This window comes from Rhinolophus sinicus, chromosome 2 (assembly GCF_057876585.1).
Source record: "Rhinolophus sinicus isolate RSI-liver-muscle chromosome 2, RSI-T2T, whole genome shotgun sequence".
Lineage (NCBI taxonomy): Eukaryota > Metazoa > Chordata > Mammalia > Chiroptera > Rhinolophidae > Rhinolophus > Rhinolophus sinicus.
This window is the reverse complement of record NC_142502.1, coordinates 158,049,109-158,335,487: the sequence shown is the minus strand read 5'-3', so window position 1 is coordinate 158,335,487 and position 286,379 is coordinate 158,049,109. Positions and strand designations below refer to the sequence as shown.

General features: G+C 47.5%; 4 protein-coding genes, 3 long non-coding RNA genes and 3 pseudogenes across 14 annotated transcripts; 3 read left to right on the top strand and 7 right to left on the bottom strand.

The window, feature by feature from the left end:
- Window positions 1-63,161: 63,161 nt before the first annotated feature.
- MCFD2 (multiple coagulation factor deficiency 2, ER cargo receptor complex subunit) lies at window positions 63,162-84,407 on the bottom strand. 4 transcript variants are annotated; one of them, XM_019748614.3, is made up of 4 exons: window positions 84,275-84,407; window positions 66,953-67,113; window positions 66,012-66,171; window positions 63,162-64,588 (listed from the first exon to the last, which is right to left on the bottom strand). In XM_019748614.3, the coding sequence occupies exons 2-4, from the start codon at window positions 67,099-67,101 to the stop codon at window positions 64,457-64,459; spliced, it is 441 nt and encodes a 146-aa protein (XP_019604173.1). In that variant the 5' UTR covers window positions 67,102-67,113; window positions 84,275-84,407; the 3' UTR covers window positions 63,162-64,456. The 4 variants fall into 4 exon arrangements, with proteins under 4 accessions (XP_019604173.1, XP_074188048.2, XP_074188050.1 ...); XM_074331947.2 differs by lacking the exon at window positions 84,275-84,407 and adding an exon at window positions 73,017-73,163; XM_074331949.2 differs by lacking the exon at window positions 84,275-84,407 and adding an exon at window positions 72,857-72,987.
- On the top strand, window positions 73,170-83,181 carry LOC109456364 (uncharacterized). Of its 3 annotated transcripts, XR_012496347.2 has the most exons (4): window positions 73,170-73,810; window positions 80,297-80,455; window positions 81,222-81,370; window positions 81,942-83,181. It is a non-coding gene; the product is annotated as an uncharacterized LOC109456364 (long non-coding RNA). The 3 variants fall into 3 exon arrangements; XR_002138842.3 differs by lacking the exon at window positions 81,942-83,181 and having other exon boundaries at window positions 81,222-81,664; XR_002138843.3 differs by lacking the exon at window positions 81,942-83,181 and having other exon boundaries at window positions 80,297-80,573; window positions 81,222-81,664.
- LOC148758937 (uncharacterized) lies at window positions 83,385-84,226 on the bottom strand (annotated as a pseudogene).
- On the top strand, window positions 84,229-197,390 carry TTC7A (tetratricopeptide repeat domain 7A). 3 transcript variants are annotated; one of them, XM_088796179.1, is made up of 21 exons: window positions 84,229-84,428; window positions 91,660-91,823; window positions 96,817-96,985; window positions 98,596-98,637; window positions 111,362-111,492; window positions 114,011-114,126; window positions 125,357-125,435; window positions 126,209-126,366; window positions 127,015-127,078; window positions 136,897-137,034; window positions 138,619-138,702; window positions 142,592-142,696; window positions 150,053-150,170; window positions 151,335-151,392; window positions 152,677-152,749; window positions 155,823-155,983; window positions 171,022-171,138; window positions 174,656-174,753; window positions 176,535-176,669; window positions 183,609-183,811; window positions 195,152-197,390. In XM_088796179.1, exons 1-21 carry the CDS (start codon window positions 84,245-84,247, stop codon window positions 195,371-195,373), a joined length of 2,619 nt encoding a protein of 872 aa, XP_088652305.1. In that variant the 5' UTR covers window positions 84,229-84,244; the 3' UTR covers window positions 195,374-197,390. The 3 variants fall into 3 exon arrangements, with proteins under 3 accessions (XP_088652305.1, XP_019604169.3, XP_019604170.3); XM_019748610.3 differs by lacking the exon at window positions 98,596-98,637; XM_019748611.3 differs by lacking the exons at window positions 84,229-84,428; window positions 98,596-98,637 and adding an exon at window positions 84,820-84,964.
- LOC141571543 (uncharacterized) lies at window positions 138,314-139,824 on the bottom strand. Its single transcript, XR_012496348.2, has 3 exons — window positions 139,773-139,824; window positions 139,198-139,325; window positions 138,314-138,859 (listed from the first exon to the last, which is right to left on the bottom strand). It is a non-coding gene; the product is annotated as an uncharacterized LOC141571543 (long non-coding RNA).
- On the bottom strand, window positions 157,327-165,619 carry LOC141571541 (uncharacterized). Its single transcript, XR_012496344.2, has 3 exons — window positions 165,224-165,619; window positions 159,919-160,091; window positions 157,327-158,652 (listed from the first exon to the last, which is right to left on the bottom strand). It is a non-coding gene; the product is annotated as an uncharacterized LOC141571541 (long non-coding RNA).
- Window positions 197,391-202,911: 5,521 nt separating the features above from the next.
- On the bottom strand, window positions 202,912-244,612 carry STPG4 (sperm-tail PG-rich repeat containing 4). Its single transcript, XM_019748599.3, is given in 8 exon segments — window positions 202,912-202,948; window positions 202,951-203,050; window positions 205,920-206,024; window positions 229,802-229,856; window positions 230,070-230,134; window positions 239,179-239,436; window positions 240,756-240,815; window positions 243,310-244,612. Coding segments are annotated over 8 exon segments (981 nt in total). The 5' UTR covers window positions 243,628-244,612; the 3' UTR covers window positions 202,912-202,928.
- LOC141571751 (homeobox protein NANOGP8-like) lies at window positions 214,315-226,397 on the bottom strand (annotated as a pseudogene).
- Window positions 244,613-248,125: 3,513 nt separating the features above from the next.
- LOC109456348 (large ribosomal subunit protein eL30 pseudogene) lies at window positions 248,126-248,520 on the top strand (annotated as a pseudogene).
- Window positions 248,521-248,672: 152 nt separating this feature from the next.
- Window positions 248,673-262,908, bottom strand: CALM2 (calmodulin 2). The gene is made up of 6 exons (XM_019748634.2): window positions 262,694-262,908; window positions 256,886-256,916; window positions 250,716-250,859; window positions 250,516-250,622; window positions 250,049-250,184; window positions 248,673-249,318 (listed from the first exon to the last, which is right to left on the bottom strand). Exons 1-6 carry the CDS (start codon window positions 262,694-262,696, stop codon window positions 249,290-249,292), a joined length of 450 nt encoding a protein of 149 aa, XP_019604193.1. The 5' UTR covers window positions 262,697-262,908; the 3' UTR covers window positions 248,673-249,289.
- Window positions 262,909-286,379: the final 23,471 nt, after the last annotated feature.

Below are 286,379 nucleotides of genomic sequence, written 5' to 3'. Positions count from 1 at the left end.
TCTCCAACCCAGCCGCCAGCGAGACTATAGTGGTGTGACTCCCCTATCTATGTCTCCGTGGGTGTTCCATTTTGGCCTCACCATGTCCTGTGTTCTTATGTGGGGAGCGGGACCAGAGTCCCTGCCTGTCCCCCCGCATGACGACATGCTAAGCACTGCATTACCTGAGTTAACCTTCGATAAGCTCCATTGTGCCTGAGGAAAGGAGCACATGGAAACTCAGAGACATGATTTGCTTGCCCAGACTACAGAGTTCACAAATGACAGGGTCAGAAATTGAACCCAGGCCTGTGTGCACCCCCACCCCACTAAGACGACTCTTTATAAGCAAAGTCCTTATCACATAGACACTCAGCAAATGGGAGTTCTAGTGCCTTCTGTTTCCCCTAAAAGCCCAGATTCCCACAGTGCCCTCTGGGATTTGCTTTAGGGCTTGCCTGTATGGGGTTTTCTGGAAGCCGGGAGAAAGCTGGGGTGGCGGTGCATCTCCCACTCTAAGCCTCCCTCCCCTCCCCCCGGCCTTCCCTCCTTATAGGGTTTGGCAAAAGCTGCTTCAGTGAGGCCTCTGTGTTGCTGGAAACAATACAAGTTTATTTTGGCACCGCAGAGAGGGCCTGCTTTTCCCCCTCTGGACGCCTCTGTGGGAAGAGGGCCTAGAGAATGTGGCTCCTCAGGCCTGTCAGTTCCCATCATGCCCCCAGCATGTCCGTGCCACAGTCATCTCCATCACATGTAGCCCAGAGGAGGAAATGAGATAAGAGCTTTCTTTCCACTTCCGACAGATCATAAGATTTGCCTGCCCCCAAAAGAAGTCAAGCTGAGGACATGGCACTGCAGTTAACTGCCCACTCAGCAGGTGCCCTTCCATCCCTGTGGCACTTTGTCTGGTGGCGTCCACACTCTGGCTACCTGTGGCCGGTGTACTGAGTAAAGTCGGAGCCACTCTGAGTAGCAGAGGATTGTTGCTGTTCTCTGGTCCAAGGCCCCACTTGGCTTCGATTCGCAGTCAGGCAGCGTTTATTAAATGCCAACCCTGGGCCAAGAAAAGACTGCTTTTGCATCTGTTGGTTCATGGTTCAGAATCCTCACACCACCCTTTTTTAGAAAGGCCTTATTCTCCCATTTCCACAAATGCGGCCCCTCGGGCTCAGGGAGGTGAAGCCGTTGGCTCAAGGTCATGAAGTGAGGAGGTCGGCGATGGAATGAGGATGTGATCTTCCAGCTCTGACACCAGCTCTGCCTGTCCCAGCAGAGGAGGTGTTCCTTCTGTACTGCTCTATAGAGAAGTTTCATCCAGGCTTTGTCGGAGCTCCTCTGGTGTTCCCTGAGAAAGCGTCACCCAGCTGTGCTAGGCTGGAGCTGACACCTGCCTCTTTCTCCCACAGGTCCCAGGTGTCCTTAACCTAACTCCAGGCAACAAGATGAAACTCAGCTCTCTACCCTTGGCCACACCCATTCTTCAGAGACGAGAAGATGACCCCGATGACCCTGGGCCCTCCCGTTCCTGCTCCAGGACTGGTGTGGACATAGGTGTGGGCCAGTCCCAAGGAGACTGGCCATCAGAGCCCTGGCTACAAACTGTTGGGCACTGGTTGCTGATGAGATAAGCCCAGAAGTTGTGAATAAACACAAATTTTTGGAGCCATTTGATATTGTCATGGTATCCAAGTGTGTGATCATTTCTTTCCTAGTAATTTATTTTTGTTGTATTTTTATAAAAACGTTGGTCGGTGACTGACTGGACATTTAATAAATTGGTCATAGAAAGGTTCAGAGGCACTGGGATAGAGACTAATGTCTTGATCCCTCAACAGCTCGTTGAAGAAGGAGGTAGGTAGAGCAAGCTTCACCTTCATTTACAGATGTGGAAACTGAGGCTCAGAGAGCTCGTTTGATTTTCCAAGGCCACGTGGTTTATGAGGGGTAAAGTGAGGCCTGAATGCAGGACCTCTGGCTCCCAAGCACAGTGGGCTTTCCCACTCTGTTGTGTCCCCCTCTTCCTCTGTAGACTCGGGAAGATTGGTCTGGGCACACATGGGAATAAGCAAGCTGGGTCAAAGGGCAGTGAGACAGTGACTGATGGATTGGTCTATTGATTGGTTGATTAAATTATTGAGACCTCATCTCCCTGAGTGGCTCCTCTGGAATAATAATCCATGGTGAGCAGGTGAAACAGCCTGGCCAGCCGCACTCAGTCCACCCCTTCTGTCACCTCCCCCTCCAGGGAACGCTTGAATAAGAGACCAGATCTGCTCTTGCAGTTCCCGCCCAGGGTGAGGTTGAAACACTTAAGGTTTCTATTTAAAGCCATATCTCATTCATCATTTCAGCACCAACTAACAATTAAACCTGATTCAATCAAGCACTGACAACTAATTTAAACCGGGCCTCACATCAGCCTGTCACTGGCTATTTAAAACCCCATCCTGGCCTCGGGGCCCCTTGGGAACCAGGACTGTTTGTCCTGCCAAAAGCAAAGCCCTGCCTGCTGCATCCGGGGTCCAGACCTATGTGGTATGTAGGGCCTGTCCTGTGTCCCTGTGTGGAAGCTGTCTCTGCCAGCTGAGGGACGGCTTCTGGGGGTGTCGGGGATGCCAGGTGGAGGGAGTAGGGGGAAGCAGAAAAGGCAAACGCCCACTTAAGAGGCCATATGAGCTCAAGTGCACATGCTGTCACTGCTTTGTTGGCTTTATTCAGGCCCTGAGCAATGTGGCCTCCTGGGGAGTGTTGAAAGCATCAGAACCTGGGTTTGAATCCTGCCTCTGCAATCAGCTTCTCAGTCCTGTGACCTTGGCTAGGTCTCTTGGTCTTTCTCAGCCTCACTTTCCTCACCAGTATTGTGGGAATAATAAAAATCTCTCCCAAAACCATCTCTGTGGGTTGTTAGGAAATCCCTCAAATCTGGCCATCCCAGAAAAAAAAAGCACTTGGAAAACAAGAAATCCTAAGATATGGAAGTTATGAGTAGAGCAAGCTTGAGCTTCTAGTGGGTCTGGGGCTGTGGAGGCAGCCTGGTGGATTCCAACACGTGGTTATAAGAGTAATAGCTGGCATTCTCATGGTTCTCTAGTGCTACAGGAACACACAATGAATGAATGGGTAATCAAATTCAAGGGTGATCCCTCCAGGCTGAAGACTCAATCCAGTCTGGTGTAGTCAGGGAGGTCTTCCTGGAAGCAGTGGGCTTGAACTGAGCTTTGAAGGCTGGGCAAGTCTCCAATAAGCCAAGAGTGGGAGAGAACCAAACTAGATAGAGCCACTTAGAGTTGGAAAGAGCTCCCACAGCCATTTCCCATGTAATCCTCACAACCACCCCCATTTTATAGGATGAGGAGTCTGAGAGTTTAAATCAGGGGTGTCCAAACTGCGGCCCACGAGCCAACTGCGGCCCGCAATCCATTTTTAATTGGCCTGCAGCAAATTCCAAAAATATATTTAGTTTACTTAAATAAACCAGGTGAGGCAATACATACTTCACCTCGAGTGAGTGGCCCAGCTGTTTGTGTATTTTACCACATATGGCCCTTGATGAAAAACGTCGAAAAAAGTTTGAACACCCCTGGTTTAAATGATCAGCTACTGAGAGAATAAGGCAGCGAGATACTGGCTTGGAGCTCTTGACGCCAGTTGCCTGGTCCCACTCTGACCTACTCTGCTCCCTTTGCAGAGCAGAGAACACCAGAAGTGGGAATGGAGAAACTGAGGAGAACCAGAAGGCAAGAAGACTCTCAGCAGGGCTCTTCCCTCTAGGATTCCTAATGCACATCCTTAGCAAAGGGAAAAACAGCACAAAAGACGCAGTTTGAATCACTGATTTTGCTTTAATAATAGAAAAGTGTATTATTCAACATCTTTAAAATGACGAAAAAAATACGTCAACCCACAATTCCATATCTAGTGAAAGCATTCTTCAAGAATAAAATTAAATGCCCATCTTAAGTGTCCAACCTAACTGTCTATCAGTGAATGAATCAATAAATAAAATGTGATGTATATACCCAATGGAATATTATTCAGCCATAAAAAGGAAATCCTGCCATGACATCATGCATAGACCTTGAGGACATTACGCTAAGTGAAATTAGTTAGACAGAGAAAGACAAATACTGTGTGACCTCACTTATATGTGGAGTCTAAAAAAAAAAGAAGAAAGAAAGAAAGAAGGAAAAAGAAATTCATAGAAACAAAGAAAAGATTGGTGGTTGCCAGAGGTAGGGGTGGGATGCGGGGTAATTGGCTGAAGGCAGTCAAAAGGGACAAACTTCCAGTTATAAGTTCTGGGGCTGTCATGTACAACATGGTGACTATAATTAACAATACTGTATTGTGTATTTGAAAGTTGCTAAGAGTAGATCTTCGCTTTAATCATAAGAAAATAAATTGTAATTGCGCGAGGTGATGGATAGTAACTAAACTTAATGTGCTAATCCTTTCGCAACATACATATGTGAGATCATTATATTGAATACCTTAAACTTATACAATGTTATATGTCAATTATATCTCAATAAAATTGGGGGGGAGCCATTAAAAAATTCAGTTTGGCTGAGAGATTATAGGATAAATTGGGGGCAACGGATGGGGGTGCTGTGTCAGGGGCTGAGGAGCATGGGGTAGTGACAGCTGCCCATCTCTGTCATTGTGGGGAGCCTCAGCTGCCCTGACAGGGGGAAAATGTCTTGTGAGGCTCCAAGTTCTCCTGAGTGGGAGGAAACAATAGCCTCTTCTCTGGGGCCTTAAGCGTGAGAGGAGTGAGATCATGTCTGAGGAGGGCGAGGGCAGGGACACAGGATATGAGTGTGTTCCCAGGGGAGAACAGTGAGGCCAAGGAGAGGGCCTTGAGAGCAGCTGCCTCCTTCCCTGAAGTCCCCCATGGCCTCCACCCCAGCGTCCTCCCTCCTCTAGGTTCCTGGGCAGACTCTTCTCGGGTTCTTCAGGAATCCTGCAGACCCACAGACCCGACTGGACTGCAAGCCCCTCGAAGGCAGGTCCACAACATCCAACTGTGGTCAAGAGCTCGGGGCCTGAGACGTCCTCCAGTCCTCCCCAGCTGTGTGATGTGAAGCCTTTTCCATAACCTCTTTGAGAGTTAGTTTCTGGGCAATGAAGGTAAAAATAGGACTTATCTCATGAGGTCATCATGAAAATTAAAGAGTTAATCAGAGTAAGTGCTTACCAAAAATAACTTCACTTGGTGTGCCCCAGAGCAGCTCGCCAGGTTCCCAGTATAGAGCAGGGGTTGATATTAGCTGATTGCAAGCTCAGGACAGCAGCTACAGCAGTGGGTACTGGGATGGGACAGGAGGGAAGGCTTCCTGGCAGGGACCGATGATTCCAAATGAAGGACAGAGGGTATCCAGGGAATTTCCTTTCAGGGAGGCCTCAGGAAATGGTAGTCTGCCGTGTCAGTCCACCCAGAGGGTCTCACTCCCCTATCTCCTATGGAAATCAGGAGCCCCCAGACTTTCTCTGGGGCCTTCCTGGGGAATCTTGGCCCTGCCTCATGGTTTGGGTGGAACGGGGACCCAGGAGCAGAGCTGCCACCCTCTGGCTGACGCTTAGCAACATGGGGGTGGGTGCTGCCTTCCTGGGGGGAATGAGGGGAAGAGAAGGGACCCTCTAATTCAAGACCCTGCAGAAGTAGTGTGAGGGTTACAAGATATATATTAATCTCTAGCCCAGTGCCTCTGAACCTTTCTGTTTCCAATTTTTTAAATATCCATTCAGTCACCGACCGATGCTTTTATAAAATACCACAAAAATAAATTACTAGAAAAAAAATGATCCCACTCTTGGATACCATGACAATATAAAATGGCTCTAAAAATGTGTGTTTATTCACAATTTCAGGGCTTATCTCATCAGCAACCGGTGACAAATGGTTTGTACCAGGCGACAGCCACACTGCACCTGGAGCAAGATACTCAATTAAGGCTAATTCACCTCTTCTCCTCCCTGTAGTCTTACTTCCTTGACTGAATGAGAAGCAGTGTTCCAACAGCCCCTCACCATGTCTTTAGGCACTCCCAGGACCGCCCCGGTCATTTCTGTCCATATGCCGCAGTGTTTCTGGGACAGTCCTGATTCTACATATTCTCTCGTGGCCATACAGCAGGTGTGTTCCTGAAAGGATGAACATAAATTCTGTGTTGGATGCAAAGGAGAATGAGAAGAACCGCCTCCTGAGGCAGCAAACATCGTCCCAGGGGTATATGTAGAAAGACTGTCGTCTCTTGGGAAAGAGTGCACAGCTTCCCTTTGGAACTAGAACAACAGCAGTTACTAGCACCTAAAATATGCCAGACCCTGAGCTCCGTGAACTCAGGAGCTCTGTCTCTCCCCACAATTCTGCCAGGTAGATATTATTTTGTCAGATTTAAATGAGACATCTCCACGAGTACGTAGAAGTAGCTATGCAGATGCTATAGCCCCTCCCCAGTGCTGGCGGTGAATGGCTTCAGGGCACCCTGAGGGACGTTTTTTGTGTGTGTGTGTGTGTGGGTTTTTTGAAGGGGAACAGGACTTTATTGGGAAACAGTGTGTACTTCCAGGACTTTTTTCCAAGTCAAGCTGTTGTCCTTTCAATCTTAATTGTGGAGGGCGCAGCTAAGCTCCAGGTCCAGTTGCCGTTGCTAGTTGCAGGAGGCACAGCCCACCATCCCTTGCAGGACTTGAGGAATTGAACTGGCAACCTTGTGGTTGAGAGCCCACTGGCCCATGTGGAAATCGAACCAGCAGCCTTTGGAGTTAGGAGCATGGAGCTCTAACCGCCTGAGCCACTGAGCCGGCCCCCTGAGGGGCTTTTTTAAAATGCACATTCTCCAGCCCCCAGGCCATCCTGATGGTCAGCTGGGTGGGGAGCCAACAGGCTGTGGGGAACCCAAGAGAGCCCACATGATGCCGCCCTTAAAAATGAAGACTTTGTAACAACATGTGAACATACTTATGTTAAGGGAACAGGTAGGTAATAAAATTGTGTATATAGTTTTACCTCAGCTATGGAACATTAAGAGGAAAAAAAACGATTGGCAGGAAAAACACACAAAATGTTGACGTTAATGACCTCCATGTGAAGGGATTACATGTGATTTTATTTTCTTCTTTATAGTTTTCTATGTAGAGCATGTATTACCTTTATAAATAGAAAAAGCAATAAGCACTGTTTTTAAAAGAGAAAGTCTCCTATTTTCTGTGCCACCCCAACCAGCCTGAGTCAACTTTGACATTCTGGACTGAGGCAGAAATTGCTGGGGTTTTGTTTTCTTCTCTTCTCTGAGGGCAGGAAGTGTAACTATTTCCCACTGGGTTTTCTGCTGGAGTTGGAGGCCGAGAAAAATTCTAGCTGAAGACTCAAGATAGGTATCCAAACACAAGACGTGCAAGGCCCTTTGTGAGTGGCTCCTGCTTATCTTGGCAGCCTCCTACCTCTTCACCTGCTCTGGGCATCCTTTCTGGGAAGTACTATCATTTCTCTCACCTTGATCTTTGCCCCTGCTGTCCCTTCGACCAGGAAGCTCTTCCTTATCCCCCTTCACTTAACTAACAGCATCAGGCCTCATCTTAGGTGTCTTTGTTCTCTGAGGAGCTTTCCTGACCCCCAGTACTGAGAGGCTCCGTGAGTGCCCAGAATACCCTGTCTTCCTATTAATGGATGCGTCCCCCTTGGCTGTAATCATGGCGTACTCCCATGCTTCCCCACCAGCCTTTAAGCTCCATGAGGTTTGGGACTCTATACCCTCAGCCTGGCACAGAATAGGCACTCACTAAATGTTTACTGAGCTGGAACAGTAACTGAACTGGGAAGGAAGCTGCCTCGAAGCCCTGGTGCCAGGTATCACTCAAGCTGTTCTAGGTACCTGCCTCTCCCAGAGCCCCTTAAAGAAAAGTGGCCCCAAAGAGTTCTTTCTGCATGAAGTCATTAGGGCTTGCACCAGGTGGTCAGCAAAACCACCTTCTCCACCTGCTCCAGCAGATTAGACCAGGGATGGGGACCCCAGCTGAAAACAACTGCATAGACATAGAGGCTGGCAGGAAAGATGGCCCAATACAGGGACGCTATGTGAGGTGGTGGCTAGCTGGCCAATCAGGCAGCTTCTTGGGAAAAGGGCCAATGGCACAGAAGCACAATCCTAAAGGCCACTGAATTTCACTCAGGCTCTCCAGCCAAGCGGGAAGGCCCTTTCCACCTTCCCATGCCCCAAGAGTAAAGGCGTTCCCATCTGTGTCTTCTGCACAAACTGAAGAACCCACAGGTGAGGACCCATAGCCCATAGCCATGTCATCACTCTATCTCTGGCTACTCACTGGCAACCCTGTGACAGCTCCTCTGAGTGGCCCCTCTTTCTCAAGTCAGGTGGGGTTGGCGGGTTGCTCCCTGTGCCAAGGGCCTGGCCCAGCTGGCCACATTCAGGGAATGGCCAGTATGCACAATGGCCTAAATCCTGAGTGGCACATTTGCAACTGGTTTTTCTGTCTCCCCGCTCCAACCCCCCACCCCTGCCTGCATTGTGGGGGGACAAAGAAAATGTGACTACCTCTCCCTCACATATAATATCTCTTGACAGAGGGGAAGCATTTGGCTCACAGGCTCACTTTGGTGGGTGGAGTGAGCTGCACTGTGGAGTCTGGATAAAAATAGAAACTTGTTGCTGATGTTGCAGGAAATGTGCTCCGAGCAGGGGGTCTAGAGAGGGCAGGAGGGGGAGGCTTCCAGGATCTGGGAGGAATTGACCCACACTTGTAGGCAGGCGCTGTCCTTCCCAGGCCAGCCCTAAGTGAGTTGGGACTGGTTTTCTCCCCACCCCACCCATCTTCCCCACCCTTTCAACACTTTTCTCCTCACTTCCCCTCCCCCTCTTCAGGGAGCTAGTGCCCTCGTGCTTCTGGAAACCACATGTTACAGTCTCTGAAGGATAACTCAGGTTTAAAATATTCTCTTTCCACATCAAACCATGTGTCACTGTGCCTCCTGCCCGGAAGGGCAGTGGCTGACACACCCACCCACACTAAAGCAACTGAGGTGGCTCAAGGCAGAGGGTGAGGAAGGGGGGTTAGATGAAAAAGAGTAGTGCCTGGAAAATCAGACTCCACCACAGAAACGAGTCCGTTGGCCTGGGATGGATCCATCCAGTCGGGGATGCAGAGGGGGGCTCCACTCAGAGGTGATCTCCTTTTTCGCTAAAACAGGAATGGCTTGCTCAGGGAAGGAAGGTGAGGAATGAAGTCTGGTGGCCAGCGGAGCTGCCTTGTCACAGCAGAGGTAGAAAGAGCCCTGAGCTGGGAGTCCAGGCCCCTCTCAGTTCTAGCCCCAGCCCCACCTTAAAAGAGCCCTGTGACCTTGAGCAAGTCACCCACAGGGCCTCAGTTTCCCTACTGGTAAAACGGAAATAATCCTCCCTGCATCTCAGGGCTGTTGTGAGACCCACTGAGATAAAAGTCTAGACAGATGCAGGCAAGTTAGACACAGGACACGATGAGCTGATGGGTAGTAAACAGGGCATCAAAAGATGGATCTGGCTGTGCGGCCCTGGGCAAGTTATTGCCCCTTTCTGCACACTGAAAGGGTTGACCAGCCAGTGTCAAGTGCAGCTTGGCCTCTCTCATCGCCACCTTCATCAATGAAGAATGACACTCCTCTTAAGGGATCCTTTCTGAGAAGGTGCTACCAGCAGTTTCCACATTGTTACTTGACAATTTAGAGCTGCTGCCAAGGGCCCTGCTCCAGACGCTGACCTTTCTGAGGAAGTGGTGGGTGGGGAGAGCCCAGAGCAGAGGGTGGGAGGCAGGTCCGACTCCTCCTATCCCCCTGTGCCTGAGAGAGACCTGTTGTTTGCCCTCCCCCCATGCCCTCTGGCTCTCTAAGTGGGTTTTCCTGCCCTAGACTCTGTGATCCCTGACAGCCAGCTCTCCCCTACCCCACCCCACCCACACACACAGGTTGCCCCTTCGTCACTCTGGCTGGGCCAGTCTTGGGTCCTGAACTGAACGCCTATGGTCTCCCAGTGCGGGGAGAAGACAGTGGTACTAGAAAAGCTGTCTCCTTGACCCCTGCCAAGGTCAGAGGGGGCCCAGGCCAGCTGGGATTTTCTCTGAGGGAAGGGTCTGGCCATTGACCTGCTTTGGGGATGGACGTGATTCACAACCATCTGGTGCAGGAAGAGTTGCCTTAACTCATAACTGATGTTCCGAATGTATGATTTTTCTTTCTTTCTTCATCTCCCGTTCAGGCCCTGGATTTTATTTTCTCTCCCTCCCAACAACAACACAGTTACTGTGAAAGGAGCAATATAAAGTGTTGGGTGACCACTTTATATGACCCCCCCACCACACTACTGTTCAGTCAGCCCTGGGTTAAGAGGGGCTTCTGGAGGTCACCATCCCCACCCCAGCCTCTAGGCCCAGCCACACTGCACCCATCAGACCAGCCACCCTGTCATCTAGGACCTTGAGTTCCAAAACCCTTCTCCTCTGGGCCCTCATCTCCTTGTCTACAGGTGAGCAGTTGGACTAGAGGGAAGAAGGCAGCCAGGTGAGACCAAGTCGGGGGGGACCTTGATGCCCAGTGAGCTGCACAGAGCTGGAAGGGGTGGTCCCTCTGGTTCCTGCCATTTCGTCTTCTCCTGGAGTTGGTTTGGGGGTGGCTCTGTGCTCTCTGTCTGCATCCCCCTCCTTCAGGCCTTCCTCCCTGTCCCAGCCCACCCGCCTTAAATACTATGCATTTTCTAACTGACCCCATCTCCCCTGTGTCTCTCCCTCGATCTTCGTCACTTTGTCCTCTGTTTTCTCTTTACCTCTGACTTCCTCTTCTCCCTGTGTCTTTGCCTCTCTCTCCAGCTCTGTGTCTCTCCGACCCTGTTGGCCTGTCTCTCTATTCCATTCTGTCTCTCTCTGACCATTTCTATGACTCTCCTTTCCATCCATGGTCTTTCCCTCTGCACTCATCACAATGGGCTTTCTAACTCACTTTACAGCAATCCCATGAAGAGAAAAAAAGGAAAGAAAAAGCGCTGTTTGGTTTTCATCAGAGTAATGAAACCCTGGTGGCCTTGCAATGTGGCTGCAGGGCCTGCCCACCTCCCTGCTGCAGCTTCCAGGCTTGGCCCCCAGCCAGGTCCTGCCTGCTCTGGGGACATCCTCCAGAAATACACCAAGCATGGTGTCAGAGCAAGACCCCATGGGGGCCAGGGTATGTTTCCAAATGGAATAGGGTGTTTATTATGGACTGAAGGTTTGTGTTCCCTAAAATTTATATGTTGACACCCTAACCCCCAGTACAACAGAATTTGGAGGTGGGGGCCTTTGGGAGGTAATTAAGTTGAGGTGAGGTCATGAGAGTGGGGCCCCATGATGGGTTTAGTGTCCTTATAAGAAGAGCAAGAGAGCTGAGCTCTCTTTCTGTCGTGCGAGGACACAGCAAGAAGGCAGCTCTCTGAAAGTCAGGAAATAAAACTCTCACCAGGGGCTGGCCCGGTGGCTCAGGTCATTGGAGCGCCGTGTTCCTAATGCCATGGTCGCCAGTTCGATTCCCACATGAGCCAGTGAGCTGCGCCCTCTACAGCTTAGATTATGAACAACAGCTCTCCCTGGAGCTGGGCTGCCATGCAGCCGAAGGCTAGAGTGAGCTGCTGTGGGCTGGCAGACCCAGTAGGAGGGAGCACAAGGCTCATAATACCAGCATCATGGGCCAGGGAGCTGTGTCCTACACAACTAGACTGAGAAAACGGCTTGAACGGAAGAAGGGGGAAGATACCTATCATCTTAAGATCTCACAAGAAACTTCCATAATAACATTCAGTTACACCCCCTTTCTTAGGCCTGAGGAATTGGAAACTAAACAGCCCTTCACAGATGGCCTCCTGAGGGGCCAGTCAGGCCTTCTCCAGGAGAGAGAGGCCTTCAGGCTTGGCCCTCAGCTGGGTCAGGCCTGCTCTGGGGACATCCCTACTGTTAGCAGAACCCTGTGTGGTGGGGAAGGAAGCCCTATAGACCTGGTGTATTGCCACTTCCTCGATCTGTGACCTTATACAAACTATTTACCTTGCTGAATTTCATTTTCCTCATCACAAAATGGAGATTTAAAAATAGTAATGCAGCCCCAACTTCCCAGAGCCCTTGTCAAAATTAAATGTGTTCAGTGTGACCCAAATAGATCCAATAACTTCATTCAGCTCCTCCCTAGACAACAATTCTTGATTGAAACCTCCCAGGCAGCCCAGGGCTTCTGGGGAGGGAAAGCATGGGTGTCTTGCTCTTAGAGAGCTTACCGTCTAGTTGGGCAGAGAATATGCACGTGACTGAAAACAGAAATAACCTACATCATGAAACAGACACAAGGAAGATTCGCAGGCTGCCTCTAGGTCCCTAGTTAAGTCAGTGGCACAGTGACTCCATAGGGATTTGCAAGAAGAAAGAAATAATCCTGATTTGGGACCGCCTCTTAGAGGAGGTAGGCCTTGGCAGAGCCCTGACAGGAAGTAAGATTGGGGTGGGGTGGGGGATGGGGGCAGAGGAGTGAAATTTCTCCTTATTGTCGCCCTGTGAAGCAGTTGCGCATGGTGAACAGGATTACACATTTGCCCCCACGTGTTTATGAATTTTAGATTCACAAACCCGTTGGCAAAGCGATGCAGGGGCTGGTGATTCTCACCCTTGGCGGCTCATCAGAATCACCGGGCACTTTAAGAATACTGATGCCCGGGTCCTACCCTGAGAAACTCCCACATAATTGGTTTGAGGTTTGGTCTGGGCATCGGGATTTTAAAAACATGTGCAGCCAGGTTGAGAACCAGTGCTAGCCTCTCAAACTTAAAAAGTGCTAAAAAAAAAAAAAAAAAGGAAAAAGAAACTTTGTTTTTAAATGCCAAACTGCCAGGGTGGGGTAGTGGCATCAAATTTCCACACCACCTTTGCCTGCCTGCCTTCAGTCACTGCCCCACATTCTTCCTGCTGCTCCAATAAAACCAAGCTCCTGCTCAAAATGCTTCTTTCCCTTCCTGGAAAATTCTATTCCCAGGAAACTCCCGCAGGACTGTGGGGCATCTTGTTCTTAGTGCTTTGCCATGCTTGCCAAAGTGCTCTGATCCTCTAACGTCGTGCAATTTTGCTCAATGTCATCAGATTGCAAAGAATTTTCCATAAGGGTCAGAGGAGCCCTTCCCAAAGAGGTCACTCTGACCTCAGCAGCAAAGGGCAAGTGTAAAGTGTGCTGGACATGGGTGCCAGGATCCCTCCAGCCCAAGTTCTGACACTGCTGCTAGCTGGCTCCCCCTGAACCTGAATTTCCACAACTGTGAAATTAGGGTGGTCTGAGTGACCCCAAGGTTTCTCCTCACCCTGGCCTCTGAGTTTTCAGAAGCTGCTCCAAGCTGAACACAGCTGGGCATAAGTGCGGCTCACCTCCAGGCTCTGCTTCCTGGGGCCTCAGCCAAACCCTGGGCTTCCTGCCTGGTCCAGGGCACAAGGGGCCTTCACAGAGTCTCCGCACAGTTTTCCTGGGGAGCAGAGGGGGGAGCATCACAGAGTTAACACAAGGCTTCGTCTGTGTCCAAGCTGAGGGAGGAGTGGACAGAGTGGCCCATAGGGACTCTACCTTGCCTCTGGCTTTTTCCGTGGCCTTTTTCAGAGTCTTTCATTTGATCATCAAATAACTCCTCAACAGTAGAGACTGATAAGGACAATTAGCTCCATTTCACATTTGAGGAAGCAGAGGAGCTGAGGTACAGTGAAGGAAGGTGATGCTGGAGAACACAGTATATCAGTGCAGTCAAGAGTATCTACTGCTGTGCCATTTAACCTTCCTAAAACTCAATTTTCTCACCTAAAAAGTAAATACACTTAACTGCTCTGGTAGACTGCCCACGCTTTATGGTGAGGGAGGCTCAGGGACACCTTTGGGCCCGAGGTAGGACCCAGAAGCCAAGTCAATGCAAAGGCAGGGCCCTGAGGGGTCCATGATGGACCAGGTGGCATTCTAGAACTTGCTGTACTTCATCTCCTATCATCCTCACAGCAGCCCTGTCAGTCAGAGATCTTATGGCTCATTTTGCAGAGGGAGAACAGGAGGCTGAGAGTCTACACAGAGCCAGGAGTCAAACTCAGGTTCTAAGTCATGTTCTTCTGCCATCTTGTGCTACCTTTAGATGTGGGTTTAGGTTTAGAGGCAAGTTCTGTTTCCGTGTGATCCCCTCTCTCCCTCCGGACAGATGGCCTGTGGGAGGTGGTCATGCTGGGACCCCAGGTTGCAACACAACCAAGAAAACCAGGGAAGGAAATCACTGAGAAACTTATGCTTTGAAATGGGACTTCCTCAGACCAGAGGGAGTTCTTACAGAGAAATTTTACAGAAATTAAAGAGCAACATACTTTTTAAAAACCTAGAAAAACTAGAAGAGAAAATTTAACATTCATCAAATCTCTGGAGGCAGAATGTCTTTTATTAAACTTGGAAATCACTGATGAAATCACAAAGGTAAGACTAGTAGGTTTGACTCCAGAAAAATGTAATTTTTCTGCATTAAAAAAAAATGACTAAAAAAGGGCAATTGGGGAGAAATATTCACAGCAAATAAGGAAGATAAAAGGTTATTATCTCTTTTTATTTATTTATACTCTGTATCCCTCCTAAAAAGTTTTGAGAAGAGAATATTATATAAAGAGTTCATACAAACTGATAGTTTAAAAATAAAGAGCCTCAAATATATGGTGATGGAAGGAGAACTGACTCTAGGTGGTGAACACACAATGGGATTTATAGATGATGTAATACAGAATTGTACACCTGACATCTATGTAATTTTACTAACAATTCTCATCCCAATAAATTAAAAAAAAAAAAAAAAGAGCCTTATATATAAATAGACAAGGAGCATTTTACATAAGAAAGAGGAAGCAATTTACATAAAACAAATCATAACTAGTAAACAGATTTACAGAAAAATGTCCAACCTAGCTAATCACCAAAGAAATGCAAAGTTAAATAGAAAAACATTTCAGTTGACACCCAGTGCCCATGCAGGTGTGATAACGATTACACCTTACAATTCTTAAGGAAAGTACCACGGTGATAAGATACCAAGAACTAGAAAAATATTGGTTCTCTTTGACAGAGTAACCGTACTACTCAGGATTTATGCCAAAGATTCTAACATGTGAAAAGAGTTAGGTGCACAAAGATACTCATGGCAGCATTAAAAAAACAAACAAAAAGCTGAAAATTGAAAATGACCTAAATGTCCTGAAGCAAAGAAATGGTCAACTAAAGTTTGCCTTATCCACTCAACGAAATACAATGCAGCTTGTATAAAACTTCACAAAGACTTATGGCAAATAAAAATGCCTACAACATAATGTTAAGTTCAAAAAATATATACATATAATATATAATTGTAGTGTTCGTAATAATACAATTCATAGCATGAATGTAACTATGTGAAAAAAATATATGCATACAAATATTAGAAAGGCAGGTCTGCCCCCAACCTGTGTAGGACCTGAAACAGGGATACAAATGGAGACTACATACCAAAAATGCCTAAATATTAGATAATTTAAATTGTATTATTTATGAAACATCTATTAATTTAGTAATTTAAATTAACATGATATTAAATATTTAAATAAAATTGTTTATTACATATTAAATTGTTAAATAATTCAAGCTAAAAAATTGTCAAATAAAATGTAAAATATCCTCCTACCTTGTGATAAGTTAAGATCCATATTGTAATCACTGGCGCTACCGCTAAGAAAATAGCTCAATAAATACAGTTTAAAAACAAACAAAGAAATTAAAATGGTGTTGATGGAAATGTTCTAAAAGTAGATTATGATGATGATATGGTGGATGCACAGCTCTGCAAACTAACTTAAAAAATCATTGAATTGCTTTGAAAAAAAATCATTGAAAAAATCACTGTATTTATAATGGGTGAAATTTATGGTACATAAATTATACCTCAATAAAGCTGTTTTTATTTATTTATATATGCTAAAATTTTTAAATTGTACTGTAAATATACCGTCAAGAAAGTGAAAAGACAACCCACAGAGTGGGATAAAATATTTGCAAATTATGTATCTGATAAAGGACTTGCATCCAGAATACATAACGAACTCTTACAATTCAAAAATAAAAAGATAAATAACTCAATTTAAAAATGGGCAAAGGCTCAAAACAGACATTTCTCCAAAGAAGATATGCAGATAGGCAATGAGTACTTGAAAAGGTACTCGATGTCGTTAAGCATGGGGGAAATGCAAATCTAAACCACATCAGATACCACTTCATACCCACTAGGATGGGTATAATAAAAAAGATGAATAAACAAGTGTTAGCAAGGAGATGGAACCCTCACGTCCAGCTGGAGGGAATGTAAAATGATACAGTCACTTTAGAAAGCAGTTTGGCCGTTCCTCAAAGGTAAACACGCAGTTCCCATCCAACCCAGCAATTTCACTTCAGTATGTGCTCAGGAGAAATGAAAACATATGTCCACACAAAAACTTTTCCATGAATGTTTATAACTGCAATATTCATAACAGCCTCAAAGTGCAAGTAACCTAAATGTTCACCAACTGGTGAATGGAAAAACAAAATGTGATACACCCATACAATGGACTATTATTCATCAATAAAAAGGAATGAAGCACTGATACATGTTACAACATGGCTGAACCTTGAAAATATTATGCTACGTGCAAGTAGCCAATCACAAAGGAGCAAAAATATTGATTAGGCAAATCTGTAAAGATAGAAAGTAGCCTAGTAGTTGTCTAGGGCTGGGAGGGTTGGAGGAAAATTGAGAATGAGTGCTAAATGGATACAGGGTTTCTTTGGGGGAGGGGGGTGACAAAAATGTTCTAAAATTAATTGTGGTGATGGTTGCAGAACTCTGTGAACATACTAAAAACTACTGAATTTTACACTTTAAATGAATGAATCGTATGGTATGTGAATTATAGTTCAATAAAGGTGTAAAAACAAAACAAACGAAAACAACAGTGTAGGCTACTGTCAGTGATATCACTGCCATTTACCCAGAATCCTCATGTCATCATTTTCTTGGGGTCTCCACAGTTCTTTCCAGAATGGCCCTCGGGCCCTTTTTGCAACCCTCCCATTATGCATTGACCTTGCAGCTTTGCCTTCCTCACCATTTCTGTGCCTTTGACCCTGTCCTAGAGAACGGTATCAACATCCTTGTCAGTCATGCTGGACAATATCCCCCACAACAAACTCATCCACAGAGCACGTCCATTTTCCCTCCTAAATATTTCTTGAATGTGCTTGTCCCTTCGCACCACCTTACCCTCAGGCCACCATCAGTGTTGCTTGGATGGCTCCGACAGCCTCCTCACTGGCCTCCCCGCCTCCAGCTTTGTCCCCTTTCAGTTCTCCGTACAGCAGCCAGTGTCTTCTATCTAAATTATAGCCAGCTGGGGACTCCCCACTGACTAACCCCTTCGGGATACGGTCTCCAGCCTCACATCTTCCTGCCCCCCACTCTTGGAGTAGCCCTGCCCTAGAGGCCTCTGTCAACCCTTGCTGGGCCCATCTCTGCATTCCAGCCGGCAAGAGGCGGGAAACGGATGAAGTGTAGGGCAAGCACGTGCCTTTGAAAGAAGTAACATCAAAGTTGCACACACCCTTTCATCCCTTTTGGCTGGTCAAAATGTCAGCACACTTAGCTGCACGGAAGACTGGAAAATACAGTCCTACTTTGGTAGACTTGTGGTGTTGCTACAATGTCTCATTACTAAAGAGAAAAAGGAGAACATGGCTCATGAGCGACCACAGCTTCTGCCACACGCTCCCGAGAGCTACCAAGAGCCTGCCGTCTGGAGAGGGGCAGGTGAGACGGAAGCACGACTGTGCCTTTACGGTGGCCCCCAAAAAGGTATGTCCATGTCCTCAGAACCTGAGAATGTGACCTTATTTGGAAAAAGATAAGTACATCCTTACAGGTGTGATTAAGGATCTTGAGACGAAATCATCCTGGCTTGTTCAGGGAAGTCCTAAATCCAGTAACAAGTATCCTTCTAAGACACATACAGAGAAGACAGACACAGCAAAAAGGGCCATGAGGATTGAGGTGGAGATTGGAGTGATGCTGACACAAGTCCAGGAATATGTGGAACCACCAGAAACTAGAAGATGTAAGGGAGGATTCTTCCCTAGAGCCTCTGGAGGGAATGTGGCCCTGACAACACCTTAATTTCTGACCTCCAGAACTGTGAGAGGATAAGTTTCTGTTATTTTAAGACACCAAGTTTGCGATAATGTATTATAGCAGCTCTACGAAAGTAATATAGGCGCATTGCTCAAAATATAGCCTCCTGGGTAAGGCAATCTCCTTGAGAAGGTGGTGCAGCCATATAAGCCATGTAAGCACACACCCTATTCCCCTGCCAGTGGGTAAACTCTTCTGCTCTTTCCTCCCACGGCCTGAAACCTGCAAGCCTCAGGGCAACCTCAAGGGTAAAAGGAAGGAATAGGATGGATAAGTGGTATAAGAGAGCATGGGAAGTGTTGTTTGGTTTGGATGTAATGGTGTGCTCTCAGCAACGACAACTGTTTTATTAAGCTGCCTCGTTTTGCGTCGCTACACATGTAAAATGCCTCTTCTCCTTCTTCTGTATCCCTGTGCCCTCTCCCTGCTTCTCTGGGCACCGTGGCTTATGAACCCCTGCCAAGTGCAGCCAAAGGAATGGGGGTGGCCCCTGGGCTAAGCTGACGGGAGAGAATGCCCTGGAAGGGGTACTGGTTCCCCAATTTGGCCAGGACCACAGTGCCCCATCTAATTCTATAAGTTCCTCTGTCTCCAGCGGAGAACCCTGAGGGCTTCGGTTCCCTGCATTCCTTGCCAGCGTGGTTCTAAGTCCATTCTGGCAATAAAGGCACTTGCACTAGATTAGGAAGGCTGAAGACAGGAGAAGCCCCCCCTTCTCTGAATTGGCATGAGGGGGTGTTCCCTTTACCACAGCCTCCAGGAGAGCTCCTGCAAGCTGCCCACTTTGGTGCTGCTAGGAGCTGGGATTATCTCAGTGCCATCTCTGCAATCCTAGCACTTCCCTATTGTGTGGGGTCTGATGGTGGTTTCCCTGACCTGCCCTTATCCAGCCCTGCTATCAATTATGTAAGCCTCGAAATCCCCTGTATTAAAATGCTGCGTATTTTAATATATCTAGAGTGGCTTCTGTTTTTATGATCAAACCCTGACTTACACAGATAAAGAAGCTATGTAAAATAATGGAGGAAAACCCTTCTGGAATGTGAAAGGTTCCTCCTAGAAAGTGAAAGTATTTATACGAAGTGAGGAATCGGCCCCTGAACCGTTGCTTGTTAGGCCTGGTTTGGTTTGTTTATTTGGCAGGAGATATCTTGGGTGTATGGCCTTGGAGCCATGAGCTAAATGTCAAAGCTCTCTTCTGTGACATGTACCAGGCAGGAAAGCCCCTCTGGCATACCCTTACCCATCATGACAGATATCCAAGAGGGTCGAGGTCAACAGGGCCAGATCCAGGGCGAGAGTCTTCCTTCCCTCTAGGACGGACACACAGGAAAAAAACCAGAAGCCACAAGGAAGTAAAGAGCAATCTATCTGAGTGTGGGCATTCTATTTTATGGGAGCGAGGGGGAAAACTTTCAAAATACCTGGTTTTTACTAAGAATGGGACCTAATGTTAATTAAGCGCAAATAATCTTTTAAGACAAAATTCAGTTGATATTTTGGGTAAATAATAGTATTTTCTGCCTTTTATTGACACTCTTCTATGTGCTGCCTGAAGTTTTTTATATGTTATCCTAGTTAATCTGACTAACAGTGCCGAGGTTAGGCTATCACTCTCCCAGCTTCATAGATTAGAAACCTGAGGCTCACTACAGCCAAACGTGCCTGCCTCCAAGCCATTCTCTTTCCACTCTGTCACTCTGCTTCTCCTCCTAGAAAGGAAGAAAGAAGAACAAGAGAGAAAGAGAAAAGCAGCAGAAGGAGGAAATGAGTGAGACTGACAAACAAAAAAGTATGGAGAGATGGAGAGACACATGTGCAAGTAGAATGGGGAGAGTGGAGAGCAACTCCAAGGGTTATGCAACGTTACAGACACTCTTCTCATCGCCCCTACTCAGATGGTGTGCTTTAGAATGTTAGCCCTGCTCTGGGCACTGCCAATTAGCCAAGTCACCACTGTTCACAGCTCTTCAACTGCTTGCTCCTTATTCTCAGGCTTTCTGAGACTCCACTGGGAATTGGAAAAAACCCATATCAATCCACTGGGTAAAGAACTCTTTGGGCTGCCCCATCAGTGCTCAGATGCACTGGAGAGTAGATTAAATCAAGGACAGGGGCAGCCCCAGCCCCTGGACTAATGAGAGATGGGAATCAGGTTTGACCTTATACCAGGTAGCTGGAGAAAGTTGTCTTAGATACTCTTCTGCCTCTCCTTCCCTAAGCACCCTCAGTCCCACCTTGGTATGCTATGCCCCCAGCTGTCCCTGGGCTTACCTTTATGGGATAATGACAGTCTCAGCCCCCACTGGCTCAGAGCGCCCCTCCTTGCTCTGTGTCCTGTGAGAAAGCATCTAGATAGATAAGGTAGAGCAAAGGCAGGCATTCCTGGGTCCCTCCTGGCATACCCTGGCCATAGACCCTTTCTGTGTACGTGGAAGGCCAGGCCAGGGTTGGGAAGACCAAAGAGGTACACCAGAGCTGGTCCCTATGTCATGATATCCTAGGTTCCCAGAGCATAGGCAGGGCTCTCAGAGATCCTATAAGCCAATCCCTTCATTTTTTATCAATGAGGAAACTGAGGGTCAGAGAAGTGAGGGCAAGAGCCCTGGGCCACACTGTCTGCACACTCACCCGGAGCCCAGACATCTGGCCCAGTGCTTTTCCCTCTGGCAGCTGTGAGTCTCCCCCGGCCCCAGTGCCCAGCAAGCTAGCGAGAGCCCCACATGTGATTACAATTACCGTGGGCTTGGCCTGAGCCCAGCTACACCGCGAGCACGTCCAGGCTTGGTTGCTGGCCAAGTTTCCATCTCAGTAGAAAAATGAAAAGGTTCAAGGGATACATGTTAATCCCAAACACACGAGCAGGAAGCAGTGGGGTGAAAGGGAGAGGGCCAGCCATGATATCTCGGGGCAACGTCAGTCCACCAAGAGCTCCCCCCACATACCCCCAGCCTGCAGGGAGTAGGCTCTGTACCCACCAGGGGACCAGGACAGCCTGCCTGTCAGGCACTGTGGTTCAAGAGCCATGTCATGACCATCTGTGGTTACAAACCTTCCTGGCTCCCAGGCTCAAGATGGAACTCAGCTGGCGAGACTTGGCCGGTGGTCCCCATAGCAGTCGCCCCTCACCAGCTGGCTCCTTCCTTGTACTAAGCATTTTTCACGGGCTTTGTGTTTCTATCCTTTCTTTCAGCATCACCACCCCTTGCCACAGCTAGGAAAACTGAGACACAGAGATAAAGGGACTGGTCTGAAGCCAGGTAACCATTGAGGAGCTAGGGTGGGCTAGAACACAGGCTCTGGGCAGCCAGTCTGGTTGACAGCCCCCCTCCTGATGCCCTTGAGCTTCCCAGGGCAGCCTGGACAGTGTCTAGGACTCTCCTGCTTTCTCCTGCCCACTGCTATGCCCAACATCTGAAGATTTACTTCCTGAGCTGTCTGGCTTCATCTACCCCACCCCTGCTGCATGGCTCTGGTGGGTCCCAAATTCCACCCTGGCTGCTAACTTGTGCCACCTCTAACCCTGACATCGCAGATCGTTGAGGCTTCTAGACTAATGTTTCCCCAGCTCTTCCACCCTAGAGAGGAAGGTTCTTTCTTTTCTCCCAGACTTGAAGCAATCCTGAATAACACACCCCTACCAGCTTGCCTCAACTCCCAGGAACGCCCGTCTACAAGCTGTATTTGGTCCTGGCCTCAGGGAGGGCAGGACAGTTGAATTTTTTACATGATATATGTATGTGTACCTTTTTGGGGACTATAAAAGGTTAAATAGATATCAGAGAACCACTACTCCCTGCCTTGAGGGCAAAAGAGTTAACATGTTGCTGGGACTCTACAAACACCATGTGATGTGCTGAACACCTTTTGGAGAACACAGCCATCAATCAAATATCAATTGTCAGGTGGACAAGATCTGTAGCCCTGACAGGCAAGGAACAATGGACTCTTTGATTGCCGATGCCCCTGAGGGAGTACAATTCCTCAGAAAATGAGGTCTGCCTCAGACAAATGTGCTTATTTATACCGGCTTCTAGAATGGCTAAGATGGCCCAGGGCCTACAGCCAGACATCTAAGCAAAGGGGCAAACTCCAGAGTCCAGCTTCTTGCCGACTCTGGGATTTATGGGCTTTGTGGTTTTGAGGCCTGCAGCTGGGCTAGGAGATTGGCCAAGCTTTTCTCAGAGGCTTTGCAAGCAGCTGGGCCCTTAGGGAAAATGGCTTTGAAATACTGGGGTGTTATCTGGTCTCCCATCTCTTTAGAATCAAAGCCACAGCAGGGGCATTTGCTTAAGTCAGGCATGGGGGTGGGATGGAGACACATGATTCTTAAAAGGTCATCTCTTTCTTTTTTTCTGCTTTCCAAAGGCCCAAATAATCACTTTGTGGTTAAGCCAATCTTGCTTTTTCAAAGAAATGAAGAAAGGAAAATATGTTTTTTTCAGGTCTAATTATAAAAACCATGAGGCTGGAAAGATAGGAGAAAACCTCTGTCCCCTCTAGGTACACAAGGGGAGCCCATGGGGAGGTGCTAGTCTACGAATAACCTGCTGGGGGCTTTCTCCATCAGCAGTCCTGAGGCCCCAATCTCAAGACACCCCCTACCCCGTCTCTCACACCCTCATTGCTCAAGTGCAAGTCCATTTCTTCCTTTTCGTCCTCGTGGGAACTGTAAAATGGCCAGGAGACTAGAAGAGCTAGTGATTTGGGTCCTTCTGGAATTGGAGGGAATGCAGGTTGGGGGTCTGTGTCAGCCGAGCCACTCAGTCCTTAAAACTGCACTGTCCCATGAGAAGGCAAGCCCCTGAGCCCGGGATGCCCCCAGGCCTTCCTGTCCATCTGTCCTGCAGGACATTTGTCCGAACCTGCTGCTGGGAAGTCATCTTCCTGAGCAGATAAAGTCAGTCTCCTGGTCTTGCGCTGACCAAGAAAAACAGTGGGTGGCCCTTGATTTCCTGTTTAAGAAAGTACTGGTAGAGGCAAGTTGGGACATAGAGAAAGCACCTCATTCTCTCCCCCATCTACCAAAACTACAAATCTTGACTTCCCCAAGGTGGGGTAGAAATGGGCGGTGGGGCTGGGAGTAGATGTCCCCCTGGAGTGGCTGGTCTCTGGCAGCCTCTCTAGCTCTGAGCTCTGAATCTAGGTCCTGGGGGACCCCCCATCACCCCACAGCAAACCTCTTCTTGTTCCCACAGCAGCTCACAGCCTTGGCTGCTTAAGATGACATTTCTGAACACTGGAGATAGAGATAAGAAGCAGACAGGCGGAGAGGCCTGGGAGCTGGAGACAGGCCCAGGGAGGAAAGCAGCTTCCCTGCCGAGAGAGGCAGAGGTATCCAGACCCTGCTGGAGGCTGGACACCATAGGTGGGGACCCCACCTCTCACTCTTGCTTTGGCCCACATCCAGGCCCAACACAACGTTGGCTGGTCTGGTTATTCACTGCTTAGAACCCGTGCTTCCCTGACCATGCCCTGAGAACTCCTGCAGGCCGCCGCAGAAGGGGGGATGGGAGAAGTCATCCAATCACCGGGTGTAGCAAGGCCCTGTTCGCTCTGGGCCCCAGCCCCTGGATGAGGTCCGGCACATGGCCTTGTGGCACTCAGTAAATATCTGTGAAAAGAATGACTTGCTGTATTACTCCTCCTAAAGTGAGCTGGTATTTCAGCTGGGACAATTTCCCCAGGGATGGAATTTCAGAGGCAGAAAGGACAACCAGGTGTCCCTCAAAGCAAACATGGAAGGGCTTGGTTAGGTGCGGGTGGCTTGCATGGGGGAATGTGGATGTTGTGAGCTGGTGACCTGTCTGGGGTTCTTTTAGGAAAGTCATCCGACAACAACAACAATAATAATAATGGGTGCTATAGTGTGCAGAGGAGGGAGAAGGGCTTTTCTGACAGGGGTCCAGAGAGTCATTTCAAGGTCACCTCCGGGCCCCCTTGGAACCTGAAGAATAACCAGAGCAACCATCCTACTTCCCTATAACTCAGAAACCCCTGACAAGTGGGAGCTGTTTAGAGGTTCTGGGTCAAACCTCATTGAATCCTTACCCCCTTGAACTTGCACCTCCAAATACAACCACACAGCCCCCATGAGATTGCATGCTTCCAGGGAGATCTTCGTATCTCACACATTCCATGGATGATCTTCGGTTCCCTCCCAGCCTGGACAGAATGAAATACAGCATCCGGCTGCACTCAGCTCAGCTGCTATCTCTGGGCAGAAACCTTGAGAGGAATCCCAGCTCCAGCCAAAGAAAACATGAGTCGGTCCGCTAAGCCAGGTGGCTTCTTTCTCCCCACCTTCTGTTCCCCCCACCCCACCTGCCAGTAAGCGTTTGGGTAACCCCAAGACCCCACTCCTACCGTGTTTCCCCGAAAATAAGACCTAGCCAGACAATCAACTCTAATGTGTCTTTTGGAACAAAAATTAATATAAGACCCAGTATTATATATTATATTTATATTATATTATATTTTATTAAATATATTATATTATATTATATTATATTATATTATATTATATTATATTATATTATATTATATTATATTATATTATATTATATTATATTATATTATATAAAATAAGACTGGGTTTTATATTATAGTACAATAAGACCGGGTCTTGTATTAACTTTTGCTCCAAAAGATGCATTAGAGCTGATTGTCCAGCTAGGTCTTATTTTCAGGGAAGCACGGTATACTTCCTGCCACCAGCTGGGGCACTCTGGCAGGATTCAGACCCTTGGCCTGGCTATCAGTCACTGCCTTTGAAAGTGTGAGAAGTGTGCAGCTCTGACTCCCTGGAGCCTACCTCGGCTGTCCTGCCTTCTGCCTGCCCTGGCCTGCCCTGTACAGGGATCCCTTTCAAGGAGGAACGATTGTGCTCAGAGGAGGAGCCCAACCCCTGCCCCTGGCTCCTGCCCGCTGCCAGGAGCAGCACAGGGTTCCGATTCTACAGGTAAAGGAAGACGTTTCCTGACCCCTTACGCCATCCCACCCAGGGCCTTCCATTCTCCTTCGGTCTAACTTCTTGCTGAGATGTTGACATGTCTCGTCTGCTGGGCTTTGTGAAAAAAAACCTCTCCTACATTTGTGGCTTCTGGTTCAAAAACTTTGCCACTTTCTCTTCTCCAGATGAAGAACCCGAGGGTCTCACACACAGTGTTTGTTCCCTCTAAAACAGCGTTGTTCAATGGAAATAAAATGCAAGCTATAAATGGGAGTTGTGTATGTAATTTAATATTTTCTGATAGCCACATTTTTAAAAAAGAAACATGTGAAATTCGTATCAATGATGTGTTTTATTTAGCCCAATATATTTATATTAACCCAAAATAACATTACCATTTCAAACTTTAACATAAAAAATTATTGATGAGATATTTTACAATCCTTTTCTCATGCTAAGTGTATTCGTTTCCTAGGGCTACCATAACAAATTACCACCGACTGGTGGCTTAAGATAATAGAAATTTGTCCTCACAGTTCTGGAGGGTAGAAGTCCAAACTCAAGGTATCAGCAGGACGATGCTCCCTCTGAAGGCTCTAGGAACAATCCTTCCTCCTCTTCAGCTTCTGTTGGTCGTGGGCAAATCCTGTGCTTCTCGGTTTACGGCTGCCTCACAGCGGTCTCTGCCGTCCTCCCCACACAGCCTTCATCTTTCCATTTTTTGGTGGCACCATAGCTTCACACAGCCTCCTTATAAAGGTATCAGTCATTGCGCTTAGGACCCACCCTACTCCAGTAAATCTCATTTTAACTTAACCAGTTACGTCTGCAAAGGCCCCATTTCTAAATCAGGTCACACTCTGAGGTTCCTGGTGGCCATGAATTTTAGGAGACACCATTCAACCTGGTGCAATGTCAGATTTAACTTTATCTGGTCAGTAACGTCGGTGACCACTCACCCATCTGATTTTTGGCTCCCACGTTCTATCACTGTTTTCTGTTCTGCTGTCTTTATCTCTTTATTTTCATTTTGGTGGTGCTTGGGGCAGGACTCAAGGGAAACAAGAAACAAGTGAGATTCATTTTCATGAGATTACTTTTATTTAACCCCATGCATCCAAAATATTGTCATTTCAACATATAATTTTTGAAAAATATATCCTTAATATAGAAAATGATCAAGGACACATGTTACCTTCTTTTTTTCATACTAAGTCTTCAAAATTCCATATGTATTTGACCCTTACAGCACATCTCAATCAGACTGGCCACATTTCAAGGTCTCCACAGCCACACGTGGCTAGTGGCCACCTTATTGAACAGTGCAGCTCAAGAGGTCAGAAGAAAAGGGGTGAGACCTATGGCAATGCTGGGACACCCCTGGGAGGTAAGTGGGTTCCAGAGGGTGGCACTTACTGATGGCTTCATGACCTCCAGGGGTCCTCCTGGTTATCTTTCATCTGGGTCTCTTGGTGGTGGAGGGAGGGAGTCACGTGAGGCCAGCTCACAGGACTGCTATGTCAAACCAGAAGGTGGATATGTTCATTCACAAGGAAAATGATCAGATGCATCTTGTTGCTCTCTCGTTCGTCTGTGCGACCCAGCACTTCCCTTTGCTCAGCTCTTGAGCAGCCAGTCCTGGGGGGGCCTGGATTCAGAATCAGGGACAGTCCTTTCTAAGTGCTGATGGTTGAAGCTCTCAGGTAGCAACACTGGGAGGCATCTACCTCCCAGCAGACCTGCCCATCGCCGGGAGGACACTGCCAGAGTCCCTCTCCCTCTCCTGGGTCCGGAGTAGTGTGAGCTGGTTGTGGCCACGTGCAGAGCTTGACTCTTCTCTGCACTTCCATTGCAGACGTGGCCCCTTCCCACCAACAGACATCTTTTCCCTCTAGACCGATATCACTCTTGCCCGCCTATAGCCCATTCCCTCTTTCTAGGATGATTGCCTTCGTCTGCTTGGATGTCTGTGTGTCAAACTCTCAAAGAACAACTTCATTCTCCAGTGAATGGGCTCCCTCGTTTTGCTGCCTTGAAGTACCTGCAATTCTTTATTCTCCCGAATCCTGTTCCATAGCCTCTGTGTTTTTCTGGGGAAACCAGTTGTAAATAGAACCCAGACTGGGAAGCTAGGCCCAGACATGTCTTACCCACCTCTCTGGCTCTGGGACACAGCTCCCATCTAGGATGTGCCTGGTGGGGGAGCCAAGCAGCTGCATCCCACACACACCACCCTGCCTGAGGACCCAGGGATGGTGGTGACTGAGCCTGAGCAGCCGGGTGACAGAATATTCATGCCTGCACTCTGGGGCAAAAAGTCACTGTAGATGGAAAATGAAGTATGGGGAAATGGAGAACAAATATAGCAGATGAGGAATCTCAGAAGTTAATTCAGAGTTACCACCAGTCTAAAAGCTGCAAATGACCTCTCTCTCTCTCTCTCTCTCTCTCCACACACACACACACACACACACACACACACACACACACACTCACTCACTCACTCACACATCTTGAGAGCCTTCCAATTTCTTCCGCTATGCACGGACCTCACAAAAAGTGACTCACCCTTACATAAGAATTTGAGGGGGCCCCAGGAGTGCAATGACTCATTGCCTTGAAATTTTCAGTGGGTTACACATGTCTTCTTAGATGATTTTCTAAAATTTATCTTTAATGGTTGTCAAAACGGGGGAAAAAAATTGGTTTGGGAAGAAGTTTGGGGTGAGCATCCTGCCTCAGGGCAGGAAAGAATAATTGTGATGGACAGGAGGGAATGGGCAAGGACCGGACCCTCTCAGCGGCAGACTCTCCTCTCAGGACTTCAGGGCATTGCAAAAAACTTAAGTGTTATAATTACCTCAAAAATCAGCCCCTGGAGTCGCCAAGAAGTGCTTTGATTTGGGGAGGTTGGACCAACTTCAGAGCCAGCGCTGACTGAAAAGCTGCAGAATGCTGCTGGGCGGTAGTTCCCAGCTCTGCTCACACACTCGAGTCCTCTGGGGAGCTTTGCAAAATCCCAGCGCCCTAGTCACACCCCAGACCAGCTAAATCAGAGGTGGGGCCTGGGTAGGCATCAGGATTTCTTAGGTTTCCCGGGTGATTGCAATGTGCAGTCAATGAGGAGACAGCGCTGTTTGGAGGGTCTGGAGTCCTTTTATACCAGGGGGATAATTCCAGTTGTTGGTGTCTCCCTGACTTTCAGAGAGGGCCAGGAGCCATTTCCTTGAATTCCAGATACAACTACGTGTGGTTCTCCAGGGCACTTGCAAGTTTCCCCCTTTTCAGTCATGTTGCAAAAAGCCCCAAAGAAAGCAATTTCCTTCAAGGAAGATTGGTGGCCCCAAACAGCTGACATGTGGGCAGCTAGGGGTAGGTGGGTCAGGCTTCGGGAGTCAGAGAGCCTCTCAAAGGACAGGGTCATCAGACTCTCCTACAGACAGCCTCTGGATAAATCCAGATGCCCTCACACCCAGTCATCTCTGCCACCCCATCACAGGCCTGGGGTCCCAGACCTGCAGCGTGACTACACCAGCACTCTGCGGCCAGGTCAGCCCAGCTGAAACCATCAGTGACTGCCTTGTACTCAGGATGAACTCACAGGCCTCATGCTGGTGCTGAAAGGCACGCCCAACTCTCTCCCAATGTTCCTCTTCCTCTCCCTGATGCACATGGACCTGCCCCAGCAGCTGTCCTTTCCTACCCCAAATGCCCTACCCACTCTTACATCCAGACTAGGTGTAAGGTGGGGGCTAACTCTGGGTCCCCCGCTTTCCATGTCCAGTTATATACTGCCGTTATGTCTGAAGGCATGGGATTTCCTCTTTCTGAGCTTCCATGTGTTCACCTGTAAATTGGAATAATAAAAGCACCAGCCACATAGATTTGTTGTGAGGATTAAATGAGGTGGCACAGGTAAAGAGCACAAGGCTTGACACCTGGTAAGCTCTCCCCCAAAATGTAGCCATGATCACAGTGTGATTCCTGCGTGTTTGTGAGCTCACTTGATTCCACCTTGGACTGCAAATGCCGTGAAAGCAAAGATTTTGTGTACTTTGATGCTGAGTGCCTAGTACGTGCCTGGCACCGAAGAGGGACTCAGTGAGGATTGAATGAATATGTCATGAGCTATTATTTTGTGGTTGTTGCTACTGTTCTCATTATCATTGTTGTTCTCATTATGATTGTTGATATTATTATTATTATTATTATTATTATGAGGTTCTTTCAATAAAGACCACCAGATCTAAGGATATTGTGCCCCATCCCTGCTCCTTGGTCCTGGTCCTCTGCAGGTCCCAGCTGCCTGGGAGTCTCCTCTCCCTTGCTCTGATTTTTCTGCAACCGTCCTCTGTGGGGCCACTGCTGTCCCGTCTCTCCCTGGGAACCACAAACCGGGGACAGCTGCACAACCCTGCAACTCCCTGCAGCCAAGTGGACAGCTTCACCAGGAACCCCACATGTACACAGTCAGTCTCGTGGGGGAGGAGCCCCACTAGGTGACTCAAAAGCCTGTCCCCAAGCACCCATTGCCAGGCAGCTTTTTCACCCAAAGCCTGAGTCATCACTGCAGTAGGAGGCTGAGGCTGAGAAGGACCAGCTTTGTGCTCCACTCAGCTGGGCACCCTGAGCAGCCACACAACGGCCTTCTGACCCTTTCTTTTCCCGCCTCAGATCTCGCCTACTCCCTTCCTTTGCCTTCCATCTCTCTGGAATATTTGTCCCTCTGGGCAAGAAGACACTTCCTCTTTTGCTGCAGCTCCAGGACAGAGTGTGTTGAAAACTCAGTGCTTCCTGGGCTTGCCTCTGGCAGCTACAGCTCGATTACTGCCACCAGTCTCTCTCCCCTGGGCTCTGTCCCGACCTTGAAGGGTGCTGGGACTGGATCAGGGAACAGGGGAGGGAGGGAGGTCATAGTTGACGGTCACTCATGACCCTGTTGTATCCTATTTGGCACCTTGGAAAATCGTCTCAGGCAACACATGCACTAAAATGACACAGAGTTAAGACCACCCGCTTCACGGGCCATTGTCTTCAGAGGAACTGGAAAGGTGGGCCTGAGCCCAAATGTCTGTACTCCAGCTGTCCCTGAGCTACTTAAACATGACAGTGCCAGGTCGCTGGTTAAGTGGGACATCTCAGACATAAGCCCCATCTCCCAGCTCAGGATCCAGTCTTCAAAAAAAAGTAGTAAGGAACAGTCTAGGAGAAAACTAGGATTTTTTTTCTATGTTGATTTTTCCTGAAAAGACTCATAATACCTCCCAAATATCCCTAATGTCTTCTTTGTGTCTTTAGGTGTGAAAATGCAACTTGGGTCTTAAGACCTTAGTTCACCCTTCTATGACCTAATTTGTATTTTCTTCCTGTACTGCTCTCTACCCTAGGACTGCCACAGGTTAGCCGGATCAAAGGGCCTGGGGAAGCACCACTCACATCCATCTGTCAATGCTTTCTGCATACAAAGGTGACTGAAAACATTGTGTGTAGGCCACTTCTGCATCCCTATGTTCTGGGAAATGAAAATGGAAGGAATTGGGTCTAAAAATTTTTTTAATGAAGTATAAATGCCATAAATATCCAACGACAGGGGAATGGTTGGGTAAATGGAGGCACGGTACCTCTCTGGAATATCATGAGACTATATAAAACATGGAAAGATTGTCATGATATGATATCAGTTGAAGAGGTGGTAATGCAGAAGGGAAATTGTTAGCTTACCATTGATGACAGAGTCTCCCAGAGAACGGCATCTGTTTGACCCAGTACCAGGAGGCCTCTTTGGGTGTGAAATGTGAAGCCCCAGGGAATGGCACAAATGAGCTAAAAGCGTGGAGGGGGCCTACTGAATTGCATAATACAAAAGAAATAACAGGAATTTGAGAGCTGGCGCTGGCAGGTGGAGGAAAGTGAGGGGCTGCCAAGTAGAACACTCCGGCATTCAAATGACATCCATGTGACGTCTGACCATGGAGACTCTTAGAGGTATGGAACATGTTGTTTTAAGGACTTTCCTGTGCTAGCACAGGAGGTGATCTCCCTCTCTACCCTCATGCCTTTAGCAAGTAACCAGGGCAGAGTATTCCAATGCTGAGGAAAGATGGTAAATAGAACTAGTGTGGCTCCTACCCCACCACGCAGAAATCCTTGGGTCTGTCACCACACCTGGTATATCAGGCAGGAGCCCAGCAGGAAACAGATGGCACACTCAAAATGGATAACATGAGAGAGTTGAATAAAGGTGCTATTTACAAAGGTGTAGGCAGGGGTGTTGATCCCCCAGGGTCTGGTAACACTAGGCCTGAGGGGGACAAGGAGAGAACTGGTTGTGGGCTGCCTGACAAGAGTTGTGACCTTCTGTTGAGGGGCACAGGGAGCCCTCAGTGACCCCACAGAAAGACAGTAAAGGAAATGGTGTTATGGACTAACTTGTGTCCCCCTCACATTCACGTTGAAGCCTCAGCACCTCAGAATGTGACTGTCTTTGGAGAAAAGGCCTTTACAGAGGTGATTAAGCTAAAATGAGGCCATGAGGGTGCAAACAAATCCAATCTGACTGGTGCCCTTACAGGAAGAGGAAGTTTGGACACACAAAGAGAGGCCAGGAGCATGCACACAGCGAGGAAAGACCACATGAGAACACAGTGAAAAGGCAGCCATCTGCAAGCCAAAGAGAAAGACCTCAGAAGAAACCAAACCTGCTGACATCTTGATTTTGGACAGCTAGCCTCCAGAATTGTGAGAAATACCACCCAGACTATGGCACTCTGTTATGGCAGCCCTAGCAATGGAATGTAGATGAATACCCCAACTCTTTCCTCCTCCCGCCTTACAAACTTTGGCTGGTAACTGACCCCTCCCACATTGGCCAAATCTCACCAAATGCCAGAGGGCATGAGAGCAAGTAGGCATGGTCCATGCAGGTCAGTCCCTCAATCAGAGCAGGGTGATGGTGGAGAGTAGACCTGGAGGGGTAGACAGAGGGTATCCACACACCTGGGGAAGCAGGGGGTTGAGTCAACTGAATGTATCATAAAGACAGCTAGCAGGCTTCTGATTCCAGGTTTACAAACAGGACGCAGGATGGCGTGGTGAAAGTAGGCCACTGCTTGGACCCAGCTTGGAAGAAAATAAGAAAAATAACATTGGGCAAGATTATGGTGATTTGTTTTTCAAACTTTTCTTTACCAATATGGTTAGGTCTTTTTGTGTGTGTTTTTTTTTTTTAGATTGAAAAAAGACAATCCAGAGACCGACTTTTCAGAAGAAACAGCTTAATCTAGCTTGGGAAACAGCTGTTGGAGGGTGTGGAGGCTGCAGGGGCAGAAATGTGGTAGATAAGGGCAGGTAGCTCCCTTAAAATATTATAGTCATGGGAAGAGAGGTATCCAGATCTCTTGTGCATGTCAGCCCCCTTCTTAGGTATGACAGGTGATTCCCCCCAGCGCTGAAGTCTATCTCAATGTGGGGCACATGTACAGCACAGTTTAGGGCAGAGCAAAATCTTGGGGAGCTACCCTAAATGCCCCTCACCCTTCAATTCTGCCCCCAAGTCACTGGGGAGCTGCCATTTGTGACTTTGCCCAGTGTTCACACCTTAGGTCTGTGAGTGTGGTGAGTGTCCTTCCTACTGGGTGAGACAGGCCAGGGCACCAGCTGCCAACCCCAGCCTTCTCTTCTCCACACTGGAGCCTTAGCACCAGTGCCCCAGGACTGCCTTCCAGCCCACTTGTGAGGCCCTCCCTGGCTCAGCCCTGGCTCTCCATGCCTCGGTTCTCCAGATCGGGACATGCTGATTGTCCTCATTGGGTTTCCTCATAGGGACCTCAGGCTGGGCCTCCGACAAGGGAGTTTCTGAGAACATACCTGTCTTCCTTACACAGAGCTGACGCATGCTAAGCTGCTCCTGAGCCTCTTTAACTTATGGGAACCAATAAAATGTAACCAATAATACAGGACCACCTATCTCAGGAGGCTAACACGAGGGCTGTGTGAGAATCAGGACTGGGGCTCCGAACTCATGGCGTACAGGTATGTCTGCCACATACAACTAGGTGACAAGTCCTCTGTGAGAGAATCCAGCGGGACAACCCACTTACTGGACAACTGCAGTTCATGATAATAGCTCACATCTGTTAGGCACCTACTATGTGCCTGATCTGAGTACTCACACTATACCACCTCTTATAACATCCCTGACCATTCCATGAGAGGGATGCTGTGATTCTCCCCATTGTGTGGATGAGGAAATCAGGACACAGAGCTGTCACGTAACGAGCATACAGTCACACATATAGTAATGGCAGAGCCAGGATTTGAACCAAGGTAGGTTCAGAGCCTGTTCTCTGAGTCCCTGGTTTCAGTTTCCTCCTCACTGAAGGTAGTGGACAAGGTACTCACCACCTCCAAGACAACAAGCTCTATTTCCATGAGCAAGAAGAAACCCTCGAGAGAATGACAGGACTGGTCACGTGAAGTCTTGAGGAGCTCCCTGCCTCCTCCTGGCCAGGGTCCACTTCTGTCCAGGCTGCTGAGGCTGTCTCTAGAGAGACCAGATCATTCTTACCTCATCAGGGCTCAGCTCCGAGCTCCACAGCCCTGGCCTCCCCGGAGCATCTACTCACAGATTCCAGCGGGGCCTTGCAGAGCTCCATAGGAGAGATTAACTGCATAACAGTAAGGGCAGCCATTTCCAACCTCTCTAGTCCTCCCTGGGGGTTGTTTCACTTGAGCACTTGACCCCCAGGATATTGAGTAGAGGCCTATTTGGTTAGAACACATTAGTCAAATATGGGACATAGGCTGAGTGTCCTCTCAGGCAGAAATGGACCCCTCCCTGACCACTGCCTGGACCCCCAGCATCTCAGAAATGGACAAAGGCATAAGCATCTCAATGGCCCCAGCTGCTGGCTTGAGAGTGTTGGGGGAGGGGAGATGGCCTTTAATCTTCCTCTTCTTGACAGCAGAAAGAATTGACAGTCCTACATTAATCGGCCGCTCCCCCAGGCGAAGAGCTGAGCCAGGAGACTCCAGATGGGGCAGTTCCTCACTTATTCCTTATTAGGAAGCCAGAGATCTCTAACAGGCACCCATTCAGTTTTCGGTCCTCATCCTGCACACATTCAGGGAGCACAAGACATTCTGAGGCAAAACTAGACAGTGGGTGCTTAATAGTTCACCAATATTGTCCAATACAAGCTTGCATGTGAAATATCCCATAATTTCAATGAATAGCACATACTGAAGCAAATACCCATAAAACAAGCAGTGAGGGATATTTATCAGACAGGTACTTCCTGAAATCATTTTATGTCTGCCTGAGAGCATGCACCTGCCATAATGAGCCTTATCCAGCAAAAGGGCCAGAGCGTTGGAGGGGCAACGTGATTGTTATTTGAACCTACCCACCTTGCCACCCTAGGGATGTGTTTGCACCAGAGGGGGTGACTTATTATTATATGAAAAACTAAAAGAGAATGACACCACAGGGACAAAGCAACCCAGCTATGGAACTGTCCAACATGGAGGAGAGAACATACTTCTACCAATTTTTCAGTGAAGCAAGAAGTGGTAGGGACATTTAATTGCCGTTAACAGAAAACCCAACTCAGAATGACTTAAACAATCTCACATAACAAGAAATCTCAAGGTAGACTGGCTCCAGCTATATGGTTAATTCAGCATCTAGACTGAATTAAAGGGCCCAGGTTCTTTCCACCTCTCTGCTCTACTATCCGCAGTGCTGTTTTCACCCTGGGCTGGTAGCCAGATGCTTGTAGTGGTTCAGAGGTTTCAGAGATGATCTCCTTCTATAAGAATGAGATAAGAAACCTTCCCCTGAAACTCCTAATAAACTTGCCCTTATATCTCATTGACCATATGCCCATGCCTAAGCCAATCACAGGTGGGAGGAATGGGACAACCATGATTGGTTTCAACCAACCAGCACCCACCTTCTGGAGCTAAAGATGGTTCCAACACGAACTGAAGAGCAAGGCTGCCTGGGGGAAAGTGGCTGCTGGAATTAAATAAGGTTCTATTGATGAGAAAGAAGCTACACTCCAGCTAAGAAGGTCAACCCCAGAAGTTGGCGTATAGCGGGCACCAAATATATACAGTCATTTCCCTTTACGTGGCTTGCCAAATGGCACCGAGCTCTAAGTGGCAGAGCCGGAACTCAAATTCACAAAAAGGAGAATAAGAGTGCTAAAGATAAACTGTGCTTGTTCACAGTGGTCCCCCAGGATGCAGGAGCGTACTTCCCTAGAGAACTGGCTATATTATGCTGAAAGTGAGGGCCACAGTAATAGTTTTTGGGGGCAGGGGAGCTTGTCCTGCACTCTCTGGTGACCCACCTCTGTCAATATCCAGCCAGCCCAGCTATGACACCACAGCTGCATTTTTCCACCTCTTCTGTACAAAATAACTCCAAAAGGTCTGACAGTTTTCCCTCTGTCCACATTTGATTTATAGCTGCAATTACAACCTTTGCTTCACACTGTCCACATGCCAGCAGATATCTTTTGCAAATCTGCAGCGCTGCCATCCCAGCTCCTCACTCAGATCCCCAGCACGAGTACTGCAGAGGATTCTTCCCTCCACATTCTGAGATACCAGACCCTGCCCCACCATTCCCCCACCCATTTTCTAGGCTGTCTGGGATGCATCAGAGTTGGGCAAGAAGTTGGAAGATCTCTTTCAACAGACTCTGAAAGATAGGAGAGGCTACTCTCCCCATCCAGCACCCACCTAGGGTGGCTCAGAGTAGTCACGGAGATGGACCTTGCGGTTGTGACCATATGCTTCAGGGGGTTCCCAGCTTTAAGAACAGACAAAACTCTGGGCCACGTTTGATTGGTACCCCAACTTCACTTCTGCCCTTTTCCGCTACCCCTTCCTCTAATAACCACTCTGGAGTTCAGGTCTGTGGCTCAAATCCTGGCTCTGCTTCTTGAACAAATTCTTTACCTCTCCATGCCCTAAGTTCCTTCTGTAAAATGGGAATGATGATAGTACCTACCTCAGAGTTATTCTTAGAGATCTAGTGCTTAGCTTTAGTGTCTGGCATATAGAACGTGTTCTCTGAATGTTAGTTTTTAGTATTACTATTACTTGTGTTTATTTTCTAATCTAGAGCAACTGTTCATAACCACCCACTGGGAATCTAATGCCTCCAGGCACGATACAGGTTATCCCCATGTGGTATTGCAATGGTCCTCACAACCACCCTGGAAAACAGTGCCCCCATCTTGCAGATGAGCAAGCCCAGGCCCAAGGAACTTGTCCACGCTCTCGCAGCCAGGACGTGAGAAAACAGAGATCGCAACCCAGATCTGGCTGAATCCAGACCTGACACGTTTTCACTACACCAACTGCCTTGCAACTCTATTTTACCTGAGTAAAAGGAAAAAAAAATTTTTTTTTGGAGGAGTTTGGAGAAATCGAAGACATCTGAGATGCGGGAAAGGGACATCACCCAGTTAGGACACGATGCCGCAATTCCTCAGGCATCCGGGGCCACCTCTAAGAAGGGAAGGCAGAGACTACAGACTCCTTGTGACCTGCTGCATCTGTGGCTTTTGTTGTCTGCTACCTAATTTTCCATAGTGATCTGAGGAAGCTTGGTGAAAAGAGAATGGCCTCCTGAGTCATTGCATGGAAGCAGGCTGCAAAACAAACAAACAAACAAACAAAAAAGCCAGGCATGTATTTCAGGGAGGTGCGGGTGGGGCCCTTGGCCTGGAGAGGAGAAAAGTTCTCTCTGTCCCTTTCCACTGCCCTCCTGGGCCAATTCATGGATGTTGCTTAGGCCAGTATGCTAGTGAGTGGGGTCACTGTGCCTGTTTAAAAGACCTGGTATACTACGGCATGGCCCCGCGCAGGCCAAGCCAGAGCAGTGCCAAGCCAGGGTGAGTCCGGAGAGGAAAGGCCCAGGGTTACTCTCCTTTAGAACAGATGTTTCTCTGGGAGTATCCCTCTCCCTATTTGTTTCATGTAGCCCTAGACAGCTTTCTTACACCTTCTTCTTCCCCCGTCCCAAGCTTGCTCCATTCAGATAAGGTAAGTCTAAGTCTGCTCCCTGGCAGGCTACCTGGGCTATGTAGGCCCACATGTAGGGGGCCCCCATCCCTCCATTCACCCCACTGCTTCTGTGCTGGCCTCTGCTCACCTCAGACTTGAGTGTGACATTAGGCGGAAGAGGCCCTTTGGTCCAAGACTCTGGGGCCTGACTCTCTGAAGAAAACAGTGGTCCGATGTTGCTTCCTTGGTTTGGGGTCAAAGTTCCAGCCCCTTCTCTGTGAGGGACTGGGAGGGTGGGAAAGATTGGAGTACTTTTAGGCCCTCTGAGCTAATATGCATCTGATGGCCATCTCACTCTCTATAACATCTAGACGAGTGGTAGGGCAGCTATACTGAAAAAAAGAGGAGAAAAAAAAGAAAGGAAGAAAAAGAGGGTAGGCTGTGTCCTTGAGCCTTTGGAGAAAATAAAGGTTGTATCTCTGGCCCTTGAGAGTTTGCCCCAGAGAAGTTGCTCATGCACTTCCCTGACATGTGGCCTCCAAACCAATAGCCTTGAACTTAGTAAGGGAGACAAGCCCAAGAACAATGGAGACACTGGCGGTTGAAGGACAGATGACGGGGAGCAGGAGAGCAGCGGTGATGGAGAGGTGGGGAGGGAGCATATGTCTTGTGCCATCTGGAGCCAACAGAGCACCTGGCCTTAGATCATTTCCTGTCCTCTAATACAAGCGCTAAGGACACCAAAACAGCTCTGCCCCGCCGTGTGTCACACACAAGACCACAGCCCGCTTTCAGACCTTTGGTCTTGGGGGTGAGGATGTGACAGCCAAGGCCAAGGTCCAGACAGCCAGTGGGAATGTGGGGCGGGTCCTCGGGAGAGAGGCTGCTGCTGGCGACACAGAAGCAGAGGCTGAACCTGCAGTAATGGGTGACCGTGTGGGAGTGGGCTGGGGGTGTATGGGGCTCTGAGGACGGAGGAGAGGAGGCCTCCAGGAACACAGTGTGCTCAGGAAGCAGCAGTTCCTGTTGTAAATCTTGGCTCCTCGCCTCCAGCAAACTTCCTGATTCTGAACTGCATGGCCTCCGTGCTGGCAGCTTCCCCTGCAGAGAAGGGGACGTGCCTCTGTGTGTCCCCTGTGCAGCTTGCTGCCCACGCTGCCTCCCTGGGGGGTGGGTGGGTGAGTGGGTGCTCTGTTTCCATTGTGCTGATGAGCACCCCCAGGTGAGGGGCCGAGGCTGAGCCCCACGCCGCTGCTCATCAGAGTTGGGGCTACTCTCTAGAGGGGTCGGCTTGCTTTTCGAGGCAGCACAGTCACCAAACTGGGATGGCAAAGGCCTGCATTCTTATCCCGGTTGAGGCACTAAGTAGCTGCATGTGCTAGAAGAAGACGACGTGTCACTTCTTTGGATCTCAGAGTCCCTTGCATACAAACAAGATGGTTGGATCTCCAAGCCCCCTTTCAACTTCAAGTTTCTAGAATTCTACTTTTGGGGCCAGTTGGTGCGGTGTGAATAGCTTGTTGTGTATTCCTACGGTGGTTTCTACGTGGGTGTCCTCAAAGCTACCATGGTGAGAAAAGGCAGCCTTTCTCCCTCAGCACGTCGGCCTTCCTGAGGAGAGCCCTCTGCCTTCCCAGCAGCGGCCAATCTCCTTCTGCCTCTGAATTAAATTCAACTCCACAAACATCAATGTCATGTGCCTGGCTCTGAGCTGGGCATCACTGAGCTCGAAGAACTTCTTGGTCTAGTAGGAGCGACACACAATAAAGTCTCACTGAAATATGGGTAAGAAAGCAGGTTAAGGAAGGAAACAATTCCCTCAGTCAGGGAGGTCAGGGAAAGTTGCACAGAGGATATGGTTCCTAAACTGGGTTTTCAAGGGTGAAGAGGAGGGTCAACAGGCAAACCAAAGCACAAAAAATCCTCTAGGCAGAGGGGATAGAACGGGCAAAGTCAAGGAGGTATGAAAGAGCATGGCAAGGGGTCAAAATGGGATGAATAAAAAAGAAGAGCAACACCAGGGCTGAGGCTGAGGCTGTGAGTGAGGGCAAAGCGTGAAGGCCCAAGGGGCAGCTTGAGCTTTATCCTAAGGGCCTTAAGGAGCCAATGGAAGGTTTCAGGCAGGAGACTATGATAGGAAGACCGGTTTCTCAGAAAAAAACCCTGTAGTGTGGAGGACAGACCAGGGCAGGGGTAGAAGCGGGGGAGAGTGAAAGCAGGAAAAGCTATGGGAGCTGTTGCAATAGCCCCGGTAAGAAGCAAGGAGGGCGGGACCCTGGTATGATGTAGGAATGGAGAGGAGGGTGTGGAATCAACAGCCATCCAGGAGAGAGAGGCAGCAGGCACAGAAACCATCAGAAGTAGCTGCGAGGAAGAAGATCTGACAAAGTGCCAGAACCCAGTCTGGTGTGTTTCACGCGCTAGGCGGCGTCATATCTGCACACCCCGTGAAGCTGTTCTCACAGGAAATAAAGCTGTGCTCCTCCAGCTTCCCTGACCCTTCTCCTAATGCTCTCCTGGTGGGAGAGTGGGTGAGCCTCCCCCAAGCCTGCCCTCCGTGACTTAAAGCAGCTTTCTGGGTCCGTCCCTCTCCTGTCTCAGAGGCCCAAAATTCTGGTTCTCGTTACAAGAGGCAGAAAGTTGAGGACCTGGTGAGAGAGGAAGGGACCCAGCCGAAGTCCCACCACCCCAGCTGCTAACAGTCCCAGGGCTCCTCTTGATCTGAGCCCTCCCTTTAGACCCACGGTTCTCAACAGGGAGTCATTTGTAAAAGTCTTGAGGTGGTTTGGTTGTCATGACAGGGGGCCCTACTGGCATCTAATGGGCAGAAGGCTGAGCTGATGCCAGACGTCCTGAAATGCACAAGACAGCCCCCACAACGAAGATTTTCCAGCCCCAAAGGTCAATAGTGCCCAGGTTGGGAAACACTGCTTTAGACAGGGGTGTCAGGTGTGTCCCTGCCCATGAAAGCCAGAAGGAGGCTAGGTGCTCCAGCAGGGCTCCCAGGAAGGGTGTCCCAGTGATAAGAGTAATCCCGACCATATAATAGTTAGGGCCTGCGTGCCCATGGCACTGATGGGCACAGAGGAGCTGTGACCAGCCCGAGGGCCCCAAGGGGCAGGGCAGAGCCAGACCTGTAGCCCACTTCTCCAACCTCCGAGAACACAGTTCCAGAAGATCCCCTGAGTCCTCTCAGAGTGACAGAGAGGGGCTCCTGCCCTCCTCCTCTCAGTGTCCCCTACTCCAATGGACTAGGTGAATTTTTTTCATATTTAGAACTTCAGCATGACCCGACACTTCTGACACTGCGGGCCATGGGGGCCCCAATAGACATCTGCCAGGAGCAGCTCAGAGCCTGTCCTTTGGTAGCCTAGCTCTGGGTGTGTTGGCAACTTACATAAATCACACACACAAAAAAACAAAAAAACAAAAAACAGAGCTATTCCTAGGACATTGTTTTTGCCCCACTTTGGCTCACTTTATTTGTTTACAGACCAACTGCCTGGCTGGTCTCTCCCTAGGGCACAGGTCTCAGAGCCCACACAGCGCCCAGCCTGAGTTTGGCAGCATCTGCTTTGAGTTAAGGACCTGTCCTGTCACTTCTAAGAGAAATGTCCCATCAGATCAGTTTGTGTTAGGGTTGGACATAGGCTGGAGTGAAAGAGCTGGGCATAGACACCAGCCGAGAGCATGCTCCTACCTCTTGGTCAACTGGGCAAGCCCACACCATCATCTTTTACCCTTATAATGATCTTTAGCTCAGAGACAATCACGGCTCTTCCATGTCCCTGGCTCTCAGTTCCAGGACTGCCTGGTACACCTTGATTTGTTTCAGTAACTTAAACCCTCAGAGCACATCTTTACTTTCCTACAAGGGCCACGGGCTTAGTATGCAAATTTAGTCACTGCTACCCCTCCACTGCCAGTGCAGCCACCACCACACTTTAAGCAACTGCCAAGCTCCTTGTCTCTATGACCATGGGAAAAGGTGACACAGGTCCATGTGCCCACAGGGCTGGAGTCCAGGCCCAAATGGATCAGAAAACTCACCATACCCTGCCCCAGAATCATGGATGGCTACTGACCTCACTCTTGGGTGTCTGGCTGCCCAGAACGGTGGAAACCAACATCTTTAAACTGAAGCCTGGCCCCCAAATGGCAGTCTTTCCCCACTCCTCCACCTCAGGATAAGAATTTAAAGCCCACCTTCTCTAGGTATCCCACATGAGGCTCTTGGCTCCTGCCTACACGGCTAGCTTCCTGCATCGCCCACTACCATCAAACATCATGGGCCCACGGTGAATGCTTGATAAACATGGGTGACAGGAAAGGAATGTGATCCTCTGGAACAGTGAGAGAATCAAGCTACCGACATGGACCAAAGCAGCCTTTGCCTGCAGTCTCCAGACCCGAGCCTGAGGCCAGGTGAGGAGGCAGGTGAGGGAGGAGCAGAGGGGGAAAAAGGTGATATCAGGGGATCGGCCATATCCCCAAGGTGGTGGTAGGAAGTGACCCCAATGGTCCAAGACCCTCTCTGGCCTTTCAACTGGAAATTTCTGCTCCCCCCACCACTGCGATATTCCTCTCCCTCAACACTCCAGCCTCACTTTGCACAATCAACAGATTCCTGAAAAGATGCCAGGGAATCGGGTTTAGGATAATCATATCCTGTTCTGAATGCCCAGTGGGGAACGCTGTGTTGAAATACATCACCCATAAATCCTTTTGTAAAGTAACACCCCCACCACCACCCCCAGTGCACAGATCAGGGGAGTTTCTCTAAGATGCTCCCCACTTCCTAAATTAATGTCTTCTCCCCTCCTGGCTCACCTGGGTTGGAGGTGGAGGCTAGTGTCGGTACCCTCCATCTCAGAGGACATGAAGGACAAATAATGAGAGTTTGCTCTTTGCCAGCAGGACCTGAGGCCCTGCAGCTTGGTGAGTCACAGGCAATGAGTCACCCCTGCATTGTTTGTGCTGTTGATCCTGGGAGGAAGCAGTCAGGCTGCAGGGGAAGTTGACTTTTCCCAGCTGGCTCTGGGCATGTGAGTTTACATGCACATGCATTTATGTCGTGTGTGTGAGTACGTGGTGTGTCTATGTGTATGTGGTGTGGTGTGTATATGTGCATGTATGTACGTGCTTGGACCCCCTTGATTGCACATGGGGTAACACACATGTGGAAAATTACAATTTCCTAACACAGTTGTGGTAAAAATGATTGTCCCTCAATTACAAGCTTGTGTACGTGGCAGTACAAGCATCAGCCTCTCCGTGGTCAGGAGGATGGAGGGTCTGTCCACTCAGCAGTCCACCTACCCCACTCCCTCTCCCTGGGAGCCACCCTTTGCCTACCCCTTGCCAACCTTGTCCATACACCACGTCCCCTGCCCCTGTACCGGGACCCAGTTCACAAGGCCAGGACCCGGAAATGCGAGTCAGGACTAAGATTCCAGCCCTGGCCCAACTGTCCCCCTGACCAGAAGCCACATAACGCTGGGGGCTACGGGTGGCTGTTTTTCCCACTCTGTGTGCTGGAAAGCAGAGAAAGCAGCTGCCAGGAGAGAGAAGAATAAAGCAGATGCCCAGAGAAGCCGAGAGAGGAGAGGTTTTCTGAACACACAGCTCTTCGTACGTCTGCCCCGTTCCTGCTGCTCCTCAGCCCCTCCCTTGTTCTCATCCTACAGGACCAGCTCAGGGGTCACCTTCTCGGCAAGGCCTTTCCTGATCCCCCCAACCTGTTTCCTCTTTCCTCCTCTGAGTCACCACCTTTTTTCTTACCAGTCACATCAAGGTTGGATTTTGTTTCCCCAACAGACTGAACTCCTTACAGGCAGACCTGTGGCTTGTCTATCTTTCTACACCTAGCTCAGTGGGTGTACAAAATGGGTGCTCCATAATACTTTTGGGTTGATGTCCCAAAGCCAGTGTTGACCTTGACCCTCTCTGTTCCCTCCCTACACAGCGAAAAGAGCCAGGTTTAAGCTTGGCGTCTTCTGCCTCAGTGGAAGCCTGAATTCCCCTCGGTTTATGGGATTGAGAGCAGCTGTTCTCCCCCACCCCATCCTGGGGAAACCAAGGCAGGAAACAATCTGTTTTCTGATCTGGGGAGCATTCTGAAGAATGTGAACCCTGCAAGCAGAAGGACTTATTTCTGAGTTGATTGTGATGTGTTTGGTTACCCACAACTAATGCCCCCTGGAGCTGGCATCAGGGAACACAGCTTAAGGAATCTAGGGGGCCTTAATCCAAGAATGAGAGCCTTAGAAATCTGCCAAAACATTTCCTATACAAAAGTGAGCACATACACTTTTTTCCAAATATGAAATCAAACTGTACATCTTCTATTTGGTAATCTGTTATTTTCATTCAGCAGTGTATTACAAACATTGTTCTCAACTTTTATTCATTACTGGTAGAGTTTTTATTTTAAGGATGTGTCAGAGTTAGAAGCGTGTGCCCTGTTATTGAACATTCAGCTTATTTGTCATTTTTACATTGAAAACAACGCTATGAAGGAATACGTAGTACATGCTTCTTGACCGATGGTCTCCATCAGATAAGTTACAGTAACGTTGGTGGACTAAAGGGTAAGCATTTAAATTTGCAGATTTAAAATGTTTCTAGTCATGACACCTAACTGCTCTAACCAGAAAAAATTATAGCGGCGAACCCCCACCTGTCCAGCATCTTATGAGAGCGCACATTCCTTCACACCTTACCAGCACTGCATTCTATGACCATGCAAATGGTTTTCAAAGAGTCAATCAGTCATAAGAAATACATTTTCCCCTCCCCTGCCTAAAACATGGTTTCACAGGAGAAAACCCAAACTTGCTGGGGACGGGCTGACTCCTGTTCAACAGCTGCCACTACATCCAGGCAGACAAGGTGGTGGCACAATTAAGTTCGTGAACTTGGTGCAACAATGTTGCTAACCTTTTTTTTATATCAGAGGGATTATTCATTATGAATTTGTACCAACTGGACAAACATTTAACCAAGTTTACTATTTGGAAGTGCTGAAAAAACTGAGTGAAAAAGTTAGACTGCCTGAACTTTTCACCAACAATTCATGGCTCTTGCATCACGACAATGTACCAGCTCACATGGCACTGCCTGTGAGGAAATTTTTAGCCAGTAAACAAATAAGTGTATTGGAACACCCTCCCTACTCACCTTATCTGGCCCCCAGTGACTTCTTTCTTTAACTGAAGATAAAGGAAATATTGAAAGGAGGACATTTTGATGATATTCAGGACATCAAGGGTAATACGATGACAGCTCTGACGGCCATTCCAGAAAAAGAGTTCCAAAATTGCTTTGAAGGATGGACTAGGCACTGGCATCAGTGCACAGCTTCCCAAGGGGAGTACTTCGAAGGTGACTGTAGCGATATTCAGCAATGAGGTGTGTGGCACTTTTTCTAGGATGAGCTCGCAAACTTAATTGTCTGACCTCATAAGACACGGTCACTCTTACTTAATCCCAGGAGGTAGATATTATTTTTAAATTGGCTTTTATTAAACAATTCATGAATAGGGCAGCATTCTATACAGTAACTAGAAGGGCACTGCCCCAAGGGGTAGATGTTATTGTTCCCATTTGATAGATGAGCAAATGAAGGTGCAGAGAAGTTGGATGATTTGTTCAAGATCTCATAGCCAGGAAGTAGCCAGAGTCAGGCTCTGACACCAGGTCTGAGGACAAGGCCCCTGACCTCTCTCCTTATGGCTCCTGGAGACACAAAATAATCAGGCCCTCACTCACAGCTTCCGGCCTCATCCCCAGGAGGACCAGGCCTAGTACCTTCCCTTTAGCCACACTGGTCCCCTTCAAAAGATATACTCTCTGTGTTAGCTTAGGCATTGCTGGATGCTGGAATCAAAGATGATTTTTTTTTTACTGCTTTCCTATACTTTCTACCACAGCAATATTTTACTTATTTAATAAAGAAAAAGAGGTTTCTAATTTTTAAAAAACCTCATTGTCAAGATTCTCTTGGAGAAAAAGGACTCCCCTCCAGTGTCCCCAATGTCTGCAAACATATGCACATATGCATGCACACACATGTACACGCGTGCGCTGTGACAGCCTGGGGTTGGTGGGCAGGAGGCAGCAGAGCATCTCAGAAACATCCTGTGACCCTCCAAGGGGAGGCTGGGGCCTCGCTCACCCACAGTCAAGTCTCCCACAGAAGGCCACTGGCCTTTGAAGACCCAGAGCTACCGCTGGCCGTTCCCTCCTCTAGGGACCTGACCTCCCCCCACTCAGGCTAGCTGTCTCCAACACAGACCCTCAACCAGCCAGGCCCTAGGGAAACAGCTGGAACCAAATGACTCCAGTGGCTGCAGCTAAATGGCCAGACCTTCCAAAACAAGCAAAGGGAAGCCGAGGGAGCCAGGACTGCCAGCATCAATGAGGGAGTCAGCTGAGGGCAGTAAGGCAGGGACAGAGCCTGGGAACATGTTGCTCAGGGACAGCCAGGGCTGCATCAGGAGCTGGCGTAAGAAAAGGGTAGAAACTGGGGGATAGAATGGAAGGCAGGCAAAGACTCCCCCACTATACCCACATCCACTCACATATACCAGAACACACACTTTTTCTGGGACTTCTGCACTATATTTAAGGCTTAGAGGAAATGCCATATATATTGTATGGATGGATGGGTAGATGGATGGATGGATGGATGGATGGATGGATGGATGGATGGATGGATGTCTGGCTAAACAAAGCAATGAATAGATACATTGATGGATAATGAGTAATAGGCCTGGTTCCTTTGGAGCTCAATGACACCAAGGGGAATCAAGAGTCATGAAGATGTTCATACTCATTGAGTTCTTAACCCCATTCTCGTCAATGCGCTCTGAGGAAATAATTCAGAGGAAGAAAATTGTTCTGGACCCAAAAGGTCGCAGTAGCATGGCTTCTCACACAGCCGTACCAGAATGGCCTAAATGAGCAATGACCTGAGGCTGACAAGTAAATAAATCATGGTAACACGTGATGTAGCCATTCAAATGATAACCAGAATGACAGTGTAAGTAAAAGGTAACCATATTTCTAAAAGAATATTAAGAAACGAATTTAAAATGTGTAAGCTTGTAGAGTTATGTTAAAAGTCAGGTGGAAAAGAACAGTACAGGCTCAAATAAAACAGGATATCAGTATTCAAGGCCAGTTGCCTCTCAGATACATCACTCCATGTCTTTACCCTCGTTTTCCATATCCCTGTAAGTGGCGACAACGAGCAAACTCTAGCTCCTGGTTGGGAGTACTGCATTAGCTCTTTTTTGTGAGGGGCTTTGTAACCTGTAAAGCTCATCACACACTAGTCAAAATTACGTATGCCTCAGAGTGGAGATCAGAAGGAAAGCAAAATATAGACAGTGGTGGGATTAGAAGGCCATTCAGGGAAGTGCAAATTAAAAACAAAAATAATATGATATTTCACCCATATCAGATTGGCCAAATGAATAAACAAACAAACAGAAAATGCAGGCGTCTCTGGCTCTATTCCAGGGCTCTTTCCAGAGAACAAAACCTACTGGTCTGTCAGCAGTTGGCCATTTCCTCCTGGTGAGTTGGTGTCTTTGCAGCATTGGAGCAGTGGACATGGCCGGAACCAACACCAGGAACTCATGCCCAGGCACCCTGCTCCCCATTTCTGGTCCTCTGAGTTCTGAGTTCTGTACCCTGACTGGCTCCCAACGCCAGAGCTCTCTCCCTCTAAGATTCCCTCCCAGAAGACCTCTCCAGAGGGTGCCCTCATCCTCAGGTGCAGAGGGCCTGGGGGCCCAAGCCCAGGGTTATCTGCTGGGCACCGAGCCTAGGAACAGAGGGACTAGCTCTGTGATGTAGACAAAATAGCTTAACTTCTCTGAACCCTGTCTCCTCTTCTTTCAGGAGGAAGAAGATATATTTTATTCCTAGGTCTAACTCCCATAGAGGGTCAGATGAGGTGAAAAGAAGACTGGAGGGGTTACAAGGGCCATTCAGCCTGCCACTCTGGGAGCTCCCATCTCCGGTAGAGGAAGAGCCCTTGGTGGGAACTGTGTGCACTCAAGGGAGTACAAGGGCTTCTTGACAGGTAAAGGGAATGGGCCTAGAGTCCCCAACAGGATTAGCAGGGGCCCCAAGTCACAGCTGCTAGGAATTCAGTTCTCAAGTATCTACTCAGCTCCTGCTAGAGACGAAATTGTGTTTGTGTGTGTGTTTGGGGCCCAGTGGGAAAACGAGGTGATGACGGAAACGGAAGTTGCAGTCAGGTAGCTCAAATGAACCGTGACCCACTAGGCACCAGATTTTTCAAATTCATGACCTGCTTTAACCCTCACAGTAATCCCAAGGAATAGATACAGTCACCCCCTTTTCCTTCGATGCTGCCCTGCTAGGTGTAGTCTGGATGAACTGCGAGCCGGGGATGGGAGGAGATGCTCTCTGGGGACTTGGGTCTCAGCTGAGTCAGCTGGTCTGGATGTCCATTCCATAGCCTCCCTGTTACTCACTGACTGAGCATATGACTGAATTCCCCACGGGCAATACCACTAGGCACATAAGGAAATGGGATGACTGTGACACAGAAGTTGAAAGCCTCAATTACACTTCATGACAGGAACATAGGACATTTTTATGAAGAGAGAAATTTTTGCCTCGTAAATCACTCTTATGAGAAATCAGCCTGAGCTGGTGGCCATGGTGACAGCCAGAGGCAGCCTCCTCAGCGGGGATCACCCCAGCCTCACACCTACTCATTAAAGCCCCAGCCAGGGTTCTGAGGGAGCACCTAGGAGTCAGCCAGGGCCAGGATTAGGCCAGGGCAGGCCGCAGGAAGGGCTAGAGCTCAGGGACATCCCTGACACCCAACCGTGGCTGCTGGTGGGTATAAACTGTGGGGGCAGGGATGTGGGAGGGGCTTCAAAAGGTCCTGTCATGTCGGTCCCACTGCCAGAGATTCTGATGTAATTGGTCTGGGTGGAGCCTGGGCACTGGGAGCTTTAAAAGCCGCCCAAGTAATTCTGATGTATAGCCAAGGTTAAGGGCTAAATAGGCTTTACCCTGCCTGCCAATCAATGAATCAAACAACAAGCTTTTAGCTAGTGCATGCTGGTGGGGGACCCAGAAATTGGACGCCATTTCTGTCCAGGCTCATTTATAAGAAGCCATATTGCTGACCCCCCTTATCCCATGGGACCCTGGAAGGAGGGCCAGGTGCAGGATATGGTACCTTGAGGAGCAGCAGCTGCACCTGCTCCGAGTCCAGAGTCTGAATCTGTTTGGGGTCTCCTACCCATGCACACAACCATTGATCCTCTATGCTGTCATCACCATGCGTGCGTCCTCTTGATCCTGCTTTCTTGCTCCTCTGCCCTTCACCAAATGTCCCCAGTGCAGCAGACCCAGCTGCTCAAGGATCTCCTTTCATTTCATCTAAAAACATTTGCTGACCACCTCAGGCATGTCATGAGCACCAGGCCTGCTCTAGGCGGTGGGCTAATTGAAGCCCAGACGCAGGAGTCAACAAAGCTCCCTCAAGGACACAGCAGTTCTTGTCACTTAACAAATGGCATCCATTTGTGTGATGAGCTGCCTCAGGAGGGTGCAAACAGAGGCTCCGAAGAGCCTCTAGCAGGTCGTGTTCTTCGGATGAAATCACCGCAGATTCCATAGTTTTCCGGTTACTCTTGGGTATTAATGAATAATCCCGTATTTTATAATAAAAGTCTAGTTCAATTGACTATCAAAGCCCCAGACTCTCACCCAATTTAAATGTCTGCCCTCCCGCCTTCCAGCTGGCTGAGTGGGGAGGTGGCTCTGGGTCCTCAGGTGTGCCTCGTGTTCAGTGATGACGCTGGGAAAGATTCCCTGTGCTCACAGAGACTCCCCATGGCTGGGGGTCCCCGAACTTGACAACGTCTCCTCCTAAAATGACATGACAGCACAAGCCCTGTTCCACATTTGGTTACTTACACATTATGTAAACTTCTGTGTGTTGTTGATGTTATTGTTTGTTTTCTAATAAAAGCATTTAAGGATATGAATTTTGATCAGAGTGCAACTTAATGTATTACATTAATACCCATTGCTCTCCCTCCCTTTCAATGACAATAAAAGTAATATATGTTCGTTGTACAATAACTCATACAACCCTCAAAGGCATTTGTTAATTCATTCAACAAATAGTTACCTAGTGCCGCCTGTATACCTGACATGTTTCCTGGCAGTGTGGATACCTCGAGAAATACATTAGACACAGACCCTGCACTCAGCTTCCAGTTCACCCAGGCACTAATGATTATGATGTAATGTGATGCAGAAAGATTAAAGAAACACGAGTCACCCACCATCTCAAAGCCCAGTGATTTCCATGGCTCACATTTTAGTACATGACTTTCTCGTATCAGTGTCATTATTATTACACATAGCTTTACATGGTGAATATTTTCCCGTATCAACCAATATTTTTCACCCAAATGATTTTAGTATTTCAAAATGTAAATGAATCATCACTATCTTAATCACAGAATCTTTAAAGCTGAAAGAATCTTTAACAGGCTCCTATTCTGTGGGTGTATGAAGTGGGTATAAAAGTCAGAAGATGCTGGGAATTATGAATTGCAGTGGCATTTTCCTCCTAATGGCCCACACATTTTAGGAAGGGGAGGGAAAGGAAGGAAAGTTAAAACTCTGTGCATGATTCAGCCCCAGCCCATGTGAAGCCTCTGAAAACCACCCCTTCACTGACCGATGAGGGCTCAGAGACCCAGAGAACTCGTGTGCCTGGGTGGCCTGCAGGAGATGTGATCAGGCCAGCTAATCGTGACCATCCTCCTGTGCCATGTCCAGAAACTAGTGGCGAGGTCTCCCCTGCTCCCTCTGGATTCCTGAATTAGTTGAGGAATTTCTTCTATCTTTTCAGCAAAAGCCAAGGTCGAAAGAATCAGCTTTGGGATCTCTTTTTAAGGAAAGACATTGTACTCACTGGAGCTGCAAGGCTGGACCCTTCAACACCTTCTTAATTCGAAGGCTGAATTTGGCTCAAACTCCCTTTTCTCAACTGCAGCCAAACTGCTGCTGAATTTCAACTTTATTTAAACTTTGGGAAGGTCTGGTGCATGTCTTTAGCTGGAGAGGTTTTTTTCCTTCCTTTTACTCTGCTCATAAGTCAATAAGCAGCTTGGGCAATAAAGTTCATAGTTGGAGAAACCGAAGACTAAATCACCATCCACATTCACACCCAGAGTGGATGGTCTCAGCTTTCAAGAATTTAGTGTTTGTCTTGGAGAAAACCAAGAGCCTAACTGCAGCCAAAGGAAAGAGAAAAATGCCGCCTCAGCCCTGAGCTCTGTTCCCCTACAAACACGGGAGCGATGGACGAAGAACCATAACGCAGTCAAGAAACACAGTCAAGGGAAATATTGGTGCAGTTTTGTTAGTTTCAAGGTTCTGATGTTGCATTGCCCTCCATGTGTTTGTGTAAGTAAATTCATGAAACCGTCTACTGATGGCACCCTCTGTGACTTTGCTTGGTCATCCCTCCCATGTGATTCCCTTGCAAGTGTTTAACTTTTCTAACTAAACTTGAAACCTTGGGCAGGAACCCCGTGAGGCTTGGGATTTGATTTGTTTTAACACCATCCATCCAGGGCTCTTCACACAGGATCTGCTGCGATACAGTCGGTGAGAGGGGGTGGGGGAAAGTACATACAAAGTTGTAGTTCCTGTGTCACTTACAGCCACATGACACAGAGCAAGTCACTTAACTTCTCTGAGTCTTGTTTTTCTCATCGAAAAAATGGGGATAGCAGTGTCTGCCATATGAGGTTATGCCCCATTAAATACAGAGTGTTAAACTGTAAAAGTTGATATAAAGTCGGTTACTATTATCCTTACTGTTAAATGCAAATGGAGACTTGGATTGTATCATGAAGATACATTCATTTCATTTCATTCTCTTCCTGGCAAGTTCCTGAGGAGAGAGCATTATAGGAAACTTCTGGAGCAAAAGAATAAATTGCAAATTGAGAGAGCCTAGCACTGGGTTAGATACCTTCCCATACTTGAAGACTCGGTTATTCTACCACAGGTCTGTGAGGTAAGAAATATAATTATTCCCTTTCAGATGGAAAGACAGAGATGCTCAGAGTGATTTTCAGTGATATTCTTTCTCAAGGTCACCCAGCTAAGAAGTCACAGTGGCGTGCTGGTAAACTGACTCTCTAAAGGAAAAAACAAAAACAAAAACAGAGCCTTGATTTGTAGGGTTTGCCAATTGCTGTGGTAAAAATACTCCCACCATGGCTGATTTCGCACTAACCAGTAAGAGGCAGCTTCAGCACACTACTGGATGTGGTAGCATCTGGATGCAAACTCAGGTGTTTGGGTTTCAGGTAGAGATCATTTCCTGAGCCCACGACTAAGACTGAGACGCTGCCTGCAAGCAGAAAACCCCCTCACACCAATAAGGATCCAGGGCTGGCGACATCACCTGGGCTCTACCCCCACACCTAACCCAACCAGATCCTCTGGGGCAGGGCCTAAGGACCTGCATTCTAAATAAGGACCTGTACCTGCATTGCAGTTGGGTACAGCCCAACTCTCAGCCACCAAGAAGGTGATCCGTCCGGTTACCCCAAAGGCCCCCCAACTCCTGTCTCCCAAAGGCAGTAGGGGAGTCGACTACCCAAGGAGAGAGAAGACAGCATCCTGGGTCACCTGTACTGGGATTCTGTTTTGGGGTGTCTGTAGGGGCTTGTGGGGACTGAGCCAGGAGTGCAGTTTCCAGGCTCTCGGCCTCACGTAGAAAGGTGCTCACTCGCGTAGTAAATGGCCATCAACTGTGATTGGGTGGCCATTAGCTTTGGCTAGTTGGCCGTCAGCTGTAACCAGTGAGCCATTGGCCACTAATATAACTGCTGTGGCTATGCTAGCAGCAAATGGGGGACTAACAAGAAGACAGTGACTGAGCTAGCAAGAGAGGATTGCAGTTAGCATGGCAGATTGCAGCTAGCAAGTGGGGTTGGTTGGTTGGCAGAGAGAAGTAGACGGCAGGTTGCGGATAGTGTGGCTCCTGCTTCCTGTGTCTCCAATGCAGCTGCCAGGGAGAACATAGTGGTATGACTCCCCTACCTATGGCTCCGTGGGTGTTCCTTTTTGGCCTCACCATATCCTGCATTCTTATGTGTGGAGCGGGAGCAGAGACTCCACATGACACCCTGCATGACAACTCATGGTGGTGAGTTGATGGTTCTGTCTTTCTGATTACACTGTTGTTGTTTTTTATAAATGTTACTTTTTTTATTAATATTTTTACTTATTTTTTTAAAGATTTTATTGGGGAAGGGGAACAGGACTTTATTGGGGAACAGTGTGTACTTCCAGGACTGTTTTTTTTTCCAAGTCAAGTTGTTGTCCTTTCAGTCTTAGTTGTGGAGGGCGCAGCTCAGCTCCAGGTCCAGTTGCCGTTTCTAGTTGCAGGGGGCACAGCCCACCATCACTTGCGGGAGTTGAACCGGCAACCTGGTGGTTGAGAGCCCACTGGCCCATGTGGGAATCGAACTGGCAGCCTTCGGAGTTAGGAGCATGGAGCTCTAACCGCCTGAGCCACCGGGCTGGTCCTGATTACACTGTTTTTGATCAAATCTAAGAATCCTCTGATTGTAAGCCACACCATTTTTCATTTACCACCATGAAAGAACAAGTGTTGCCAAGTTCAAAGATGTTAAAATATCAAAAACTACGTTTTAGAATCAATGAAATATAACACATGTGGGTGTAGATACCCACATATATCTCCCAGGTTCCCAGTAGCTCATTAAATATTCTATTCTTTGAGGATGAGGTCGCGTTCCACTCATCTTTATGTCCTCAAAGATCTGTCAGACTTGGTTAAACGAATATATGCCTAACAGCATATCAGTATATACAATTTATTGATTGATAGTCAAACAATGCCTCAGGCTCTGTGCCAACTTAACACTTCATCTCCACAATAATCCTATGAAATAGGCACGAGATTATCCCCATTTTACAGAATAGGTAACAGAATCCTGCCAGAAACTTGAACCCCATGTCGGAGACTCCCGACCGCTTTCACAACACTATCTCCTTGGAGACTCAAAAAACAGCGAACTGAACTGTAAAGCCTACTAACTTAGTCTGTTCCTCAAGGCCTGACAGTAAACAAACCAGTTTGAATTTTCTTTGGTGCTTGTGCTGCCAAAGAACAGATAACATTTTCAAAAGCAGTTTTCTCACCTTCGGGGTTTCAGCTTTCTCAGCCTTTTTGAAGAGGAATACTGGCAGGAGGATTTTCTCAGCTTTGGTAACATCTGGAGGGCTTGCTGGCATCAGACCTTAAGGATTAACGTCAGGATGTGAACTCCAGGTGCAAGGCCCAGACAGAGCTCCCCGACTCCCTCCCTCAGGGCTTGGTTCTTTCAATTTATCCAGCTTCCCAAATCCAGGTGTGTCCCATCAATTCCCATGCTTCTCCACCCCATCCCCATGCTGCTGCCACCGCTAGGGTGGCTGTGCTCTCTGGAGAGCCATCCTAATGAGAGTGTCTGGGAAATGCCTTGTCCCCTTGGTTCAGCAGCAACAGAGTGGGGATTTGTCAGAAGGCATTTGTATTAGGAAAAGAGAGCACAGCAGTGCAGAAACTGATGAACCTAGATTCCTTCACCAAGGTCTCGGAAAGGACCGCATTCCCCGTTTCAGAGTTTACTGGGTCCACAGCACCATCCAGCCTCTTCCCTTCCTGGTCATTACTTCCATTGTTTGCCAAGGCTTAAAAATGCCTTTCCCCGCCACCGTAGTTCAGCCCGAGCAGTTTTATTCTCTTCAAGTTCTTATTGGTTTTTTAATAACTTTGGTGGTGGTGGTGGTATGGTGTGTGTGTGTGTATTATTGTTGTTTGTGACTCTGTGTGTGTGTGTGTGTGTGTGTGTGTGTGTGTGTGTGTGTGTGTGTTGGGGGTGGGGGTTCTACTGGCCATTTGATTCAGGGAGATTTGAAGAATCAATTGACCCAGTTCACCCATCATTTTGCCTGTGTAAAGGATCATGTGGAAGGGAGGGAGAGTCACATCTAATTTAGAAGACTTGTGATTTGGCTGTGCCGCTCTGGAATACGGGAAGCCTTTAAAGCCAGCCTGCCTCTTGGATTTGAAGATTAAAAGACTTTTGTTCCACCTTGAAGCAAACAAAGCAGCTGGCCCCACATGAAAGCGCTCTGTGTTCCTGCCAATTTCAGCAGCCCAAACACAATCACCAAACCTGATTCATCTACAAATAGCATGCGTGATAGGTTTGGGGGCCTAGCTTAAGGTCTACTTCTTCCTACATTAATTATATGTTTTTTAATGTTTTTAGTTCTTAAATTATATAATGGCAATATAACAGAGCAGTTTGTATAGAGAACATTTCCTAAAGGCCATCATTCTTCAATTGCATCAAAACTACTAATTTCATCTTTGCATGTCACCTTCAAGGTTTCATCCACATACATATTTTTAGCTTCATTGTAGCCACAGAGTCCATTGTGAGTTAAATTTTCCAAGTGGAGAGAAAAACCCGGTGAGAGCATGACTGCTCATACCAGCACTGGTCCTTCACTGCAGCTCTAAAGCTTTCTCCATTCCCCCAAAGAGCACGGCTACACTTCCCCTTCATTCAGATGTGGCAACACATCTGTGACAGCGACAGTGTATCCATGTAGGGGAAGCGTAACATTAGGTCTGACACACAGTAGGTGCTCAGTAAATCCTGGGAGGAATTGAATTCCCCATGCAGACTAGTCAGATCGTTTTGTGGGTGACCTTGGACAGCCTACCTACATGCCCACACTCTTCCATGGTCCTGCACTGCCACCCAACAGGAAGAACAAAACAGTGCAGTGGTGACTCGGGAAAGCCAAGCAGGTGTGGAGAGGTCATGAAGGGGAGTGAGCTTGGTTTTTCTAGGAGTGAACTAGAACTGATTCTAAAAAAATAAATAGCCCTTGGATTGGATACTAAGGGCTGGGAAAAGACATTCTGTGGGATGCTGCTGCCATCTAATGGTTAACAGGCAAATGACAATTTTTTTAAAAAATCGAGACACCTACTGAGGGGTTCAGTAATCAGGACGGATAATCAAAAATTCAAAATCTTAAAATGTTGGCATTCAAAAAGTCATTACAGGGCCGGCATGGTGGCTCAGGCGGTTAGAGCTCCATGCTCCTAACTCGAAAGGCTGCCTGTTCTATTCCCACATGGGCCAGTGGGCTCTCAACCACAAGGTTGCCAGTTCAACTCCTGCAAGGGATGGTGGGCTGTGACCCCTGCAACTAGAAAGAGGCAACTGGACCTGGTGCTGGGCTGCGCCCTCCACAGCTAAGACTGAAAGGACAACAACTTGAAGCTGAACGGCACCCTCCACAACTAAGATTGAAAGGACAACAATTTGACTTGGAAAAAAAAAAAAAGGCCTGGAAGTTCACACTGTCCCCCAATAAAAGTCCTGTACCCCTTCAAAAAAAAAAAAGTCACTACAGGCAGAGAGTCAACAAATGCTGATTGTGTGCTCCTATTGAGCCCAGCCCCTGCCGTGCACTGGAGCTGCTGGTGGTCCAGGGGACAAGAGACGTCAGACTCAGGTAGACTGAGCACAGAACCTGCCAAAACTGTGCCACGTAAAAGAGGAGCAGGCCCCAGGGCAAGGCAAGTGAAAGAGCTGTGGCGACTGGAATCTTATTATAATACACATCGATTTGGCTTGCGGGTTTTATTTCTATTTATTTATTTTGTTACACTTGACATTCAATATTGTGTTACATTAGTTTCTAGTGCACAGCACAGTGGTTAGGCATTTATATAATTTATGTGGTGATTCCCCCTAATTAGTCTAGTACCCATGTGGCACATACATAGTTGTTGCAACATTATTGACTGTATTTCTTATGCTGTGCCCTACATCCCCATGACTATTTTGTAACGACCAATTTGTATTTCTTAATCTCTTCATTTTTTTCATCCAGCTCCCCAAACGCCCCCCCACACACACACTCTGGCAACCATCCGTTTGTTCTCTGTATCTATGAGTCTGTTTCAGTTTTGTCTGTTCATTTATTTTTGGCTTGCAGTTTTTAAAACACTTTAGGTGTTTTACACATTAGAGTGAATTTATTACATGTTATTGACCATGTTCTCCCTCAGGCAAAGATTCTTAACCTCAGGTCCACCAATCCTTCCTAGATACGCTTCAGGGGATCCATGAACTTGGGTGGAAAAAAATTACATCTTTGTTTTCATGAACCTAGGACTGAAATTTAGCATTTTCAATTATAAATTAAACAAACCATGGCGGTATTAGCAGAACCTGTGACTGCATCATTCATAGAAATTGTAAAATATTTTCATATCACAGTACAGTTTTTGCAGATATCTCAAATCATTTTCTCATCACTACTTTGAAATTACAGTGACTATTGGACCTGCTGCTAAATCGTATTAATGTTGATTAAGAACCATATATATTACTAAATTGCTCACCTTTTAAAATATTTTGATTTCTGTATTTCAATATAATTGGTTTCTTTGAAAGCCTTTGATTCTTATTTTATGCATTTGAAAACATTATTCTGTAAAGTGGTGTATGGCACATGAAAAGTAAAGAACGGCTTCTCTGGAGGCTCAGAGAAGGGTCAGGTGACCATGGGCTGGACTAGTCAGAGAGGGCTTCCCAGAGGAGAGAGGAGAGATGTCTTCTTCACATTTTTTTCTTTCAGTTTTATTGAGATATAATTATCTTCACGCTTTATTTAAAGGGGCCCCACAGAGCAATTTCAATACAGGCCTTATCTGGGGAAGCAGAACCAGGTTTTGCCAAAGTGTAAACATGAGAGGGTTTCAATGACCTCTCCTATATCCATCCCAGCAAATGGTCCTCTTGAAATGAATCTGAGAAGATACTTCGTACTAAAAGATAAATGAGTGAAAACACTTTCATTTCAGGAGGATTTTCATTTAACAAGAGTCAAAGCATCTAGGAACACAGAGGACTGACCCCACCCTCTGTTGATGACATTCAGTTGGTGTGGCAAACTGGGTCACCCTGCCCTTGAGTCACACCGTCCCCCTTGACTTGCCCGTATGCATTGTAATGATTGAAAAGGCAAGTCAATCGTATTTCACCGGAATCCGAGGAAGGGTGGCACCATCCTTCTCAGAGCAGTAGGAATGGTGCAGCTCTCTTAGCAATAGGCGTCTGGGGACCTTCTCTCTAGAGCCATGCTTATCCACTTTAAATGAGCACACATCCTTTGGGATCTGTTAATGGGCAGATTCTGACTCAGCTGATCTGGGGTGGTGCCTGAGGTCAGGTAGATAAAATCTCTGGGTGCTGCTGGTGGTCTCTGGACCACATATCAAGTAGCAAGGGTACCACTCACACGCCTCCACCATTAGGCCTTCCTGCTGCTATGTCCCTCGGTCCCAAACATGAAATCCCGGGGAGAGAGAATGTGTTGGTCCAACTTGAGTGCATATCTAGGCCTAGCTCTGAAACTATGGTGTGGCAGGGCCTTACAGCATGGGCATGTCCACCTTCTTTGAGGACGAGAAATGTTATCAGAAGAGTCGAGAGGAGGCACGTGTGTGCCCGAGCTAAAAGTTGGAAGCCCCACCTTGAGGGAGAGGTCATCCACTATAGCCCTATGACTTCACCATCTACCTCTTCTGTGCTCTGGTCCACCTCCCCCTTCTTGTTCCCACCCAGGGACTTGTGCCAACAGCCTGGCTACTGATGGGGTCCTGGGCTCCACTAACCCACCGCTATGAGAAGGGGCGCTTCCAAAACACTTCAAAACAAGTCCAGGGCCACCTGCTTCAGCACATTTGTCCCTTTAGATACGGTCACACTATTCCCATCTCACACCCATAGCACCCATAGAATTTAGCATGGACACCAGAGCCTGCCTCACGGATAAGCCTCACTATCTCCTGTGCTCTGATTCTTTCACATCCATGGAGCTCGAGTTCTCCCCCCAAGAGCTCCGAGATTTGGAGACCTGCTGGATGTCTCCTCTCAGATTCACAACTACAGCCACACCTCCGCCACCCCCTCCGCTTTGTACCCACAGCCAGCGGCAAGGGACACGCAGCCCGCTCAGTCCTGCGGGACTCCAGGCATTTAGGCTAGCCCCACACATTCCCCTTCCAGCGGAGTGCAAGGGCCTCCTCCAACTTCCCCTCCCTTCTCTGAGCAGCAGGGCTTTTGAGCCTTGGCAGGCGTGATCTGCCCTCCTTCCCCAGCCACCCAGTGGGAAGGCAATTAGAAATTCATGGACAGAAAATGCCCCGCGCAATGTTTCCTTTCGATTCTGGCAGAGCAATACAAATGCTCTGAAAGCTTGTGAAAGAAGCTTCTAATTGTGAGCACGGCCAGTACAGCCCCTGGGGCTCTGACACCAGCCAATGGGCCTATTCTAACACTGGCCCAGAGGTCCCAAGTTTAAAATTGCCATTGTGTTGTTGAAAGACTATGTCTTTAAAAACTGTCTTTTAATTAAACTTTGTAGTTTGAAATCATTGTAGATTCACACACATGCAGTTGTAAGAAATAATAGGGAGAACCTGTGTACCCTTGACCCAGTTCCCCAAGGGTAGCATCTCCTAAAACTATAATACAATGTCCCAACCAGGATATTGTCAAGATACAGAACATTTCCATCACCACAGGGATGGCTCATGCTGCCATTTTCTAGCCATGCCCACTTCTCTCCTGCTCCCACCCCCTCCTTCATTCTTGGCAACCACAAATCTGCTCTCCATTTCTATAATTTTGTCATTTCAGGAATCCTATATAAATAGAGTCATATGGTAACATTTTGGGATTGGCTTTTTTTTACTCAGCATAATGCTCTAGAGATTCATCCAGGTTGCTGCCCGTATCAATAGTTTGTTCCTTTCGGTTGCTGACTAGTGTCCCGTGATATGGCTGTGCCACAGTTTGTTTAACTATTGACCTGTTGAAGGACATCTGGATTGGTTCCAGTTTGGGGCTATTACAAATAAAGCTGCTATAAACATTTGTGTGCAGGTTTTCATACAAACGTAAATGCCCAAGAATTTAATTGCTGAGGCATATGGTAGTTACATGCTTAGTTTTTTAAGAAACTGCCGATTGTTTTCCAGAGTGGCTGTACCATTTATCTTCGTCATTTTATCAGTTCGAGTGAAAAATAAAAAACTACTTTTCTTTACATTATTTTACCCTCCTCCATTTGCAGTATAATTGTCTTAAATATTTCCTCTACATACATTTAGAATCACTTCAGATCATGTTGTAATTTTTGTGTCAAATATTAAGCATAATTTAGAAAATTCTAGAAGAGAAGGAAAGTCTATTATATTTACCTATATTTTTGTGTACTATGTTCTTCCTTCCTGATGTTCAAAAGTTTCCTTCCTTTATTGTTTCCTTTTTGTTTAAAGAACTTCCTTTAACCATTCTCTTCAGGTAGGTCTGCTAGTGACAAATTCTCTTTCCTTTCCTTTGATAAATCTTGATTTCTCCTTCACTCCTAAAGGATATTTTCACTACATATAGGATCCTAGATTGAGGGTTCTTTTCTTTTGTCACTTGAAAACTGTTGTGCCACTTATTTCCGGCCTCCATGGTTTCTGATGAGAAATATGCTGTTATTCGAAAGTCATTTTTCCCTTATAGATAAGGTGTTTCTGTCCCACTACTTTTGAAATTGTTTTGTCTTTAGTTCTCAGAAGGTTGACAATGATGAGTTGGAGTCGATTTCTTTGGAGTTTGTTCAGTTTCTTGAACCTGTAGGTCTATGAGGACTTTTCTGCTCCAGGCTCCTTTTCCTCTTCTTCTGGGACTTTGATGATGGGGAAAATGTTAGATCAGTTGTTCTAGCCCCACAGGTCCCTGAGGCTCTGGGCATTTAGTTTTCAGTCCATTTTCTCTCTGCTTGTCAGACTGGGTAGCATCAATTTTTCTATCTTCCTGTTCACTGATTCTTTCTTCTGTCCCCTCCATTCTACTGTTGAGCTTATCCACTGACATTTTAATTTCAATTATTATATTTTTCAGTTCTCAAATCTCCCTTTGGTTCTTCTTTACATCTTCTGTTTCTTTGCTGAGACTTGTTTTTTTCATTTGCTCGATGCATGTTTGTAATTGTTGAAGTATTTTTTTTTTTAATCATGGCTGCTTTAAAAGCTTTGTCAGATAATTCTAACATCTATAATATTACCTCAGGGTAGGCACCTTTTTTCCTTCAGTTTGAGATCTCTGGGTATGACGAGTGATTTTTAATGGAAAACTGGACATTTTTGTTTTATGTAATGAGACTGGATAATATTTAAACTTCTGTTTTAACTGGCTTTTTATGACATCGCTCCAGCAGGAAGAGCAGGATACTGTCTCATTACTGACTAGAGGGAGCAGTCCAGACTCTCCACGTGCCTCCATTGATAGGCAAGGCCAGGAGCTCCTCATTACTGCTAGGCAGGGGTGAGAGGTTGGGCTCCCCACTGTGGTCTGACATTGTGGTGAGGTTGGGCTTGTCATCACTGGGCAGTGGTGAACGTCCTGACTGACCCTCTCTAGGCCTCCTCTGAAACACCCAATAGGAAGTGGGGGGCCTCCCAATGGCCAGTTGGGGGTGGAACCCCAGGTCCAGGTGCCCTGTGTGCCCTGCACTAACCCTGTGGGAGGAGGGCCTTGTGACTCACGAGGGGGTTGGGGAGAATGAAAGTCCAAGCTCTCTACTTGGCCTCGTCTGGCATCACCTCAAATATAGGAAGGTGGGGCACCTCATGACAGCTTGGAAGGGTGGTAGTCCCAGCTCCCCACTCAGCCTTTGCTGGCAGAGCCACAGTTTTCCCTATAATGTTTGGCTGGAGTAGAGCCATTATTATCTAAAAGTTTCCTGCCTTGTTAGACTGGCCTTTTCTTCATTCTTTGGCTAGAGAGAGCAGGGTTTTTTTTTCTTTTCTTTTTTTTTTTTTCCTCTTTTCCCTCCTTCCCTTCCCTCCCCTTCCCTCCCCTCCCCTCCCCTGCCTGCTTCTTTGGGGCTTTCTGGGTTGCAGGCTTCCTTAGCTCCAAATCTAAGATATATAAGGCCAAAAAAAAAAAAAAAAAAAAAAAGACAGGGAACTTACCACCATGTTGTTGCTTAGGTCCCAAGGCCCTGGCCAGTCTGCCTTCCGCTCTCCACCTTTCAGTCTTCCTGTTTTATATGTAATGAGCCGGTGTTTTGTTGTGCTTAGTTTGAGGAATAGGGGGAAGTGCGTCTACACCATCTTCCCAGAAGCAGAAGTCCTGTATTTTTTTTTTTTTTTAAACATCCAAGAAGTTCAGACATAATGTTCACGCTTTCTGTTACTTATTCCCTGGTTGAAATGCTCGATGTTTGGTTAAGTCCTTGAGATAACGGATTCCCTCCTGAGGTAGAAATGTGATTTAGCTCATTTTTATTAGGGATGCTGTAAAGAATATTCCTGTGTCCCACTCAACCTTCAGGGGAACTGGCATGTGATGAAAAGACCTTCTTTTTTTCTTCTCCAGGAGATATTGAAATCTTCTGGAGAAACTAGACAGAGAGGTTATATAGCAAACACACCATAAATATCCAATGGATGAGTCAAAAAATGAACAAATGCATGACTGAATTTTATACACACATACGCATTCATTCATTTAGCACTTATATTGTGGAATATATGTAGAAAAGACCCTTTGGTCCCTGCCCCTGAGGAGTCGCTAATTTTATTGCCCCTTCAGTCCCCACTCTTCAGTGAGGAAGGGCCCCAGGCTCTGCAGCCAGGCTGAGAAACAGATGAGTGTTTAGTACCTACTCTGCCAGGGACTTACTCGATACTTTATATATTTTCCCTCATTTTGTTAAATTTTCTTGACCACTCTGTGTTTTAGTATATTTTTTAGACGAGACACTAAAGTTCACAGCTAAGGAGTAGCAGCAGGCCTAGGATTTCAACTCGGGTCTGAGTCCAAAGCTTGCACTCATGTAAGGCTGATTCTTTTCGATATATTTATCTCCATTTTAGAGACAAGAAAAATGAGGTAGAGAGATGTCTCCAAAGCATTCTGAAAAATCTTTCAGGTGGGCTGTGAGAAGGCCAAAGCCTCATGGAGGAGACGGGAGATAAGGTATGCAGAGAATGGCAAATCATGCTGTTACTAATGTCGCAGGCCCCTCTCACCAGGGAGATTTTCTGTAAGGCAGACTAATAGGACCACAAAGGCCAGCAGGGAATCATTACAAATGGCAGCCAGCTGTGGAGGAACAAGGGACCCTCTTGTCTTTTTAATGGGGTAACTACCTCCTAAGGCTCAGCTTTTCTCCCTCCCCAGCTGCCTCATTGACTCCCTTCCTAGCTGCCAACAGAATGAGACACCTCCGTGAGCCCACTCACTAGATCTGTCCAGAGTGGCAGCTCTGGATGAAAAAGGGTCAGTGCAAGATCCAAAGATCTTGGGAGGAGAAAAAGCAATGGCAACTTCCTCCCTTCCTTCCTTGTTTTTCAACTGGCAGAACAAAGTGGCATTTCCAAAAAGCCAGGGGAGACTGTGTGCCTTTTGTTTCGGTCTGGGAAGTTGTTCCCTAATTACATTTTCTGGCAAAGAAAAAAGTCACCAGACTCAAGGAGAAAACACTGCATTTTCCTAAACTAGAGAATGCTGTCATAATCTGAACTCGGCCAGAGAAGTAAGGTCCAAAAAGTGATTTCATTCAGAAGGAAAAAAAAAAAAAAAAGGCTCCTAAAAGGGGAATGGAACTGAATACTGGGAATCTAGCCCTGCAACAAGGAACAAGGTACAGTCAGGCATGGTCACAGGACCTGCCATGCAGCCGGCACATGTAACATCTGTATTAAATACCCAAAGCCTGCCCGTGGTGGGAAAAGAAGCCTATGTGGACAAAACCAACTGCTCTTTATTTTGTTTCACCAGTTTTATTGGTCATATATCCAGAATTCATTATATAAATCTTTCAAAATAACTAGATTTTACAAGAATAGTTTACAATTCAGCTCTGATTGCACAAATACTTGACACAGGAAACCATTTTTACAAATACAAGTTTTCTTAGAAGAATACTTTAATAAAGAAAATAAGTATACATCTTACAGCAAATTTTATGCAGCTTTTTCCCCCCATTCAATCGTCTCAGGTTTTCTATCACATCCAATAAACCAAATTACAATTTGCTGCTGCTTCTCATTTTCAACTACTATTGAGAGTCACACCATTAAGTGTTTTTACACTTCTTTTTCTAATCTTTCCTGATCCTGTATTTAGGCTAGAAGAGGTAATTTAAGCAACACTCCTTCTAAATATAAGTTGTATCATCAGGTGAATGACCTTTTCACTTCTCACTTAGGTTAGAGCAGCTAGTTTTACCCCCGCTGTATCAGCAGAAGGGATAAACCCTTACGTTCCTAAGTTTCTAAACTGTAAAAACGAAACCTTAGAAATTAGAGTTAAATACAAATATTACGAAAGCTAAACATTTGTTATTGATTAGAGAACACTTTTAAATTCAAGGTGTCTCCCACGTTGAAGAAAACATAAAAGAAAAAAAGTATAAGGAAGTGACAGTAGTTTTATAAAATATTGAAAAACTGAAAAAGGTTAATGGCTTAGGTCAGTGGGGTATCATATCCAAAGCATCAGAACATACAGCCTCTGTGACTAGCTGAAATCACTATTTGACATTCGTCTTATGCTGTGGCTTTGAAATAGCCTAATCACTACTCACTTGCCCAAAGCAAGCAATCATTTAAGCCCGAGAAACTTTACAGAATACTGACCACATTTACCTGAAGAGACAGGACCCACAGAGGGAAACATTTGGCATTCATTCATTTATTCCTTCACGGCTACTGAAAAGTGTGTCCACTTGGCAAAGCTTGTCTTCCTTGTCAGATCGCATGAGTTAAAACCAAGCGACTACCAGTATTCTACAGTCATGTTCCTGAGTCCTCAGCTCCAATTACCCCATATTCTTAAAAAGATTATTTAATCAAGCCCTTGTCCAACAGGAGATTTAACAGCACATGAGGACTACATGTCCCATTTCTCTTTCTTATCCCAGTGTAACAATTGCTACAGGTTTTTACCAAAATACTTTGGCAGTAGTTGGAAATGGGTTCTTTTGCATTACTGAAAGTGTTCGATCACATTATAACAGGTCACATTTGCATAATAACTTGATGGCCAAACGATGTCTACTGCAGGGATTTTGCAAATTCAGCATAGTCGATGTATCCGTCATTGTTCTTGTCATCGTCTCTCAAAACACCATCTATTAAGTTAATCAGTTCCTCTTCACTCATTGGTGGTGCCGGTTCACTTCCTTCCTACAAAATATAAATTAACAGTGACCAGTCCCACATTTTACTGGAAGTGCTTAGCTAATTTCCAAAATGTCCATGCTCATATGTGTCCAAAAACTCTTTCAATGTAGTACATAGGTACTTCTAGAATCCACAAACCATGTATCAGATATAGAGTTGATTCATAAAAACCCAATTTAGAAATTACATTTGGCAGTTAAAAGAAAGACGCAATCAAAGTAGGCCATTGCTTATTTATTTTATAAATTACTTTTCATCCTTTTCTAATGACAAAAGTCATGCATGTTCACTGTAGAAAGCTACGTCTGGCTTACACAGAAGTGTGCCTTTCACAGATTCCATGACCCACAAACCCATCCTAGAGAAACACTCAGAGCCCAGGCCCTCCCGAGAATCAGCTCTGGGAACAGTTTGCCCTGATAAAGTAGAAACAGCTGGCATTGGACAACGTCTTGGGGTCAGGACAGGAAGAAGCAGGCATTGCCAACCAGTAGAACCTGTTAGGATCTTTGAAGTGAAGCTCTTTCTCCTGTTCCAGAGGCAGGTGCAGGGCTCCCTGTGTCAAGTGCTAAGCTAATACTGCTCACGTCCTTGGCTAACTCTTCTTGGCACCTCTCCCTCGTCCACCCTTTCCTCTCCTATCGCCAACACCACCCTCACCTGCCAGGACGCTGACTCCCAGTGTCTCGTCACGTCCATCAGTCGGCCTCCCATAGCAAAGGATCTTCCCGTAACACTGCTCTAGTCACGTCGCTCTCCTGTCACGGAGCTGCTGGTGCTCTCCACTGCCTTCCGAGCAAACCCAAACGTCCTCTCCTGGGCAGCCAGTGTGATCACGCCCACCTCACCACCTCTGCCTCTCCTCCTCTCTCTAGACTGCAGAGCAGGCCAGACATTAGATCTGGACACAGGAGACCTCAATGTCAGTTTCCTCACCTCTAAAATCAGGGTAATAACGCCTGGCCCTGCCTACTCACAGGCTGTGGCAAAGATCATATGAGAACTCTAACCTACTTGAAAGTGCTTTGTAAACTGCTTTGTTCAGAGCACTGCACAATGTCACACAAACCCTCATTTGCTGAGTCCCTCGATCCTGAGTCCCCTTTCTTCTCAAAAAATAGTTTCTCCCCTACTCTGCATTTTGAATGTGGTCTGTGTTTTGGGTGCTGTTTCTAGAACCTGTGTGCAGCAGAAATGCCTGCATCACTTGTTAAGGACACAAGGCGCTGGGGCTCCTGCCTCAGCAGGTTACCCTTTGAGAGAAGGATAGCTGAACAGGAAGAGACAGAACCAAGTGGTGAGCAGAAAAAGGAGAAGAAGCAATATCATTGCACAAGGACAGCACAAGTCATGAAGACTAGGGACTGAATTACCACAGGGAAGCTTTTCCGAGACACTGCCCACTGGGCCACACTGCCTGACCTACCTCCTTATGGACATGAGTGATGGCTGTGGAGAGTTCTAGGCCGTCAAGCAAATTATTGCCGTCATAATCATGCATTTTGAAATAATGGAGCTGCAGTTCTTGTGGGGACATCTCCGCCTCTGGTTTGTTGATGACACCTTCTAGATGTTCCATGATATGCCTAAAAACCAACAGTTACACTCAGACCACCTGGCAGCGACAGTGGGGTCATGCTGAAACCTTAACGATTCTGAAAAGTTCAAGATCTTAAAGTTCATCCATTCCAGAAAAACAAACAGAAACAGTGGCAGACCACACTCAAAGATGACAGATGCAGGCAGGGCCGCAAAAGGAGCATGAAAAAAAAATCAAACAGTGCGCCTGTTATGTTGGCAAGGTTATGGGTGTTTTCCCTCTTTATTACTAGAATGTTGTTATAAGATTTTTTGAGGCTATCAATTAAAAACAAACAAACAAACAACTTTTTAAAAAGTTATTCAAGAACAACAGTATAATGTATGAGGCTAACGGGCCCATGACAAAAGTTGCAACAGATGATTCAATGCTTGAACGTGACAATAAAAAAAGAAAAAGGTCTTGTCAAAGTCAAGAAACTTTAGCTCTATTCTGGATTCTGCCACTACTACTGCGTGTGTGTGTGTGTGTGTGTGTGTGTGTGTGTGAGAGAGAGAGAGAGAGAGAGAGAGAGAGTGAGAGAGAGAAAGAGAGAGAGAAAGGGAGACAGAATGAAGTCAGACAAGTCAATCACCCCATTTGGGCCTCAAGACCCTCCACCTGTGATATGATGATGAAAAAGGAATACCTGACTTACAGGTGGCTATAAGGAATAAATATCATCCTTGACAAATATCAAGGAGTGCAAATAGTAGAAGCAAAAGAGGACTGAGTGTCACTGCAGCTGGCTGCAGCGGCCGAGGATGGGGAGACCCCTGCATACGTACTCATGGTCGTGCACTGTGTTCTTATCCAGGCCCACGCTGCCGTGATGGGAGGAGCTGTCCCCAGGCTTCTGGGCCCTGCCCCCTGGGGCACAAAAGGCCCAGAGCAGGCCACACAGGAAGGGGGTTCTGAGCAGCCACAGAGATCTCATGGTCACCGGTACCTGGGAGGTGCGGAACAGAAGATGAAGGTGAGAACACCAGAGCCAAGGTTCTTTCAAGACTTGACACTGTGCATCCTGGGAAACCCAGTGAAGGAGCAAGGTTGGGAAGAGAATATAACAAACTGGGCCCGAGGCCAGCTCTGCCACTACACCACAGGATGACCTTGGGTTCTCCAGGTCCCCATCACTGAACTGGGCAGGTCCATGACATTTCCTGAAGCACTTTCAGAAGGCCAAGCAACTCATGGACAGCTTAAAAGGATCTGAAGATTAGTTCTGCTTACAAGAAGCTTCTTACACTCTGGTGAGAGAAATATTTCCTACCGAGAGCTCTAATAAAGGCAGAAAGTGAGGTGTACTAAAGACAGATAAACCCTATCAGAGTTCACAGAAAGAAGTTTCCTCTGGGTGAGGGAGAATCAGAGAAAGCTGAGGCCATGGGGACACTTCCTCTGGGCCTGAATCGATGAGGGCGCTGCGGACGTACAGGGCCTGAAGGATTAAAGGGACGGTGCAAGCAGAGTGGCAGGGACAGACAGATGGGAGAGAAACTCCAAGTGGTTTGGTCGGGCTGGAGCCAGAGAGGATGAAGTAGGCCGAACAGTGGACAACAGGCTGCAAAGGTTGACCAGGCAGTACTGGACGTGACGTTGCATGGCAGGCCAAGGAGAATAAAGTTTCCTGAGGATAAATGGGGAGCCACTGAGGATCTGTGATCGGGAGATAAGATCAGAGCGTGGCTTTGGAATGGCTACTCTGGCAGCACAGCGGAGAAGGTATTTAGTGGAGCAAGGATAGATCAGAGAAGGGATGAGGTGGGTCAGTTCAAGGCCAGCGCAGAGAAGAGGACATTAACCCCTGCTTCGTCCATCTCCCAGGGCCGTGACAGAGGCAAGTTACTTAACCACTGTGAAAGAGTACTAGAAAGGAGAGGTATGGAGAAATGAGGATTCCATCAAGTACTCCCAGGGTTTGGCTAGACCTGGAATCAGAATCGTGGTCAAGACGGGAAGACACAGTTAGCTACATAGCAAGCTCCCTGAGGGCAGGAGGGCTTTGTTCCAGTCAGTATTCCCTGCCAAGGCTCAGGCAGGCCTTTACTGTTTGGTAAACTGAAAGTTCTGGTCCTTCCGGGGGCTTATGGACTGACCTCTAAAAGGAAGGGGAGTGACAGCCAGAAGACCTCCACACCAACGCAAAGCAAAGCCCTGACTTACATTCATTTCCCAAATGGCAGTGCAGATTCTGCTGGATAACAAGGACCTCTAAGGGGACAACTGTAGCCACAACCCAAACCTACAGCAGTAACGAGAAAGCATAAGGTACTGGTCATACCTTTACAATGTACACAGACTTCAGCTCTGAAGCTGCCACCATCTCCACTCCCTGTACCTGGGCTGCGAAGCAGGCATATTGCAGCCCCTCACCCATCCCAAAAGGCTCTGTAGAGTTAGGACCCTGGGAGAATGCCAGCCCTACAGTGTTTAGGAAAATTTCCCAAACCCATTTTCTTATTAGCAGCACCACCTCCCATGGCCCCTCCCTAAGGGGACAATACTCACTGGAATATACTATAACGTTTAGGGCGCAAAAAAGCAGCAGGTAGTCTTACTACTGAGAAGGGAATAGCATAGTGCAATCTGTCATACTTAATGATAGGAAAAGAGGGTCAATATATATCAAACAAAAAAGAACAGGCTGCAGAAGTCTGTAAAGAGTAATATTTCATTCACAGAACAACTAAAAACAAAGATTATCTTCTGAGTCATGAGATTAGGATTGATTCTGGTGTTTCTTCTGTTTACTTTTCTATTGCTTCTAAAATTTCTACCACAAACATGTTTTTTTCCCCTTTGTAAATATGTAATTTATCCCACAATTCTGTTCCAATACTATGTGGCTGGAATGAAAAAGGGGCTTCCAGTCCTCATCTCTAGAAAATAATTCAGGAACCGAAACTACACTTCCCATTTTACCAAATAAAAGTGTCTAGACTCTGGTGCGGCCACTGCCACTGTACCTGGTACCAGAAAACAAGGTCTCATGTTACTCTCGGCAGTGACCGCCCAGGCCAGAGGAGAATAACTTGTTCTGACCACACTCTTAAGAGTTCTGGGGCAGGATGGACGGGAGAGAAAAGCTAGCTCCTCCCAAGCCTTTACGACTCACTCAGACGTGACAGGTCTGTTTCTCCAGCAAGCCTTCTTCAATTCCAAGTCTGGCTTAGGTGTTCTTCCCATATGCTCCCAAGCGGTTCCCTTCAGAAGGGTCCTGTCCATTGCATTGCTGACAACAGCTGTGAACGTGATCTTGAACAATTCCTGACAACTGTCGTGCCCCTTGCTGGATTGGGCTCTGAGAATGCGAGGACTGAATGCCCATTCCCAGCAGTGCCTGGCACAGAGGCTGATGGTTCTCAGCGTATGTGCCATAGTGTGGGGGCAGAGCCCCAGAAAGTAGTTTACAGGCTCACGTGGAGGGGTGCTGGCTCGGGTAGTAGATGGCCATCAGCTGTGGCTGACTGGCCGTCAGCTGTAGCCATTGAGCCATTAGCCACTAATATAACTGCTGCGGCTACGGAGGAGAGCGGAGCAGAGCGGAGCAGAGTGGAGCAGAGTCATCGGTCGGTTGCAGAGAAAACGGACAGCAGGTCGCACGTCCAGTGAACCCAGCCTCCAGTGAGACCGTAGTGGTATGACTCCCCTACCTATGGCTCCGTGGGTGTTCCTTTTGGGCCTCACCATATCCTGCATTCTTGTATGGGGAGCGGGAGCAGAGACCCCGCAGGCCGCCCCGCACGACACATGGTCTTTGGGGGAGGGAAGCAGTGGGGGATTCCCAATATCACAGATATGCTGCCGAGTTTTGATGTTCCTGTAACTGAGTGTCAAATTTTGTGTGGTGGGTACATCTATCAGATAGTTGAGCGGAGGGATCGTTGAACCCACAGTACCATTTCCTATAGCTACATGGCTGGAAGCTTAGTATATCAAACTGGGATGGGGAGGTGGGCATTTCTATTCTAAGAACACCAAAAAGCAACCAAGTGACTGGTAGTACAGTAACTATGGGTCCAAATGATCCCTTCTTCAAGGGAGGCAGAATAAAGGCCAAGAACCATTGATGCTGAACATGTCCCACCTGGGTTTGCTGCCGCAGGTTTCTAGCTACAGGCCTACCTCGTTTCATTGCACTTCGCTTTATTGCATTTTCCTCAACATTGAGGTAAGACCCTCCACCGGCAGAAAGATTACACTCTCTAAAGCTCAGATGATGGTTAGCATTCTTTAGCAGTAAAGTATTTTTTAATTAAGGTATGTCCATTTCTTAGACATAATGCTATTGCACACTTAATAGACTACAGTACAGTGTAAACATAACTCTATATGCACTGGGAAACCAAAAAAGTCACGTGACTCCCTTTATTGTGATATTCGCTTTATTGTGGTTGCCTGAAGCCAAACTCGCAGTATCTCTGAGGTATGTCTGGATTAGAACACAACAAAAGCCAAATCTACAAACACAGGATAAACTCTCCAAGTGCTGCAGTGGAAACAGGGAATCTGACTGCCACTTAACACTTTAAACTGTCACATTCAAAAAGAAACCTAAGCAGCAACTCTCTTCAGCCCGAAGAACAAGTTGCATCACCCACCCTCCAACCACTGAGCCCAAGGCCATGAGCAAACAGTCAGGCTGATAAACCCCAGCAGTTCCTGACCTCAGTGGCCTTCTTTGAGAAACTGAAAAGTCCAGGCTGGAGAAAAACCCAAAGGAGGAGAGATTTCTGAAAGGGACTTCGGAACACAACCCATGTATTGAGACATCCTTTACGAGGAGAAGCCTCAGTCCTGGGAGCGAAGCACTGGACCACGGCCCGCAGTGCCTTGGCTGTAACAGGGCTCCCCTTGCTGCTCTGGCAGCCTCTTCTAGTCCCAGAGCATTGGGTCCCACTGGTCCCATCTGTCTGTCCTTCTTCCTTCCAGGCCCTGTTCAAATATCATCTCTGGATTCTTCCAGCCAAGATCAATTGTTCCCTCCTCTGACCTCAGTCTGCAGCTTCTCACATTCATTTCACCTTAATATATGGCCACATACAGTTCCCCTTTTCTGTTTTTCTCTGAGGGCTGGGAACCTATCTTCTCTGTAGTTCCTTTACCCTACTGAATGTATCAAAGTGCTGCGCTAACTTACAGATATAGCACACTTTCACGTCTGAATCAGGGCCGTGGGTCTTGGCCCTAGGTACACTGTTCTCTTTCACAAAAGAGTTGGCCTAAGCTGGAAAAATAACTTCCCTTTGGAGCGCTCCCATCAGCGATTTGGCCTGGCCCATCGTTCCCTCCCATTACGTAGTCTTCCTATCAGCGCAGAAGAGTTTGGAGTCAGCCTTCCTCCCATAAAGCCCACAGCAGTTATTAGCAGCTTTTCTCTCATGCCAGGGGCCCTCAGTTAAGAATTCAAACTCAAAGCAGCCCCCCTCACCAACATCCAGATATCCTGCACCCAGAGTCAAGGCCAAAGAAAAACCCTGATCGGTACTTCCCAATTTAAAACTTCCATGGGTCGGAACTGAAGATGAGAAAATAACCAAGTTCCTAGGCCAAAGAAAACTCTTTTTGGGTTAGGGGTTGAGGATTGGTTCTGAAAGAGCAGGTATTTAATAACTTGATCTATTTGTTCATTTAGGGAGCCCAAGGGGCTGCCGTGCTTCATTTATACATTTAACTAGCATGCTCCTTCCTAACAGCCTGGTGCTGTTCAAGGGACTAAGGATAGGACGGAGACCCAGACACATTCCTCTCACACAGATTACAGCCTGGTGGAAAAGACAAAACAGTAACTAGACACCTGTGGGCTGCCACTGAAGCCCCACCTGAAGTAATATAAGGATGGGGAGGATTTTTACAACTAAAGGGTTATCACTTCAGCCAGAGAGAATTTTAAGTAACTGACGTCTAAGCCTAGAAGGAACCTGGTCCAATCCAGGAACTAAAAAAGGGTTCAATATGGTTAAAGACACAGTATAGTGAAGGGAGACGAGTTAGAGTTTAAAAGAGGGCAGGTCATAAAGGGGCTTGCAAGCTCTATTTGAGAGCTTGGAAGAAAAGTGGGAAGCCATTCAAAGGGCGGAAAGGAAACGGGGAGAGGGGTCTGTTGAGGTGATCAGATTTGCGTTGTAAGACCACCACTCTGGCTTTCCAGTACATAACAAACTAGAGGATGAAGAAAGGCTGCAGCAGACCCGTCAGGATGCTACTGAGGTAACAACCCAGGGGAGAAATGGTGGCCTGAACTAGGTAAAGCAGAGAGGCTGGGAGGGGGAAAGTGGTCGTATCCAAGAGAGAGGTGTGATGGCTTCGATGTGGCTGGGTTCAGGGAAGCCGCAGGTGAGAACGACGCCAGGTTCTGGCGTGGGCACTGGGTGGATGGCGATACAATGCCCAGACAGAGAACACACGAGAAATTCAGCTTCCCTCGCCTTCCCATTCCCCTGGCACAGCCCAGCCAAGCTCGCCCACCAGACAGGACCAGTCTGTTGCCTCCCCCAGAGAGAGAATGTGGTGGTGGGGGGAGGGGGGAGGGGGGAGCGTTTACCAGACGGAGTAATGCCGGCGGCCAGTCGTCCAAGACCGGGAAGATCGGCCCCGGCCAGGCCCATCTGGCTTCAAAGCCACCGGCCGCTTCTGCCCCGGGAGAGAGGCGTCTGCTCCTAGCCGCCTAAGGGGCCCGAGACCCCTACCTAGGCCACTCCGGCCTCTCAACTTGAAGCCGCCGGAGGGGCGTCGGGATCCCGCCCTGCTGCGGACCCAAGTGTCGCCTCACGGACCTCCTCCCCCAGGGTCGGGTCACGGGCCTCACAAGCCGCAGCATGCGCCTAGGTTGCTCCCGGGTTCACTCACCTTCGCTGCCTGTAGCTGCCAAACAACTTCCCGCTGACGCGAAGCCTCCCAGTGTTCCACCCGCCAGGCCCAAAACTCCGAACGCTGTTTCCCAGCGCCCCACCCCCCGACCCGCGTGCGCACGCGCGCTCCCCGCTTCCTGCCCATTGGCGCCGAGGGGCCCCGCCCCGCCCCTGCCCGGCGCCGGGACGTAAGGACGGCTCTGGTGATTCCACGTGTAACAGGCTGCGGCCCAACAAGGACCCGGCAGGTGCTATTCTGCCTGTCTCTCCAAAGGCGACACTCGGCTCGAACCCCCAGGGACCCAGATGGTTGCTAGTCAACCCCAGAAATCCCCAGGAATGTAGTCCAGCGTGGGATGCAGGATGGCGAACACGCATGGGGCAGATGACAAAGCTAGTTTCCAGCTCTGCTTCCACCTCTACTTTTACAGGTGTTGCGGTTCCGCCAACTGAAAATTGGGAAGAAAGATAATAAGAATCCTAATTCCTTTCCTAATGAAATGGCTAGAAGACGATGGAGTCGGCCTTGAATTCTGTTTCCAAGATGGGCCTATTTCCAGACTGCTTTCTACACGAGCGGCATCTTCCGCAATACCTAATCATTCTTATTGGAATCCCACTAAGACTTTATGGGTGGCCCAGTTCAAAGACAACTTTGTGCAGTTTGTGAAATCAGCTGCTATCTCAATAGAAGACATGCATTTGAAAACAATAACAAAACAGACCCATAAACAAAACAGATCAGCTCCTCATAATCCTGCCCTTATACCTTTCCTCCTCTACAAGACGAAAGTGAGTATTTATTGACCATGGGTAAATAAATGTGGAACTGTCATTTTTAAAAATGACAGTCTCCCATTTGTCTCCATAAAGATACACAATCATTTTTCATATGAGCTTGGATTCAGAAAGGGAGATGGGGAAAGAAAGTGGTTAAGTAAGTAGATTGTTCCAGAACCCTACTGTGTATCCCTGAAAATAAGACCGAGCCGGACCATCAGCTCTAATGTGTCTTTTGGAGCAAAAATTAATATAAGACCTGGTCTTACATAAGACCCAGTATTATTATATAATTATATATTGCATTATATTATATAGACCCGGTCTTATAGTAAAATAAGACTAGGTCTCATATTAATTTTTGCTCCAAAAGACGCATTAGAGCTGATGGTCCCGCTAGGTCTTATTTTCAGGGAAATACAGTACCTGTAGTCTGCTTTAGCAGATCAGATTAGCCTTGAAAGTTGGTCAAGACAACTGCCATTGACAGTGACTCATTCCTTCTCTCACTTTTATCTGAGTTCTTTCAACCCTATCCAGAGAAAAGTTCCAGGATTCCAAAGTCCCTGAAGAAACCCTATTAATTCAATACCCCTTCTCCTTTCCTTACTCTTAAGTTTGCGTTAGTTTGATCTAGTTCATTTTCCAGCCCTGCATCTGCCATCCATCCAATCTATTTGCTCATTTATTCAATAATTCAGTAACATTTCTTTCTTTCTTTTTTTCAAGGAGGGCGCAGCTCACAGTGGCCCATGCAGGGATCAAACCAGTAACCTTGGTGTTATTAGTACCACGCTCTAACCAACTGATCTAACCGGCCACCCTTTCAGTAACATTTCTTGAGTATCTCCTATGTACTTGGCACTAAGCTAGGCGTTAACTAGAAATACAAATACAAATAAGACATGGTCTCTTCCTTCAAGAAGCTCAGTGTCTGATAGATGGATAAAATATTATCATTCTATTTAACCAATGCTTCCACTTTTTCTGTGGATCCTATCCTTTTCTCTCTTGAATCACCAATTGCTCCCTTTCTAATAAATCATTCCCATCGTCATGTAACCTTGCTCTCTGTTATTTTCCCCACACTACTGCAACTGCAATCTCCATGCTTTAAATCAACTGGTGCCGTCTCATTCTCTGTTTTTACTTGCCTCTCAGTACTATTCATCACAGCTAACCACTCTCACTTTGAAATACTTTTTTCTGTTTTCTGACACCATGCACTCTTCCCACCTCAGTGGCTATTCTTTCTTGGATTCTTTTCACTGACTTCTCATTCTGCTCAACGTATAAATATCAGATGGCCCAGGGTTCTATCCTGAGTACACTTCTCCTCTCTACCTACCCACTCTCCTTCTGTGATTTCATCTAGTCTTATGGTTTTTGGTGCCATTTATAAGATGACTCCAAAATTTATATTTCTCACCATGACCTCGCCTTGTAAGTCCTAACTCCTATAAATAACTGCCTACTTGACATCTCCACATGAGTGTCTAACTAGCATCTCAAACTCAACTTTGTTCCACAAAATACTAAATTTCACCCCAAACATATAGCTCTGTTTTGTCCATATTAGTGAATATCGCTATCATCTATTTAGTTTTTTAAGCCAAAATTCTGGGAGCTATTCTTTTTCCCCCGAGCTTTACTGAGGTATAACTGACATCGAAGGAACCATCCTCTGCTACTTGGACTACTCTGAGAGCTTCCTAATGACCTCCCTGCTTCTATTCTTGCCCATTCTCATCTATGAGTGAGACAATATGAGGTATGATCAAAAAATAGTGAATGCTTAAATTAAAAATTTGTTACAGTAAAAGACACATTGCCATTAATCACCCTCAAAGTACTCCCCCTCGCTTTGAACACACTTATCCCATTGTTCTTGCCATTTTCTGAAACAGTTCTGGAAGTCCTCTTTCATGAGTGTCTTTAGTTGCACTGTCCTGGCTGCCTCAATTTCCTGAATTGATTCAAAACTTTCATGGTCATTTTGACTTTGGGGAAGAGCCAGAAGTCGCATGGTGCCAGATCCAGTGAATAAGTTGGACAAGGACACACCGTAATGTTTTTATTTGACAGAAATTGCCGTACCAGAAGCGATGTGTGACATGGAGCATTGTCATGATGGAGGATGAAACCGTTTGCCCGTTTCATGCTGTGTTGTTCATGATCCATGATTTACGGCACACTTTAAAGCACACCTTGTCTCAACTATAGCTCATACCTGATTGACTACACTGAACAAATTGAAACTTGTCACACACTGTTACTAAGATTCGACGTGCCACTTCCCATATTGAAGATCCCTGCCTTTCTATTGGATGGTACTCGGCAGCAGCATTCACTGTATTTTGAGATCACAATGGAAAAGCTTCATATTACACATCACTTCTGGTGAGGCAATTTCTGTCAAATAAAAACATTACAGTGTGTCCTCATCCACCTTATTCACCAGATCTGGAACCATGAAACTTCTGGCTTTTCCCCAAAGTCAAAATGACCATGAAAGTTAAACATTTTGAATCAATTCAGGACACTGAGGAAGCCACGACAGCGCAACTAAAGACGCTCACAAAAGAGGACTTCCAGAACTGCTTCAGAAAGTGGCAAGAATGATGGGATAAGTGTGTTCGAACTGAGAGGGAGTATTTTTGAGGAGGATTAATGGCAATGTGTCCTTTACTGTAAAAAAATTCTTTTTAGTTTAAACATTCACCATATTGTTTGACCACACCTCGTACATTCGTGTAAGCCATTTATAGGTGAGTACTCTATAACTTGCCACTGAACCCATTCCTAACAGGCAAATCATTTGGTACCAGAAGTAGGACACAAAAAACAGACACTAAAATGTGGAATTGGCTAACCAAAGGTTAAGGTAGCCCTAGAGAAGACTCTCTATTCCAAATTAGAAAGTTGATGACCAACTTGTTAAGCAGTAGTGAAACTGTCAAACTGCTGTGACTTGCTGGACTTGGATATAAACCACATGCCAACCAAAGTTGTATTGTAGGAGAAATCTCAGGAACAATATACAACAGTAATCTAGATTTGTATTTTTTTTTAGTAGCTTTCAGCAAAGTCCTTCAAGAGAGTAGCAAATCTAGATTAGAGATGACTGATTTGAAAGCAGAGATTAAATAAGGCCTTGGTAGGCAAGGAACTCCTTACCTACAGCTTACAACCTAGTTTGGCCAAGTCTCACAACTTGGAGCCTTGCTGGGTTGAAATAAACAATTTTCTTTGTATATCCAAGCTGAAGCCAGCACAAGTAAAGACAGGGAAAAGGCAGCTTTATCAGGAAATAGGATTGAGGCCCAAAGGAGCAAAGATGGCCTATGTGTGGCATCTTTACCTGCAGCTGTGTTTTGAATTGCCTCCAAGGCAATTGAGCACACAAAAGCCAGCCCCTAGAAGACTTAAATATTCTAACACTTGGTGGTAGCCGAGTTTCCATTTCAACCCTCTTCTCTCTAGTCTATCTCCACAATTAAGCCTAAAAAATGTTAATCATTTCTGCAGTTAGATGGCCATGTGACACAATTCTGGGCAATGAAACAAGGGGAACTTGAGAAATAGTTTGCTTTTCTGATAAAAGAGACGTGACTGGTGCCGATCATTCCCCTTCTTTCAGCCCTGAATGAGGGATGTACCACCTCAGCAGTCACCCTCAACCATGAAGAGAAGTGGGGGAGAATTTCAGAAAGGCTGCCCCAATGCCCTGGGGCTCCTGAACCAGCACCAGCAACTGCTTACTTCCACATATCCTGTTATGTGGGGAGAACTCCTATTTGTTTAAGCCACTCTAAGACAGTTACTTGCAGTCCAAAGCATTTCTAAGTGATACAAAGGTCAAGCAAGATATGGACTCAAATGTGAACTGAAATTTATCAACGTGATAAATTTATCACTTGGGGCTCAGAGAGCAGTTTATGTGGAGTGCTGGGCAACAGCCAAATTGCAGTGAGTGATGAGTGGCTGGTGGATAAGCACTGGGTATAGCAAGTGTGGGCAAGTCTTTCAAGCACTGGCTGTAAAGGGAAAGAAAAGTAGCTAGAGGGAGACACAAGATCCAGGAAGGGTTGTCTTTAAGATTGAGGGCCTTCCGCATATTCCTCTCTTATCTCCTGTGCAAGGTTCTACTTGTACTTTAGAGATAGCTTATGGAGCAGGCTTTGGATCTTACTAGATACATAGTAGATGCCCCTTCTTCCATCGCCTATTTGTTTAAAGGAAAAAAAGATTGAGGGCCTTATGAATGTTTAAATCCTTCCAGGAAGGAACCAGCAAAAAATGAGATTGAAGAAACAGTAGAGTAGACAAATTTGAAAGAATAAGGTTATTGAGGAGGCAGGAGAGAATGGATACAAAGCCCAGATGGGGGTTATCCTGAAATTTGGGAGGCATGACTTTTGGTTTCACATCTAATGAGAACTTTCCTCAGACTTGTTTGTCTGTGAGAGTTTGGTTCAACAGAGATCTCTCCACACCCTCCATCTGCCGGGCACTATAAATTCATCATCAGAGTTGTGGTTGGATAAGGTCTAGCTGTGAGGTTGGGGTGCCCTGAGCAACTCTCGACTGACGGTTCCCAGGCTCTCAACGGGTTCTCTCAGTATAAACCTCGGTCCATGCCTGCCTGCGACCCGACTTCTGCTTCTTACTTGTATATTTCACCGAGGATAAGTTAGAGTTACAGTGACCATTACAAGGAGTTCTTAATATGAACAAAGCTATTTACCTGAGTAGTGTCTTAGAAAGAAAGGGACCATGATCCCAAACATCCAATGGTCTTCATTTTTTAATTAGCATAAAGAAGCATCCAAAAGAAATAGGATTCCAAAATTACTTCAACAGATTCCTTGGCCAAAGCAAAGGAAAAAGCTTGAACGACTCATAAAACTATCTGTCTTGTAGATCTGCCCAAATCACAACTCACACCTACTACTCTTCTTCCCTCATCCTGTGTTCCTCCAGCTCCTGCTGACCTATCTGTCCCTCTGACCTACTCCCCTTCCCTCCTGGCCAACCAGATACTCCAAACCTTACTTACCTGTTTAAGGCAAACCTCCTTCAGCACAGAGAAAACCCTGCATAGTGAATTTTAAGCTCTGGTTTCATTCTCAGCTAAAAGCCGTTGTCAAAGACTCTCCAAGGTCTAGACAAGACAGAGAACACTGCAAAGGAATTTAGGATAATTTGACGGACATATTATCCAGAGCAGTTACATATATACCAATTAGTCCATATGGAAGTAGGAATCTCAGATGCAAAAAGTCCAATGAAAAAGTCAGAATGGGTGACTTTAAAAAGACCTTGAATTGCATAGGAAACTGAAGCGGTTTTGAAAAACTGTAGATGTTAGTCAAGGTCTTTGGGAGGCTGTCCTTTATCTTTCATGTGAAAATACATTGTGCTCTGATTCAATTCTTCAAGCCAAAAAACGGTAGAATCTCGGAGACTTTAGAGATAAGTTCTTTAATACCTAGGGACAGCATTCAAGAGTAGATCCTTAAGCAGACTTAACCCTGGCTCTCCCTCTTATCTTTTTGTGAATGGCCTTAAACTAGAAATAGGGGATTTAATATGCAAGCAAAAAGTGGAATGGAAAATAGCCCCATGGCCAAAGGTCCAAAAGCTTGAAAGTTCTATTTTGAAAGAGCTCTAGAGGAAACTAAAGGAAAAAGAAAAACAGTTATCAATTAACGTGTTCAATTTCCCATTCTACTCTTAAACCTGCAAGGAAGCGTTTCTCTAAAAATTAAAGGACAGCCTTACAACGTTTTGATCGATATGGGCACAATATCAGTTTTTGACCCGAGCACTGTTATGCCTTTTCCCTGAAGTCAACAAACTTCTCCAGTGATGCATCTATCTAGTAATCCTCATCGCGCCTTCTCCAGGCCCCAGCCCTTGAACGTTTAACCAAGGAATGTTCTTTTCTCCTTTGTGACACTACACTCTTTAACTTAATAGCAAAGGGTTTATGGTGAGGATGCTATCCTGATGGTCTCTTCCTTCCAGTCTGGGAGGTCCTGGTTAATTTGGATATTAATTTACCAGTACTTTTGTGTGTGGATGAAGCACAGATCGAAGCTTTCTTGTGGGCAAAAAGTTCACTGATTTTTACCTATTCTACTGGAGCCAAGCCCATCAAGGTTCAATCAGACTGACCCACCCCAACTAGCACGACAGCTTCTAAAACAAGGGCTAAAGAAGGAATAGAACTAATGATTAAAAGCCTTAAAGAGAAATGAGTCTTTGTATCTCCTCCCACTTCTTGTAACACTCCGATGTCCCATGGAGAAACCCATTGGGCAAGAATATAGATTCGCTTAGGTCCCCAGGACCATAAATAAATTCTTCACTCTCTGCTTCCCTTTGGAACCAAACTCAAATATTATTTTATCTCAAAGGCCTAAGGAGACTATCACAATTGTGGAACTATGTTGTGCTTTAAATCCAAAGTTAGTAACTGTTTGTCTTCTCCAGGGAGAATCAACAACATGCCTAGACCGCTATGCCTCAGTTTACTGTGAGGTGCCCTTCTGCTTTTCACAAGACCTCCACCAGGACCACAAGAGCTTCAAATTGCCCTGTGAGTCTATTCTTCTCCAATATGTGGACCATCTTTTGTATTCCAAAGATGAGGTGAGCTCAAAGACTGATTTATCTGTCTGCTTCCTCTTTTAGCTCACAGAGGGCATAGAGAAGTTTACAATTTGTCAAAGGAAAGTATGTGACCTAAGATGAGATTTATCCCATAGAGGTAATTATCTTACTGCCAACAACCGGCTGTGTAAAAGGTTCCCCACCAATAACTAAGAAACAAGCCTGAGGATTCCTAGGTCTCACTGGCCACTGCAGGCAGTGCATCCCCCTTTTCTGCAATTCCCATTCGACTGACCCAAGTCTTTAGTAACCAAACATTTTCTCTGGGAACCCAAACCTGAACAGGCTTTTTCTGAGTTCAAATGAGTTCCCATTTCAGGCCTAACTAAATATCATAAACCTTTCAACCTAAAAGTATAGGAGAGATCTCACCAAGCACTTAACTTGATGAGAATCAAGACCATAGCTTACTTCAACAGGCCTGGAAATTAGAAGAAACATTCCTCTTTTATTTACTGAAGCACAGTTAATATAAACTTTAAAAAAGAGTTATATGCACTTTAACTGTCCTTAAACTGTTTTTTTGTAAAACGTTTGCCACATTGCCAACATTTTATGGAAGGTTAAGGAGAAAAAAATTACTCTGTGAACTTTTTTCTTACTAAAGCAAGTAAATAAATAAAAATGGAAAAAAAATGTAAAAAGACCAATAGCTTACTACAGCCTCCCTGGTGATCCAGTGGCAAGAACCTCCCCACCTTGAGATGGCAGCTAAACTAATAGAATCTTGTCTGCTTGGTTTTAGGGTCCCTTTTAAATCAGATGGTCCCTCATGCTGTACCATCTTTGTTGCCCTGTGAAAATGCACATTTCTCAGCAAGTTGATTTACCTCCCATGAACTTCATTACTTCCTCTGAGATGCTACTGTCAAGGCAATGCTGTCCGTCCCTCTGGTAAGCAATGAGCTTGGCTTCGCTGGATCAGCTTCCCAAGTTATATTGGGAGCATTTTCGAGTTGGCAAATAACAGCAGTCTTTATCAGAGTTTGTCCTAAACTCTCATGGGAGATTTCAGATTGTTAAAAAATAAAAACCACCACTAACACTATGCCTTTTATTTGGGCAAATATAACTAATACAATCATGGTGGTTCTTTGTTCTTGTTTCTACAATCACTCTTATTCCCCTAAACAATGCTGGTCACTAGCAGGCTGGGGTCTTGTCTCTGCTGGAAGAGCCGCGAAAGGGTCAGGCATGTGTTCCAGTGATGAGAAGCAGCTCCTTATGAGTTTTAGCCATACTAGGCAGGGCTTTCCCTGCCAAGGGGTGTTCCTCCGCACCACAGCCCATGCCCACACAAATATTGGAACACATGTCACAGAAACAAGCAGCCATTCCCTTTCATTTAGTTACCTGGGGGCAGGGCTGGCAAAGGATGGGAGAAAGGAGGGAGGAGGGGAGGTTTCCTTCTTTCCATAAGGATTGCTGCCCTCTTATCCACTCTGCTTTTCTTTGCTTGCTCCAGGACTGACTCTGGGGAATGCCAGACCGGGGACAAATCACAGGGTGTTCTCACCCAAAGGACATGCACAAGTCACTCTCCTAGCGAAATCCAGTTCTGGTGATCAGCAAGGGCAGCCAAAGAGCAACCAACCAAAAGCCAGCTAGAGAAGTTGACAGGTGTAGGCCAGGAGGAGTGTGTGTAAATTGAGTAAATTGTCTCTTAAATTCTAACTGCCAGAGCTGTCCCAATTTTCCTGTATCTATCTCCTGGCCTCCAGGAGTTCAGAACAGACCCCAGCTGCTCAGAGCAGCACCCAAGGTCAGGATATACTGCACTCCAAGCAAGGAGTGGAGCTGCATTTGGAACCTGGAGAAGAGGGTATCCCTGGGGGAGCTGGGGTGGAGTAGCGGGCAGGAAGACTGCCTTCAATAGAGAACCCAGGGTGGTTGCAGAGCAAAGGGCCCAATGGGACTAGGCACCAGGAACCTGGGCTTGACAAAAACCTCCCCACTGTGATAGATACAAAGCAGTGAGTCTCCTAATACTGAAGGTGGTCAAGCTCACTCCCTAGGTCATGTGTCAGGAGTGATGAAGACCCTCACGTGCGGGAGGAAGGCAGACCCCCTCTTGTTTTTTAATAGACTTTATTCCTTTAGTTGAACAACCTCTACACACAAAATAGACAGTTTAAGATTTTTGAGTGGAAAGGAATTAAGGTCTCAAGAGATTTTATGGGTCTGCTATGTTTTCTGGAAATCATTTAACTGAGCCTTTGAAGACCCCTTAAGAAAATAGAAAAATTGGTTGAAGGAAACCAGGAAAATTAGATTTTGGAATCAAACTACCTACTATTAAGTCAGCAAACCCAGAATTGGAAATTGGGGCAATTTCTCTTCTGTATTTCCTACACACTCTAATTCACCCTGGGGAACAGAAGCCTAGTCTATGCTTTAACATTAAGGTGGGCACAACTGACCACCTGGAAATTTTGTGTAAGGCAGACAACTTCTGTTAGGAGTCTATACTTAAAAGCTTGCTCTGACTCTTGTTTCCTGGAGTCTTCAGTCTGTACCATGCAATGTGGCACTTAAATATAGGGTTTGGTTTGGTTTTGTTGGTCATGCTGTGATTTCTTGTGTGATGGCTTCAATCCCTACAGGGGACCGGAAGCTGGGTCACCATAACCTGTCTCAGGCAAAGGGTGTTCATCTGCCCCTCCCTCCAGGCCACCGTGTAATCCTTTAAACTTCCTAGTACACCACAGCGCCAGACTAAGCCGGGCCAAGAGCTCTGTGCAGCTTTGATCACTGTCTTTAGACATCAGAATTAAGAAATAACTAAATACCAAGTTGGAGAAAGAGCTTAAAACCTTTAAGAAATCCAGGGCAACAGGATTCCACAGAAGACAGGCCATAGGGTTAGTGTAGGGGAATCAGGTTGGAAAGAGGAACTCCGCTGGTAAAGAAAAGAAAAGGTCTGTAAGAGTAGAGTCGTTCAGCGAGTCCAGGGGCTCGGAACCCGGCTGTTTCCTCCGGTGTACCCCGGGGACGGAGCACAAGGCCCGCGCGTCCCAGCCAGTCCGGACCCGGGCAGCAGCGGCGGCCAGCCTCCTGGGAGGCTTGCTCTCCGAGTTGGGGGCGCCGGGCCGATCAGCCTCTCCCCGGATTTGTGACGTGCCAGGGGCACCAGTGGTGACGGGGCCACCACACAAAGCCCGGACATCGGGGCGGGGGTCTCCCAGGCCAAGAGCCCCGATGGGATGGGGAGGGGACAGGGAGCAAGGCGCCCCCGGGCTCCGGGGCTCCTCGCAGCATTAAAGTGAGCGCCGAGTCCGCCGCACTAGCGGCAGGAGGTTGGCGCCGGGTGGGACTCCAGCGCCCAACGCGCGCCTGGCTGCTGTGGCCGCGTTGGCCGCGGTGGCGCCCTGCTCGGTGGGGCCGCGCCACGCCCCCGCAGAGGTGGAGCAGCGGCCAGGGGCGGGTCCGCAGCTGGCGGCGCCCAGGCCCGGGGCGGGGGTTGTGGCAGCAGCTGCAGCACCGGCGGCTGCAGCAGCGCCAAGAATTGTTGCAGCAGAGGCGGAGGCTGCTCCTGGACGCGTCCGGGCCGCGCAGCCCGAGCCCCAGTTCGGAGGCATCAGGCGGTGCACTGGGTGCTGCGGCTGCCGCTGCCCGCCAGCTGCCGCCTGGGTCCCCACTACCACCCGGGCCCCGGCCGCCGCCTGCGCCCCAGTGGACCCCGCCCGCTTGTGCGCCCCAGCCAGGACGCCGTCCCCGGCCGGGTCTCCACTTCTCGGCCGCACCGCCCATGACAGCGCCCGCGCGAAGATGGCTGCGAAGGGCGCACACGGCTCCCACCTGAAGATACACAGTGAACTGGATCGCTGCCGCGCCGAGGGCCACTGGGACCGCGTGCCCGAGCTAGTCCGGCACATGCAGACGCTGGTCCTGTCCAGCGGCGGAAGCAACCGACGAGCCATCCCGAGCGCCGTGTTCACTTCCTTAGACACCGGTGAGTGAGGGAAGGGGCTGGTTCACAAGCTCCTAGCCCGCGAAACGCGCCGCCTCCTCCAGGAAGCGCGCCCCGACTGCCCCCGGCCGGCGATGGCCGTCTTTGGTATTACTCTTCCTGTAGTGCTGTTGATCTTAAGGATAGCCAAGGTAGTAAGAAAGGTTCTTCTGCCCCAGGACAAAAATCATGCAGGTTGGGGAAGAGAAAGATAAAGCTTTGGGGAGCGAAAGATAAACGGCTTTTGCTCTCTGCCCCTTAGGATCATGTGGGCAACTCAGGCTACTGGGAAATGGTGGTATCTGCACGTGTCAGATCAGGGCTTCGTCTAGACTCTTGCACCGCCCCTTCACTCACACTCCCCCCCACCCACACGCCCAGGTGCTTAAACTCCGACTGGTGAAGGCTCTCTGTCTCTCCTTGCCCCTCCTCTCTCTTCCTCAAGTCAAGTTGATAGAGGAGCTATGTCCACAGCAGACATGGTTGGAGGGTTCGATGAACGCCAGGTTGGGGGGTCGCAAAGTGCTGAAAGAGAGCTGGTAAGCCTCAGTTTCCTCATTTGTGGCAGAACTCGGGTCCCATCTAACCCTGGCAGTCGGTGGTTTTAGCAGTAAGGCTGGTTTGGCTGGGCTGGGCTCTTGTGCTGGGGCGGGAAAGCACCCTGATGTGGCAGTGGGGGAGCACCCCGCCCCAGCCTCCAATCTCAAATCCTGTTCCTGGTGCCTTCAGCTCAGCCTGGAGAGCCCTCCCTGAGCCCTCTCTTTGTGCGCAGCCACTTCGGAGCCCTGTGGAAGGAGGTGGGGAGTAAATAAATACAGATATAAAGCGTTTTAAAAGACTGCCTGTGGAAGGTACTGTGGGGGAGAAAGAAGGATAGTAATAGTAATAGCTAACACTTATCTAGCGCGCAGTGTGCCAGACATTGTCCTAAGCACTTTAATCAACTTATTAATTCCTCCCAACAACCGCGTAAAGCAGGTACTCTTGTTTACCTCACTTACAGATAAAGACACTGAGGCACAGAGAAGTTAAGTAACTTGATCATCCAGCTGACAAGATTTGAATCAGGATTTGAACCCAGGTTTCTGAGTACATGCTTTAACCACGTGCACTCTTACCTCTCAAAGATATCTAGCACAAAATCCCAGCTTGAAGAGTTGCCAAAATGGATTGGGAGGCAAGGAGGTGATCAGAGGGCAATTGTGTGTTAGACTGTGGAACTCAGAGGAAGGGGAGAGGGTTTCAGGAAGTAGCAGAATGTGTACTGACCTGTGACTGGTGTTGAGAAGGGCAGAGTGTGTCCGCCCAAAGAGGAGGAGGGATAGAAGGACGTTGTGGGGCGCTAGATGGCAGGGACAGACAGTCTGGTTGAGCCTCTGAGGTAGGTCTGAGTGTGGCAGTGGGAGGTAATGGCCAGAGCTGGTGCATATATGGGAGGAGCTGGTGAGGCCCAGCCCGCTCAGGGCAGAAGAGATAAATTGCAGGTTCCCCTCTGTCCTCTATGTGGAGTGTGTGGTGGGGTGAGACTGGTGAGGGTAAGAATGGAAACTGACCCACACAGAGGGTATTGGGTCCTGGGTGAGGTGTGGGAATCTGAGTCAGGTTGGCACCACAGAGGAGCATGCTGGGACCAGGACGGGAACTGGGCCTCTTCCAGTCCATACAAGGCTATATTTCCTAAGCTGTTCTTTAGGGGTCTCGAGGATGTTGAGTAGTTAATTAATTGGTATCCCAGGAAGAAAGGGAGACAAAAAAGTTAAGAAATTGGACTTAATGGATTAAATATCAGTAAACAGACTTTTTTAAACTGCAGGACTTCTCAGAGCCTTTTATATACTTGTCTGCATATGATGTACAAGCCGAGGTTAGAGTATAAATACTACATTTCTCAGTTACCTTACTATGTCCTATGAAGTATTATTGGGAAACACTGGTTATGGCGTAGTTTATAAATAGTACGATATAAAATGCTTTCTCTATTTTTAAAAATTTTTGTAAACAGCGCTGTGTGGAGGGCAAATTATTGTCCCCATTTTAAACATAGGGACACCAAGGCACAGAGAAGTCACATACTGTGTATGTACCCAAGCCTGGGTCCCTGCCACAAAGTCTACTAGTGACAGAGTTGGGGCATGGCGTCTGGCCTGGCTTCACTATGGGAACCGACTAGCACAAGGGAGTTTGAGGGGTAGTAGGGTCTCCCCTGCCAACTTTTGGGTTTGTTTCTGTGAGCGATTGTTCTCCCACTGTTAAATTCAGATACACTGTCCCAAAATGCACACATGCACATGAGCAAGGAAAACAAATGACTCCCAAAGCCTGTGCGTGGAGCAGTTGTTTGGATTATCTACTATTTTGATTCTCTCTCCACAGTTTTCTTGATCACTAGAGGAATTAAGAGCCTGTTTTGGGGGGAGTGTTAGCACTGAACCTCCCCTGCAGCCCAGAAGGAGAGTCTTAAAGTTCCACCTGACCTGTTAGACTTAGTGTCTGGAAGCTTCAACAGTTACCTAATTTGGGAGAGGGGAGGAAGGTGCTGAGCAGGAGCGAAATCCCAGCTGAACCCTATTTTACAGACTGAGGCCCTGCTGTATCTCTGCGGTTTCTTACAGAAACTAAAAATCCCAGAGCATGAATTTCACTGTGGGGAGTAAGAGGGGAGGAGCCAGCTGGGTAGCCTCTTTCTGGTCTGGTGGGAGTGAAGGATCAGGAGATGCTAGAGAGGCCCCAACCCCCTTTTCCTGTCTGGGGAGGCTGCTCCCCACCACCTGCCCAGGGAGAAGGTGGTTGCTACTGTTTGTACATTTTCTTTCAAACTCATATCCGGTTTAGATTTGGTCAGGATGGAGCAGGGGAACCCCAGAGTGTGGTTGGCTGTGATGGGGTTTTGTTCATATAAAAACAAAGAGCCCATCCAAGTGGTTAAAGAAAACTCTATTATGGAAAATTCCCAAAACATCAAAAAAGTAGCGAGAACGATGAATCTCATGTATCCATCATCAGCATCAGTGATTACAAACTCGTAAATAATCTTATTTGAGTATTTCTCCCCCATTTCTCCCCGGCACTGCAATATTTCAGTATGTATTATTAAATAAGAACTCTTGAAAACGATCACTACCACACCATTAGCACATCCTCCAGAAATCTAATGACTACATTTTACAGTTCATGTGTTCAAATCAGGATCCAAATAAGGCCACATACTACATTTACTGTGCCCCCCCCCCCCCGATTTTATTATGAAAACTTCAAAAATACAGCAAAGTTGAAAGAATGTTGCAGTGAATTCCTGTGTACTCACCTACCAGATTCTGATCCTCTTTTTCTATACTTGCTGTGTCACCTCTGCCCCTCTCTGTCCATCTTGAGTGTGTCCTAATCTGCACTCACCACCCCCATTTGTTTTCCAACTGAATGATTTTTTTTTGGTTTTTAAACTGGAGATTGTTTTGAGTGGCTCTTCAGTTGAAGTTAGAGGTGGTGTTTGAGGCAGGTGGCCTCTCATTAGTTTCGGCCTCTTCCTCCTCTAAGGTTGGAAGGTCCCAGCCCCTCTGCAGTCCTGAGAGGTGAGCAGCTGTGGAGAACGCTGTGTCCCCATTTGACTGACTGAGGAAGGGCCTGGTCTGGGTTTCAGGCTTGCTGGCTGGACCCAGGTGTACGAACAGTGAATTGGCAGATTGTGGAGAGGGGAGCACCATCCTGTAAATGTGGGTTCCGGGGAGGAGGCAGGTGTCCTTGAAAGGGTCTCTGTGACCTGGTACCCTGAGAGAGGCCTAGAGAGGATGCTAGAGGCCAGAGGCCTTCCAAACAAAAGGGGTGGGATGACTGGGTAGCTCCTAAGTGGTGGCCTGGTTAAGGTCTCTGTCAAAAGCAGGGGGCTGGGCTCAGCTGCCAGAATCAGTCCCCAGAGTCTGTCTCCCTCTGGCAGGAATGCCTTCCTAATGCCCCTGGGAGGAGAAAAGCTGGAGGACTTTACCCAAACTGGTTAGGGAGTAGGTTTTGGACAACAAGATGATAAAAGCAATTTGCTTTACCTTTAGAGAAGGACAGGAAAGCCTCTATCCACCTGGATTCTTATTTAGCAACTGAAAATCTAGACTTTTAATTCCAAAATATCCTTCAGTTCCATAGACTGGCCAGTTGAGAATAATGAGATGGGGGGGGGGGGGGAAAGGGGAAAGGAAGAGAAAGAATGGCACAGGGAGAAAAATTGGGCAAGGAAGAAAAGAAACTAAATTCCCAACACCTACTGTGTCTGCTAAACCAAACACAGAGAGACTGAGTAGGGGGTGAAGAAGAGGGCAAACGGCTCTGGAGAAGGTCCTGAAGTATTGGTTTACAAAATAGTCTAACTCATAAGTATGACAGTGAAAACAATCCTCATCCCTGCCCCTGGAATCACTATTAGCTTTTAACCTATGGTTTACAGCTCTTAGACTGTTCTTTATTTCCAGAAGCTCTGCTCTGCATGGGATGCCGGGGAGAAAGACTATTCTTTGGCTGTGATATGTTACTGTTATGAATTGTGACCATAACAATAGTGCATATCTTTATTATCATCTATAAAAATGGGAATATCTACTTTTTAGGGCTATGCTGATTCAAGGATCTATATAATACAGTTCCCGCAGTCAGCAGGCCCTCAACAAATATTAGTCTCTCTTTCTCATTAAAAGGCACTCTTGTGTTTTAGAACAGTGCTTCTCAAACAATCTGAAGTATCAGTTTTATGTTTGTTTCTAAATTCCCAAGCTGCTGTGCTCTGATATTTTTGTAAGGTACACAGACGTTTACCCCCCAATTTTTTATTATTCCATTCAACAGATTCAAAATCATTCTGTCATGCTATTACCAATCTTCGTGAACGTGTCCTCTAAAATTTCTTCACTAACCTTTTGGCATCCGGTCTCACTCACAGACCTGCCCCACTGCACTGACCGTACTTAGAGCAGCAAGCGTTCAGAAGACACTCCCATTATTTTGAGGAGCTGTGAGTGCCCTGGGGAGTATTTCAAGATTGAGGGTTGCTTGGTAGGAAGCTGGTTTCTCTTGGCACAAAAGGAATGGAGCCAATGAGCCGTGAGGAGCTCCGTGTTGGGCAGTTGGTTGACGGGGGGCGGGACCTGGTGGCCGGTTGGCTTTGCTGCTGCGAAAGGGGCGGGGAGTTGTGCTGCGTGCTGGTGCTTTGGGCGGAGGAGGGCGGGGACCCGGCCCATCGGATCGTGGGGAGGAGCTGGTTCCTAACCCCACCCCAGGTTTTACGGAGGCGAAATAGGTGGTAGGGGAGAGCGACTTAGCCCGAGGCCCACCACCCAGGACTGCGCTCGGACACTCACTGCGTAAGCAGCCCACCCCTCCTCCAGGCGGAGATTCGGAAATGAAGAAGAGTGTCTTTCATTCCGGGGTTGATTTAAACTTTTGTTTTTGACTAGGGAATATATTCACCTGAGTCAACCTTCCAAGGTACCCAGATGTAAGGAGTGAAAAGCCAGCCTCCCTCCACCTCTGCCCCCTGTCCCTGTAAGCCAGCAAGGTTATCAGACATTTGTGTATCCTTTTGGGTATTTTTACGCATAAGCACACAGTGGCCCATTACATTCAATGTGTGCACTCTGCTTTCATATCAATTTATCTTGGAGTTAGTTCATTCCATAACAGCACATGCAGAGCTTCCTTTTTCTGGCTACATGGCATTGCTTTAATCATGCTTTAATCAACCTCCTGTTGATGGACATGAAGGTCGTCTCTAATTTTCTGCTGTTATAAATAACGCTGCAGGAATGACCTTATATGTAGGTCACTTTACACAAGTGTAAGGACATCTGTAGCAGTGGAACTGCTGAATCAATGGGAATGTACAAAGATAATTTTGATATATGTTGCCAAATTGCCCTTTATAGAGGTTCTACCAACTTCTGTTCTACCAACAATGGATGTTCAGTTGAACCAGGTACATTTTTGGCCATTTCCTCCAAATGTCAGTTTTAGAAATCATGAGGTAGCAAAGGATCCACCAACATGCTGTGGCGTCTTCAGAGGGAAAGTCTCCTGTGACTGGCTTCTGGGATCTCAGCTTTCGGGATGCTCTTGGCATGAAATCTCCCTTAGGGAGGGAGAGTCTTCTTCAGAGGCACACAATTTGGGACCAGTGGCTTTGAGTTGTGAGCAAACTGAGGTCATCTTGAGAGGAGTGAGTGGCATCCGCAAGTAAGTCTGAGAACACCATCCTGGCAGCAGAAAGAGCTCTGTGAAGAGATGGGACCAAGCACACATTTGGAGACATTTTGGATAGACACATAACTCCCTGAGCCTTGGTTCCTGCTGGGGTAGTGGAGAGCATCTGATTCACTCGGCAGCTGTGTATTGGGTGCCTGTATTGAGTGGTGGGTCTGGTCCACACTCTGGTTGCAGGAGAGGGGCAATGAGCCAGTCACACCAAGCGCAGCCACCTGAGGCCGTTGTGAAAGCACACTTGACCTCAAGCCCTGCACGCTGAACATCCGGGTCCTACCCCATCCGGCTACCTTTGCTGTAGGTAGCAGAACTGTGGTGGTCCCAAGACTGTGGGGGGTGGGGAGCTAACAAATCCAACCAAGCAGTATACATTCGCCTGCCAGGGGATGAGGTCTGCAGATCAGCCAACATGTGAGAGAACTCCAGAAAGTGCCAGTACTAAACATCTTCAGGATTTGCCTTGCAACACGAGAATATCTGCTTCCGGCTTTAATTCTTCACTTTGGTTGCTAGGTTATCCCTGGTATGTTCAAATACCTTCAAATTGGAGAAGTGCAATTATAGTTACATGGAAATTAGGAGCACGTGAAAATGCATTATTAAACCACCTCATATATTTTCCCTCTTCACTCGTTCAGGAAGAATTCCTTCTTGGTTTAAGAACTTATTTATTACCCACAGTGGGGCATGTGTGTGACTTTGTCCCTCATTTGAAATTCTGAAATTCTGGGAATTTGTCCCAAGTCCTAGGAACGCTACCTCCCCAACCACTAAACGACAGGAAATAAACCAAAAAGGGCGACTTGTGCTTGTGCCGTGACAGAATGCCTGTGTTTTTTTCTTTAAATGCTGTTTAAGTTTGTGGAAACAGTGTCTTTATTGATTTTCTCAGACTTAGGCCATTCATGTGTGGGGGTGGGGGAGGGTGGATGGGGAAAGGGGCATGTGCCAGTCTCTATATCTGCCATGTTCAGGGGATCACTGCCCTGTTTTTCAGATGACTTTGGAAAATTACTCCTGGCTGAGGCCCTCCTGGAGCAGTGTTTAAAGGAGAATAATGCCAGGATAAAAGACTCCATCCCTTGGCTGGAGAAGAATGAGCCGAAGATGAATGAAGCCAGAAACCATCTAAGTAGTATCCTTAACCGCGGAAAGCTGTCGGTGAGTTGTCAGCCCTCCAATCCTGGGGCCACCGCTCCTCTCTCTCTCCTGCTTCCTATATGCTGTCAAGCCCTCCTTGGGTCATCAGTCACCTGAGCAGCAAGTGCCTCTTAAGGGCTGGCCATGCGCTGCCCAGTATAGTCGCCATCAGCCATATGTGCACTTGAAATGTGGCTAGTCCCAACTGAGATGTGCTGTCAGTGTAAAACACGCTGACTTTCAAAGACTTAGTACGAAGCAAAGAATGTAAAAGATCATTAATTCTTTACATTGATAACATGTTCAAATGATAATATTTTAGATAAATTGGGTTAAGTAAAATGTTATTAAAATTAACTTTACATATTTTTACCTTTTTTAATGTGATTAGAAAATTTTACTAGAAAATTTAAATTACACATGTGACTTAAGTTATATTTCTATTAGACACTACTTGGTTGACCTAGTACGTGCCTGGTCCTCTTTGGGGTCTCAGGGAAATAAAACCTCAGTGAGCCCAAGATCTCATTTGAAATAAGCAAACGTGCAGAGTTGGCTAGCGACAGAAGAGCTCAATAACATGACAAGCCAGTTTAAGTCTATGTGCATTTACTGAGCACCTACTGTATGCAAGGCACTGAGGGGAGGTTTAGAGGGAAGTAAAGTCACAGATTTCTCTAGACTTTTACTACTCAAAGTGTGGTCCACCCACCCATAGAATGGGCATCATCTAGGAGCTGGTTAGGATTTAACAAGCTCCCTGGGTGATTTATGTGCACATTCAAGTTTGAGACTGTTCCAAATGACAGTGCATCATGAGCTATAGTCGAGGTATTGGTATGTCTTTAGAGACCCAAAGATGTGATTTTTCAAGACATGTTCCAAAGTAATATATGTATTGACCTACACATCTGATTGCCACCTAATATGTGCAAAGCATTGTGTTGTGTACTTTGAGGGCAATAAAGATTAGTCCAGCATGGACCCTGTCCTCTGGGAGGTTGCAGGTCTACTGGGAAGATAAGTCCTATCATCGTCAGATTGTCCATTGCGGACTGTGACACATGCCGCACACGTGGTGTACATGTGCAGGCAAGTCCGCGGGGGGCACTCCTTGGGGTGAGGTAGGAGTCAACTCAGGGAGATGGTAGTACTAGAATTAGGCCCGTGGGTGAGGGCTTGAACCTGAAGAGGGAGGAATATGGACATACAGAGATAGGACAGAACGTTCCAAGCTAAGGAAGCAGTGTGTAATCTAAGGAAGGACTCTTGTAACAATTGCATTAAAATATGTTCATCAGTAGGAACAACAGGGAATGGTGGGTAATTAGCTTATAAAAATACACTGGAGCCAGAGAATAAGGACTAGAACACCAGACCAAGAAGTGTCCAGCTTTTTCTGTAAGCAGTGCGGGGAGGGTTTACTGGAAGTTTTCAGGTTGCTGCCTTTAGACTCCTCGACAGGGATTATTGTAACTCTGGGTGATTTTACATCAATGTAAAATAGCTGCTTGACCCTGAGCCTGTCCCCTGACCTCTTAGGCCCTCCAGTTCCTCATCTGCCAATCAAAAGGGTTGGACTTGATTGGTGGGTCCCCACCTTTTCTACCATGACCCCTTTTAATTGTTTTCTTTCCAGTAGACTCCATTAAATAATTTTAAATTGTTTTTAAAATAAAAATGACTCCAGCTTATTGTAGAAAATTCACTATGTACACAAGTAATTTGACTAATAAATAAAAGTTTTTGTTTGTCACCCCCACCCGATTCCCATCCCCAGAGTTGAGTACTGGTCACCACTTGGCGTGTGTCCCATACGCCTTTCTCTGTGTGTTAAAAACACACTTGCACATATAAAACTTTCTTATTAGAGTCGTAAGATGCATGTTTGACAAGTAGCTTTTTTGCATAAGAACTGTCCCTTGGCGTTTTCTCCATCCAATGCCTCATTCTTTGTATTGGCCGAATAATATCCACATGTATTGTTGAAGAAACTGTTTTGTCTACCACATCACATGTAGTAAGTACAAATTTGATCATGCTTTATTCATCAAAGACACATACTGAAAAATTCCCTGTTACCAGGCCAAAGCCAAAAGCTTGATGTTGATCAGGCAAAATAAAACATTAAAAGTAGTGTGTGTGATTCTCATTCTTACCCCAAAGGCCAGAGGGTAATCCTGTGGCTGGGGATGGTCTTTCCTGGCAGCAGACGAAACCCCAGGTAGATTCCCGTGTATCTCTGATGGGATGAGGAGGAGAGTGGAGAGCTGGGCCCTGAGGCACCTCGGTGTAGTTTGAAACCTACTCAGTGATCTCTGAGATCCTGTCCATCTCAGTTCTGTAGAGGTTGATGCAAACGAACCATTTGTCATAACTTGTTCTCCACGGAGCACCAGGCATCGCACCATCTCATGGGTGCCTCACGGTAACCCTCTCAATGGTATTTCCTAGTGTCTACATTTTCCAGGTGAAGAAACTCAGACCCAGGAGATGTTAAGTCACTCAGCCAAGGACCACAGTAGCAGGTGCAGGACTTAAACACAGGCCTGTTTATCTCCACATCCCAAGTTCTCATGGTCTTTGCCACTTCTCAGTGCTATCTCCCCAATTCCTGGAGTGGAGGCAAAATAATGACAGAGGAACTTGGGTTAATGTTTGTGATGATGACACTCCTGCTTTTGTAGGTCCCATTTTGCCTCTGACGTTTTTGCTCATCTGTTCTCTCCTCTTACCTGGGCATCCACTGATGGTCATTCTCCCTTTATTTGATAGAGACAAGGAGGCACAAAGCCTAGGGGACAGGCCTGCTCCACAGCACAAGGATAATGCCCCAGATGGAGTGACTTCCTGCACAGCATCCTTCCACGGGGCCAGGGCTCTGTGGTTCCCTGACTGTTGGATTGACAGGCCAAGAACATTTCAAATTCAAATACATGGGTCCCACAGAGTGTAGCCAACTTTTAATTCTGCCATATATGCGGACGGACATAAAAAACAAACAAAAATAAAACAGCAAAACTGTACCACCTTCTATTACCATCATTCCATAAAAGAAAATACATCTTAACACCAAAAAGCAAGACGCATATGCTTTCAGAACTAAGGGCAGCTTTTCAAATAGTATACATTTAGCTTTAGGAAACATCCAGCACATGGTGCTTAATTTTCCCCCAGCTTGGTGGAAGCTCTATTATAGACTGTCATCGGTCCACCAGGAACCACTGAGCCCCACCCTTGCATCACGCCCTGAAAATTGTCCTTCTGAGCGTAGCTGCCCTATTCCCCACTTATGGTAGAACAGGATAATAATAACAATTACTCATGCCCTGTATTTATCTAGCTGCTTTCTAAAGAATCGTTCAAAGTTCTTTTGTGAACTTTGCACTATTAATGCTCTTGGAATTGCTGTGATGGGAGATGAGGGTTGGTATTATGAGCTCGTCCTCACAACAGGGAAAACAAGGCTGAGCAGGGAGGAAATGTGCCTGTGGCTTCAAACCAGTGGGGAGAACAGCAGAGATGTTGCCCATCTTAGAGGGTCCATGGGCTACATGCCTCTGGGGGTGATCCAGGAGAGTGGCTGGCCTATTTGGGGAGACTAGCAAACGCCCTTGAAAAAGTCAGCCTTTGAGAAGTAATCAATAGTCAGCGGGTCAGGCATGCAGAGGCCAAATGGGCCCACTTGGAAGAGGCATTGCAGGAATTCAGCAGAAAGGAGGCTTCCAAAAGGAAGTGGACCTGAGCAAAGCCCCAAAGGATGGAAGAGAATCTGGATAGCTTGAGGGAAAGGGGAGACTTCCCGATTGGGAACTTGTGTGAGCCGAGGTAGCATGTGTATTTACAAAAAACGGCGAGGAAGGAACATTTAGCTGTTTTGTGCTCCATGTATCTTAGTTGGCTTTTGAGAGGATAGTAAATGGTGGGGAGTGGTGGAGGCTTCCCCTGGGGTCACATGTGCCCCAGAGTCCGGAAAGGAGTCAGAGGCAGCACCTTCCTGTTGGTGACAGGCCAGGAGGGGGGGGCCATCTCCAGGGAGCTCTGTGGACAGGACTGATGCTGGTGGTCGGGACCATGCCCAGAGCCTGGCCGGAGGGGTGGTGGGCCAGCTGAGCACAGATATGGAGGCAACAGGCTAGAGCAAGTGGCTTCGGAAGGCGGGAGATCTTGGAGCTGAGCTGGGCCCACGTCAAAGGCTAGGACTCTCAGGCAGGGTCAACCAGAGCTCGAGGGACCCTGAGGGAGGCCCTGAGAGTCCTTGTATGGGGTGAAGATTTGGGCATAAACAGCACTTGAAAAAGTAGGGCAGAGAACAGGTTTGAATTCAGGTACTTGATTCTGCACTTTCACCTGCTTCTGATGAGGGGAGGAGGGTGGCCCAGCAGGGCTTTGCTGTCCTCCCTTCTGTCCCACACTGCTGATGTGACCCCTCTCCCCATAGAGGTCCTCCTGCTGTGGGAGGGAGCTTCACCTTCAGGCCTCTCACCTGCGTGGGCTCTTTCCAAGGCCTCTCACCTAATTTGTTTGTGTTTATGCCTATATGTATGTATAGAGGACCCCTCAGATTTATAAGCTTCAGGCTTCACAAAACGTGGATGGGTCCCTGACTCCCCACTTGTGCTGAGAACAAATACCTGAATTCCTTCCTGAGTGTCAGCCGTGGGTTGAAGCCTCTGGGGACTGCAGAAGAGAGAAGACAGAACCTAGTCTCCACAGACTGCCTACAATCTAGCTAGGGGCCTAAGACACAGCTCATGGAACAATTAGGGGCTCCTATAAGAACTTCAATAAGAATTTCAACAAGTAGGCCATGGACTGCAGGTGTGGAGAGAAGGGAGCCGTTGGCATGAGCTTGAGGGTCAGGGAAGGCTTCTGGGAGGAGGAGAGAGCTTCTGAGCAGGGACTTAGAGTTGTCATGGCTCAGTGGGGGTGGTATTCATCCCAGGGTACCTGGTGGGGGTGGGGACAGGGGCTTTGGGGCAGAAGCCTACTAATGTGGTCCTTGTTCTTTCAGCCACAGTACATGTATGAGGCCATGCTTATCCTGGGCAAGCTGCATTACGTGGAGGGCTCGTACCGAGATGCCATCAGCATGTACGCGCGGGCTGGGATTGACGACATGTCCGTGGGGAACAAGCCCCTGTATCGGATGCGGCTGCTGGCAGAAGCCTTTGTCATCAAAGGTAGGTATGGGTGCCGACTGGGGCTCCCCACCCTCATGCCCAGCTCCTTACACTCAGGCCCCCCTGTGCCAGGAGCAGGCTGCAGCTGTAGGGCAGCAGATGCTGTATTGAGGGTGGGCCTACTGCCGAGGTCCAGGCTGTTTCACCCCTGGGAGTGCCCAGGCACTGACCTGCCAGGTGGAGACCAGTGGTAACCGAACATGCTGGCTGACAGCAGGCGCTAGGCTGGGTGTCAGAAGACTCAAGTTCTCGCCCTGGCTCTGTTGGCAACTAGTTACCCACTATGTGCCTGTGGGCAAATTACCTCTTTACCTTTCTTAGCCTTAGTTGACTGGTCTGCAAGACAGGGTTGTAATACCTGCCCTCACAGGGTTACCATTACCAGGAGGAATCAGTATTGGAACCAGGCTGAGAAAGGCTTAAACAACGTGCCATCCCATTGTCAGGCTGGTGCTGGTGGCTGACATTGGCTACAAATCGGGTACACTGTGGGGTAGAGGAGTCTGTCACACCTCAGCTGTTTGTTAGGCACCTGTTGTGAGCGGCCCAGGGAGGTGGTGCCACGATCCAGTGATGGGCAGGTCAGAACCAGTTCCCAGGCCGAGGGGTACTCTGGTGGGGACCCAGGCACACAGGGTCAGTGATGTAGGAATTAGATGACATGGGGTGCTGTGGATGTCCCTGCTGGGGTAACAGTATCATTGAAGTGGATCCTGAAGCCGTTCCATGTTAGTAAAAACTCTACTCCAAACTTTGTGCTTCAGGCTGACGCTTTCTGGATCCACAAGCCCTGGGATCACAGAGCCTGAGGGGTGGCCCTTGGTGGTAGTGAGGTTTTGGGAGCCCCACTGCCCAGGAATCTTGACTGTTTGATCATCTCCCTATTCCAGCACAAACCAACCCCTACAGAAAAGTTTAGAAATGTATGTGCCCCTGTGGGGATTTGGTGTCTGGCATTGGTAGAGTATTTGTCACCCTCTTTCCATCATAGATACAGATGTTCTCCCATCTTATGTATGGGGAAACAGACCCAGAGAGGCTATATAGCTTGCCCAAAGTTACCCAGAGATTTGCAGTGGAGCCAGGACTGAAACCTCCACTCTCTGACATCGGCCTTGGAATATGAGTCCGCACCCCCATTCCTCTGTCACCCTTGGGTCGCAGGGGATTGACTGTGACATCTTTGCAGGGCACAGCCTCCTTGGCCCTGGCTGGGGGGGCTTCCTGAGGGCTGTTTATCCCCTGCTGGGTCCCTGGAGCCCTCTCCTCATTGAGAGATTGTTCACGCCATCTCAGGAAATCTTTTGGGAATGTCACTCTAGACAGACCTGGTGCCAGCCAGCAGGAGGGCAGGTGCCCATCTGGATGGGCCAGTCTGTGAGCTCTTCTCCCTTTGCCCTCCTGTCCCCCTTCTTTGGGTCCCTGGCACAGGCCAGACTTGAGGGTGATCTTCATGTGGCGTCTGGGTCTTTCGGGCCTCTTGGAAACCACTTCTGCCATGGACTTCCTGAACCTAACACCCTTCCTTGGGGGTCCTTTCCAGCACTTTTTTCCTGTAGACCTGGCTCGGTGCCTACTGCTCCCTGTCTCCTGCTCTCTACTCTTTCCAGCACACCTCCAGCTTCTTGGTGGTCAGAGGTCCTGCAGGGGAGGTAAGGAGCCGGGCACCACGGCGTGGGCTGCTCGGTCATGGTCTGTGCCAGCTCCCCGCCCCTCACTGACTGCATGCGGCCTCCCGCTTGCCTGCCTCCTCTCTACCTGTCCTCCCTGTCCTGTTGCAGTGACTGTGCCCTGTTGCTTGGCATGCTGAGTTTCACCTGGTTCACCTGTATGTGCTTGAGAGCATGCACAGGACCTCCAGAGTATGCATGATGTTGATTTTCCTGGGTTTCGGGGTACCCAGTGGTTCTCCCCATCCAGAGAGTAGGGGGTGGGGATGGCTGGTCATTGGTCCTGACACTTTTTATGAGCAAAGGGGTTGTCTTGGTCTGCCATAACAAAATATCGTAGTCCAGGTGGCTTAAAGAACAAGAATTTATTTCTCACAGTTCTAGAGGCTGGGAAGCTCAAAATCAAGGTATCAGTAGGGTCAGTGTCTGGTGAGGGCTGTCTCGTTGGGTTGCAGATGGCCACCTTCTCACTGTGTCCTCGCATGGCCTTTCCTCCATGTGTACGTGGAGCAATCCCCCTCTCTTTCTTTTCTTATAAAGCTGCTAATCTCATCATGAGTCCCCACCCTCGTGACCTCATCTAACCCTCATCACCTGCCAAGGCACCATCTCCGCATACCATCCTATTGGGGGTTAGGACTACAACATATGAATTTGGGGAGGACGCAAACATTTGGTCCATAGAAAGGATGGTGGCAGCAGGAGGCCACAGAGTTCACAGAATAATGATACTTGTTAAGCCCTCACTCTGCCAGGTATGCCTTCATTGAATCCACACAGAACCCAAGTGGGTATTCTCCTCATTCCCGTGTTACAGACCAGGAGTTACAGCTGAGGAGGGGGAGGGACTCATTTGGGTTTCACAGGAAGTGGTACAGCCAGGATTTGAACCCAGGCAGCCAGAGCTCATAAACGCCCATGGTCGTGCTGCTCAGAATTCTAGACTGAGAGGAATCATAAAAATGATCTAGGCCAATCCCTCATGTTACAGATGAGGGTACCAAGGCTAATAAAAGTGAAGCAACTTACCCAGGACATCAGTTAGCTAATATTTGAACTAGAATGTTCTACCCCCAGACAGCCTCTGGATTTTTAGGCTCTGTCAAGCTCTAGGTAGCCTCTGCCGAAGCCTCCCCTGCCTACCCCGGAGCACTCCCCCTACCCAGGCCTTGTACCACAGCTTATTTGCCATTTGCATTAGATTCTGCTCTGTGGTTCCATTTGGCTCCATCCAGTGGATCACGGAGTTTGATTCTCAGGTACAGCTGGCTGGAGGGTGGAGGATGGGCCGGTGTACCTTGGGGAAGCCTGAGGTGGACAGGCCTGGAGGCTGTGTCAGGACTTGTGTGTGGTTGTCTCCAGTGTGGAGCTCTTGTTCTTGTTGGAGGAGTCAGGAACAGGTTCTGGGGCTCTTCACCTCCACCCCCCAAAGACATAAAAACATATTCAACTCACCTCCTTTTGCCTCCAAAGCAGAGGGACTTGGCAGCGTGACCCTCTGAGGCCTGTCTCACAGGACTTGGTCTTCCTCTGAAGTGGGAGGGACATAATTTAGACCAGAAGATGCCTCTTGATTCGCAGGGAGGGCTTTAGACATCAGTCTGGGAGAGAAGGGGGCAGTTGCAGCAGTCTTGGGTTTCTCCTGCCTGAAATGCAGAAACGCACACATATATGTATGTGCAAGATGGGGGTACATGACCCTGCAACTTCTCTTGGGGAAGAAAGATATTATCCATGTCACGTTTGTTCAGAAATAGTATCAAAACCACAGAGTTTTCACTAAGATAGAAAAATAAAACAGCTTCATGGGAAGACCTGTCATTTCCCTGTCTGAGCACTGTGCCCAATCTCGTGGTGGTACCTGGGAGGTGGGCTGGACCTTGTCAGAGCCTCTGGCTTTGGAGTAAGAACTGCTTCTTCCCAGATCATGCCTCCAACTCCTGGCTGCAGAGAGGCAGCCAGGTTGACTTACCTGCCACTCAGTAATAGGCCTGTCCTGTGGCCAGCTGCTCCCAAGTCACCCACCGGCCCTGGGCAGAGCTGAGAGCCCTTCCCCTGCCCGTCAGCACCTCCTGTTCAGTCCTTCATTCCCCAAGTACCAATTCCTGAGCCCCTCTGGTATACTTGACTTCCATGGTACACCCGGAAACACGGGGTGTGGACCCTTCCCTCTGGAGCCAGGTTAGACTGGGGAGGGGAGGCAGGATTATCGCATGTGAGCCACCCAGGAGCTTGATAGAAATGTAGACTCTCAGGCTCCTCCCCAGTCGTATTGAATCAGAACTTGCATATCACCTGCATCCCCAGTGATGAGTATGCACGTTCCAACTCGAGAAACACTGCTCTGGAACTCTTGTTTCGTACATATTTGTTGACTGGCGAATTCACCTTCAGTTCATCTCTATAAGATGGGAGGTAGTTGTTAACGCCCATTATATGAAAGAAGAAACTGAGGCTTGCTGGGTTTCTCAGCCTGTATGTACCCAGAGCTCAGCTTGGTGGCCAAGTGGTTGTCTCCCCAGCTTGTATCCTGCCTGTGACAGAGGAGCCCGCCAGAGGTCATAGGGAACAGTTACAGTTAACTCCAATGGATTCATACAGGAAGGGTATAGGAGGTACAGAAGCCCAGAGAAAGAGAAGCTGCTGGCACTTACTGCAGTGCCTGGGGTCTGGCCAGGAGACACAAGGCGTTTGGACACAGTCATTCTGTCCCTGAGGGTAGCCCAGAGGGGGCCTTGTGGAGATAGGGGACTGTAGCCTTTCCTGGCCTCCTTCAGCCCTGAGTGGGAGCTGCACCCACCGATGAAGCCCTGTGCTGCCGTCCTGTGGGTCTGTTTAGTACAGAAGCAGCCCGGGTCCTGGTGTCGGTGGGCTAGTTGGCCAGAAAGCACGCATTTAGATGTCAGCATCAGTCACCTTGCTTCAGAATAGGGAGCCTGCCCCACTCCTACCCACCCTATTCCCCAGGCCCTGCAGTGGCTCCATTGGGACTTCTGCCAGCCCCTTGCCCCCTGCCCAAGCGTGTCATATACCAGGGGACGGCCCTGGGAAAGGAAATGTTCCCAGCGCCTTCCAGGTGCAGGTGGTAGATGGCACAGCCCACCACTGTTTTGGTTTGTTTGGGGGGAACATCTTCCATTTACTTTGCATTAAAAAACAATTTAGTATACTTTGGTTTCGAGGCTCCTCGCAGGACGCATGAGTGCCGCCCACTCATGAAGCCCTGGGCAAAACCCTGCTCGTTTGATTCCGTGTGCTCCTGGCTGCCAGCCCTGTCTCCCCACGGAACTGGAAGCCCCTGGAGGACAGGTGGTCATCTCTTCTGCACCCCCAGTGTCCTCTCTCTCTCCTCCCTTGGTGGAGCCCCGTGCTTCAGCCACAGGAGGTCTGTTCCTGGCGTCCAGCGGGGTCTCTTAGGTTGGTGCAAAAGTAATTGTGGTTTTTGCGATTATTTTTTAACCTTTTAAACCACAGTTACTTTTGCACTAACCTAATACAAAGTTATGTCCCTTTACCTTTTCTTGGGTCTCTGTCCTCGCAGTGGCCCTAATGCTCCGTTCAGACACAGCTCAGGTGCTTCCTCCACCAGAAGGTTTCCCTTGGTTGTTCACCCTACAGCATTCTCTCCCTTCTTCAATCTCATTTGGACCTGGGCCCAGCAATCTCCCGTTAGAGGTCAATATGTTCCTCCTGCCAGGGGCCTATCCTCTCATACCATGTTTCCCCGAAAATAAGACCTAGCCGGACAATCAACTCTAACGCGTCTTTTGGAGCAAAAATTAATATTATTTTACTATAAGACCTGGTCTTTAATATAATATAATATAATATAATATAATATAATATAATATAATATAATATAATATAATATAATAATATAATATAAATAATACAATACAATATAATATAATAATACAATATAATAACAGGTCTTATTTTAATATAAGACTCGGTCTTACATAAGACCGAGTCTTATATTAATTTTTGCTCTAAAAGACGCCTTAGAGCTGATTGTCCGGCTAGGTCTTATTTTCAGGGAAATAGGGTCTATGTGTGGAATTCCAGGTTCTTAGCTGGGAGGTGGCAAAACCGTCACTCCTATACCTGACCTCCACTCAGCCAGTCCTATACTTCAGGAATTGTCCCCTCTGACATCATGCTTCTGGAATCAGTTTCCCTATAACCAGACTTACGGTTGTAATGACAAAAATACAACTCCAACTAGCTGGCAAAGCAACAGCCAAAAGGGGGAGGGACTGGAGATTTCTGAGCCTACGTAACTAGCAAGTTGTTGGGGTAGATGGCATCAGGCATAGCTGGATGCACGGGCTGCATGTACTGAGGTCTTTCTCAGCAGCTCCAGGCTTACGTGGTCCTGCAGCATAGCACTCACAACCTCAGAAAGAGAGTCTTCAGGGACCATTCTCATTGACCTGGCTTGGGCTCATGCCCACCCTGGAACCAGTTACAGTGACCAGCTCCTAGGTTGCCAGGTTGGTGCCAGGGGTGGGATTCCCCACCTGAATCTTGTGGACAGAGTTGGAGGAATGGCTCCTCACAGGAAAGTCAGGATGCTCTTAGCAAAGCAGGTGAAAGGTTCGGAGGGCAGAACCCAGAGCTCAGGCAGAAGTGACTCACCTCAGGTTATCCCAGTGGTGACTGTGTCCGGAATTGAACGTGTCTTTCTTTGACTCTGGCTTTGGGCTCATCCTTGATGCCCAAGTTGTGGAGCCTGCCCGGCTGAGCTGGGAGGTGAGCCTGAACTTAAGGAGGAGTCATCTGCAGATGAGGGGAGAGGTACTTCCAGGTAAAATCCAAAGGGAAGTGGAGGTGGCTTGTTTGGAGGAGGGGTGTAATCACACCTTCTTGGAGAGGCGGTGCGTGTGGGAAATGAGGGTGCATTGAGAGCCCGGCAATAAGGCTCAGGGTGTCCCTTTATGCTGGCGTTCTAGAACTTTGGCCCCAGATAGCCCCACCATAACTGATGTGGCCCAATCTGTGTCCCCTAAAATCAGGCCCACCTATTGGTCAATCCCGCATGTGCTCTGCCTGGAGCAGAGGGCTCTGGGCCCTAGACTCTAAATCTAAACCTTTGTGCATCCAGGGGGACACGCTGCCTCTTTGCTGTTAGTCTAAGCCCTGAGGGATATGCCCAGCTTTGATGCACGTGCAGGATGCTTTAAGACCTGCACCTTTGACACCTCAAACCTTTCCCAATTCATCCCCAAAAGCCCCGGTGCCATCGTCCACCTCTCAGAGGGCTGTTCTGTGGCAAAAGTCTTCCTTCTCTCAAGCCTTCCTGTGTTGCTTTCATTTCTCTGGCACTAGCTCAGTGTGGTAGTGATATGGGGAATGACCCCCCTTTCTTTAGCTTTGAGTCCTGCCCTGAGCTATACAGACCTTAGTCCTTGGTGCCTAATTTGGGGCTCGTTGTAGCCTCATAAATGGGCAATGGGCCCTTTGAAAACCAATTCTGCCCTGGGTTCCACCTCGCCAACCCCCTTTTTGATCTCGCGCACAGCCCAGCGCAGGGAAGCTCCAGTCCATGCTCCGGTCAGACTTGCCAGGCCAATAGAAGATCGTCCTGGCTATAGAGAAAAATGGCCCCAGTTCACCCAAAACACTGCAGCGAGATGCTAAATTGTGATGGTGCTATGAATAGTAAAAATGTAAAAAACATTAAGCAGCCAGGAGAATTACAGTCTGCAAATTCTCCCAGCCCCTCAAGATTTTTTTTTTCCTTTTTTGTTCTCTTTTCAGCCTATGCAACCCCAGCTATTCTGCTCTCACCTGAGATTTTGTGACTTATTAAAACTTCTAAAAATAAAGAACCAGGCTACTCCTAGCGCAGGATATGGTGACAGATTTGGTTTGGGGTTTTTTTAGTCCTGGTATGGCAGGAATTAGCTGTTTATTTTGGTTTACTTCTCAAAGGGGCGTGGGCTGTTCGCCTTGACAGGAAGCGGGTCAGCGCTTCTGGTACTGCTTCCCCGGCCCCAGACTGTGGGCCATGGAGTGGGAGCCTGGCTTCCAGATGGAGAGGAATGAGCAGGCCTGAGCAGGCGGCTGTTGAAGGGTCTCAGAAGGAGGCGGGTGTGTTACTTGTGTGCACACCAAGCCTTTGATGAATGCCTTCCTGGACTGCAGGATACAAAACAGAGCAAGATGGTAAACAGAATCCCAGGAAGATCACCATGGGGCCGGAGGGGAAGAAGTTGGTGTGGTCTCCACACATCTTCTCCTGGCAGCCCTTTCCTCCACTGTTGGAGGCCACCCCGGAGAGTAGTCAGTGAGGGTGTAGAGTGTGGATAGAGCTTGGAGGGGTTCGTTTGAGAAACCAGCTCCGATACTTGAGTGATGAGCTGTAACTCTCATCAGATACACACGGGCAAGGTGAGCCACCATGGGCTGACCAGAAGCCCGTGACTTGGGAGCCCCTGGTGGGGTGACTGAGAGTGAGGTATGACATCTGGAGCCTGGGCCGAGAGAACAGACAGGATTGAAGCCTGAAGACCAGGAGCTAGTCTGGACTCTGTCGCTTTGAGCTGAGTGGTGTTGGAAGGAATCTCTTCTCCCTGAATTTGATTTCTCATTTGTCATTCTAGGGAAGGGCGAAACCTCTACCTAAGAGGTCATTGTGAACATCACTTGAAAATGTTTTGCGAGAGCATACGTTCTATTCTTTGTAAATACCATCTAGTTTGTCACCACCTCCCTATGAGATAGGCGTTGCTAGTGTGCAATACCATTTTTTGTGTTTTGGGAAATTTAGATCTCCATAAACATTTTGAGGTATATCCTTCCAGTCTTTTTTCCTACGGGTTTATATGTGTTTTTTTAAACAAAAAGAAGTTCATACAAGATTATTTTATAACCTGTTTTTTTTTAAGTTAATATTTTTATGAACCAGTTTCCAGTACATATCTGCATCACTACTTAAAGTGGCTTCATAGCATTTCATTGTAAGAATCTCCTGTAATTCAGCAAACTTGTTCCGTGTTATTGGACCTGTAGTTTAAATCTCATTTTTTATTTTTATTTTTTGCCATTATAAACAAGGCTGCAGTGGGTACCTTGAAACTAAATTTTTGCATATGTCATTCTTTTTTTTTTTTTTTTTAGGATAAATTCCAAGTAGAGTTACTAGATCAAAGCATCTGCACTTTTTGGAGACTTTGATACAAGGAGTCAAATTGCCTACTTTAAAAAAAAAAAAGTTTTCAATTGATAAAATTTATAGAACATAAAGTTTAGCATCTTAACCATTAAACATTTTTAATTGTGGTGAAATACACTTAAGATAAAATTTACCATCTTAACCATTTTTAAGTTTATAGTTTGGTAGTGTTAAGTTTACATTATTGTGCAAACAATCTCCAGAACTCTTCATATCTTAAAACTGAAACTCCATCCCCATTAAATAACTCCCCATTTACCCCGCCCCCCAGCTCCTGGCAACCACCGTTCTACTCCCTGTCTCTGTGAGTCTGACTACTCTAGGTCTGGGAACCTCATAGAAAGTGGAATCACATAGTATTTGTTTTTTTGAGACTGGCTTATTTCACTTAGCATAATGTATTTAAGGTTCATCCACATTGTCACTTATGGCCGGATTTCCTTTGTTAAGGCTGAACAATATTCCACTGTGTACATATACCACCTTTTGTTTATTTATCCTCCAGTGAACACTTGGGGTTGCTTCTACCTTTTGGCTATTGTGAATAATGTTGTTATGAACATGGGTGTACAAATATCTCTTCCAGACCTTCCTTTCAGTTCTTTTAACCCAGAAGTGGAGGTGCTGGGTCATGTGATAATTCTATTTTTAATATTTTAAGGAACTGCCAGGCTGTTTTCCATAGTGGCTGTACCACTTTACATTCTCACAGTTGCCCACTCTCGTGTGTGATTTATGAGGGTTCTTCCCTATCTGGCCTTGAGGTTTCCTCCCAGAGGGCCGAAGCAATGACTCATATTTCTTCTTCCCCCAACCCCACCCAACCCAGGATCCCCAAACTCTGTGTTTAGCCCACTATGGGTGCCCTGTGCTCTGGGACCAGCTGGGTAGGCAAGAGGGGGTGGGGGGGGGGTCCACCCATCTGGAAAGTTCCATTGCAGAGTAAGCGGTGTGCTCTCCACCTCTGCATCCCAGGGTGGGGCTTCTTGGAAGGGCAGCTGTCTGGGATGTGATGAGTCATCTCAGACTGAAGAGGCTGGGACCAGCCTGGGTGTTGAGCCCCTAGTCGTGCCAGGATCAGCTTGCCTCCAAACCAGAAATTCTGAGGTAATGAAAAAGCAAGCATTTCTCTTGAAAGGGACCCTCCCTTGGCTTGTAGAGCTGAAAGGCCCCTCTGCCAGTGGGAATCGGGAGGCAGTACCCCGCACTGCCTGGCAGCCCTGGCTTCCTACCTGATGGCCAAGGCTGTGTTACAACCACTGGGATCCTTTGGGGACGAGGCTGAGGAGCAGCTGGTCTCCCTCTGGATCTAGTGTTGTGGTCTCGCCACTTGTGCTGAAACACTCAAGGGCAGAGGGTGCAGTGCATCCCAAAGGGTGGAGTGCCCAGCAGGTTTCCAATCAGATGTTTATGGACAGGAAAATGTAACTGCTTATGAATCAAAGAGCAAATAGAAGGTATAGAAGCCCTTTTTTATGGGAGGAAAGGGTGACTGGACTGTGAAAAGCCACTGCCAGCTCCAGGAAGTTTTTTGGTTTTCTGTATGTTGGCAATTATCTTACTGAGGAAAACCTCAGTGGCTGTAGCCCTTCTGCTTTGATCTTTTAGTTCTCCAGAATCATAACTGCTTCATTTTAAAAAGGCCTTATATCCATTATTTTTAGATAAATTGTCATACAGTAAGGTACACAAATCTTAAGTGTATAATTTGATGAGTTGGACAAGTGTAAACATCTGTGTAACCAACACCTCAATAAAGACAAAGGATATTTCCCCATCATCCCAGAAAGTTCCCTTAGGCTCTTTCCCAATTAATCCCCTCCCCCACCCTCACCCCTACCCAGGCAATGATTGGTTGGTTTCTATTAATATAGATTATTTTTGTCTTTTTTTTGAATAGCATATAACTGAAATAACACAGCCTGTGCTTTTTGATATTTGGCTTCTGCACAATATAATTTCTGAGAGATTCATCCATGTTATATGCATGTCAGGAGTTTGTCCTTTTGTGTTGTTTTTTTCCTGAGTAGTAGTCCATTGTATAAACGTACAATTTGTTTATGAATTCTTCAAGAACCATTATTTCAGTGGAGTGGGAGAAACCCATTGGGTTGTACACTCAGCAGGAGTGAATGCATCCATTCATCTGTGCATCCATCAACTCACTCACTCAATGCCAGGCCTGCTCTCATTGGGTGCAAAGATCAATCAGAAATGCACAGATAGGATGGTGACCACATAGGACAAAGGCATGTGCAAAGGAGATGCAGCGAAATATTCTGCTGGTTTGAGTCTGGGAGGCTTGAAAAGGTTTCAGAGAGGAGGTGGTTTTGCTGTGAGCTTTCAAGGAGGATGGGATTTAGAATTCTCAGAGAAGCATGGTGGAGAGGCCTCTGCTGGGAACGGAAGGAACGAATGAAGCACGGGGGACGTGGAGGCCCCACAGACAGACATTACTAAATTCACCACTTTGCAGTGGCCATCAGACTGGCATCCCAAACCTGCTAGGCAGCTGGCAGCGTCCATGCCTGTTCTGGGCCCAGAAGTGGGGTAGGAGGAAACCCAGCCGGCAGCACAGCTCTCAGTGGAGGGCCACAGGGAAGCTATGTCTTCTGGAGTTGGCAGCGTCCTCCTGCCATCTGCAGGTGGTCTCCCAGGCTAGGCCTGCTGGACAAACAGTATGTTTGTCCCACCTTCCTGCAGGGTGGACAGGCCATGTGTCTGGGGAGCAGGGGCTGAACCAGCACTGGCAGTGAGCAGTGGAGCTTGCCTTCTCCTGCCTTCTCTCTACGTCTCCTCCAATGCTCCCTCCATTTCTCCTCCCCCTTCTAGTCCTCTCCAGTGAGGAGCTGAAATGGTCATGAGTCATTTGGCAGGAGGCACGTTGACACTCAACCTTTGTATTGAGCAAGGACCTTCGCAGGCTGAGGCACTGCGACCTTTGGACCTGTTCACACCCCAGCGTGGTAGAGGGCAAGGTCACTGCATCTGTATGAGTTGGGATGTAGCCAAGAAAACAATAATAATTCCTCACCTTGTGTTGGCAGAGCGCTTTGTGCTTTGTCAGACATGATCAGGCTTGCCATCTCTTCAGCCAGCCAGCCAGCCAGCACTCGCTGAGTGTCTACTATGTGCCAGGTTATGGAAAGGTAAACGCAGTAAGATTGATGCCTTTCAGGAGCTTGTAATCTGCCTGCACAAATATGTGAACAAATGAGTATGAGAAATGGTGGGGTGGCAATATGTACAGTATAGACCAACGCCCAAGGAGGAAATGGTGGGTTATACCAGGGGACGTTAGGAGAGGAGATGGCCCTCGGTGAGGCAGACCGGATGCGGTCATTTTGGATGAACTGGGGCAGGGGTGTGCTTTAGAGGCAGCAGGGCAGCAGCTGGGCGCATGAGGTTGGGTGTGGCTGTGGCAGTTGCGGTGTCTTCCACAGCTTGGGCTGCTGTACCAAAGTACCACAGACTGGGTGGCTTATAGACCAGACATTTATTTCTGGAAATCTGAGATCAATGCCCCAATATGGTTGGGTTCTGGTGAGAGCCCTCTTCCAGGTCGTAGGCTGCCAACTTCTCGCTGTGTGCTCACGTAGAAGAAGGGGTAAGGGAGCTCTCGGGGCCGTTTTTATAAAAGGGCACTAATCCTATTCATGAGGGCTCCATTCCCGTGACCTAATTCCTCCCGAAGGCCCCACCTCCTAATACCATCACATTGGACATTAGGTTTTCGACATACGAATTTGTGGGGGTGGGGGGGGTGGAAGGGACACAAACACTCAGTCTACAGTATACGGTGAGAAACAAGGCTGGAGAGGTGACAGGAATGATCTTGGAGGGCCCGGTGTGGCACTTCAGGAGTTTGAACCTTACGCGATAGCAGTGGGCACCCCTGAAGGGTTGTAAGGGGTGGAGTTTTGGAAGGATCGCCCTGGGAGCCATGTGCAGTATGGATTAGAGTGAGACTGGAGGCAGGGAGGCCAGCTAGGAGGCTGACGTGGTCATCCCCTCACTCGAGCTAAAGCCTGAAATAAGGCTTTAGCTTATTATGGAGGGGAGGGGAGGGGAGGGGAGGGGAGGGGAGGTTTCAAATGTTAAGGGCTTGGTTTCAGTTGGATGCTGGGGATATAGGATTCTATTTTTATAGTTCCTTCAGGGAGTTCATCTTGAACACCTCGTACATGACAGGTACTGTGTGTGGCACAAAAATGACAGCGACCTGGAATTTGCCCATTGGGGCCAACAGTCCAGGACAGCAACTCTAGTCAGTTCTGTGTGAGTTGCACATGACAGAAACACAATTTAAATGACTATGACCCCAACAAGTGTGGGGGGAAGGGTTTATTGGCACATGTATCAGAAATTTTCAGGGGATGGAGAGTTTCAGGCAAGGTGCTCAAACACTGTCTAAGGGTCTGCCCTTTTCCATCGTGTCTCAACTTTATTCTGTGTAGACTTCATTTTTTTTCATGACTAAGAGTTTATTCAGTCTCTTTCCTGTCTTAAAAAAAATATGTAAATATAGTGTTTTTCCTTTACAACATTCATTTCTAGTTAGTGTAACAATGCCTTCTCGTCTTGGCTTCTTACAGATGGGTTTTTTTAAAGAACACACAGTAACATAAAGTGTACCAGCTTAACCATTGTCAAACGTACAGTTCAGTCATGTTAAATAACTGCACTCACGTTGCATGGCTTCATTTGAAGGCTTTCCCAACATTTCCAGGCTGACCTCTTACCAGCTTATCCAGCCCAGTGGAAAGAGTAGAACTTCCAGGATTGGCTCTTTTTCCGCCCACACCAGGCTGTGTGCTGCGCCTTAGCCACAAAGTGTGGCTCTGATGATGGGCCGGCCTGGCTCATGTGCTGCCCTGAAGGGCTGTGGGGTCATCGCCCTCTGAAGCAGGTGGCTGAGGCTGCAGGAGGGAGGGATGCTCAAAGGGGAAGTGGATGCAGGGAGGCTAACAGCAGGTGTCCATTGGCAGATACAACCTGAGTGCAGGTAACTTAGGCGAGGTGGAAACTGTTTGGTTCCACGGGAGGGATGCATGTAAAATGCTGTGTAACTCAAGCATCTACCGTGTGCTTGGGACTGTGGCAATCCAAAAACACATTTTGCCCATGTGGAGCTTTTAGCTACTGGGGGAGTGAAGAGCTGGGTGTAAATAACCACTCTGCAGTGTGGAACCGGTGAGTGCCTGGAGGGTGGATGTTTTCTTCTAGCAACTAGAAGGGTCAGGAATGGTTCCTGGAGAGGCTGGCCTGGAAGGATAGGCAGGACTTGGACATGGGGCCACGGTGTGGCTCCCACATGGGGCATGGGTGCCTGCTATCTGCCCACCACTTGATCCCAGCTACTGCTAATACCACCATTGCTTAGCCTGCTCCTTCCCCTCCTCAGACCTCCACCTCACCCTGGCTGCTGCAGAGCGTAGGTGTCCTCAGATGAGCCCACCGTGGGCCTGGGGAAAGGGCCTGGAGTCAGGGGCCTGAGCAGGGCAGGTCTGAAGTGCTCTCCTCCTGCAGGCCTCTCCCTGGAACGCCTACCCAACTCCATTGCTTCCCGCCACCGCCTGACCGAGAGGGAGGAGGAAGTGATCACCTGCTTCGAGAAGGCCTCCTGGATTGCTCAGGTGTTTCTGCAGGAATTGGAGAAGGTGAGCTGGGAATTATAGGACCACGTTCACAACTGCCCTCTATTGAGCCCCTGTATCTATAGCCCCCACTAAGCTCATGGGTCAGCCTTGTGCAAATTAGAAAAAGGCACCCTGTACCCCTCCAAAGACACTCTGCCTCATTGGTCAGAAAACTCATAGTATTACTGAATCTGTTCCAATGAGACTCTTTTCTGCCAGTAAATAGTTTTAATAAACCAATGAGTCCACACCATGTGTGAGAGGCCAGGAACCTCCTTGGCGAATTCAGCTTGCACAACTGAATTGACAGCCCTGTTTGTATCCATTAACTTGTTCACTCCTCACAGCAACGCTGAAGTAGGGATTATATTCATCCCTGTTTAGTAGGTGAGGTTTAGAGAGATTAAACCATTTGCTCACCGCTCTCCCCTTGGAACGGGTGCAGTCAGGCTGGTCCTTATAGATAAGTTTTCTGGTTCTGTGGTGCCCCAGAAGCTTCCTACTGGATCCCCTATGGGAGGTGAGGGCCGGGGCCCATTCTCCAAGCCTTTCAGAGGCTGGCAGGAAGCTGGCCAGCAGGCGTCTGAAAGTTTTCAGCCTCCTTATCTCCCCGTTCCCCCCTTAGGGAGCCTGTATGAACTGTCTGCAGGACAGCAGTTCCAGGTTTTGCAGCAAACGGTGACGTTACCCCAGTTCTTCCCTTCTGGAGGCTCTTCTGGTTTATTAGGGGAAGAACAGGCAGCCTTACTCAACAAAACACAGCTAACAGTTACATATTCAACAAAACACAGCTAACAGTGACTGACAGCTAGCAGTCCCTGCTTGTATGTCAGGCATGACTTGAATACAGTCATTTTCTAATCTAACCCTCACACCACCTGCTGGAATAGATACCGTTGTGATTCCCATTTTAGAAGTGAGGAAACTCAGGTTTGGAAAGGAATTAAATAGCTTCTCAGAGTTCAGACAGTTAATAAGTGGCATCAGCAGGATTTGGACTCTGGGAGGGTGCTCTGATCCCTTGTGGGGGACAATTTGGGGATGGGGCTTAGGCATTCTGGTTAGTAGCTGTTCAGTAGATGTTAGAAGGCAGAGTAGATTGGGATTGGCGTCTTGAAGGAGGAGCTGAGAGTCTAAGAGCCCAGGAGACATTTGAACTTCACCTACTTTGACAAATGTCAAAATGTCAACCCAGCCCCTGTTTTTGTGATGGGTCTTTTTGGAAGAGTCCCCCTCAGGCCAGGCCAGTTCTCCTAGAGTAGGAGTTCTCACTCTCAGCGCTACTGACATTTGGGGCTGGACAATTCTTTGTTGTGGGGCTGCCCTGGGTTTTATACAATGTTTAGCAGCATCCCTGACCTCTATCCACTAGATCCCAGCAGCCTCACCCCCTCCCCCCAATTGTGACAACCGAAGATGTCTGTGGATACTGCCAAATGTCCCTGGAGGGCAGAATCACCCCCCTGCTGAGAGTCACTGCCCTAGAGCCTCTCCGCTTGATTGGACTTCAGGAGGAAAGGAGCAGTGCTTGAGGGCTCAGCAAAGACAGGTCTCAAGTGTGTTTGCTGGGGGAGGTCCACACTGAGACCTGACAGGGTTGAGTTGACCTCTCCCGAAGTCATGTGGATCACTGCTAGACAGCAGTGTTTTAGGAGCCCCGCACATTTCAGTTTCATGGGGTTTGGAGGGAACTTTGATTAAAAAAGATAAAATCTCCCATTCAGCCAGAAGCCTAGACTTCGGAGTTTTAAAAGGGGATAAAGGTGATGAGCTGTAATGGTTCCAGGGCTGGAATCGTGCCCGTGGTAGTGGGTAGACAAATGGGTCCCCTTAGCTGGATATTTTAAGTTGAAGGAGGGCAGGTCAGAGAAGCCTGTGCATTCTTGGAAATGCTGTGTGTCCCTGCTAAGACTCAGCCCCAAGCTCTGAGGAACTGAGAACATGTCTTAAATCTACTTTGATTTCTGAAAAATAAGGTGGATGGCTCACTGATTTTTCTTTCTTGGCTCAGAGAAGGGAAGTGGCATCATAAAGGCAGGTCAGTGTTGGTGGGGCTGAGTGACCCTCTGAAAGCTGAGTCTTAAGGACAGCTCAGTTAATGACGTAATTGTTCCAAAGCTTTTCCTGGAACCGGGGGTCGCTGACCTTGGGCTAGTCTGATGTCCCACGGTTACATGACAGGGACAGTGCAATTGTTTGTAGAATGAATGAACCAATAAGTAGTAGAGATGACCTGGAATCTGTAGCTGGGGCACATGCCAGCTTTGTGACCTTAGGCTACATCTATAAAATGTAGACAAACCAGCTTTGTAGGGCGGTGGTGGGCATCTGGCATTTGGATGGGGAGAGAGTGCTATAGACATATTTTAAATGAAAGTGAGTTTGGTTGAATTTGGTCTGAGAATTACACCACGTGCCAGTACGGGCGGCCAGGGACTTGGGGTGGTCATGGGGCCACCTCTGCCTGGGTTGACCCTCGCTCTAACCCCTCTGCCTCAGAACTTCAAGACAGTGGTTCTCTCTGTGTTCCCTTTCCCAGATCACAAATAACACCACATCACGGCATCTGAAAGGTTCCCACCCAGTTGACTATGAGCTCACCTACTTCCTGGAAGCCGCCCTCCAGAGCGCTTATGTGACAAACCTGAAGAAGGGGTAGGTCGCCAGCAGCCGAGTGGGCATGTGGAGGTCTCTCTCTGGGCTGGGGACTCAGATGTTGGTGGCGTCGCCTGGCCCATCCCCTCTCTCTGTGTGTGCACGCGCTCTCTGGAGAGGATTGGTGGGGGGGCCTGGCTTGTTCCCATTTTGTCAGACTGCAGTGTACACAGGTGCTTTCTGGGGGAAGGGCCAACCTTCAGGAAGCTGCCCAAGCAATAAAGCTTTCACGTGCTTCAGGGGAGAGCTGGTTCTCTAGAAGGGAGAGGTCTGGGAGCCTGGAGACTGAGATGGAAAGAGGGGAGGACAGTGAGCTGGGCAGCAGGTGCCGGCCTGTGCTGCTCTCTATCACTTCTGGTGTTGAGTAAAGTCATTTCACTTCCCTGAACCTCGGTCTCCCCAAAAAATCAAATGGAAAAGGTGATTCCAGCACATTCCAACTTTCAATGGGCAGTAAGATGTGATGGGAAGTGTAGTCAAAATAAAGGCCTGGAATCATTCGGGGGACTGCCACTGTCCCTGCTGTTGAGGTGGCAAAGAGCTTGTTTTCTCCTGTGGGTTGACTGAGGGGCCCTGGAATACTCATCTACCTCAGACCCAGGAACCATGAGGCCGGGACGCTGCCTTCCTTAGTCTTTTGTTCCCTGCAGTTAAGGAGTAACAGTGCAGTGGATGCTTCCAGCGGGGCTCGAGAGGGTGGTGGTGTGGGCACCAAGCCCAGAGGTGTGTTAGGGATGGTGATGAGGGAGGGAGAAGCTACATAATCGGGAGGACGTTTTACAGGCACCTGTGGCTCTTAGGCAGCTCTGCAGGTCAGTCCTGCCTTCCGAATGCTTCCACGGAGACTTGCAAGGGGGCTGGGGTTTCCTGCATGTCTGCAGCACAGACTTTGGGCTCCATCAGCTCCCTCCGTGACGTCATGACCACCCTCCGTACACGCTGTGGGCTGGGTCTGTGAGGACAGCCCCGGCCATGTGCTCCGTGCACACCTCGCATCGTGGGCAGCGTGGGGCAGCCAAACAGGTGTTACCTCCTCCTCACAGGTGAGGAAGCGAGGGTCAGGCTCTGACTGACTGGAGTCCTTTGAAGCCCGTATTTCATTTTTGGTGTGCTTTATTTTGTTAAATTTTACTTCACTCCTTTTTTCATTTAACATTTTTTGACTGGTGATTCTTTAACATGTTTTGACTGGTTCAAACTGGTGATACCATGTTGGAACTTTACACCTTTCGCTTTTCTTTTTCTTTTTCATTTCTTAGGTGCTGGGCCAGGGAGGCAGTGGGGTCCCCATTTGGGACAAGTGGACTGAGAGGCACAGAGAGCAGAGGCGGGTCATCCCCTCGCCACCCCAAGGGTGGGTCTGGCCCTAGAGCCCTGGGTTCCTCAGACCACCCTGTGACCCTGGAGATGGGTCTTGGGGGACGTCACAAAGACACTGGGGAGCACACTGCCTCTACTCCAGTTCCACCTTCTGTTTTTTTGGGGGGGTCCATTTTTAGTTCCTGAGCTTCAGTTTCAAGAGAGACGGTGGCCCAGCAGGCTAGTTCCTGTTTTTACTGCCGACGCAGCTGTGCTGGCTGCCTCTCTCTAGCTGGAAACTGCCATTTCCCTGTCTCTCCCCATCCCCCAGGGAACGCCTCAGTCTGCAGTTGTAGCTCAGGGATGAATGGGGGTGATAAGAAATGCCGCCCTCAGCCCCTGCCTGCAGAGATTTGGAAGGAGGGGCAGACTTGTTACCCCAAGGCTTGTTAGCACCTTCTGAAACCCACTGTGAACCTGGGGGAGCTGAACCTCTGCAGCAGGGGTCAGCACAGCCTGTTTTTGCAAATAAAGTTTTATTGGAACATAGCCATACCCATCCGTTTACATAGTGTCTCACCTACCGAGCTGGGCAGTTGGGATGGAGACCGTAGGTAAAGCCCAAAGTATTTACTCTCTGGCCCTTTATAGAAAAGAGTTTGCTGACTGACGCCTGCTCTAGATTTAAGAAGTCGTCTCTCCTGAGGCCTTTTGTAAAAGAGGTGCTCTTGTCCTTCTGTATGAGAGCCCCACAGAGTAGATTTTGTGCACAGGGGACAGTTCTAATTTTAGTGTTAGGTCCCCTTTATTCATTCAACACATATTCATTATACTAATACATGTGACTTATTAAGTCAGTTTGTGCCAGGCACTTGTTAAGTACTTTGTTTGCATGTATATTTAGTCCTCCCAACATCCCTACTCTACAGGTGGGAAACTGAGGTGCAGAGAACATAAATGACTTGTCCTGGGCTGAGCCTGTATTCAGGGCTCGTCTGACACTCTTAACCACTAGGCAACCCTGCCCACAGCAGGAACCCTGGGATTAATATGACCCTGCTGCTCATAGCCTAACATGTGTTCCTCTGAGTATGCTTGAGCTTGGTAGGTGTGGTCCCAGCTTCTTGTTCGAAGAGTCTGGCGAGCGCCCTCACCATCTAAAGGACATCAGGACAGGGCCTGGGAGGTGGAGGCCACTCAACGGCCCTGAGCGAATTCCTCTCTACCCTACAGCTCTGCTTCCTGCCCTCTAACAGGGGGATTCTGTGTGTCCTACTGCAGGAGTGTGAGAGTCCAAGGAGGGGGAGGAAATGGAAAGACACTTTGAGCACCGGAGGCATTGCTGTTAACTCTCCCTCTGCTGAGGTCCTCCCATCTATACCCCTTGGGTCTGCCTGCTCCCCTTCCCCACACCGCATTTTCTGCAGGTGTGGTGAGGTTAAGGTGAACATCAAGGACAGCCAGGAGGAAAGGAAAGAGGGGACCAGCAGGTATCAAGCACCTGCTGTGCGCCAGGCTGGACCACGTGCTCAGTGCACAAGGTCGTGTGACCCAGTTCACTCACAAGGGGACAAAGGCTCAAAGAGTTTGAGTAACTTGCCCAACCTCACCCACTGGGATTCCAACTTCAGATCAGAGGGGCCTAGAAACCCATGCCCTTTCCAATTTTGGGGTGTGGAAGGGCAGCCTGGGCAGCCTGTGGGGTGTGGGAGAGAAGAACAGGGCGCCAGTGAGGGTTCCGAGTCTCTGGGCTGATTCCTGGTATGCCGCTGCAGGGCTCCCATTGCCCTGGGTCCTGAGTCACCGTTCCCAGAAAGGTAGCTCCTCCTCTTTTACTTGGTCCCACCCCTCTTCAGAGTGGGCCTGTTTCCTCCCCTGTCTGCGTTCTGCACACACAGGCTGTGTGTGTGTGTGTGTGTGTGTGTGTGTGTGTGTGTGGTGGTGATGGTGGTGCCAGCGGTAGGCAGAGGCATTCACCAACCGTCACCCTCCAGGAAGGCCCAAGTAATTTCCGTTACTTTTCTGTTCCTGTCACTCTGCTCCCCTCCTTTCAAACTCTTTTCCTTTTGAAGCACAAATTTTAGTCCTTAAAACCAGGATGCTGATTCTACTCCGCCACCCTCAGCACCTCCCAAATAAAGAATGGAAATTGAGTCATGATTTCTTTGCAAACAAATAGCCCAAGCATTTGAAAGCCTGAGTGTGAGCAGCAGTCCCCAGGACATGAGGTAGCAGCTCAGCTCCCCTGTTGGTTTCCTGGGTCCACATCCAGCCCAGAGGTGGCCCCGGAATGTGACAGATAGGTAAAGCAGGAATTGCAGCCCGGGGTGCCAGCTGGGCTTTAAACAATTTCTTCACTCCTTTCCTCTTAATAGTAGCTAATATTTGTTGAGAACTTACTGCATACCAGACAGAATGCTATGAAGTAGGAACAAATAATACTCCCATTTTACTGAAGAAAGGAGAGTTGGAAGTACTTGCCCAAAATCACAGGGTAACAGGTGGTATTGCCAGCAAACCTGTTGCTGAACTGGGTCTGTGGGGGGCCTGTCCTTTACATTGTGGGTTTTAATGATATCCCTGGCCTCCACCTGTTAGATGCCAGTAGCTCCCCCACTCCCAAATGTGACAACCAAAAATGTCTCCCGACATTAACAAGTGTTCTGGGGTTGGGGTAAAGGGCAAAATCGCCCCCAGTTGAGAACCACTGCTTAGCCTGAGGTGTAAGAAATAGACAGTCAGGGGGCGATTGGGACCCAGATCCCTAACATCAGGTCTTCTCCAGGGCAGCTCCCAAAAGTCCTTTAACGGGCTCCAGGGCCATTTCCTGGTGGTTAAATTCACCCCCACTTGCATGGGCTTTTGGGGTTTGGGGGAAAGGGGAGAAACCATCCCTATGTTCAGTGGAGTCACGGCCCAGTAGTGGGGAATGGGGCTAAGGTAAGAAAGGCCAGGGAAGAGCCCAGCAGTTCATTTCACAGCCGTTTCTGAGAGCCTCCTGTGTGCTACCCACCTTGTGTGGCTCCCACTGGAGCTGGGAACGGGATAAATTCCTTCCTTGGGGAACTTGCACTCCAGCGGGAGCTCACAGTGAAGGAGCAAATGTAGACTTCAGACTGAGCTCTGTGCTAGGGAGAAGGAGATGTAGGGGTGCTGCTGGGACTCTGAAGAGACAGTTCCACCTGAGGGGCCAGGTGGAGTGGAGTCAGGAGCTAAGGTGCTGCGTGGGTGTTAGAAGAGGTTCCATAGGGCAGAAGGAACAGCGAGAGATAGTGGGGTCCGTTCCTGGGGGAGGAAACCTGAGAGCCGGAGCTCATTCCCATGTGGGCCTGGAGTGGACCCCGCCTCCAGAGGGACCAGAGGAGCTCCTGCTGACAATGGGATGCTGTGCCCCTGAGGGCCAGATGGCTACGAGCCGTGCCTACACCCAGGGCCCAGTCTTGTCCCTCCAGTTAAGGATCTGACAAAATTTAAAGGGTGTGGTGTTCTCCACTGTACAAGTGCGTGATGCTTGCTTGAGCTCCAGACAACGCTTCTTTTATTTTGAACTTCGGTGAAGCTTAGGCCTCTCAGGCTGGCTAAGTCTGAAACAGCTGCCCAGTTTACTCATTCAGTGTGTCTGAGGGACATTAATTTTTTCCAGGGGCCTTGCCCTATTGATCCAACAGTTAATTCCCCCAGATGACTCCTGCCCTTTGCCCTGTGACTAATGACCGGGTTCCTAATTGACCAGGGACTGAAGGTGCTGGCCTGAAAGGACAATCATGAATTGGGAGGCACGCTCCCAAAGGCCAGGGGTCTGGGATGCCTGCAGTTCCATTCCCCTTGCTGCCACCAGAGGGCAGCCGTGGACTCCAATCGGAACCTCGCTCCAGGCAGTTCTAAGGATACCAGTTGCCAGGAGGGGGCACCTTTCTGTCATGTTGGGGGAGGCAGGGAGGCAGTGGCAGCTGGGTCCAGGATCTTGGCTGTGGGGGAGTCTTGGTTCTCCTTTGCAGGAAGCAGCTCCAGGGGTGAAGCAGCAGGGGAGCCGGGGCAATGCAATGCCAGGGAAGTTGATTGTTGCTCGGTGGCCTTGACCTCGCTAGGAACAAGTCTCTGGGCCTCTCCCAAGAACCTGAACGTGAGCCTACCCAGCTCCTTCCCCTGGAGTGGGCAAAGGGGCCACTTTTTGGGGGGGTAGTTTTTTTTCTTCTTTCTGCCTAGCTCTGCAGAGCCCATGCCTGGCTCAGGGATGGCCGTGAGCTTGAGCCATGTGTGTTGAACCAGGTGGGCTATATGTTTTGTGCATGTTCTTAAACACAATTTTTTTTTAATTACTAAAGCAATATGTGCTCATTATACCAAAACCAAACAATAGAAAAGGGAATGTGTATGTTTTCTAAGGGAGTTCCTCGGAGCTTGGCAGGTTGTTTTTCAGCCTTATGAAAGCACTCTCCCCTTCTGCTGTGAGTATGTGTGTGTTCACGCCTGTGTACACACATGCTTCACCTTGCCAGTAGGTGCTGAGTCAAGAAGCAGCTCGGAAGCCTGAGCTACAGATGGCCCTGGGGGGAGGGGACTCTGCCGAATGGGGAAGTACCTCGGAAAACCTACCCTGCCGAGTGGTGCGACCACTGTGAAGGGTGTGTTCAGTTACTGTTGTCTTTTGTCTTGCTCTCATCAGCCACCCAGTATCTATAGCACTGGGGGAAGGCAGGAGGCAGATGGCTCTAAGGGGGATTCAGGAACTAAAATGACTCACCAGCGAAGCCCAGGATGGCCTCCTTGTGGTCTGTGTCATGCTTTGGGGCACAGGGATATGTCTGAGACCCACTGGAGAGAGCACACTTCCAGCCTCTCTTAATGCACAGCCTTCATTTATTGTCAGCCCTCACTGCCCATCCCCCACCTCACTAAAAAGGTAAGATCCCCTTGCCTGAACAACCTCAGTGCCCCATAAGGGAAGTGTCACAGCCTTGTTCTGAGGCTGAGGGTGAGGAGAGCTTTAGGTTTTAAAAATGATGTGGGTCTATGACTGGAGTGACCTTTGAACTTCACCTGCCAGATGACGTTTGAACTTCACCTGATCTTATCTCCTAATTCAACCCTCCAGCTGTTGGGAATTGCCGATTGGCTGTGCTCTTCTGGGTCTTTGACCAGAAACCTCTCATACACAGTTTAGCAGTGTCGGTCCTGAAACGGGGACTTCTTGTCAGGGTCGTATGTTCTAGTGTCTGTTTAGGTTCCGTTCAGCCATAAATCCCATGCAGTTTCTTATTCTCTGTTTCAACTCAAATTAACACCCCCCCCAAATTTTTTTGTTGAGTACCTACTGTGTGCAAAACACTTTGCTAAGCTCTGAATAAATCAAGAGTGTAGCTAATTTAATAGACTGAGCTCCTTATGTGCAGGGCCGCAAAAGGACAATCAAGAAGTCACTGTGGAAATCACAGTTCAGGATTGTCCTTTCACACATCCCTTCTTTTAGTTCATTCCACCAGTATGTGTGGGATGCCTGTTGAGATGCCCACACTCCTGGTATGCAGCAGGCACTTTGTAAAGGCTTAGTCAATTGAGCCCTGGGAGTCCTGGACCGCCAATGGCTAGGAAAGGAAAGTATAACCATGGCAGGTCAAAAAAACAGGTGTTGTCTTTCTCCGGGGCCTTTTTAGTTCAAAGGAAGTAAAAGCTGAACCCCTTGGTGCCTACTGTAAGCCCACGTCTCCCCTTGGGTAATTGATGGCCTAGAAAGGCAGGCATCTTCCAGGCTTTAATGTTCCCCTCGGAAAAGGGGGGGTGATTTATCCACAATGATTTCTTGAGTGCCTTCAATGTGCCAAGCATGGTGCTGGAACCCGAGATAACAAAGCCTGCCTCTCCAACCTCCTCAGAAGCTGCAAAACCTGCATGAGACAAAGCATTTTGAAACGTCTGTACCCCTGCCCGCTGCTGACAAGGGGACCCAAGGTGCTTGCCTGCTCCCTGCACACCCCACCTGGCGGCCTCCTTCAAGTGCCCTGTTGTCCTTCGCCCCTCCTCCCTGCACTCACATCCTCTTTCCCTCTGTTCCTGGCCAGCCAGGCATTACTTGAGTTGGAATCCATGGCTTCCTGGCCTCTCCACACACAGCCTGATTCTGGGCCAGGGTTTGTCTGAGGCCCTGTTTGGATAAAGTTAAAGAGGCAGCTTTGCTTAGAAAGGTCAGCGTGAGAGATAGAACAAAGAGATCTTTCAAGGTGTCCTCTCACGAGGCGCTACCTGGCACAGGCAGCTTTAGACCTGGGGCAGGATTGCTCAGGCTGGTGGGAGAAACCCTGTTTCCCAGAGCGGTGAGCTGAGGCAGAGGGGCATTGCCAGCACTTCACACCAGGTCAGTGCCATCTGGAAGCCCGCATTGTTCCCTGTGCAGGTCTGCCCACGGGAACTTCTGCATTGGATTTTCTCTATGTGCAGTCAATAAAATTTGGGATTTACCCAAAAGATGCCTGACAATGATTATTTCCTTTGTTTAGGAATTCCTGGGAGCTTATTTCAATATCAAAATCCCTTATAGATTAAAAAATAGTAAAAATACACACTTTTTGGACATAGGATCTTATTAAAATGCGGTTCTGATTCATTAATTGTATGTGTGTGTCTTGGGGGAAGCAGGGTCTCTGAGAGTCTGCATTTCTCCCAAGCCCCCAGGTGGTACCGAAGCTGCTGCTGGTCTGGGAGCACTCTAAGTGTTGATGACATAGAGACTAAAGATGGAGAGAGGACAGTCCTGGTACTGGAGTAAGCAGGGGCCACAGTCCCTCTTGGCTCTGGCCTCCTGGTAGCTGCCTGGGCTACCAGGCAAATTACCAGGCAGATTACCAGGCAAATTACCAGGCAGAGTGGAAAATCACCCACAGGTCCCAGGAGCCACCAGCTTCCTGTAGGCCCTCGGGCCCTGGAGCAGCCCCAGGGGCCAGCCCTGCCTTACCCTGTGGCCATTTGGCCCAGCTGCCAAGGCAGAGCTCTCAGGCAGCCTGAGTTCCCAGAGCCAGCCATTTTCCTCTCTTCTGACAGCTCGTGCAGCCTGTCTTTTTTTCTTTCTCCTGGTGGTAGCCTGCTATCTAGTTCTGGGTTCTTTTCCAAGGCAGAGACCTCACTGGCACCGAGGAGCGTCTGCTGCAAACTTTTCCAACTTGGACTTGTGGGGGCTCCCAGCCTGTCCCTGGGTATGGTTTGTCTACCAGGGAATCCTGTTATGTCCTGTGTAGGGGCAAGGGGTGATGGGAGGAGAAATATGGACATAAAGCTGGAGGCTCGCAGGCGTTTCTGTCCCCTCCTCCCTACTCATTAGCTCCTGAACATCCTTGCCAAATAATGTGGCAAAGTAAGGCATAAGTAATATGGGCTTTAAGACCCAAATTAGAAGAGGGAAGGGAAATAACTAATATTTAGTAAACCTCTACCACATGCCTGGGTCTGCGTGGGGCTTTTCCTCCACTCACCTTCCTGCCACCACTATGAGCAAATGAGGGGTCTTCCTCCTATAGATGGGGAGACTAGGACTCAGAGAGGCTGCCTTGCTTCCCAGGATTACAGATTTAGGATCTGCCTGCAAAGCTGGGGTGTCTGTGTCCGGTTGTCCCTTCTGGAACCTGGCTTCGTAGCATAGGAGAACTGGGAGACCCCAAGAATCAGCTAAACCAGTGGTTCTCAAACTGGAGTGTTGGAACCCCCTGGAGACTTGACAAAACCCAGATGGCTGGGCTCCACCCTAGAGTTTCTGATTCAGCAGGTCTGGAGTGGGGGCCTCAGCGTTTGCTTTTCTAGTAAGTTCCTGGGATGCCGATGCTGCTGGTCCAGTGACCACATCTTGAGAACCTGCGGTCTCAACTTGTTTTTCAAAATGTGGGATGAGTAGCTCTAGTGATTCACAAGGTGGTTTTAAGGGATACACAGACTAACTTTAAAAAAATCCTTCTGTATTTAATATCTGGTAGGAAAAAAATACACAGAAAAACTAGCACACCAAATCCATGATTTGGGGTATTCTTGATTAAGGTGAAATAGCTACTGAAGTAAAAGGAAGACTCGTATAAAGAAAAGTGACACTGATGGTATGTAGCTAATGGCAAAATGTATAAACGTGGTGTGCAGATTACACGTCTGAGAGATGCTGATACAAACCGAAGGCCTGATATTACAGAGGGGGAGACCAGGTGCAGCCCCAGAGGTGAGCCCGCCTCCCTGGACCACTTGGCCATCAGTGGCAACACCCAGACTTGAACCATCTCTAAGGGCGCTGTGGGGCCCTGTCCTGCTTGCCCCTCCCAATTCTTCCGAAGCTCTTGGCAGGCCAGGGAAGATGTTTGTGACTGATTCCCTCCCAGAGATCTTTGTATCCATTCTCAACCCTACAACCAAGGGTGCGTGTTTATAATGTTGGCAGTTTGCACATTGGGGGCTTGCTTGTCTGCAACCTGAGGTCCCAGAAGGCAGGGACTTGATCACTAAACCTGTCCTTCTATGGCTGCAGGCCCCAAAGCCCCCAGGAATCTGTTTCATGCATGAAAGTAGCAGGAGGGGTTCGTATGACTTTCCTGGCCGCCAGTTGGGGCTTTTTACCCTCTGGTCTTTCATTTCTTCATTTGCTGGCCCATCAGCCTCTGCTTTCCTTGTGCGTTGTGACCCAGGGAACCCCTAGAGCAAATGAGAAGAGCAGTCCTCAGACACTGGTTGAGCACATGCTGTGTGCAGGGGCTGTGCGAGGGCCGTGCTTTCGGAGAAAGACAGGAGCCCTCAGGGCGAGAGGGGTTGGCCTGGAAACAGAAAATGGCCAAAAGATGTCATGCTTGTTTCAGAAGAGGAATGAAAGGGTGCAAGAGTAACACGGCATGGGGAGGCCTCTGGGAAGGGCGCGAGGAGGAAGTAATGTGGGAAAGGGTTTTTAAAGGATAAATAGGGGAAAGGCTCTTTTTAAGGCAGTAGGAGAAGCCTGTGCCAAGACTTGACATAGGGAACCCTGGTCGCTCATTCAGAAAGGACTTGAGTGGTGGGAGACGAGATAGGAGAGGCAAAAGGCAGACCCAACAGCCCTGGGATGCCTGCTGAAGGCCTACACTGGATTCTGTAAGGGTTGAGGGCGCCAACAAAGGGGCCAGCCTGGGAGGGACAAGATGACGTACGGATGTCGGGTAGACCCCTCGAGGGGCAGTGGGAGTAGTTATTCAAACTGCAGACCACAACCCATTCGTGGTTGCGAGATCTATTTAGTGGACTGCAGCCAGCATTTTTGAAAAGGGGAGTAGGGGGAGACGTAAAATAGAAAACAGAATGGATTGCGTGTAGTTGAGATAGGTAAAGTGTCGAGAAACTTGCTTCCGTGTTTTTATAAGGAAAGTGTGTGTGTATATACTGGGTTGCAATGTCAAATGTATTTTTTACTATGGGTCATATTTGAAAGAGCTTGAAAATTATTTTAAGGCACAGAGGCCTGGCTGGAGGAGGTGAGACCGGCCAGCATGGTTCTCCAGGCCTGAGGCGATGCAGGCCAGTCTAGGGCCCCGGTGGCAGGGATTGAGAGATGAGGATGGAGTCTAGCGTTGACCAGGTGTGGAGGGGGAAGATGGAGGATTTGAGACTTGACTCAATTCAGAAAGTGTGACACCAGCCCAAGGCTCTTGGACCAAAGTAACATCTTATTTGAAACACTGGATCTTGGGCCCCGGGCCCCTTCTGGTGGTGAAATGGAAGCCAGGCTCAGTGTCAGGGGGTTGGGGAGAGAGATCCTTCTGTGTTTTGATGAGTGATGTCCTGGCCCTCTAGGGTCCTGGTGTTACAACTCTGACCTTCCATTCCAATTATTGAAGGTTTTCCAATAACACTCAGGCAGGCTCCTGGTGTCCGCAGTTTGATGAGGATGTCCTAGTGGGAACTCCCTGCTAATGACCCGCTTCTGTGGTCTTCCCAATAGGAACATCGTGAAAGGCATGAGGGAGCTCCGGGAGGTGCTACGGACCATGGAAACCAAAGCGACTCAGAACTTCAAAGTGGTAAGACGGACAGGCCCCAGGGCCGAGTGCTGGGGGCCGGCCATGGCGGGTGTACTCAGGGGTCGGTTTCAGTGAGAGACAGCAGAAGTCCTAGGGGGCAATCCCTGAATCAGGGATGGTGATATGTCGCGTGCGTGCTGTACTCTCCCCATCTGCGCTTGTGGCAGACGTTCATCTCAGCATCCTCTTAGCTTCCTAAAGCCCAGGAAGCGCCCTCAGCATCCTTCTCGTAGCACTGCAGGTGGCCCCTAGCCTCCGATCAGAACTGAAACCTACTGCCTCCCTTTCCTAGCAAGGTAGTGTGCTAATATTTAAGAATTTGTTTATGATCTTAGCTAATAACCTAGACTCTGCTTTGCTGCCCCAATTCAGGCCTGCATTCTTAGGCTTCCATTCACCCCAAATCAGAGCCAGAGCTGCTTCGCACTTTTGAAGGTTTGGTCAACTATCAGGAAGGTATCTGGTAGATAGCTGCCTTTGCCTGCGGCTTTATGCTCTGCCAGAGCCTGTGAATATTCTGCTGGGCTCTGCTGGGCTCCACGGGGTCAACAGAAGGCGGAAATGCACCTCTTGTCTAGGAGAAGAGAGAGGATGAAAAATTAAGGAGGCGTGTCAACGGCCCACAGAAGGGGTGGGGTAGCCTCAGCGCTGGAGGGGGCTCCTTGGGAGTGGAGGGTTGGGCCTCCTAAAGGGACAGCGCTTTGCAAGGCGGGCAGATCTGGCCGTGTGGGGAGAGCGACTTGCCTGGGTCTAAGGGCCTCCCTCTCTGCCAGGTGGCGGCCAAGCACCTGGCGGGGGTCCTGCTGCACTCCCTGAGTGAGGAGTGCTACTGGAGCCCCCTGTCCCATCCTCTGCCCGAGTTCATGAGCAAGGAGGAGAATTCCTTCATCACGCAAGCCCTGCGGAAGCCTCACCTCTACGAAGGAGATAAGTAAGCTCTGCTGGCCCTGCTGGAGCACCCCAGCCTCACCCCACACTCAGGGGTCGGCCCCCACTGGCAGCCCCTCTCTGCCCCACGCACTCCTCCAGGGGCCACCCAGCTCACTGCCAGGCAGGCTCTTCAGTATCAGCGGGAGCCAAATAGACTAGAGAAGGCAGGTGTCAGGGAGGGGTTGGCAGGAGATTCCTATAAGGCATCCACAGGCCACACAAATTATTAGGGGAGTACCTGCCTTCCTAATCGTCTTACTTAATACCAGCTCTCTTGTTTGTGCCCGTAATTGAAGGTGGGGTCTGTGACTGCCTGGCAGAGCTCCTCTCTCACTGCCCTGCTCCCTGCCCCTCCTGCTCATGCCCTGCTGGGTGCTAGAAGGGCCATCTCTACCCCCCGCCCCCAGCACCTGCAGTAGTTCCGGCCTGGCTGCCCACCACTGCCTTTGAGATCCATAACTCAGGGGCATGATAAACAACTGCAGGTGGTATCCGGTGCCTGTGAATTATGTAGGAGAGGGTCACCTTACAGGGCTGGTGCTGAGTCGGGGCAGAAGGGCCAGCGTGGTAGGCGTGGCAGGCCAGCCGTGCTGCGTGAGGTGCTGCGTGAGGGCCGTGCTGGAACCAAGCTGCCCTTGGTGTCTTTCAGCCTCTACTGCCCGAAGGATAACATTGAGGAAGCCCTCCTGCTGCTGCTCATCAGCGAGTCCATGGTAAGCTCCAGGGCCGGCCCTGCCTTTGTGGGTGGGGCTTCAGCACTCAGGCACTGGCCCCCAGGTCCCAGCTGCGCTCCGCCTCCGCGGATATCCCTGAAACTGGGTTCTCAGATCTGCTCCCCCATGCAGGGGTGAGGCTCACGTACTAGGTTTGGGTCAGGGGCACAAGGCTGCATTTGGGGGACCTGGGTTCTGCCCCCAAATGAGTAGGTACTGAGCTACCCCCCCACCCTCCTCTTCTGAGGTTACAAGATTTGGTTATCAGCAAGTCAGTGGTACTCCTTGAACAGCTCCATGCTGGGTGTGTGACCCACATAAGGGAGTGGAAGCAGCATACACTTTCGGGGCAGAAGGCCTGGGTTCAGGTTCCAGCTCTGCCACTTGTTAGCTGAGAGCCCTGGGCAAACCTCCTCATCCCTTTGAGCCTCAGTTTCCTTACCTATAAGGTGATAGTCCCTCCCAGAGGGAACTGTGCCTGCAGAAGGAACTCACTTATTCAAGAAACTATCGAGCATCATATACTTTGTGCCAGGCCCTGTTCTGGATGCCAGAGTCGCAGCAGCAAACAAAACAGAAAAGTCAGTCCCTCGTGGTGCTTACGTTCTAGTGAGGGGAGTGGGCAATAAATTAATTGACGACTAAAATAGCCCGAGTACCAGTGTCTGCATGCCCTGGAAAAACAAAGCAATGGGGGGACAAGGTGTGTTGGATAAAGCACATGTGAACTGCTTCTTAGACTTCTCTCAGGATGCTCATTTCCCCGGCCCCAGGCAGGGAGACGAGGCAGGCACGCACGCACGCACGCATGCATGGGCTTTGGAGGCTCAGCAAAGGAGAGAGGTGTGGTGGGTGCTCCCGGAGATGGTAAGATGAAGGATACCCTGGACTGGTCACCAGGGAAGGTGGAGGGGGCGTGGACAGGAGCGGCAGAAGCCACGTGTGGAGGTGCCGTCCTCCGACTGGGGGCCCCTCAGAGTTTATGAGCTGAGCCCCTCAGGTTGAGATTAGGTTTCTTAAAATGATGCGTCTGATAGCATTGTGTGGAAATGGACTTTAAGAAATCATGACCCCACAAGCTGGATCCCTGAACAGCCAGAAACAAATGTGCCTTTGGATACCTGGGACCGTGTGATGCCAGGGCTTGTTTAGAGAATTTTGGTCAGTGGGCTCCCTCCAGCTCAACAGGTACTCCCACAGACAGAAGGAGGGATGTTGGACTGGGCGGCCGGGAGGAAGGGGACAGCGAGAGACTGTATCCTTCCTCAGCCAGGCCTGGTCCATTTGGATGTGAGAGTTCCCATGAGGGCTGCGGACATTTGGATCTGGGTCGTGGTCCTGAAAGGTTTGCAGGGTGCGTGATTGGGAGAGGGAAGTGGTTGTGCCAGGAAGGGGACATCTAGCTGGTGAGCCCAGTGTGGAGATAGAAGTACCAAGTGCCAGTTCTGATTTTCACGGGAGAACAATATGCGTTTCATAGAAAAAGGATCCTCACTCTGACCACAGACTGAACCCCAGTTTTTAATTGTTTGAACCTCAGACATAGACCAGTACCCCTCACTGTCCCCTATACACACTTCGGTTAGCCATCCCACCTCCTCCACCCGAAGGTGAGACTACACTGAGGTCACCGGTCTTGGGAAACAGGTTGTTATTATTACCTTCCTGTGCTGAGGGAGGTATTATTACCTTCCTGTGCTGAGGTGTGGTCCACAGGTGGGGGGATCAAAAGGTAAAAGCAAGAACATTTCTTAGGTCCTTTCTCTGCCAGGTTTCAAGCTGAGTATCTCATATAGGTAGGCATTATGTTAAGCCATACGAAAACTCATAGTTTCACATGGTTTGGTCTCATACTAATATGTCCCATCTTACAGATGAGATAAGTAAGATCCAGGACGGGTCCATGTCTTGGTCCAGGACAAGTGTATGACAAGGTCACACTCTAATAATCCTTGCAGTCATGATTCAAATCACGTCTGTCTCCCTAAATAGCTTCCAAATCACAAGCTGGGATTGAGGCTGGGCTCTGTCTCCTGAAGCATTTTCTGTGGCCTCTGCCTGATATGGGAGCCCAGAACCAGAGTTCAGATGTCTTTCCATTAAGTTTATTCCTACCCAGATCCTCAAGCTGCCCTATAGCAAGGTGGACAATGGCCTTTTACTAAAATTAAAAGTTGGCCCACACTTGGAGCCAAGGTGAATTTTCCTGTATGTGTGGTTTTCCTCCAAGCAGCTCTTTCCCTTTTTTGAGAGGCTGTGTGGCTGGCCAGCCTGCCCAGGAGCCCCAGGGGGTCTGGGCCAGCAGGACAGGTGGTATCCTGAGAATTCCCTGCCACACAAAGCGGAGGACGTGCTTGGATGCTGAGTGCACTGCAGCTGGGAGGAGGCACGTCTCCCAGGCTGACTGGTTTGTTTCCTCTTGCTCACACTCAGCCTGTCACACATTTAGAAACTTCAGGAATTTGGGAGAGAGTTTTAGTGATGGACTTAGCTTTGGGGTCTCCATCTACAGAGGGCTTCCACCTGGGGTCTGGAATCTGGTCGCTATGGCTCGCAGCAGTTTCTCAGAGTGACCAGACTGCCTCTGGCTTCTCCCTTGTACTTGTGATTTTCCCCCGCAGTCACGTTCTCAAGCTGGTGTGGGTGTCACTGTGCGAGGAGGCTCCTGCTTGACCTGTCCGCCTTCGTGTACCTGCAGGGTTTTCCTCCTCTCCCTTTGATGCTGCCTGGGTTTGGCTGCAGATGAGAGGGAGAAACCCCTAGAGTAGCAGCTGGCTGCCATGGCCACTACTTGGGTTCTCCTAATACCTGCCGCGTTTATTATGCTGCAGTGAAAGCTTTTCCAGCACAGCCAGCCCAGGAGGCATCATCCTTGCTCTCCACCTCCAGGATCGCCAGAGCAGCTGCTCCGGGAAGGGGTATCTGCACATTTCCTGAGCACCACAGCCCATGTTGTGGTTTGGAACTCAGAGGAGTAGTCTGCATGGGGTCTGGGTGTGGGGCTGGTACCTTGGATTTGTTTTTTGGTTATGGGCTGACTGTGATCAGAATGAATGAGTCCTTGTCTTTCAAGAGATAAATAGAAATCTTACAAATGCTTCCACAGAAACGCAAGGGAGATGAGCTATAACTGGTTGAAGATTTGTTTTGGAACCAGTTTGGAGTCTCTGGGGCCAAAAGAGCATTTTAAAATCCGTCCACCCTCCTGCCCATCATCCATCCATCTCCTCTATCTTTCCAGTCTTGTCTGAGCAGCTCCAACGTGCCAGGCCACGCTCAGCATTAGCAATACCGTGGGGAACAATTCATTCACAGCCCCTGGCTCAGACGTACTCCCTCCCACCTGGTGGAGCTGTGTCCAGGAACGTGGAGGAAACCCTGGTCCCCAGATCGGAAGGAATTACCCTAATCTGCTGAACCCCAAATGCATATCTAGTCTTTTTAAAGAACCACGTAACAAAACCAGCTTGATACCTCCAACAGTTGGGGAACCAGGAGGTATGGGAATCTTGGCCATTTCTAAAAGACTGATTTAGGGCATAAAAATATGTGCGACAGCAAAGTAAATCCTTGGGTCCCTGTTCATTCAGCTGCTGGAGAAGTGGCTGCTGGTGTGAGGCTCTTGGGAACTGAAAGGGCAGAAAGGCCTGGGGGTGATTGATGGGGGTGGGGTCAGGGGAGCCTCTGGGAATTGGGACCCTGCAGGTTAGCACACTTAATGTTGTGCCGTATACAATGTCAGGCATTGGCGGTTTGAGTCTTGAATTTGTTGTTAACAGCCTATATGACCTAAGCAAGTTTCTTACCTTCTTGATCCTCTGTTTACTTGCCTGTAAAATGGGGCTATTAAGGCCTCTCTTGCGGAATTTGGCTGGATTAAGTAAGAAAATGAACACGAAGGTGCCTGGTACATTGTGGGTGTTAAACACATGTCCATTATATCCTGATAAATACTTGGTTCTCACTCTGTCATTTTAAAAAACATTTAAGTTCAGATCCAGTTCGGAGAAAATTGGTTTGAGGATACCATTCAGTTAAAAAAAAAAAAAAAAAAAAAAAAAAGTCCTTCCTGGGCTTGATTCCATGTGGGACTCAGCAGACGAGCACAGATTGTTCCAGCTCTTGGCACCTGGTTTGCTCTCACACAAGGCCCCGCTCTGCTGCGGGCTGCGATGGTAAAGGGTCTGATCACACTGCCAGCTCAGAACACTCTAGTTTAGTAGAGGAGGAGAGCCTTTCACCCTAGCTGGCAGGAAGAGCTGTGAATTGTGCTGTAGGAGCCGGATGCGGCAGGAGAGCAGGGGCTGGCGTGGGCCCGGTCTGGGTCGATGGGTAGATGGGACACGTCACAGAGCATGTTATTTCTTGGCTCTGTGAATGGGCAGCTTGAGAGCCGGTGGTAATTATGTCTGCCAGTGGGGGATGACAGCACAAGCGGACCATGACAGTGTCCTCCAAGGAGAGGCAGGCACCACGTACAGATGCTGCCAGGAGACTCCTTTCCGGAGTGATTGCTGTGGGGTGTCTACAGCAGGCCCTGAGGCTGGGTCCTTGGCCAGTGGAGAGGCTGTGTCTGAGAACGGGTGAGTGGGGCCCTGGCCACGTTGTCCAAAGAGTTTGCAGAGAAGCAGTGTTGGGGGCGTGGTTGGGAAGGCCCAGCCTGGGGTTTTGCTTTGGTCCTCCCATAAACAGAGCCATGCCAGGGCCTCTGATGGCCTGGACGAGCCTGCTGGACATTTCCTCGGGGGCACTTGGAGTAAAGGAAAGAGCCAGGGGATAAAGCCAGAATGTGTAGGTTCTAATCTGGGTCCCGACCATTGGTCTGTATCCTGACCTCTCTGGACCTCAGTCTCAGGACAATAGTACATGGAGAAGGTCATTGTGAGAATTAGTGAGAGGCTACTTACAAAGTGTCCACAGGTTAGTTTCCTTTCCTTTTCCTTCTCTTATCCCGTTTGTGTCCAGGTTTAAAGAGGAGAGCTAGGGCTGGGCAGAAGTGAAGGTCAGTGCCATCTAGGACCCTGCAGCCACCAGAGGGTCAGACCAGGCTGGCAGAGGAGGACACGACAGCAGAAGCCTCCTTGGACTGGCCGTTACAGGGTCACCCTTGACTCCTCAGACCTTGCACAAGCTAGTTCACCTTCTGGGGGTCAGTGTCCCCATCTGCGAAGGGGCCGTAGTGGTTTCATCTTGCCCCTCCATGCGGTCACTGTGAGGCCAGATGAGATGATGGACATGAAAATTCAGCTTCTAGAAGGGTAATGCATGGCACACACATAAGGAATTGCTATTTGTACAGAAGTCACCTGCCTTTGGTTTCACGGGGGCTGGCCCACCTGGGGAAATGGACATTCCCTTGTGGACCTTCTTATAAGGCCCCGTATTTGCTTCATGGATACTTGTCCAGAGTCCAGATGTGGGTCATGCTGGCCGCAATGAGCTATTGGAGGACAGGGAATAGGGAGGAGCACGTTTATTTGGCTTTGCCTCTTTGACTGGTAGAAGGCCTGGGGTGAATGGCGTTTAGTCTGGGAGAGGCTGTCCCTTGGAGGATAGCAGAAGGCCCAAGACTAGGAGCAGAGACAGCCCGTGAGCCCTGCCTGAGATTAAATACAGTAGTACCTCGGTTTTCAAACATAATCTATTTCAGAAGATGGTTGGAGGTCTAAAATGTTTGAGAACTAAGGCACAATTTCCCCATAGAAATTAATGCAAAATGGATTAATCCATTCCAGACCTTTAAAATCAACCCCTAAAACTGCAAATTTAGCATGAGTTTTACTATCCAATGATACCATAGATCCATAAAATTTACAGTGTTCGTAAATCGGAATGTTTGTCAATGAAGACGTTCGAAAACCGAGGTACTACTGCACATGAATTCAACAAGAGTAGGGCATCCCCAGAGGTTGGAGACCTGGAAGTGGGTGTGGGGATTACACATGGAGAAACCAGGGGAGAATATTCTGCCATTATTCTAAGACTAGTGAGGACCATGATGGTGAGAAGGATATTTAATGTCTGTATGTTGCTGTAAGGGTCACGGGCACGTTCACATCTGGTACTATATTTGATCTGGAGGATTTGCCAAGTGAGGCCATTTAAATGGTGGAAGGAAAAGAGTGTGGCAGAGACTAGTTCAAGGCCGGCTACTTATGTGGCTTGAGGATGGTGAGCCCAGGGGAGGAGGGAGCAGGACAGCTGGAGTGCCCCAGGCCAGGGACCTGACGTCCCCAGAGTGTCTGAAGTCCTGTTCTCTGAGGCTTGCTCTGGCCCCTGAGCTGCGTATGAATTCTTACCCCGTTGCTCCCTACCACTGCTTCCTTCTTCCTGCCCTATTTCAGCCACCCCGCCCTGTTGCCGTGGTTACCTACACAGGCACAGCCTGGCAAGCACTGGAGCATTTCACCACAGCCCCTGCCCCAAAGCCATAGCAACCGCTGGGCCAACTTCTGCTTTTGGCTTTCCTTTGGGGAACCACACTTGCCTCTTGGCACAGACTTCAAGTCCTGAGGACCCCTGAGAAGACACCTTTCCTGCTGCCTGCCTGTTGGAAGCCCCAGTCCCCCAGCCAAGTGATGCTGCTGCAACCTCCTCTTCTGTTCCCATTCTTCTAACCTAATTCATGCTCAGTGCTAGAAATCCACTTCTCCCTCCCCCACCAAGCCCACCTTAGGAGACACTGTTCTCTTAAAGGTCAAGGTCTAGGGCGGACAGGAGGAAGTGCCGACACCAGGCCCACAAATCTTTCTCAAACGTCACTCATTCTATACACGTGGGCTGAGGAAAGTGCTGTGTGTGAATCTGCACTAGGTCTCTAGAGACACGTCCCTGCCCTAAGAACTGGTGAACCAGCTGGGTGTGTGGGGGCTGTGGTGTGTGCCCTGTGTTGGGGGAGGATGCAGAGTCCCAGCCTCGTCTGGCAAGATAGGTCAGAGATGACACTGAAGGGGCACACACCCGAGTTGAATTGTGAGGGGCCACAGGTGCCCAAGTTGACAGAGGGAACAAAGACAGGCCTTGGTGAGGACAGGGAGCTTCCGGGAGTTCCATGTGGCCTGGGGAGGACTTGGGAGCTGAAGGGAAGGAGAAGCTGGCAGTGGGAGCGAGGGTGGTGCTCATGGTGAAGGGCCTGGGATGGCAGCCACAGAAAGGAGGCTAGACTTTATCCTGGGGGCGTGGGGGTCTGGCAGTGGCTACTCTTCAAGGACAGGCCAATCAGCTGAGGCCTTTAGTGACAGCTCTCTGCTCACCAGCCCCTGAATGAGACTGGTCTGCATGGGCAGGTCCCCAGATCCTAGGTGGACCTAGCCAGGCTTCTCCCTCTGCCCCACAGAAAAGCCAGCCTGCAGGCTGCCTGCCCTGCCCCTCTCCATCAGTACCCCTCTCTCCCACTGGAATTCTAGCTCAGATTCCACGTGGTACGTGCCTGTATACTGCTGCTGAGGGCAGAGACTATCTCCCATCCTCCCATTGCCTAACACCCCCTCCCCGCCATTGCTGCCTGGTGGAGGCCGTCTCTCTGGGCCTCATGCTGGGTGGCCAGCACTGGGGAATTGCCGGAGGTGAGGGATTAGGGACGAACATGGCCAGGCACAGAGCAAGTTTTGGGATTTCAGCTCAGTGAAATAGCTCCTGCCAAGCATCTCCTTAAAATTTCTTCTCCCTTCCTGTTGGTGCTTGTGTGGGTGGATTTCACCAGGAAGGAGGGGGATTTCTCTGGCACTTTCCCTCGCCACGCTTCTCCCTTAACCCTTTTGAGGTCCTGACTGGCTCTTGTTTACCAGGTTGGCACCAGGGCTCAGTCTTTCTGGGGATGTCCTGGCTTCCTGGCACCCTCTCCTGGGGCCGGTCCACGTCCATGGTGGCGGTGGGCAGCCCTCACCTTTTGTGGACCCCTGGCCACTGGCCTGCCTTACTGGCTGAAATGCCCCATGGGTGAGTCCCTTCCTTGGGTCTTAAAGGCATTTGGGCTTCCAGAAGCTTCTCTGGGAATGTTCTTCAGGCCTGCACAGCAGGAAAACGAGAGCCCACAGACCGAAGACCGTTGGGCTTCTGCTTCTGCATCCACTTGGGAACCTCAACACCTGACCTGGAGGAGGGGGTAGTCGTCCTGGCCAAAGGGAGGATGTGAGGACCATCTGTGGATGGAGAAGGATTGTCTGCATGTCACCAGTGGGATCTGGGGTTTCAGGGCCGGCAGTTCCTCTCATTCTTCCGGAAGGCTGAGTCCTTGGTTCTGAGGTCCTGTGTGGGGAACTAGAGGAGAGTGAGTCCTAACACATGGAGGGAGTTCTGACCCTTCTACAGAGGGAAGGGTCTGCTGGGAGAGACTCCTTGGGCAGAGGGGAGAAGAGGTGGAAGAGGGGAGGATGCTGGGAGCAGCCAGCAGGAACCTCTGTGCAGAACCCAGCTTTGCGTCAGCTCAGCCCTCAGCGTGTGTCTGTGTATGTGTGTGAGGGGGAAATGGTTATCCCCAGCCTGGTCCCTGCCCTGTTGCTGCTCAAGTCAGAGACTCCCGTAACGTGTATTCAGTTATTCCTCATCCCAAATGCAGTCTCCAGGGTGTGGTTGTCCTTGGGTTTGGGGAAGTGGGGGACGGGGGAGCAGTGCATGCCCCAGGTCACAGAACAAAAGTGTCCAGAATGCCTGATGGTGAGATTTCAGGCTTGGTGAGACAGAGCTCCTCCTTCAGATTGCATAGAATCACCCAATCCTAAAGCACATTTTCCCTGGACCCTCCCCTCCCTGAGCAGCCACCTGGCAGCTCTGAGCTACGAAACTCCTGAGTGGTGGATGCCTATCACAGAGGCCTCGAGTGTGAGGGAGGTTTATTGGAGAGGAACAGAGAGGAGAGTTCCATGGTTGGAGGGAGTCAAGGATAGACATGGGATGATGGGGAGGAGATACAGGGGCATCTATCAGAGTGTCTTAAGGGACCCGCAGAGTAAGAGAAGAGGCCCACGGCCTGAGCTCCCTTCCGTGACTTACACAGCAGAGCCACCAACCTGATCTAGACAATTCTACATATTCTCTGAAGCTCTTTCCGTGAGTGGACAATTATGAACACACAAGGAGCTCTTCCACAAAAGAACTGGTCTAACTCCTCAAAAATGTCCGTGTCCTGAATCCTGAAAGACAGAAAAGCTGAGGGACTCTTCCCGATGAAAGGACACTAAAGAGATATGGCACCTGAGTGCAAGGCATGATCCTGGATCCTGGAATGAGAAAAAGTGAAAACTAGAAAGGCCATCAATGGGATGGGCGGCAAAACCTGGATATGAGTTGGGATTAGATGATAGTAACATCAGTGTTACGTTCCCTGAATTTGGCGTTCCTGTTGTGGTTATAGAAAGAATGTCTTCTTCTGTTTAGGGATAAAAGGTCATGTTGCCTTAATTGACACCATCGTTGTCATTATTATCATTAGTATTATTATTGAGAGAGAGAAAGAGAAAGAGAGAGAGAAACATATGTGGTAAGCATTAATAATTGGGTTTACCGTTGTGGTACTGTTCTTGCAACATTCCTGTAGGTTCGAGATTTTTCAGAATAAAACATTGACTAGCTGGAGCCTGGAGCCCTCAGAACTGCTCCCTCACCCCAACCTGGGCTGAGCGAGGAGCGTTTTCTCTCTTTGGAGAGGGTCTTTGTGGGGGTAGGAAAGGCTCTGGCTGTTCCTGAGTGTGGCCACCTGCCTGGCCTGGGTCAGCAGTGAAAGGGTGACAGTCACTGGGTCTATGAGCAGGGGCCCTGTGGAGACCAGGCACCTGCTTATTTTCTGCCCTCACTCTTTCCCAAAACACGTCCCCCCACAGGCTACTCGAGATGTGGTGCTGAGCCGGGCGCCAGAGCAGAAGGAAGACCGCGCAGCGAGCCTGCAGAATGCGGCGGCCATCTACGACCTCCTGAGCATTACGCTGGGCAGGAGGGGGCAGTATGTCATGCTGTCTGAGGTACGGCTGGTCCACCCCACCCAGGACTCAGGTGGCACACAGAGGAAATCAGATGGGGCCGCCTCCTCCTTGGTCCCTTCCCTGCCCCCACCAGGGAGGACAGCTCAGTTCTGGGAGGCCAGGCTTGGAACTGTACCATTTCCAGTGCCGAGAAAGCTGCCCTTCACTGGCGGCGTGTTTTGTTTTGTTTTGTTTTGTTTTGCTAATGTTTTTGTGTGTTTTTCTTTTGAAAGAAGCCACGCGTTGTATAGAGGAGCAAAAGAAGAACATTTTCTACCCCTCAGTTTCCCCCAGAGATGGATGACACTGGTGTTTGTTTTGTGACTGCCTCTCCTGGCAGGGTTCTGAGATGGGTAGACAGACGCCCCCATTCTGTTGGGAAGACCCTGCTGAGGCAGTGCTCCATGGACTGTGCCCCTCCAGGGTCGGGGTGGGGCACCAGGCCCCCACGCTGCCCCTCTCCTTTGCCCTGCCTACAGTGCACATGGCACACACACATTTTCAAATCGAGGCTGAGATCCAGGAGGTTCGGGGGCCTTTGTCTGCTTGTGACAGAACTGGGCTTCTTGGCAGGAGATTCTCCTCTCGTGTGTTTAGGGGGAACTCCTGAAAGGAGGGAGGGTGACATGTGCTGAGCCCCTGTTCGCACGGGCACTATGCGAGGTGCTTTCTGAGATGATCCCCTCGTGGGAAGGATACGTGGTGTTCTCTCGGGTTTACCAGGAGGAAAACGATGCCCAGAGAGGTGGATTTTAACCCCAAGGTGGCGCAGGGAGTGCATGTTGAGCCAGCATGTGAACCCAGGCCATGGAGCTCAAGTGCGTGCTGTCTGGTCCTGTACCCCTCACCTCTGTTCTCACCCCTCCAACCATGACCACACAATGAATCCTGTCCTCATATGCTGGCGGTGTCTGCCTCTAACACCTGGAAGTGTCTGTGGGGGGATCTCATTAGGCAGCCCCTGATTTGGGGTTGCCCAGGACTGGGTAGGCCAGAAGAGCAGTAGATTTTTTCCGGTGGGCCTAGAGAACAGCAGGGTGTAGAGGAGCCTTTACATTGGGCAGCGTTCTATCCATGGGCTCTGCAGTCAGCCTGCTCTGCCATTTACTGGCCTCGTGACTTAGGCAAGTCATTCAAGCCTTGGCTTTCTCATCTGTGAAATAGGGGTAATTAGAGACCCCACCTCACAGGGTTGTTGGGAGGAGTAAATGCGTTGATATGTGTAAAAAACTGAGAGTAGCACCATGCACAATATTAATAAATGCCAGCTGTTATTTTTATTGGATCTCTACATTTTGAAAGCACTTTCCAAATTTAATTTCAGTTGCTTTTCGCCATCACTCTATGAGGTCATTCACGTGTTATGGAGGTGGGAATCCAGGGCTAGAGAGGGTGAGATACATGCGCAGGGTCACATAGCTTGCCTGAGGCAGAGATAGGTTAGCCCTGGAATTTTCTGACAGGAACCAAGTATGAGCCTCCTGCACCCTCCTATGAGCAGTGACTTGAGCAGTGGAAGGGTACGGGTGGCCTGGGGTTGAGAGGACCCTGGCGGGGAAGTACTGACTGTCGCCCTCTCCACAGTGCCTGGAGCGAGCCATGAAGTTTGCCTTTGGAGAATTCCACCTTTGGTACCAAGTGGCCCTCTCCATGGTGGCTTGTGGGAAGGTAAGGCGCTGCTGTGCTGGGGTTGCACACTCACCCTCCGGGGGCTCTGCTCTCCTCGGATCCCTCCCAGAGGTGGGGGAAGGTGGGCGGTGATTCAGAAATGTTGTCTGGCAGCTGATTTTCATCTCCAGGAGAGTGAGGGCACGGGAGGGCCACACTGCGGGAATCCAGTGTCCACGTGTGAGTTACGAATGTGCCAGGTGTGCAAGTGAGTCTGTGGGTGTTTTACGCTGAAGATATGTGTATGCATGGGGCATTGTATCATTTCTGTGGGTGAACTGATGGCTACAGCTGAATGAGACAGATGTGGGGCATGGTTTCCTGTGAGGAGAACATGGTCCCATCTGGGCTGTGGCTCTCTTTCTGCCCCCCAAACGTGCAGTCAGGAAAGGACTTGCCCATGAATCAGGAGCTGACCATATCTCGGGTCTCAGGGCTGCATCTGCTCTCCACCCACCAAGCCCTCATTTTTCCTCGGATGAGAATCACACTTACATAAGCCTCTATTTTAAGCAGTGACATGAAAGGAAAGCTTTCCGGGGCTGGGTGCTGGGGCTGTTGGAGCTGAAGATGCTTCGAAGTCAGGAAATAAGGTGGTGTGAGCTTGCAGGTCATTCCAAGAGCTGTAAACACCCAGGGCCCGTTTGCGGGGCTGAGGGAATTCCTCGCCCCTCCCCCCACCCATCTGTGCCACCTGCCATTTCTAGCCCCACAGCCATCCCCGAGGAGGGCCCTCCCAGGCTTGCCAGTGCCTCCTCCACAAACGGAGGGTGCACAGGCCGGGTCCTGGCAGGGAGAGGAGAGAAGAGCAGGTGCTGTAGCTTGACAGGTGGGAAGTACAGCCGAGAATCAAGTGGGGAGCCTTCTCGGCCCCCGCCCCCACTGGGTATTTGTCTTCCTAAACCTCTTCCCTTCCCCCCTCATGCTGACCACCTCCCAGAGCGCCCGGAAGTCACAACATGATGTGCCCTGGCTCTGTGCTCAGCGGGATCTTGTCAGGGCTGAGGGAGCGTTCAGAACAGAGATAGGGCGAGGCCTAGGGGAAGGAGGGGCGGCTGGAGCTTACTTACCTGGAGCCTGGGCAGACAGCTCACAGTGGCGTGTGACAGCTGCTTCCTGCCTGTCGGAAACAGAAAATGCCCCTAGTCTTGTAATAGTGACATAGACCAGGAGGAGAGGTCCCAGGGCCATAGTGGTTCTCACCCTTCTGTGGGTCCCAGACCCCTTGGAGATGCTAAGGAAAACTGGGGACCCCTCCTCAAAGAATGCATCACACACGGGAGTTAGTTTAATGTCTGGGGTGCTCCTGGGTGGCCCCCTGTCTCAGAAGAAGATGTCATCTTAGCCTGGCAGTTATGAGGTCTTCTATCTCCTTACTGAGAAGAGCCAGGCTCAGAGAGGTCCACACTCAGCCTGGCACATCCCGGGATCCTGGGAGCGGCTGTCCCGGCCCTGCTCCTTCGCAGACCAGCAAGGCGTACACGAGAATGGGGGTGCAGCAGGAGATTGTTCTCAAAGCACACTTTGCACCACACTCAACCAGATCATTCGGCCTGGTTGGCCAGACCTCACCTTCGCCAAGATCCTAACATAAAAATCAAGGTTGTAGCCCTGCAGTTGTGCCTAGAAGGTCTTCCGGAAGGTGAGGCCAGGCAGACAGAAATATATATGGCACTTTAAGCTGCAGGAAGAAAGGATGCGTCCATGTCATGATTTAGGTCGCTCCTTCTCTTGGTCTCCTCAGTAGTCACATTGGTTGCGTTGCTAGGTAACCAGCATGACAGAAAAAAAGCTGGCTGCTCTGACTGTGGAGTCCTCAGATGGCTCCTTAAATAGCAGTGTTTTGTGGTCTGGGTGGGGGTGGAATGTGGAGGGTCAGAGTTAGAGAACCCTGTATTTCCAGGATGCACAGGTCAGCAGCCAGGGAAGGGGCCCAGGAAAGGCCTGAGGCTTGCTGGGGTGTGTAGCCAGACGTGCGGTGGTGGAGGCGACGCGAGTGGCATTCACAGGAGAGGGTCTAGGGGGAGGCGCATGGCCTGACAGGTCCTTCTAGCCCCTCACGCAGCACCCTTTGCTTCAGCCCACGTGGGGCACCCCGTGCCATTGCCCTACCTGCTGCAGCCTGTCATTTGCTAACACCCTCGTATGCTTGGTCTCGTAACCTCTTGTTTCCTAAGAGAGCCGTGGGAGATGGTGGCATGTCTTCTCTCTGCAGCCTTTCTCTGGGCTCCTGATCGCCAAGAGCCACGGCGTCTTCCCACTCCCGCAGGGACCGCACTACCCCTGGCCCAGTGCTGGGCACAGAGCAGGCTGTCTGCTGAGATACCTGGACTTGGCTTAATGAGCCTGAGCCCAGAGCCCAGGGAAATCTGTCACATCCAGGCTGGGAAAAGCTCTTCCTCAAATGATGGGAAAAGGACGGGTAGCTTGAGAGAGGCCGGGGGTCCAGGGTACACACAGACAAGTGGGGTCCCACGTCTGCATCGCCAGTCCCTCACACCATGTTGTGGCAGGCGAGCCTCCCAGAGCCCCCATTTCCTCAGCAGTACCTCTAGAGTGGCCAGGAGGGTGAGAGCCAGTTAGTGGTGGGGAGCTCAGCCCACAGGAAGGTCCAGTACGTGGGAATCATCATAGTTACAGACACATGTCCCTGCCTCCCTGGGGCTCACACAGGAAGGGGAGCGTACACATTGGGTGGGGGGTGGGGGGGTCACTGCTGAGCTTCATGGAAAAGCATTGGGCTCACTCAAAAGGTTCCAGCCCTGAGTGAGTACGTGTGTGGGGTGGGAAGTGGGGGAACAGAAGCCTCCTCTCTGGCCAAGGCAGTCACTACAAAGGCGAGATAGGGCGGTGGTTACGAGCTTACTCATAGAGCCACCGTTCAAACCCCAACTCATCCACTTACCAGTGTGGCTTTGAACAAGTTACTTAACTTCTCTGTATTTCCGTTTCCTCGTCTGTGAATAGAAACAGCACCTATGACAAAGGAAACTTGTGAAAATTAAATGACTTAATATTTATGAAGCACTTAGAACGGTGGTCAGCAGACTTTTCCTGCAAAGGATCAGATAATAGATATTTTAGACTGTTCAGGCCAAACAGTCTGTCGGAACGACTCAGTTCTGCCTTCTCGTCATGAAAGCAGCCATAGATAATACATATACGTATATGAATGGGCGTGGCTGCGTTCCAATAAAACTTTATTTCCAAAAGTAGGTAGAGGACCAGATGTGTCCCTCTGACTTGCAGCAATGCCTGGTACATAGTAAGAACCATTATAGATAAGTGTTAGTCGTGTTCTTCTCATTACTGGGATTAGTCATAACTCTACCCAGCTCTGGATGCTCTCCCCTCCTGGCCTCCGTTCACTACTGGACCATCTTCAGCAGGTCCAGTCTGGCCCTGTCTCCATGGCTGAGGCCCTGGAGCCTTAGGGGATCCCTAGATTCCTGTCTGGAGCTTCTCTGTGACCTTGCCTTCTCTCCTTCTCTGCCAGCCTTTACGCTTCCATCCCACTCGGCACCACCAGCCACGTCGCCATGTGGGTTTGGCCTCTTGTCATCCCCTGATAACCCGAGGGTGTTAAACTCAGAAGTTTGAGAGAGCCCCTTTCTACCTCTAAAATTTCTGTGGTTCACATTTGAATTCCTTTTGAAGAGCTTTCGTCTGTTGTCCCCTTAGCTGGTATCACATCGCTTCTGGGCAAGGGTCACCGCCTCCATTCTCCAGAGGAGAAACCTGAGGCACGGGAGGAACCTTGCTCTAGAGAGGAAAGGAGTGCCTAGCAAGGACTGGCAATTTGGGAACTTCCCCACTGTATGCATAAGGCACCCAGGCTGTTGTGACCTAGGGCTGCAAGTAACGGGATTGCCTGCTCATTCTTCTGCAGTCAGCCTATGCTGTGTCGCTGCTGCGGGAGTGTGTAAAGCTGCGGCCCTCGGACCCCACTGTGCCCCTGATGGCCGCCAAGGTCTGCATCGGATCCCTGCACTGGGTAAGTGAGCTGCAGGGGCAGGCTGCACAAGGCCCAGGTCCTGGCAGCTTCCTGTGGGAGGATGGCAGCAGGTGGGTATGAGAGGGGGCGTGCCCATCTTGCTGTGTGTGCGAGGGTAGTATACACGACAAAGTATGGAGAAGGCTGGGTGAGTCAGGGAGGCTTCCTAGAGGAGGAGGCAGCCTTGGACTGGAGGTGTGAAGAGGATCCAGGCTGGCCAGTGGTAGGCCCTTCTGTCACAGCTTGCTTTCCCAAGCCCTGTGATTAGCAGGGAAACCCCTTGCTCCCCAAGTCTTTTCAGGGAGACTATTAGCATCTCTCACCCTAGAGGTAGAGCACCCTTGGGATGTGGGTGGTATGTGGGTGCCAGCAGAGAGGAGACACCCCCCCAGGCTGAGCACTGCAACAAACGGGGCGGTGGTATGAGCTGGAGGGTGCAGAGAGGGAGGTCTCGTTGACCCCAGGGCTCCTGAGAGGGGCTTCAGCCCTTCACTGGAATGAAACCCAAAATACCTGTCGCACTGAGGTGGGGTGGGGGAGGGCATCTGTGCTCCCAAAGGCTGCCAGCTCTGAGGTGTCTGTGGGTCCACCCAGCCAACAGCTGCCCTTGCCAGGAAGCCCTAAATTTAGGTCTTCCCGCCATGGAGGAGCTGTTTCTCTCAGCAGCATAATTATAGTAATTATGTGCATTCAGATTACATGGTAATAAAATTAGGATCAAATCAGTCCAAATTGAAATCAGATGAGTTAGGAGCAAAGTAATCAATGACAACATAAATAGAAAAGCCCAAAAAGAAACTTAAACACGCAGACTTGTCATCAGAATTGGGGAGGAAGGTGAACTGTTTAACCTCAACTGAGAGCATGTTTGGGTTTGGGGCTGGCTTGAGCCTAGGTTTAAATTGGGTACAGGCTAGAGTGGGTCCTGCTGGAGGGACGGGGTTGGGGGGCTCCTGGTGGCCTTCCCTGACCAGAAACCTCACCTGCCACAGCTCCCTAAAGCCCCCCCTTATACCTGCCTTGGACACTTAGCACATCACATTGTAATCATTGGTGTTTCTCCAGGGCAGGAACTGTCTCGCTTCCTTCTGGAAACCCCAGTCCCAAGTTAATGCCTGGTGTTTCCTGGATGCATCCTACTTGCCCATGCACACAATCACTTGGCACCAAATTCTGCCTTATGTGATACTTGTCTTTTTCCCAATTAGATGGGTACTTCTTGGACCTTGAGCCCCTCTTCCTCATACAACCCTGCACATAGCAGGTGTTCGCTAATACGTTATAGAATGACACCCACCCCAGCTGGCCAGGAGGGACAGGTGTGGGAGGTCTGCATCTGGTTCAGTGGTTCTCCCTGGCTCCCTGGGTCGCCCCTGGGCTGAGAGCAGGCTGTGGGGAGCCAACGGCAGCCCGCATCTAAGAAGGCTCGGAGAAGGGCGGCCCGGCACTCTGTTATCAAGGCTGTGAGCAGAAAGAATGGGTCTGACTGCGGTCTGTCTAGCATCTGAGGGATGCTAAAGCTTGGGACAGGGCATGGATCCCGAGAGGTGTCTGATGCCACCTCTGTCTCCTACCTTACTAGCTATTCTGGCTCACATCAGCCCTCAGTAGGCCCAGGTGTTGCCCAGCCAGGCCCTATTAGCAGGGGACAGAAATCCGGGGGGGGGGGGGGGGGGGGGAAGGGTTGGACGATTTGGCCCAGGTTTCAGGAAGGGAGGCTGAAAGTCGGACATTTGAAAAACGAGTTGTGCTGGATGAAACCAGACTGGGTGGTCATGTGCCCAGAGGTGGAACACCTGCTGTCCCCATGTCCTGTCCTTATGCCCAGAGCCAGCGTGGGACGCCCCGGGCTGGGTCTGGGTCTAAGAGCAAGGTTGTTCTTGGGTGAGGGTGAGTAGGGAGGCGACTGGGCAGAGGGACTTCCTGCATGGTCACGTGCTGGTTGACGTGGGGTTTGCAGTGGGATGGGAGCACCTGAAGCAGCTACATGATCAGGTAGAAGGCTCGGTCTGAGGCTCCCGTAGGTGACAGCGGTGTGTGGCAGCCTCTGCTTTGGCGTGGCCAGCATCCTACCAGGGTCCCCAGTCAGTTATTTAGGGCAGGAGAAAAAGGAGATGTAAATATTTTTTAATATCCCTCCCAACACAGTCATTTAAAATTCATTTAATTTAAAAAGTGGAATCTTCTCCGGGAGGATTGATCTCCAGTGTGCATATGTGCTGTGTGTCATGCACAGAAGGAGAAGGAGAGGAGATTGTGAAACAGAAAAGCAGGCCATGCTTGTCCTTGGAAAGGTCTCTGATGCTGTCTCTAAGCCTCTTCCCCTGGGGAAATGGTATGGGATGGTAGAAAGAGTGCAGGCTCTGGAGGCATAAGATAGGGTTCAAATCCTTGCCTACCCACTTAGTGCTGTGTGACTTTAGGGGAGTTGTTTACCCTCTCTGTGCCTCATCTGTAACGTGGAAACTGTGAATACCAGAGCTGAGTGGTATCCCTGCTTAGCACACTGCAGGTATCTGCTAAATGGCAGCGATCCCTGTGACAGCCCCTTCAAAATATCAGGCTCTCAACACGGATGCACTTTTGTGGTTTTGCCTTCATTTTTCAGATTCAGGGGCGAGCAGAGCTAGGAAGATGGATTAAGTGTTTATGAGGCAGGAAAGAAAGAATGCCAGCTCTCCTGCACTAGCTTGTCAGAATTAGGAAGAGTGTTTCCCGGGAAGAAAAAAGTGCATTTTCTAGAGCAGATAACAACAGATCCTAGGCCCTGAGGGAAGGGCCTAAGGAGAAACTGGAGGTGCTCTTTAAATAAACTCTGTAGGCTCAGAAGTGACCTTTCTCTGGTTCCCAGGAAGGGAGGAGAAGGGCGAAGGTGCCAGGGGGCCAGCCTCTTTGGCACACTGCAGGATGAAGAAGGCGGCCCTTGAGGTGGAAGGCAGCCTGCGTGCGAGCAGAGTGTGTAGCCAAAACCCATCTGCATGGGGACCACAGTAGGACAACTAGACAGATGCAGGAACTTGTAAAGTCACAGGAACATTTTCCTTACTTACAGGAAGCAAAAGCAAAAGCATGATATCCTTCAGTGCACCCTCTCCCCAAAGGGTCAGAGAGGAGAAAAATGAAGATCCGTCGGGGGCAGCCATGAATTAGGCAGCTCAGAAACAGTCAGATGTAGAGTCAGGAAACTGGGTTAGAAACTCAGTTCTGCCACTTAATAACCGGGTGACCTTGGGTGGGTCTCCTAAGCTCGCTATGCCACAGAATCTTCAGCTGTGAAACACCCATTCCATCAGGTGGCCTCGGTGCCAAGAAAGGCCAGGTAAGGACTAACTTGCTCTAGACTCGCAAAGGAGGGAGAGGGCGAGGCTCTCCACCTGGGTTTTGTGGCAATGTGACAGGGCTGCTGTAATAAAAGAGATATTGACCCCTTACCCTAGAAGTATTTTGGTGAGCAAGGAGGGCCCAGTGCTGTAACCTGAGCGAATCTTGCAGAAGCAGTGACCACAACGACACGGTCATCAGCTGTGAACTTTTGATGCCACAGGAGGAAGTGTTGGGAGATTGCAAAAGACCCATGAGGTCCTAGCTGGGGAGAAAGATAGCTAGGGTGGTTGTAGCTGGGCAGTTCCATTAACCATTTGTTTTTTACATGGCAGATTGACACCCATTAGTAGGTTATGAAATAGAACTCTTTAAGAAAAATTGCAATAGACTATTAGAGAATAGGATAGAAGATATCTGAGTGTATTACCCACAGGGGGGGTAAGTGTTGTGACCGGTTAGTGGTTATATGTATGTGTGTCCTGGACCATGGGTTGGGGTCAGAATTGGACCAACCCAGCACATGTACTGCCCCAAGCTGTGGTGACCCAGCTTGTCCTTGCGTAGAGTCGCTCCTTCTCTGTGACCAAGGATCAGGACAGAGACAAAAGGCAGGCAGTCGTGTCCCCTCTCTGCATTCCACGGGAGCCTTTGATGCCACTTCCTAGTTTGTCACTGAGATCACCATCTACTCAGATGGCACTTGCCACATCTATCAGGCTGAGACTTCAAAAAATCCTGGAAGACTCAACTAATTACAGATGTAAAATTACATCGAATAGTAATAACAATAATAGTTTACATTTATTCAAGCACTGCTCGGTGCGGTCAACATGGCTGGATCTCATTCAGTCCTCCCAGCAGCCCTTTGAGGCGAGATGCTTGTTATCCCCATTTCACAGAAGAGGGAACCGAGGCACAGCAAAGGGAAATGACATGCCAAAGGTCACACAGTAAGTAGCTGAACCTGGATTTGAGCCCAGCAAGTCTGGCCTCAGAGCTCGTGTCCTCAGCTACCGGGCTGCCCTGTTCTCTGTAGAGAGCTATTCGTGGGTGAGCTCACTCTGAACTTGGGTAGGACGCTGGTACTTCAGGACAGAGGTGGCCACGCCAGATTCTCCAGGGCTTTAGGAATCCCGCTCTTGTCTTAGATGAAGAGGAATTGTGCATTTTTTATATTTATATATAGGTTGGTTTTAAAATACATATTTCATATTTAAAATATGTACTCATACATACATATTTTGAGGTTGGTTATCATATTACATATTGTCCTACTTAAGAGACTTTATGATTACTTCTTTTGCTTCATGATCCCTGCATTGACACCACATGTAAAAAAAAAAGCTGCTTCGTTTCTGGTAATAGAAATCAAAATAGTGTTGGCCACATAGGAAAATGGTACATTGAAGCTTTGCGAGTTTGACCTGAGACAAATGCTGACACCATGCTTAGAGATTGTTAGACCGTGTTAAACCACGTAGATAAGGCTGGCAAGTACCAGACAAGGAATGCTACTGACCTGGGGGTCAGAGTGGACCACACGTTGGACAAGCTAAGGATGTATGTTTTCGCTTTTTAAAGCAAAAGGATGGTGAGCTCTATTAATCCAGAATATGATGTGTGTGAACTGGAGGGTAACTTTTCCGTTTGCCACTGATTGCTGAGCCTCATTCTCAGCACCCTGTCTACGTGGGTTGCAGGAGGTAGAAGCTGGTGTTTGCCGAGTAGAAGGACATGGTCACGGGAAGAGTGTTTACACATGGAATGCAGTAGGTTTCTGGATTCTTTTTGTAATTTGTACTTGGTGGTTTATTTAAAAAGCCTGCTCCTTTTGAATGAGGCATAATGATGCCTGAAGACCATGTGTGAGATGAGCCGTGTCAGCAGTGGGGATATCAGGAAGGAGGAAAGGTGCTGTGTGCTTGCTTACCCTTCCCGTGGTGCTCCCTGTCCCCTCTCCGCCATGAGACCTCCTTGGACAACACCAGCCACACGATTGCCCCTCTTAGAGCTCCCAGAGCCCCATGCCAGCCCCACACAGTGGAGTCTTAATTAAGAGCCAGCTTGTTCCTCTGTGTCAGTTTGCAGGATTCCATGGGAACTTACCAGGCAGCCTGCCCCCGCATCAATGGGCATTTCCAGCTGGGCCCAATGTAGAGTCTGGTGCTACAGAAGCCTCAGTGGGGGTTTGTAGGGAAGAACAGTTGGAGTGGGGGGTGCAACTCCCCATTTTACAGATGAGGACCTTTGGGGAACAGAAACTAAGTGACTTGCTCAAGACCCCATCGCCATCAGGAGCTGAGCCAGGATTGGGACCAGTGTCTGCGGGGGGCTTGTCCTCTCGTGCTTTTCTCTCAATCTGGCTCAGCCTCCTGAATCCTGCTGGCCAGGTGCTCCGGGAGACAGATCTCAGTTTCTCCAGCCTCGGGCCCATCCAGCCAGTCGGAGCTGGTCAGCAGGCATCTGCGGGGTTTCTGGAGCTGCTGCCTCCCCTGAACCCCAACTCCTTGCTCTCCAAATCGCTCATCCTTTAACTGACCAGCTCACCAACCTGGAGGTGGCCTACTGCCCAGGCTAGCAGCTTGAGCTCGACCAGGAAGGGAATGGAGGGCTGCCCTGCTCCTCAGTTGTCAGGGATGGTGGTTGGGCCACAGAGGGTTTCAGCCCTCCTCACCCATCTCTCTCTGGGCTGTCAGCTCACCCTCGCTGCCTCCCTTGTATTGTGGTTTTAGTTTTAACCCCGCTCAGCCTTTTTCTTGCACACAGCTCACCACAGCCGCGCCCAAATGGTGCTCAGCTCCACTCGCCTCCCCACGCTGATGGCCTCTGTCTCAACATCTCAACCGCACACTCGAGGAAGGGAGAGCCTACAGGCACCCCTTGCGCCCCCAGCGATGGCCAGTGGTCAGTCTACAAAATGCACAGAGCTGCCTGTCTCCTGAGGGAGTGGACGGGCCTAGGCAGGGACAGGAGCAGGCCAGGGCACACTGGTTTGGGTGCCAGAAGCCACCTTAGGTTTGATGCTGCTCCCTGGTCGGCTGACCTCGTGGGTTTCCACTGGAGGAGGATACCCCACACAGGTGGCCTTGACATCTGGGTGTAGTGGGCTTCGGGTACGATTTGTTCATTCCCCTTGTTGGGGGCGGTTACCCATCCCTGTTCTTAGTGACACGAATTCGGGTACACTGGCACACCAGGCATGTGGGCAGATGACATTCCTGAACCGGGAAAGAAGGAGGGGGCATTTATTGGAGGCCCGTGGGCTGTGAGTCAGCGCCGCTGAGACCCCCAGCTGTCCCCTGCTTCCCTGGGGCCTGACTGCTATGGGTGCCCCAGAGTGCTTGAGAGGCCTGCCTTGTAGACGCCCCCCTCTCTGTGTGTCACATGTTGTGTAGGATGATGTTTGCACATGTGACCTGTGCCGATTGATCCCTTTCCAACTGGAACAGTCCCTCCTGCTCCCAGGACAAAAACAGCCACAGGCCTTTTTCCCCTGAAAAGTTCGAACTCCCTATGTCAGGGAGTGAGCTCACAGGCAGAGCAGGAATGGCAGCCTGCTTGCTTTGCAGGGTGGGCAGTCTCCCCCAGGCCCAGTCCCAGAGCCCTGCCTGCCCCTCTACCCTGTCCCTGGCTCCCCTCTGCTGAGCAGTGCAGACAGGCACAGGTACCTGCAGATGCCAGATGAGGAAAGGAGCTGTCAGACTGGCGTGGTCCTGGGTCCATGCTCTCAGCAGAGCAAGTGTTGGAAGGCGCGGGTCCCCAAGGCAAGGGAAGCTTTGCGAGAAGCAGTGCCCTATGACCCTGAGCACAAGGCCCCTGGGTGGGTGGAGAGGTCCAGGGAGTCACTGGTAGAGATAACAGCTTTGATCCTTTCACTCGGGCTGTGTGGCCTCAGACAAGCCACCTGGCGTCTGGATATGCTGCCCACACATGAGGAGTTGTAGTTCTGAGTGACCCATGCTGGTGATTGAGCAGCCTGCGTGCCAAGGCCAGCACAGCTCTCCCACTGACTTTTGTGTCTCCTCTTTGCAGCTGGAGGAGGCGGAGCACTTTGCCACGATGGTGATCAACCTTGGCGAGGAAGCTGGGGAATTTCTCTCCAAGGGCTACCTGGCGCTGGGTCTCACCTACAGCCTGCAGGCCACTGACGGTGAGTGCCAGGGCCTCAGAGCCTCTGTTGGGGTTGATCGGTCCTCCTAATGGATTCCCAGGCATCTTGTTCCATCAGTGCCCACCTTCCAACACATCTCCATCAACTCCTCTGGGATAGATGTGCACATGTACACACCCACCCCACCCCCCAGTCCCATTTCCACTCTTGCCCAGACTTCACCACTCTCAGGCATGCCTTCTTCATAAACCAATACATCCCCCAGTTCAAGGCCCAGCCCAGTCCTGGCAGAGTGCGTGCTGACCTCTGCCTCTGGGACTCCTGTGGTGCTGGCAGCTGTAATGAGCCACCAGCCCTGACCCACATTCTGGTTCATTCTGATTCACCTTTACCCTCAGCACCACTGTGATTTTTCTGGGGTCTCTTAAATCCCCTTCCACACATGACATAAAGCTCTGTAGACAGTAGGTGTTTAGTAAACACTTGTACTTGGCAGATGGGTTCCACTCCTGCCACCCAGAGCCTGGCGTTCTCTCCCCAACCCTGCCAGCTCAGCTATGTGTCCCCCATGGATCAGGCAGTCACCTACTACTTCTATATCCTTGCAGCTTAAGGGAAAGGGAGTGCCCCCCCAGACCAAACGCAGGATAGGAATTGGCCCCCAAAAGTATGACAGAGGTTACGGGAGCGGGGAGCTGGGGTGAGGGAGTTAGGTTCAGTGGGTACTACTTTCTGTTTGGGATAATTAAAAAGTGCTGCAAATGGAGATTGGTGATAGTTGAACAACATTGTGAATGTACTTAATGCCACTGAATTGTTAAAATGTTTAAAATTTGTTAAAATGGTTAAAAACGAAGCAGCAGCAGCCTCTTGGGTAAGGAAGCCCAAGGAGGGACCTTGCTCTTGAGCGTCGGGCCTTTGAGAGGGTCAGGTTGGCCCAGATGGCAAAGGCCATGGAATGGAAAGACCTGGTGTGCCAAGAACCATGCCAGGAGCCTGGGGCCGGGTGGACCCCCACCCCTGGTAACCAAGGCGATGGGTGGCATCAGTCTGGAATGGCTTGAATGCAGGCATTTGCCAGACAGGGCCCAATGGGGCCTCTCCCTGTAGAGCCTGTGTGCCCTGGGGTGGGACAGGGCTGGAATGGCACCTTTAGCACCCCCTTAGCACCCCTCATGGCTGTCTCCATCCTGTCTCCTGCAGCAACTCTGAAATGCAAGCAGGATGAATTGCACCGGAAAGCACTGCAGACACTGGAGAGGTGAGGAGGGCTTGAATCTTGCAGAGACATGAGGTGGCCCATGCATATACTTTATCTCAGTGGACTCTCTGGTGTAGACAGAGCAAAGGTTTATGATCCCATTTCATTGACCAGGAAACCGAGGCTCCGAGAGCTCACACAGGAAGCAGGGACAGGCCTTTGGGCTTGGGTGGGCGGGTTGAGCCTTTCAACACTGGTGGACTGTTCCCCCCCTAACGCAGGCTGAGCCCCAGCTCTCCTGAGCTCAGGGCTTTAAAATGGGAATACTAACCCATTATTGTTGTGATAATTACCTGAGATAAAGCAAGAAACGCACCTTGCACAGTGCCTTAACTTGTAGCAGGAGTTCAAAAATGGTGTTTTCCTCCTCCAGCCCCTCCCCAATTCGAGGGCTGGGAGGCTCCCCTCACCTCCAGTCCTCACAGAGACTTCCTGGCAGCCCAACGTCAATCCAGAGAGATGGGGTAGGAGGGGGGGCAACAGAGGAAACCCTCCCCCAGCAGCGGCCCTCCCTTCCTCAGAGCCATCCTTGCTGAGCCCCTCTCCCCACCACGATCCTCGGGCCCCCTGAGCATCCTCCCCCACTCCTTCCTCTGGCCCATCACAGGGCTGCCCCCTCAGAGCCCTGTGTGTCTGGCCCCCCACCCCTCCACCCCCAAGCACTGATGTGGGAGCCACCAAGCAGGGGCCGACCCTGGACTCCTTCTGCCAGATTCCTCAGAACATGTAGCACATCCAACTCCCTTCTGGGGCAGGTTGTTCCCGAACCCAGGGAGGTCCAAGAGTCCCATCCTGGCCAACCCTATCTGAGCACCCAGGGTGGGGGCGCATTCCTTCCTTCCCCTTCCACAACTTCATTCTGGGCTTCTTGCCCAGAGAGGCCATTCCCAGCCCCCCCCCCCCCCCCCAGAGAGGTGTTCCCTTCTGCCCTACAGTGGAGAAGGCAGGCTCCAGGCTCTGTACAAGGCCAGAGCAGGGCCACAGCCAGCCCCACAGCTGTCCAGAGAGGAGCTTCCCCCACACCCCAATCCTACCCCTCCCAGACAGCCCCCCCACCTCAGCCAGAGCCAGCCCTCTAGCAGCCTACTGCCCTTGCCTTCGGCTGCCTTTGGCTTTCTGCCTGAGCTGTCATCTCCCAGCTGGGCACCTTCCCAAGAGGGGCCAGGAAGAATCCCTGCCATTTTGCCCTGCAGTACCCAGTACACGTGGCATGCTGGAGGCCCATGTCACACAATGGTTGCTCAACCATTGGTGACTGACTTGGTGTTGCTTTTCCCCGTACAGAGCCCAGCAACTGGCGCCTGGCGACCCCCAGGTCATCCTCTATGTCTCCCTGCAGCTGGCCCTCGTCCGACAGGTGGGTCCTCACAGTTTCTAACCCTCAGGCTTCTGGGGGCTGCTGATCTTCTCCTGGCACCACTGCTTTTACTAGCTGTGTGACCTTTTGCAAGTGACTTGACCTCTCTGAGCCTCTATTTCCTTATCTACATCTTCATACAGGGACTTAGTAAGGATTAAGTTAGATAATGCGGTAAAGCCCCTGGCCCATGGTGGGCACATGGTGGGCAGATTATTCTCTGCCCTCCCTTCTCCTAGAATATGTCAGACTCCCGAGAAGTTGACAAGTGACGCCAATAAGCATTGTGTCCTCACCTTTCGCCGAGCTTTCCCCAAGGATCTGGGGGAGCATAGTGGTTGGCACATGGAGCTGTTTATTTCACCCCAAAGCTTTTCTTTGACCCTGTGGACACCACTGCCAGGCTTTGCCCCTGGGGCCTGATGGGGGCCTCCCATCCACTGACCAGCTTCGCCCCACTGGGACCACCACCCCCACTCACGGCTCTCTAGGCCGACCCGTCTTCCTTCCCCAAGTTGAGCAGCTGAGCTATTGTGCCAAGAGGACACTGGTCTGTCCCAGGAGTGAGGCCAGACAGTCACCCACCCAGCGGGTCCCCTTTCAGGAAAGAACCAGGGCCCCCATCCCCAGGCCCTTCGGAGTCTCTGCTTCACATTGTGTGTTGGTCCTCAGCCTGGGGTTCTGTATTTACACCTGGCCTCTGAAGCAGGACCTCTCGGTGGTCTTGGCCTTCTGGATTGCCTGGGAACTGCAGACCAGCCTTGACTCCCGCAGCACAGCCCTCCTCACCTGCACTGGCGGGGACATGGCTGAGTTCCACATTGTTGGAGAGAAGCCAACAGCCCCCATCTGCTTGTGGTTAGGTGATGAGCAGTTCTGGCTAATGTGGGTGCTGCTGTACCCCCCCTCCCACTGGCCGGGGTGCCCTTAGTCCCATTTTACACCTGCAGACCTGAGCTTAGTCTTTGGGCACTGGCCCGGCCAGCACTGAGCCCCGGCGTCTGACCCAGAGCCCACCCTGCTCCAGTTAAGAAACCCCAAGTGGCTCTGAGTATCCTGTTCCCCTGTCCTGTTTGGAGACGGGGCACAGGGACCCTTGTCCACCAGTCAGGTGGTTGGTCTTACTGGTCTGTGTCAACTTCTGGCTTCTGGTCTCATCTCCCATTTGTTCACTGAGCTGTTTCTGCAGACTGTCAGGTTGCTGTCTGCTTTACCTAACGCTCAACCCTGCATCGGCCTGGCTTTTCCCCTCACTACACCCTGACTCTCATTGCTGGTACCCTTCCCTCCCACCCGAAGCCCAAACCCTCATCCCGGTGCCCGTGTGTGTCCTGACCTGACTTATCCCTCATCGTCACTGTATTTCTGAGTCACTCTGGCTCGCTCTCTGGGCCCTTCTGTCTCAGCCCTGCTGTCATTCGCACTACTTCTCTCCCTTCTTGTACTCACCCCTCCCCCTAGCTCACTCCGTGCCTCCTCCACCTCGAGACTGCAGCTGACTGTCCCATCCCTCACCCCAGTGTGCCCATGGCTCCCCACATCCAGTTCCTGAATGAGGCACTTGCTACCTCTATGCTGCTCTCTGCAGGAACATCAGTCTGCTTTGCTGCTCCCAGGAACATGGATAGAAAGACACCTGAGACCACTTTACTTTTAGCCCTCTGTAAAAGAACCAGTGCTTTTCTTGCCAGTCACGTTCATGATAAACCTTTGGTGATGCATTTTTCAATATCTTTAGTTATTCAGCTACCTCTGATGAATGGCATATGTTGTCCCGAAGAGATGGCTGAGCCAGGCCAGTGGAGCCTGGCATCCAGTTTCCTTGAGGAACCCAGATCTTAGTAGCATCAGGGGTCAAGGGCCCTGAGTGAACTCGAAGCTGGCCCTGGCCTGCCTGGATCGCAGGCCCACTGACCCATCCTGCCCAGAGCATGTATGGCTGCCCAAGCAATGACAGCTGTGGGTTTGGATACCCGACCCAGGATAATAGGGTCCATTCTGCAGAATCACCAGGGCAGGAGTAGCCTCGGGGAGGCACGGACAAGCCAAGTTGGCAGCCACACGGACCTTAGCTTCCTCCTTCCCTTTCCTTGACCTTTCCACAAACGTAGGTCCCCATGGGAGGATTCTGGGCCTGGCACTGCCCACAGCCTATGCAGAGGCTGGGTGTAGACCAAGTAGAGGCCACGCACACGGGGACCCAAGGCCCCAGCTGGCTTGCACCAGAGGCCCTCAGGGAGCAAGCGAGGGCTGGTGTCTGAGGTTTGAAAAGGAGCAAGACTTTCTAAAAAGACTCACAAGACTCCTGGGAGGATGTGGATAGAGTCACAGGAGCTGATGCAACTGCCAGGCCTGAGAGCGTGAGAGAACAAACACATCCTTCAGGACTAGAAGGAAGAATCTTACCTGATCAGTAGGGGCCTGGCTTTGGGGGCTTGAAGAGGGAAACACATTTTCAAATGTGCACAATACTCAGCACATTTGTCCTACATGGTCTCATGCTCTCAGCCACTGTCATGGATATGACTATTGCCCTCATTTTGCAGCATAAGAACTGTAGCTCAGGCAGATGGGGTCTCTTGCCCTAAGGCTCCAGCTAGGACATGGCAGAGCTGGGATCCGTGCCCCATTTGACCCCAGAGCCCAAGCTCTTGCCACTGTGAGCCTCTGAGTAGGAGGGGCCTTTGTCTGTTGGCCCTTTCTCACTGCAGGGACAGGTTCAAAGAAGAGGGCCTGGCCACCTGTAGGCCTCTGGCTAGTGGTCCGGTGGCCTCTTCTCATAGCCCCCACTTCTCTGGTGTCGGAAATGCTTCCCAGCATCTACCTAGATCCTTCGTGCTGCACCGTACATCTGCTCCTCTCTCCTCCCGAGTGAGGGCAGCCGTGGCTCCCTGGGCCTGACTTGGAGGAGCAGATCCCTCTTGCCATGTGACTTAGGGGCGTTTTCTCCTCAGAGCCCCAGCCCTGCTCCCCAGTGCCCAGGGTCTCACCTGCGTCGGTGCCTAGCACCAGAGTCCTGGCGGGAGGTGTGGGCTTTGGGGAAGGTCACTAAGTTGGCGGTTTTCTCCGGCAGATCTCCAGCGCCATGGAGCAACTGCAGGAGGCCCTGAAAGTGTGCAAGGATGATGCCAACGCCCTCCACCTGCTGGCACTCCTCTTCTCTGCCCAGAAACACTACCAGCATGCACTGGACGTCATCAACATGGCCATCACGGAGTACCCAGAGAACTTCAAGTGAGTTCCCTGTGGGCACCGCGGGGCTGGGGGGCTGGCCCGCCACAGACACAGGTGTCCAGGCACCACTGGCCAGCCAACATACACTGATTAAGCACCCACTGCATGCATACTCCCTGGCTAGAGAATCAAGGCAGGGCAAGGACCTGTCGGGTCAGAGAATGGCTCTGGTGTTCTGTGCCAAGAGGTTCCAGGTGGGGCGTGGGGAGCTCTCTACAGCACCTGCGGGCGCCACTGGGGCTTCGTGAACCACAGAGGGGCAGTGCTCGGACACACAAGCTCAGGTTGCTTCCGCCTGCCCTGGGCTCTGCATGAGTGTCCCGGGTACACTAACTTGTGTGACTTCATCATAACCCTGGCACAGCCAGTCAAGTATGGGACTCAACACTGGCTGGGCGGGTGGAGGCCAAGGGAGCCATGCTCCTGCCTCCAGCAGGCCAGCAGCATTAGGGAGATGGAGTTGTCTCCCTCCAGGGTAGTCCTGGCCTCTCCCTCCATTCTCAGCTCCCACACACTCCCGTTTACCACATCACCCAGGTGGTGTTCTCTATGGAGCAGGGATCACGCTGCACTTGGCCCAGGTGGTGGTAGGTGGGGCAGAACTAGACTTTCCTGCCTGCCCCCACCTGTGCACAGAGGACCTGCTGTCACCAACCAGGGCTCCGGGGGCAGGAGCCATGCTGCCAGCTGAGGCAGGAGGGTACGTTGTTCTGCAGGAGGGAATGAGAAGGACGTCAGCTTGATTTCTGCCCTCCCTCCCTCGGCAGGTGACACTGGGTATAATGGACCTTGTTTCTCTGAATCCTGTGATGCCAGCATGGGGGCGGGGGGGCTCTGAGCACCCCACTCCCACCATGTCCTGCCTTAGGGTCTGATGGAGGGCCATTTAGAGCCAGCTAGAGGCTATCGTCCTGCAGACAGCAGAAGGAAACATGATACTGGCTACACTGAGAGGTGATTCACGCTGGCAGTAAACACAGGTTCACAAAGAATTAGGGGAAATTGATGAGTGTCTCAGCCATGAGAGGAGATGTTGCAGTTGTTTCATCCCAGGGGAGTTCCCTTCATGTAAGGGACAGGACTGCCCCTCTCGGCAAGGCTCAGGCCTTCCTGTGCTTTCGGCCTCCTTCCTAGGATGCCAAGAGTGCCTTGGCTTGTAGACTTTGCTGGGAATGGCTTCTTCTCACCAAGGCTCAGGAAAGGTGCTTTGCGAGTAGCAGAGTGTCCTGCCCATAAGCTCCCCGGCATGCCCTACTGAGAGGGAGTCCAGTTGAAGGAGGCCACGGGTGGGCGTTCATCCTACAGGTCAGCCTGCTTACCTGAGACGAGACAACCTGTCTGCCAGCAGCGGCCTGGGTCGTGACCCTGCCTGTCCAACCGACATCCTGGCCCAGGTGTGTCCCAGCTGCCCACAGCCAGGTGTGAGCAGAGACAATGTGTGGCCCACTCAACATAAACCCATTATTTGTGTTAAGAAGACGCCCTTGACTCTGGACTTGGACCCTGCACTTAAGAGATTATTAAAATTGAAATCAGTTCACTTTAAAAGGCAGGTAGCTTAGGGACTACTAAGGCAATACTTAGGGAAACAGATAAAAAGGTACATGTGGACAAGGAATTAGTTACCTTGTCTCATTAATCCCAAGTACAAGACAGCAAGACTTACTGTATAGAAGTTTATTTTTTACTTTTAATGAAAATGCACAGAGGACAAAGTTCCTCCTTTTTTAGTGCCAGTTACCTTGCTTTTTTCCAGGCTCACCTGTGTGGCAGGGTCCGACCCATGGTCTGCTGCTGGCCATGTGTGAGTGTGTGTGTGTGCGTGTGCACAGACAGCTGTGTGTGTCATCTATTGTCAGGCTTCAGTGGAAAAAGAAACCGCCAGGAAGAAAGGCTTAGAATTCTAGGGTGTGGAGGAGGTTCCTCACTGAGCCCCTGGAAATGAGTGTGTGTCACAGAAGGAACAAGAGGCCAGGCCAGGCCTCAGACATTGTTTTATCCGCATGTCCTTTTTCCAAGAGAAATCTTCCATGTAAATTGAGACTATGAACAGTTCAGGCCAGAGCTTTCCTGATGGAAATAAGGGAAGGGGATTCACATGCTGCATACTCGGCCGCCGGTCCCAGCATCTGGCATTTTACTGCGTAGTGTCTCTCCCTAACTTCTGGAATGCCTGCTGTCTGCTGGCAGAATCACCTCCTCTGGCCTGATGTGAGGAGGCTAACACCACTTTTAGGAAATCTGCGTGAAGCCCATGCCGTGCAAGGCACAGTGGGAAGGGGTTTGTCCGGGATGTGGGGGGCTCTCTAGCTCTTGCTCAGCACCTCCAACCCACCCACCTCCTGTGGCTCCTGGGCTGGGTGTGGAAGTCTTCTCTCTAGTCTTCCCTCCTTTTATTGGCAGTGTGTGCCTCTCCCCCAGTGCACTCTCCGCCCCTCCCCTTTCCTCCCATCTCATTCAGCTGCCCACTCCTTCCCCAGGAAATGCTTCACTCACTGAAAGTCTTCATGGGGGGCAGAGGAGGTGGTCCTTGCCATGAGGTTGGTGACACCCCCTAGGAGGCTGTGGATGGACTTGTGGGCCTCCCAAACACCTGGACCGGAACTTGAAGATTTGCGCTGTGTGCCTGCATCTGGGGTGATGGCTTTCAGCAGACCCTCAGAAGCATCCTAAACCCAAAAAAGACGAGAAGCCCCGGTGTAGACTTCTCAGCTACACCAGTGCTGTTGGTCCATTTGTAGGATAACTGTGCCCCTCTTTGTCAGCTGTGTCCCCACTGCCGCAGGCAGGAGCCTTCTAAACAGGCAGCCTCTGCCGTGGGAGCAGCGCTCCCCCATCCAGACATGCACCACAGAGCCACTGAGGGGCCTCGGGCTGGGGCCGTGGGGCCAGCGGCAGGGAGACCTCTCTGATGTGCGAGCCCAAGGAAGGAAAACGTTTGTGTGTCATCCCCAGGGGCCTCCTCAGAATTCCTCTATTCCTCTGTCGCTACAGAGAGGCCTGCTGTGAAGCGTTTGGGGGATGAGCATCCCATCCCCTGTGGTGCCTCACTTTGCGAAGTCTGCCCTTTGGGTTCAGGGGCACAGAGAAGCGGTGCAGGTTATCTGTGCCACCATGAGCCCTCACTGCCATGAGTTCCTCATGGCCTTCATCTGAGCTAGCCCTAAAAGGCTGCACAACTAACTGGGGAAAATAAAGGGGGCTTCTGGCCTAAGAACTGTGAGAGAATACATTTCTGTTGTCTTAGGCAAAAAAAAAAAAAAAAGAAAAAGAAAAATTCCACTTTAAAGTGTGTGTGTGAGTGTGTGTGTGTGTGTGTGTGTGTGTGTGTGTGTGTGTGTGGTTGGAAGTGGGGGTAGAAAATCTGGAACGACCATAGTGTACGACCATGGCTCTTTGCAAATAAATCAATAGTGTTCCCCACAGGTGAAACCTCAGAGTACAAAACCCCATGGGTTGTTAGCAGGATATGTCATTGAGTCCGTTACTGGTCAGGGATCACTGAAACTGTCATTGTTCTTCAATGGAAACTGCATCGTGCTTCTCCAGCTGCTCCTCACATTGGGAACAAGCTGTGTGGCTCCAGCCGTTGCCATGGCAGTTAATTAAATGACCGGTTCAGTAAATACCACTGCCACAAAACAAAAAAACCCAAACCCCCTATACCCTGACCTCAGCGTCCCCAACAAGATCTCCACATTCGGGGGGGGCACCTCAAGGCCCATAGTCTGGATCTGTTCCCACTGAGACCCTCCCCATCACCTGCAGCCTTTTAGAGACTCTGCCTTTCTGCAGAGCCTGCCTTAGTGAAGGAAGAGGTGGGGAGGCCAGTGTCAGAAGCGGAGGAGACCTGGCACAGCGGGAGGGTGCTGGTGGGTGCAATGGACCCCTTTCCACATAAACTTATCCCCAGGAGAGTCATGCCTGTCCCTTACCTGTGTCCCCTCCAGCAGCATTCTCCTTTCCATGCCTCCATTTTCTCATCGACCGAAAGACTGACTGACACCTGTCCTCCCTCTCTGCTTCCAAGGTCTATTGTGAGGCTTAGGCAGCAGACGGTCTCACAGTCGGTTTACAGCCGTGTTGAGGGGCAGCAGTGTGAAGGGCTCTGGAAGGCAGACCACAGACAGTGTGAACTGCAACACGGGACCCAAGGGGCAGTGCGCATGGGCCAGGAGGTGAAGGAGGGTGCCCTGTGTGTGAGGGAAGGCAGGAAGACAGAAGCAGGGACCCTCCGTGAAAGATTGTTAAGCTTTTTAGCTGCACAAGAGGCCACTGTTGTTAAAGGCAGTCTTAAGACTCCTGGAGAAAAACCCAGATTTCATGGAGTTGAAATTTTGAAAATCTTCCTGACTTTAGGGATTAGAAAGCCAAGCACAGAGGATCTTGATTTCCGTGCCGGGGGAGTGACCTTTACTTAATGGAGCTTGGGTCTAAAAAGGCAGGAACGTGATGAGGCAGAGACTGATGGCCGCGGGGACAGTGTGAACCTGGTACGGTGGGAACCAGACACCCTGAGCAGCTTCCTGAAATCCTGAGGGCTTCCAACTAAGCCCTGGACACATGTGCTGGCCCGGGCTGGTCCTGGCCAGCCTGCGGAGGGCCTCATGGGGGCAGCAGCCTCCCTATTTGGACCTCGTTGTAAGCCAGGCCATGCTGTGGAATGTGAGAGGGCCCATGCAAGCTTAGAGATACCTTTGCCAGTCTTTTCTCCTGGTCCTGGGTATAGGAGGCAGCTGGGAGGCTCAGCCTGGGAAGGGCAGGAATATGGGGTCAAAGGGAACCAGCCACTGATAAGTGTGGTTCCTAAAGCCCAGGGCTCCTTGGGGGCACTGGTTTTAGGTAACAGATTCCTTGTGCTTTAGTCAGGCCACTTGTAGTGAAGGTCACCATGGTAACCAAACAACATTCCTGGGCTAATGATGGGAGCTTTCCAATAACCAGCCTGTCAGTCACGGCCCCCACCCCAGGCTTGGCAGTCTGCCAGACCAGTTTTGAAAGCCCAGGCCATGGGGCTGGAGGCAGAGGAGCCAACTGGTTTGTCCTGCCCCTCTCCACAATACCAAGGCTGCCTCCTCCCACCCCTGCTGGTTGGGGTAGGCCCTGGTGGTGGGAGTTTCTGCCTAGCCCAGCCCAGGTCCAGGGGGACTTGGAAGGTCCTGGGGGGACGGGGGGATGGGCACTCCCCAGCACAGGAACAATGTGGCTCTCTCAACAAGCTGGAGCTCGCTGCCATGTAAACAAATGAAACCATCAAAGCCATCTCCCCAGGGAAACCTAGGCTGTTTTGGAAAATGTTTGAGCTGATAACTAGGTGTTGGCTGGGGCCAGACCTCAACCTTATCAGGTTAAGGCTAACGTTGGCCCCAAGGGCACCTCTCTGATCTACCCTGCCTGCCTCACCTTTTTCTCAAGTGGCAGGTGACATTTCTAGTAGCGCCTTCTGCAGAGGAGAAGATCGGTCCCGGTCCCGGGGCTCCTGTTAACATTTCTGACTTAAACCCAGTGTGTTTATTGGGTGATCTTATTAGGGACTTGCAGTAAATCGAAAGGACGCTTAAAATACCAACCCTCCCGTGAGGGGGCTGGAATCAAAGGTACGATCATAAACCTAGTTTATCACTTGGCTGCGTTCATGAAACATGTTTGGCTGCCACAGCCCCCCTGAGGACAAGAGCTGGGGGTTCTACTTGCAGGCCCTGAGGTTGAAGGAAATGTTAAGCCAGGCATAACATTTCTGGCACTGTGCTGGCTTCCCCAGAGGTCAGTTCCTCATCGCTAAGCTGGTTTGACATTCAGCACTTCCCTCCAGCGGGATGTTCCAGGCAGCCTCCTGTGATGTGCTCTGTGTGACACCGCAGTGGAGTCCTCTGTCTCCCATAGTGGCCCACGGTGCTCAGACCGGAAATGCAGATGACCCACTAGGTGGTTTTGTTTGAGGAAGAAAGGAAAGAGGTATTTGCAGATTTTTCCAAAAGGAATTCTTCATTGTTTTAAAGTGGTTTGATTCCTTCACTTCCTGATCCTCAACACCTGGATGCTTTTGCTTCCAGTCTGTGCGGGAGGCAGGCACTGGGGCCCAGGGCACACCAACCTAGCAGGAGTGGCCCCGGCCCAGGAGAGGCATTCATGCCCCTAGAGCGGGACTGGCTCCCCTTAGCACTGGGTGGTCTTCCGGTCTCAAAGGTTTGCTCACTGGGCAGAAATCATACACCAGGACCAAGGTGTTTGCTTATTGGTGTTTTATCCCGGGGCTGGGAACCTACCTTTGTTCTACCTGAGGACCTTCTTTCTGAAACTTCTTCCTCCCCAGAATGGTTATGGAATGGCTCTGTGTGGTTTGTGTTTATATCTTTCAAGGTCATGAATTAGTGTTTGGAGAGTCACTTGCAGGTAACTGGAGGTGGCCTGCTGCTGAGGGAAGTGGGCCTGGAGGCCACCGGGTCAGCTGTCAGTCTGCAGGCCTTGCTGTGCAGTCAGCCACAGCCCGTGAAGTGGGTGTGGGCTGCACTCCAGATGGGGCGGGGCCTTTGAAGTAAGGAGAGGCTAACTTCAGTAAGCAAAGCTTACAGACTGTTGATTTTTAAAGCTTCAGAGTCAGGTCACATTGAATGAATTTATTAAGGGGTGGAAGATCGGTGTAAGCCTTAAAACGTTAGGGGATATGGGTCAGTGTAATCCTCCAGACCTAAGGGAAAAAAATCACTGGTTTTTTAGGGCTAAGAAGAGATACCAGAGGGTCCCTTTCACATTCATCGGTGGGAAGGTAATAAAGCCGGGCCTGATTATGGCCCTCGTCCTCTGAGGGAGATGCTCCTGTTAGAGCTTTAAAAGCATACCTTCAGAGTGTATGTGTATGCTTTTAATCAGTTAACTGCCCTGTTGGAGTTTGGGAAACCTGTATCTTCCAGTGAATCCCTGGAATTTCTGGCCAGGGGCTGGGCCACTGTGACAGCCAGGTGATTACAGCCTGAGTGGGGGCTGTTCCCTGCTTCTCCTGCCTCATCCTGTCCTGGGGGGAAGGGCTCTGTGCCTGGTCAGGCCGGCCCTTCCCTTCCACTTCTAGGCCTTCGTCCCTGCCAGTCCAGCCCTCTAGGGTGCCCTCCTCACCTCGCTTTGCTTCTGAATCCTGCCTATCCTCAGAGACTCCCATTGGCTCCACTTGGCCTTGAAGCTCCTGCATTTCCTCAAAGGTGAACCACTCAATTGAGTACTTGGTTCTCCTGTTTTGTTTCCTAATTGCCTCAGATGTATTGTTTGAGCTTCCCCTGAGTTTGGAAGCACCAAAGAGACTGGCCTGTCCTCTGCATCCCCCTCCCGCTGTAGAGACCCCATTGCTGGGCACCCAGCACCTAGGTAGACGATGGGAAGGAAGGAAGAAAGGAAACACATGGGGATGCTGGCATCTTCTAGCTCTCAGAGTGCTCATACCTCTTACCCTATTGTGTTGTCATTTTGGTTTGATTTGTTTATGTTTTAGTTTTTACAACCCTCCTACTTTAAAGGTGAACAAACTAATGGGAAAGCTAGATGACATCTCAAGGTCAGGTAGCTGATGAGTGGCAGAGCAGGGACTAGAACCCACGCCAGCTGAGGGGATGAACAGCCCTACTGTGCTTGAACCCATGAGCAGAAGAACACCTAGTGCTTGCTCTGTGCCAGGTGCCGCTCTAAGCACTTCAGCTGCATTACTCATTGAATCCCCTCAGCAACCTTAGGAGGGAGGTATAGGAACTAGCATTACTTTACAGATGAGGACCTAGAGGCATGGTGGGCATAAGTAAGCAATTGAACATAATAGGGGCTAGATAAATAATAATGACGGGGCAAATGTGGCTCGGACCCTTTATGAAGTGCCGGTCCCCTGCTAGGCCTTTATTTCCACATAAGAATCCCCAAGGCATAGATATGTCATAGATAGATAGATAGATACTTTAACTCCCATTTTATAGATATAAAACTGAGGCTCTAAAAAGTTATGCGACGTGCCTCAGGTCACATGGCTAGAAGGAAAGCTGGGATTTGAACTTGGTTCATCAGACATGGACCCTGCTTTTCACCACTGAGTCAGACTGAGGCGGCCAGGATGGGGCCCACTTGCTGTAAAACTCCGTGCTGTGTGCAGGCTCTGGCCTCCTGGCCACGGAGTTAGACTTTCCAGAGGCGTGGCCACCTGACTCAGAGAATAGCCTGCTTTTTCACTCAATTATGTGTTTTCTATAAAAATAGAATTCTTCATTAAAATAGCATGGTACAGCCATCAGCTGGAATTACTAATTACTGTCCTTTAAAGAGATAATACCCCCTTTTGTGCATTCGCCACACCTGCTGCCACCCTTTCCCCCAGCGTGGATGGCTCCCATGATGGCCAGGAGCCAGAGGGATCAGGCAGACCCGCCCAAGGCCCGTCAAAGAGGTGAACACACAGACGAGGCCAGGAAGAGTGGAGAGTTCCGCAGGACGCCCTGCAATTTTACTTCTGTTCTGCAGCAAAGATCCATTGAGTGACCACTAGGTCAGGAATTGGGAATACAAAGATAAGAAAGACATGGTCCCTGCTGGAGCAGAGGATCTGACAGGAAAGACTGATAATGACGGGGCAAGTGGTCTGGGAATGACAGCTGACCGTTTTTGAGGGGTGATTGCGCCAGGGCTGCCTTTACAGGCTCTGTTGCCCTTTGTCCCACCACTGGCCCCCCTGGGCGGTGCTGTTACTGTCCCTGCTTTACACAGTAGGTAGAACTCAGAGAGACGAAGGAAGCAGCAGAGCCTGGAAGCGTACCCGCTTCGTTCGATGCCAAAAGCCGTGTTTCTGCATGAGGTCCTCCCGTTTAAGGAGGAATGAGCCAGGGGCAGAGGTGGCTCTCTCAGGTGCATGCTGGTTACCATGTTCAAGTGTTTATTGTGTGTGCTGAGGAATTTTAGAGGGAGCTGCTTTCAGGAACATGAAAGTGAAAAATGTGGCCCCATTGTACTTGCCACCCACACAGACCAAGTCCTTCCCTGCAGCCAGGTCTGCTCTGCCAACCCCCTTGCCACCAAGAGTAGGGTGCTGGGATAAGCAGCCAAGGAGGGGACCCAGGGGAGAAGGATCCAAGACTCCTGGGAAGAGGAATGGACAAGACCACCTCTTACCCCAGGACAGTACTTGCTTAGCCAGAGCCACTGCCACAAAAATATCCCCTATTTACAAAATAATTCTCTTTTTAAAAAACAGGTTCTGGAAAGACTTATGCTCACCCAGTTCTGAGGAGGCTCCCTCTAAGATATTTCCTCTTCACAGCAGTGGAAAGAAATGACTTGTCTTTGTCTCAAATTGGAACAGCTCCAAGTCGTAATCCGTTTGATAGATAATTGCAGGCTGATCATGACCCTGCCCCAGGAGTGCAGACCAGGCGGTGCCCAGGAAAAGTGGTAGAAGGAACAGGTAGATGCCAGGCTTACCCAAGCATTCCGCTGGGACCCTCCCTCATCAGCCCTGATTGGAGCAGTCGGGAAGATTGACAAAGCTGGTGACCTGTGGTGACACCCAGAGACGCTGACCTCTCTGGTCTCTGTCTTCCTCTGCAGGATGGGGGCTGGCCCAGACAAATTCAAACATACAGACTCTACAGGGCTGAGATGATTCACGGTTCAGAAAGGGCATCCCCCTCGCTTCCTCCCCACCCTGTGCTGGGCCGTGCAGGTGACGTGGGAGGTGGCAGGTTCCTACTTTGACCGGAGTGCAGTGGTAGATGAGGTATGCTGTGAGGACAGTAGTGGAGGGAGCACCAAGCCTTGGCGTGGGGGCCTGGCTGGGCTGCCAAGGCGCTGGTGGCATTCTCCGGGGGGTGTAAGTCTTGGAGAGTGGGCTCGTGGCTTCACTGGGCCTCCCTGCTAGGACCCGGGCACCCACGCTGCGCCATGGAACGGAGCTACAGAGAGTAGCAAGACCCAGGACTCTGCTCCCTGTCGCCCCAGCAGCTTCGCCCCTGGATGGGACAGAGTGCAGGGTGTGTTTACACTGATCCTTGCTCCTTCCCCTTCCCTAGAGAGAACACTCACTTTCACATCTGCCTGCAGATGCAATGGTGTGGCAAGAGCATGCGGCCTTAAAAGACCCCAGTGTTTATTCCACACGGGCTTCCACCACGTAAAAAACAGGAAAGTGCGACAAGGAAGGTCCAAGATGGCAGATTAGAGTATATGAATCACATATGTACAGTTTAAAGAACAAAAAGGCAAAATGAATAACTACCAAAAACAAATAAACAAAAAAAACAGGAAAGTGCTTGCAAGAGGGGATCACCGCCGAGGTTGCTGTGGCTCTGTCTATACCTCCATCCTCTTCCTTTCCTTTCTCATGCCCATCTTAGGTCCCAGAAGCCACAAGGAAGACCCCCTGCCTTGCCTCGCCAAACAGGCCATGAAGCTCAGGGGCTTTTCGAGAGCCTTCAGGGGTACCTAGCCTGGAAACTGCTTTCAAGGGTCTACTAGGCCTATAGTTTCAAAGCAGAAGTCCCTTCCCTGAGCCTCAGGCAAGCCTGTGCTTGAGGACTGAATACAGCTGTGGGTTCTCAGCTGCTGCTTCAAGGTCACCGCAGTTCATCTGCAGGATCCCTGGGGCACACAGGGCAGGAGACCTCACTCCTATTTCACAGGTCTGGAACCTGTGACATGCCCAGCTGGGCAGCCACAGGGTTGGGACTTTGGCTCAGGTTTCTCACTCCTGGGCCCGTGTCTGTCCACTCTGAGTGAGGTCACACTGCAGGGTCTGTGGACAGCACTGTGGTCATTCCTGTCCCGCAATGGCTTTTGTCAGGCTGTGAGAGGGCTGCTAGAATCCAGTGTCTGGGCCTCCCTGTCTCAGACTCTCCCTGGTGGTACTATGGGCTCTGCCTGGGGGACCATCCTCTGGGATGAAGAGCCCCTAGTCACAAGGAGCCAGGCATCTTCACCCCATGCCCAGGACTCCCCGTTCTTCCCCAGGCCCTGTACCACTTTGCTTCTGGGCAGCTTAAAATGGAATCAGCCAGCTCGTTGCCTGTTGGCAGCGTGAGTCCAGCCCACTCTGCAGTTACGAAGTAGCAAGTGAAGCAGATTCCTCTGCTACCTGGTAGCCAGGAACCAGCAGCGGGAAGCAGTGGGGTCAGAAAATTGGCTCTGATTTAACACGGATTGCGAGACCTAGCACATGGCCGCATGGTTCTAACAACACGTATTTTCACAGTACTAGGCTGGCACCGTGTGCTCAGCTCTGTGCCAGGCACTGGGGAAGGTAGGGCACTGACGTGGAGGAGGCAAGGGCTCTGTCCTGCAGGTGGGCTCCCACGGCAGAACACAGGACAAGATGAATGGTGGTTTTACCACCTGCAGGCCACAGTGTCTGAATTTTAAAATGCTTGATATGAGTTTATCTTCATTATTAAACTCATAAGCCACGTGGCAAAAAGAAATATATAATGTAATTAAGTGCTAACTGCAGAGTGTCTGGAACATTCAGAGAAGACAGGGTGGTTGGTCACACTGGGGCTTCTCGGAGCAGGACATTTAGAGCCAATGGATTAAAAGAGTGGGCTTTTTTGAAAGCCTCAGAATCCTTTCTTCACATGACAGAGTAAATTCATTAAGTGTAGAAAACAGGTACGCCAGGGCCTGGGCTGGCTGGGGGCTGGGCAGCCAGGCTTGCCCCTCGTATCCCTCTGCCCCCAAGGCAGCAGCATGGCCCACGCAGGAAGCACAGCATTCTGATGAGGCTGTGGTCCATTTTGTGGGTCCCAAAGTGTCGCCCACCAGCCAGGGTGGCCCACCAGGGCTCTGCCAGCCTTCGGTGCTGTTGTTTGAAGAACTGGGTCACCCATCCTGATAGATGGGATGGAGAGGGAGCCCTGTGCTCCAACAGGCCTGGAGGTTTGGCGGTGTTAGTCAGAAGAGCAGCAATGTTGCCCCTTCCGAGGGAGGGGAGTTGTTTGCTGATCCCTGTTGAGAGAGGGGAGAGACATCAGCGGTGGGTTAGAGGCATGCCAGCAAGTGTGCAGATGACCACATCCCAACGTAGTGAAGGCTCTCCTAGAGCGGTGCGTGGACAGAAAGTCAGAGGGTAACTTCTGGTTAGGAGTTGGCTGCATGTCGCAGGGGAAGGGCGAGTCCCAGCAGCATGACAACCTGAAGCAGAGCATGGGTGAGCCCAGGAGCCTGTCCTGCAGTTCAGAGAGCTGCCAGTACCCGTGTGAGCAGTGCACGGGGGCCCCCGAGGTCATGCGGAGGGGTGGCAGGAGTGGAAGGTGGCCACACAGGCATTTGGATTGATGTCAGGGACAGTCAGGGCGGGGCTCTTTGTTGAGAAAAATCTCTCTGGCGGTGCTGAGCTGTGAGACCAAGGAAATCTCAGGAGCTAATCTGGAGCCTCCCAGGATCTGGGAGTGAAGGATCTGACCAATGGGTGACTGTTGGAGTGCTTGCCCCAGCCCAGAAAGGATGTGGTTGGGTTGAGAAATTCCGCTCTGGGTCACTCATGCTAATGGAATGTCAGCAGCGCGAGGATAACAGCCTGTGTTGGTAGAAGTCACTGTAACGCCAGCTCAGCTTTTGGCCACTTCTGTTCCGGGCACATGGTTGGTCAGGTCTGCCATGGCCCCATCCTGAGTCTCAGGAGTACAGGGAACGGGGGGGGGGGGGGGGGGGGGGGGGGGGGGCCTTGGCAGAGCGGGGCCTGCTAACGAGGAGGCATGTCTGAGGAGCTTGGCTATTAGGGGAATGCTGCAGGGCTGGTCTGCCCAGGACCTGTCCCAGAACCAACCCAGTCCAGCCCAAGTGGCCCTGCCCAGGGGACTCTGCTGCCTGGGGGGAGGGGCAGCCTTGGAATGGACTTTTCCCCGACCCCTGCCCCCACATACACACACAGGGAGAGGCTTTCACTCCTCACCAACACCTGCTGCTCCAGCTGCTGCCCCACACACACACTTCTCTTTCCCCGACTCCTAACTATATCGCATCCCACCCTCCTTTTCATCAAACACCAGCCCCAGCAAGACCCCTTCTCTGTGCTTTCCTGGCACTGAGTCTGATCCAAAAATACAACACTTGAGTCTCTGGGCAATGTGTCATTTGTAGCACTAATTGTTACCTTGAAGGCAGAAATTGTGTCTTCCACTTCATATTCCCTAAAGCAGAGGCTCCTAGCACTTGGGGAGTGTTGGCCCCTCTGAGAATCTGGGAAAGGGACGTAGGGGCAGGACCAGATCTCCCCAGCGGCCGCCCACACAGGGTGCTGAGACCACGTTCCTGTGAAGGCTACACTGTGGGGACCACCGTTTCTGCCCTGTCACCTTGTAGGCCAGCGGGGCATCCTGAGAGTCTGGGAAGGCTTCCTGAGGGAAGTGGGGTTTAAAGTCGCCATGGGAGATGGATGCAAATGGAGAGAGACCGTATGGGGGTGGGGTGGAGTGCCATGTGCGAAGGGGTAGAAAAGGCACGTGGCACGTTGGAGGAAAAGTGAGGAAGAAAAATACTTGCCTGAACCTCCTCCTCTGAAAAGAGGACTCGGGCAAATTCCATCCTCTTCACTCTCTCCCAAGTCACAGTCTAACAAAAACAAGGTGTGAGCGGTGAGGCCATCAGAGTTCCTCATGAGCCTGGAGCTCAGGTCTCAGTACAAGGCAGGGAGGCCAGGGCCCTGAGTGAGGGGAGGTCAGAGGGGAAAGCTCCTAGGTAGGCTCCTGGCCTCCCTGTCTGGGTCCTGCCCGCTGCTGCTGCCTTAGCTCACGGGGACGCTCCATCTAATACAGGACTCAGCTTCTGTGAGGGCCTGTGTGCCCATCTCAGAAAGGCCAGCAGAACCAGCCTGCAGCAATCACGTTCAAGGCCTAACCCTCCTGTGGGTTTACCCAACAATGGTGCTGGGAATAAAAGTGCCTCACTGACCACCCAGTGAGAAGCAGGAGGCTCAGCCTTGTTTGGGCCTCAGCCAGCTTGCCCAGGATGCTGGTGTGTATCCATGTGGCTGACAATACCCATGGTAAAAAAAAAAAAAAAAAAATAGTACTTCCATACTTCCTAAGTGTCCCAGACCTTCCCAGCAACTGAAGGTTCAACCCCTAGCACAGCAGGATGTCCAGACCCCGCCCCAGTCCTGGTGAGCCAGTCTTCTAGCGGTCTCTGCTGTGTCCTGGGCAGGGGGAGGCAGCCATGGCACCTTCTGTGGCCTTGCTTCCTGGTGGAACCAGCCCTTCTCTTCCCACCCTCCGTTCGGGCCACATCCCTGCACCATTATTACATCAGAGGACTTTCGGTTTTCTGGTTGAAAGAGATCCTGAGGTTGCTCTCTCCCTTTGCACAGTAACTGTGTTCCCAAATGGTGGCCGAATAAGACTTCATGTAGCTTTAATCCTATTGAATATATAAGGGGAGCTGGCTATTTTAGGAAATTCAATGAAGGCCCTTGACTTTGATAAAGTTAAACATGAATGTCCTCATGTATCTCGAGTCAGGAAACAAGTTTGCAATTTAATTGTGCAGAGGTGTTAATTGAGCACCTATTGTGTGCTGGCAAGGAGGAAGCAGACCTCTGACCTTTAGTGACCCTTTTACCTGTTCCTTGCTTAGCCTCTTTCCTTGATTCTGAGTTGCTTTCTGGGTCTGTCTCAGACAAAGCCCCATCTCGGGCCCCTGGGGTTTGTCAGCATAAAGGTAGCCACATGTTCAAAGGGGATCTGCAAACAAAGCAAGACCAGTAACCACACTTCACAGTGCTTCAGAGAGGGTAGGGCAAGGTAGGCTATGATGGGTGGGGGGACAAGGGGATGAGCGGTGTGGAAACTGAGGAATGCAGACGAGTGCTTTGTGCTTTGGCACACTGTCTGGAGAAACTGAGGCTCGGAGAGTTCAGGTGATCTTGGGGTATGGCCGAAGCCGCCATGCTCGTGAGCACTCTGCCTTCTGTAGGCCGGGGAGGTGGGCAGATGGGGGCTGTTCTGGTGGGGCTGAATCCCTTGGGATCCCTTCTGGGGACTGTGAGCCCCCTTGGGGGGCATGCTGACTGCCATTCTCCCTCCCTCCAGCCTGATGTTCACCAAGGTGAAACTGGAGCAGGTACTGAAAGGCCCAGAGGAAGCCCTTGTGACCTGCAGACAAATGCTACGGCTGTGGCAGACCCTGTACAACTTCTCCCAGCTGGGGTGAGTGGCTGACGTCATCCCTCGGGTTTGCCAGAGGGTTGACAGGCGGTGGTTGCCAGGGCAACCGCCCACTGCTTAGTAGCCACATGCCTGGTGGGTGGGGGGTGATGAGGTTTGAATGAGAATGTGGGCCTTCCTGCTCCTGGGGCCTTTTTCATCCCTGGTCTAATTTTAACCTTGTGACAATCCTCTGTGAAGTACATAAAGAACCTGTTTAGGAGACTGACATTCAGAGGGGTAAGAAGGAAGAGAAATCATTATTGACCATCTGGGCCAGGTGCTGGGCTTGCTGCTCTGTCTTCCATGTCAGTTGCTTATGTCTTAGACATTATCAGATTTTATTCTTACCCCAGTGGGGAAACTGAGACTCAGGGACCTTATGTAATTTGCCAGAGCTACCCGCCTGGTAAATGATAGTGCTGAGGCTTAAACCTGGGTCTCCTGAGTCCCAGCCCATGGAGCCTGTCACTTCTTTCCTAGTTCCATTTGGAAGCTAGAAAAAGAGGAAGCAGAGTTCCTGAAGGCACCCCCCACCCCTCCCCACTTACCCACTGTCTCGACAAATCCTATCTCCTGCTTCAGTGCCCAGCCTGCACACTGGGTTTTTCCTGGGCAGGAGCAGGGCGCTCTTGTCCAGACTGAACCTGCAGAAAGTCTTTGCTCAAATCCCCTGGGATTCTGGGGATTTGAGCCCAAAGTGGAAAAGGGACACATGCCAGACTGCTTCTTCCTGGTCCTCTGGACTCCCCGCCCCCCCCCCCCTTTCGCTGGGACTGCTGGCTGTTTTCTCCCTAAGGCCTTAGGGAAAGCCAATGCTGGTGGGTGTACTTGCATTTTTTACAGGGACTCTGAAAGCCTAGAAGACTTTCACAGTCCCCAGAGGCATGTCTCTAATGGTAAAGTTTACAGAAGAAGCACCAGAGTAATCTAATGGAGTAAAACCCTTGGGCCGGATAGGGTCAGCCCTCTCCTGCAGGCTTGGGCCTGGAAAATTCCCGGGCAGAGCAGGATCAGTGGGTGGAACCTGCCAGAAGAAGACTCTGAGGTGAGGGACTCTTCAGAAAGGAAATGGGGAGCCACCTGGCAGCGAGGTGATGTGAGGATGAGGAGCAGACTCTGGTATGAGGGGGAGCTGTGTTCAGATGCACCTTGCTCTGCAACTTGGTACAGGTGCTCTGCACCTTGCTCTGCAACTTGCTTGGGCAGGTGCATCACCCAGCTCCCTTTGTGGGAGAAGCTGTGCCTGGAGCTGGCAGGGACCACCTCTTAGTGGGACAGCTGGTTACCTGTTCATTCCGGTGGTCTTGACGGGGCACCTCTGAGCTGCAGCCTTGTCTCTGGGCATGTAAGGCTCAGCCTGTCCTCCCTCTGGGGCAGCAGAACTGTGGGGCTGCAGGGGCAGTGGGCTTTGCCTAGGGAGTTTTTCAAGTCACCATCCACCCACACACTCATCTCTGATCTGAGGGCCTGGTGGGCTTCCTCCCGTAAGCACTTCTCCTGAGGAACCTTCAGGGTAGGGCAGGACTCAGCCAGGCCAGATACCTGGAGGCAAATGGTTGGGACCAGAGGCCAGGATCCAATACCCTCGTGGCTGTCCCAAGAGAAAGGAGCATTCTTTCTCAACCTGGAGCCACAGCGCAGAAACTAGGGCTTGTAACATCTAGTTTGGGGCAGCTAAGGATCAAGGCCAGAATCCACAGCCTGGGGGGCTAGCCTACCCTGCCCCACCCCCTGCTGCTTTCGCTTGTACACACTGCCCCTCAGGCCCTGCTTAGATACCGTCCTCACTGCACCTCCGCTCACCCTGCCTCTGATGCTTCGTCTTAGCCCTCTCCATCTGGGTCTTTCCTGATTGCTCAACTTGGACTGTCTCTTCTCATTTGGCTGTCGGGTTCTTTAGGGCAAGAGCAGTGCTATATGTTGGTCTAGAACCAAGTGGCAAAAGGCCCCAAGATAGGCTGTTTCTGGAGCCTAGGAGAGGCCCCTTCAGGGGCTGGGAGAGCAGGTGGGTGAGAAGCGATATTTGTTGGTCTCCAAGCCAGCACATGCCAGGCACCTGCCCACACTGTTTCATGTGCTGCTCACAGTAACCTCATGAGATCGACATGCTCATGCCCATTTCAAGATGACACAACTAAGACCTAGAAAGGTGGCTTTGCTGAGGGTCACACAGATAAGAATGGGTGGCCCCATGGTTTTAATCCAGTGTCTTTGACTCTTTGGTACCACGCTCAGGTGTCTTCCGGGAATGGGAAGAGGGTGTGAAAAGACAGGAATCAGCCCTCACCCACTGGGTAGTTGTGGGTGGTATTCTCTAATGTCCACAAAGATGGCTGTGCATCCACAGGTCGGTGTTCATGCCACTGTTAGGATGGCAAAAATACCCCGGGCCCTGGCATTCTTTGTGGGACCATCATCTGGCCCCCCTCTGAGGGGAAGAAGCATCTGGCCCCAGGCTGGGCCTGCCTTCTCCTCGCCTGGCCTTTTCACCTTGGTCCTCTAAGCTTCCCTGTCAGCAGGTTCAAGGCCACTGGCATCCCTGGCAGTGGGCAGGGGTGACCGTGCTCTGTGTGCACCCCCGGAAGGGCACAATAAGCTATTCTGCCTTTCTGAGCTGGGGCTTCCCCAAACTCCCACTCTGAGAAAAGAGGAACCTCCCTAGCTGTGTGGGAGCTGCAGGGACCTAGAGAATTGGGGAGGGGGAGGAGAATGGGATCGCTATGCTTGTTTATCTGCCATGCCAGGGGCCCCCTTTGACTCTTCTGGGGCCATGCTGGCAGCCAAGGTAGAGTGCCTGAGGCAGAGTGTGGCATCTGGGCCCTCCTTCCCTGGGGGGTGGGCTGGGGGCACTTCGGGTGACCTGTGAAGACCAGGCTTCCCTTGGAAGCCAGTCCACAATGTTTGCTCTGTTTCTGGCCCTTGGCTATACATTGTGAGGGCAACAAAAAGGTAGAAAAGGCCTTCCGTTAGCCTGGGGGAGCATCTGGCTGGAAAGAGAGAGTTTCTAATCTTCAATATCTGTGGTGCCAGGATCCATGCTGACAGAGAGCAGGGAAGGAAGGCCAGGGAGCCACAGGAGGCTTTCTAGACAGATGAAGGCCACTCAGGCTGGAGTCTAAAGGAGGGGGTTTGGGGTGGACCAAGAAGAACAGCGAGAACATTCTCGGTGGCCGCACCATGCGCAAGCATGTAGCCGTGGGAATGAAACATGGTGACGTTACAGAATAGTGAAGAGACTGATGGTCCCACAGGCACACAGCAGGCAGCGTGTGTATGTGTGTGAGTAATGGGGAGTAACATCACGTCAGTTTAGCCTCTGGGGCGAGCCAGATTTTAGCATCCCACGCCTGAGCCCTGACCTGTCCTGCTGGTTGTCTCTGTCCTTCCTAATGGTCCTGCCTTTAGCTCTGTTCTTGGGCCTGAACTGTCGGCCCCAGAGCCTGCCTGGCAGGCGGCTCCCTTGTTCTCCTTGCCAGCCCTCCACTTCACCAAGGCCTGGCCCTCTTTTGCCTTCCAGAGGCCTGGAAAAGGATGGCAGCCTCGGCGAGGGCCTCACACTAAAGAAGCAGAGTGGCATGCACCTGACTCTGCCTGACGCCCATGACGCGGACTCTGGTAAGAACTTGCCCCGTGGGCAGCTGTCCACATGGGCCCACAGCTCGCTCTCCTAGTCTGAGCACACAGAGAGTGGCATCTGCCTGGCCTGGCTAAATCCACCCCACTCCTTGCCGGCCACTGCCCAGGGGTCTTGTGCTAAGGAGCCAAGGAGCTGTCCTCGGGCATCTTTCAGGGCCCATGCTAACTCTGGGGCAAAATGGCTGCAGGCCCTGGGGCTGGAGTAGGCAAGGGAGAATCCCTATCTCCTGGACAAGGATGAAAAGGGTGGGGACTGGGGTAGAAAGTTAGCTGTGGAGCACAAAAGCCATTTCCCCTTAGGCTAAGGCTCGAGGGCCCACGTCTGCTGTTATAATGTCCTTAATAGTCTGACTCCAGTAGGAAGGAATGAGCTGAGCTTATATTTACATCTCAAAGCCCAAACTGACTTTTAACTGAGGACCTGATTAAAGCAGAATATTTTCCTCAAAGACAGAGTAAGAATTAGTCACAGGAATGAAAGTGTGAGGGAGTCGCGTTTAGTGGCATTGCCCATTTTTTCCATTTCTGTGGACATGAACCAAGTTGCACCTTCATTGGGAAGCGACAGCGCTGATTTCCTATGCCAGGCCCGGCTCCTGGCTGGAGAGGTTCATCTGCAGAGCATGAGCTACATGTGGAGCTGCTGACTCCAAAGAGGGAATGGGGAAGGAGGGTGTAGCACCCTTGCAATTGAAGAGGGAAGAACCATGAACAAATTACCGTGTTTCCCCGAAAATAAGACCGGGTCTTATAGTAAGTTTGGCTCCAGAAGACGCATTAGGGCTTATGTTCAGGGGATGTCATCCTGAAAAAGCGTGCTAGGGCTTAATTTCCGCTTAGGTCTTATTTTCAGGGAAACACCTTACTAGGATTTTGTACACTCCTCTTATAAACTGAAATCATCTATGGTTTGCCCTGAGGTCTCCTGAGTTTATTGGAACCTTTATTGCCTCTGAGAGAGTGAGAAAAAGTGCTCACATTTCACCTGCATGTGAATTGTAAATGTCAACAGCTCATATATCCTGAACAGGGACCCACGTCACCCAGAACTGCCACCGTGAGAGGTACTCCAGAGGGCACAGGGCTGACCTGAGCTGTTACCCAGGGAGCCTTCACAGTACAACTTCAAATGGGACATTTCTGTATAGGAAACAGTAATATGCACCTGTGAAAACAGAAAACAAAAATAGCAAAAGTAAGAAAAGAAAAATCACCCACAATTTCACACCCAGACCTTAATAAATGGCCTTCCAGACTTTTTTCCATGCCCATATTTTTTTCTTATAAAACTGTGGTCAGACGCTTTTTCAGCCGGCCTTTTTCACCTGACTGTAGGATGTGAACATCTTTCTGTATTGAGGTCTTTGTTTGTGCATCGCTTCTTGAATGACTGCCTAGTTTTGTATGATTACACCCTCACTCGTGTTTAGTCAGTCCCTGCGGTTGGACATTCGGGGCATTTCCAGTGTTATAGGCAGTGGTGAAAAGCATCCCTGACAGTTATGATTGTCTTCCTTAGTGACAGACTCCTAGAAGTGGGCTCGCTGCCTGGTTGCCCCTTTGAAAGCTCCTTTTCCTGGCTGTGGGTGAGGGTACAAGGTGTGCCTTCCTAGTGGCTCTGCGAGCTGCTGGGAAGCCACCTTGCCCTGCCTCAGGATGCCCTGTCTCTCTCCATGGAGCTGCGCAGTCCCTGCTCCTGGAGCCTGTACTGTGTGGCACTCCAACTCTGCTGCTCAGCCCCCTCCCATCTTGCTCTGCAGGCTCTCGGCGGGCATCGTCCATCGCGGCCTCCCGGCTGGAGGAGGCCATGTCCGAGCTGACCATGCCCAGCTCCGTCCTGAAGCAGGGCCCCATGCAGCTGTGGACCACGCTGGAACAGATCTGGCTCCAGGCTGGTGAGTGACCCTGGCCCCGGTGAACCCCCACTCACCTGCCAGCAGGCCTGCAGGCTCTCTGAGCTGTATCCTGTCCTGGAGAAGGGAGCGTGGGGAGGTGGGGACTCCTGACAAGGCTCACACAGGCTTCACTCCTCAGGGAAAAGCCTGGCAATCAGGAACCTGGAACTCTAGTTCCAGCTGTTTCTTCTTTGCTTGGCCCGGGAAAAGTCACTTAATCTGTCTGGCTATGGGTTTCCTCTCTGCCAAATGGGAATGGTGCCTGCCTGCCTACTCAGGAGAGGCTCTCTGGTAGCAAATACATACATGAAGGGATTTGAGGAAAGGCAACGCAGGGTAGTCTTAGTCTCAAAAACATGCCCCATCCCTCCTTGCCTACCTTCTCAGTAGAACTAGTTAGTACTCCAACCCCAAGAGCTCACAAAATGGCTAAAGGGGTGAGGTGTGGTGGCTCCCAGGAAAGGGAGGTTTAGTGGTAGAGTTCATTGAAGGCAAAGGGCTGGTAACACTAGGGTTGCCATTCAGGAGACAGTCCCTCTTGATAGCTAATTGGCACTGTTGCCACCGTGGAGTTTGAGGGTCAGTTAGTGTTGGGGAGACAGGCAGCTTCGGAGTCGCACAGAGCTGGGTTCTAATGCCAGCTCACTCCTGCCTGTCCTGATCTAAAATGAGCTAATGTGTTTAAGACAGTTAGTGCAATGTGGGGCACATAGTAGGTGCTCAGTAAGTAGTGGTTGGCTTGTGTTCCGTCCACTGTCGTCAAAGAGGCAGAGCGCACCGACAACAATGAGTGTTTCTGATGCTCAGCTAAGGAATGCCAAGGGGTAACGCACTGGAGTGATTGAAAATTTAATCTGACGGTGGTGTGAAAGGTGGATTAGAGTGAAGTGAGAAGGAATCAAGGCCAGAGATGTGCCTGAATGTTGCAAAATGGCAGCAGAATAAAGAGGAAGGTAATAGAATAAGAGGAATCCTAAAAATGCACCAACATGCCTCCTTGACTGAGATCTGCCTAAGTGAAACTCCTCACCCTTTTTCTGATTATCCTCCTATCTGCTCCCTCCCCACCAAGGGAGTGGTGCCGGTAGCCCCCAAGGGGAGATGGAAAAGAGAGTGAAAGTAAATAATCAGTTCCTAGGACATGCAGATCTTACAAGTCAGAGTTAGAATGTGCTTGATTGAGAATCTAAGGTTTCCCGCAGCATAGAGTTCACATATGGACACATTAGCATGCAGTACGCCCCCACTCTTCACCACCGCAGGTTCTGAATCTGGGAAAAAAAAAAAAAAAGGACCAGGATTCACAGAAAGGCTAGACAGGAAAGCATTTTAATAATGCAAATATTGCCCCAGTTACTATATTCGAGTCCCTCAGGAGGCTAAGGACGTGTGGGAGCTGTACGCCACGGTCAGCTTGTTGCATCTTAAGTAGGAAGAGGAATGTTGAAAAATCTAGAGGACCCATCGAAAAGGCCTCCTCTTAGGCAAAGATTCCTTTGTCTTTTTCTAAGATATGGAGACATAATGGCTCTGGAGGGGTATGCTGGGGGCTTCACCAACTTCCAGGAATGTGTCAGCAACACAGTGTTACCACTGGAGCTCCTGTTTTGTTGGCTCTGCTCTCCAAGGGGTATCACTCTCATACCTTTGATCCAACATGACTCTCCACCACATTCACATTCTAAGGCACAACCAGGAAGAGTGGGAGAAGAAGACACCTCCTCCCTATAAGGACAGATCCTAGAATTTGCCCACATCACTGCCCCTCATGATCCATTGGCCAGAACTTAGTCACATGACCACACACGCCTAGCTGCAAAGGATTGTGGGAAATGTCATTATTCTGTGTGTCCATGTGCCCCCTTAAAAATCAGGAGATCTGTCATAGAAGAAAGGGAATAAACTGGTGGACAGCTGCCACAGCCAGAAAGGGAAATAAGAATATGTCCTAGGTCTTTCATTCTGAGCAAGGGAAACTTCTGGAGCAATCTGCACTCCGTGAGCCCTCTCACCTCCTCTGGCCATCGTCACCAGCAGGCATGTGGAGGGCTGAATGAAGGGCTGCCAGGAGCAGATCACCACGGTAGTGCCTTCTCCCTAACTACCACCCTTCCCCCACCTGACCCAGCCTAAGAGTGTTGTCTCTAGCACCCCCACCCACCTGCTGGATGATTCCACCAGCTGCAGCAATTTTGCAAGAAGGGAAAAATATCCCCCTTTATCATTTTGGAATGAGCTAATCCCCCTGGTTTGGTTCAAGATAAACTGCATCCTGTTTTGGCAGTAAGTTCCATCTTTAACCCACTCTTAAGTTGGGAAATGTTATGTCCTTCCTCTCCCAACTCCCGTCCTCCTCCCCTCCCCTCCCCTCTTCAAGCCTCCTTCCCATTCTAGTCTGATGTGAGAAGCCTCACAGAGGATTTCCACTTGAGAGGTGTGTTTCAGGAATGTTGCCTCATTGGCAGCCAGTCTTTGTGAGCATGGCAGAGACATCAGACCCTATAGATGCTCCAGGATCCTGAATGTCAAGAGGTGCTTTTCAGAAGAGCAAGGTGGCCCACCTTCGTCTCTCACTGTAGCTCACGTTTCTGGGAACTAGCAGTGCTATAGAGAGGCACATGCATGAAAGGAGAACTCCCCTGCCCTGGAGGTCCAGGGGCTCACAGGTGGCCGTAGGCTTTCCCTGGGCCCAGGGAAGTTGACTGGTGTCTCAGCTCCCATATGGCCTGGGCACTGGGATCTAGCTCTTTGGGTAGCCCTGCAGGTGGAAGCTGCCCCAGCTGTCAGCTGGGCAGACTGGTGAACTGAATGCGGCAGCCAGGGCTGTATCTAAAGATTGGATTTGTTATAAAATTATAATCAAGAAAGCAGCTGTGTCTTACTCTGGGTGCCACATGCTCCTCTAATTCTTTTGTTTGCCTCATTCCTGCTCATTCCTTATCTTCCTTCACTCTCTTTTCCAAGCTTCCCCTGCCCCCTGCCTTCTGTGCCGTCTTTCCATATCCTCTCCTCAGGCTTTTTCTTCTTCACTCCTCTCTGCCTGTCATTCCCTCCTCCCAGGGTTCTGAGTTAGTAAAGAGACAGGAAGTTAGGGCCCAGGGACAGGAAGTCGGGAGCCCAGGCCCAGCCTTGACTCCCTTATGTCTGAAGCAAATCATGTCCCTCTCTGGGTCCCTTTAGACCTTTGGATGCTGTTGTTTTCTTTCCTGGGCCTTGTCTCTTCTGCCTCCCTGGCCTTCTCTCTCATTCTTCCGTTGTCCTCCCCTCAGTCCTCCTCCTCCTTTATTCTGGGTGGCCATACGTCCTGAGGGTGTGCTCCATGGGGAGGATGCATATATCCTTTACGGCAGTTTTGGTGACTCCCTTGAGGCTCAAGGCTGGTTAAGGTGGATTTTTTTAGGGCCCAACCTTAACTTCTCTCCTGCTCTCGGGAGCCTCTGCCCTTTTAGCTGGGTGTATCCCCCTCCTTTCTGAGGTCTCTAGAAAGTACATCTCGCCTGGGGAGGCCCCTGAGAGGCCTTAGGCATGGCCCTGGGCGCTCCCTCACCCAGTCCTCAGCTCAGGACCAGCTTGACGGCCAGGTTCTCCCTGAAAAGAGGGCGTATGAGTAGCCCAAGAAGAGTGAGTTCCATCCCCAGACCTTACGGGGTGGGGCCTTGGCATTGGCAGGAAGAGCAGGGAGACTGGAACCAGCTCTGGGTGCGGGGTTAGATCGGGATGCCTCAGAAAAAATAATAAAAGGGACTGTTGCAAAGCTCCAGGGAACAGATGTTTTCCATTTGGAGCCTGCCGAGAGAAAGCGCAGAGGGGGGCGGGTGGAGAGAGATGGAAGGAAGAGGAAGAAAAGCCAAGACAGACAGGCAAGAGGAGGGCAAGAATAGGCAGGGAAGAAGATGAACGAGTGGAGGGGGAAATCAGAGGCAGGGAGAGAGAGTAAAGGAACTAAGGGGATCAGAGAGGGACCCCCTGACACTGAGGGGACAGCAAGGCCCCTGTTGGCTGGGATGACTATGAGAGTTCAAGGAAACTCCAGTCACAGTGAGTGCTCATCCAGCCCTGGCGAGGGAAGGCTGGGTGGGTGTGGGCACCTCACGGCCCTGGCAGCCCATGCCAAGTGGTAGAGGATCAGGGCGGTAGGCGGGCACAGTGCCATGCGTCTCCTGCTAGGGCCGAAGCCAGCTGTCTGGGGAGCACCATGTTTGGTAAAACAACTGCCCAGGGCCACAGTCTAGGAAGAAGGGGTACACTGCAGCCCCCAGACCTGTGAGCCTGTCTGCAAGGCAGCCAGCAGCCCTCAGGAGCCCTCGCTTCTCTGGCTCTGTTGTGTGTCATCTGGTTTCCTGCCTGACTGGTAATGAAGTCCATTGGAGCAAAGCAGCCCGCCCCATTTTTCAGGGTATGTTTTCTGGTGTACGGCCAGCCCTACAAGGCCCAGGGCCCCAAGGAAGGAAGGAGGGAGGGATCCTGTAATTGAAGCCTGTTGATGTGAAGGCACTGCGAGGAGTCCCCAAGGGAGGGACCAGGGACAGCCTCCAGAGATGAGGCTCAGGAGATAGGGCGGCAGGTTGTAAATAGCTTAATGAGCCATGCCAGGATCAAGTGGGCAGGTGGGCCAGGCCTGGGGCCAGCCTGCCGGGGTGAGGTCTAGGGAAGTGGAGAAGCTGGCCTCTTGGGCTCAGCTCCTAGCTATGGAGGAAGCCACCACCACACCACGGGTGCTGATGCAGGAAGGGCTCCCCCACCCCAGTACTCACACCACACACTTCCTTCTGCTTCTCCCCTCTCCTCTGTGACCTCGGGGACTTCTGCCACACTGGAGCCCAGCACTCCAGGTCAGCACAGCCTCCCTTCTCTCTGCCAGTGCAAGTGCCCCTGAGCCTTCAGGCCTTAGCTCAAATGCTGCCTCTCCCAGGAAGACCTTCCTGATTTCACCAACACTTCTGACCTGACCCCTTCTGAGTGCCCAGAACACCCAGCGTTGGCACTTCTCATTCCACTGCCCTGGGTCAGTCCAGTGGTTTGGTGGCTCGGTTGCCCCACCTCCCCTCCTTCTCCTTGTGGGAGGGCCAGGCACACAGCATTCAATGGTTATGAAGGCAGCCTGCTCAGGCCCAGGCAGCAGCTCCAGAAGGGAACACAACAGGAGAGCAGAGGAGAACCAAGGCTGAGAAACCAACCCCTGCCCACTGGGCCAGCCCTCCCTGCAGGGCACCAGGTTTAAAGCCTCCCCTTCCCGAGGCCTCACCTCCCCGTGCTTTCTGCCTTGGGAATCTCCAGTTCAGGCTGTCACAGGGAATAAGAACCCGCCTTCCTCTCTCTCTCTCTCTCCCTTAGCGTGGGAGCCTGGCTCCTCTGTGTTTAATTAATTCTCTGATTCTCCCAAATTCTGATCTCCGCTCAGGAAAAAGAGTACCTTGCTCAAAAAGCCCTTGGTAGTATTTTAGGATATGGCAAGCCATGCGATTGCACAATGAGCCTGAGGCAACATTCACGCTAAGTACCCCAAGTGCTGTGTGCTGCAGTCCGGGCCTCGGTTAGGCCTCCTTCCTGCTTCTTGTTGGAACAGGAAGACGGGATGCCTGGGCCCAGGTTTCCCGCCTCTTTCCGGGAGCTTCCTTTGGGATATCTGTTATCCATCCCATCCCAGACCTAATCTGAACTCATCTAATCTCAGCTCTCAGCCTTTGCTAGGAACAACTCTTGGCAAAGTCACAAGCCAGGCTCTGCTTGTCCTTCTGTGCTCCCATCTGTGCAAGGGCCCCAGCCGAGCCCGGCGCTGCCATGAGAGGAGAGCTGAGGGCCGCGAGGCCGAGCTGCAACCCCCATGAACCACATTGCTAAAAGCGCCTGCTGTGGGTGTGTACCTGCCCAGGAGGATTTGAAATGTGCATTTATGTGGGCTGGCACAGGATTGGAGAAACTGCCCCATTTTCCACTGATCTGGGGCAGATGGTGTGTGTGTCCCCTGTTCCTCTTAGTGCTGCAAAAAGTCCCGGGCTTTGGAAAGAGGCCGGGAGCTACTGGGGGGCCCAGCGCTGCCTTGCCCCTTCCCACTGAGGGCTGGGGTGAGCTCCTCTTTCTCTCAGTCTGGTTTGTTAGCATGGGGCTCATGAGAGCACCTGCCTTCCTCCCAGACTTGCTGAGGATTAAATGAGAGAAGATGCTTCACACAGTTGGGCCTGGGCCGACAGTCGGCTCTCAGTCAGTGCAGGCGGTTTGGTAGCTGTTACCAGCACTCCTTGGTGGCGCCCCAGCTCTGCCCCTTCACGGGGCTCCCTGGGCCTCTCTCCTCACTCAGCCTTGGCAGGGTCACTGGGCTCCCCCTCGGGCTCTGTGTACACCCAGTCTGCCTCCACCCCCCCGCCCCCAGACACATAATTAACAAGTGAGGTGAAGGGACACAAATTTAGTCACCTGAGCAAACACTGAGCTGGGCTCAAGCCCCCACTGCTGGGCTCTGAAGTCCGATGGCCCAGTGCAAACCTTACACTCCGAATTTACACTCCTTGCGGCCTTGAGTGAGTTCTTTACCCTCTCGGCCCCGGTTTCCCCTCCCTGAAGCGGGGGAATAAAAGTGCCTGCCCTACAGAGCTTGGTGTGGAGCACGCAGCACAGTACCTGACACAGTGCGCACTCAGAAACCATCACCTGGTCTTACCCACACCCCAGAGCCAGCTCGTCCTGTGCTGTGCCTGCGGGGGGTGGTTTCCACTGATCTGGGGCAGCTGTGTGTGTGTCCACTGTTCCTCTTGGTGCAGCAAAGTCCGGGGCTTTGGAGAGAGCCTGGGAGCTGCTAGGGGGCCCAGCTCTGCCTCGCCCCTTCCCTCTGAGGGACTGGGGTGAGCGTCTCCCTTCCACCTGAGACCGGTTCCCAGGGAGGGGGCCACAGCGTTGACTTTTGCAGCACTCTCACCTCCCACTGTCCATCTGGTTTCGCAGCTGAGCTGTTCATGGAGCAGCACCACCTGAAGGAAGCAGGTTTCTGCATCCAGGAGGCAGCAGGCCTCTTCCCCACCTCACACTCGGTCCTCTACATGCGGGGCCGGCTGGCCGAGATGAAGGGCAGCCTGGAGGAGGCCGAGCAGCTGTACAAGGAGGCTCTCACAGTGAACCCCGATGGCGTGCGCATCATGCACAGCCTGGTGAGTCAGCCCCGCACCCCCACAGAAGGGCTCAGGGCTCTCCTTTCCCCTCACCCGCTCCCTCCGTGCCTGGAGGTGCCTAGCTGCCACTGTTCCCTGGCGTAGGGGAAGGGGCGGGGGACAGGGAGGTGGCTTCCTCCCTCCTCTGTTAGGAGAGACAATGCTCCTTACAGAGGCAGGCCGTTTCCCTTCATCAGAGCCTGCGTGCATTGATGAAAAAGTCTAGGATTGGTTGATGCTCTTTGTGACTTCCTTTTCGCTGTAACTTCCTGTACAGTCATCTAACCCCAAAGGGCTTTCACTGTTACTCATCAGATCCTCTCCCTGGATACTCTAGATACCAAATGCTCTTCTTTGTGGGGGTCCTTGGGCCCTCTCTGATCACTGGGCCACCTCCCCCATTTCAGAGGGGCTCTGTGCCTCCTTAGCAGGATTCAGGGGGTGTCCTGGGGTGGGCTATCATGTCCCGCCTGACTTGAGCACACACTCAGAATGGCCCATGGGGCCCCCAGTCCTAGAACTTGGAGCTCAGGACCTGGGTGCTCAGGACTCAGTGACCTTCCTCCGGTGGGAAGGTTTGGAGGCGGGGAGCAGGATGCTGCTGCCCTTGTTCTGACCTTGCCATTCTCTTACTGGGTGATGCTGGGCAAGCCAGCCACGGTCTCCGAACTTCCGTTTACTTCTCTGTGCGGTGAGGGCTCTCTGGTCCAGGAAACATTTATCGAATACCTGCTCTGACAGGTAGTGCAGTGGACCCCGGGCATGACTGGTTTTCCCCGCCTTCCTAAGCAGAGAGTAAGTGCAGTGTTCTGAAAGCGTGCAGACTTGCATATGCACAGTGATTTTGAAGTATAATTTAGGAGCCCACATTGAGCGACACAGCCTTCGCCTGTCAGGGTCTGGGTTCCACCTCGGATGTCCCCTTGGAGAGCTCTTTGAGGAGAACGACCGTGAGGTATCACTGACTTCTGCCACATGGAGAGCACAGAAGGATCAGGAGAATGACTCCAGATGGCTGCAGGGTTGTCACTGCCAAAAGGGGTCTGATTTGTTCATGAGTCAAAGCTCCAGGGAGTTAGATTTCAGCTGCGGGTCAGGAAGAGGGTATAACTCTTAGACTACTCCAAGCACAAACTCGAGTCATCTGGTGAGGGTGTTGCCAAGAAAATGGAAACATCGCATGGAGAGGAGCCGGACCAGGCCGTCTTTATAAGGTCCTTTCCAACCCGAGGAGTCCGTGCAAACAGATTAGAACAGGATTCCCAGGTCAGATATTATTCCCGCTGCCTTATTTCTTAAAGGCTTTGCCTGCTTAGGCCCAGGTGAATGTGCCATGTCACTTGAAGAAAGTTCACCCAGTGACATCACACCCTGGCCCACGTTCCCCTCCACATGGCTTCTAGTTGCCTTCCAGTCTGCTCAGCAAATGTTTGTTTTTTGCAAGGCACATCGTCCTTCCTCCCGCAATTGAGACATGAGCTCCTCTGATAAATGCCTCCCCGGAGGTCACATCCAGAAACTTGATTAGGGAGGTGGGAGGGAGGATGTGGGCTGTGTCATTAGGCCGGCAGCCAGGCAGAGCTGTCTGCCTTCCACTGTGCTCACGGATATGAGCCTGCCGTTCAGTTCCTCAAACCCGATGAAATCCAATATAACAAGTACAATTTTGAAGTAACAGTGTACCATTTTTCATTTATGCTTATTATTGTTTGTAGCTATTATCCAGAAATTGAAGCAGTTTCCAAGGGTGGGTTTCCATGGTAACTGAAGCGCTGTCCAGAGTGGCTCCCTACAGATGTTTCTGAAATGATCCCTTTTCTCTTCCTGGGATGTCTTTCCGATGTGATGAAATCAGAGGCAGGCCTGCCCATTGTTAAGGTTACAAGCAACCAGAGGGGCCGTTGGCTCCAGCGTGGGCAGTCCATCTCTTTTCCACACGCTCTGTTCCTGGCAGCAGCCCACACATATGCATACAGAGTAGCAAATTTCCATCCTGGAGAAGATTTACTAAGCGCCCTTTTCCCAAAGACACATGCACACATTGGTAGGTTGATCCCCAGTGTTCCCTGATCTAAGTGTCTTCCCTGTACTGGCCTCAGACTCAGGACATCTGGGACCTAATCCTGGCTCTGGCCCTAATTCATGTGAGTGATTTAGGAAAAGACACTTTCACACTCCTGGTGTCTCCTTTTGTAAATGAAGAATAATCTTTGTCATCCCTAGTCCGATGTTGTTTTAATCCAATGAGGTGACACATGTGAAAGTGCTTCTAAAAGTCTGCAGTGCAATCTCAGAGAAGGCAAAACCTGAGCAGCATATACACCCCCACTCTCCAGTCCCTCACCCGTGACAGACACTGCTAATCAATCCCTGCACTTTTCCCCACCGAGCACAGATGTGACATTGGGATCTTTTTTACCATGGTACAACATGATGGGAGCCACTACCGGTCGGCCTGTCAGCTTGGCATTTATGTAAGGGAGTCATTGTAAAAACAGTCAGTAGAGAAGGAGAGAGGCATCAGTTATCTCAGCCTTTGTGAACTCCGGAGGTGGGTGTATCCGTGGAGAGTTATCCAGAGAAAGGAACGTGGAGGGGAACTGGTGTCCCCCCTGTGGAGTCATTGACAAGGCAAGTTCCCGGGGAGGAAATCCTGGCCTTACCACATCACTGTCACTTTGTGAGACATCAGCATCTGGTAGGTACAAGGGTCCCCTGAGAGCACAGCCACCTGCAGCCTGAGCTGGAGGAGCTCTCCGTCCTCAGTGAGCCCCCTCTGACGTAATGGTTGAGTCCCGCTCTCTGAGGTCTGGAAAGAGGAGGGTGGAGATAGACTCAGTGAGCTGTGTGGGGGCCGGGTTCAGCCCCACAGGCCTTAGGGCAGGATCATCCAACACTAAGAGGCTGGCCGCGGGGCGTGGATGTGGACAGGATGTTTGAGGAAAGGTTGGAGAAAGCCTCTGCGAGTGGAAAGCTGTCGCTCTCAGGAGCCAGGGTTCCACCATTTCTAAGAATATGAACTTTGCCCCGGAATCGTGTTCTCTCCTCTCCTTGTTCTGCTTCCTTCCTGCCCTGGATGTGACGGGAGACCTTTCCACGGGCTGGCTCCACCTTGGGCTCGGCTCAGGTTTTTCCACCCAGATCAGGCAGGAAGGAGACACCTCCTTGGCAGTGCTCCACCAAGGAAGAGCCTCCACTGTGCCCACAGCCGTGTCCCCGAGGAGTCGGTGTCCTTGAGTCCTGGTCCTGCAGCTGCCACTTCTGCTAGACTCAGGGATGGCCAGGTTGCTTTGGGAGAGTTCCAAGTGTAACAAAAAAAAGGCCATGCTTTCTGCAGGTGGAAATTCCCAGTGAAATCTCAGGAGTGGGTCCCGACAGTCTCTTCCAGCTCAGTCCCAACATTCCCAGCCTCCCCTCCAGGTAGCCAGAAACCCCACTCACTCAGCCTGTATGTTCAGAACTTAAATTACTGGTACAAGAATCTAGTTAAGAAGGGGAAGCCTAAACTTTACCTGCCTGCCCCTGAGGAAACAAGAGAAAGAAAGGACCGTGGGAAGGTCCTTCTCAAGATCAGCAGAGGATTTGGCCCCCAGATGGCACTGCTTTTCAGAGAGGATTTCACAGGCTCAGCCAGAGAAGGGTCCTTAGGCACCCTGCACTCGTCTCTTTGAGCTTCTTTGCCCTGCCCCTCCCAGGAACCCCTCTGCACCCCCAAGGGAGCAGGGATGCCTGGGGATGGCAAGAAGCCTAGGTGTGGCTGGCTGGTGGACTGGCCAAGTCCCTGAGAGCCGTCCCAAGATGGGGTTGCACTGAGCCCACCTGATCTTAATGGTAGGAGGGTCAGTAGCCCGGCTACAGACCAGCTTGCTCTCCTTCCCTCCGCTTGGCTGAGCTGGGAGTACAGATGCTTTGATGCAGCCTGTCTCACTGTAGAGAAAGCATCAGTCATGAGTGGGCAGGTACAGGTGCTTTCCTGCCACCTGCATTTCCTCCCGCCCCGCCCTCCGCTCCCAGGGACACAATCTGGGGGTGGGGTTTCCTGCTCCTCACTGGCCCCTGCTCCTGGCCAGGTTCCCTTCTTGAGACAGAGCTCCAGCTTCCTGCTGCCCCATCTCCCCAGAACCCTTTCCTTGTCAGGCACCCCAGCAGCAGGGGAGCCTGTCCTGCATGAGCTATGGCTCCTGAGTTATAATTTCTGAAGCAGTCCTGGTTGCTTGATCTGGCCTCTTCTCTCTCCAGATGCATCTGGAAAGATAGGAAGACAGCATTTCTGTGATCCGTTGCTCTCTGACGAGAGCATGGCTATGAATCATTCCCCTGCATTTGTTCCCTCTTGCTTCCAGTGTGATGCTGCTTTCTGATTCTTTGAGTGGGTTTAGGGGATCAAGGGCATGGCTATCCCCAGATGGCCCCAGAACCTCTCACCCCGCTCCCCCCAAACTGGGGTGTGCTGCAGCACGTCTCGAGTCCCCAGAAGCTTCCCATCACCATCCCTGGCCCCCACAAAGGTGAGGCCTGAGTCTGCAAGGACCAGAGCTCTGCCTTGCCCAGCCCTGAGGCTCTGGGTTGGGCCTTTTGCTGGTGCTCTAGGATCCAACAAGAAGTCTCTGCTTTGTGAGGCCAAAGAGGTGAACTCTGGCTACACAGAACTTCCCTTCCTCGACCTTCCCTGGCTGGCCCCATCCCCAGTCCTGCAGGGCAGGGCCAGACAGCAGATGGCACATCTAAGACATATAACCAGCACTGCCGGCCCTCAAGTTATGGGGTCACTTGGAGATTCCTTCCCCTCACTGGCTCTTCTATCAAATGAGGACCTCAAGGGGTAGTTTTAGGGCTCAGATGAGTTGAGACCTGTGAAAAGAGACCATCAGGCATTTCTGTCACCATGTGCATGAAAGACTGGGTGGCGAGTGGCCTGAACCCACCTTTGACCAGGCTGGCCGACCCTGCTGCTATCGGGTGAGGGCCTAAATAAATTTCCTTGTGCTGCCAGGTGGCCCATGGTGCCAGCAGGGTGCTAAAAAGGGAGGGAGGAGGTTCGGGGCAGGGACCAGGGACTTCAGAGCTGCTCCTGGAGCTCGTTGGCTGGGACAGTTTTTAAGCCCCAGTGTCAGAACCGGCTGGGGCCTGCAGGTGGGAGCCTGACAGCCTTTGAGTCTGACTGACCTGGTCCGAGTCCCACTTCGCCTAGACTTGCAGTTTCACCTGCCCAAGTTCCTCAGCCTCTTAGAACCTCAGTGTCCTTATCTGTAAAATGGGAACCAGGTGCCAAGCAGCTAGGGCTCCTGTTAGATTAGGCCAAATAATTCTGTAAGTTAACGGCCCCGTACTGGGGGTTCCTTGTATCTTTTTCATTTAGAAGTACAGCTCCCAGGCCAGGTTCAGACGCTCCTGGTTGGCAGAGGGAAGTGGAAGCCCAGAGCCAGCCCTACAAACTCACTGTAGTAAAGCTGCTTAACCCTCACTGAGCCGACCAGGTGACTCTGGCCAAGGCACAGATGTGGACATGGACCCCAGCTGCCCTGTGGCTAGGACAAGCGCGTACACAGTATGAGGCCCGGCTGACCTTAGCTGAGAGTGAGGGCAGCCTATTCAGTAGGCAGGCGTTTGAGCCGAGGAACGAGGGGGATCTGAGACCTGGTCTTGCAGTCTTATATGTTGGATGAGACTCTGCAGTTAAAGGGGCCCCCTGGAGCCCTGAGGCTGTGGGCGAGGAGGAGCAGGGAAGGCCAGGCTCTGGGGAGGCCCTGTTCAGGCCTGCTCTCTGGCCTGTACTCATACCAGACTGGTTCAGCCTCTGCTTCCTGACTCTAAAGAGGAAAGGCGTTCTGCGCAGCTGAGAAGTGAAACTTGGTGCCCGGTCTTCTGGATGTTCCGTGACTCTGGACAAAGCCACAGTACACAGAACAGCAGGGACTCTGGTTCCTGACGCCCCATCCCTCAGGGCCCAGGATGCCCTGTCTACACTAGGCCTCCCTGTTTGTCAGTTTCCTGAGCTGTGGCAGGTGGCTTAGAGGGCCCAGGCAGCCCGAGGGCACGGGAGGACCCAGAAGTCTTACGCTGTGCTGGGTGGGTGTAGAGCACCTGAGTTCTGGCACACACCTGGCAGCCCCTCATCAATGAGTCCACCTACCCCACCAGCTCCAGTAGGTGGGGACTATTGCTTCTGTTTGACAGAGCGGTTCAATAGGAAGATCTTGTTGGTCATGTGACCTCCTAGAGGGGTGATTTTTATTGCATTCTGTCTTCCTCCTCCTTCCCCAGTACTGCCTGAGGTCTGTAGTCCCTGATGGGAAAGTGGAGGAGGCAGGAAAAGAGAGTTCTGGGGGCTCACGGTGTGGAAAAGTGGGAGTTGCAAGGGCGTGTTCCCCCAGCACTGGTCTCGCTGGTGTTTGGAGGCCCCTGCACCCCACCTCACCCTCAGCCCAGGCTCAGAGACCTTCCAGAAGATGACGGCGGTTCCCCTGGCTCTAGCTCAGGATTCTGGAAAGCCTTCGGCTGGTGCGTGGGCTTCTGAAGTCCATGCCAACCCTGATGAGGAGGTGGAAAGGAAGCTTTCTGTCACCTTGTCAGAGATTCGGATCAGAATGTTAGTTAAGCACTGTTGGCTTAGTTTAGCCCCAGAATCAATGGTCTGAAAGACTCACTGTATCTGCAGGGTTCAGCCCTTTCTTCCTTATCCAGTAGGCCAGCACCCCGCACCCCAGATAGACCCTTACCGCCCCCGGAGGCTCTGCCTTCTGGTGTGAGAAGGGGACTTCTGCAATAGGCCCCCTTCTCACGGCCCGTCACAGGATCTTTACTTCTAGAATCCAAAGTCCAGAAACCTCACTACAGCCTCCTGGCTTAGCCCTGAGAGCCTGGCCATGTCCCGGGTGGGCAGAGCCCCCAGCCAGCCCAGAGAGCAGGAGGAGGAAAGGCCAAGACCCCTGACTAGATGTAGGGCTGGCAAGGGAGCCCCCAGGATGTGACTCGTCCTCTCATCAAGCCAGTGCTTATCCTGCAGCCTGGCCTGGCGCCCTCTGAAGACAGACACACCCCACCCCAGCCAAGAGGCCCACTGGTGTTCTTCCACTTCTCCCTTCTGGGGCCCCAGCAGGAGGAAGGGACAGGCATGAGTTCTGCCACCTGAGGAGCATAGCCACCGCTGCTACCCCAGAAGACCCCCCACCTAGGCTGGGTTCCCTCAGCAGAGGCCGCTTCCTACAACAACCTGGGGGAGCTCTGGGGACACTCGTCAGCCAGGCATTGGGTGGGGTCGAGAAGGATTTGTGCCCCTTCTCCCAATAGGAAAGTAGGACTAGCCTGTGGCTTTGGGGCTCCCCCAGCTCCAGGATAGATGTGGTGGTGTGTGGGCTGGGTTCTCAGCCAGGAGAGATGCCTCCTTCCCAGTCTAGTTGCATCGGTCGAGGCTGACACACCTGGGAAAATTCAGCAGGCTGAAATGTGGGACTCCCTCAGTGGGGGTGGCATCACCCCAGGATGGGTGAAGGGAGGGAGCCTTCTAGTGGAGCAGCCTCAGAGGTGGTCCCACCACAGTTTCCTCCCTGCAGCCCTGGATCCCTCTCTTGAAGCAGGAGATTCCAGGGACCAGTGGGCTCTAGCAGCCTCCAGCTGATTCCCGGCTTCCCAGCTGGAAAGGCTGTGACAGAATCCCAGGAATGTGCCTTGAGCTCAGAAAGAAAATTCCCAAAATAACTTCTATAAATACTTGAGGGTAGGGGTGGGGAGGGAGCTCTCAGCCTGCCTACAGCTGGCCTAGTACTAGGGCTAACTTCCCAGGGCAGGCCTCCCCCCCAAAATAAGAAAAAGGCGCACACAGCCAGGACCTTCCTGCTTCCCCATCCCTCTGGGGGACAGTGTCTGGCACTGAATTAATGAGGTGAGATGGTGTGCAGTGGCAATTATGAAAAACAAGACCAGATCCTTCATCCCCACCCCAGGCTGCAGGCCCTGGCCCCACCCTGTACCTCCATAGAGAACCTGGGCTCCTAACAGGCAGGGTCCCCCTCACAGAGCCCCTCAGGCTGCCTGTCCTTGTGGCCCTAAGCAGGTCACTAAGCACGCATGACTGCCTCTGGTGTACGGGGCTCTGAGCCCAGCTCTCTGGGACTACTGTCCTGTGGGGAATGGCCAAAGAGGCAGGAGCCAGGGACCGGTCCCTCTGCCTAAGGAGGGGCAGGGCGTGTATCACATTCAACAGCCTATGGGAACGGAGCACAGTGTCAAGGTAATGGTGTGGCTGGGGGACTGCTGGCCTCTGGGAATGCTTACTGGGGAGAGGTCCCAGGTAGAGATGTGGTCAGGTACACCCTCCTCCCTGAGAGCCAGGACGGGAGGGAGGGAGGAGTGGACGAAGTCACGAATTTCTGGGACTGCCCACCCAGCCCTGCCCCTCCCTGCGCGGCTATAATAAACCCTGGCCCCTCATAGGCGCAGTGCTCGTCGCCCTCAGCAGCTTGCACTTTGTGTTCTGATCCCTGTGCGCTGGCAGCACAGCTATGGCCTCTCCCAGATACCCAGCGGGTCTGCGTTCTCTGGGCTCAGGGTACCCCCTGGCCACGTTAGGGACATTTGGATGGAATGGTGGTCCCACCATCTCCCTGGAGACCCGTTGTCTAGGCAGCTGTGGTAGGAGTGCCAGAAGGGTGACAGGGGGCCCTCAGCAGTGCTGGGCTGAGGGCAGAGCAGGTGAGACCTCGCGTCTTCCTGGGGCAGGCCCTGCCCAGTTGTCAGGCAGCAAACAGCTTCAAGTTGCTACCAAACATGAACGGGCTGGTGTCTCGGGCAGGTGGCAGCGGATCTCGTTACAAGCCCTGGGCCTCTGGGCCCCAGCCTGACCCCAGCGTGGTGTCTCCTTTCAGGCTCGAAGGTCAGCACCCCAGGGTGGGGGGGACGTGATCCAACCTCAGCCTAGCCCACAGACCCACAGACTTCCCCACAGAGAGCCTGCCCGCCAGAGAAATCAGCTGTTGCACACCATTTTGCCTACCGCCCCCCCACCCCGGACCCTCTACTCATCCTGGGGACACTTCCATTTGCTGTCAGCCTACTATGTGTCCCACTCCCCAATTTCACATTCATCCTTGTAGAATCCTCATGACAGCCTATGAGGAAGGACTGTTCCATTCCCTAGTTTACAGATGAGGAAACCACTCAGAAAATGGGCCACTTGGCCAGGGTCACGGCACTTGTCAGTGGCAGAGCTGGGGTTCCTGTGCCTGTGGAGCCCTGGGCTTGTCTTCTACGCAGAGTATACAGAGGAGCTTACTGGAAACCCTCCAAACTGAAAATAACACATGCATGCACATGCGTACACATACATACACACACGCACACCCATATGCACTCCCCAGATATGTCCAGCCCACAGGCATATCTGGCCCCTTCTCAAACACCCACACGTTTCTTGAGATCAGGGGTTTTCAAACTCATTTTTAGATGGAGCCTTCTCTTCAAGAAACTCAATATAGAAATCTTAGTATGTAAAAGCCACTGCGCGTCCTCCCCTTCCCCCGGTGGCCTTCCCCATTTGTCCTCTGTCGCTCCCCCATGGGCAGTACTCACAGGGCTCAAACCTTCCATTTTTGGTGCTTAATTTTGGTGTGTGGAGGGCTGTCATCTCGCCTTCCTTCCCTCCTCCCTGTGGGCCCTGTTCCATCGAGAGCTGCTCAGGGTCCCTCTCCCAGGCCCTGTGGGCAGAATGGCTTGGCCTGGAGCCCTGCTGGCCAAACTGGGCACAGCCCTCTGCTCCTAGGCAGCCCTGAGTCAGCACTGCTCCCATCTGGCCAGAGCCAGGGCCCCTGCTTTATGCTGAACCCTTCCACGGCTCCCCTGTCGTTCCCTGTCCTCTGTCCCATCCACGTGGTTCCCTGGGGATGGCTTCGCCCTGGGTTGAAAAGACTGAAAACAGTTCCCCCTTCTTTTCCTTCCCCCTGGCCCCAGGATCGCCAGCCAGTGCCTCCAGAGAGGGAGAGGCTTTTCCTAGGGCTTCCTGAGCACCAGCTCTCTCCTCTGTCTAATTGGTCGTGTTCTAGGCTCTCGGAGGACTTTATGAAATCAGCCATGTGCATCTTCCCCAGTGGGTCTCCATAGCAACAGAGGGCCTAACTCTGGGGAGCGCAGTGAGGAGGAAAATGTTCCAGCTAAAAATGTACATGGCCATCAGTGGGCGGGCACCCGAAAGGGGGCTGCCGGCACATGGAAGGCAGCTCCCCGCCCCAACCCCAGCCCCCGCCTGTCCAGGAAGTCAGTGTTGTTCATGCTTTACCTCCTATGTTTGAACGAGACTTCCCCCCTCCCCCGTGCTGCCATCTCATGCCCCCTCTGAGGGCTGCAACACAGATCAGTGGGACAGTATGGTACAAAGCAGCCTTTCTGGGACCAGAAGCCAACCTGGCCCCTTCCCACCACCCTGTCCCCCCACCTACCCGCACCCTTCCCAATGTGGGTGGAAGTAGACGTAGAGGGCGGGGTGCTAGTTTCACTTCCCAACCCCTTTTGTGACAATTCCTGTCACTTCTGTCTCTTGGGCAACGGGGTTGTTGGAGCCAAATGTAAGGCCAAGCTCCTGACCATCCTGAGCCAGAGCCCTCCTCTCACCCAGCGTCTGTCCCTGGTCCCCAGTCGTCTGACTGTCCTGCTATGACCCTCACCTACCAGGCCAGGCTGGGATGGACGTTAGGTCCCAGGACCCAGACGTCCCCAGGAAGACTGGCTACTAATGTAGGCAAAGGAGCTGCCCCCACCCACCACAAGCTTGAGGTTCTCCCCTCCGTTATAGAGTCTGGAGCCTGCAGCATACATTCCTCAGTGTCCCTGGGGAGAAGGGCAGCTCGGCGGTGCAACAACAAGGCTGGGAGTAACAGACCCATTGACTGAGGCTCACACAGGCCACACACTGTTCAAGTGCTTTACATAGACTGACTTGTGTAAACTTCACAACTTCAAGGTGCCTACTGTGGTTTTTCCCATTTGTGGGTGAGGAAACAAGGGCCAGAGAGTGATGGCTTGCCCAGGATCCCCCACCTGGTAAAGAGGACACTCAAAGCCAGGGTTGCTGACTTGAAAGCCCATCCCTTGGGGCCAGGAAGGACACCGCTCCCACAGTGGGTGATTCAGGAGGCTGGGCTGGAAGCAGGTTTGGGGTGGGGACAGGTAGGGTTTGCATTCATCAAGGGCACAGTCTCTTGAGCATACCCAAGCCTGAGGCACCAAGCCTGGAGCCCTCCCTGGCGGGTGGCTGGTGGCCAAGCTGCTTCCCGCTCCTGGCCCCATTGGTCAGGACGTCCCTACCCCAGGACATCCTCACTAACCCCCCACCCTGTGCTTGCTCTTCAGGGTCTGATGCTGAGTCGGCTGGGCCACAAGAGCCTGGCCCAGAAGGTGCTGCGGGATGCCGTGGAGAGGCAGAGCACCTGCCACGAGGCATGGCAGGGCCTGGGAGAGGTGCTGCAGGCCCACGGCCAGAGTGAGGCTGCAGTCGACTGCTTCCTCACCGCTCTTGAGCTGGAATCCAGCAGCCCGGTGCTGCCCTTCTCCATCATTCCCCGAGAGCTCTGACACTGCCCTGCAGCAGCAGGGAGAGAGGGGACTACCCAGGGTGGCGGGAGGCAGGCGCAGGCAGGCAGCAGGGAGCCTGACTCAGGTAAACTGTGGGGCCTCAGGGAAATACATCTCTAGGGAACACTTCTGCAGGCTGCAGCCCTAGTTCACCTCGCCTCCCCTACCCCACCCCTACATTTCCTCCAGGGCCAGCTGGGTGTGGGAGCTGCTCATCTGGAGCTGGGTGGACCAGATTTGCATCAAAAGCAAATTCCTTGTTCCTTGGGACATTGTGGCTTTTATGAGCAAGGAAGTGTCTGGGAGGCCACATCAACATGGGAGGGCCCTCCCCGGAGTTTCTGTGCATCACCTACATGTGCAGTGAGGGTCTGTGCGGCTTGGATGCCTCCCCCTACCCATCTGGAAACGCCTGGACTGTCCCTGCCACCCTCCTTCAATATCCCTGACCCGGATTTCAGCCTCGCACAAGCTTTAGTCTCGAACCTCAGCTCATTGCTAACAGCAAAGATGAGCACCCGGAACTGCCCTCCAGCTGGGCCGAGGCGGTTTTCCTGGGTTCTTTCCTCCACGAGGCAGTCTGCTTGAACCCTAAGTGACTTAGAGTCATGGCGACTGGACTTGCTTCCCCGAGAGCCTCACAGCTGTACTTCACCCCACCCAGGCCTCTGTGCCTTGGGGAGCCCCGCGGCCCTTGGCCCACGCCTGTCTCAGGACAAGGTTTTGGATCACTCTCAGGTCTTGCCCATGGCAGTCACGGCTTGAAGAATCTGCTGGCAAGTGGGAAGAGGATGGACCTCTGGGTTCCTTTCCCAGACTTTGAGTTGGTGGGTGATGCCCAGCGTTGCCCTTCTTTGCCCGATGAGGCCAGTTGGGTCTCACTGTGCTCTTCCGCTCTGTTGCCGAGTGCCTTTGGGGCCTCTGGTGTCTGACCAGGGCACTGAGCACTGGCCCTAACTGACCTTCCGTTTCCACTCACCTCCATCCCTGGAAATGCCCCAGCCGAAGCGGCCTCCTTAGGCCCTAAGCCATCGCCCCAGGATGGGCCTCAGGATACAGACATGGCTGCTGAACGCAGCCCTTGCACATCATTCCTTCACGCCTTACCTTTCTGGGCAATGGGTACAATGCAGATCACTAGGGGTTATAATGTGGAGATGGGCCGTCTCCAGGACTGCCCCCAATTCATCTCACCACCCACAGCCCATTTTCACCTCTGGCTTTCTCGGGTAACCCGAGCCCCACCCTGGCCATTTGGTTTCCCCTGCCTGGCACCAAATGACTGTGGTTGAAGACCTGAGGAAGAGACGGAGCCTGGCACCTCCTAACTGGTTGAGTAGGCCTCTGTGTACGTGACTCCCTTGTCTGCAGGGGTCCTGGGTGCCAGTGGGTGGGTGTCTTCCCTGCTGCTCCCCTAGTCTGCTGCATGATGTGCTTGGAATTCTTCCCAAGAAGTCAACCCCCCGTGGGTCTATCAGGGAATCCTTTTTTCTCTGCACTTTGGGTTTTTGTTTTAAAGCTCCATGAGGTATATCTCTCATTTTAAGGTGTGTGGGAAAGTCAGGCGAGGACTGCCCTGGTTTGTCACAGCCCAGTCTTTCTGTTGGGAGACCCGCCCTCCTCGCTGCACTGGCTCAGCACTGCACCCCCAGGTACTTCCCCAGGAGAGCCTGTACCTCCTGGCCTCTCACCAGGCGAGCGACCCTGCAGAGAACACCAGATCCTTTACCTCCTAGTTGAAGGATTTCTATCTGTGTGTGTGTGTGTGTGTGTGTATAAATATATATATGATAGAGATCTATTTTTATTCTGGAATTCTGTTAGAAAACAGTAAACAAGAAAAAGCAGATGCCATTGATTTGCCTTGGGGTGACCAAAGCGGTCGGTAATCCTTCGTAGTCGGAAAGGCACCAGTGTGTTTTGACTTGTACTTGCCCTCGGAGGAGGCCTCAGAGCACTGGGCCAAGTTGCTGCCAGTTCGCAGATTGAATAAAGAGACCCTTGAAGGGGAAGCAGGTTTGTCTGAAGTGGCATGTTCATTTGACACGCAGGTGGCCCCGGAAAAGGAACAGGCCTTGAGCAGGCCCTGGAGAGGAGGGGGGAATTGCAGGAGGAGAGAGGCCCAAAGAGTCATGAAGGCTAGGGCCTGGGCCACCCAGCGGGGGAGGTGTGTGGAGGAGGAAGGAGGGGAGGCAGGGCCTGCTGAGGAGAATGTGATTTGAGCTCCCTCTTGGGAGAGTGGTTGGGCACGGTGGGGGCTTGGGGAGGGCTTTGAGGTCAGGCAGAAGCCTGGAAGTGGCTAGGAGGAGGCACTGGGGTCCAGGCAGGACCGGCTAGAACAGGTCTCATTGTGGCCTGCCACCTGTCCTTTGGTGGGCCTGAGCCCCTGCTGCCTCCAGGGCCCATCTAGGAGAAGCCAGAGCCAGACTTGCCATCTGAATTTGAGAGACTGTCCCAAGGTCAGCTCCTGGGGAAGGAGGGAGGGGTGTGTGGTGAGGACCCAGGCCGCATGCAGATGAACCACCTGGGAGGTCCATACGTACCTATACACTCTTAACATGTAAGTTATTACCACATACCCGACATACTATGTATGTTATAAAGTGCATGAAGTTTTTTTTTTTAAGATTTATTGGGGAAGGGGAAGGGGACTTTATTGGGGAACAGTGTATTTTTCCCAGGACCCATCAGCTCCAAGTCAAGTTGTCCTTTCAGTCTTAGTTGTGCAGGGCGCAGCTCAGCTCTAAGTCTAGTTGCTGTTGTTCAGTCTTAGTTGCAGGGGGTGCAGCCCACCATCCCTTGCAGGAGTCGAACCGGCAACCTTGTGGTTGAGAGCACGCGCTCCAACCAACTGAGCCATCCGGGAGCTCAGCCACAGCTCATCTTCATTATAGTTGTGGAGGGCGCAGCCCGCTGGCCCATGTGGGAATCAAACCGGCAATCCCGTTGCCCAGAACTTACGCTCCAACCAACTGAGCCACCCATCCGCCCCAGTGCATGAAATTTTTGAAGGATTACGTATTTTGACACAGAAGCTCTGGGTTCTTTGTGTGCCCCCAGGATGCATTTGGCACACCCACAGCTGCATCCCACCACTTTGAAGACCGCTGCCCTTGAGGCTTCCCCTAGAACTCGGCTGGCCTAGACAGCTTCCTGCTCTCATGGCCTCCCCCATCCCCACCTTCAGTTCTATTGGTTATGGTTTTGCTGTCCTAGGGAGAAAGGGTCTTTCTTGGAGCCTTTGGGTACCCAGCTTCTCATTCGCTGTGGTACTTTCTTTTAAGGAAACACATCCACAATCTTCAGTGATTTAACAATTAGTATCAGATTACTTATCACACACTGTCACCCACAGTTCATGGCCCCCTGGGGTGAGAATGAAAGGCCATAGGTGTTACATTATCTGCCAGCCTGGGAGAAAGTTCCAGAAAGTTCATCCTACAAGGAAGAGAAGGGAGGGAGGGAGGTCTTCCTGTTCTATATGCTGGCTTTCCCAAGCTGACCTCAAGTTGGTTAGATGGAAAGTCAAGCAGGAGGGGAGACATTTCCTGACCCCTAGTTCCTGGTCTGTAGACCCCGTGTTCATGCATAAACCCTCACTGGAGAAGGAGAGAGCCAGCCCTGTGTCCAATCCATTGTGCCAGAACAAGGGTTGGAATCTGGGGACAAGACTCGAGTTGCACTGTCACCCCCATGGACCTCCAGCCCACCCACCACTCTCCAGGACACAGCCCTTCAGTATTATTAGTGTTTATCTGCAGGCACAAATATGAATGGAATTTCAGCCAACACCACCCAGACTCCTCTCTGGTACCAAAGTGCTCATTGTTGCATTTGCACCCCTGACCCGGGCATTCAGATGTCGTCACCATGCAGATATTTCTTGGTCTTGTTTGGGAAGCATCCAGCTAAATAAACCTCCCCCAGACCACGCTGCCAGCTCTCAATGGCAACCCACTGTGATCCCAGAGCCCACAATCCAATGTGGCCTCAGGCAAGGATCTGGGCATTGCTGGAGCACTGATGAGAGGCACCCAACCAGCCTGGGGAGGGTGTTTGGGGCACCTCAAGGGCCATAGGGAGAGCACTATTTCAAGCAGAAGGATGCCTCACTCCCCATCCCAACTATAGGTTAGATAGATGGTGGAAGTCTGAATAAGGTCTCCCAAAGGTCCACGTCCTAAACCCCAGAACTTGTGAATATGTTATATGGCAAAGGGGTTTTGCAAACATGATGAAGTTAAGGACCTTCAGATGGGGAGCTTATCTGGATTAATCAAGTGAACCCATATAACCACAAGGATCCTTATAAGAGGAAGACAGGAAGGTCAGTCAGGGGTAGATGTGATGGGAGCAGGAGTTTGGAAAGATTTGAGGAAGGGGCCATGAGCAAAGGAATGTAGGTGTTCTTTAGATGCTGAAAAATACAGGGAAACATACTCCCCTGGAGTTTCCAGAAGGAATCAGTCCTGCTACCACCTTGACTTTAGTCCACTGAGGCTGATTTTGGCCTTCTGACCTCCAAATTGTAAGAGAATAATAAATGTGTATTGTTTTCAAACAACAAAGTTTATGGTAATTTGTTATACGAGATCTAACAATTAAGTTCATGAACTTGCCACGGTGTGCTTACACTGATGAAAACATTGCCATAATTCCTCGAATTGTGCCTCAAAATCATCGGCTGTCTGTGAGAGGCACAGCAGACCAAGTAAACATTGATAGAGAAACAGTTAGGAAAATCTTAACTGAAAATCTTGGCATGAGAAAGGTGTGTGCAAAAATGGTCCCGAAGGAGCTCTTGCATCACGACAATGCACCAGCTCACACAGCACTGTCTGTGAGGGAGTTTTTAGCCAGCAAACAAATAACTATATTGGAACACCCTCCCTACTACTTGATCTGGCCCCCAATGACTTTTCTTTACCCGAAGATAAAGGAACTATTGAAAGGAAGAGATTTTAATGACATTCAGGACATCAAGTGTAATACAACAGCTCTGATGGCTACTCCAGAAAAAGAGTTCCAAAATTGCCTTGAAGGATGGACTAGGCGCTGGCATCTGTGCATAGCTTCCCAAGGGGAGTACTTCAAAGGTGACCGTAGTGATATTCAGCAATGAGGTATGTAGCACTTTTTCTAGGGTGAGTTTGCGAACTTAATTGTCAGACCTTAGTTATAGCAGCCACAGAAAACCAATATAGCTGGTTTGGTAACAGAACTCCCCTGGCACAGGGTTGGGCACACGGGCTCAGGGGTACTCTGCAGCCAGCTCCCATGCCTAATGCAGGAGGGCTTGGGCATTAGAAACCTAGGCAAGCGTGACCCTACCTGGCATGTTTCCATCCCCTCTGGCTTTTTTGAATAAAGGAAGCTCCAACAACTGCCTTTCTCCTTGTTGGCCCTCAGCTATCACGCAGGACCTCTGAGCTCTGGGACTTCAGAAAAGGGGTGAGGGGGCAATGGCCGGCCCTCATCAAGCGCTAGGCTCTGTTTGTGACCCGCACAGCTCCCGACACACTGCCTTGCTGTCCCACCCTGTCCCCTCCCGGGTTTCTCAGTTCCCGTGGGGTGAATTGAATGGAAAGCCTGGTCAGTCCCTGCCTCCTGCCCCTGCCTAGCCAATTCTGGTAACTAGAGATGCCGCGTCATGGGGCCTGACCCCATCTTCCTCTCTATAGTTCTCAGGGACTAAGCCACACTCCCACCCAAAGCAGTCACATTGCTACCTTCCTTCCCTGCTGGCTGGGTCTCTCTGAGCCCCCACTACTCTTCAGGCAGTGACACCTTTTTCTAGGCTCTGATATGGCCAAGCACGTTGTTAACAAGGCAGCAGGGAGTACCTGCTGGGAGACGATTCTCCATGTATCGCCCCTTCCTTCCCCTTCCCCCAGCTTCTCCTTCCTATCTATCTGCCGTCCCCAGCGTTTCTTACTCACCACCTCCAGCCTCCAAGGATCCAGCCTTGGCTCCCCCTGCCATCCAGAGTGGCCTCTTCTCTAGGGAGGGGCAGATCAGCCTGACTAGGGTCTGGGTCTCTGGCGTTGCCACCTACAAGCCCACTCAGCCCTGGCACTCCTAAATCCAGAGCACACACCCCTCCCTTTGGGCCTGGCAGGCTTAGCAAGCCGGCAGCCCTGCCTTTGGCCAAAACCAAAGGTTTATGAGGAGCCCAGGCAGGAGTCAGGCTGGCAAGGGGCGCCTGGGATCAGGCCCCTGCTGTCATTTCTACCCAAAACAACTTCTACCTGGTACAGCTCCAGGCGCTAGCTTTACCCAAACAAACCGGCCCTGTGCCATCTTCTTCCCTTTGGACTCAGCCAGATGCTAACATGGGTCATTCTCTTCACTCCTCGAGAGGGACTTCCTGGGGCAAGAGCCCCGTCTTCTTAAACCTTTAGGATTGGAAGAACTACCTGTGCCACCCAGAGTTATTGGTGATTGGTGCTTTCATACCATCTCAGTGGTGGTTACCAACCTGGCCTCTCATTAGAATCATCTACGGTGGGAGCAGTGAGCTTTAGAAAAGATAAGGGGCCCAAATCCTACCCCCAGAGAGTTTGATGTGATCTGTTTGGGAGCTGACAGGCGCCAAGATTTTTAAAGTGTCCCCAGGGGATTCTAAAATGCAGCTTACAACCACTGATTCTGAACTTACAGATTTTGAACTGTGTTTTCAAGATAATAGGGCTTTCAAAGTAGTCCTAGAGTGGGGATCTGAGTCCCCGCAGCTCCGTGCTGCATGGAAGCAGGTGGCATCAGGCAGGTGAGAAATGATGCTGGTGACAGCACCAGTCACCTAAGCAACCTGTGGCCCTTAATTTCTAGGTGTAGAAGGTATATGTAGCCTGTAGGTCTAGAAAGCAGCCTTCAAAGCCTTCCTCAAGCCAGGGGCTGCCCCAAACTACCTTCCTGGCCTTGTCTCCCCTACAACCTTCCCCAAATTCAGTCACTTGCCTTTTCATCTTTCTTCTAAGCCCCCACACCCCAATCCCAAAACAGCACCTGGCACAAAGCAGATACTCAAAACATTTTTGTTGACATGAAACCACAAATACTCATCGGGTTGAATAAATATTGTTCTTTTCAAGGAGTTGAGAGAGAGAAAGAACCACCTGTTGCGATCCTGTGGAGCTCAGCTTGGCCTTGGTTGAATGCTGACCACTCCCACCCCCCCACAAGGAAGTCTCCATGAGGCCGTGAGGTATTACAAGCCTAGTGCACTTGAGACCCAGCTGGAGGGCCCAAAGACCCACAGAGCACAGCCTGGATACATCCGGGCCCTCCGAGCCGCTGCAAGGGCAGCCCAGGGCACAGTCTCCAGGAGTGCACCCTTTGACAATAAGCAGATTGAGCATATAATTTATTGTTCAATGCAGGACACTTCTGAGAGTGAACTGGAAATTATGCTGGGACGATTCCAGAGCAGCAGGCTGGATGTTCGCCCCGGACAATCTATTAGGTTCTGTGCTCAAACCTTCCTAAGAGTAGACAAAATAGTTTTCTAAACATAAGAACTTGCTAAAACTCAAAGTAGCTTAGGGCCAAGACGGCTTTATTTTAAAAGCCAATTGTGTTGTTGAAGAAAAGGCTATGTTCTCGCCCCATTTTGTCGATGGTCCGGGGCTGCTTGGGGAATTGTGCTGAAGACGTGTATGCTCCCGGGCCGGGGGTTTTCTGAAAACAGAACAGAAAACAGGAATTGATGAGAACATGATGCCAAAACCCCGAAGCATCCTGAATCTTGCTGTTGGCTCAGACATGGCTGGCAAATCCCAGCGGAGACAGATAAAGGCCATACCAGCTTGGGCTGAAGCCTGGGGCACCGATGTATTGGCGCATGTCCTTGGAGCTGAGGCCAGCTCCTGTAAGCAGCTCCCCGCAAGGATGCAGAGGTGCTGAGAGACAGGGGACAAGCAAGTGACAGGCCTAGACCTGCGGGGGTGGCAGCTCACATGTCACCTGCACCTCAAGGCACATTTTCTCCTAATGGGCTCTCAGGCAGTTCTTGTCCCTGGAAATGCCATCGTCCTCCCCTCTAGTGACCTCAGTCTAATGGTAAGGGGTTGGAGAGAATGGATTCTGAAGCTGGGTCATTGACCTCCAAAGCACAAACTCGAGTGTTTCTGTCATTGACCCAGCATGACGTAATAGCATGTCTCTGTGCCAGGGTCTGTGGACCCCAGGGTCAGAAGTATTCCCAAGGGATCTATGAGCTCTATTTTTTTAAAGTTATGTTTTTGTTTTAATGAAATTCTTGAAAAAATTTTTGTGCCAATTATTTAAACAAAGCTTCTCTTCTATAGTGATGGAATGCAAACGACGGTCATTTGCACAGACTAAGACTTCAGTTTCTCAGGTCAGCGTGTCCCATGCTGAGGTGCACACACATTTTCTCGAAACTCAAATGCATTTTTTCTTGGGTTGTTGGAGAGACATCAGTGTCTCTGTGTGTGGTTAAGGGAAGGATTTTCTTCTCAGACAGGCCTGGGGTTCAGGTCCTAGTCTCACACCCAATGGCTCAGTGTGACCTTGGGCCATGGGCTTCCCACGCTTCCCCCATCCAATGAGGTTCTGAGGCTCGGCGAGGCCCTCCAGGACAGACGGCCATGCCCGGCCTGGCCAGGCGGTCCACATGTTAGCTACCACTGCTGGTATTACTCCCTGTTATCACCTTCTTGTCATTTCCTTCCTTCCTTGCAGTTTGTTATCTCTTCAGGAGACAGTGAGAGTGGAAATTGGATTACCCTGAGAGTGGGACAGAGAGTCAGCCCAGCGTGGATGAGGTCAGCTGCCTGCAGAAGCTGCTTTAGATGACAGGATGTTTCTCTTGCCAAAAGCAGAGGAGCAGCCTGGAAATCACATCAAGTCCTGGCCAGATGTCAAAAGAAGCTGAAGCCTTTTATTAGTGCTATTAATGAGGAAGTAGCATGGGTGTGGAGTCCTATCCTGCCAGCCCACAAGGCAAGAGGTCCGTGGGCCTGGACCCTGCAAGGCCACCCCTCAGGAGGCTGCCGGTTATGGTTCTCAAGGTCTGAGAACCGAGCTGTCACTGTCACCACGCAGACTCCCGGCTGTCCTCGGCTTCCATGAAGAGTTTCCTGTAAGAGGAGACATTCCACAGAGCAGCGGCCTCTAACACCAGCAACCCCATGGGTGGACACTTATAAATTAATACTATGCCTTCTGGCTATGCTGTCGCTTTCCTGGGAGTTGGGTTGGCATGACTCTACCTTCCTGAGGTGCTCAGCCCTGTGAGCTCTGACAAAAGTCTGTGTCTGGCTCATGGTGATGCCAGGAGTGGGTAAGGATCTGCTGAAGGCATCAGCCTCCTGTGGTCGATCTGTTTTTAATTTTACTGACGGGGCCTCCCCAGTATTCATACCTCCGGATAAAGACCACACCACCCCACACCACAGCTGGCAGCTCTGGAGTGAGATCCTGAAGGTGAGGGCCTGGGACGCCACATGTGGGGCTGAGGAGGTGACCTGAAGGCCCAGAGAGTGGCAGCACTAGCCCTCTCCGACCCTCTGCCCAGCTTCGCCCACCTTCCTTTATCCCCCAGCGTGGGCCCATTTCCTTACAGGTAGAATTTGTATTTCTGTCTCCCGACCATCCCAAATAAAGCTACATACCGGCGAGTTTGGGGACTTTCAGACTGGGGTGCAGGCCGGAAACACCAAGGCCGTGGGAATTAAAACTGTCTTTTAGCATTAAAGGAAAACGAGTCACTATTCCTAAACGCCATGTTATGTTTTTGAGGCCTTCCTGGGTCTTCCTCGGCCTTTAAGGCTCTCACACAGTCCCAGATTCTGCCTCCTTCATATTTCTCCACAGACTTGATCCTCTTCCCTGTGTCCTGAGTCCTCGGGGGCAGGGGCATCGCTCATGCTTTACTGGGCCCCTTCCGTCCCATAATGAGGTTTCTGCTCTCACTTTCTGCTCTCAGAAACCACTCACACAAAGGAAGGCAATTCTGGATGGATGGGGGCAGTCACTGCCCACTCCTTGCCTCAGCTCATTAAAGGTGTTTCCCCACAGAGCATCCAGGGCATAACATGATGGCTAATTACTGAGCTGGCTCTTCTCAACTGGACCCATAATTCCGCCACAGTCTGCAGGCCTGGAGTCACTATGAGCCTGAAGCTGGCCGAGGACTTGCTCGGTGTTTGAGCGCTATACTCTTTGCTGCCTTGACAAGCAATCATTTATATACATATATATATATTTATATATATATATATATATATATATATATATATATATATATATATATATATATATATCCTGGGAGTGCCCAAAAAATGTATGCACATGATTTGTATTCAATTTTTGTTATCAGTATATATTGAGTATTACAATTTTAATAGTTTTTTCCTTTCTTAAAATATTTTTGGCACCCTCTGGGTGTGTGTATATATACGGTATATGTATATATACATATTATATATATACTAAAATTTTATATAAGACTCACTGACCACCCCTCCCCCCCAAACACACAGCCACAAAACCTACGACCTCAATCTGTCTTTAGAATACTTACTGAACTGGTAGGCAAGAATCGAGGTACTCTGGACTGAAAACAAGAAGTAACAGAACTTGCTGAAGGTGTTTTCACATTATAATGACCTGGACCTGGGCCTTCACGCTATGGAAAATTAAAAAAAAAAAAAAGTGTTTCGTAATTACTAATATTTGATATATTTTAATGCTTTATTTGCCTTCCACAATAAATATCTGAATCAGTGTGATATGGTAGAAAAACACCTAGATTTGGGCTTGGAAGGTCTTATTAAGGTGTGCCCTGGCACAAATCTTTGTGAAGTAGGAAAATATATGCTTTACCTACTTTACCTGCCTGGTGGGTGACTATGAAAACTGAAGACGCCTCCCCTTGTCCCTGCCTGGGCCCCCTCCCCACACTGACATGCCTCACTCCATACTTGTCTAGCTAACTGTTAACAGTGACTTGTTGCTTTGAGCTGCTAGCTTCATAAAATACACTAATTTGTCCGTATAAATGTAATATATATCATCTTAGTCCAACAAGTATTCACAGCAATTCGCTGACATGAATACAATGTTATGAGAGTAACATAAATGAATGAACACGATTCTAAAAAGACAAACATCTGAATAGAAAATTTAGCAAAAGGCAATTCACAAAGAGGAAATACAATTGTTCAGTGAGGAAAGGGGGCAGGGGGTTTAACCTCATTAATAACCAAATAAATTCTAATTAAAACAGCAATGACATACTTTGGGCAGGGTCTAGAAAATTAACAAAGGTAGAAAGAAAGAGGGAGGAAGAAAGGAAGGAAGGGAGGAAGGAGAGAGAAGGAGGAAAAGAAAGGAACAAACTGAAACTTGAACCATCAGCATGATTCTATATGACTCTAGTGGAAGAATAACTTGATTAGCCTTTCTGAAACACAATTTGGCAAGCTATGAACTACCTTAGAAACATATATATCTATCTAAAGGGAGAGAAAGAAGAAAGAGGCTGGTTACAAGATTGTTGTAGGAATCCAGAACACAGACCCGTCCTGAGCCTAGGGACAGAGGGAAAATGGAAACAGCTGAAACATCACAGTGGATAACGTAGACAAGATTTCAGCCTTTTATTTTATTGTCTAGTAACTCAATTTTTCCTCTCCCATTTTAAAATATCTGTGCTCTTTGACAGAAACGAGTCTTTCTGGCATTATGTCTTGGATCTGTTTCTCAATAATGCAGGAACTAGGGGCAGTGGGATAGAGACTTGCCAGGAGCTGGTCATTGCTGAATGGGTACATGGGAGTTTAATACAGCATTGCCCATGTGGTGTCTATTTTTAAAGTTTCTACAATACAAAGTTAAGGACAATGTATATTTATTATTTTGACACAGCAATTCCACTTTTAGGAGGAATTCATCCTATGAAAAAAATGAGAATGTGTGCAAATATTTGGCCACAAAGACATTCACTATAACATTGTTTCTAAAAGTTGACAATGAGAAATAAACTAAGTGACCAGTGATGTGTACCTGGTTAAATAAATTGTGATTCTTCCTTCCAGCCATCCAGTGTTGATGAATTTTTACGGACATAAAAGCTATTCCCAAATATTGTTAAGTGAAAATGGAAGCTTAAAAAAAAAGTGCATGAAAAAATTGGGAATGGAATGTTCACTGACAGTAGTTTTCTCCAGGTGGGAGCACGTTGAATACAAACTTTTTTATTTTTTTGCTTCTCAGCGTTTTTAAATTTTTCAACAATGGACTTGGGTGCTCTTGAAATATGAAAAAAAAAATTATACGTAATGTATAGATAAATGAATATGGAAAATAAGTAAAGGGGAAAAGGGGGTAGGGCAAAAAAGAAAATGAACAGAAGGTTAGAACAGAGAAATGTATCCCCTAAGATCCTTATAATAGGTAAGGCTGGGCCACAAATTAGCCCAACAGATTTGGCAGAACAGGCACCCAACTGCAGACCCCCCACAGGGTTCAAGAGTAAGGCTTTGCCATGTTTATTCCTGCGGGTTGCACAGCAGTATAATTAGAGCTCCATTCTCAATTACGGCACCATGAATGGAGTCTGTTATTAACAGCTGAGCACAGGTCTGATGATGGAGGGACGGATGTGCCTCATAATTTCACAACTCATGGCAGAGAGATAAAAACGGTGATGTTTTCAGAGCTATGCAGACGTGGGACAGATCGCTATCGGGGTGAGGCTCTCTGTATGGTGCGGCCTCTGCTCTCCCAGTGGCAAAATCTGAACCACCACAAAAACAAAGGCATAAAAAGCCAGGGCAATCTGGACAGGAACAGTTTGTGCAGTGTTCCCTTGGTTTGACCACAATAAACAGTCCTCTCAAGCCACAGTAGTAGCTGCTGAGCGTGCTACTCTTGACTCCATGACTGAACAGCCCAGCTGCCTGCAGGCTGGCCATGAAATGTCGCCCCCTGCATCCTTCCCCCCAAACCTAATGTGGCTTTCATGTCTCAGCTTCCAAGGCATGAGGTCCTTGGGAGTCCACAGGCCAGGCTTGACGAAGGACTGATGATGTGTGCCTGTGCCATCTAGCAGCCTCCCTGCACAGGCTTGGTCACCTGAATCAAAGGGACTAAGACAGGGGCCAGAAAGCAATGACTGAATGCTATTTGTCCCACGTGTGTCAGATGAAATCTTTTAAGTGGGAACATTAGAGAAGTGGATACAGGCCCGAGTTCATATTCCGGAAGCCACAGGAATGCGGTTCAATGGTAGAAGTAATGACTGGGCCATGGTGCTAAAATGAGTGGGAAACAGCTCCAACCAAGTCCTAGCTTCGGCCCAATCTGAGAACACGTAAGTGGACAGAACAGGGATGGAGGGAAGGGGACACGTTCCAGGATGGTTTGAATGCATGTTGAGAAATGACCTGGTTCAACAGGAGGGTGTTTGCAACAAGAAGGACTTTTGAACTGTTTCCTGCTCTTCCTTGAGGTTGGAGACTGCTTTCTCGTTTACTTGGGATCACTGAACATAACCCAGAACTTTGGTCCACATGACGTGCGATGCGGGGGTGAAGGGCAGCGCCCAGGTTCATCGAGCAGTACTCAGCGAGTCTTGCACAAATTGGATGGGCCACTTCGTAAACCTTGCTATTGTCAGGGCCATGCTGTGGCAACTCTGGGTTTCCCAAAGCAAAACCTTTCAAAGACCATTGACATCCAGTGCCAATGGAGAACAGAACCATCACCTTGCTGCTGCCAAAAGAAACTACAGGAAACCTTATATAATACCTATTCGTCTGATTTGGGGCATGATTACATCTCAACCCTCCTGACAAGATGACAAAATCTTTCTCTTCCCTTTAAAAAAGTCCTATTTAATTGAGTTTCTACTTGAGGGCAACTTTAACCAATAGGAGCTATCGGGATTACACAGATGAATAACATACTATCTTTAACCTCAGAGGAGTCCAGTGAGGGACATAGACAGAACCAAACAAAACACCCCAAAAGAATAAACGGAGGTGTGAAGAGTGAGGGTTGAGCTAACTGCCTGGCTTCAAGATTCTACCCCAGGCCCTGTTGTATTTGGCCTGTGTGATCTCTGTGGGCCACAGGATATCACCAAGTGTGGTAGCTTTCCATTCACTGCAAAGGGCTCGGCATACATAGGCCCCACTGACTTTTCTGGGGTGCTCCTGGGTTCCTGTCATACTATGAAGAAGCTTGACTTCTTTGATTCCAACCCCTAATGGGCAATAATGCTTAGTACCATTATCAAAAAATATAGTTAGGGATGTGAAATTCAGCTTTCTTTCAACAGCTACCACTTTGCTGTTTTTCACACATGTGTTCACACTAAGAATGGTTTTACAATTTAACGGCAGATGTAAAATGTTAAACGTCACGCTTGTATTTCCAATCTGTGCAAGTCCTCAGCCTTCTGAAGACTTCTCGCTTGCAGGCAGGTGTGGTGGTCTAAAAGGTCGCCTCTCCAGCCTGCTCTGAAGCAGGCTCAGCTGGCAGTCTCCAGGGCTACACCCCACCAGCACCTCACGGACCCTGGGCATTGCCAGAGAGCTGTCCCATGCCTGCCACCACCTACAGCTCACATACTCACTCTTATGTAATCTTCACAACAGCTTCACAACCGTGTTGGCAATGCTATGACCTCCATTTAACAGATGAGAAAATGGGGCTCACTGGGGTTAGAAACAAATAACTTAGCACCAGTTACTGACCCTGCTTCTCTGGGCTGGGAGGTGTCAGTACTTGGCTCTAAGCTATTTTTTTTTAATAGATGTTTTATTTATCTGTACTTAAATGAGCCAGCCAAACTGGTACTATTATCATGATATAGCAAGACACCAAGCATCTTGTACAAATACTTAAGTGATAAATTAGGAATTGTTTAGTAAAACGGCTAAAGAGGCAGAGAAAATCAATGAAGTACATTAGCGCTTAACCTTTCACCTAAATTGAGGTTTTTAACAAGTCTCCCAAAACCAGAAAATATGAATACTTCTTCCTCACACAATTTGTACTTTTACTTTTTATTCTTGAGGTTACGATCTAGATCCTAAAGATAGCCAGAATAGCATTATATCCAGTTATCTATAGCCAGGAACATCTTTTATCATTTGTCTATATCAGAGAAGCTACAGAAACCTCTTTGATTAGACTCCAGTCCTACTCCACTCCCACCCCTCCAAACTGACACAATAGGCATAATAAGCAGGGTGTCAAGGCAGAGATACGTAGAAAAATACTAGGAGAAGTGATGCAGCCATGATGTGGGGACAGAGCCAGGAATGCAGTTTCCAGGCTCTCGGCCTCACGTGGAAAGGTGCTCACTCGGGTAGTAAATGGCCATCAACTGTGGCTAGTTGGCGTCAGCTGTAACCAGTGAGCCATTGGCCACTAATATAACTGCTGTGTCTGCACTAGCAGCAAATGCGGGCTAGCAAGAAGTTGGTGGCTGAGCTAGCAAGAGCGTATTGCAGTTAGCACGGCGGAGTGCAGCTAGCAAGTGAGGTTGGTTGGCAGAGAGAAGCGGACGGCAGGTTGTGGATAGTGTGGCTCCTGCTTCCTGTGTCTCTAACCCAGCCGCCAGCGAGACTATAGTGGTATGACTCCCCCATCTGTGGCTCCATGGGTGTTCCTTTTTGGCCTCACCATGTCCTGCGTTCTTATGTGGGGAGCGGGACCAGAGACCCCGAATGACACCCTGCATGACACATGGCTCAGCAAGCAGGGTATATATGGTGCCGGCCAAAGCTCTCCGAAGGATGGTGGAGCAGTTTGTGTGTATGAACACTCAGTCTCAGGAAGACCAGGAGGAGCAGCTGCCAGAGAACTGGACCCCCATGAATGGGTAGGAAGACGTGGATGGTTCTCTGACCAGCATAGGCCGGAGAAAGCAAAGGTCCTTGCGGCCCTGTGGGCTGAGAAGTGCTTGCTGAGGCCCTCACTCCCAGGTTGGAGAGGACTGTCCTGCAGAGAGAGCACACATTGTAGGGCCAATGCACAGCCCTAGCGAATGACTATGGACTATGGGGAATGGGCTCCATCCCTAATTTAATGGACAGCTTGACTGTTTGCTTGGGAACATACCACCATGTAGTGGAACAGGCCGATGTTTACTTCCTGTGTCTCGACTGGCTGCCATCGAGAATATGTGAGAACCCTGGCTGTGCCAAGGAAGTCTGGCTGTGCCCAGGACTGGTGGTATCCTGAGAAACCCTGGCTGTGCCCAGGAAGTCTGGTTGTGCCCAGAAAGACTGGTGGTACCCTGAGAAACCCTGGCTGTGCCCAGGAAGTCTGGTTGTGCCCAGAAAGACTGGTGGTACCCTGAGAAACCTTGGCTGTGCCCAGGAAGTCTGGTTGTGCCCAGAAAGACTGGTGGTACCCTGAGAAACCCTGGCTGTGCCCAGGAAGTCTGGTTGTGCCCAGAAAGACTGGTGGTACCCTGAGAAACCTTGGCTGTGCCCAGGAAGTCTGGTTGTGCCCAGAAGGACTGGTGGTACCCTGAGAAACCCTGGCTGTGCCCAGAAAGTCTGGTTGTGCCCAGAAGGACTGGTGGTACCCTGAGAAACCCTGGCTGTGCCCAGGAAGTCTGGTTGTGCCCAGAAGGACTGGTGGTACCCTGAGAAACCCTGGCTGTGCCCAGAAAGTCTGACTGTGCCCAGAAAGACTGGCGGTACCCTGAGAAACCCTGGCTGTGCCCAGAAAGTCTGACTGTGCCCAGAAAGACTGGCGGTACCCTAAGAAACCTTGGCAGTGCCCTGAGATGCCTGGCTGTGCCCAGAAAGACTGGTGGTACCCTGAGAAACCCTGGCTGTAGCTGGGAAGTCTGGCTGTGCCATGAGAGAGTGGCAGTGCCCTGAGAGGCCCTGGCTGTGCCCGGGGAGACTGGTGGTACCTAAGAAGCCCACAAAGTCTGGCTGTGCCCAGAAGGACTGGTGGTGCCCTGAGAAATGCTGACTGCCCAGAGAGCCTGGCTGTGTCCAGGATATTGCATTCACCTCCAGGCTCCTCGCACAGGGCCCCTTGCGGAAGACACTTGTCGCGTAGATTGTGAGGCGAGACCCTGTAGAGGTGGAGAGTGGGGACAGAGCCAGGAGTACAGTTTCCAGGCTCTTGGCCTCACATGGAAAGGTGCTCAGGTAGTAAATGGCCATCAACTGTGATTAGATGGCCATCAGCTGTGGCTAGTTGGCCGTCAGCTGTAACCAGTGAGCCATTGGCCACTAATATAACTGCGGTGGCTATGCTAGCAGCAAATGGGGGCTAGCAAGAAGATGGTGGCTAAGCTAGCAAGAGAGGATTGCAGTTAGCACGGCAGATTGCAGCTAGCAAATGAGGTTGGTTGGCAGAGAGAAGTGAACTGCAGGTTGCAGATTATGTGGCTCCTGCTTCCTGTGTCTCCAACCCAGCTGCCAGCAAGACTATAGTGGTATGACTCCCCTATCTGTGGCTCTGTGGGTGTTCCTTTTTGGCCTCACCAGGTCCTGCATTCTTATGTGGGGAGCGGGAGCAGAGACCCCACATGACACCCTGCATGACACATGGCGCAGTGAGCAGGGTATGGTGCCGGCCAAGGCTCTCCGAAGGATGGTGGAGCAGTTTGTGCGTATCAACACTCAGTCTCAGGAAGACGAGGAGGAGCAGCTGCCGGAGAGCTGGACCCCGTGGAAGGGTGGGAAGACATGGACGGTTCTCCGACCAGCATAGGCCGGAGAAAGCAAAGGTCCTTGCGGCCCTGTGGGCTGGGAAGTGCTTGCTGTGAGGCCCTCACCCCCAGGTTGGGGAGGACTTGGAGCCCTCACCCTGCGGAGAGGGCACACGTTGTGAGGCTAATGCACAGCCCTGGCAAATGACTGTGGACTATGGGGAATGGGCTCCATCCCTAATTTAATGGACAGCTTGACTGTTTGCTTGGGAACATACCACCATGTAGTGGAACAGGCCGATGTTTACTTCCTGTGTCTTGCCCAGCCGCCAGCGAGACTGGTGCAGGAAGTCCCCTTGTTGGGGTACAGGCGGGTGTTTTCTTCCTGTGTCTTGACCAGCCGCCATCGAGAATATGTGAGAACCCTGGCTGTGCCAAGGAAATCTGGCTGTGCCCAGAGAGTGGCAGTGCCCTGAGAGGCCCTGGCTTTGTCCAAGAAGTCTGGCTGTGCCCAGAAAGACTGGCACTACCCTGAGAAACACTCAATGTGCCCTGAGAATCCTGGCTGTGCCCAGGAAGTCTGGCTGTGCCCAAAAAGACTGGTGGTACCCTGAGAAACCCTGGCTGTAGCCAGGAAGTCTGGCTGTGCCCAGAGAGAGTGGCAGTGCCCTGAGAAACACTGGCTGTGCCCAGAGAGCCTGGCTGTGTCCAGGATATTGCATTCACCTCCAGGGTCCTCGCACAGGGCCCCTCGCGGAAGATGCTTGTCGTGTAGATTGTGAGGCGAGACCCTGTAGAGGTAGAGTGTGGGGACAGAGCCAGGAGTGCAGTTTCCAGGCTCTCAGCCTCACGTGGAGGGGTGCTGGCTCAGGTAGTAGATGGCCATCAGCTGTGGTTAGTTGGCTGTCAGCTGTAACCAGTGAGCCATTGACCACTAATATAACTGCTGTGGCTATGCTAGCAGCAAATGGGGGCTAGCAAGAAGACGGTGGCTGAGCTAGCAAGCTCAGATTGCAGTTAGCATGGCGGATTGCAGCTAGCAAGTGGGGTTGGTTGGTTGGCAGAGAAGCGGAGGGCAGGTTGCGGATCGTGTGGCTCCTGCTTCCTGGGTCTCCAACCCAGCTGCCAGCGAGACTATAGTGGTATGACTCCCCTATCTATGGCTCCGTGGGTGTTCCTTTTAGGCCTCACCATATCCTGCGTTCTTATGTGGGGAGTGGGACTAGAGACCCCGCATGACACCTGCATGACACATGCCCAAACTGATTGAATAATAGACCCATCGTCACACATCTTCAGGCTGTATGTTCATGGCATAATTCGGGAATAAATCCCTGGTTTTCTGGGTACTACTTATGTAGGTGTTTGCTGTATCGCATCATAGCTTTCCCCAGCAGTTTCCAAGGTGCCCTCTAAATCATTGACAGGACGATTTTGCTGAAAGTGGATCTGGGGCTGCAGGGCTTCTTCCCCACAGCTGAGAACTGATTGTTCCAGGCCTGGTCATTTCAAGTCGTGTTATTCCAGACGTAGGGGCACCAGGTCTGACTCTACCAGGAATGGTAGCTCCGAGATTGGCTGTTCCAGGAGTGGCTGCTCCGAGTCTGGTTGTTGCAGGCCTGGCTGCTCCACACTGAAAGGTTTCCAGAAGCGTTCACCAGGCATCCCTGGTGACGGGAAGAGAGGCCCGGCTTCTCTGCAGTGGCTGAGCCCTTCCGAGTCACACAGTTGCTGTTCAATGGCCAGTTGTATTTCTGCCAACTCGTACGTTTCATTCTCCGGTTCTGGAACCAGGTCTTAATTTGTTTGCAGTTAAGGTCCAGGATGTTGGGAAGTTCTTGTAGCCACCGGAGGCTGAGATATTTCTGTCTCTAAAACCTCTCATTGAGTACACAGAGCAGGGTCTGTGAGAAGACGATTCTGATCTTCTGTTTCTTGACCTGGACCTTCTTTTCCTTCTCCCCTGTGCTTTTCTCTACGGAAGTGGGTAGTCTTACGCTGGATGGGTGGAAAAATCAGGGCTGTTCTGAAAAAGCAGATCCATGGAGGAAGGAAGAGGAGAGACAGGTTCTCTGTGGAGTGTCTTAGCAGGTGACCTTTGCAATGATGCATAATTTTCTTCAGCCCATAAATCTCAGGCACTGATCAAGGTTCCCTAGAATTGGATACTTTGGGGCAAGGCGGGCTTTGGGGGCAAGTGAGATCATACCCCTAAGCTATTTTTTTTTTTTTTAACTATAAAGCTAAAGGGAACCTAGGACGAGCACACAGTCAGTCCTTATTGATCCTAGGTACAAATAACATTCAATGAATCATACTTGATGAGAGAAAGGGTCAGAGGTAAAATTTATGGCTCCAAATGTCTACACATACACATGTAAAACGTAAGTAATATGCCACATACACATGTAAAACGTAAGTGAAATTACTACATGAGATGATAAAAATGATCTCCCCAAAATTTGATGGGATGGGTGTGAGAGGACGTATACCTTGTGCAAAAAAGAAAACAGATGTCCCCGCAAGGAGGGTAGAATCTTGTGTGGAGGTGTGGGCACAGAGAGAAGCTGGAGCTGCCTCTCTGGGAATTCAGGAGCAGGTGGATGGCAAGGTGTATCTAACTTAGGAAATTCTAGAATTCTATAACTATTGGTCTGCATGTTTTGGGGGAAAAGAAGGGAGGCATGCATGTTGGTGAGTGGGGTAGAAGCAAATCTGTCAGGTGCCACAAGCTATTCACATTTGTGAAATTAAAAATTGACAGAAATCTAGTTTGATACTATTTCTCTGCCACAAGAGGAACTGCGGCAGTCAGGTTTTCCAGGCAGCGGGGTTGTGTGGGTGGAGCAACACTGAGTGATCACAAACCTGCCCACCCTAAAGGTGCAGCTTGTACAGGAACGCATGTGCCATGGACCCCCAGGTAATTCAGAATTGCTGCAGGTGTCCACTGGCCCATCCTCCCTTTTCTACATGACCTGGGAGTAGAAGAAGCCCCACCATCGTTATAAATCTCAGGCAGTACTTCTGCCCAGGAACTTCCCATGAAGCTGGCAACCCCCTACTCCTTGTCACAGCGATTGGTCCAGGGTCAGGCACAGGACCATTACCTGGCCAATCAAAAGAGCCTGCCTTGCGGCAGCAATTATTAGCTCAGTTGGTTAGAGTGCGGTGCTCTTAACAGCAAGGTTGCCGGTTTGATCCCCACATGGGCCACTGTGAGCTGCGCCCTCCACAACTAAATTGAAACAACTACTTGACTTGGAGCTGATGGGTCCTGGAAAAACACAGTTAAAATAAGTTTGTTTGTTTTTTAAAAAGCCTGCCCTTTTTTTAGCACACTGTGGGTGCTAGGCAGGCAGATGTGCATCTGGGGCTGCTGGAAGGTGGTCTTGCCCAGCTCATGGAGAGAGCATGTCCAAAGGATGGAGAAACGTAAATCTGACCAACGTGCCAGAGGCTATGAGCACCAATAAATTCCACCCCACCTTTATGTTTTTATTTTTTGCTTAAACTAATTCAGGATGGGTTTCTGTCACAACTGAAAAATCCTAATACATTCTCTTTTTCCTGTTCACAATCAGGATGTATATACACTCATAGCCAGGCAATGATCTATGACTCTGCTGGTGTTAATACATTGGGAAAGTTGCACAAATTTTTAAGAAAGAAAAATTGCCAGGATATCTTTTTCTTAAAAATCCTTGTACATGTGTAACTATATTTGAAAGGTTATAGTTTCCCAAAAATGTTACCTACAAATGAACTCATTTTTGAGGAGCTTGAGATGGGGACTTGCTTTAATAATCTTAACTTTCAGATTCCATTCAAGCAGAAATCAATTTGTGTGTGGCTTTATTTAATCTGCCCATGTTATTATCTTCCTGCTCCTCTTGAAATTTTAAACTATCAGCTTAGCTGGATTTTTTGTTTGTTTGTTTTGGTATTTTTGTAGTTCGTTTTTATTTAAGTATACTTGGTATACAGTGTTATATTAATTAGGGTAAATAATATAGTGATTTGACGTTTTTAATCACTAAGGTTACGGTGTGGTCACCCCACTAATGCTAGTAATCATCTGTCACCAAGCAAACTTATTACAATATTATTGACTACATTCCCCTTCATCTTTTCATCCACCCTCAACACTCTCCACTCTGGTAACCATCTCTTTGGTCTCTGTTTCTATGAGTCTGTTTGCGTTTTCTCTTGTTTGTTCATTTGGTTTTTGGTTTTTTTACATTCCACATATAAGTGAAACCATACAGTATTTGTCTTTCTCCATCTGACTTATTTCTCTTAGCATAATTCATTCTAGGTCTATCCATGTTGTAACAAATGGGAAGATTTCATTCTTTTTATTGCTGTATAATGTTCCACTGTATGTATATACCACATCTTCCTTATCCAGTCATCTACCAATCGACACCCAGATTGCTTCCATATTTTGGCTATTGTAAATAATGCTGCAATGAACATAGGGGTGCATACATATTTTCAAATTAGTGTTTTCGTTTTCTTCGGATATCAGAAGTGGAATTCCTGGGTCATATGTTAGATCCATTTTTATTTTTTTGAGGACTCTCCATACACTTTTCCATAGTGGCTGCATCAATTTTCAGTCCCTCTGGGACAAACAGTGCACAAGGGTTCCCTTTTTTCCATGTCCTCGCCAATACTTGTTCTTTGTTGACCTTTAGATAATAGCTCTTCTAGTTGGCATGAGGTGATATCTCATTGTGGTTTTGATTTGCATTTCCCTGATTATTAGTGATGTTGAGCATCTTTTTATAAATCTATTGTCCATTTGTATGTCTTCTTTGGAGAAATGTCTCTTCATGTTCTCTGCCCATTTTTTGATCAGATTGTTTATTTTTTGTTATTGAGTTGTATGAGTTCCTTATATATTTTGGACATCAATCCCGTATTGGATACATCATTTAATGTGAATATATTCTCCCTTGTAGTAGGTTTTGTTTTGTTGATGGTTTCCTTCCCTGTGCAGAAGCTTTTTAGTCTGATGAAGTCCTATGTATTATTTTATTCCCTTTTATCAACTTAATTTTTAATTAAACTAATTCCTTAAGTGCATAAACCAGCTGACATGCTTCAGCATTCTTTCATAATGCTAGTTTTAATGCAGAGTATACCACAGATCTGCTATCCCCTTTTCAAACTTCTACTATTAAATGTGACTAAAACAGACAAATCATATAACGCTCATCTGTATCTGCAGACTTTTTCCTGTTTATCTAATCCTTTCCTCATTCTTTATAGGCTTGTCAGGTTTTAAGAAATACAGAGACATCTTGAAATATTTCTGACATCAAATAAAAGAAACCCATTTTCATTTGACATTGTAAGAATCTACTGTCAGGAAAGATGTGCATGTCTCATTTTCACTTTGTGTACAACTGTGAAATACAATAACTATAAAGAATCTGCTAAGCAAATAACTGACTGAGTCCCAGTTAAGCAGTAGTAAGTGGCACTATTTTTACTTAAGTAACAAAATATTTTTATGTTGATCTTTTGTTTTTCCCCTGTCTTCTGCCTCCCCCCCCACCCCACTCCGGTTCAAGCTGTTGTTTCTCAGTCTAGTTGTGTGGGACACAGCTCCCTGGCCCACTAAGAGCACGGCTCTCCAACCACCTGAGCCACTGGGCCGGCTCTATGTTGACCATTTTAATGTCTCTTTCTTCAAACATTATCTACCTTCTGACTTTTAAAAATTATATTTTGAAAAATTATAAAAGAAATGGAAATGAGAGAAAGAAAGTAAACAAGCACCCTTAATCACAGTATATTAGCAGAGCCACTAAAAGCATTTTGGTGCATTTCCTGTTTTTTATATTCTCAACTTTTTGTACATTACTTTAATCATAATATACATATCAATCTGTAGCCTGCATTTTCACTAGATTTTAGATCATAAACTTTTTTATTACTATTTTATAATTTGAACAATTGTTTTAATGGCATGGCTGTAAAATATTCTTTGAGTAGATATGTAATATATTTTTTAATCCTTCCTTTTTTGTTGGATATTAAATTGTGACTGTTGCTATCATGATATAAAGAATCCCTTGATGATCTCTTTGTATAGATGAATATTTCTGTATATAAGATTATTACTTCAGCTGGGTTTTCTCCAAATGGAATTAGTGGGCTAAAAGATAGCAACCGTTTCTATAGCTCAATACATCCTGCCAAACTGCTTTTCAAGGGGTTGTATTAGTGTATATTCCCACCAGCAATAGACAAGGAAAGTACTGAGTCTCTACAATCCACATGCCAAGTAGATATTGAGGAAAAAGTAAGTTAGAAAAATAAAACATTCCTTACTCCTCTTTACCTTAATAGGAGTATTAAATAATGTCATCAGTGGCCCCTATGTGTTCAAAGTTGTGCAGAATATCTGATATCCTTAATGCCCGCATTTTGAAACATATTGTGGAGGGAACAAAATTCATGCAATTTTTTTGGTAGGTCAAGAGATTTATTTGGGTCATTTATAAAAGCAGTTAAATCAACTAAAGGGAGGAGTGAAGGGGAGGAAAAATCACGAATGACAAGTTTTACTTTGTTCAATTTGCTTGCATAAGAATGACTAGGATTTGGTCCAGTTCTCTGCTCTGAGGAAACTGGACCTTTGCATTTTGGGATTTGTGGGCCTTGGTCATTATTATTAAGGTGCTAAGCAGAATGGTGGCTGGTAGACGTTTCCAATACAGTTTTATTCTATGGGTACAAAAAGGCCCTTTTTACTTATGGTAGAACATGTCTTCTGGCTTCTATCCCAAAATACCCGCATAAATACTCTCCTACTCACAGTCTTTCCTATAGACAAAATAATTCTGCTGATCCATAATCGATGATCACGATTTCAACAATAACTGAAATAGCCAATAAGTATACAACCTTACGTTAGTAACCTGAAGGTTAAAAACTGTTTTGCAACCAGACAAATCCCTTATCAACTGCTTCTCCTGAGAGCCACCCACACTTTGGGGACAAAATGTAATTCACTAACTGAATCCCTGACACAAACAAGAAGGCTGTGTTTTTTAGCAAATGAAGGTGGCTTCGGTTGCCTTCAGGTACATAAGCTCCTAGAGGATTTTCAAATTCAAATTTAATGTATTTTTCACAACTGAAAAGTCATGTTGTAATCTGCTATGCCTTCACGTGGTCATCTACTCATTTTTTAAATAGGCTGCTCCTGGAAAGTTTATGAATAAATGATTAACACATTTCAATGAGCTAGTTTTCACAGATGATGGAAAGATAGGAGGACGAGATGTGCACCTTTATGTATCCATCTTTTATAACCTGCCTGGTTCTCAAAAGGGTTTAAAGTGATTGAATGTCTATAGGTCGTACCATGTTGCAGCAGATCCACAGATCAGATTTCTGGTGACTGTAGGTGTCACGTATACCAACAATGAGACAAACTGTCCTAAGTCAATAGCGCTCAAATGACACCGTGAACTTACCATGCAATTATATACAAAACACATCTTGGAAGAATTAAAGAGCTACACATTTGGTTGTTTGTTTGTTTTAATCAAAATGCCAAATAAGTGGAAGAAAATTTAAGTGAACATCACATCTCTGGAGGGAATTTTTTAAGTGGTGGGATAAATACAAAAGGAAAAGATACATGGATTTCATTCAACATGTTTTCTTAGCACTGTACTAGGTGCTGGGCAGTGATGAATAAGACAGTCCCTTCTTTCATGGAACTTACACTCCAGAAGATGATGACAAACTCTCTAATTTGACAACATAAACTTTTTACAGTTTAGACTTCTGTATACATAAAAACACAAAAACTGAAAGACAAAAATTCCTGAAAAACTTCAGCAAATACAAGTGTTACTATCGCTTCACTAAAGAGTTTATACAAATCAACAAAAAAGAATGTTAAAACTTTACTACCCAATGGCTCACTGGGTAAAGACTGACCAGAAAGTATGCAGGAAGGACCATAAGTAACTGGTTAACAAATAATTAAAAAGTGTAACCTCAGCTCTTACATTAAATTAAAATAATGAGGTACCATTCTAGTACTATGAAATACACAAATAGTTTTTAAAATAACAATATACACGATTTCCACAGATTTCATGAGATGGGCACTGTTTTGACTGCTAGTGGAGATATAAATTAATATAATACTTGTTTTAAAGGTTTGGCAATATAATCTCTACTCTGGTAAATCCCATTTGTGATGAACCATAAAAAATGATTATCAAATTTAGAAAAGACTGCATTTTCTTATCATAGCATTAATCTTATGATCTGAGTATTCAGTATGTGTCCTTGCGTAACAAAGTTGTGAATGTAAACAGAAGTTGTCATAACACAAACGAATTCTCCAATGAGTTGACCACTTATAAAATTATATCCTATTCAAGTATCTCTTCCTGCTTAGCACTGGCATCTACCAGTGGAGACAGGCCAGTGTCTGTGTGAGTCAGTTTCTCTCCCTCATTCCAAATGATATTCAATAATACATTGCAAATAAAATGCAGGTCCACTTTGAAGTGAAAATGAACATTTTACCAAAAAATACAAGATTTCATGAAGTTGATAAACATGGCGGAAAAGTGCTCGAATCGTGGGTAAAGTCCTTGATTGACCAGTGATAATCCAACAGTTAGATTAATTAACAACCAATAAGGGAAGATGGACAAGGATTTGTGGCATTAATGGCACTTCAGTAAAGAACGATTTACAATATCAAAGGAGATGCCCTTGGGAAAACTGATGAAGTTTCAAGTATTTTTTCTAAAATTTGTCCTCTGTGATTTCATTAGAATGTCAAAATATTGTAAAAACAAAAATACCAAAATCAACTCAATTTCCTTTCTTAAGCTAAGAATTCATGCATAGTTGCAATTATAAGATATTTTCATAAGTTTTAGTTTAGTTTTTTAAAATAAAGTCCAACTTGAACTTTATAGACTATTTTGAAATTTTGATCCTGTTTACAGTGGGTTCACCTTAATAGGTCTTTTTTGTGGGTCAAGTTATACATGGATAATGAAGATTCCTGTATATGGAATAGCTGAAAACAATATTAACCATCAACAGGGTAATTGGTGACTAAATTATGATGTAATGACTTGATTTTTTTAACCACTAAAAATAAAGTTTGAAAGGATTCCTAATAACATGAAAGTAAAACATATGATATGCTAAGTGAAAAAAAGATAGGATATAAAATTATAGTGTACCATGACCATGACTATATTTTTAAAACAGAGAAAACAAAAGAAAATTAACATTATTGGTTGTATATGAGTGATAAGAAATTTTTAAAATATAATTTTTCAATATTTTCCAATCTTTCCATAGTTTTATTCATTTAGTTTTACTCTAACTGTAACATTTTTAATATAGTTTACCTAAATTTTAAGACATTTTATTCAATTTATAGAGATATATAGTGTTAAAAATCAATTGGAACCAAAAGCCTTATAATGAAAAACGGAAGTCTTCGGTCTCACCTCTCTCTGGTTTTATCCCCAAGACAATTGTTTTTTGGTTTTTGTTTTTAAGAGCATATAATATGCAGCACAGAATGGTGAATATAGCGTTTTACTAAAATAACACTATACTGATTCATTTACACTAGTACTCTTAGAAACATCTTTTACACGTCTTAGGCACATATGTCATTGAGTAGGCTCTAAAAAGCCTTAAACAACAGTTTGTAACTCTGAGGTGCTCTTCTGGCAATTATCTTGTTATTACCAGACAGTATGTTCAAATTGCTATTTCTTACTTAATATTTTAGAAATTATCTATTGATAGCTTCTTGGAATAAATGAAGAAATGTCTCTCTTGTTCTATCCACTGCTCCTCCTTTCTCATCCAATCAAAGCAGCATTTTAAATCACTAACCAATGTTTACTAAATAACTATTATTCTTTGCAGAACCAAGTTACATAACACAATTTTTTCTCTTGCACAGTCTTCTGTTTTACCAGGAGTTAATTAGTGCCTTTTTCTTCACTTGCACATTTTACTATACATATTTTCTTAATTTTCCCCTCATCACATCAGCTGCCTTGAGTCCCTATTTCTTTATAAACATTCCTTCTGGAGTGCTTTAGTTCTTTCTTCATGTGGATTTGTTTCTCTCAGCCTGCTGCACAGTGGTCCACGTGGGACATCTGTTCACTACTGTCCTAGATTGGATCCACTTTCTCCTAGATCCCATGCCTTCCTCATTCTGGGTTTACTTCTTTGTTTTACTACATTTTATCACCAGTGGCATCTTTAAAAAGGACATTTGGGAGGTAGTTTTTAAGAGTTTTGCATGTTTGTAAATGTCTTCATTTTGTCTCCACAATTGATTGACAGTTTGGCTGAACATAGAGTTAATTTGAAGTTGAAAACAATTTTTCCCTTTTGCTTTCTCTATGGATACTAATTGGATTTTTTTAAAAAAAAATATTCCCCCTCTATTCCCTGCACTCTGTTGTTAACCAGATTTCCATCCTCCTGTCTGTCTATTTCCATCTCGCATTCATGCTAGAGGCTTTTCTCATTTGCCTGGTAGAAGCTCAGGGATGTGGCTGGGATGTGTCGAGACCAGGCAACTGAATAATGAGCCCTGGGTTTCCCTAAATGTCAGGATGCGGTTCACTTTCCTCTGGGCTCACTGAGTTTTTCCAGAGGGCAAATTTCAACTAATCTTTTGCCTGCAGGGCAAATATCCAAAGGCCAACATTCCACATGAGGAAAGGAAAGGGGACCTCTAGATCCAAATCACTATGTACGTACAGTTTCAGTTAATTCTCTGGTGTTGCGCCCTAAGTCTCACCTTACCTTCCCTCAGAGTCCCGAGCTGCCCTGTGGTTCTAAGGAACAAAACAGGTTCCCATCTTTTCTGTATCACCTCGGTCTGCTTTTCAGCCTGTGGCTTTCTCTACTCTCTGTCATCCAAAACTTGCTGAAATCTCTTGTTTGCCAATGTTTCCCTTTTTTTCTATGTGGATTTATTTATCCTTTTACTACCATTTTATTGAGATTTGAGAGTGAGAGGAGATTGGCAAATTTGCCATATTAAGCAGGAAAATCATGTATTACTTTTAGAATAGAAAATATGAACTTTAAATTCAGGTAACTATTGTGACCACAATTACACAAAACAAGGATATTCAAATTGCACAATGTCAGTTTATCCCACATAAACAAGAACTCCATCTATTTAACATTCATTCTTGTAGATTTTCTCTGAATCTATGCTACTTCACATTTATGTCAAAATGGGATCCTCTCATAAGAATCAACTGACTTACCCATTTTACAAGAAAAACATCTGTGAAAATTCCCAGCATAGCAATTCTTTGTAAATTTTATCTTTCCTTATTTTGCAGATGCTTTTATGGAATTATCTTAGGGCTCACGTCTAAAAATATACCACACATGTTTTGTGCACAGAATGAACAGTTTAAATATAAATGTCTAAAAGTTGGAACCCCTCCTCACATTTCTTCCTCTTCTCAGTTCCTTTATCCCAGGTACTTATTGACTCATCTATATTCCTGGGAGCTTGGTGGGGGAGGGAAGAGAATCTAAGTCACTAATACCTTAGTATAAATTGGATCAATATATTTCTCCTTCTAGGAGATTTGCATTTAAAAGAGGACATGTGAAAAGGAGAAACTGCCCCTCCGCCCCCCCCAAAAAAAGATTTTTCAAAATGGACACACGTGTCATGTCTCTCAGCTCTTAGGCTTTCACATAAAAATCCCTATTATCACTAATAAATAAATAAAAAATCCCTACTGTGGAGTTTCAGACATTGCTGCTGTGAGTAGGGGAAATATAAATACAAATTTCTCTTCTGGGCCCCTCAAATAACGAATGCCTGTGGAAAAGCCCTTGGATCCAAAACCTGAGAGGCCAGCTAGCACTTTCGTTTCTTTGACTTTTGCTTAGGATATGGGCTCTGAAGTGACAGGTATGGGTGTTCCTTTCCTCATCCAAGCTTTTTCTTCACTCCTGTCCTGAGTGCCTTCCTCCACCTGGAATTGACACTTGCTGGGAAGCTTACAAGTGAGTGTATCAGAAAGTTTGGAGGTGGCTGTTGGGAGGAAGAAGGTACATGTGCTTCTATCAACAGATAATATTAAATTTGAGTCATCAGAGTCTAATTTTGGGTGCCTTGTTTCAAGTTATGCATGCTAAGCCATTTGGTCCCACACCAGTCAGACACATGCTTTGTGAATCTTAGACTCTTGTTTAATCTATGTAATTTCGTGTGTGCTGGAATGTGTACTTGGTGGTTGGGTTATTGAATTTAGAGTGTTCCTGCCCTTCAGGAAGGCAGAGAGAACACTGATAAAAGGTCTCATCTGCCTTAGAATGCCCACCTGTGGGCCTCACACACAGCCATCCAAAAAAGATTTGTAGAAGAGATGAAAGAACTTGTGTTGAAGTCAGCTAGACTCAGTTGAGTCCAGCGTTTTACAAAGAGGCTTTGTTGAGAAAAGACTGGAAGTTCCTCCACCCTAAAGGTAGCCCAGGGAAAAAGACATGGCCAGTTAAGAAAAGCCAGTGCACAAGGTTCCCAGCGGGAGCCTAAGCTACACGCATCCATTGTCAGGATCTGAAATGACCAGGACCTGACAGACAGACTGGCAGGAGGACCTTCCAGGAGAGAGAGGCCTCCTGCACATAAACTCATCCTACTGCAAAGGAGGCCAGGCAGGCCAGCCTTACCCCACAAACAAACCTCCGTCATCACTTGTGACTGCAGACAACGGAAGGGTTGCCACTTGAATTTGACCCCAGATCAGCTCGAAATGTACAAAGACGTTCAGCAAGTCACTAGATCATGCTTGGTTACTAAGCAGCGCAGCTTCACGCCCAGGTGTTGAGGTCACCACAGACTGGGTGAAAGTCCTGGCTCTACCTCTGAATAACTGTGCGACCTCAGGCAATTAACTTCCATTTCCCGACCTAGCAAATAGAGACAATAAATACCTCCCCATCAAGTCGCTGTGAGGATTCAATGAAACCGGGTAAGTCTGTCACTGAGTACTGTACCTGGCACCAGAAAACACTCAATGAGACGGTCAGCATTATCATCAAAGCCAACCGAATGGTAGTAGCAGTAGATTTATAAAGTTTCTTCCCGTTCTCAGAGTCCTTCATAGTTCTGTGACTGTGATGGTAATTTCTAGAACCATTAAACTGAATGATAAAATCAATCAAATGAGTTTTTCATATAAAGGCTGAATGGCATATCATAATGGCCTAAGGATAAAAGCGTTTATCTCAAGAAGGTTTGAGATAATGTTCTAGCAAGCATCATTTCTTTACCGGACTCACATTGCGTACCACCATCTCCCACTGCTGGGGACAAAGGACTTTGCTCTCTGCCCGTCACAGATTTGTGGATCTAAACCAAACCCATAAGTCTGCTCTGGGAATGCATGTTTAGGAGAAACATGAATCACAGCCCTGGGCTATTTCTTCGTCTTGGAACATTTTCCACGAAAGTATTCTTTTCATTTTGTTGAAGGACAGGACGTTCCAAATCAGTGAATCACTTTTATTTATAAAATGGAATGGATGAGGTGACATCAGTGAAAATGGCGGACTAAGAATCTCTAAAAATCTTCTCCACAGAAACAATGAGAACAAAAGGCAAAATTTGTCAGAATCAATTGCCTTCTGCTGTTTCCCATACCAGGCTGCCTATCGTGCAGGATGCCTGACATGAACTAACAGTTAATTATTTTTCATTGAATCTCTCTTTACTAAGAATAAACAAATCCTTGTTAATGCATGGCACTCATTTAAAGCTTGTATTTCAAAGGAAATACAGTATCATCCAATGCGGGGGGAAAAAACGTTGTCTTGACTGCTTGCTGCTATAGCCAACTGTATAATTTATTTATCGCCATTCTTCCTTTGTCAAATAAAATAGGCATACTGTCTTCTGCCCTGCGCACATACACACCTGTATACACACACCTGTATACACAAGTCAACAGAAGCGTCGACAGCCAACAGAGATAACATGCTTTTGGAAGATGTGAAGCAGTTTGGAGGGCTGGTACCTGATGTGGCAGGGGGAGAAAGCTGAAGGCTAATTGCCTGAGGAGGGCCTGCCAATGACAAGCAGGCTGATTTGCTCCACAGACCCCAAGAAAAGCTCAGGGAGTTTTAGGTATCAGGAACCTGTGGGATGGGGTGAGGGTGGGGCTGAAAGCAGGAGGATTCATTGACCGTCTTTTCCCCATGTCTCCACCTCACCCCCAGAAGTTAAGTAGCACCTCATCCTACATCCCTGCAGGAGACAGAGGGTTTCATTTCTGGGGAGACAGCACCAGAGCTCTGGACTCAGGAGCCGCAGGGACTGTGAGGTCAGGGGCTTTTACTGAAGACAGGAATTAAGTGAACTTCTACCTTACAAATGGTGAAGCCCCCAGCGCCTTCCCCCACTCAGTTCCCAGAACACTGGCAACTGGCTTATACCCCAGGCAGGAGACTGAGGAATCATTTTTAAGCAACTGACAGGTCCAAGAGAGAAGGCCTGCAGATACAAACATTTGTCTGTAAAAAACGAAAAGCCGGGTCCTCATCCCATCCATCTGCTGTGAAATCCACCTGGAAATAACCCCACCTGGATTAGTTTCCTGTGGCTGCTATAACAAACTACCATACATTTGGTGGCTTCAAACAGCAAAATTCTATTCTTTCACAGTTCTGGAGGATGGAAGTCCACCATCAGTGTCATTGGGCAAAAATGAAGGTGTCGGCAAGGCCATGCTCCCTCTGGAGGTTCCAAGGATGAATCCGTTCCCTGCCTCTTCCAGCTGCTGGTGGCCGCTGCCTTCCTTGGCCTGTGGCCACCCCTCCAATCTCTGCCTCTGGTCACATTGACTTTTCCTCCTTTCTCCAAGTCAAGTTGTTGTCCTTTCAATCTTAGTTGTGGAGGGTGCCATTCAGCTTCAAGTTGTTCTCCTTTCAGTCTTAGTTGCAGGGGGCACAGCAACTAAGGGGGGTTGAACTGGCAACCTTGTGGTTGAGAGCCCACTGGCCCATGGGGGAATCGAACCGGCAGCCTCGGAGTTAGGAGCATGGAGCTCTAACCACCTGAGTGACTGGGCCGGCCCCCTCCTCCTTTCTCAAATCTTCCTCTGGACACTTGTGATTGTATTTAGGGCCCACTGGATAATCTAGGATAATTTCTCCATCTCAAGATCCTTAACATGATCACATTTGCAAAGTTTCTGCCATGTAAGGTAACATTCATAGCCTCTGCGGATTAGGACATAGACACATCTTTGGGGGCCATCACTTAGGCCACCACACCACCCACATACAGAAAGTTTTTAATCAGCCTTTTAGTTTCTCACATTTAAGTGTTAGTCACATCAAAACTTTTTCACCTTCATTGGCTATCTGAATTTCTTGTTTTATGAATTTTCCATTCGTAGCCTTTATCTGTTTTACTTTCTATTGAGGTTTTTTCTATAGATTAAGAGAATTTTAGACAAGGCCATTGACCCTTAATCTGCCGTGTAAGCTGCAAATACTCTAATTTGTAGTTGCCCATTAACTTGCTTACAGTTTGTTTTCTAATATATACAAAAATATTTTAATGTAATCAAATCTAATACTTCCATTCTTTTGCAATTGCTATTGCTATTATCTCAGAAAATTGCTATTATCTCAGAAAATCTGCCTTATCCTAGATATCCTATTAAATATGTGCTAATATATTTTCTCCTAGTTTTATACTTGTTAAAAGTATTTAATTCTTTATATGGAATTTATTTTAATATGTGGTATGAGGAATCCAACTTAATTTTTCCAAGTCATTTAAAAATTGTCTAGCACAAAATACCTCTTGCTTTCCCTACTGATTTATCATACCATCTTTATCAAATATTTAAATCTTATATATTCTAAGGTCTGTTTCTGAGCTCAGTTCATTATCTTAATTCCTCTTTCAGATGTCACTGGATGTCTTTTACCCCTCTGAGTTTCTAGTTACAAATAAATAACTATAGTTCATCAAACCAACCCAATATAATTTCGTATTTCCTCATTCTTTCTAAATGTTTATATAATTATTTTTTTGGCATCCTATTGGTCACTTACCTAAAATAGTTCATTTTTATCATAACACATGTACATGTATTTGGAAAGTTTTAGAAACAGGAAATCATTTTCACATTTCTGTGAAAGATCCTAGAGCCACTTTTCATTTTTGTTGTTAATATAATGATCTATTTAATATCTCTGATGATTTTACTCATTAGTTAACAAATACTAAGTGCCAGCCATGTTTCTAGGTGCTAGGTATACATGACAAAAACACACAAAATCCCTACATTCATGAAGCTTATATTCTAATAGGGGAGACAGATTAAAAACAGGATAGGTGAAAATTTAAATGTAGTGACTGTATTAGATAGTGATGAGTGCTATGGAGAAAAATCAAGGAAGTGGGGGACAGGAAATTCTGAACAGGTGACTAGGGATGACCTCATTGAAAGGGTGGCATGAGTCAAGACCTAAAGGAACCTTTACTTTTCGTGTATACACAAATGGGTAACTTACATTGAAATCCCTAGCATAACTTCAGAAATACTTTAAGTGTATTTTAAGTCAATTACATAGTCATTCATTGCTTATCTACTACAATGAGAAAAATGTTAATCCCAATATATCAATACAAATCATTGCATATTTTAAACATCAAATTCATTATGAGTTAATTGTCTTACACTTACAGGAGTGAAGTAGCCAGTTGGAAATCTTTGTACTGTTGAACGAAATACAGAGTTCCTATATTTAAAAAAAAAAGACATAATTTTCTAAATTTTTTTTTTATGGGAGGATTTTTGTTAATTTAGTCCCTATCTCTCATTAAACATTTTTAAATGTGATGGGCATTAATGAGGTTTAAAAGCAATTGGTATAGGTTGTTAAGTATGTAAATAGAAAGACACGGGTGAAATTATTAAAAGCAACTTAATAAGTATGTAAGTATATAATTACCTGGACGCGTACTTGGGAACTGGTACAGGGAGTAGATCATATTGCCCAGGTGTAAGCTTAACTGACTATACATAATGGACAAGGACACAAATAATAAATTAATACAGGTCTTAAATTCATTTCACTTTATTATGTCATTCACAATCCTTTATTTTATGATCATACATTATATAATCTATTCTCTATTTTAATAGTGGAAAAGGTACACTTTCAAAGTGGAGCTTCAAAACATGCCATGGATATTCACTTTTCATGGTGAATTTTATGACCGGATGCCTGAGATGATGTGTTGAAAAATGCTGTACAATTCATCGAATTTTAAATGTTCTAGATTCAACAAATCAATTCAACCATCATTTAGTGAGCCAGCTCTGTGCATAAGGAAACAATGATAGACGTGGTGGGGAATACAATGGTAAGAGAGATATGGTCCCTGACCAGCAGGAGTAAGAAGGCAAATACATAAACAATTCTAATATAAAACAATATAATCAATGCTAAAAGACAGGTTGGAGATTAGAGAGGTAGAGAGAGATTAAATGGGTGGCCCACAGCTAACATCCCATAATCAATAGTGACAAGCTGAAAGCTTTTCCTCTAAGATTAGGAGGAGGACAAATGTGCCCACTCTCTCCATTCCTATTCAGCATAGTACTGGAAGTCAGAGCCAGAGTAATTAGGCAAGAAAAAGAAAGGCATGCAAATTGGAAAAGAAGTAAAATTATCCCTGTTTGCAGATAACATGATATTATATATAAAACTCCCTAAAGAGTTCACAAAAAAACTATTAGAACTAATCAATAAATCAGCAAAGTTGCATAATACAAAAACAACATACAAAAATCAGTTAAGTTTCTATACATTAACAATGAACTACCTGAACAAGAAATTAAGAAAACAATCTCATTTACAATAATATCAAAAACAATAAAATACTTAGGAATAAATTTAACTAAGAAGGTGAAAGAGCTGTACACTGAAAACTATAAGAAAGAAATTGAAGAGAACACACATAAATGGAAAGATATTCCATGTTCATGGATTGGAAGAATTAATATTTTAAAAATATCTACACTACCCAAAACAATCTACAGATTCAATGAAATCCCTATCAAATTTCCAATAGCACTTTTCCGATACAGACAAAACAACCTTAAAATTGATATGGAACCACAAAAGATCCTAAAGTCAGAGCAATCTTGAGAAAGAAGAACAAAACTGGAGGCATCACACTTCCAGATTTCAAACTATATTACAAAGCTATACTAATCAAAGCAGTATGGTACTAGCATAAAAACAGACACATAGACCAACGGAACAGAATAGAGAGCCCAGAAATAAACCCACGCATATATGGTCAACTAATCTTTGACAAGGACAATAAGAATACACAATGGGGAAAGGACAGTCTCTTCAATAAATGGTATTGGGGAAAGTGGATAACCATATGCAAACAAATGAAACTAGACCCATATCTTGCAGCATTCACAAAAATTAACTCAAAATGGACTGAATACTTAAATGTTAAGATTTGAAATGATGAAAGTCCTAGAAGAAAACATAGGGAGGAAAAACTCCTTGACATTGGTCTTAGCAATCATTTTTTGGATATGACACCAAAAGCACAGGCAACAAAAACAAAAATAACCATGTGGGACAACATTAAACTGAAATGCTTCTGCATAGCTAAGGAAACAATCAACAAAATGAAAACGCAACCTAAGGAATGGGAGAAAATATTTGCAAACCATGTATCTGATAACGTGTTAAGATGTTACTATCCAAAACACAGAGGAACTCAATAGCAAAAAGAAACCAAATAATCCAATTAAACTGGGCAAAAGACCTAAATAGAAAATAACATTTTTTCCAAAGAAGACATACAAATGGCCAACAGGTACATGAAAAAGTGCTCAACATCACTGGTTATCGAGGAAATGCAAATCAAAACCACAATGCGATATCACCTCACACCTGTCAGAATGGCTATTGTAAAAAATGCAAGGGATTACAAGTGTTGGTGAGGATGTGGAGAAAAGGGAACCCTGTGCACTGTTGGTGGGAATATAAAATGGTATGGCCATTATGGAAAACAGTATGGAGGTTCCTCAAAATATTAAAAATAGAACTACCGTATGATCTAGCAATTCCACTTCTGGGTATGTATCTGATGGAAACAAAATCAGTATCCGGAAGAGATACCTGCACTCCCATGTTCATTGCAGCACTATTCACAATAGCCAAGACATGGAAACAACCTAAGTGTCCCGTGATGGATGAATGGATAAAGAAAATGTGACATATATCTCTGAATAAAAATATAAGTATATATTATTAATCAGCCATAAAAATGAAGGAAACCCTGCCATTTGCAACAACATGGATGAACCTGAAGGGCATTATGTTAAGTGACATAAGCCAGACAGACAAAGACAGATACTGTTTTGTATCACTAATACGTGGAATCTAAAAAGCTTGTACTCCTGAAATAGTAGAACGGGTTGCAAGGGACTGGGGTGGGGGTTGGGGGTTGGAAATGGGTAGCTGTTGGTCAAAGGGTATAAAATTTCAGTTATAAGTTGAATAAGTTCTGGGGATGCAATGTACAGCATGGTGACAATAGTTAATAATACTGTATTGTATAGTTGAAATTTGCTAAAAGCCTAGATCTTATGTGTTCAAATGATAACTATATGAAGTGATGCATACGTTTATTAATGTGATTGTGATAATCAATTCACAATGTATACATATATCAAATCATCACATTGTATACCTTAAATACATAGTTTTGTCAATTATATCGCCATAACGCTGAGGGAAAATTATTAAATAAATCCAACGGGGTGATCTAAAGATGGTACAGACAATGAGATTTGAGTGGGGTTTTAAGGAAGGCAGGAATTCCTTGAGGAGAGAAAGGGAAGGTATTCCAAGGAGAAACATTGCAGAAGAGCCTGTCTCTTTGCCCATTGTTGAACTTGTTGCAAATTACGTGGGTGGCTCCATTGTCCTTGGGTCTATGGATATTAGTCCAGAGGTACATGAAGTAAAGGAGTGTCAGAAACTGGTAAGCACAGGAAGTGGGATATTTAAAGGAAGGAGGAAGAGAAGGAAGCAGAATGAGAAGCCAGAAAAGGCGGACCAGACCTCCAGAACTTCCTATATTGAAGGACCTAGCAGGAAGGAGTTATATTACAAAATCCTCGGAAGAATCCTTCCCAAAGTGAACAATCACTCTCCACCCCCCATTATTTTAAAATCAGATTTAAAAATATAATACTGCCTTTGTTGAAAATGAGGCATCCATATATCCATGTGGCATTTTCTGCCACATGGAAGTTCAGCTATTATATTTCACCCTGCAGCTATCTTTCACATGTTGATATGCAGTTTTGATTGCAGAGGCAGATTTTTATGGATACAGCGATAATAACAGTAAATATAAATTATACACATATATATATTTAATCCTATTGTGGAAGCAGGGGCCTTTCTTGGGGGCCACAACATTCTGTTTCTTGATTTTGATGATGGTTACATAGGTATTTCCTTTCTACTTACATTAATCTGTGCATATATGCTTTATGCTCCTCTCTCTCTCTCTCCCTCACTCCCTCACTCAGGTACATGGAAAGGTGCTCAACATCACTGGTTATCAAGGAAATAGAAGGGGGGAAAAGAAGAAAAAGAACTGAAAAGTGAAGAAGAAGACAAAACGCCCTTAAAGCAATTGTTTATTCATCTGTACTCAGCAACCACATAACATTCTTGTAACAAAGTACTCATGGAAAAACTCTTACGACAGCATTAGGAATACTGGTTTCCTGTAGCTTCTGTATTTGTCCTACTTTACTTGGCATTGGCCATTGTTTGCTATTTAATATAACTGAGAGATGGCTGACTTTTTCCCATAAAGTCATGAATAGTCAGCTGCCTTATGTAAGAGAGTGTTTCTCTGCACATTGCTGAACTTACATACATTTACCTAATTCCTACATACACATCTTAATTCTTCATTTGTAATGTAAGGCTCAGAGAATCTAGGTAGTGCGCCCACAAAAATACCTGATTCCAGTTCATTAATGTTTCAGTCTGTGTTGATTAGGCACTCAGTAATCCTGCAATAGTTTGGAGTCAGACAATATGGCAGGATGACATTAGTGTGGATACTTAATTCAATTGTATTGTACCAACATCATCATTATCAGAAAACAGGAATAAGTGAAAAAATCCAACCCTACTTATTAGGCTCTTGGTATGACAACATTTTGAAAACTAAGATTGATAAATAGGCAAGACTGAAGGAAATGGATTTTTCACTGCCTTAGAAGCCCTATCAGAATAATCATAAGGTGGGTGGTAGATGAGGGTAAGGGGGATCAAATATATGGTGATGGAAGGAGAACTTACTCTGGGTGGTGAACACACAATGGGATTTATAGATGATGTAATACAGAATTGTACACCTGAAATCTATGTAATTTTACTAACAATTGTCACCCCAATAAATTTAAAAAAAAATTTTTTTTTTTTAAAAAAAGAAGAATCATAAGGTGAATGTAGCCAAAGAGCTGGCGGGTGCAATATGTTTAGGTACTACGTATTGGTAGAAATTTCAAGTATTAACTTCTCTCTGAGAAGTAACGTCTGTTGTGTCAGATGAAAGTCTCACTGCTCAGACTTCTTTATGGTCTGAGAAATAGACAACATAGGACTTTGTAAGCAAGAAGCCTGCCTAGCGATACTGATCATACTGTTCTTAATTTCAGCAGTACCTTGTAACTTTCATCAGCTCCGAATGAACTAAGAACTACAAGTGGATCCCAGTCCCTGAGATAAGTTCTCTGGGTCCATCTTTCAAAAGGCCATTTTCATTTGCCACTCCCTGGATATATTTGCATGTGACAATTACTGCTTTGCCTCGTATTTGCTCTTTGAGAATTCTGCCTCGAGAATATCTGCTAAATGAGCCAACTTGGAGGGCCACTTTTTCTCATTTAAATGCACAGTGAATTGCCCCATCTTGTCTATGTTTTGTTCTTCATTATCCCAACATTTAAGTCTTGAGTTCCCTACAGTATTTCTTGCCAGCCCCTTCTGGGACCCAAGGCTTCTCTCTATTAGATAACCTTCTTGCTCAATGTAAAACCATCTTGTTGAAAACCCCTTCAGTTGTTATTTTGCACTTTGCAAATTAACATGTCTTCTGAGATATCATCACAGGTATAAACATAGCTAATAAAGATCAATGAACTGGCAAAATCCTGTGCAAATACCCTAGGTGGGAATGGGAGTGGCAAATCCATGCAGCACCCAGGAGGCCAGTGGGACAGGAAGAGAGAGTGGGAGGGAGTAATGAGAGATGAGGTCTGGAATGAAGCCAGTTCACAATAAAACTGCTCACCTGAAAACAATCACGCAAGAGACCACATATCCTGCCGCAAAGCTTTAAACCCAGTGATTCTCAGTGGAGGGTGGGGGTGGGGGTTGCCCCCCAGGGGACATTTGGTAGTGTCTGGAGACAGTTTGGGTTCTTACAACTGAGAGGGGGGCTTGATAATGGTATATCTAATTAGCTAATAGCATCTAATTATCCAGGAATGTTGCTAAACATCCTACAAAGCACAGAACAGACCCCCACAACAAAGAATTATCCTGTCCAAAGGGTCAGTAGTGCCAAGATTGAGAAACCCGGAATGAGACATCCACGTGGAAAAGTCAAAAAGGCAGTTGGATATACGAGTCTGGAGTTCAAGGCAGAAGTCTGGGCAGGAGACACACATTTGTAAATTACAAACAAATATGTGGTGTTCAAAGACTTCAGACTGAATGAGATCACCAGGGGAGCAAGCGTAGATGAGGAAGAGGTCTGAGGGCTGGGGCTCTCCAACAGGAGGTCAGGGAAAAAGGCTAAAAAAGCAAGAATGAGGACTGAGGAAGAGGTGTCAGGGGTTTGGGAAAAGGGGTGATGTGAGATACAGCCACTCAGGAGAGTGGGAGCGTAAACAGACCAGGGAAGTCCATTCAGTGCGCAAGGGAGGTGAGGAATGTAAAATGAGAGCCATCATTCAGCTACATGGATGCAGGTATGAGGTTCCCAGAGCGTAGTTGTGGCTGTCAAACAAGTAAGATGTGCCATCAGGGGCAAGAGCATTGAGGGCATACGAAGGGAGTAACTCAGATGATTAACTATGCAATTTACACTTTGCAAGGAAGAAAAACATCACAAAGTTGAAAGGCAGTGAAAAGGTAGTAGGATCAATGGATTATAGATTGGGGGGGACCAGAAAAATTGTTGGAGCTGGGATGCTAGAGTGAGGCAGAAGATGAGAGGTAATCCGAGTGGGGTGCATGCAGTTGAGATCATGGAGGGCTGAAATAATTGGTCTTGAAAAAATCTGAGGAGAGACTGACACAGAGGAGAGTTCAAGAAGCTGAGAAGCAAGATTGTTGGAAGATCATCGACATCTGTACTGAAATTATGGCAGGAATCGTGGGAAGAGTGACAGGGTGCAAAGGGAGCTAAAATCACCCAGAAATAAAGGGAATAACCCCAGGGTTAGTGGATGACTGCAACACTGGGGGGAAAGCAGGTCACAAAACTATACAGAGGGTACCAAAAAAATGTATACACATTTTAAGAAAGGAAAAAACTGTATTCAAATTGTTAATACTCAATATATACCGATAACGAAAGATGAATACAAGTCTTGTGTATACATTTTTTTGGCAGCCCCGGTATATACCAAGAGATATGGTCCCACTTTTGTACATACATTCTACAGTAAAAACATTATTTCTCTGATAAGAAGTTGTCGTAAAAATTGGAAGGTTAATATGTGATGAAAGGAGAACTGACTCTAGCTGGTGAACACAATGAAATATATATAAATATTTTATAAATAAATAGATAAAAATTGTAGGACCATCTCAAACACTCTGTAAAGAGCTCGATATAGATGAACATACACACACAAATACATACACATACACACACATCTCATAAGATTCTTTGATACAAATTCTCCAGTAGAGTTACATGCTTTAGAATAATGACATTAAAAATAGTAAAATCTTTCTTACAAATAATAAGCAGCCCTAATGAGGTATAAAGTGAATATTCTATTAAAGATTATGAAGCTTGAGAATGTTGTTCTATCTTAATAAATAGCAATAATGTATACTATATCTAACTTGAATTCAAATTATTTTACTGAGTTCTGCTTTTAGAAAACTACAATTATGAATTTTATTGGTGAGTAAACAATGTTTTATCTGAAGAGCTCCCCTCTTAGGGACATATTGTGATACACCTTGCAAACAGAAAATTAGGAAAACATTTAATTCTTCCAGTTTCTGGAGCTCAATTTTTTACGGAAGGTGGGGAGAGAGGGGAAAGAGAAAAGAAACAGGAAAGTATGTGTTCAGAAGGTTTTATCCATCTCTCTGGTAAGCCAAATTCTTTCGGTCTTTTAAAGCTTTAAATGTTGCCTAATACCAACCTTCTATGTTTTCTCCTTTCAACAGTGGGCCTTGGCCTACCCCCCAGAAACCCCTACAAGCTGGAAGAGATAAAGCAGAAGGGAAGTAAATGGCGGTAGAGATCGAGGGAGAATGATTTTGCACTGGAAGGGGCCAGAACAATTTCTCGTGGGGCATGGTGACCGGATACCAAGCCATAAAATTCTTAGTGTTTGTATTCATCCACTGGAGCTAACAGGACAAGATTCACCCAATGAACTTTTATCATTCTGCCCTTACGAAGCTATAATTTGCGAAGCAGGTGGAAGGGTCTACATGTTGGATACAACATACTCGTCCTAAGGAAAAATTTCTTGTCCCTCCTAATAACCACAATCACTTGTATTTAATTCAGCTTCCAGGTGCAATGCATTTCTTCTCCAGTTATCACAACGGTATTCTGATAAGGTTGTGAAAATGGATACTATTCCTAGCTTCTTTAAAAATGGGAGATAATAAGACCCAAAGTCCCAAGTTACAAAGTCCAAGTCACAGCTCTGTCCCTTGAACAGGCCTGTGACCGTGCTACACTCACCCCTCCCTTGAGACACAGCTCTTAGGTTCCAGCCATCCAAACCCTACTCCTCATCCTTGGCCAGGCGTACAGGGTAGACTGGTAAGAACCTCGAGTTTGAGCTCAGAAGCCCTCAGTTAAAAGTACTACCTCCCCTACTTATTAGCTATGCACCGCCGGACAAGTTACTTAGTCTCTATACACCTCAGTTTCCTGGCATGTAAAATGGGGTAACATCGGTTCTGCCTAATTCAGAACACTTGGGAAGAACTACTAAGAGAACATACGTGGAAGCTCACAGTAAACTATTAAGAGCCTCATAAATGCCACGTGTTTTTCAAGGTCCAGCTTGAGTCCCACTTCATCCAGGGAACCCTCCAGCCTTTCAATCCGGCTTACAATGAACTCTACCCTGGCATTTCCTGCTACACGATTTATCTCAGCATTTGATACATTTGCTCTTGTATTGTTACTTAAATATTTCCGAATCAGGAATGCCTCCCCTCCCCTGCACCTAGCACAGGGCTGTGAGTAGAGCATGTTGTATATAGTATCACTATAGTAAGTGAACTGCTGGAGCTGAGAGTAGACTCTTCCCTTCCCGGTACCACAGTGCTCATGTCTATAAGAAATTAGCTTCCCCGTGGTACATCATTATATTCATGCTCTATCTAATAAAGGTACTACTCAGCAAAAAGCAGAGTTTTCTCTTTAAAAGAGAGTACGCCGTATAAACTGCTTAAAGAGACCAGAAACATGGCCCAATCACAGGTAAGATCCCAGGGGCTCCCTCAGTCAGGGGAATCCTGTGTAAAGTACCCCCCACCCCAGAGGGGACACTTTTCCCGTCCTCTCAGTAGGGTAGGGAGGCCTCACAGGGAAAAATCCTGCTGGACATATTTGCAAATTAGGCAGCCCTTGTTTGATTTCCGTAGAAAATAAGGCATCTGAAAGGGTTTTAATTTCTCCTGTGGGAGGAAACACTCTAAGTACTCCAGGTATATAGAATATTTTCCTCAGGGTTCTTGGTAGCTTTCCCACAAAAAAACCGAGCTGCTAGTAGAGCTTTACCTGATCTTTGTAAACCAGTGTGCTGGGGCCTGGCCGTGGTTTGTCTTTAAATGAGTAAGTGGCCACTTGCTTCTTCAGCAAGTCCAACAACTCAGGAGGCGTATACTGTGGGAGGTCATTTGGAACTGGATTGTTTCGCAGCACGAGAGGTAGTTTTCTCCTTCCTTCGTTTTTAAAACCGTAGGTTGCTCTCACTGGATTTAATCGAGATTCTTCAAGAAAAGTTTTCAAGTGGTAAGTGCCAGGGATAGGGGTACTCTGTAGAAAATTGACATCATTTTTCAGATCAGTGTGTAAACCCCGGCACGTCTTCTAAAGCAGCATTCTTGGAAGGGTCACTCCGAAGGAGCATTTCTCTTTGTTTTAAAAAGTTTCATAAAATTCTATCAAATACAGTAAACACTCCGGACAGAGCAATATTTCAAGGGCATCATGATTATGTCCTTTCTGAAACAACTGCTGAATTACAGCAAATGGGGGTATGGCCCTCGTTGAAGTTTTAACTTCTTAGAAAGCAGCTTCCGAGAAACTTAAACTTGAGATTCAATTTGACTATAAATCTCAAACTTCTACTGAGACCACTCAGGATGCTTCTTGACTAAACAAACGTTATCCTACATCTTTTTAGTAGCTACGGGATAATAACATGAAACTGAGGATGAACTGGCAGAGCATACGAGTATGATCTAGTTAGTCCAGTAGGAGGTTGGTACTTTCAAGTCCTAACCACAATGTGGCTGAATTGCCAGACTAGTTAAGTTTAGTCACTGCTGCTTTTGTGGCCATCTTTTCACTGAGCACTCAACCCAGTTCCACCTTAAAATGAGTTCAATTCCAAGAAGGCTTTGGCCCCTGGGGTCCTTCTCTTGTGGAAAGGTGTGGATAGGAAATACTTCTGCAGCATAGAAATGATGTCTCTTGAGAGGAGGAGTCGCCTGGTCATTTTACTTTCATATATTACCATCTTGAATTCATATGCTGACCATGTTAATTAACAAAAGCTATCACGGGCTCTAGGCCAGGGGTGTCCAAACTGCAGCCCGCGGGCCAGCTGCTGCCCGCAATCCATTTTTTATTGGCCCGCAGCAAATTCCAAAAATACATTTAGTTTACTTAAATAAACCAGGTGAGGCAATACGTACTTCACCTCCAGTGAGTGGCCCGGCTGTTTTGTGTATTTTACCGCATATGGCCCTTGGTGAAAAACGTTGAAAAAAGTTTGGACACCCCTGCATCTAGGCCACCTAAGTAAGATAAAAACTGAAACCCAGAAACCTCGACAGAATACATGCTTTTTCCTCTGTTTATTAATCTCACCGAGATCGTAAACTAGGCTGACCTTATCTAGGGACTCTGCAAAGCAACTAGATTCCTAGAGTTGTTTTACTTTTCCAGGCTTTTGCTTTTAAATTCAATTATTTAGTTTCTCATTCACATGCTAATACTAAAATTGTAAGTATGAAATATGGCCCACTGTTTTCTTACAATTAAATGTTAGTGACTTAGAAAGTAAGATTGATTAAAATATTAACAGGAATAAGAATAATTTGAATAGAAAAGAATGAAAATGTACATACTGTTAATGCTATTCTCCACCATCCTCCTCTTTCAAAAGATGATGTCTTCCGGATTGGTTTCTATTAACAAACATAAAATGTGCTTATTCATTTGAGACATGATCCCGGAAAGTTTATTTATAAAATATTTACTTGAAGAAATTAATACTTGCACCACACTGCTCAGCCTGAAATAAAAGCTACATAATGATAAATTTTGCCTGTAAAATTTCTTTAAACTGCCATTTTATTTCTAAAAATATCTAAATTCCCTATGGGGCAATAAATAGCGGTGACGAAATTTGGTGTTCTTGGGAAGAAGAGTTGTGTAAATCCAAAGTTGTATTATCATGATTGTTATTAAGGTTTATGGCTCAGTCCTTCTGTCCACTTCAGAGGGTGAAGAGCTCATCTTCAGCTGAAGACGAACCAGGAGAGATGGCAGATGTTAGTGCTATGGGCTGTGTAGACATCATGCTTTTATTTTATTTTATTTTTAGGTATTATGCTTTTAGATGTTGCTTTAGAAAACCTAAATTTAAAATAGTAGTAAAGGAAATGAGCCTCCACCTCCTCCTTCGATGACAACCCAATTCGCAGACAATGTCCTCTGTGCTGTATATGCCAATGAAAGTGGACAACTGTCTTGGGCTTGTTTGATGATTGTAATTTAAGGTTTGTCACTCTTGTTACATTGTGTACATTCAAGAAAGAAAGAAGAGAGAAAATGGACATGATAACCACTTCACTTAACTAATTTTTACTTCTGGCAGGTAAATGTTGGTAGCAGTGCAGGGGTGATCTCAGCTACCTGTACCTTGACGTGCAAAAGTCTCTCCTAATACTCCACATTCAAACTGGAGAGGAAAATTGGAATCTCTAATGAAGCTGCTGTGTCTATTTATGAATATTAATGAATAAAAATTGCTTGGATGGTTTACCCTGAAAAGAAAGATTTATGACTCAGGTGATTGGGCTGGGAGCTCAAGGTTAAAGTGTGTAGTCATCAGATTAATGATATATTGGGATACAAATTCCTGGCAATGTGGCAAATGTTGACAACTGTCGTTTCCTAGATTTATATACACTATCAAATATGTATCATATAAATATGATACAGCCAGTTCTCTCAGCTTGTCCAACTAGCTGTGACACTGAAGAGTCAGAATGATAGAGGAACCAGACAGACTTGAGCTTGAATTCCAGTTTTTCCACTTATAACCTAAGAGCACTAGGCAAATTACAGCCGTTTGAGCCTCAGCTTCCTTTTAGGATTATAAAAATACGGGCATACCAGGGTCGGCATGAGAATAAGGCCTTGTACAAACACTTGCATCCACAACCAGTGCTCAGTAATAAACGGTAACTTTTATTTTATATCTCATCTGCCAGGTTAAGAAGCAGATTATTTTGGTATTCTTCAGTTTCCAAGGACACTCCTGTCTTCCATAATAAGTACTCTATACCCATCTATTATTATTCCGTATTTGTTTCAGCCTCACTGTCAAAAGAAGTTCTCCAGTTTTTCCCTTTTGTGCTATTCCCACTAGGTAAAAATGATTAAAACACTGACTTCTACTTTCATTTGTAATGCTTTTGTTATTAGTTATGAAATATGGGTTATTTCAAGCAACAGTGGCATTAAAAACAATAAACAATCGAATCAGTGAAACTGATATAATTCATTGTTCCTCTCTAGCAACTTATATCTACTTATGAGTACCCCTGGTAGCTTGCTATGAAATATGTGCATTTCTCTAAAAAACGTTGTTTCATACACACTAAGTCTGAATTTCTTCCTGTACATTCCCTTTATTAGAATTATATTGAATGTTCTCTGTTGCACATTTATAGTCACAGAAATCTAACTTTATCATGCAGGTAAGGACAAGTCTCCCACCTCTACTTGGGTAAATGAGGTGGGAAGGAGTAGGTAGATGTAAACATACATCTAAAGGAAGGTAAATTAGCAGAGACTGCTTTGTTTTGCCTAACGCAGGTGATCTAAACTCCACCCATCTACCACTCAAATTCACTTCCGGGGTGAATCACTTTAGGAAAGAGAGGCTACACATCCCTACCCAAATTTAAAAACTAAACAAAGATAGTTTAACATATTTTATAAATACTAAACTAGGAGGCGGGCAAAAACGTGTCCGATCGAGTACAGAAGGAAAAACCCATACTCTGGACAGATGGGGGAAAAGAAAATGACAGAAATCTAATTACCCTATTAAAGCAGTTGTCCCGCGCAATCAGGTAAGGAAAAAACTACAGAAAACAAAGGGTGAATGGGAAGGATAAGGGAGTAACAGCAAGGAAAGAGGGAATAAAACGAAGTGGGGCACAAATAACGATCAAAATTAAGCACTACCGCTGGTGAGGACCGGGACAGAAAGGTAGGAAGAGAGAACGGGAGGGGCGCCAGGACCGGGGATTAGAGGTGGAATTTTTGGCGGAGGAGCCGGGCAACCGGAAGGGTAGTTGGAGGACCGGTAGTTTGGGGACTTCAGGGGAGGGCAGCGGTACCAGAGGCTGTGACCACCGACCCGCCACGGCCCACGTCTTCCCTTACTGTGGTGGCGGCGGCGACTGCCGGCTCCTCCATTGCGGCCACCGCGCTCCCTAGGCCGATGTGGCGTTCGGTTGCCAGGTGGTGTCCTAGGCCCGCTGGCTCCTGAGTGCGTTCGGGGGACCTGCCAAGTGTGTGTCTCCAATGGTGGGGGAAGGGAGGCGGGCACACACTTTGAAGCCTCGCGCATAGTCTCGCGCAGAGAAAATCGTTCAGATGGTCACACACACGTATGGGCTCACTAGAAAGCCCCCAGGAATCTGCGCCAAGGGAGGTTTTTAAAGGCAGTTTGCAAGGGCTTGAGTGTACTATAATCTCCATCACCCCTTTCCTTCAATCACCCTCAATTCCCCAGGAAGAGGGATAAGTGTGTTTGGTAGGCATACTTAGCTTCAAGGCAAAAATCAGCTTTAGCACCCACTTTCTAAGACTGTTTCTGAACTCCTCCAATTAGAAATTCTTTAGGTGTCACACTTCTCTTGCCTGACTGGAAAAGTGGAGTGAGCACTAGAACCATGGGCTTCACTGTGAAACCAGACCACCCTTTCCTGTGTATAGGAGGTCTGATAATTTCCTTCGCGAACTCATCCTGGAAAAAGTGCTCCATACCTCATTGCTGAATATCACTACGGTCACCTTTGAAGTACTCCCCTTGGGAAGCTATGCACCGATGCCAGCACCTTGTCCACCCTTCAAAGCAATTTTGTAACCTTTTCTAGAACAGTCATCAGAGCTGTCATCGTATTACCTGATGTCCTGAATGTTGTCAACATGTCTTCCTTTCACTAGTTCCTTTATCTTCGGGTAAAGAAAGAAGTCACTGGGGGCCAGATCAGGTAGTAGGGAGGGTTTTCCAATACAGTTATTTGTTTACTGGCTAAAAACTCCCTCACAAACAGTGCGGTGTGAGCTGGTGCATTGTCGTGATGCAAGAGCCATGAACTGTTGGCGAAAAGTTCAGGTTGTCTTTTTCACGCAGCCTTTTCAGCACTTCCAAATAGTAAACTTGATGAACTGTTTGTCCAGTGGGTACAAATTCATAATGAATAATCCCTCTGATATCAAAAAAGGGTAGCAACATCATTGTAACAAATTCATGAACTTAATTGTCCAACCTCGTATAGATTTTCACTTTCAACCTCTCAACCTATAAAACATTCTCATCTTTAAAAACCCTCCTCTCAACCTTAATACCATTTTATAGAGTACCTGCTGTGTCCCAGATATTTCACACACACTAACTTAATCCTCACAACCCTGTGAAGTAGCTATTAATCCCATTTTATGAAGAAAGAAGCTCCCTTGGACAGTTGTCAGCATCACACAGCACTGAGAGCCAAATTCAGGTCTGACTCCAACACCTGTGTTCCAAACCATGAAGTTTCTGCTCCCTTTCACCAACTCTCAAGAGTAATATGGACTAAATTCTTTCCTGACCTCCCATACTTTCCTAAAACCATCTTAATCTGACATGTGCACATACCTTTCCATTAAAATTGTACTTACTAAACTGGCTAGTGATCCAAGTGCCAAACCCAAAGGGGATTTTTCAGCACTTACAAACGTGTCCTCCATTTGTCATTGCTGCTCGGAGCACTTCACTCCCTCGTTCTTGACTCCCTCTCCTCCTTCCATAACTATCAGAATTTGAACATATGCTGCATTTGCTGATTTATTGTCCTTCTTTGTCTAAAAGGTGATCATTGGTACCTACCCACATGGGATTATGACTAATTTGCGTGAAATGTTTGGAACCTTATCTGGCACAAGGTTCAGTGAACATGTACTATCACTGCCTTTAGGACAAAAGCAAAATTTATAAATTCAAACTCTCCTTTCCCTCATCAGAACCCTCATGCTCTGATATATAGAGTTGACCCTTGAACAATGCTGGGGTTAGGGGCGCTGAACCCCAAGCACTCGAAAATCCATGCATAACTTTTGACTCCCCAAAACCTTAATTAGTCCCCTGGTACCATCCAAGTGATTGGTTCCAGGACCTCCCCCAGATACCAAATTCCTCAGATGCTCAAGTCCCTTATACTAAAGGGCTTAGAACAATGCATACAATCAGCCCTCTACATCTGTGGATGTGAAACCCAGGGTTGGAGGGCCAACAATATACTTACTGAAAAAAAAAAAATCACGTGGTAAGTGGACCCATGCAGTTCAAACCCATGTTGTTCAAGGGTTAACTTTACTTGCAAACCCCAAACATGCCATCTTCACACTTCTAAGGTCTCTCCATATGCTAGCCTTTCTTTGATGGCCAGGTAAACCTCAAGGGTGAACTACGAGAAACGCTCCTATGTCTAATCCCTCCTAGCCCAAAGGACTATGCCTATCTTTATTGGAGAACTCATTTTGATAAATCATTCCTCCCTAATTTTAAACATATCCAAAACACAGGTTTTTGTCTTAAGTCTGAGCCCTTGGAACATAGATCTGAAAAAAAATGACTGATGAGTTTCCCTCCCTATACATACCCCGTTTTCCCAAAAGTAAGACCTAGCTGGACAATCACCTCTAATGTGTCTTTTGGAGCAAAAATTAATATAAGACCTGGTCTTACATTAGAGCCAGGAAACACAGTAAAATCAGAGGATGGACTACAGTAGTGCTTTTCAAAAATTAACGTGCATGGAAAACATCTGGGGATTTTGTTAAAATACCAATTCTGATTCAGACTCTGGGGCAGGGTCTAAGAGTCTCCATTTGTAACAAGCTCTCAGGTGATTCTGTGGGAAACTTTTTGAGCAACAAGACACCAAAGGATTCCATCTAATTTCTCTTAAAATACTGGGATTCTAAATTCATTTAAGATTGCCTTAAAAAAGCAGAAGAAAAAAAACAGTCACCAGGTTTGAAATCAAGCAGAAATTATAAGGCCAAGAGGCAAGTAAAAACCCGAGTTTCACAAATGTAAGAGATTAATCGAGTGCATCACACTGCGCGTGCCTCATTTCATTTTCTCATTTTGGCTGAGCCTGTAAACTGGCTCAGCAGACTAGGGACTGGGACCCTAGAGACTAAAAGAAGATGATGAAAGGTACAAAGAAGTCCAGAAACCCATACAAGGTGTGAAATAAAAGGGAACATCTAGATGAGAAAATAGCTTGACTATCAAAAATAGAAACAGCATGAGTCAATGATTTCAAGGACTTTACCAATAAAACAGATTAAGCATGTAGGATAAACAAAATGTCCTCCTAAGAAAACATCGTCTTTTACATTATCACTGGGAAGTTTCAAAATGTTTTTCAGGTTATCACAACAGCAGTTTAAAAAGGGGGGAAGGCACTTCTCTTTGAGACCACTAAGTAGAGCTCAATAGTGCCTCTGCTATGCGTCAGATCTTTAACAAAAATTACTTTACATCCTAGGATCATTTTGAACTGCAATGATGGTTTTTGTTATAGAATTATCTGAGAGCCAACATGCTACAGACAGTAGTGAGGAATGAATTATCAATTACCATGATCCTGCTAATATAAAACAGGTAACATGGTTAAGATTTAAAGATAAGGTTTCAAAACTATAGTGCTGGGTTTGAGGATTATGTTGCAGGCAGTACAACTGAGATTTGAACCCAGCTCAGTATGTGCTCAATGACCACATTATATAAAACTGCTTTATACTTCAATTTCCTGTAAAAGCAATACAATGCCTCCTGTGTGACTTTTGAGACTACCAGAATGTAAAAGCAGCCATTAACATGACACACAACAGTACCCCCAAAATGTGTTTCCCCTTCCACCTTAACAATTTAAATTTCAAACTGTTGGAACTGCAAAACCACCAAGATTAACTTTGCCCAATTCTCTTATTTTACAAGGTCGTAGTGGTTTAACAGGACAGAATATCAACTGAAAACTTATTGCAAATGCTAAGTGCCAAGTTAGAAACAGCTGGATAAATTACACCCATTTTACAGGTAAGATAACTGAGGCTTGGATAACACTGACTTCAAGCTGATACACGGCAATAAACTGAAACATTGCAATAAAACACCAAAGCCCAGACACACGAATGTTCCCTCACCAAATACCTTGTTTAGCCTTCCTTTTGAGTAAACTCTTACATCTAATAAAGGTCTTCCTTTTTAATTGATTTGTCTGCCTAATATGTAATAACATAATACATCATTAGGTAGAACAGTGGTATTTAAATAGTCAGACAGGCAATAACCTGCCAAAGGAATTACCCTCTGGCAAATTAAAAACCTTGTAGTTATAATACTCAGGTAACAATTATACTTAATGTTTTAATCTTGGCTATGGTTTGCTACGAAATCTCTCATTAAGTATTTTAAAAAAACGAAAACCCCAAACCACCTTTTGAGTTAGCTTAAATTATAGAGCACTGGTTTAGAAGCAAGCAAAAACTAAAAGTTTAGTTACTGCTAATCCATTCCTAAAGATGTCTTTTTGGTAAAATATTGCAGATAGGCAGACACAACTGTAAATTCTCATTTCCCATGTGGTAGTCAAGAATTTAAAAGTATTGAGTAAAACATTACGAAAGAGAGGTAAAAGCATATTGACCCACCCTCCCTCGATTTAGATTGTGGTGTTTTTAATACAAACATTTAAAAAATCATTGCATGGCTAAAGTCAATTTGGACAAACAGATGCCAAAGTTGAAAAATACATTTAAAAGGTACGAAACAAACACCTACCTACCTTATGCTAGTTCCCATACAGGTACACTTACAATGTTTCTTAATCTTTCACTTAAACCTTCTGAAGTATCATAGTTTAAAAACTAAATACAGGCAGCTGCTCTTGGTTGGGGGCCATCCCGCATCTAAGGCAGGAAGATGGTGGCCGCAAAGAAGACGAAAAAGTCGCTGGAGCTATCAACTCTAGGCTCCAACTTGTTATGAAAAGTGGAAAGTACGTGCTGGGGTACAAGTAGACTCTGAAAATGATCAGACAAGGCAAAGCGAAAACTGGTCATCCTTGCCAACAACTGCCCAGCCTTGAGGAAATGTGAAACAGAGAGTACTACGCTATGTTGGCCAAGACTGGTGTCCATCACTACAGGGGCAATAATGTTGAATGGGGCACAGCGTGTGGAAAATACTAGAGTATGCACACTGGCTATCACTGATCCAGGTGATTCGGTATCATCAGAAGCATGCCAGAACAGACTGGTGAACAGTTCAATCATGCAAAATTTTTCTTTAATAAAACTGGCCAGAGCTTAATTTAAAAACTGGAGGAAAAAACAAAAACAAAAACCCACTAAATACAATCTTGACTAGTCAAAAAAATAAATTACACCAAGTACAAACCACCTCCACATTTGATTCTCAAAATCATTCGACCTTAAGTTAATTAAATGACTCAGATTCAGAGCAACAGTTGGGTAAAATTGGGTAAAATTTTTTTATTGGAAAACAAATATACAACTTGGAATGGATTTGAGGCAAATTGTGCCATAAGCAGATTTTAAGTGGCTAAACAAAGTTTAAAAAGCAAGTAACAATAAAAGAAAATGTTTCTGGCACAGGACCAGTAGTACAAAAAAATAGTGTACGAGTACCTGGATAATACACCCGTTTTGCAATAGTGCAACTTTTAAGTACATATTGTTGACTGTCCATAGTCCACGCAGAGTTACAACTCCACACTTCAACAACAACATGCTGACAGTTCCTAAAGAAAACTACTTAAAAAAAGGCATAACCCAGATGTTCCCTCATTTGACCGACTCCATCTAAGTTTAGATGTGCAGAAGGGCTTAGATATATCCAGAGGAAGCCACATGCAACATGTTACTTGATCAATTTTCTAAAATAAGGTTTCAGGACAATGACAGTAAGATAAGGGAAGAAAACATGGAGGAATGAAGTCCTAATTACTATACATGCATATTTTTTTTGACAGTAGGGGGAAACCTTTTACAGATAAGTTACAAACAAAGAAAAGGCAAATAAACAATTTTGTACAAGAAATTTAACACATTCTGTACAACGTCTTCACTTTGCTGTCATCATTTGTACAAACTCTGAAAAAGAAGTACACAAAAAGTAGTCAATGGCAAAAGACTGACAAAAACCAATCACATTTACTCAATCACTGAGCAACTACTATTCCTTCTTTCCTCAAAATGATCATAAAGCACAGAGGAAAGCTGGTCTACTGCCAAGGCTGGAACTTCATAAACCAAAATCACTAAGTAAACAAACCCAATTAATGCTTTAGATAGCTTTTATAAATAAAAAGCACTCTTGCTCTTATAGTTTAGTATTACAAATGATACTTTTGAATTTGAAGCATAAAATTTCAGACTAAAGCTAATTAGAGGAAGAGAATCCACCAAGGAAGAAAAGTCACCTTAATTTCATTTTAAGGGTCTTGAAATAAAATTTTGAAGCTTTTCAAATTTTTCCATAAATGTTATACAAAAATTGTTTTAGCAGTTTGGAGTATAGTGCTTCTCAAACTTTAGTGTGCATATGAAACCACCCACCAGCAATCCTGTTAAAAATGCAGGTCCTAGGTATAGGGATAGGACCTCAGAGTAAACAGATCTAAAAACTTCTCAGGTGAGTGATGTTAACTAGTCTGTTCACAACATTCTGCACAGCAAAAGGTTAGTAAATACAAACAACTGTTTTAGCATCTTCACGGGGTTGGGAGTGGCTTACTAATTTTAACCTATCAGATACTTAACAAGTACCTCTGAACTTACAGTCAAAGCATAGAATGAGGTGGTAAGAGACTGAAAGACTTACCTTCATAGTTTACTTGCCCATCACCATCAATATCTGCTTCCCTGATCATTTCATCAACCTCTTCATCTGTTAACTTCTCTCCAAGGTTTGTCATCACGTGGCGAAGCTCTGCTGCACTAATATAGCCATTGCCATCCTAGGAAAAAAGTCAGTAGAATGTGTGAAATTAGAGTTGGAATGGAAGTTTAAGTTTACTAAATTTCACATTAGAGAGAAAAATATACTTTAGAAATCTGTATTTCTTAGTTCCAAAGTCAAGTGATATCTCCTTGCCACAAGATTAATGCAATACACGTTGCTAGGAAATCTGAGCTTGCACTGAATTCTTAAAAAGCTTTTGCTTAATAATGAATTATGTTGTTAAGTTATCAGAAAAACAAGTCTTCAAAGAATAAGAGTTCCTGATATCTTCATTTCATCCATTTTCATCAAATTAAAACTTAACAAATCAGTCCTTGAAAACCTACCTTATCAAACACACGGAATGCTTCTCTAATTTCTTCTTCACTGTCTGTGTCTTTCATTTTTCTTGCCATCATTGTCAGAAATTCCGGGAAGTCAATTGTGCCATTACCTGAAATGGTTTGTTTAATTGAAACATCACAACAGAATTTAAATGCCACTTTTTCAACTTCCCCTTTCCCAAACCTCCAAATTAAAGACTCACCATCAGCATCCACTTCATTTATCATGTCCTGTAACTCTGCTTCTGTGGGATTCTGCCCAAGAGACCTCATTACAGTTCCCAATTCCTTTGTTGTTATAGTTCCATCACCATCCTTGTCAAATAGTGAAAAAGCTTCTTTGAATTCTGTTTGAGAGACCACAATCCAAATGCATAGGTTAACAATAAAAAATAACCTCCTAAATGAAATGTATTAATCAACTCTTAAAAGATATACCGGGGGTGCCAAAAAATGTATACACGTGACTTGTATTCATCTGTTATTGGTATATATTGAGTATTACCATTTTAATAGTTTTTCCCTTGTGTATACATTTTTTGGCACCCTGTGTATGTGAAGATAGCAACTGAAATGAGATTTTGATTCCTGAAGGATTAGGTGGAAGAGCCTGGTGATATTTCAAACATCTTTAGCTAATCATACCAGCATATGCTCGTATTGATCTACCAGGGAGTTTTTTCACCTATTATCTTACAGGGAATTCAAATATCTAGACCAGATAAAAATCAAACTATTCTGGGTTTAAAGAGAAAAAGAATCCAAGTCCCAAATGACTGGTTCTCTGTTTTCTGTTAAAGCTGATCTGTGGAACACAATTCAAAATTACAGATCTAACCTACACTTAGAAAAATAAGACCACTGGTAACCAAAAACATATTTCTATAGAGCAACTATACTATTTGTACTATGGTTAGCGTACAAACGTTAAGTCCTTGTCAAAAATTAAGTCTGTCTCATCACTCACTAAATTAAAAACAAAAAAAACTTTAAACTTCAAACAATATGCTATTGGCTAGTTTTCTTTTCTGGAAGACAGAGGAGACTATCACCAAATAATCTATAATGATGTTAGCAATGGGATGATCAAGGTATGAATGACCATTTTTAGCTGTATTATTGAGAACAAACATAATTTAGACCTTTCTTTAGATAAGAAAATCCCAAACTTGCAATAGAGTAAAATATATTATTGCCAAAGATCTTTAAGCTCTTATGAAATTATGTTGCTTTTATTTCACCACTAGATGACATGGAAAGCTGTTGGAGTGGTGGTCCACAACACCTGGCTGTACCATTTATTGTACAGAAAAACTAAAGCAGAGATTAAATTTGGTAGTGCAAGGTCATATAAATGTGCTAATGACAAACCTAGTAATTTCTGTATCAGCAAGCCAATACAAAAGCGGTTCCAAAGTTCACAGGGCCATAAGCTCCTGTAACATACCTAGAACATTTGAAACTATATACTTGACACGTTTAAGAAGTAGTGTGCCTCCTCTTACAGTCCAAGTCTCTTCATTTCCTGCCTGTCTATCCTTGCTCCAATTCATATACCTCCCAGTTTTATTTCATCATAATCTCTTCTCTGGATTCAACCACTCTTATGATTTTGTCATTAAATATTTCATTATCTTCATGTCTCTTAGCATACATCTAAATTCAAACCTCAGTTATATTTTCCTTTAAGTGCCTGTCCTTTATCTCCCCCCAAATTCTGGCAGGCACCATTAGTCATATCCATTTCTTCTCTATCAATTGACTGTTAAAATTGCTTCTAGCTCCAACACATCAGCTGAAAATGCATAGGTTCATCAATGACTTAGGTACCCAATCCAGCAAGTAGGTTTCAGTATGTGAGGTCACATAGCATAGAAACGAAAATCTGACTTTGGAACAGGACTGCCTGGGTTAAAAATCCCAGCTCTGCTACTTACTTATCCCATCTATGTAACCTGGGCAAATTATTACTAAACCTTTTTTCTACCTCAGCTTCCTTTTTTGTTATGGGAATATCCATCTACTTCCCAACATGTAAAGCACTTAGAACTATGTCTGACAATTAAGTACTTAATAAATGTTTAGAAAAATATGATCTCATTTTCCTGCAGTATCCAAGATGACACTAAAAACCCCCTCAAACCTCTTTTGGCTTCCACAACAGTACTTTAATTTACTGTCCTACCTCACAATGCCAAATGTTTTTGCTCCTACTTGTCTCTTACAAGATGTAACCAACTCTCTTACCCTTTCTTCTTTCCTTGGCTATTTCATCTATGCCCACTTATAATGAAGACGTCTTATCTTTGGTATAACTAGTCTCAATAACACCTTTATTTCTAACTTCCTACAGGACATTTCCCCTGGCTGACCTCAAGCAAGACTTATGAAAACGAATTCTATACTCCCCAGGTACCCTAGGGAGACAAGCAAAACTCACTTGACTCCTGCCCCCTGAAGTCTGTGTAATCCTGCTGAACTCTGCTATGTAAATACTGCCGGATTCGTTTCCCATCCCTACAACCAATCATTTGGTTCATGGCCCCATCATCTTTGCCTGGACAATTACAACGCCCTCTTAACTGGGTTATTTAAAATTACCCCCACAACTACTTGGGTTCTATTTACCTTCTTGGATCACCATGTTAACTTTCTTCTGTTTAAAATCTTTGAATTGCTTAGCTTTAGATATTACTGACTAGTTGCAGTTTGCTGCATTCATTAATAAGTAAATAGTTCCATTTCGTTTAAATGTTTTCAGAGGAACTGACTTGATACCAGAAGCTCAGTACCAAATTACTCAATGATTTTATGAAAATAGTATATATGTAGTACTAACCTAGATCAACCCAATGACAAAATTTGATGAAGACATTTATGTCTTAGGGTTTTATTTTTTTTACAGGATATAGAAATGTCTAGAAATATACCAACTATTAGGGTTCGAATACATAGCATCTATCACCTAGTAACAGGATACAAGAAAATTGAAGCACTTAAGAGATTTATATTTGTTTACGTTACATTCTCTGCTGTAATGCTTAGCCACAGGCATTGTATCATTTAACACCACCATTATATTATGTGCAAAATTCCCAATGTGGTATAATCATTTTACTATATGATTTGACTTAAAGCCAAATTATGAAAGATACACGGTGTCAATTGATATGTGTGTTCTAAGTTTCATCAAGTTTTAAAATCTAGTAGCTCTTAAAATGTTTGCTGGAATAAATGAAAAGCAGAAAATAAAACTATATGTTGTAACTATAATTTATACATACAAAGAAGGAACAAATGAAAATATTTTAAAGGTCAAGTTTTATTTCAAATTTCTCTATATTTTTCCACTTAAGAGCTAGAAATACCTGTAAAAATTCCCTGAAATGAGAATAAACTCAAAAGTACAACTTAAACTCGCCTGCATTTACTGCGTACCACCTGTACTTCAGAATTAGTATAATCTTCATTTATAGAAACATGTCATCCTAAAACAGTAATTTCCAGGAATGACTTGAAATATAAAATCCAAGAGCCAAAAATCTAAATACGCAATAAGAAAACAACAGGTCCTGAATGTCACAAAACAGCTATCTTCAACATAACTGATAGGACCTCCCAAAATTCATTCTAGTTATGCCTGTTAAGTTTTATTTGTTCATTAGCAATCCCAAGACCCTTTCTGTTTATCACATAAATTTATAATTTTATTACATTGGTTGTCATAAAAACAATTACAACAAAAGAAAAATCAAATGTCTGCTTATCAACTTCTAGGTATTTAGAAAACTGAACTTAATAATCCCTTGAAGGTCATATATGAGACCTTTGTTGGCACTATGAAACTGCTGCTATAAACTCAGTAAGGTTAATTTTTTTTTTTAATCAAGTAAGTTTAATCCCTACAATGGACCTTGAAAGTTTAATGAAGGTTTAGGCTCAAGTTTCTTTAAAAAAGAAAAATTCTTATACGTTTGTTTTTTCTATTGTCCTCTAAATGTCAGACAACAAATAACATCATGGCAGAGTCAAACAAAATTAACTTGTTAGTGATGTCACACCAGACTGTTCCGGATTGCTCTTTAAGATGAGGTAATGTAAACAATTCTAAACATCAAGCATGCTTTTTCCTAGACCAAGTTACCTGCTGTTAGAATTTCTACATAAATCTGAAGTAGTAATAATTACTGTAGGGAAAAAAATAGCTTTAAAAGCACCTTAGTATATTCAATGTTGTGTTACATGTATGAGGCTTGTTAAGAACAAGTCGGTCTTAGACTCTGAGACGTTACTGGTCACCAGTGACTACAATTCACCCACCAGATAAAGAAAAAATCTGCCTTTACCTCAAAGGTAGACACTGAAACATACCAAATTTAGGAAGGGACTTTGGGAGGCAGAATAATTATTGGGATTGTGTAGGTAGTGTTCCAGAACATTTTTTTGTCACACATTTTTGAAAATGAAACTTATTCATGTAAGAAGTATTTATTCAGTCCTTATTACGTGGTAGGCACTGGGAACACAAGAAGTGACAGAGGTCCCTGACCTCACAGGGTTTTTATTTTAGTAGCATAAAAGCTTTGGTTTCTCTAACCTAAGTGTTCACTAAAGCCTGAGGTCCAAGTAATATCTTTTTTTGAAAAGCCCAAGAAAGGGCAGGGTAGGGAGAGAAACTAGAATGTATTTTTTCCCACTCCTATTGGAAATTTAATTGTATGATGGAAGTCAATGAAATGACAGAATTTATCTTAAAGACAGTGTGTTTCAATGAACTACAGCTATTCTTTATAAAAATGCTGTATAAGTCATTGAAGATTGATTCTCTTGTAGTTCACAAACTATTTTTTAAAGAATTGTGTGTGTTTTGGGAAGGCAATAAGGAGCATCAACTCTGTGACAGGCACTTTGAGTAATACTCTGCCTTATAAAGTGAACATTCTATGCTGTGTATAGTAGGCACCATTACCTGAGAGAGAATACCAAGAAATGAAAGGCAGAGAGGAAGGCCAGATGTATTAGAGAATATAAGAGTTTAAGACTGGAAATATTAGATAGCCCAAGTCAGTTCCTGAAGACATTATATAAAAACTATTTTACAATAATTTACATTTCATTGATACATTTAAAATAGTATAAACGAACAAAGAAATTATTTCCCAAGTTCTACTTGATTACTTTTAACACACTCAATATAGCTATTTACCAACCACAGAAAGCAAATCTCAGGTTTAAGCCAAATTCACACAGTAAGTTGTAAAAATAAAACCTGCTCAAATTTGGTCCTTTAATTAAATGCTAATAGCTTTTTACTTTATACAGTCCTATCAAATAATATTTATCATGAACGTTTGAGACTAATGATTTCTGCTCCTCCAAATTTGTGTTTATGAGGTGTGTGGAGGGGCTTACTTTAAATGGGCAATATAACTGCGTTCCAACCAGGCTTCTCAGTTTTCTCTAGCATTAAAAAAAAATTGCTATAGTGTTTTTGAATACTTCAAACTCCTTGCCTACCAAAATTCTGGCAGTTAAAAGTGCTTGATGCTTGTGTTAACAAAAGCCTCTAATGAAAGTAATGGAGTTTGAAAGCCATTTCAATACTGCATTTAAAAAAAACACACCTTGAACAAGTTTCCCCAACATTATGATGTTAACCAGCCATCTCAAAAGTATAGAATAAAATTGAAAGTACTAATGTTTAATGGTATGGCATAAAGACAACATGACATCAGGTTTTATGTAACAATTTAACATTTCCATAGCAAAACCAAAGGAAACAAGATTTAAGCTCATTTCAATAGCTCTCACTGCTTTGTAAGACAAAATTACTACCATCTGTCAAATAGAATGCTAATTTTTGGACCTCGGTTTTTCACTGGAGAAATGGTTATTCCCTGACTATGTATGCAATTCTAAGGTTAAAATATTAGCTAACTTTAAACTGGGGTAAATCCAACGTTTATTTTCTGATTCCACATTTAACTATTAGTTACTACTTGACACTCTTTGTGGAGACTGATTTGTTTGGAGTTGCAGTGTTAAAAACTGCCCAGAATTCGTGTTTTAGAGTAAGATAATCGTCAACAAAAACAAAACAAAGACCACCACCAGGATCCCAAGTATATCCACACAGCCTAAAAACATAGGTCTTTAATTACAGTTAGTTCCACACATCTTTCAGAGATGTGAAAGACAAGTTTACCCTCTCACTTGCCAAAGCAGGTTCAATTACTGTATTACATTACACCCGTTTGTTATCATCTACTACATATATCAAAGTCAATTCTTTCATGCAAGTATCTTATTTTGAGGTTGGCTATTCAATTTATAATAAAATCCAATGGGCACAATCAGGCAAAGAATTTCTCACCTGCAATCTGCTCTTCAGTCAGTTGGTCAGCCTACAAAGAGATCAGAGATAGGTAAGTACTTGAAAGGATGTAGATTAGCAGTTACAGAAACAAGTTTTAAAACTTTCAAGGTTCAGCAGGTACCATAAACTTCATTTAGTTCAACATTCCTTAGTTATCAGCAACAAGCACACAGATGGGTAGAAAATGCACACATCTGGTTTATCTTCAAAGCAAGCTGTCTTGATCCCAAGTTTAAGATACGAAGATAGTTCAAAATATGTTTGAAAGTCTAAATTTTACACAAATTTAAAAAAGGCAAATCTGGCATACTAAAAAGTTTTATTGGAATTATTCTAAAATAAGGATAGAATCTAGTTTCCTTTTTCAAAGTTAGCATACCTAAAACTTAAGCTTACCCCCTCCCTTGGTAGATAAAATCATTACCAGAAAACTCCACTGAACCAAAAATAATGTCCAAGGGACTATATTCAAAATTCCCCTATAAATGATTAAACACATCATTTGGACATGTAATTTTCCAACCCCCCTCACATTACTAAGCAAAATTCGTATCTATTAAAAAGATTAAAATTCAAGATATCATGGTCTGGGCAACATGAAAGCTATCAGTTTTTACTCCTCCTCACCTGCCAGGCAACTGCAGAGAATGCAGAATTATGAACATTTGAACTATCTTATTTACCTGATACCGTGTTTCCCCAAAAATAAGACCTAGCCGGACAATCATATAAGACCACGTTTTACATTAATTTTTGCTCCAAAAGACACATTACAACTGATTGTCCGGCTAGGTCTATTTTCGGGGAAACACGGTAGTATTAAGTCCAGCCACTCATTTTCTCTTGACTTTTGAAATCCCAAAGTGAGCCTAAGGTTTGTGATGTCTAAAACCCATTATAGGTATATGTTGTTCTTATTATTCAGTCTTCATAGTAACCCTATTAGATAGACGTATAGACGTATTATTATCACCTATCTTACAAATGGGGAAAGAGGCTCAGCTTCAATTTCAGGGAGTGGAGAGAGTACAAAATTAGTTAACTAGTAGAGTCACGATTAAACAACACTAATTACTGTAAGTTTGAAATTCAGAGCGCCATAATGTATAAAGATATTTGCAAAAAGCTCCTTATTCTTCATGTGACCTTCATTTTTGGACATTTCACTGCTTATTAGTATATATACCCATAAAGCAGCTACTTATGTAGTTCTGGGAGGCACTGACAAAGTAGCCTTCTATCTAATATTCCTACCTACACAAAGTAAAACATACTATGATTAATCCATTCATTTTTTGGTATGAAAAGAAGAAACACTGCCTGGTTTTGTTCTTTTTAAATGAACACACTCCTGAAAAGGGTAACACCTTAATGTAGAATAGCATCACATTTTCTACAGGGGACAGCACGAGACAATTTGAGAAACCAAGAAAGCTTTCTCTGCTCAACAATTCTGATTTCACCTCAATGCAAACTCAACTTGCTTCTATTTAAAAAAGGAAAAAAAGCCTAAGGCCTGGTAACTTAAAACTGAAGTGCCAATAATTAAGTTAAAATGCACAAGTTTATAGAATAATTATCTGTAGCAAGATTTGGTATAAAATCATAGATTGCTTTCCCTAGGAATAAGATTTTTAAAATCCAGAGTTGATGTTTACTTTGTTAGAGGCTATGGTGGTTTATTTCTAGTCTAAGTCCATTTTGCAGGACTTCTGAAAAAGGGTATCATGGTGGCATGGTGAAGGAAGAAGCATGGTGTTCATGAGTCATAACCACGAGTCATAACCACGCTCGTATCCCAGCTCTGCAATTAAACAGCTGTGTGACCTTGGTCACATCACTCCACCTCTCATAGTGGACTTCATCTGTAACACAGCATTCATATCTACCTTACAGGGTTATTGTGCAGAGCAAATGCGAAGCTATGCAAAGGGCTAGCCCAAAGAGTTCAGTGATAATCATTTCATACAATAAACTAACCAAAGAACCTTAAACATCAACCTAACTAGTTCAACTTCCACACAGAAGATAAACGTGCATGGCATTATCAAGCCTTTTACAACAAAGCCATCATGTTTTATGTTAACTTTAAGCTGACAAAATGTACTTCCACAAAGTGAAACCACCAGGTGCAGCCCAGGGAAAGATGTGAAAGGTAAAATCAATTTAGAACTAACAACGTTAAACTAAGTGTGTACAAGGCACTGCAGCATGCGTGAGAGCTGAAGGTTTGATGGCTATGTGCAGAAAAGGTGACTGCGTTTGTTCTCACAACATGGTGGGTGGGGGGAAGCTCTGGGGAAAGCTCATTTATATGAAAGCTGAGAAACAAGGATGTTAGAAATAAAACGTAAATTTTTCAATTTTGCTTGGAAAGTTTAATTTTAATGACCTCACATCATCTTGTCCAGCTCCCTACCTCAAGGCAAATGCAGTCTCAGAAAAGATCACAAATGAGCTTCAAGGAAGAAACTAAGCACACAAGAGACTAAGTTACTCACACAAGCGCTCCATGATTTTGCTTGGCATGTTTCAAGAAACTTAAGAAGTTTTTTGTACTTACTAATCCAGAGTTCCAGGTTTTAAAATAAACTTTACCAACAACATTCAGATTAAAGCCTACTAAAAGCAGGAACACAAGACTCCCTAGAACTTAATTTGTAAGCCTTTTCCAACTACACCAAAGAAATTTGGTTCTTACTTGTCTATGGTGAATGCTATTTTCTTACTACTTAGAAGAACTAGGGGACGGCCGGATGGCTCAGCTGGTTCAAGTGTGAGCTCAGAACAACAGGGTTGCCGGTTCTATTCCCACAAGAGCCAGTGAGCTGCACCCTCCACTAGGTTGAATGACGACTTAGAGCTAATTGGGCCTGGAGAAACACTGTTCCCCAATAAAATTTTTTTTAAAAAACGAGAAGAATTATACCTTTGGGAAAACTCAGGCTCATTAACATGTTTATCTTAATAAAGTGAAGGGTAATTCACTGCAAAGATGACTGGCTCCTTCTTTTATTTCTACAATTGATATAATTCTTCCTACCGCTCAAAAGCTTCCAGGCATTAGTATACTTTCAGGTTCCCACCCAGACCTACTGAACTAGAATCTGCATTTTGGAAAACTACAGGTGATTTGTAAACATTGAGAAACACTAATCTAGGCTATGTGTGACCTAAAGTAAATGCATTTATGTACCTGTATTAAATATTTCCTAAATTGCATTCAAAAGTAGGTATGGATACTTCTGAAGTTCATCTAGTGAAAAGGTGGTATACAAATAATGCAAAACTTTGATCTTAATGTAAGAATCCATAGGCTTGAAATGGAACACAAACTTCTATCCTTCACTCCTTCCTGATTCTTCCAAGTGCTACTTCCATACAACAAAGGCTTCCTAAAGTAAATTTTTCTACAATTTCAGAAATCAAGGTATTTGTTTTACCTGTATCAAAAGCAGTCTCTATTTCAGTGAAGTTAAAACACACGTACTTTAATTCTGATAGAACAGCATTTACTATATATAAACATCTTGGACCAAAAGAAAAACCACTGTAAGAAACTTCATAAAAATTAGGACCTTTACCAAAAGGTCTAATTTGATCATTCTAGCTGAATCTAGAACTTTCTGTATTTTAATAGATCCATAGTGAATGTCCTCAAACAGAAACAGACCTTGCAGTTTGATGTAACTTATTACTCAAGCTACAAAATCTTCACATTTTCTATTTAATTACCCAGCCTTTTCTTAAAGCAATCCCCTTTTAATGAGCATGTATTGACTACATGTAAACCCAAGAGCTATGTGAGCAATCTTATTGTATTTCAATATAAACTTTTTATTCTTTAACTTGAGAGTTCTAATTTTCAATTTCCAAGTCTTATAATTATTAAGTCACATTAAGACAACTTCCAAATTAATTAACGATGACTGTCAACTTAACAAACCGAAAAATCCCAAAGCATCAATGATGCAAATAACTACAAAAGCCTATCACTGGCCAAGAACCACCAAAGCAGATACAAAACTCCAAGCATCACCAAGAAAACCTAATTCGAGTTCTTGATTCGATTACAACAGACATAGGGAAAAAACCCTGACCCTTCATTTAAGACTCTTTGAAATTTTCCTTCACAATTTAGAACTTAGAATTACACGCCTATAATGTAGCTTCACCTGTGAGTAAATTCGAACATATTCAAGTTCAGAATAAAATAATTTATCAGGATGGAACTAGTGCATCAAACTTAAATGAACACTAGTTTTAACCAAGGTGAACTCCTCTTTCCACACCCATACAGGCTGCAAGTTTCAGTTGGCAAGGATTTCCAACTCCTGCTTAAGATGTCACCTTGCCTCCTGGACACACCCATTGTCGTAAACACTTGGCAAAAGGAACCACAAAATAACTATTGCAAATTACCGCCCTCCGTAGATTTTTTTTTTTTTTTTCAGGAATGAACAGGAGTTCCGGTCTCAAGTGACAGGAAAATGTTTCTTTTTTAATTCCCTGCCCCGCAAAATACTCTATCCCTACAGTATTTGACAACCATTACTGTACAAATGAATTGAACTACACTTTAAGATGATCTGGCAATTTGTCTAGGAAATACGAGTCATTTCCAAGGGGACTGGTGCGTGGGCAATGCTGTGAGGTCGCGGTTGCTTGACATTAGACGTGCAGGTGAGTACTCAAAAACAGGACATATTCAATGGCCCTTTTCAAAGGCATCCTTCAAGTTGTTACATGAAGTAAGACCGACTTTCACAACAGAACGGCAGTCACTCCGGAGCTTGCTTTCCATAGGTGGACAGGAAACGCCTTTCAGACCCTTAACTGGAGCCGATGGCTTTCTCTCACAAGATGCGTACTGAGGGGACGCGCCTGACTTCAGGTACAAAGCCATTTAAAAAAAAATTTTTTTTTTTTTTTAATGTCCAGCCTGGGTGGTGGGAAAAGGCCCCAGCACCCAGAAAGAAGGAGCAAGATCGGCACTCACCGAGCTTCCTTCTCACCACCGGAGAGGGAGGGGAAGCTGCAGAGGCCCCCCTCCCCCACCCACTCCCTACAGGCCAGCCCCGCAGCGCCGCGGCCGCCAGGACCTCCGCAGCCCTGCAGGTGCCAGCGCAGCAGCTGGGGCGCGAGCCGAGCGGGCGGCGGCTCCAGCCCCGCCGCCCCGCCCCCCGGCCGCTCCCCGCGCCGCGCGGGCTCTGCCCACACAGCGCGCCGCGCCCGTTCGCTCGCCCCCCGGCCCCCCCGGCACGCGGGAGCTGCAGGCTAACGGCGGCGCCGGCTCCTAGCCGGGCCTCGCGCGCTCCCTCCCGCCCCCTCCGCGCATGCCGGCCACAAGCGGACAAAGACGCTTCCTGGCGCCCCCACTAGCCGTCCGTCCGTTGGGCTTTTGAATCCGGTCCCCGAGCAGATCTTCAGAGATGCCCGACCCAACGCTTTGGCTCTACCGCTCCCCCCACCCTGCGCCCTTCCACTCTCTCGCCTCCCCCATGTGCTGGGCTGCTCCCCCACCCCGGATTCATCCTCATCCAGCCAAGCCCCTGAGGAGCTTACGGCCTCGGGGGCAGTGCGCCTGGCCCCCAATATCCTAAGGGACACCATCCTAAAGAGCATGGGGGTGGGGGAACACCTGCGACACAAGCGCCGCGGACGCCCCCAGCCTCTTTCGCGCCATCCCTCAGGCGAAGACCACTCCTGCAAGGTTTAAGGGAGGTGAGTTCCCTTTCTTTAGTCAATTAGCTTCAGCCTCTTTCCCCCAAAGGCCCAGCACCGGCAGCTTAGCGACGAACTCACCATGCTGCAAGCGCTACCGGTCTCCGAGACGTGACCACACAACCACTCAGCTCGCTCGCTCCACTCGGACTAATTCTCCCCCTCCGCCCCCAGCGCCTCATAAACACCTCCCTCTGCTAGATCCATCCGCCGCATGCCGAATAACGGAACATCACAAACGAGTCCCGGCCATCCCCCTTCCCTCAAACTCTTCTCGAGACCCCTTTATCCACAGTTATTTGGTCGACGATGCGAGAGATAAAGGGAAGTGGGAGAATGGATGACGTAAGTGGGTTTCACCCCCCAGCGAGCCGTTAAAAAGGCCGGTGGAGTCGCGCCTGAGGGGCTCTACTTTGCGGCGCGGAGGAGCATGTCGTAGCGACGTGTGCCTATAGTCATTGAGCAGGCCTCTTATTGGCTGGTTCGTACCTGCAATGCGTCACTTGGGCTCGCAGCAGCCGCCGCCGCCGCCGCTGGGACGCGGTGCGGCTTGTGCCGTTGGTGCTTTGGCCGCGGTGTCCTGGCAACTGCGCCAGGCAGCAAAGTTGGTTGTGTTGCGCTTGGCTGGAGAATCTTCCTCCACCCATTCTTCCCTGCCACACTCACACATACAGTTTCCCGCCCCTTTTGTAGGGGTAGATGAAAACACCTTAAGCCAATGAAGGATGAAGTGAAAGACCACAAGAAACCTGTACCCCACTCACCCCATGACCAGCTTCTTAGCCTCGTATTTAGGCCTCTTGGAGGCCATACATTTTCTATTTCACTTCTTCACAAAACCCATGAAAATCTGAAAATCTGGATAAGGGCAAATGCAGCTGCTCAGCTGGCAGACTAGTCTGAAAAGGTCTTCCATTCATACTTCCCCTTTGCCTTCCTTGCCAGGGGTAATTTACCACGAAAAAAAAGTCATTCAAAACCCACAGATTCTGTGGGATTAGTCACTCCAAATAGCCCCCTTGATATTGTAGAATAATAAGAGTTCTGGGTTGGAGTCATACCTGGGTGTGCCTTGGTTGGGCCACTTTCTTAGATGTATGACTTTGGATGAATCATTGAATCTTGAGCCACATTTAAAATGGAGGTGGTAATACCTATCTCAAAAGATTACTGTAAGAATTAGAATTATATAAAGATTAGAGTTAAAGTAAAATGTTGAAGTAATAGGCACAGGGTAAGCACCAAACAAGTGGTCGCTATAATATACCTTCCCCCCATAATGAATTTGACCTTTCTAATTTGACCTTTCTAAATCTCTAATCTCAGATTTAAATGGACGTTTTCAAAACCACATAAAAGTTGGCTCCTTGGAATTGGAAACCTTGTGCACTGTTGGTGGGAGTGTAAAAGGGTTCAGCCACTGTGGGAAACAGTATGGTATTTCCTTTAAAAACTGAAAACAGAATTATCATATGACCAGCAATTCCACCTATAGGTATATACCCAAAAGAACTGAAAGCAGAATATTAGAGATACTGCTATGTCCATATTCAAAGCAGCATTATTCACAATAGCTAAAATGTGGAAGCAACCCAAATTTCCATCAATGGATAAATGGATAGGGAAAATATGGTTACATGGAATATTATTCAGCCTTAAAATGAAGGAAATTTTATAATATACTACAACATGGACACTATGCTAAGTCAAATAAGCCAGTCACAAAAAGAACAAATACTGTATAATTCCATTTACATGAGGTACTTAAAATAGTGAAACTCATAGAGTTGCCAGGGGCTGGGGTGAAGGGGAATGGGGAGTTATTGTTTAATGGGAATAGAGTTTCAGTTCTACAAGATGAAAAGAGTTATGGGATGGATGGTAGTAATCGGTGAACAACATTATGAAAGTATTTAATACCACTAAACTGTATAGTAAAGAATCATTAAGATGGTAAATTTTATGTGTATATTATCACCTACAATTTTTTTTTACTTAGTGCCTTGGTCCCACCCAAAATAATCAAGGGTGTGCATAACCTGGAATATTTTACAAGCAGATAATGAACACCTACTGTGTGAACTCCATTTGAATATAATGTAATTGTTACCATAGACAGGGCTTACAAGGCACAGAGGAGAGGACCTTAGCTCACCAGAGGTTCCAAAAAGGCTTCTTAAAGAAGATGACTCCTAAATTGATTCTGACATAATAAATAGGCTAGGAAAAAATAAAAAAGCAGGGAGGAAGAGGGAAGCAAATTCTAGATGAAAGAAAAAACAGCAAAGGGCCAGAGGTATGCAATTGCATGGCTTGAGGGAGGAGCTGCCAGTGGTTAGGTATCTAGAAAGGAACTAGGGTTTAATGCTCAAACTGTAGTTCCTCAAGACGCTTGTTGGTAGAACCACAGTCCAGAAAGAACCAGAAAGAATCATTCATAGGCCACGTCAAGGCCTTAGAATTTCCCGGTAAAAAGCATGGGCATGTGGACCCTTGAAAGCTAGTGAACAGCATTTCTAGCAAGCCAAGGTGAAATCTTTCCTTCTGAGAAGAAGTTTCCCTCAAGAACATCTTCCTGCCCAGCAAGACCAAGACTTTTTCTAGTGGGGATCTGCACCCACTTTGAAGTTTCAGTGGAAACTTTTTAGCCAAGTTATTCCTTTTCTGTTGCTTTCAAAAGTATTTCCTTTACTAGGCCAGAGATGGAGCCTCTTTCTTTCAGTCATGTAAATCAGACATAAAGTATGTGCTTTTTAAATTAGTATTGGCAACTCTGTGTCCTTCCTTTCAGATGAATGACTGTTCAATGAAAACTCAGGACCCTGAGCTTCTATTGTCCTTGCTAATATGATGATGTAACGATGCCATGGGGGAAAGGGGAAAAGGTTAATTAACTTTATCCTACAAATGAAATACCTTTGAGAATGTTATTTAAAAGTAGTTACCTCTGCTTCAGAATCTAAGCTGAAAACAGAGCCCCAAGGCTACCACCATTCCATACTCTGCATTTTGGTAGCTCCCAAGTTTTTCCAAGGTATTCCTCAGAAATTGGTGTCTGATTCCTCCTCAGATGGAAGAGCCATCAACAATCTTTTTTTCCAGTTTAGTCACTAAAAATATTCCCTCTTTACACATTATCCTATCAGTATGCAGTGATTTTTACATATGAAATTTTTAATAATGGGAAATGGAATGACAAAATGAATAATCACCTCTACTAGAAAATGAATTTTAAAAGGATTGGTACATAACGTAAAGGTCACAAGCTTCACATACAGGTGCATACTCGATGTATGTATTGAATCAATGAGCTTTTAAACAAATATTTGGCAATGAAATATGTCTGTTAAAGAGAATACAAAAAAGTTCTTCCTCGTTTTTTGGGTTGAATTTCAGTAAGGCCTCTCTTGCAGAACCTTCCTTGCTGACCTCTTCAAGAAGAGAAAGAAAATGAGAAAAAATGTCAAGAGTTACATTTAAAGCCAATGTGGTTTATGTGTGTTTGAGATAGTTCCAAGTCAATTTATTTATAGAGCATTTGTCTTCCACAAGATGACATACTGTGCAGCCTGACTTTGGCAATTGCCAGCTGAGAAGCAAAGTTGGGATAACCACCACATCAAAGCCTAGGAGGTGGTTGGTTGTCTTTCTGTTTTCCCTTCCTAACCATTAAGATCTTACAGCTTTCTACCTTTGTCCATCTTGGGAAAATAAGAATGCACTTACTTCCTTCCAAGCTTCAGTTCCTCAATTTGCAGAACAGAGATAACACAAGCCCCAGTCTTTTACACTTCCTTCCCATAGCTTTTCTCCTCCAGCCAGTTGTGCTAATGGACCTAGAGCAGAGGACAATCACAGTGGCATTGTTGATTGCAGGGCCTGTGTGATTCTCAACCTGTGAAAGAATTAAGCCCTAAATGCCCTAAGGCATTGATAGTATGCATCTAGAATGGTACTTGTTATGTGCCAACCTTGAGAGAATTGAGAAAATAGTGCTCAAAGCATTATCTTGTTCTGTGGTTTGGATAAGGAGCCCTGGTTGAGAAAATGAAGCTATCTGCTTCCAGGATTATGGAGCAACACAGAGCTGGAACAGGAATTCAACCAGGTCATGAGAAAGTCTTGCCCACAGCATCTTCAGTTCAATGAGGAGTAAAGCATATAGAGAAAGAACTGACATTCTGCCATTCATTCATTTGCTCATTCAAGAAAAATTGAGATGTCAATTTAGGGTGACCAACCACCTAGATTTGCCTAGGAATGAGGGGGTTTCCTGGAACACAGGACTTGCCCTGCTAAAACCAGTCAGTAGCAGGTAAACCAAGGTGGTGGTCACCCTAGAAACAGTGACCATTCATTCAATAAATAGCAGTAACCTATTAAGTGCTATAAAGGTGATATTATGAGAATGAGCGCAGGGACCATAGGAGTCTGTAGGAGGACAGCCTAACAGGCAAGAGGAAGACGTCCTAGAGAACATGATCCACAGAATATGAGTAGAGGGGGAGAAAGAGGGAAGGTGTTTGAGGTAGAAAGAAGAAGCATAAAGGAACTAAGATGTCAGTACCACCGCCGTCATCAGTATCATCATCACCACATTCACAGCCACTGCGATTGGGTGCTTACCATGGGCCAGGCGCTATGCTCATCACTTTACATACATGGTCCATATTGTTGACCATTCCATTCCTCTTGAAACACTCTTCTCATTTGGTTTCTGAAACACCCCTCTGCTAGTACTTCTCCTACCTCTCTGGCACTTTCTTTGTAGGCTCCTTGACAAGCTCCTTCGCCTGTTGCTTTAAAAATGATGTGCCTCCAGGTTGAAGCCATGGCTCTCTTCTCTTGTGACTTTCGTCACCTGCCCTGGACACTTTCCCCGCTCCCACAGCGTTGGCCCTGTGCTAATGACCTCCAAATATGGATGGCCAAATGTATAGTCTCCTAAACTCCTGGTCAGTGTTTTCAGCAGCTCAGGCCAACCCCTAACATTTGTGCGTTCGATCAAGAGTACAAGTAGAGGCTTACATAGCATATATTAAATGAGTTAACGTTATAAATCTAGCTAACAAACATAAAATACGTTCTAGTCTCCTACATTGACAAAGTTTCATAACAACCTGGAAGGTCATGGTCAATTTTAGAACCTTGGATTTCCACACCAGAGCACAGAAGTGTAAGGAAGCTTTCCTCTCACTCACAGCCCACCCGTTTCTCCTCTCATCCCCAGCTCCATCCACACTCAAGGGGCCTCACATTCACATGTGTGGACACTGGTCCTCATAACCTAGCTTCATCAACAGCCCCACAAATAGCTGCTTATCAACCATGCCTAAAGGCCTGTATCTAGGGATGTGTACCCTAGAGATGCAGTCTGCTCTCTGGAGAGTAGCCCCGAGGACGAAGTCTCCATAGGCCCTAGAAGCAAGCTTGGTGCTAGCTGAGCAAGGAATTCTGTGATCCTGGAGACCTAGAGTAGTCTTGAATAGGAGGAAGTGTGGGATCTGGGTAGGGAGATCCCCTTGGGCCTGTGTAGAGGGGAGCCTCCGGAGGAGAGCCAGAGCAAGGCCCTTTAACATGAGGCTAGGGCTGGGTCCTCTCTTATAGTCCTGAAAATGTCTACTAGCAACTGTTCCCAGAGGTCCTCAGGCCCTGAAACAACACATCCAAAACTGCACCCATCATACTTTCACCCAGACCTGCTCTCCTCTATTCTGGTTGCACTGGAAGTGCCTCCCTCTACCCTGCACCCAAGCCAGGCTGAACTACTTGTAGCTATCTGGATGCACTACCAAGTTTCCCACTTCTGTGTCTTTACTCCAGCTGCTCCGTCTGCCTGGAACATCCTTCCTCCCTTTCCCACTGCCTGCTGCTCATCGCTCATACTTGGCCCAAGCATCAAATCCCCTAATATGTCTTCCTAATCCCACCAGCCCTCTCTCCTTGGCCCAAAAAGAAATAATCACTCTCAAAATACCCTAGCAACATTTTATGGTAGTATTTTCTTACAGGTGGTCACCCCAACTAGGCTGAGTTCCTTCAAGGATTTTGTACCCTCACCTGACCTTACATGGTACTGGGACATAGTTGATGTTCAGTAAATGTTGTTGAATGAATAGGTGGATGAATGGACAGAGATAATTATTGTTTTGTACATGCCTTTTTCACGTTGCTTTTAATAAACACTCATAAGATTTACAAAGCATCAGTTGTCTTATAAATATTGAAATCTTTTTTTATCAGCAGGAGTAGCCAACAGGATAATTCTGATCTCCTTCTGTAAATTATTATTTAAATCAATTTGAAAATGCAAATATGTACTTAATCAAATATAACTTTCATCTTTCTTGAGTATTTTTGGTTATCATTGTACAATAATCGTTTATATCATTTTTACATTATTTTTTCTCATCTTATTTAGAGAATTTATGGTTCAGACTATATTAGCTTGATGAAACTAGGAATTAAAGCAATCGAGCACCACATAATTAAGCTGAAATAATTGTGCTTTCAACTCTGAATGGTTTCACAGAAAAGAGGTGATTGATGTTGTGGTTGGTATTGTGTTGGCAGTGGGGGTGGGGTCCCTACATGGAGGTGTGAATGCTCTGCAATGGAAACTCACATTTTCTTCACACTAGGTTGATGTTTTATTAACCTTTGACTGGTTTAACAGGTAAAAATGAGGGTTCCCATTCTCAGGACTGGGAAGTTGGCATTACTGGGGGTCCTCTCTTCCCTTCTCACTGTTTTCCATTCCCCATCTAACTATCTAGCCAATGTTTCTAGGTTCTGCTCGTGGAACTTGGAATAAATCATTGTGTGCTTTGAAAACAGACTTTAAAATGTTCTCAACTAAATTCAGTTTCCCCTCTGCATGAGAAAATGGGAGTCACTTAGGGAAAATATCTTTATCTGACTGCCACATTCTCACTTTCACTGGGTCCAAAGTGAAATAAGTCACAGCCCCCACCATTCCTGTGGGGGCTGAGAGACAAGTATATGTGCTCCTATTATAATAACAGGATTGATTAGGAATGAAAGGGTTTCTGTTTTTCCAGATGTAAGCTTTTTTTTTTTAATTGCCAAATACTTCCTCAGAAATTTAGTTCTCAATTTATTTTTAAAAATTTCTAATGTACAAAGAAGTTGAAAAAATAGTGCAATAAACCATTCATATACTATCCGCTTAGATTCAACAATGGTTAACATTTGCCACATTTGTTTTCTCTTTTTCTCTCTCTCTCATCACACACACAGACATGCAATTTGTTTGGATGAACCATTTGAAAGAAAGTTGCAGACATCATACTTCAGCCCTACATTTCAGCGTAATTGTCCCAAGAATAAAGCTATCCTCCTACAAGCCACAACACTGTTATCGCACTTTTAAAAATTCCTTAATATTTTCTTAGATTCAATCTATACTCAATTGTCCCTAATTGTCCCCAAAATGTTTTTTATAGCTGTTTTATTTTTTTCTAACTAGAATCTGACAAAGCTTGTACTTTGCAAGGTTATGTCTCTTTAGACTTTTAATTCTTTAGATCAGTTTTCCCACCTTTGTTTGTTCATGACATTGATATTTTGAAGAATCCGGGACAGTTTTCTTTTACAATGTCCACACTCCAGATTTGCCTGATTATTTCTTCATAGTGTCATTTAACTTCTTTCTCTATCCCCTGTGTTTCCTTATAAACCAGACTTGAGGTCTTAAAGGCTTGACAAGACTTGGGCTGAAGACTTTGGACAAAGACACGTCACAGTAATATTGTGTAGTTCACACTGCATCATCTCAAGAGCACATAATAGCCATTGTTTCATTCTTAGTGATGGTAATTTGATCATTTAATTAAGATGGCATCTACCAGACCTCACCACTGTAAGGATACATTTTCCACTTTTAATAAGTAATCTGTGGGACAGTGCTCTGCCACCATGTAAATATCCTGTTTCCCAAAACCTCTTAGCCTAGGGATTTTATCATCCATTAATAATCCTTATCTAATAATATAATTACATCGTGGGTTACAAAATGGTGGTTTTTCTAATTCTATGACCCCTTCTATATTCATTAGCTGGCATTCTTTTCGTAAAGAAGTACTTTCCTCTCCCATTCTCTCCTTTTCTGAACATTCCTTCTAACTGGTGCGTTTTGTTTTGTGTGTTTTTTTAATTCAGTGTATTATAATCAGTTACATTTATTTTAGTTTTGGGTGCTTAAGTTGTTCCAAATTTGACCAGTATGCAATGTTCAGACCAACTCCTGTGTCCTTTTGACAGATGTCCCTCAGTTTTTGAGTAGTTTTTTGCTTTCTGGCACAAAATGTTCCAGGCTCACCTTGTACTTTCTCTGCCTGGAACTGGAATCAGCCGTTTTATTCAAGGATCCTCAGAGATTTAAAATTCACCCTTTTCTATAAGTAAACATGTTTTCTGCAACATTAAAAAAAAAATTCTGCTATGAGAAAAAAAAATTTTTTAATAAAATTCACCCTTTTTTGTTTTACATTCCATATTTAGAAAAAGTCATCATTCTGTATTTCTTGTACTCAACCTATCCATAAACACTTCAATGGCTTTCTCTTGGTCCTCAGAAGTTTTTCTTCTCAATGTAGCCTTTATCCCGGACCCTTGCTCTCAGTGCTCAATGCTTTGTGCTGTCTCTGTGTAGGTCTTAGCGTCTCCTTCAGCCCTTTCCCAAAGTGTCATATCTGTGGGTGTAAAAAGTGAGCACTGAGTCAAACTGGCAAACTGGAAGTTGCAGGTGAAAGGCTTAGACAAGCAGCGCCTGGACAAAAGAAAAGCACAAACCCTCAACCAGCAGGATGCAGCTGTAACTGCCCTTGGCAGAGAGGCCATATCTTCCCGCAGCACCTGCTCTCATCTTCACACCTGCTTGCTTCCTTGAAGACAGGACTGGGGGAGGTAGGAGATTTGCTTTAATCTCAGAGTTCAATGCTTGGGGTAGGGTGTTCCCAAGGTCAGGAGAGAAAAAGGAAGGTGGCTGCTGCCCTAGGTCTCCAAAGACCATTGCAATATTCATATGAATCCATAAGACTATCATTTTGACTATTTGTATAGGAAATTCCTATGTTAATTTTTCCCCGTGTTCGTGTTTAAGTTTCTATATTTGAATATATTCTCTCTGTATTTATTATTATTTTAGTAATAAATAAAACTGGAATAATTTTATGTACCAGTGATTCCTAATTATCTTGATCATATTAAAACTCTTAGTTATGCACCCAACGGCCTCCTTCAGGCTGTGTCCTTCTGTGACTAATGGCGTTATTGCCCAGCGGGCCCTGCATCACACTTCCCCTCCCAAGCAAGTGCCTCCTGGGCTGCGCACTCCTCTGTCTCTGACTCATTTGACATCATATAGAGGACCCATCACTACAAAGGAACTCAGAGGTAGGGATTTGTATCCAACTCACCACCAACTAGTCTTTGATGTTGGGGTAGGTTTCATGGCTTCTCTGGACCTCAGGTTGCAAATTAGTCACATCATCTCTTGATTTTTAAGGTCCTTTTTAGTAAAGGGTACGGAGAAAAGGAGAGAGACATCCTAGGAATCCTTTTTCTTAAATTATAGATTGAGTAGAAAGAGACTTCAGAGGTTATTTGATGTAACCTTCTAATGAGAAAATTAAGGCCTTAAAGATTAGATGGTTTGCCCAAGGTCCTGTGTCTCGTTGAAGGAAGAGCCAGGTCTAGAACCTAGATTCCCTGACTCCCAATCTTGTCCCTTCTAAGTTACACACGGCTAACTCCCATCTCCACCCACTTTAAAATTCTGCTAACCTTCTAACAGCCATAGCAACTCCAGTAACCCGATTTCTCACCTTCTCACCTCTGTGTGTGTGTGTGTGTGTTTATCACATCTGATTATAATAATAGGAGCTAACATTTTTCAAACACTATATTCTAGGTTCTATGTAAAGCATTTTACATTTAGTATCATATTTAATCCTCATGGCAAACTTCTAAGGCCAGTTCTACAACCATCCAAGGTTACAGATGGAAAAGCTGCAGCTTAAAGTTGCCCAGTCACACAGCTAGTAGGGCTCAGAATTAGATTTCTAACTCATGTCTTCCTGACTTCCCAATCTGCTCTCAGTGCTGTCATGTCTGTGAATACAATATTCAGTCCTCATCCATTCATTGTCCACATGCTTACTATGTACCTAAGCAGGCCCAGCACTGTTCTGGGCACCAGGCAAAATAAAAAGACATGGAAGTCTCTGTTCTAACTGGAGATGCAAAATCTATAAACACGAAGCAACTAGAATATAATTCAAGGCAACTACTAAGTACCGGTAGTTCTTTTTTATATCACTAGACTAAAAACTTTCTGAAGGCAGGTTTTCAATCCACGATGCCTAGAATACAATAGGCTCCAGATAGATAATAGAAGTAATCTCTCGTCAGACAGAAAATAGAGGTTGGGGTTAAGACAGCAGGTTTACTGCTGAGAGTCACACTAAAGTCGTAAAGTTCATATTGAATTTGCAGATCCCATCGAAATTGTGTTAAACTATCAGCAACAAGAAAAGTTGAGTGCCTACTGTACACTAGGTGCAAGGACGGACACCTGGAAGATATACAAAGACAAGGTAGACCACCAGAGCACTCAGACCAAACAGAGGTAAAGCTGTATTGGGGTGTATGTAAGAAGGGGCTGGACTTTAGGATTATCTGAAGCATCTTGGGGAAAAGAATTATCTTCCAATCTGAAGTGGAAAATGACACCATGAGTATTTTAGGGAGTTTAAGAAGAGGAGAGGAAGTGTGGGGTTTGAAGTGAATACTTAGTAGGCCAGGTAGTCCTCCGGCCTTCTCACCATCCTCTACATCAAGGGGTGGGCTCCCTTGGGATGGAAATTTAAGTTGCTTTCATTGCTCTCATCTAGGCCGACTCACTCTTGAGGTTGCTACACATTTATGCGTCAATAGTTTAACTATTTGTATTTCTTTGCTAAACTTCAGAATCATTGAGTCAACTGAAAATCTTCAAGACAATAAATGTAAAATTAGTTTGGTTTGTAGCCCAGTTTAGTTTGGTCTGAGATACTCAAGTCTTTTCATTAGAGACTATTTTAAAGTTGTGGAATTATGGACTGAACATACTACTGTCATGAATAGTGGAATCCTTTCTTCCAAAACTGACCTTGGGTAATGACTTGCTCTCCACCAGAACTTTGTATCCTTCAATCTGAAGTTTCATGATATAGTAAAACAACAACAACAAATGGAGGCTCCTGGGGAGATGTAGAATAGTCTCTCTTTAGACAATTAGCTTTTCTAGCTCTGTAGATAATAGCTTTAATAGATTAAAATATATTAAATGAAAATGAATGCCTCCCCCCAAGGTCCTCCTTAGTCTCACCATTCTGAGATCCTTCACACAGACACTAATTCCCTTTTCAGTGTTTTCATTTGTGCAATGCATTATTCCAGTAGGCACTGGGCTGTGAAAGTTAGTCCTTTTGTAAAAGGATTGAAATTGAACAGGTTTTTACAACATGGCAGGCTTCTGGAGGGCCATTTTCCAGAGGCTCCAGCTCTGCTGACAGGCTGCCCCTCTCTACAAGGATCTGCTACATGTAGTTTTCTAAATTGCCAATGCAAAAATTCCCACTGACTTTGAGGGCAGTGTGCAATGATCTAATACCCAGAGAGTCTGTTATCATGCAACCAAAACCAAGGTCAACTGTGATTCTCCATCAGTGACCCACAGCGTCTCTCATGCCTTTCACTGCTGTCTATTTTGAAGAACAGACACTTTAACATTTTTAAAGGAAACCAGAATTATCATTCAAATGATAAACTGCCACACAGACAGACATTCTTTTATGATTCTTTGAAGTGCAGGTCTTAAGAGGTTATGCATTCCATCTCAGTGTTTATTAGAGATAGTGAAGACGAATAGATCAGAGAACAAATCAAACGTTGCATATCATAGATGCCACGCTTCACAGAATAATCTAATATTAATACGTAACCCCACTAGGCAAAGACATATTTTATTAAGGAAAACAACAAATCAAGTAAATAATCTCTCTATAGAAAGCCATTTACAGCTCATTTGGAAAATGAATTCATAATCTTTAATATAGCCTGTTTATACCAACGATGAAGGAGCTTCAAATAAATAAAACTGAAAGCAATGATAAATTTCCTTCCCAGCCTTTATATATTTATTATATTGTAATCATTCAAACCCACTGAAGTCAAATTTATTTTACCAATTTCCTAAATTCAGTCCTGGTTCTTACACAAAACCAATTCATATTGTCAAGAGACAGCAAAAAAAAAATTAATAGCATGCTGGTTCTTACTATCCAAAGGGACTTTACTAAGTGTAAGTAATGATATAGGCTTTTACCATTCAGATATCTATTATTTAGATGTAAATTCTTGCCCTGTGCTCTGAATGGCAATGAAATAAAAAAAACTGACCCTGGGGGATATGTCATACCCAACATATTAAAAAGGATCCCTAGGGCCTTAGGAAATAAAGAGCTGTGCTAGAATTTTATTGAAAATTCGTGATGACAAAGCCCTTTCCATTTAAAAATCACAGTGCATCAACATCATTGAATCAAGGGCTGGAAATGAATGGCGAGGTGGTCTCATTTTGCTCTCTGCTCGGCACCTAGCTTTGGATAATGCGTTCACACCACCAGCCACAAATCAGGTCAGGAGACTGCTCAGAAAGTTCCCTGGGATGACAGGGTTCCTCCTGGGCAGAGGCCCAAGCTGAGCTGACGCTCCCCTGCTGCTGCCTGCTGTAGACCAATGTCTCACCGATCCTCTGTCAGTCCCTGGAATGCTGGCTTTCCCAGAAAAATCCAAAATGCCTTCCTTCATCACAGCTCAAACACACGCTGTCCTTCTCTGGGCTGGGACTGCGAAGACCTCCAAACATTTATTTCTCCTAAGTTGGCCTTTATTAAAGGCTGTGAGGTAATTTTCTGAACTAGGATTTTCTGACCGAGGTTGCTATTTGAAAGGAGACCTAGGACCGCACAGGGCAGGTCTGAGAAGGGCTCTATATTCTATAATCCTCACACTTCCCTCATTCCACTCTGCCTTCCTGCCTTTGTGTTCAGTGAAGGGAAGGGAGGGCTGATGAGTCCTCACGGGAGGGGGGGGGGATGTGGGAGGAAAGGTAAACAGAGCTTGTGAACTGCCCAGAGCTGCAGAAAACTGAGAAAGGAGCATTTTGCATCCTTCTCAAGTACGGGGCAAATATTCACCAAGCTGGGAGTGTGTGCATAGTGTTGTAAGCAGCTGGGTAATGGCTCCACAGGCCTCAGAGTCAGACCCGTGGAGGTCTCCATTTCACCTTGCCAGCCTGGACGGGAAATGGGGGAAAAGGATTTCAGAGGCAGGAAGACCAGGTTTGAACGCTACGGTACCACTTAGCAGCTGTTGCCCTGAGTGAGTCACTAATGCTCTGAGCTTCCGTGTCTTCATCATACAGTAAAAGATCACAGCATCTATGCTGACGGGTTAGAGAGTGTGACTGTGAGATTGCATGTCAAGTGCCTGGCACTGCATAAATGTACTTTCCACCATCCTGTCCCCGCCATTCCCTCCCTTCCCGGACTCCGCGTTGGACAGGATGTTCTGCATCCAGCAGTGCAGCCCTTTGTCCCTCTCCTTCCTGAGGCTTGTCTTATTTCCATGTCAAAGTTGCAAAGTCCTTGAGAGCAGAAGTGGCATCTTGCTCTGCTCTGTAGGCTGTCCCCCAGGACCAGCCCCAGCTTCACTGTGGGCTCCTGAATGACACACAGACTGCCTGCTCAGAAATGAAGGGGAAGCCGGTTTCTCTCCCTCCCTTCGTTTTTTTCTCTCTCTCCTCCTCCTCTGCTGCACTCAGGCCTGCAGCCAAAAAAAGCCCAGTATCTCCCCCATCGTTTCCTGCAGCCTCCACACTTCTGAGCAGCAGAGGAGAGAAAAAGACAGGGAGCTGCTCCAGACCAAGGCTGCTATTCCCTCTCCAGCCTCATGAGCTGAACCCAGCCCACGTTGCCTTAGGGAACTCATTATTGGGGGTGAGGGGTTGGGAGAGGCACCACATATGCAGGAGTACAGGGTTCCCAGCCACTCGTAAGTCTGTCCCCTCCCCCAGCATTAAATCATGAATTTAATGCTGAATTCCTCCCTGTGGGTGAGATCAGGAGAATGAACTCTCTTTCTGAGCACTTCTGTGGCCCAGGCGCTATGCATGATGATTTACAGAGGCTGGTTTAGTTCATCTCAGAACATGAGTGAACAGGGTAAATTCTATTAGCTCCATTTTACAAACAAGGAAACTGAGGCTGTGAGAAGTTAAGTCTCTCCTTCAAGTTACAGCCAGAAAGTGTCTGGGCTGGGATTTGCAGGCCCCAGGCTGTCTGACTCCAGAGCTCACTCTCTCAGCTTCAGCAGGCTGCCTCGCTAGCAGGTGGCAGGGAGGGAGCTGACTCATGGCTTTGGATTCATTCAGTCCTCTTTTCTGCATTAGCATTGCTTCAGCCTAATGAACAAATATTTCATTTTGCCTTTCTCATTTTGCGAACATTCACATGAGGCTGCTTGCCTGCAAACCCAAGAGTCACAACATTTTCAGGTGACATATTGACTGGCTGGTGGGAAAGTTAAAAAAGAATGTTAGAGTTCTTAAGAGGTCATTGTAAATCAGGAATTCTTAAACTGGAGCTCAAGAGTAGACCTCAGGGAATCTGTAAAGCCCTGAATTTGTATATGCATATATTTTCCTAGGGCAACGGTCCAGAACTTTCATAAGATTCCCAAAGAGGTTTTAAGCCCCCAAAGGGTTAATAACTGTGCACAGTCTGGCCAAACCAGACCTCACATTCTTGGGGTTCACTCCTGCCATCGCTCCATGAGGCAGCACAATTTGTGATGGAGAAAACCCAGAGCTAAACACCAGAAGCAGAATCTGAGCTCTGAATCTTCTGGCAAACATTTTAAAGACTCATGAATTATTAAAATGGCTAATTAAGTCAACCTTCACCAGAGAATATTTGCTTTCCCCTCATCATTGAGCTCACTGTGAAATTTGACTTCACTCCTTCGTTTGCTTAAGCACAAGGTCAGTTCCCTTTGTTTTTCCTTTGCTGGTCTAGGCAGAACTTTGAGTGGTCTGCTGTGTTAAATAGTAGCAGCCTGCTGTATGTGCCTCAGTGTACATGGCCAGGAGGCCCTCAACCCACTTTCTCCTCTTTGCTTTCTGAGATTCAGTTCCATGCAGTCACTCTCCCACCTTAGCCCCATACCCTCTATTCTATTGGCCTCTCTACTCAGTGGTCCACAGTAACCAGGCCCGTTCCCACAACTTCCCCTCTTACCAGGAGAGTCCTTCCTGGAATGCTATCAGTGAGGGGCCTTGAACAGAAAATATACCACAATCATCAAGTAGCATATGTGTGAGGTCACACTGGCCACCCTGCATTTTGGAGCCTGGCACCAGGTATCTTCTTCCCTCCCCTCCATATCTAAATCCTACTTTGAGGACTCCTCTCCAATTCCACCTCCTTTACGAAAGCTTCTTTTTATTTTATCTATGTCAATTTCACCTATTTCCAACTAGATAATAAGTCCCTTAAGAGAAGGAACTTATTTTTTTTCTTCTTTTAATGTATTTACCAACAGGTTCTGTACCAAACTCGATGCCATCTAAAAACTGTATTCATTTAGACGTAGGCTTCTCCCCACCCCCGTGGTCTTTGACATCGCCCACTTCCCAGCACATTCCATTGCAAAGTGAAGATATAGGGCCCTGGCTTGGAGAGAGGAAGTCAGTCGCCCCCTCCCAATAAGCCACTGCCCCAACCCACGGTCAATAGATGCCTCCCCACGAGATTTCAGCCTCCATGCCAGCTGCACTCAGTACCTAGATCAGAGACTGTGTCTGCGTGGATAGCCCAATGCACGGTGGCACGACCAATCAGGGCAGGGGTCGCTGCCACCTTGCCCTACCATGAGACACCATGAGAGGACACTCAATACCAACCCTCTCCACACCTTTGCCAGGAACAGATGGCAACAGTGGCACCCAGGCCTACTCCCAAAGATGCAATTTGGTTGCTACCCCTCTTGGAGGGTGGCAGCGGAGCCAGGTAAGGCCCAGGTCTCTAGGGCACAGGGAACAGACAGTCAAGGGTCCATCCTAGGGAGGCAGGAAGACAGCATTACAGGAAAGTCAAGGCTTCAAGCCCCTGGGCACATGCTCTATTGTACCATTAGACTTCATCTACGGGACACAAAATCAGAGATAAAATTACTAACAATTTTAAGGTGGGGAATGCTAAGCATTAACCCCAAGCATGGGGCCCTCTTGAGTGTGAGGCCCTGTGTAACCCACACGGGGCACGTACCCATAAAGCTAGCCCTAGTATTTCCTGAAATCTTTGGCATAACTCTTCTGTGAAACTACAGGGGAACAATGAATAATTAACTTAGGGATTCATAGATTTATCCTAATGCTAAATGAAGAGGATACCACCTCATCTACTGTTTTACATGTATACAGGATTCATGACTTGGAAATATACCTGTAGGGGGATGAGAAAAATTGGCCAGTCAGGAACTTTTTAAAAAATATTTAGCAATCAGATACCTAGTTTTGCTCAAAATTTCTTTTCTTTTCTTTTTTTTTTTTTTAGTTAAAGTTTATTGGGGTGACAATTGTTAGTAAAGTTACATAGATTTCAGGTGTACAATTCTGTATTACATCATCTATAAATCCTATTCTGTGTTCACCACCCAGAGTCAGTTCTCCTTCCATCACCACATATTTGATCCTCTTTACCCTCATCTACCATCCCCCTCCCCCCTTACTGTCTGGTAACCACTAAACTATTGTCTGTTATTTTTTTAATTAAAAAAAAATTTTTGATTTAGCCATGACCTGCCTCCCAATTCCCTCTCTTACCTTTCACAAAATGTTTATCAGAACAAAAACAGTTACAACAAAACAAATTTTACTCAGGTCCTATTAGGCCTCAACAAGAAGAGTAATGCAGCATCACACTTGGTTTTAAACCACTATAAGCTGTGTACTATTTTTCTCTCTTTCACATCTTTAATTCATGACTGTAACTGAATATTTATCCTAAAAAGATTTTTAAAAAGTTGATTGATCCAACTGGCTGAATCAGATCCCATGATGGATAACGCTATTTGTTTGTTGTTTTGTTTTGTTTTTAACACAAGCAAACAGTCCCTTTTCTCAACAACTGAAGTCTTGGTAGAGTGAGGCATCCTTCAAGAACTGAATTTCTCAGCTGGGCTGGGGCAGGAACTGCTGCCCATTTGCACTGACAACATTTGGGGAAAGGAACTGGGTGCTTTAGTTGACTCTGAATTTCTCTTTCTTCTCTCAAGCACCCTCAGACTTAGGCTGGGAGTGTGCCTCACCCAGCACCCAGCTGCTAGGTTAATATCTGTGAGTGACTAATTAGTTAGGGAGTTTTGTAGCCCCCAGAACTGAGCTGTGCTGCCCAATAATTGTAAAAGATCAAGAGTCTCAGAATGGAAATGAGCTGCTGGGTTGCTGGACGGTTTTGCATGTTGGTGTCTGAATCCTGGGAACAAGTTCCTCTGTAGTTGCTAGTTCCTACTTTATCTGCAAGCATTTCCAGTAACAGAGGAGGTTTTATTTATCTCTTGGTGTCTACTACATAGTTAGCATTCAATAAATGCTTATTGAATTGATGTAGCCCAGCCTTCCTTCCTTTTCTCCATTTCACCTCCAAATTCTTCCCCTGAGAACTAATATTAGTATCACCGGCCATATCTTTGCTGGAGATTTTCTCTCTAAGAAAATCTTATTGACTATTTCACTGGTCTAGGGAAGCAATAACTTTCCAGGCCAATGAGAGTCCACTTTTTAACACACTTTCCAGGCCAATGAAAGTCCAATGGATTTCTTCTTTTCTAGGTTTCAAATCCTACGGGTCTATGGAGAAATTGCAGGTGACCCCTTCCCTCAGTAGCTCAGGAGATCACTATTAGGACCCACTGACCTTTTGTCTGTAGGTTGTTTCTCTAAGCTGAGACAAAGAATTAAATTATAGGCCCAAATCCCTATTAAGACAATATTCATGTTCCCTCTGCTTTCATGGAAAACAGTAATAAATTTGCTTTGTAGGGCCTCTGCCTCCTCATTCAGTCCCTCAGCTAATAAGATCAAGGCTATTCATGAAATTAGATTAAAGAATTTGACTCTTCTTTCTAGAAGTTTTGGAGCTCCCACTGACCGTTCTTGAAGAAGCAGAAATTATTTTGGCTTTTTTTGTTTTTTCTCCTAGTGGCCTATGAATATCCTGTCATTCAAAAAGCAAAAAATGAAAAGGAGTGAGATAGAGAAGGCAGGAAAACTGGGGATCAGCTTCCACTAACGAGTTGTGTGGCCCCAAATTCTCTCAGGGCCTCAGTTTCCTTTCCGTGAAAATTAGGACTGATTAAAAAAGCTATCTTTAAAGGTCACTTTTGGCTCTAAAAATCTAGGTATCTCAGAGGGTTGAAGGCTTCATAGATATACTGTAATTCTCCAGGCCTAAGGAAATTGGTTTTCTTTGTGATTAGAACCATTTTTTTTTCTCTTCTTTCCTTTCCTTTTCTTTTTTTAAATAGAGCAGAACAAATGAGCTCAGATCATAAGTTCAGCTGATTTCTTTCTAAACCACAGGATTCATTTTGTAAAATTGCTGTCTTTTCCTGCAAAAGCCTCAGCACTCCTCAGCCTTGTCAGCCAGCTCCATCGCTTTCATATTAGGTCTGTGAAATAAAGAAGCCTTTCAGGCTGTACTTGAAATGAGCAGTGACAGGTATGGGCGTGGCTGAAGAGGCCACCTGCACAAACCTTGCAGGAGGCTGAATCGGATCCCCTTCCATCATCTCCTAACATCCAGAGTTCTATCTAGAATCTGAGTGAATAAAATGGTGTTTGTCAATCAACCCATCAATAATTATTTTTCAAGTGACTATTATGTGCATTAAATCCCTCATGTTTACAACCCTAACAGTCATGCAGGCCTTAGTTTTTAAAATCAGAGAAAGCTGTGTTACTGGGGTGGAGGGACATTCCCATACAAGGAGATCATCTCAGAAGACTCTAGAGATTAGCAGCATGGATTCTGCAGTGGTCACAATAGGTCTGAGTTCTAATCCCACCATTTTCTAGTTGTGTAAGCTTTAAGTTCCCGAAGTTTCTATGTCTTCATATATAAAATGGAGATAATAAATAATACCTACTTTATAGTACAAGACAAGTAGTAATTGAAATAAATTATGAAAAGAGCTTAGCATAGTATCTGGCACATGGTAAATGCTCAATAGATTCAGTTATGATTAATAGTGATACTGTATTAATAATACATAAGTGACGTAACTCTTGTTTGGCCTAATCCAGCGAAGCAAGTGTGGCCTCAGGCATCACACTCCTTTCTGGACTTCTCTTGAGTTCCTGAAGCAACGTAAAGTGGGGAAGATGCCATATGTTTCAATCATTGAATGTAATGGTACATTTCTTTGAAATACTTCCAATTATATTTTAACGTAAAAATTGATTCTTTTCAGGGAGACAGAGAATAGAGAATTTAAACAATTAAAAGAATTAAGAAGTTCTTAAACTTAGAGAGAGAGAGAAAACATGATTTTTGGCCCTTTGTTGACGATGTGGATGAGTCTGAACTCTCCCCTTGGGTAGCCAATTGGAGAGGTGGTGAACCACAAGAAGAGAGAGAACGGGGACTTTCACAGGTTGTGGCACCATGTGACCTAAACCAGCCCAGGACTCAGTAATGCTTGTTTAACTGAAAGCATCTATTCTTCTGTCCTCCCCACCCCTTGGAAATCAGATGGTGTTATAAACCCAGAGGGCCAAAGCAGATGAAAGACAGTGACTCACCCTGAGTAAGGACGAGGCCCTGGTGAGACAGCAGTCCTAGTTTTTATTTTAGAATTCAGATCCATGTTGAGATAAAGCTCATATACTCCTTTGAGTCAGGAGGTGGACCACAAGGCCCAAGGGGATTTGTGTTCAGGTTTGAATCTGCCCTAGCGGCCTGCCAAAGCCAATGTGGTGTCAGCCATCACCCTCAGAGGGTCCCTAATAGAGAGTACTTATATTACAGAATCAACAGCAGGTTCATTCTGGTCCCCAGTCAGGCAGGAAGAGATAAACACAGAACCGCAGACGCTTTACGAAGTCTGGCTCCAAACTATGAAACATTTCAACGTGAGGTATGGCCTAAGCAATTCTTGGAACAAGCTCACCGAGCTGGCTGGCCAGATCTGAAATGATCCGGAGATGACATAGTGGAGAGAGGGAAATTTTGTCCTCCCAGGAAGTGAAGATGGAAGGTAGAGAGACTCAGCCAGCCACTCAGGTATATCACGAGGCCATTTGAATTGGGAGGGGGAAAAAATGTACCATGTAAATCATAATTAAATTATTGGGAGGAAGACACAATAGAACAGGAAATGTGCATGCACATAAGTGAAGCCTCCATTAATGGCTTTACTGCACTTATCAGAAGAGGTTTCAATTAACCTGCTGAAACGAAGGCAATCACAGTAGGAAGAAGAGATGGATTTAGGGTTTTTCTGTTGTTTCCTACAGCGATTTGTAAGGGAAATATCTCACCTCTTAAAGGTGAGAGCCCAGCTGGGAATTAACCCCAAGATGATTAGAATTGGATTTTTCAAAAAAGAAGAAAAACCCTAAAGGCAGAGTGGTTCCCAAACTTGGCTACACATTTGAATTACTTAGGCATCTTTTAAGACTTCCAAAGCCCCAGGCTACCCCACAGACCAACTGCATCACAAGCTCTAAGGTGGGACACAGACATTAGGCGTTTTTGAAACTCCTCATTGATTCCGAGGTGCACACAAGGTTGGGAAGGACTATATAATGGACAATATGCCTGTTGGAGACATGTTAGATTAAAGGAAAATAAATACGGTCATTAAGAAATGGCACGAAATTAGCTTGCCTTAAAACAGAACAGGATGCCTGTCTCTTGTTTCCTTTATTTGTAATTTTAAAAACTGTTTATCAGTGTCCAAGAGAAATAAATGAAGAGACAGAGCCATGTGAAAGAAAAAAGAAAATAAGCAACTAGAGTTAAATTCAAGTCATTATTTATTGAGGACCTTGAACTTGGTGTCTGGATGTGGGATAGAAATCAAAGGAGTTCTTTACATTATGGATACAGCAATTTATATATTTTTGCCTCACAAAATGTTCACATCCATGACCTAATTTTAGCTTGCATATCTGTGAAGTAGGCAGAGAAAGTATTATTTTTCTCTCCCACTTCCACAGATGGGAAAACAGATCAAGAGAGTCTCATGATTTACTCAGCATTACAAAGCAAAGCTAGTGGCAAGAATAGGCTAGAATTTGGTTCTTCAACTCCTACTTGAATGTCCTCTCCTCCACACCATGTTGCCTTTCTGCCCTTGAAAAGCTCTGTAAGAATAGTTACAGTGATAACTAAAACAAGAAAACATGACACTTGGATCGCTGAACAAAAGAGTCCTGCTATTAGGGGGGAAAAAATCTAGAACAGATGCCAAAAGACTCATCAAGGTGGTACTAAAGTGCTGGACACCATTCCCTTGAGGACGCCTCATGAATATTAGATGACGTTGATACACAGGATTTGCCTCCAAATTTACATCGGGTTGGTGGGCAGGGGTAAGGTCATTGAGGTCACAAAAAATAATTTTTAGGACCAAAAAAATGGAAATAGCCTTACAGATATTTCACTTTGGCAGGCAGTTTGAGGGCCCCTCTTAGGTCAAGTAGATTGTGAGAATGCCAGAGTTGTTGCCCTGGATTCTACTGCCTGCAACAAAGAGAAAGTCACTGGAGGTAGCTTAACCACAATAGGATGGAAAGGTGACTTATAGGCCCTAAGGGCAAGAACACCTTGAGGCTTAAGAAAAGACTAGAACAGGGAACTTGCAGCCTGTCAGAAACAAAGGATATGTGCTTTCTCCAATTGTCATTTCTGTTTCTCTCAGAGTATTTATGCCTATCTTTTCTTCTGGGAGTTCCCTCTGCTGCTCTGTCCACATGCGGGATCAAAGATAGACACCAATAGCACTTCAGTTCACATCCCAGCCCTATGAACCAAGTCTCTCTACCCTCATCCCTCTTTCAAACAGATTCCCATGAAAGGAACTCTTCTGACCCAAATTGGCTCAGGAATCCATCCTTGATCCAATCAACTATGACCAGGGCTCGGCGTCCCATTAAGCATAAGTAGCTGTGGAAAGCCACCCTCTATAGATGGCAATAAGGAATTTATAGATAAGAATCGTTTAAGCTGAGCATATACCTCAAAATATATCTATCACTCACGCCCACTAGGATGGCTATACTAAAAAAAAAAAAGGAAAATAACATGTCAAAAATGCGGACAAATTCGAATCCTCATGTAATGTAAATGGTAATATAAATATAAATGTAAAATGGTGCAGTTGCTATGGAAAACAGTTTGGTGGTTCCTCAATGAATTAAACATAGAATTACATATGATCCAACAATTCTACTGCTGGATATATACCCAAAATAATTAAAAACAGGTGTTCAAACAAAAACTTGTACATAAATCCTCATAGCAGCACTATTCACCATAGTCAAAAGGTGGAAACAAAACGCACACACACACACACATACACACACACAGTGGAAACAACCCTAATGTCCATCAATCGATGAATGGATCAACAAAATGTGGTATAGCCATACAACGGAATATTATTTAGTCACACAAAAGAATGAAGTGCCGATGCATGTTTCGACGTGAATGAACCTTGAAAACATGAGAAAGAAGCCAGATATAAAAGACAACATATTGTATGATTCCACTTATATGACATGTGTAGAATAGGCAAATCCTTAGAAGATAGATTAGTGGTTACCAGGAGCAAGGATGACATAAGAACAAAGAATGGGGAAAGCCCAGTGGCTCAGGCGGTTGGAGCTCCATGCTCCTAACTCCGAAGGCTGCCGGTTCGATTCCTACATGGGCCAGTGGGCTCTTAACCACAAGGTTGCAGGTTCAACTCGAGTCCCACAAGGGATGGTGGGCACCGCCCCCTGCAACTAAGATTGAACAGGGCACCTTCAGCTGAGCTGCCTCCCGGATGGCTCAGTTGGTTGGAGCGCATCCTCTCAACCACAAGGTTGCCAGTTCGATTCCTCGAGTCCCGCAAGGGATGGTGGGCTGTGACCGCTACAGCTAGAAAAAACGGCAACTGGACCTGGAGCTGAGCTGCGGCCTCCACAACTAAGACTGAAAGGAAAACAACTTGAAGCTGAACGGCACCCTCCACAACTAAGATTGAAAAGACAACAACTTGACTTGGAAAAAAGGCCTGGAAGTACACACTGCTCCCCAATAAAGTCCTGTTCCCCTTCCCCAATAAAATCTTAAAAAAAAAAAAAAAAAAAAAGAACAAAGAATGACTGTTTACGGGTAAAGGGTCTCCTTTTGAGCTGATAAAAATGTTTGGGAACTAGAAAGTGGTGATGGCTGCACAACATTGTGAAGGCATTAAATGTCACTGAGTTACACGCTTTAAAATTTTTTGTTATATGTGTAAACTATATATCTACCACATAAAAATGCTCTGAGAATACTGATTACACCAACTACCCTGTAATAGCCTAGTTGGGAATATGACTAATACATTATCATTCACTCGTTTTGCAAACAAGAATGAATTGAGC

Coding starts and splice junctions, on each gene's coding strand:
- MCFD2 (XM_074331947.2), bottom strand. CDS start 73,163: ATGGGCAGGAAGCGGGGAGCGCGCGTGCGCACGCGGGTCGGGGGGTGG. Junction 67,114..73,016: donor GGCAGCTACAGGCAGCGAAG/GTGAGTGAACCC, acceptor CGCACCTCCCAG/GTACCGGTGACCATGAGATC. Junction 66,172..66,952: donor AACACAGTGCACGACCATGA/GTACGTATGCAG, acceptor GTTGGTTTTTAG/GCATATCATGGAACATCTAG.
- TTC7A (XM_088796179.1), top strand. CDS start 84,245: ATGGCTGCGAAGGGCGCACACGGCTCCCACCTGAAGATACACAGTGAA. Junction 84,429..91,659: donor GTTCACTTCCTTAGACACCG/GTGAGTGAGGGA, acceptor CCTGTTTTTCAG/ATGACTTTGGAAAATTACTC. Junction 183,812..195,151: donor TGCGCATCATGCACAGCCTG/GTGAGTCAGCCC, acceptor CTTGCTCTTCAG/GGTCTGATGCTGAGTCGGCT.
- CALM2 (XM_019748634.2), bottom strand. Junction 250,623..250,715: donor AAATGAAGTGGATGCTGATG/GTGAGTCTTTAA, acceptor AAACCATTTCAG/GTAATGGCACAATTGACTTC. Junction 249,319..250,048: donor TGGGCAAGTAAACTATGAAG/GTAAGTCTTTCA, acceptor CTTCTTTTTCAG/AGTTTGTACAAATGATGACA.